The sequence below is a fragment of the Haliotis rufescens genome, unplaced genomic scaffold (genome assembly GCF_023055435.1).
Source record: "Haliotis rufescens isolate VD_foot unplaced genomic scaffold, xgHalRufe1.0.p SCAF_1, whole genome shotgun sequence".
Lineage (NCBI taxonomy): Eukaryota > Metazoa > Mollusca > Gastropoda > Lepetellida > Haliotidae > Haliotis > Haliotis rufescens.
In genome coordinates, this window is record NW_025963779.1 from 84,996,173 (window position 1) to 85,252,123 (window position 255,951).

General features: G+C 41.8%; 13 protein-coding genes across 19 annotated transcripts; 7 read left to right on the top strand and 6 right to left on the bottom strand.

Annotated features, from left to right (window-relative positions):
* Positions 1–11,437: 11,437 nt before the first annotated feature.
* LOC124122058 (NBAS subunit of NRZ tethering complex-like) lies at positions 11,438–76,870 on the bottom strand. 3 transcript variants are annotated; one of them, XM_048402601.1, is made up of 58 exons: positions 76,746–76,870; positions 74,490–74,553; positions 71,741–71,783; positions 70,277–70,357; positions 69,611–69,658; positions 68,076–68,253; positions 67,333–67,418; positions 66,418–66,715; positions 65,347–65,418; positions 64,962–65,090; positions 64,744–64,807; positions 64,313–64,362; positions 63,634–63,777; positions 63,140–63,309; positions 62,154–62,223; positions 61,555–61,680; positions 60,842–60,993; positions 60,399–60,536; positions 59,769–59,847; positions 58,297–58,401; positions 57,789–57,853; positions 57,611–57,682; positions 57,036–57,113; positions 56,493–56,567; positions 56,095–56,224; positions 55,360–55,494; positions 54,814–54,987; positions 52,707–52,780; positions 52,376–52,435; positions 51,817–51,879; positions 50,288–50,351; positions 49,797–49,855; positions 49,525–49,627; positions 47,165–47,379; positions 46,736–46,848; positions 46,014–46,093; positions 45,497–45,592; positions 44,772–44,893; positions 43,533–43,620; positions 42,585–42,896; positions 35,488–35,617; positions 34,122–34,198; positions 33,386–33,686; positions 32,127–32,193; positions 31,188–31,298; positions 29,833–30,077; positions 28,396–28,514; positions 24,439–24,534; positions 22,833–22,946; positions 22,399–22,659; positions 22,124–22,266; positions 20,609–20,704; positions 18,917–19,025; positions 18,525–18,611; positions 18,154–18,296; positions 17,472–17,601; positions 16,853–16,981; positions 11,438–15,935 (listed from the first exon to the last, which is right to left on the bottom strand). In XM_048402601.1, exons 1-58 carry the CDS (start codon positions 76,839–76,841, stop codon positions 15,648–15,650), a joined length of 7,017 nt encoding a protein of 2,338 aa, XP_048258558.1. In that variant the 5' UTR covers positions 76,842–76,870; the 3' UTR covers positions 11,438–15,647. The 3 variants fall into 3 exon arrangements, with proteins under 3 accessions (XP_048258558.1, XP_048258562.1, XP_048258566.1); XM_048402605.1 differs by lacking the exon at positions 76,746–76,870 and adding an exon at positions 75,944–76,140; XM_048402609.1 differs by lacking the exons at positions 66,418–66,715; positions 67,333–67,418; positions 68,076–68,253; ... (3 more) ...; positions 74,490–74,553; positions 76,746–76,870 and adding an exon at positions 65,761–65,787.
* LOC124128863 (phosphopantothenoylcysteine decarboxylase-like) lies at positions 76,223–83,498 on the top strand. Its single transcript, XM_046492367.2, has 6 exons — positions 76,223–76,356; positions 77,186–77,413; positions 77,830–77,925; positions 78,652–78,780; positions 81,177–81,345; positions 82,978–83,498. The coding sequence occupies exons 2-6, from the start codon at positions 77,318–77,320 to the stop codon at positions 83,070–83,072; spliced, it is 585 nt and encodes a 194-aa protein (XP_046348323.2). The 5' UTR covers positions 76,223–76,356; positions 77,186–77,317; the 3' UTR covers positions 83,073–83,498.
* Positions 83,499–88,865: 5,367 nt separating this feature from the next.
* LOC124128866 lies at positions 88,866–91,487 on the top strand. Its single transcript, XM_046492369.2, has 2 exons — positions 88,866–89,766; positions 90,463–91,487. The coding sequence occupies exons 1-2, from the start codon at positions 88,967–88,969 to the stop codon at positions 90,716–90,718; spliced, it is 1,056 nt and encodes a 351-aa protein (XP_046348325.1). The 5' UTR covers positions 88,866–88,966; the 3' UTR covers positions 90,719–91,487.
* A 1,140-nt stretch (positions 91,488–92,627) lies between these two features.
* Positions 92,628–110,489, bottom strand: LOC124122062 (DNA-directed RNA polymerase II subunit GRINL1A-like). 3 transcript variants are annotated; one of them, XM_048402618.1, is made up of 7 exons: positions 110,103–110,251; positions 109,231–109,346; positions 95,007–95,474; positions 94,125–94,383; positions 93,277–93,365; positions 92,917–93,015; positions 92,628–92,884 (listed from the first exon to the last, which is right to left on the bottom strand). In XM_048402618.1, the coding sequence occupies exons 1-6, from the start codon at positions 110,226–110,228 to the stop codon at positions 92,946–92,948; spliced, it is 1,128 nt and encodes a 375-aa protein (XP_048258575.1). In that variant the 5' UTR covers positions 110,229–110,251; the 3' UTR covers positions 92,628–92,884; positions 92,917–92,945. The 3 variants fall into 3 exon arrangements, with proteins under 3 accessions (XP_048258575.1, XP_046341194.2, XP_046341193.2); XM_046485238.2 differs by lacking the exon at positions 110,103–110,251 and adding an exon at positions 110,347–110,489 and having other exon boundaries at positions 92,628–93,015; XM_046485237.2 differs by having other exon boundaries at positions 92,628–93,015.
* On the bottom strand, positions 98,317–101,037 carry LOC125384139. The gene is made up of 2 exons (XM_048402615.1): positions 98,764–101,037; positions 98,317–98,370 (listed from the first exon to the last, which is right to left on the bottom strand). Exon 1 carries the CDS (start codon positions 100,982–100,984, stop codon positions 99,572–99,574), a length of 1,413 nt encoding a protein of 470 aa, XP_048258572.1. The 5' UTR covers positions 100,985–101,037; the 3' UTR covers positions 98,317–98,370; positions 98,764–99,571.
* A 54-nt stretch (positions 110,490–110,543) lies between the features above and the next one.
* Positions 110,544–124,637, top strand: LOC124122063 (sugar transporter SWEET1-like). The gene is made up of 6 exons (XM_046485239.2): positions 110,544–110,726; positions 116,051–116,128; positions 118,923–119,046; positions 119,978–120,139; positions 120,490–120,609; positions 122,219–124,637. The coding sequence occupies exons 1-6, from the start codon at positions 110,659–110,661 to the stop codon at positions 122,306–122,308; spliced, it is 642 nt and encodes a 213-aa protein (XP_046341195.1). The 5' UTR covers positions 110,544–110,658; the 3' UTR covers positions 122,309–124,637.
* Positions 124,638–134,526: 9,889 nt separating this feature from the next.
* Positions 134,527–160,837, top strand: LOC124122048 (mitochondrial import inner membrane translocase subunit TIM44-like). Its single transcript, XM_048402630.1, has 15 exons — positions 134,527–134,604; positions 136,916–137,014; positions 139,303–139,392; positions 139,481–139,558; positions 139,928–140,008; positions 140,796–140,945; positions 141,819–141,888; positions 142,343–142,412; positions 142,583–142,668; positions 143,086–143,178; positions 145,350–145,474; positions 146,135–146,185; positions 152,666–152,755; positions 154,896–155,006; positions 158,814–160,837. Exons 1-15 carry the CDS (start codon positions 134,548–134,550, stop codon positions 158,931–158,933), a joined length of 1,371 nt encoding a protein of 456 aa, XP_048258587.1. The 5' UTR covers positions 134,527–134,547; the 3' UTR covers positions 158,934–160,837.
* A 1,213-nt stretch (positions 160,838–162,050) lies between these two features.
* LOC124122053 (uncharacterized protein C9orf85 homolog) lies at positions 162,051–166,716 on the bottom strand. The gene is made up of 5 exons (XM_046485217.2): positions 166,525–166,716; positions 164,932–165,160; positions 164,211–164,324; positions 163,012–163,094; positions 162,051–162,365 (listed from the first exon to the last, which is right to left on the bottom strand). The coding sequence occupies exons 2-5, from the start codon at positions 165,138–165,140 to the stop codon at positions 162,103–162,105; spliced, it is 669 nt and encodes a 222-aa protein (XP_046341173.1). The 5' UTR covers positions 165,141–165,160; positions 166,525–166,716; the 3' UTR covers positions 162,051–162,102.
* Positions 166,717–166,887: 171 nt separating this feature from the next.
* Positions 166,888–180,418, top strand: LOC124122050 (alpha/beta hydrolase domain-containing protein 17B-like). Its single transcript, XM_046485213.2, has 2 exons — positions 166,888–167,725; positions 171,579–180,418. The coding sequence occupies exons 1-2, from the start codon at positions 167,079–167,081 to the stop codon at positions 171,796–171,798; spliced, it is 867 nt and encodes a 288-aa protein (XP_046341169.1). The 5' UTR covers positions 166,888–167,078; the 3' UTR covers positions 171,799–180,418.
* A 20,407-nt stretch (positions 180,419–200,825) lies between these two features.
* On the bottom strand, positions 200,826–201,722 carry LOC124122047 (extensin-like). The gene is made up of 2 exons (XM_048381326.1): positions 201,541–201,722; positions 200,826–201,219 (listed from the first exon to the last, which is right to left on the bottom strand). Exons 1-2 carry the CDS (start codon positions 201,720–201,722, stop codon positions 200,826–200,828), a joined length of 576 nt encoding a protein of 191 aa, XP_048237283.1.
* A 10,468-nt stretch (positions 201,723–212,190) lies between these two features.
* Positions 212,191–216,094, bottom strand: LOC124122055 (U11/U12 small nuclear ribonucleoprotein 35 kDa protein-like). 2 transcript variants are annotated; one of them, XR_007222963.1, is made up of 3 exons: positions 215,964–216,094; positions 212,324–214,920; positions 212,191–212,250 (listed from the first exon to the last, which is right to left on the bottom strand). XR_007222963.1 is itself a non-coding variant. In XM_046485219.2 (2 exons), exon 2 carries the CDS (start codon positions 214,910–214,912, stop codon positions 214,058–214,060), a length of 855 nt encoding a protein of 284 aa, XP_046341175.1. In that variant the 5' UTR covers positions 214,913–214,920; positions 215,964–216,094; the 3' UTR covers positions 212,192–214,057. The 2 variants fall into 2 exon arrangements, 1 of the variants encoding a protein (XP_046341175.1); XM_046485219.2 differs by having other exon boundaries at positions 212,192–214,920.
* Positions 216,095–216,141: 47 nt separating this feature from the next.
* LOC124122054 (peptidyl-prolyl cis-trans isomerase FKBP8-like) lies at positions 216,142–229,561 on the top strand. The gene is made up of 11 exons (XM_046485218.2): positions 216,142–216,340; positions 217,546–218,054; positions 218,222–218,369; positions 219,828–219,915; positions 220,871–220,981; positions 222,105–222,179; positions 222,600–222,717; positions 223,213–223,302; positions 223,560–223,637; positions 225,234–225,359; positions 225,669–229,561. Exons 2-11 carry the CDS (start codon positions 217,548–217,550, stop codon positions 225,756–225,758), a joined length of 1,431 nt encoding a protein of 476 aa, XP_046341174.1. The 5' UTR covers positions 216,142–216,340; positions 217,546–217,547; the 3' UTR covers positions 225,759–229,561.
* Positions 229,562–234,496: 4,935 nt separating this feature from the next.
* On the top strand, positions 234,497–254,049 carry LOC124122059 (ubiquitin carboxyl-terminal hydrolase 3-like). Of its 2 annotated transcripts, XM_046485222.2 has the most exons (16): positions 234,497–234,779; positions 236,515–236,575; positions 236,885–236,983; positions 237,334–237,438; positions 237,784–237,862; positions 238,079–238,164; positions 238,423–238,533; positions 242,021–242,134; positions 244,470–244,690; positions 245,069–245,149; positions 245,733–245,851; positions 246,687–246,806; positions 247,390–247,527; positions 248,486–248,559; positions 249,505–249,545; positions 249,775–254,049. In XM_046485222.2, the coding sequence occupies exons 1-16, from the start codon at positions 234,689–234,691 to the stop codon at positions 249,915–249,917; spliced, it is 1,683 nt and encodes a 560-aa protein (XP_046341178.1). In that variant the 5' UTR covers positions 234,497–234,688; the 3' UTR covers positions 249,918–254,049. The 2 variants fall into 2 exon arrangements, with proteins under 2 accessions (XP_046341178.1, XP_046341180.1); XM_046485224.2 differs by lacking the exon at positions 247,390–247,527.
* Positions 254,050–255,951: the final 1,902 nt, after the last annotated feature.

The window sequence follows — 255,951 nt, forward strand, 5'->3', positions numbered from 1 at the left end:
ATTGATAAAGAGTTTAATTTTAAAAAGTTTAATTTCGTGCATTACTTCATTTTCATAGGTTAGGGAAACACCAGTTTCCCGCTGTTGTAATTTTGAAATCACTTACTTACACGGTCTGACTCTTTCTGGTCCATAAAATATCTGTCACTTCGTTCCCCTTGTTCAGCCCAACTCGCCTTGACCTGATAAAGGCATCCTCAGCCTTTTTATGTTATATAAGTTCTAACTCCTTATTACATTGGTCGTATTCTATAGAAACATCGTCTTTATTATCCTTACATATCTGTTACATCACATTGTTCAATAATATCATGTAAAACCACACTGCTGCGATTCGACTTTCCTGACCTATCTGTGAGTGGGGACAGAACAGTGTTTAAGTCTCCTCCTATCTAAAAGATTTCGAGTGTGATTTTGGTTTCAATTAAGTCTTAACTTTACGGGAAAAGTTCTCTCTTTCAGCAAACTGGTTTGGAGCTAGACTAACACTTAGTCAATGAAAACATTTCTTTAAAATAATAATACAGTCGTGCCTCGTTTATACGGACAGTTGCGTCATTTTATAAATCGTCCGTATAAACGAATTTTCGTATAACTGAAACCAGCTTCTTACTGGAAGAGTTACTTCCCTTCAATTATGCAACTCATGACAGATGACAGAGCAAACAGATACATCCACTCAATCTTTATTCATACACGTTTCAAAAAGTCTGTATACTTTTTTTTCGAGAGAACCTTGCCTCTTCTGCTGTTTTCATCAAGGAAACTAGACTTGGTTTAGTTTGATCTAGGCTTGCCAAGACTTTCCATATGCATGGCGCAGGACTAGTTTGGGGCGCACCGATTCATTATCTATTAAAACTTGTTATATATTTGGCACTTGATGTAGATTAAAACGTCCTTCAGTATATGTCTCCGTGTCTGTTATTTGTATTGAAGATTTGTTGATTTATATGGCGACTCCACAGCTGTCAATTTTGCCATGTGAAGATAAAATGTCATTTTCCACTGGGATCTTCAAAAAGGTTCGTTCTCAAGGATACTGTGTGTTTCTTTGAGTAGGATAACATCGGCACGTTGTTCTTTCAGGAACATGAGCATTTGTCTTCGTTTTTCGTTGCACCTAATACCTCTTACATTTAAGCAGAAAGGTTTAACATTAGACAGCAAACAATATAAGCAACAATAAAACAATAGAGTAAAACTGGAAGACATAAAACTCGAAACTTCAAATGTTTCAGTGATACTAACGAGAACAAAGTGAGTGAACCGCTCGTAAAATAAATATCTCGTGCTGCCTAACAAATCATCACGTGAAAGAAAAATGGTTGCTTAAAGGATCGCATTGGCTTTATCTAACTACAATATACTTATAACATTCCTTTGTGTACTTTTTGTACAGATCTAATAGAAAAAACAGCATCATTGAGCTATTTAACTAACCTCAGTTACATATAACGTTCGTGCCAGTACATTATCTGCCGTTTTGGGTTCAAATAGTAACCCTCAGTTTCGGACGTCGCTATATAAGTGCAATCATCTTGGACGCGACGATAAACCCAATTTCACCTCACCTCAGTTTCGGGATCACGGTAGATAGTACCGTTGATATACAGTTTCCCCTCGTTAAATTGATTTTCTTTTTGTCCTTTAAGCACTATTTATCACCGATTTCTGTGTTAGCTTCTTGGTCTTCTTGGATCAAATCCGGCGTTACGTTTATTTGCTTCTCTAGAATCCTTGTTTTAGCACGTCTCTTAACCTCGGATTTCTGAACTCGGGAGAGAAACCTGACAATGTTCGGTCGCTTTCTATCGTCATTTCGCCTTCCTAGCCGGTGGGTTATTCCTATCATGGTTCTTTGACGCCAAGTTCCTTGGTCATGAACTGTGTGATAAGCGACATGCTATCTCCCGCCTCTCCTTTCTCCACCATACCGTGAAATAGTAGGTTATATTGCCGTGAGTACCGTTCTGCGTGGCGTAGTTTCTTTTCAAAATGGCTAACACGTTGCAGCACATCTGTCTGGGTCACCATGACCTTTGTGATGACTTCGTCATGTTGTTTCTATTTAGACTTCAAATCATCAATATCCCGTTCTAGGAACCGACGTTTTCAAGTCCTTGATTTCGTCTTTTAGCTCTTTTTGGTGTTCGTGATGGCTACACACACCATTTTCAACGAGACCTTAGTCCCCGCCGGCCTGACACTTTCACTAGACAGGTCAAGGTCATTGTCGCCATCATGGTGAGTGAGTGAGTTTGGTTTTACGCCGCTTTTAGCAATATTCCAGCAATATCAAGACGGGGGACACCGGAAATGGGCTTCACACGATAAACCCATGTGTACCCATCATGGAGGTCGTCTTTTGAGAATTAATCGGAGATCTATCGCTTGATATTTTTTCTGGGTTCGTCCTGGGTCCTGGGACCATTATGTTTCTTCATGTTCAGTTTAGGAGTGCTTGTTTGCGTAAGAGGCCTCATTTTCGTTTGGTTTTCGCAGAGCCACTTACACCGTGTTTCCAAATTTGACCAAACGTGACCTGCCTCATCACGTGAGCTTAGACGTCATACCATCAAATTGGGTCTCGACATGTTGCGGGAACCTTTCCCTCCCAATCAGCTGATATCAATAAATTTAGAAGAAAAAAACCCATTTGGGTTATATCAATGTCTACTGTTTCCTGGCTAGTCCTGTGCAGTTCTGTCACAGTGAGTGAGTGAGTATGGTTTTACGCCGCTTTTAGCAATATTTCAGCAATATCACGGCTGGGGGACACCAGAAATGGGCTTCATACAATGTACCCAAGTCGGGAATCGAACCCGGGTCTTCGGCGTGACGAGCGAACGCTTTAACCACTAGGCTACCCGACCGCCCCTCTGTCACAGTGAAATACATAAGATTGCAAACTATTTCAAAATTGATTAATAGTTTAAATTCAGTCTCCAGTTTAACTGTTTCGCTGTATATAAACTTGTTAGTTCTCGTAATAATTGTCCTTTAAGCAGACAAAGACATGGTTAATACATGGTTGTGCAGGGGCGGATCCAGCATTTTTAAAAGGGAGGGGTCCAAATTATCAAAATCATCTCAATAAATTTTACTGCCGACAACATACTACTACATTTGCATGGCTTTCAAAAGGTGGGGGCGGTCCCCCTGTGTTATGTAGTGCAAGGGATAAACAGATCGTGTGAAACAATTCAATGAATATGTGTGTCCCTTGAGAGTGTACATGCGTTTCTGTGTACATGTGTGGCTCTTTAGATTGAGTTTTTGTATACACTGTGTATCTCCTACAGGGAGACTGTCGCGAAAAATACACGCTCTGATAAAGTAAAAAGTGACAATCTAGCGTCTGTAGACACTGAACAAACGCATGTCATTCCACCATAGCTTCTACGCGGCATGCTATCAAATAAACACAGTGAACAAATGGCATTAGCCCGCCAGCTTGATGTAAACCAACTGCAAGAAGGCAACTTTGAAATATGCATTAATGATAGGTACTGAACCTTGCTCTGTTTTGTATATATTATCCCACGTCAAACTTGCTTTATCGCCGATGTAAAGTAAACATGTACACATTTCTCTATGAATGAAATAATGTATTCTGTTTGTCTCTGAAAGACCCTTCCAAATACCCCCAACCCCGGGAACCCATCCCCCCAAATTCCTTCCCCTCTCGTCCACCCTCATGCTGGGCGTACAGGGCGCCGTTCCACAAAGCGATCTTAGCCATGAGGCGATCGTAACCCCCATACATAGACGTACAGCAGTCGTAGCACTAATATCGCTTTGTGGAGCGGCGAATGTGAACAGCTGAGTGTGGTAGTGAGTGATGTGATGGGTGGGGTGGGTGGGGTCAGTGATGTGATGGGTGGGTGGGGTGAGTGATGTGATGGGTGGGGTGGGTAGGGTGAGTGATGTGATGGGTGGGGTGGGTAGGGTGAGTGATGTGATGGGTGGGTAGGGTGAGTGATGTGATGGGTGGGGTGGGTAGGGTGAGTGATGTGATGGGTGGGTAGGGTGAGTGATGTGATGGGTGGGGTGGGTAGGGTGAGTGATGTGATGAGTGGGTAGGGTGAGTGATGTGATGGGTGGGGTGGGTAGGGTGAGTGATGTGATGGGTGGGTAGGGTGAGTGATGTGATGGGTGGGGTGGGTAGGGTGAGTGATGTGATGGGTGGGTAGGGTGAGTGATGTGATGGGTGGGGTGGGTGGGGTGAGTGATGTGATGGGTGGGGTGGGTAGGGTGAGTGATGTGATGGGTGGGGTGGGTAGGGTGAGTGATGTGATGGGTGGGTAGGGTGAGTGATGTGATGGGTGGGGTGGGTAGGGTGAGTGATGTGATGGGTGGGTAGGGTGAGTGATGTGATGGGTGGGGTGGGTAGGGTGTGATGTGATGAGTGGGTGGGGTGAGTGATGTGATGGGTGGGTAGGGTGAGTGATGTGATGAGTGGGATGGGTAGGGTGAGTGATGTGATGAGTGGGATGGGTAGGGTGAGTGATGTGATGAGTGGGGTGGGTAGGGTGAGTGATGTGATGAGTGGGATGGGTAGGGTGAGTGATGTGATGAGTGGGATGGGTAGGGTGAGTGATGTGATGAGTGGGATGGGTAGGGTGAGTGATGTGATGAGTGGGATGGGTAGGGTGAGTGATGTGATGAGTGGGGTGGGTAGGGTGAGTGATGTGATGGGTGGGTAGGGTGAGTGATGTGATGGGTGGGGTGGGTAGGGTGAGTGATGTGATGGGTGGGGTGGGTAGGGTGAGTGATGTGATGAGTGGGTGGGGATGAGGGGTCTGATGGGTGGGTGGGAGTGGGAAACAGGCCAGGTCAGGGACGCTTCTTGCAGTAACTGTTGCTGGCTGGAATCGATTTCGTAGGTGTGTTGTTCGAATCCAGTTTTCTTGTCGATTATTGGTTACACATGGCCTGCAACTCCGAGGATGGTCTCTGACTGCATTAGTGTGTTGCCAACGTTGCCATAAACACCAAATGGTGTTTCTGTGGACGTTAAATTGTCTTGCAACATCACGTTGACTCGATCCTGCTTCAAGCATACCAATGGCTCGCAGACGCTCATTTTCAGACAGGCGTGGCATTTCGTAATGTTGAATAATTGTTGTTTTTGAGTGGTTGTTGTCAGCACCATGCTAAACAATGCATATGGAATCCCGTTAACGCACATGTTTTTATACCAATTCTTGGGTAGTGAAATGCATGGGGCTTGCATTAAAGTCAACTTTTGCATGGAATGCATGCTTCTCTGTAGCAGTTGCGTTTATGTGACTTGATTCCATACATGTACTACAATATTGAAAACCAAACTTTACTTGCTTGCAAAATACACTAAAATATTGGTGTCACAGGAACTTTTGTTGTTGAGTATATATACGTTACTGTTTTGGGGGACTATGTGTTAGTCGGAGGATGGATGTTTTTTTGTAGATGATAAATTATTTTATGTGGGTGCACGGGTTTTCATGGAATATTTTAATTTAATCACAACAATCGCTGAGCGACAACGGGCTTTCGTCCCACATCAAGCTGAAACGCCGTGGTTATGCCTAAAATACTGCTCAAAGCGTCGTGAAACCCCACTCACGTGCAGATCACAGTTGTACTATACTACCTCGTGCTGTCGGGAAGGAGGAACCAACAAAAGTCGACGTCAGCATCAGAAGCAAGACGTTGGTGGTCGTGGTGGACCGCCGCAGACACCTCTACACAAGGAAAGTGTCTGGGAAATGGCATCGCTAGTGATAGTGTTTGGTTAATAAAATACGATATGTATCTGGAAACAGCGCCCCGCTGAGCTGACAGCTCACCTTGAGCTACAGAAGCATGGAGACGTAGCATGTAGCAACTTAACGAAATTCTAAACTGGGCCTGGCATGCGGCGCTTCTTGAAACATGCTAAAAAGTGCGCTCGAGTGACTCACGCCAAATTTAAGACGTCACCCCCAATGTGCACTGCTTCTATCTGCCGTGTCATCAGTTGCTCCCCATCACCCAGACTCATCATCGATCACTATATCGCTATCGCTAAACAAGAATTATTTGTCGAGGCAGCTTAAGCGAAGCTTTTACATTCATCAAACACTCGCCAAATATATGAGAAAAAGAACGCAGCCTGTTTCAGACGTAGAGCAACGAACGTCATGTTGAAACGTTGAGACGGCTCACACTAAATGCCATGGTCTAGGCTCCGGGTAACCGAAGCACGTGTAGCAGGTGTACTGCTTGGTACAAACACCACGTCAAACGTTCTTCTAGGGAACTTCAACAAGTCAGCATCTTCCTGCGAACGATCCTTGACGATATCCTTTCCTTCCTCGGCGTTGATCGTTGACCCTTCTCAAATTTGAATAAACGGGAATCGGGTGGTCACAATGGTGTCTAAACATTGTTCGTTCTTGAATGGTGGACAACCAGGGATGATCGGCTTGGTTGACACTGCAGACTTCGAGTATATAAACAACGTGTTTCTTTGCAACCATATTAAATTTATAAGTCACCGCGACACGTGTATTTATTTCTGACGACGCAGAGAAAAGCGGAAGTACTGGGAGGAAACACACTCAGTTTTGACGAATAGCCGTGATGGTCGTGAATAGCCCTGGTGGTTTAGCATTGGTGTTGTGGCAGCGATACATATATTGCGATGCATCGATAATACTCGGAAGAATCGCGACGTCGATGTATAAGGAAATGTTTGAAGTTCGTGTTTTGTCTCCTCAATATGACGTGGATGCGCGCCGTATTCCTCCTCCTCCGCAACTAATCTGGAAAAGGAGGGGTGCACTTAACATACACATGCCAGATAAATAAAAAGGTTCCCGAATCAATGTGAGTTTGGTGGTTGTATTATTTGTCTTAAAACAATTTAATTAAATAGAAAATTTCACCCGAGTGTCTTTTGTTATCAAAAGACAACAAGTGTCTTTTGTTATCAAAGGACATCAGTGTGCGATCCTACATCATTATTGCAACTTTTAATTTTGGAAACAGTAATTAGCATTGTCTTGAGTGTAAAAAGTACAACTCACCAGCTTCAGTGGCGAAGAGACTAGTTATGTCATTTTATCGTGAAGTTATGGTACCCGATGACGTCACAGTGGTCTGCAAAGCATTGTGATTCAATTTCATTGCAGCAATATCTCCTAGGAGAGAGACCCGTGAAGATCCGGGGTAGAATAGGTTTTCAGCAACCCATGCTTGCCGTAAAAGGTGACTATGCTTGTCGTAAGAGGCGACTAACGGGATCGGGTGGTCAGGCTCGCTGACTTGGTTGATTCATGTCATCGATCCCAATTACATGGATCGATGCTCATGATATTAATCACTGAATTGTCTGGTCCAGACTCGATTATTTACAGACCGCCGTCATATAGCTGGAATATTGCTGAGTGCGGCGTTAAACAACAAACCAACCAACCAACCAACCAATCCTAGGAGAGATCGTTTTATCTCACCCAAGCGATATCTCCTGTGGAGATCAGTTTTGGATGATTACAACGTATTTCCTGGGGCTTTTGCACTCCCCTTTGTAACACGCACTGATCACGACAGCCGTCTTAGAAAACCACAATTGTCTTCACCTATGACGTTGTTTTTAGTGTGACGTCATTCCGACTTTACGTCAACTATGCTGTCCGTAGTCGTAAATAATAAACTGGTGCAAATGACGTGATATTTGCACTGGTGCACATACGACTATTAACTCGGTTATTTCTACCCCCCTGATAAATAAATAGAGGTTATCACGCGAGTGTTTGTGGATAGTAAATACCCAGTGTTTGGAATAAACATTGTATTTAGCTAGCCTTGGCGAGCTTAATACATACAGAAAACTAAACGAGCTCCCGTGTAATACCAATTTTATGAAACGATGGAATAGTTCTGGTATTTTACGAGCGAAAGCGATACCAGATACCAGAACTATTCACGTGTTTCTTAAAATTGGTATAACACGGGGGCGAGTTTAGTAATTTATTTATTACTTACAATTTATATCTTTTTTTTAGAATTTCACTGTCGTGTATGAATAGGCAGACACCTACACGATCCACAACGTAATCAACTTGAGTTTAACAGAATAATACTTTAAACACGTCAAAATTTGACACATATTAATTTAATACCATACAACGGCCAACCTTTAGAATTCAGAAGTTATCGTAGCGCGAAGGTTATCGTAACTCACATACTTTAACAGAAACAACTGTCGTTGCGCTGCAATACGATCGCTTTGTCGAAAGGGACCTGCACCACAGAGTTTACAATCACGTCACAATACTCTATGGCGTAATTTTGTTGCAAGATCCACCGGCGAAACAATGCCATGTGACGTCAGCCTAGTGTGCATAAGTGAGTGAGTGAGTGTGGTTTTACGCCGCTTTTAGCAATATTCCAGCAATATCACGGCGGGGGACCCCAGAAATGGGCTTCACACATTGTACCCATGTCGGGAATCGAACCCGGGTTTTGGGCGTGACGAGCGAACGCTTTAACAACTAGGCTACCCGACCGACCCGAGTGTGCATAAGCTCCTCTTAGTGATCTATCATCTCCTCCCGCAATGTCGTTGAATAAGCCAAGGGATGCTGAGAGCTTTCAATGTTTGTTAGTGTAACTTGTTCCCGCCGTACATTAACACGCGCTTTGGTATTACACAGTGTGTAATACAGCTGTATGCTTATTAAACAGGTGATCTCCTCACGGGCAAGTAATAATATCTTTATCATATATATCTTATATTCAGTCGTCGAAAAAAACTCTTCTCATCTCTCACAAACGGTACCTAAACATTGCAAGTTTTCCTTGAATGTGCGCATTAGTATGTATATTACGTCAGAAGGTCAGTGATTTGGCAATCCGACTGGGACAACGGTCAATACAGTTCCAACTGAAACCTGTTTGAAGACAGTGACGTAACTACATATAAGCAAAATAACAATTGCCTACACATATTGTTTCTGCTTGCTTTTCGCGGCAATCCATCGATCCGCTAGCTAGAGTAGCTGTCCTTTAACAAAGGGAAGCTACTCTAATCTACGAAGCGTTACGTGTGTTCAGAATCTTGTTTAGTGAGCCAGCCTGTCCGACCATAACGTTTTATATTGGGGTAAGGACCCCAAGCCGCTGATTTTCAGTATCTTAGACTATATTTTAATGATAACAATTATCCAAGTACTTTCTCCAGATTCCGGATGTTTAAAATTCTGACTCGATCTCCGATTGACAAGGGTCATTTGTAATGTTAACACTGAAAGTAGTACTCGTGAAGGCTGGAACAGGTCTTCAGCAACCCATGCTTGCCGTAATATAAAGGGGCGACTATGCTTGGCGTAAGAGGCGACTACTAAACGGGATCGGGTGGTCAGGCTCGCTGACTTGATGCACGTCATTGTGTCCCAATAGCGTGGATCGATGTTCATGATGTCAATCACTGGATTGTCTGGCCCAGACTCCATTATTTGCACACCGCCGCCATATAGCTGGGATATTGTCGAGTGCGGCGTTTAACAACAAACAAACCTATATGACCTTTCATATTTGCATCTTCCTCCGTACACACATGACCCCGACGGATACCGATTCTATGACTTTATCCTGCCGAGTGACCTTTATTTTACATTGTGTCCACCAAGTTTAGTATGCTTCAATGAGGTCACACCACCTGCCTACACCCCATCCGGATCGGGGTGTGGTGGTAAAAACGAAATACTGTTCAAACGTTATTGCGTGCTACACGGTGCACGTATCGAACCGGCTCAAGTCCACACGACGGCGATTATCAAGTAACTCGACGACAGGCATTGAAAACAATTACTTGACACGATTTTGTTTTTCTTATAACGGGGAACAGAAGGCTGAATGGCATGACTGCAGCTATTATTAGAGGTGATCTCGAAAAGAAACATTCGTGAAACCAATACAGTTCTGATGGATAGGAAGAAAAGGTTTATGACAGATTGAGCACCAGACTAGTTACTGTTGCATTGCAGATAGACAGACAGATAAATAGATGGATGGATGGGTGGATAGATGGATGGGTCGGTAACCCAGTGATTAAAGCGCTCGCAGGTCACGCCAAAGGCCCGTGATTCAAAAGGGTACAATGTGTGAATCCCACTACTGGTGTCCCTCGCCGTGATATTGCTGGAATATAGCTAAAACAGACTGAAACAATACTGTCATATTACAGTGATACTAACTTTCTCAGCTACAGGTGTAAACTGATATGAAAGCAACACGTTTATATTTCCTATTTAAGAGACACAGTTTGTAATTATGTGATTGTGTGTACACACTTACACACTCAGAAGGTACATTCTATCAAAGCAGGACATGATATGCCAACATGCTGGCTAAGTCTTATCCAAGCAGGAGGTAAGTAATCTGTGCCATGCCTGCGATACGTCACTCCAACCGGAGTCTCCCTCTCTCAGATCAACATACATATATATATTCCTACAGTAACATAAATATTGAGCCTCACCACGGCATATAAAACAGCTGAGACGCTGACGTCTGTTTGAAGCTTCCACGCGCCGCCTCATTCGGCAATCATCGGGGCATCTCGTTACGACATTACATCTCTCATGGCCATTAGACTTGCGCCTCGCCTGCTGAGAAGTGATAGGACTTGAGGATGGGGCGAGTCCTGAAGCTCTTCAAGACGATGTTTTTTTTATCAAAACCGACAAAACTTCATCCTTAACAGCGACATTAGATGTGAGTAGATACAGGAACCCTGGGGGTATTAAGATTTTGAGACCACAAAAAAGGAAAGTGCCGATACAACCACAGAGAACGCGTTCACCAAAAAACCCATTTAGGAAATTGGAATTTTCTGTGTGCACATGATATAGACTTAATGCGTAGGTTTGTCGGGAAATAGAAATCATCCCGATAAGGTTTTTCTTACTTATAAATTATTGTGATACTGTTATTACCAAACACTCACTGCGGCGATGAAAATAGCTGAACGCTGTGGTGATTGCTGGAGTGAAGAAAACGTAACGCCTGATGGCTGCATACACTCGTGAATGGGTGGACAAAATGGAGGTGATTTCCGATGGCCGATTTCACGGGTATGGTGCTGACCTAGAAACATAATCGGGGCGAACCGGGATTCGAACCCACAATCATAGGTTTCTGGCGTGCCCAAGGGACGCAACTCTGCACAGCGAATCTCGGCGCCTCAGACGACTGGGCCACCCGTGCCCCTTCTTAGGCTATAAATCACCTTTTCCATCACATATTCCATACAAATCCTAAAATTAGCATTCCGCTTGACTGGGACTACGGGTAGCCCATATACTTGAGAGGTTTCTTGCTGATATATAACCACATATCTGCCAAGATCTGTCAGCGTGTCTTACTCCTTATACATTAATACAAATATCAAAAACATACGCCAGTCAAATATTAAAGCATTTTATTTCTAGAACTCTGGTTTCCATACAGAGACCTGCCACTTAGGTATAGTGCACCCCGACTTGAGTCAACTGTCATTATGAATAAAGTCACATTCTCTTAATGTGATCCACTAGTTGCTAAATTCATTCCAACACCCAAAACAGATCAACAGTTACATTTCTTGTTTTATCTCTCAAATTATTCACTGATATCAGACAATCCACAAATTTAATTGCCACACGAAATAGTTAATCATTTTCGTTATAAAGATGTCTGTGCAATGTCCATATCAACTGTGAACCCAGAATCTGCTACTACTTAAACAGTTTGCATAGAGGCGTATACATGAATTGCACCAAACAAGATCTAATATTCACACAGGTTATTTCACTAACTTAATAACTCAATCAAAATTATTATTTTGAAACAGTTTGTTAGTTTTTTAACTTTCCTTTTCTTTAACATAAAAATGCCAATGTAGTTTTAACCAATGAAAATGATGATTGTAGAAGTGTTTGTTACGCTTTATAGTTTCAAACAAAATCAAAAGCCGTCACTTTCTCGAAAATCAATTTATCTAGCCTAAAAAGCAATCTAGCTTTAGCGTTTCCCAGCAGAATAGGCCCCTTTACCCATGCTTGTAATACGAGGCAACAAATATCAAGATACTGTATGTGACCTTGTGGATTGCTGTCATTGCACCCCAACAGTCTGACGTGTCAGGTCCTGAGAGCTGATGTGAGAGAGCTATTGCGAATTGTGGCATAAAACAACATTCACCTACACCCTGCTTATTTCCCAAATAACCATGTATCATGAGCTATTGAGGTATATGTGCCTGCGACAAACTGCCTTTCCACCTACCATGCTAATGCTCCACCAACAACCAACAAAGGGGGTGGTATAGTACATGATTCAGTCATTTCCGCACAATATATTAAACCACACTATTCATAATATCAAACTGATACTGTCAACTAACCGTTCAAAAGATTGATGACTTCCTGAATCCACCCCACCTGCTAACTGAGGTTCTCTTTACAAGGAAATGGGTTAAAAGGCTGTGCATGGTTGCAAGAGTTATGTCCCCTTGAGAGCACTACTGGCAGAGGTGCAAGAAGAACTGTGGCGAGAGTTCTCCAGGTCAATGTTCTCCTCAATCACATGGGGGCGCTCAGAGAGGGCTTCGGAACACCAGGTGTTCTGCCAAAACAACAGCAACGTGACAGCTCTCACATAATTTCAACTGCAGTCCTTAGAACAGTGTCTTTCCTAGATATGATTGACTTTGGTGGTAAACATTGATGAGAGTAGAAGTGAAGGGAATGTTGGCATCATGCACGTCGGATGAAGCTTTTAGTGTCCCTTCACATACACACACTTGATGCCCCATGCATACACACACACTTGATGCTCCATTAATGACAGCGGAAACTAATGCCACAGCCGCCAGCAAAACACTTCAAGTTTAACACATGTAACAAATATCACCTGAGCAACAGAGATTGAGAAGATAATAAATAAATACAGACACAGCTTCAACACACCTAACAAGATGAGGTATAGATTTATGATCATAATGGCTGATAACACTTCTTCAAATCTTGACAATTCTCAGTCCATACCATTCGAAGCAACCACATATACATATACATATACATATATCCTTGAACTGACTGGACAAAACATATAACTTTGGCACCGCATATGATACACCTTCTCTCTAGTATACTCAAAAGAAGTTACATAACACCCAATTTTTTCAAATAACTATAATTTGTAGCAGGTGGATATTGGACCACACAGCCTTCTAATTGTGGAGTTTTTTACTGTTCGTAGCTTGACAGATTAACTATAGTCATGAAAATATCAGGTGTCCTCTAACTACTTTTGAGAAGGATATATAAACATGTCTTGGTGGATTAAACTGATCAATCTATCCACAAAGCAACCACAGCACTAAGGTCATACGTCATGACACATAGGGTTGTCTTAGCACTAAGATAAGTATTGATGTTGCATTATCGTAACCGACTCTCACTATAAATACATTAAACAAATACCATTTCCCTTTGACCATTCTGCATCTATGAACCCACGTACACCTGCAATCTTGCCTCCTACATCTATTTGACACATCAATTCAGCAGCAGAGCTTCAGCGTGGTTAGCTCTCTCCCGACAATTTACCATAATCCAAATAATTTGCTTACACAACAGTTCATCTACAGCCATGATAGAATATGTTTCTCCAACATACAGACCAAGACAACTGTAAACAAACCATCTCATTGTGAGTCACTTTCAACATGTTGCAGGACAAGGGTCGTCTCAATAGTATCGCTACTGAAACATATCATCATATTGCCGTTTATTGTTCATACAGAGTCTGGATTACGATTAATAAATTAAACCTATGGCCATGAGTAAGACCTTGAAAATTCCAAAATAACATCACAAGCAACTGTTCATAAACATTCCTGCCAAATGCAATCACAGATTCTCATAGTCGAACTTGTTTGTTAAAAAAAATGTCAAATGGTTTTGTTTGATCGCTCATATTATAACTCTCAAAAGAAGTTAAACAACACCCGATTTTATCATGTTGCTATAGGGAATAAGCCATGCCATGTTAGATTAACTTTAGTAATATGATAGAATCAGGTGTTCTTTGATTTCTTTTGAGTTGTATATTTTTTAGTGAGGGCATCATAACGATGCTTGTATCCATGTGTTGAGATAGGACTTTTCAAAAGCAGCCAAATATAACTCATTGTAGGTGTTCAAGTGCCAGCATCTATGTTTAAACTTGCTAGTGACGGACGAGCAAATAAGTAATGTGGAGAATACATACTGGTTGTAACTTGTTCTCTCTAACAATACCTGAACCTGATTCCACTTGAACCACAATATAGAATATGTACTACAAACAATTGATCTTAATTAGGACACAACAAATGATTAAATTTTCATCAAAAAGAAAGGGGTGCATTTTGTTTGTTATATGTGACCAACCATGAGATAAGGGACCTTGTGGGCGAAAAATCACATTTTGACACCTTAATATATTTTAAAACTACGTTATCTTAGGACCCTAAAAATACATGGCATCAAACATTTGGACTCATTTTCTGCAAAGTCAAATTTTCAGACATCACGCTTATGACTGTTTATTAACTAATCACAGTCTGATTAATTGAACGTAGGCATGTAAGCTGAAATGTTTTGAAATAATGTCTTCTTTACATTACAAAATAATGAGAGTAAAATAATATATTTTTGTACAGTTCCACACACAAGGCCATTTTTCAGGGAAGTAAGTTGACGTCAAACGTCTTGATGACGTCACAGCACAATTGTGTCCTACACCCACAAGGTCCCTTTTCTCCTGGTAGGTCACATTGTGCTATTCTTTCAAAACAAACTGATCAAGGCATGTGTTTACATGAGCTGTTGATGGGTGTGATTCCCATGAAGTAGGACTGTTTGGTAGTATATAGTGTGTTTCCTCAAGTAAAGAATGGAACACACACCGTCGGGTAACGTGGGACAATTACATGATGTAAGGTGGGATGCTTGGTACTGAGGCGGCTGGAGATAAACATCTATAACAAATGTTAATTTTGGGATAACACTTTCTTAGTAAAGTACAGATTCTAGCACTTTTTTGGGTCGAGTCCCATCTGGGATTCGAACCCACACTGCCAGAGAGAGGCACCTAATAACCAGCAAACAAAGTCAACGATCTAACCCACTCACTGAAGCTTCCACACCTGAGTGGGTTAGATCGCTGACTTTGTGTGCTGGGGATTAGGTGCCTCGCTGGCAGTGTGGGTTCGAATACCAGACTCAGTCCCCAAAAAAGTACTAGAATCGGTACTTTACTAAGAAAGTGTTATCCCAAATGTAACATTTGTTACTTTTGACTACTTTCTAAGTGGCACTGTGTATTGATGAACATATAATAATGATCTATTATGTATTGTGTACTTATTACTGAGGAACCAAATACAGGATAAACATAACAAACAAACAAGGTCTCATTCAATTCCAGGTGTGTTTTAAAATTTTGCACTTCCAAAGCAGATATCAAATTAAAGTCAGGTGAAATATTTAACACCCATAAACAGAGCAATAACACTTGGTAGGAGCCATCACGGAAGTCAAAATACTAAAACCACACCACAATATCCACCACCCTAAAGAAGGACATCATCAAGATTTCTTCAACCATTTCCCGATCACGCTGAGAGCTGTGCCGAAGGTGTGTAGCCCGGGGTGGCTGGATCGTGCTTGAAGTAGCACGGAGCCTGCCTCGGCTTGAAACCCGGCCTCTGACAGCTGATTGGCTACAGCCACTGGATCCAACCAATCAGGCCGACTATCTGAGCCCTGTTTCTCCAGCAGGTATTCAATGAGAGCTGTGTAGTGTGTTGTCTTGACGATGGATGTGACTAGCCGATGCTGCAAGATGATGTTGAGCAAATCCTCATCCCGCACAGCCTGCAACAGGAAGAAGGAAGTATTGGTGTCAGAGGCCACTCTCGCTACCTGGCAGACCGCCTCCGTAGACAGTCGATAGGATGTCTGCCCGCAGAGCGGAAGGTTGGGGGTTCAATCCCCTGACCGTCTCATACCAAAAGACATTTGTTGTTCCCCTGTCTGGTTCTTGGTAATAAGGAGGCAAAACAAGGGCTGGTTGACTCGGAGTCAATACACTGTGTCTGAGTGGGGTATTCCTGATAAACTGTGGCATGGTATCTCCGTTGACGAGCCCTACAGCATTAGTCTGGCACTAGTCTGGACTAATGCAGATACACACACATAAAATGCACACGCACATACACACACACACAAAATGCACCAATGCATGTCGCTAAGTAAGTGAAATAATCTTGAAAGTAACTTTAAACCCTATTTCTCCTCACCACCTCTCATTAACTGGCAAAGCAACCAATTCTTGCCATGAAAGGCGACTAAGCTTGTTGTTAGAGGCAACTAATGGGATCGGGTGGTCAGGCTCGCTGACTTGGTTGATGCATGTCATCGATCCCAATTGCATGGATCGATGCTCATGTTGTCAATCGCTGCATTGCCTGGTCCAGACTCGATTATTTACACAGATCGCCATCATATAGCTGGAATACTGCTGTGTGCGGCGTTAAACAATAAACAAACAAACAAACAATAACCGGCAAAGGGCTCGAACCAAATGTAAAATCCAGAATTCTCCTTACCTAATACAGGGATGCCGACCTTTTCATCACCTACCACATGTCAAATAATCCTATAGCTACACAGCCATAACAGGCCTGTGAACTGATAGACAAACTGCCAATAAACAGTATGAACAAATTCCTCCTTGACATTCTCCCATTATGGCCCTCAGTGTCAGTAGAGGCTGTAGGCGCCAGGCTTACCTCCAATTGACCAGCAAGTGTTTCCACAGCAGTCGGAAAGAGAGTGATGTGACCGGAGCGGAGAACGAACTTGACTGCCTCTGTCGCCTCTTTGTGTTCCACCATCACATCAAACACTGCACGGGTACACTGCGAGGGAAACCATACTACCTCACAACTTGTACAAGCAGAATATTAGTTTTCAAATTTTTGTTCTATCTATGTAATTAATTAATTTATATACAAAGCGATAGAAACAAGCACTAGTCCGATAGTCCTTGCCAAACTGCCAAATAGTTAAGGTATCATAAGGAATAGTAGAAATTTGCCATTTTTAAGGGTTTTGCAACACGCCATCATTATAAGGACTAGTGGACCAAAACAGTTAGCTTCTAACGCTGAATGTATATACAAGAAAATTATACATGTTCTCTATGATTCATATGATGCTTAAGCTGGTTATGAAAAAGATAAGCCAAGCAGTGTTTAACATTTCAGTTAGTTAATGCATGATCAGAGACAAAGAAGCCATGGTTTAAATGACAGAAGTTACCTATTTTGTAGTTTGAAAAAAAGACATATTGTTTGAAATCCTTCCAGGAACACAAAGTCTAAATGAACCGGGCGTCAGTCTGCTCACCTCCAGATTAATGGGGTTTCCTTCACACACGTCTGCAATGATGGCATTGAGGAGTGTCGCTCCTCCCGGGCCCAGGGACCTCACCATAGCAGTAAACACCTGCACCCACGTGTTGTCCCGCGGAGGGACACTGGGGAGGACACAGAGTGACAGGTAATCCATATGTCCAGCCATAGTTTCTACGAACTTCTCATTCACATTGTATAAAGAAACACTGAATTTTAACATATCTGTTTTAGGTCTTTGAAAGGCATTTAGAAGTGATTCACATAAGGAAAAGAATATATTTACTATTTTATTCACCTGATGAAGGAGTAAGTATACGAGTATACAGTGCTCCCTCGTTATTGCGCCCTTCAATATAGTGCTAACTCAGTTATAGTGGGCGGTAAAGCATGGCTCCCAAAATTTACTGACATCACCTGATGAAGGAGTAAGCATATACTCCGAAACATTGTGTTCCTCATAATAAAGAAGTTGACATCCATATATTCTCTTCCTTATATCTGTTTTGCACCCAATTTTATCTTTGAAGATGGAGGGTGTCTATTTCTTCTCTAGTTTAGTTCATAGCCTAATGTGAGTAGCCAGCTCCTGACAAATTGACTTGGATAATCAAATTTGAAATATTTTTGACTAAAGTATTGATTCTAACAGTCCAAGTAGGGTTATTGCCCCTTACCTATCCCCTCCTTGTGGTAATGGTGGCCACAGCTTGAGCAGACGACACAGAGACGTAAACTGTTCCTTGTTTGAGCTTGTGTCCAGGAGACGACAGAACAACTTCTGTCTGCTGTCGTCAGTCTGGATGTCGGCTTCAGACACCTGAAACACAGGAATACCATCATCAACATAACCATCACCTTCGTTGAAACCCAAGGCTCTCCCTCATTTCATTATCTCTCCCACCCCACTCCCCATCCCCATCCCCTCCCTATCTTCTGCTCCATCCCTAGTCCCTTTCCTGACCCACCCTCTACCACCTTCTACCCCCCTCCCTACCTTCTGCCCCACCCTCTACCACCTTCCAACTTCCAAAACTCCCCTCCCTACCTTCTGCTCCTTCCATGCTGCAGACATGAGAGCTTCTGTCCTGTAGAAGGTCAGCAGAGCTGTGTCCTCCTGGGACAGGTGGAAACTCTGAAACATACAATAACGTTAACATCAGAAACTCAAGCAAACCAACTGCCCAAACACATGTCTTCATTCAGAGTGAGTGAGTGAGCAAATGTGTCATGCTATAGCTAATTTCCGGGGCAGCCTCAAACAATGGAGTCAAAGCCTGTCAAACCAATCAGCAGTTAATGGAGCATGACTACCAGATCCAGTTATATTGCCTCTCACGACCAGCAATGGTGTGCTGGGGACCCAATCTAACCCTAAGACAGCTGTAACACTTTCTGTCTGAGCTTATTGACATTCAGGAATGTCAACTAATCACAAACCTTCTCGAGGATGTGCAGGACATCAAGGCGGGGTTTGACAGCCACACTACTGTCTGAGCAAAATGGACGGAGAAGAGACATGACATCCTCAGACACAACCAGGTCACCCCTGAAACAACACAGTCAGTCATAAGTTAGAGAGACTTCGCCAGGTCAGTCACAGTAACAGACTTCTCCACAGTAGCTGGACCAAGTACCCCCTGTCTCCCCCCCCCCCCCCAGACCTAGTACTCCAACACACGCCCTACACACCCCATTCAGACCTAGTACTTCAACACTGGTGTCCATGTACCCCCCCCACCCCATCCCGACCAAGTACCCCAACACAGGTGTCAATGTACCCACCCACCCAACCCGGACCAAGTACCCCAACACTGGTGTCAATGTACCCCCCACCCAACCCCGACCAAGTACCCCAACACTGGTGTCAATGTACCCCCACCCACACCAAGTACCCCAACACATGTGTCAATGTACCCCCCCACCCCACCCCGACCAAGTACCCTAACACAGGTGTCCATGTACCCACCCACCCCACCCAGACCAAGTACCCCAACACTGGTGTCAATGTACCCCCCCACCCCACCCCACCCAGACCAAGTACCCCAACACTGGTGTCCATGTTACCCCACCCCACCCAGACCTAGTACTCCAACACACGCCCTACACACCCCATTCAGACCTAGTACCCCAACACTGGTGTCCATGTACCACCCACCCCATTCAGACCAAGTACCCCAACACTGGTGTCAATGTACCCCCCCACCCCACCCAGACCAAGTACACCAACACTGGTGTCAATGTACCCCCTACCCCACCAAGACCAAGTACCCAAACACTGGTGTCCATGTACCCCCCACCCCACCCAGACCAAGTACCCCAACACTGGTGTCAATGTACCCCCACCCAGACCAAGTACCCCAACACATGTGTCAATGTACCCCCCAACCCCACCCAGACCAAGAACCCCAACACTGGTGTCAATGTACCCCCACCCAGACCAAGTACCCCAACACATGTGTCAATGTACCCCCCACCCCACCCAGACCAAGTACCCCAACACATGTGTCAATGTACCCCCCACCCCACCCAGACCAAGTACCCCAACACTGGTGTCAATGTACCCCCCCATCCAACCCAGACCAAGTACCCCAACACATGTGTCAATGTACCCCCCCACCCAACCCCGACCAAGTACCCCAACACTGGTGTCAATGTACCCCCACCCACACCAAGTACCCCAACACATGTGTCCATGTACCCCCCCACCCCACCCCGACCAAGTACCCCAACACAGGTGTCAATGTACCCCCACCCACACCAAGTACCCCAACACATGTGTCCATGTACCCCCCCACCCCACCCCGACCAAGTACCCAAACACTGGTGTCCATGTACCCCCCACCCCACCCAGACCAAGTACCCCAACACTGGTGTCAATGTACCCCCACCCAGACCAAGTACCCCAACACATGTGTCAATGTACCCCCCAACCCCACCCAGACCAAGTACCCCAACACTGGTGTCCATGTACCCCCACCCAGACCAAGTACCCCAACACTGGTGTCCATGTTACCCCACCCAGACCAAGTACCCCAACACAAGTGTCAATGTACCCCCCTACCCCACCCAGGCCAAGTACCCTCACACAGGTGTCAATGTACCCCCACCCCACCCAGACCAAGTACCCACCCTGCCTCTTCGTGCTCCTGTACATTCACAACCAACTTCTCCAACACCGTCAACACCTCCTGGTCTCCCAACACCTCACAAGGACTGTCAGGACATCTGCAATACAAGAACAACAAACTGTAACTCTGTAACTGCCTGTCTCAAAATGGACAATGCTCCATGGTGTGGTGGCCATTGTAGGTCTAGACATTGTGCAATGACTGAACCTGAGACATTGTCTTTGTGTAATTAGGTTAATCATCAATTGCTAGACTGAATTACATCACATTTGCATAGAAAAACATAGTGACCAGACCATGGATAGTGAATGCCTGGAATCAAACTTGCTCATCTTCCCGAGGCAAGAGAGTTAACTGACTATAAAAGTTCAGTTTCCACCCTTGCCGAACTAGGCTGGTATTATAGAGTTAGATTTTGGCTGGACTAACGAGTCTATGCATAGTCCAATCAAAAGCGAAATCCGGTTCGTAAACTGTCGTGCAGATTTTGGTTGATTGCAAGATTTGCACAGCATGTGCAACGCCAACTCGTCACCAGATATTTTCCAAATCTTTTCAAGTTTTTAATCCATGTGCTTATGTGATTTGATGCACTTCGTGATGTAAGACCCGTTTTATCACAATATAGATCTTGATTATCGATCAGATCAGATCGTCTTGACTGGGCGCCGCCATTTTGTTTGAAGCAAATGCAAGTGATACGAGAGGTGGAATCTGATTGGTCCATAGGAGAGGCTTAGAAGGGACTTAATTTGTAACAGCGACTGGTGGCGCTACGATCGAGCCCAGGAATTCCAGCCTAGTTCGGCAAGGGTGGAAACTGGACTTTTAAAGTCAGTTAACTCCCTTGCCTCAGGAAGATGAACAGGAATTCCAGCCTAGTTCGGCAAGGGTGGAAACTGGACTTTTAAAGTCAGTTAACTCCCTTGCCTCAGTAAGATGAACTTGCTAGGAAGCCCATCAGACCCAAAGAAGTCACCCTGACGTAACATAATCACCATTACAACAATTCCATACCGTCATACATATCCAGCAAATATGACATACTGTATTCGACATAATAAGCACCCCGCTCTAATAAGCGTCCACGGCAATATTTGCTAATATATTGGCTAGTGAACAATCCCAATTAGCTCCCCTTCAGACTGATCAATGTACACAAAACGTATTTATTCGTCAATAATACGCAGTTGTGTGTTATATGCACACTTAATTATGGGCAATTAAATTCTGGAAAAATATATCTGTCGTATATAAACATTTCAGGCTGTCAGCATAAACCACGAAATTTACGATCTTTCAACTCTGTTTCATTTCACCAAAATAACATTCTAATAAAAGCCCCCTATTTCAAATTTTGAGAGCGCCCTGGGCACTTATTACATCAAATACAGTACTCATCTGTAACATGTCTCCCTTTTGCCATATGTCTGTCAGTGTACATTCATAGAATATTATATCTAAGGACATTCCTCTCATTTTATTTGCAATAAGTAATTGCTATAGTGACATTTACCTGAGTTTGTGTGCCACAAGTCTGACCGATTCCTGAACCGCTGTCCGGACTGTCCAAGCTCCTCGCGGCGCCACTTGTATCACATCATCTACAAGGTCTGGTATCTCCCCATCAGTAACTATGGTAACCAGAAGCTGATGTATCTGAAGTTTCAGAAAGAACGATCTATATCTCATGTTTTTCATTTTATAATCACAATACTAAAATGGGTTTCTGGATGATGGTGAGATTTATTTCTCCGAAAATGCAGTCATCAATAATTCCTGCAGCCTCACCATCTTGTCGTTGCCGCAACTCTTGTCGTACATCTCGGCGTACTTCTGATACTTTGGCTTGTCAGCCTGGCTGAATGACCGAATAGTGTCACTGTTGACATTTTCAAGATGGGCGACCCTCTGCTGCAGTTGATTGGCTGCCTCGTCCCAGCTCATCTTCCCGGAATCCTCTTGCTTCTTCTTCTTCCCACCCCCACCTCCTTGCTGGCGACAGAGCCGCAGTGCCCGCTTCACTATCTCCTGCCGACAGCTGATTTCCAACTGAATAAAGAAAGCTTCATCAATACCCTTCACAGGAAATGTGGACACAAACAGAAGTTTTCTGACATGAACAAGCAACTCAGCTAGAGAAAACAACAGAAACATGATCATTTACAAAATAAAATTAAAAAGTGCAAAAAGGTCAACAAATTTATAGACTTATTTCTACGTACCAGCCTGCGACTGTTACTGCTGAAAGCGATACTGTCGATGAAGTTGACAATGTCTTGGGGGAGGAGTTTCTGAAGAAAGTCTCCACAGCTCTCATACCTGTGGATCCAACCGGACTGGAAGCAACACGAGACATGCATGTTAGTATCACTGTACCGATTCATCATCAACTTACAACTCAAGGAAGGGAATATATGGGTATCAACTTTTTTGTTATGATGAGCACAACATTTCAGAGTATACTTGTATAATTACTCCTTCATCAGGTAAATAAAATGGTAAATTTTATTCATCTGATGAAGGAGTAAGTATATACTCCTAAACATCCTCCTGATAATAAAGAAGTTGACATTCATAAATTCTCTTCCTTATGTGTATCACTTCCAAATGCCTTACAAAAACTTACAACTTATTCTCTCTTTCTTCTGTAATTATTATCATCTGATGAAATGCAAATGCTCGAGGTTCATCTTGTATCGGGTATAAGCATCTGTTGCCTGTCCCACAGAGCCAAATCAGCAGTTACTAATCCCATGCTACACGATGCTGCTCAGCTTCATAGTACATGTGGTTTAAGACTTTTTCGAAAAGTTTACAGTGATTGGACGAACAATTGACAAATACAGTACCATAAGCTCTTATGACCTTTTTGTTTGTTTTTTAAATATTTTTATTTCAATTCAGTAGACACAAATGTAACATTGGTACATGAGGTATATATACGTGCAGCAATTCATAGAATCTTACAACATAGTCAGATATGGGTGTGTATATATATTGATTGACTGAGAAATTATAATAATTAGGCTGATAATTCCTTCCATTTTCTGTCGAATCTATTAATACTACTATTTTTCATTGCGATAATTTTATCTATTTACATACATCTTTCAATACTTTTATGAAAAAAGGAAAGCATAATGGAGTTTTCTTAATGCTTGACTGGTGAATGTATTTTTTTGCAAGAAGAATTATATGGTTGAAAAGATAGTTGTTTTTGGTGTAGCAAAATAACTTATCCAGAATGGTAATATGAATATCATATGCAAGTTTCAAGTTTAGGTACATTTCAATTTCTAACCAAATCCCTTTACAAAAACGCATTCTACATACACATGGTATAAGTTTTCAGATTCAGAGACACAAAAATGAGCATATATCATCATCCATTAACTTCATTTTCAGTAATTCCTTTTTGATATATAGAGCTCTATTTATGAATCTGTACTAGAAATCTATTAGTTTAACATCATTGGTACACATTCTACAATTATTAAAATATTATTCCATAAAATGCCTTGATTAAGTTTATTTTCCCATTTATCACACATCAGAGGAAAGTTTGTTGTGGCTATAAGTTTATCATTAAATATTCTGGATCCCTTTGTTTTAATCAACAAGTCTCTCAAAATGTTTTTTATGTATAAATTAGCTCATATGACCTTTCACTTCAGGTGAAGTATCGGTACAAAGCTTATTTTCAAACCAAAACAGGGTTATTAATCATTTCCCTTTTGCTTGTGATAAATCTATGTCAGGCTCAAATGAAAAGGAGCATTATAGAAAGTGTCACTGGAACAATGTATGACTGTGTTTGTGTCTACTTACAGGTCTATCAGTTTGTTTCCCGGCCTGGTCCGGTTTCCAGAAGTGAGTGACAGCCCAGGCAGAATACACCACACTGGAGTGCAGGAACCCACCGCTCTACAACCACAAGGCAACATTGTCATTATCAGAAAGCCACCACTCTACAACCAACTAGGCAACAAGGTCATTATCAGGAACCCACCACTCTACAACCAACAAGGCAACATTGTCATTATCAGGAACCAACCACTCTACAACCAACAAGGCAACATTGTCATTATCAGGAACCAACCGCTCTACAACCAACAAGGCAACAAGGTCATTATCAGAAACCCACAGCTCTACAACCAACAAAGCAACAAGGTCATTATCAGGAACCCACCGCTCTACAACCAACAAGCATGACAAGGCAACATTGTCATTATCAGAAACCCACAGCTCTACAACCAACAAGGCAACATTGTCATTATCAGGAACCCACAGCTCTACAACCAACAAGGCAACATTGTCATTATCAGGAACCCACCGCTCTACAACCAACAAGGCAACATTGTCATTATCAGAAACCCACAGCTCTACAACCAACAAAGAAACAAGGTCATTATCAGGAACCCACCGCTCTACAGCCAACAAGGCAACATTGTCATTATCAGGAACCCACCACTCTACAACCAACAAGGCAACATTGTCATTATCAGAAACTCACAGCTCTACAACCAACAAGGCAACATTGTCATTATCAGGAACCCACAGCTCTACAACCAACAAGGCAACAAGGTCATTATCAGGAACCCACCGCTCTACAACCAACAAGGCAACAAGGTCATTATCAGGAACCAACAGCTCTACAACCAACAAGGCAACAAGGTCATTATCAGGAACCCACCGCTCTACAACCAACAAGGCAACAAGGTCATTATCAGGAACCCACAGCTCTACAACCAACAAGGCAACAAGGTCATTATCAGGAACCCACCGCTCTACAACCAACAAGGCAACATTGTCATTATCAGAAACCCACAGCTCTACAACCAACAAGGCAACAAGGTCATTATCAGGAACCCACCGCTCTACAACCAACAAGGCAACAAGGTCATTATCAGAAACCAACAGCTCTACAACCAACAAGGCAACAAGGTCATTATCAGAAACCCACAGCTCTACAACCAACAAGGCAACAAGGTCATTACCAGGAACCCACCGCTCTACAACCACAAGGCAACAAGGTCATTATCAGGAACCCACCGCTCTACAACCAACAAGGCAACAAGGTCATTATCAGGAACCAACAGCTCTACAACCAACAAGGCAACATTGTCATTATCAGAAACCCACCCCTCTACAACCAACAAGGCAACAAGGTCATTATCAGAACCCACCACTCTACAACCAACAAGGCAACAAGGTCATTATCAGAAACCAACAGCTCTACAACCAACAAGGCAACAAGGTCATTATCAGAAACCCACAGCTCTACAACCAACAAAGCAACAAGGTCATTATCAGGAACCCACCGCTCTACAACCAACAAGGCAACATTGTCATTATCAGAAACCCACAGCGCTACAACCAACAAGGCAACATTGTCATTATCAGGAACCCACAGCTCTACAACCAACAAGGCAACATTGTCATTATCAGGAACCCACCGCTCTACAACCAACAAGGCAACATTGTCATTATCAGAAACCCACAGCTCTACAACCAACAAAGAAACAAGGTCATTATCAGGAACCCACCGCTCTACAGCCAACAAGGCAACATTGTCATTAGCAGGAACCCACCACTCTACAACCAACAAGGCAACATTGTCATTATCAGAAACTCACAGCTCTACAACCAACAAGGCAACATTGTCATTATCAGGAACCCACCACTCTACAACCAACAAAGCAACAAGGTCATTATCAGGAACCCACAGCTCTACAACCAACAAAGCAACAAGGTCATTACCAGGAACCCACCGCTCTAGGCAACAAGGTCATTATCAGGAACCAACAGCTCTACAACCAACAAGGCAACAAGGTCATTATCAGAAACCAACAGCTCTACAACCAACAAAGCAACAAGGTCATTATCAGGAACCCACCACTCTACAACCAACAAGGCAACATTGTCATTATCAGGAACCCACCGCTCTACAACCAACAAGGCAACATTGTTATTATCAGGAACCCACCGCTCTACAACCAACAAGGCAACATTGTCATTATCAGAAACCCACAGCTCTACAACCAACAAGGCAACATTGTCATTATCAGGAACCCACAGCTCTACAACCAACAAGGCAACATTGTCATTATCAGGAACCCACCCCTCTACAACCAACAAGGCAACATTGTCATTATCAGAAACCCACAGCTCTACAACCAACAAAGAAACAAGGTCATTATCAGGAACCCACCGCACTACAGCCAACAAGGGAACATTGTCATTATCAGGAACCCACCACTCTACAACCAACAAGGCAACATTGTCATTATCAGAAACTCACAGCTCTACAACCAACAAGGCAACATTGTCATTATCAGGAACCCACCACTCTACAACCAACAAAGCAACAAGGTCATTATCAGGAACCCACCGCTCTACAACCAACAAAGCAACAAGGTCATTACCAGGAACCCACCGCTCTACAACCACAAGGCAACAAGGTCATTATCAGGAACCCACCGCTCTACAACCAACAAGGCAACAAGGTCATTATCAGAAACCAACAGCTCTACAACCAACAAAGCAACAAGGTCATTATCAGGAACCCACCGCTCTACAACCAACAAAGCAACAAGGTCATTATCAGGAACCCACCGCTCTACAACCACAAGGCAACAAGGTCATTATCAGGAACCCACCGCTCTACAACCAACAAGGCAACAAGGTCATTATCAGGAACCAACAGCTCTACAACCAACAAGGCAACATTGTCATTATCAGAAACCCACCCCTCTACAACCAACAAGGCAACAAGGTCATTATCAGAACCCACCACTCTACAACCAACAAGGCAACAAGGTCATTATCAGGAACCAACAGCTCTACAACCAACAAGGCAACATTGTCATTATCAGAAACCCACCCCTCTACAACCAACAAGGCAACAAGGTCATTATCAGAACCCACCGCTCTACAACCAACAAGGCAACAAGGTCATTATCAGAAACCAACAGCTCTACAACCAACAAAGCAACAAGGTCATTATCAGGAACCCACCGCTCTACAACCAACAAAGCAACAAGGTCATTATCAGGAACCCACCGCTCTACAACCACAAGGCAACAAGGTCATTATCAGGAACCCACCGCTCTACAACCAACAAGGCAACAAGGTCATTATCAGGAACCAACAGCTCTACAACCAACAAGGCAACATTGTCATTATCAGAAACCCACCCCTCTACAACCAACAAGGCAACAAGGTCATTATCAGAACCCACCACTCTACAACCAACAAGGCAACAAGGTCATTATCAGAAACCAACAGCTCTACAATCAACAAGGCAACATTGTCATTTTTAGGAACCCACCGCTCTACAACCAACAAGGCAACATTGTCATTATCAGGAACCCAATGCTCTACAACCAACAAGGCAACAAGGTCCTTATCAGGAACCCAAGGCTCTACAACCAACAAGGCAACAAGGTCATTATCAGAAACCAACAGCTCTACAATCAACAAGGCAACATTGTCATTTTTAGGAACCCACCGCTCTACAACCAACAAGGCAACATTGTCATTATCAGGAACCCAATGCTCTACAACCAACAAGGCAACAAGGTCCTTATCAGGAACCCAAGGCTCTACAACCAACAAGGCAACAAGGTCATTATCAGAAACCAACAGCTCTACAATCAACAAGGCAACATTGTCATTATCAGGAACCCGCAGCTTCCTGTTTCTTCAAACTAACGTTTAGTGCTATCAACATAGAATCAATACTTTCATACCCTTGAAATGTTCTTTAAGGCAACAAAGTCTCACCCCGTCAGGTATTTTAGCCGCAAGTTTGGCCAGTGTATTTACGTTCCCGCTGTCAAGGACCGGCTGCAGCACACCCAGAGGAGCAGTCTTGCCATCCATCAGCTTGTGGTAGTCTAAGCCTGCAAACAGACATTAACATGTTGCGATATACAGATATAAGGTTTCATTTCACGGACACTAACCACAAAACACACTTCCCTGAACACACACCTTGTCCAACACACTCCCCTGAACACACACCTTGTCCAACACACTCCCCTGAACACATACCTTGTCCAACACACTGCCCTGAACACACACCTTGTCCAACACACTTCCCTGAACACACACCTTGTCCAACACACTCCCCTGAACACACACCTTGTCCAACACACTTCCCTGAACACACACCTTGACCAACACACTCCCCTGAACACACACCTTGTCCAACACACTGCCCTGAACACACACCTTGTCCAACACACTTCCCTGAACACACACCTTGTCCAACACACTCCCCTGAACACACACCTTGTCCAACACACTCCCCTGAACACACACCTTGTCCAACACACTTCCCTGAACACACACCTTGTCCAACACACTCCCCTGAACACACACCTTGTCCAACACACTCCCCTGAACACACACCTTGTCCAACACACTTCCCTGAACACACACCTTGTCCAACACACTTCCCTGTACACACACCTTGTCCAACACACTTCCCCTGAACACACACCTTGTCCAACACACTCCCCTGAGCACACACCTTGTCCAACACACTCCCCTGAACACACACCTCGTCCAACACACTTCCCTGAACACACATCTTGTCCAACACACTCCCCTGAACACATACCTTGTCCAACACACTCCCCTGAACACACACCTTGTCCAACACACTTCCCTGAACACACACCTTGTCCAACACACTCCCCTGAACACACACCTTGTCCAACACACTCCCCTGAACACACACCTTGTCCAACACACTCCCCTGAACACACACCTTGTCCAACACACTCCCCTGAACACACACCTTGTCCAACACACTTCCCTGTACACACACCTTGTCCAACACACTTCCCTGAACACACACCTTGTCCAACACACTCCCCTGAGCACACACCTTGTCCAACACACTCCCCTGAACACACACCTTGTCCAACACACTCCCCTGAACACACACCTTGTCCAACACCCTTCCCTGAACACACACCTTGTCCAACACACTTCCCTGAACACACATCTTGTCCAACACACTCCCCTGAACACATACCTTGTCCAACACACTCCCCTGAACACACACCTTGTCCAACACACTTCCCCTGAGCACAGTGTCCAACACACTTCTAAGCCATTTCTGAAGACAAACCTTGCTTCTCCCAAACACACATCTACACACATACCAGGTCCAACAGACTACCCCCAACACACATCTACACACACACATACCAGGTGCAACAGGCTTGAGTTTCTTCAGCAGCTTGACATGAGCATCTGGGGTCTGTCCCTGGATCTGGCCGGGGTCGTGTTTGTCCAGCAGCTGGAAGAAGTACATCAGACGCTCGTGGTCCGTCCCATCGATGGTGGGGAAGACATACTTGTACATCCGCTCACAGAACTTGTCGGGCTGTTCGGTGAGCTCTGGTAGAATCTTCAGCCTGGTCACCCGCTCCTCCACCTGCTCCGTGGTGAGTCTGGGGATGCAGTACCCATGGTAACAATCATTCCTTCTTAATTCCTCCGCATAGTAACAATAACGACATAAATACCACAAAGGTGTGTAGATGGGCATACAATCAGAGTACACGGAGGGTAACTGCTAAACATATCAGCCTTTAGTGGAGATTTGAAGCTCTCAAGATGGAGAGGAAGAGGAAGCAGAGACAAAGTCAGGAATAAGAACCAACAGACTCAAGGTCTGATGCAGGAACTTTAATCTGCCGTTGATTCTTGCATCTGAGGTTTCACCTGCACATATCCTGCTGGATTATGTATAATTTTGCGATTTTAAGTGTCTGCTATTCACCCTGTAAATATTCAACTCTTGGATGTCTGATGTCCATGATATCGGAATACCCCATGTTAACCATTTTCAGGTTGCATGATTATAAATTACATTCCGACTGTCACTTTCTCGATCTGGTAAGTGGTGCTCTGGTTGGTCAGATGAAAGGCTGTGATGTGATCCATAATGTGATGTCCTCAGATCTCTGTTTAGTGGTGTCGAGAAGTAAGATCTGATTTTAATGAGACTGCATGAAGGTGTAACTTAATACTTTTTAACCATTAATACTTCACATGTACATGTACATGGGCTGTATGACTTCTTCGGTCGAAGTCATCGTCTCCCTCTCGCTTCAGTGGGAAAACTATTTCAAACAGAAGAGACTTTTCATGGTCCATCACAAGTACTGCTATGTATCTCAGCCGTTCCAGTATTTTCTTTTGTTGAGTTTTCAAATTTTAAATTGATATTTATCAAAGCGTAGTTTGGAATGGAAGTCCCCAGTTTGAAATGAGTGCCCTAAAGCCTGAGAAAGCTATTTCCTGATTGGCCAATGTTTATTTCATGTGTCATTTCATTGGTCAGTCAAAGTTCGCAAAAGGTCATTCAGATGTGACCCATAATGGGAATCTTTGTTTAGCTGTTTAGCTGTAGTGTGAACGAAAGACCTGATCATAACAAGACCCTGCATGTGCACATTACAAATGACAAAGAAAAACCATCAATGTTGTTGAAGTTATTTTCATGTCCTGAAAACTGCCTGAAGTTTCCAGTATCAGCATATCTAGGTTGTACTGACCCGCTGTCCGTGAAGACGAACTCCAGATGCGACATGTACACCTCCCACACAGACAGCTCATACCGCTCCGCCAGCGACACCGCGATCTTGTAGACATCGTCATCCACACTCCTGCATGGACCAAGGACATCACACGTAAGCACCATGTGTCAACAATACAGCATCACACAGAGAATACCTTACCAACTGTGGCTACACATTTAGCTGTCAACTCAGAAATAATGTTCCCCAAATAGGTATCATGATCGGTTTCTCTATTCCCTATATTGGCTGTAGACATCATCTTTGAGGATTACTCCGATTAGAGTGTTTGTATACCTGGTTTGGACACAAAGTAGACCAATTTATCGACAACAACTTCTTTAGTTACTGTAAATAGTAAATAAGAAGTTGTTGTCCATAAATTGTGTCTACTTTGTCATCCGTCAACTTCTAAGTAATGCCTATCAAACAACTCAGCTGGTTTGAGCTGTAGGGGCAGAAATTACCAAATGCTAAGTAGCAAGATCTTATTACCAATTGTTTTAGATAGCATTTCCCAAACAGCAAAATTCAACCATGCCCAAAATATATTTATAACAAAGACAACAGTGTCATTTACAATTTAATGCTGTCTAATTATAAACCGGATTAAACACTGAACAAGTCTGAATAGCCTTTCGTACATTAACAGTGATTACAAACTAGTGGAAACAACAAATCTTCTTCTTGACCTCATGTTGAGATATTTTTCAGGTATGAAACTAAAATTTAAGACAAGCTACTTGCTACCATTATTTGCAAGCCCTGTTGTCATGGCTACAGTGTCTGTGACAGCAGTCAGCTGAAGGACACTGAGTAGCAGCTACTAGAATCAGGACACTATCCTTGCCTACCTCCAAGTTCAAATAGCTCGTTGAAGACAAACTAAACTCATTAATATCAACAATGACAACTCACATGGCAAGTCCCAGAATTGTCTCTTGTTTGTATTCCGAGTCGTCTGCAAACCTGACAATGTCCACACCTAAAACATATTTCCATCATCATTTCTAAACAACACAGCAATCATCAACCAAAGTGTGCTAAAGAAAGCAAGCCAGTATTGTCAGAACTCCTCATCCATAACACCACAACATTGCAACGTCAATTATTAACACAATATTTTGGAGTTAGTCCTCTATTTATTGAAGTCCTCTATACATTCCTTCCATGATGAGATGCAGCTCCGCCACAAGTGTAAACGTTTATGTATGCTATTGTGTATTGTGTTAGATAAGATAGATACACAATAAATCGCAAAGAACAAGGAATAACGAAGCATGGTTTATTTTATAAAACATTGCTCTATCATAGCGTCATGTCTGGAGATTTGAATATGCCCTTGCAATTTAATGACGTCATATATTGGACGACGTTATTTTTTAGAGGAAAGTGTCCAGTACCTGGGCTATGTAGATAAACATAGAGGTCAAACGATCGCATCCCAAAGGTCAAGATTCTATTCAGGGAGTCATCATTATTAAAATTTGGGTAAATATTTTTAAAGTTTGTATTGACATCCTTAAAGAGGCTGTACATAATGATGATATTTCTGCGCCCCACATGGTTTATTCTCCCTGCAGTGTTTTATTATACGATAAACAACCCCCACTCGTCACATATTTCTTTAGTATATGGTATTCAGAGACCCAGATAAGCTGCATTGTTGCAAGCCATATCACCATACCCCAATGACTTTTGAATTCCTTGGGTACAAACACACATGAAGAAATTCAATAACCCAATAGTATAACAACACAATGCGTAATTACCCACAGCAGCTTCTTCAGCTTGCGTACACGAATGTCTGGACGGATGTATTCCTCATGACTAAACGTAGGCATCATATATACATGAACTCAACAGCAGAGAATAATGCACAGATGAGCAACATCTCGCTTACTGATACTTAGACATCACAGGGGTTGAATTCAGCGTTAGAAACTGGCACTAGTCCTGTAGTCCTTGCCAAACTGCTCAATAGTTAAGGTATCCTAAGACTAGTAGAAATTTGCCCTTTTTTAGTATTTTGCTATATGTTATCATAATTAGGACTAGTGGGCTAAAACTGTTAGTTTCTGTCACTGAGAATTATTTTCAAAAGTATCCCAACATTATCTGGAGCCCTGGTATTGTAACATACCAGGATGGCATCACATTATGACATGACCGCTCACCTCTCCCCAGCTTCTTCAGGGTAATGGCCTGGTTGTAATCTTCTAGCATCTCTCGGTACTTCTCCAGCTTCGGGATAAGGTCAACCACCTCCTCTGGCCAATCACTGTTGGGTCTGCTGGTCACATGATTGATTACCTTACGGATGACCTTGGTGGGGTCTTGTCGGTACAAGGCAAATGGTAAGGGTTTAGTGCTGGGCTTGAGAGTGGTGTAGATTTGGAGGGCGTAGTAATACAGGGCCAGTTGGATTGATACATCCGTGCTGGGGAACTCCTCGAAACACTTCTCTGCATCTGATGCCTAGGGTTAAGGCAGAGAATCGGGTGCATGAGTACATTATATTATTGGTTTTTTGTTTTGTTTGTTTGTTTGCTTGTTCTTTAATGCTGCACTAGTGATATTCTAGCCATTTGACAACAGTCTGTAAATGATCAAGTCTGGACCAGGCAATCCAGTGATTCACATCATCTGTGCAATTGGGACGAAATGACATGCATCAACTAAGTCAGCGAACCTGACCATCAATCCCGTTAGTCACCTGTTACGACAAGCATGGGAATACCAATACGAACCCAGATCTATATGGAGACTATGTGCATAATACAGGGAGGCTACAAATACAAAGCTGCTTCATCATCAGGAGACATTGATGGAGCAGTAAATAAGGAGGCAAACATCATCTGGCTTAAGATTAGTGTGAGAAGCAACCATCTTGGTTGGTACTGATCACCATACCTTATTCAGTGCTAGGAGATATGCCAGGCCCATTGAGCTGTCCCTGGCAAGGAAAGACTTGGCGAGCTCCAGCAACACTGAAACAAAATACTCACTTGAAACTTACAAATGAAAATGATTTGATGCTCAGACAAACAATTTCATGAAATGAGTTTTATCATCATTTCATTTATGATAACTGCAAATCTGCTAGTGATAATGTGGAGAGAGTTGGGTTTAACGCCACTTTTAATAGTATTCCAGTTATATCGCAGCGTGTCAGCCATTTGTGGGAGGAAAGCCCGAAGTGATGCAGGTCTCAGACGTTTACCACTTTGGTGAAACCCACGAGCACAGGTATGGTGCTGACAAACCTAGAAACATAATTGGGGCGAACCGGGATTCGAACACACAATCATAGGTTTCTGGCGTGCCCAAGGGATGCAACTCTGCACAGCGAATCGCGGCGCCTTAGACGACTGGGCCACCCGTGCCCCCGATAATGTGGAAAGAAAGTCCAAAGTAATATAGATCAGGGCCATTTACTTCCTTGGTGAAACCAATGAGCTTTGTTTGTTTGTTGTTTAACGCCGCACTCAGTGATATTCCAGCTATTTGACGGCGGCCTGTAAATAATCGAGTCTGGACCAGACAATCCAGTGATTAACATCATGAGCATCAATCCACGCAATTGGGATATGATGACATGCATCAACCAAGTCAGCGAGCCTGACCACCCGATCACGTTAGTCGCCTCTTACGACAAACATAGTTGCCTTTTACAGCAAGCATGGGTTGCTGAAGACCTATTCTACCCCAGGTCTTCACAAGGTGAAACCAATGAGCACATGTATGGTGATGACAAACTATGGATAATACAACGACAAACCTAGGGTTTGAACTCATGATCAGTGGCTCCTAGCTGCCACAACTAAGGGATGCAGGCAGCTTTGATAACTGGACAACCAACGCCCCTAGCCCACAACAAACAGAGGCAGATCCAGGATTCTGAGAAAGGGCAGGTGGGGTGCACATAATACCCAAGTCACATAGCGATTGGGCGAGGGCGCAGTTTACTTGTAAGGTCTATGAAACAAGGCGGGTTGCGCATCCCTAAACACCACCCACTGGAGCTGCCTGTGACTGACATTGACAGACAGCAAATTAATATTTTAAGGTGTATCCAAGGTGTAGCAAGTCCAGACAGTCACTACCCATGAACACTGAACACGAAGCCTGGGAATAATAAAACCATCTCGAGTAAAGGGATTTAACTGCACCGTCCCACCTTAGCCTACTTTCTATCAACTGACTCCTTTCTACACCAACAAGTCACCAGGAACTAGGGTTCAACCCTGGACAGACATGATGCTGCTGTACAACCTACCTTCTGATGCTGGCTGTGACTTCTCTCCCTCCGTCAACATCTCCTCCAACTTGGCCGCTCGCAACACCTTCTCACTCATCTCGACTTCAGGGGACGTGATTATCTCCCCTGACTGGTAGTTGATGGCACTCTGCATAACAACATAACGCAGTCTGCATCAGGGTTAGAAACTAACAGTTTTTGTCCACTAGTCCTCATAATGATAACATATAGCAAAACCCTTAAAATGGGCCAATTTCTACTAGTCCTTAGGATACTTTTACTATTGGGCAGTTTCGTAAGGACTATAGGACTAGTGCCAATTTCTAACGCTGCTGCATTATACTACAAGTAGCCTTCAAAGACCTATTGTCCACTGCAGCAGCAGGAAAGAGTATACCATCTACAATGTAGCCATGGCCAGGATCTATAAACCTGAGAGATCTGTTTATTGGTTTAAATATGTAAGGGTTTTGTTTTTTACAAGTTCAATGACTTGTCAGTTCTAAGAGAAGGTTGAAACTGTCAGTCACAGATATTGTGTGTTCAGCTGGAGCGGCAATGGCGGAGATGTCCTTCTTGATGTTATGTTCCTAGCATCATGTACACAACACATCAAGCATGTTGAAGACTTTTCCTGATCATGAAATACTTCATTGAGTTACCACAAATCTACCACTTACATATCAACTGTTTTGTAGAATTTTCCTATTCGGAATATTCTATAAGTAATACGTTACCACTGTTATACCGAGGCTGTTGTCTCCCACAACTGCTGCTATAGCGAAATCTACCACAGAGATCTCAATTACCTCATGCAGCACGTGCGTAGCCACCCAGCTGCCATGTGACACCCTTCACTCTTGTCTCCTGCGAGAGCAAGTGCTCGGGGGACGGACGGGCGGGCAGCAGCCCAGTGGTAACGTATTACTTATAGAATATTCCGAATAGGAAAATTCTACAAATTACATTAAGTAATACGTTACCACTGTTATACCGAGGCTGACTACCACAGTAGGCGGTGGGGAGGACCTACAACCCGAATCCTGACTGCTAGCGTTCCTTCCGACCAGCGGAAGTAAACACCAAGGTGGAAGCACTCGATGCGCATGCACCTAGCTAGGCGTTACCCTATAGGAATACCAAAGCACTGTCAAGCGCATACCGTAAGGCTCAATCCTCATTGCCAAAACGATTGGTGACTCCAAACGGCCCCACTGGATAGGTATTTCATCGCCGCAGCGGATGAGAACACTGTATCCGCGTGAGCTTAATCTTAGATCAGGTTAAACAGTCGAAAAGAGGGAAATTAATTTCATTCAGACCGTATATCCCAGAGCAAGCCTACTTAAAGTATGCATTAGGCGCGTGACCTAATTCCAGTATTTGTAAGCATGCATCACAAGGTTGGGATACACGACAGACAATTAAAGACATAATTGTCAAAATACAAATAAGGACAAAGCACACAAAAAGCCGCCCTCACCTGTGGTGTGAGTGCGCTGGTTTGCGGGACCCCAACTCCTGTACCCACGGCAGTGGGAACATTGGAGTCGACCCAGATTGACCACCGTGCAAGGTCAGACGCCTGAGGAGTTCGGAATTGCGCTGGGCACACCCCTTAGGTGCCCGCTTGCGCCGCGATCCGCGGGCCAAGACGGTGCACACTCTCCACGACGGCATCAGCGACCTGTTTGAGGTAATGATTGGCAAAAACCGAGTCAGAACGCCAGTAACAACCTCGTAATATTCTGCGAACAGAGATATTCGAGTGTAGGGCAAATGTTGCCGCTAGCGCCCTGATCTCGTGCGGGTTTGACCCCGCTACCGGTAACCCCCGAGACCGGTACGCCAGATTGATGACAGAACGAAGCCACAACGCAATCGAGTTGCGAGTTATGTCAACCGTGCGATTAGGGTTACACGATATGAACAGACGGTCACGCCCTTGTCTACGTTCATTCGAAGCCTTAAGATAATACTTAAGGGCCCTAACCGGACACAGCGCTCTGTCCTCAGTATCAGCAGGATGTAAGATTTCTTTGAGTGATCTTACAGTGAATTCTCTCTCCGTTTGCCCGACTCTCTGATTCTTGGCGACGAAGCCCATGAGCAGGCCCAGGCGGACCGCTCCTTCGTCACCCCTATCGAATCGTACCTTGGCGACATCGAGTGCATGAATTTCGGATACACGTGCCGCCGTGGCAAAGGAGAGGAGAAATGCTGTTTTCCAAGTCACATGCCGGAACGAAGCACTATGCAAGGGTTCATACGGAGCTTCCGTAAGTGATTGCAACACTAGGGAAAGATCCAAGGCCGGTGCCCGAAGGCGGCCCTTCTTAAGATCGTGCTGTTTGAAACCCTTGATAATACCCCGTATCACCGGCTCTTTGGAGAGACTGGTACCCATAGCAACGTCCCGTACCGTAGCAACGGACGAGACATAGTTGGCAATGGAACCCCCGGAGAGTTTCCGGGTCTCTCGCAAGTGAGACATGAAACGAGCAATATCCTGCACAGATACCTTATCTGGCGAATGAATGTGATGTTTACAACACCACTTCGTGAAAATAACCCAACGTGCATTATACACCTTCTGGGTAGAATCACGATGCATACTAACGTATGCCCGAGACGCCCGGCGAGAAAAAACTTTACTCCTCAGACGCTCGGTGACAACATCCACGCGTGCAGATTGAACTGCCCTGCGTTTGGATGAAGCTGACGGGTGTGAGGGTGGATCAAGAGATCCGGTCTCACAGGCAGTGGAAGTGGCGACTGCGTGACCTGGGTCAGCAAGTCGGGGTACCACGATCTGTTCGGCCACATGGGCGCGATCAGTAACATTCGACAGCGAACTCCTCGGAGCCGGCTTAGAATGTGTGGTATCAACGCTGTCGGCGGGTAAGCATAAGCGACCAAGCCCGTCCAGTCTAACGCGAGAGCATCGTGATCGATGGCCCTCGGGTCCGGGACTGGTGATACAAACAACGGGAGTTGATTGTTGAACCGCGTTGCGAACAGGTCGACCATCGGACGACCCAAACGTTCGCACAGCCACTGAAACACTACTGGGTTCAGCATCCACTCTGTGGGGCTCGGATCCTGAGGCCTCGATAGAGCTTTGGCCAGTACGTTCCGCACACCTGGGATGTGACGGGCGCGTATCTGGCACGGGACACTGTCCACCAGAGCGTAAAACTCGAACGTGAGATCGAGTAGCGAGTGACTGTGGGTTCCCCCCAGTTTGTTCACATAGGACACTACCGTCGTGTTGTCGGTCGCCAGCATGAGCCGGGCGTCGACGAGACGATGCTTCCAGTGATTGACTGCGTTGATCACTGCCTTGAACTCGAGACAAGTGATGTGAAGACCTAGTTCGTCTACGCACCACAGCCCCGAGCTCACCTCCCCCTTTAGATGGGCGCCCCAGCCCACTAGAGAGGCGTCTGTATACAGGGTCAACGTGGCCCGGTAGGGCCGCATAGAGACTCCTGATAAGACAATGTAAGGGACTGTCCACCACTCCAGATGCGGTCGGAGCCGATCCGGGAGGGCGACGGTCGCACTGTTCACCTCCGTTGCTAACAACTGGATTAAAAACCGTTGCAGCGGGCGGAGTTGGAGACGACCCCGTGCGGTGCAGTCCTGGGCTGATACAAGTAGCCCTAACAGCTGTTCCCAAAAGTGAACAGTCTGTTGCACCGCTAAGACTTTGGCAATCAACGCCTGAATTTTGTGCCACCGGTCTGGGGGGACAAAGAGGCGATGGGACACCGTGTTGAACCGACCTCCGATGAACAGCAAGTTCTGAGAAGGGGTTAACTCGCTCTTGGGGAGATTGATAATCCACCCAAATTGCTCCAAGAGCCGACGTGCGAAAACGAGATGGCGTGACAGGGTGTCCGTCATTCGATTTGCTACTAGCGAGTCGTCCAGGTACGCGAAGTACCGGACACCCCTCCTGTGGAGGAACCCCACTATGGGGGTGGTTAACCGGGTGAACAGCCAGGGAGCGGACGTGTGAATCATTCTGAGTTCGGCACTGTCCTACTTGGGAACGAGAAATATCCTGGAGTAAAACCCCGGTGTTATTTCTGGTAGAGCTAACTCCCGTACTGCCCCTTCTCCACCAACCTGCCGATGGCATCGGCGAGGATGGGAAGATCGGTTTCCGAATCGAAACCTGCCAACGGGGCAACGGTGAGCGGCGGATTCGCTTTGAGATCAAGCCGATAGCCGTACCGAATCGTGTTGACCACCCACGGGTCGTCGAACACTTGTTCCCAATTCTCCCAGTAAGTCTGGAGTCTGGCTCCCACTGGGGAAGGAGAGGGGGCCCTGACAGGTTGCGGCAGGCGCAACTGTCCAGGGCCAAGTGACTCGGGTTCGCCTAAGGGCCAACCGAAGTTGGCGCTGTCGGCATACGAACCCCTCCAATGAGAGTCACCTGGAGGGGCCCTTGCCGTCCGTCGACGACTTGGGCTTCCCCCAGTTCCCCGTCTTCCCGCGAAAGGGCAGCTGATTGCCCATACCGGAGCCCTCAGGGCGGGGCTACTTCCCAGAGGAAGAAGAACCCGACCCCTTAGACCTACCGGCCGCAGCAGCCTGGGGCGCGCTCCGGTTAGGAGCGGCACCCAGGCGCCTATGCAGGGACCCAACAAGAGCAAGTGTGTGCCGAGAGTCCTCGGCAACGTACTCCAGGGAAGCATTTAAACTGAGCAGGCAGTTGTAAATGCGCTGGTCACGGTCCGTGGGAGAACCTTCGACCAGACGGGCCGCTGCAGCCAAGTAAGTGTCTCCGTGAGACATGGAGTGCCGAGCGAGGGCGTCCAGCTGGTGCAAGGTAGCTTGCGTTACCGTAGCAGCCGGTGGGGCACGGACACCCAACCGCTCAACATGGGCCTCTGCGGTAGGACCAGCCTCGGGAAAGGCAAGGTCATGTACCGGGAAGAAACCCTTTCTCCACGACATCGGAGGCAACGGGAGACCCCGACCGGAGGCCGCCGCGAAGGCGTTCTCCAAGGAAGGCTTGAAACCGCGCAGCAAGGTTGATGCGGGGAAAGCCGTGTCGGAAGACTCATCGTATACCTCGGAGGAACCCACAGTCGTGGATTCCCCGCGGTACCGGCCGGGGCATGTCCTCAAAGAGGTCATAAACCATGGCCACGCGGTCCTAAACCGATAGCGGGAGCAACGGTTCGGGGGAAGGACCGGTGACCACGGGAGCCGCCGCCGTACCGGTGGACCCCGCGTCCGACCCCGCGGCCACCGAAGTGGCCGGGGACGGAACAGCCAGCGGCCTATCCTGAGATAAGGCCGCCAGCTTGGAGTCCACAAGTTATGCAAGTAATGCAGCGACGGAATCCCCGGACAGCACACGGGCCGCCAAGAGATCCGCCGCTTTACCGGTGGACCCCGCGTCCGACCCCGCGGCCACCGAAGAGGCCGGGGACGGAACAGCCAGCGGCCTATCTTGCGATAAGGCCGCAAGCTTGGAGACCACAAGTTTCGACAACAATGCGGCGACGGAATCCCCAGACAGCCCGAGGGCCGCAAGGGGATCCGCCGCAGCCGAGGAGGTGGTACCCGCACGGGGACCCCGACCGGACGAACCGGCCACCACAGGGGTGGAGACGGACTGTACGTACAGCCGGTACCGCTCAAACTCCGCAGGCCCCAGACCTTCGCACAGGATGCACCGGGTGTCCCCGCAAGGAACCCTGCACCGCGGGCAACGATCGTGGGGATCCCGGGACGACAAAAACTTTCTGCACACCCCACAACTCCGAGGAGCAGGGGTAGAGGGGGTGGATACTGGGGACATATCCATGTCAGACATTGATTGTTTGCTATAAACAAAGAACAAAACATGGTTACAACGCACGCACCACAATGATTCACAAACGAACATTTTCACAAGAAAATAAACGAGCAATGTGAACATATAACATACACATATAACTTTTATTAAAGAAATAAGTGATGTTAACCCCCAAAACATACAAGAACAGGGGAAACGTAAAACACAACGTGCATACGCGAACCCCGCAAGTATATAGAAAAAAGGGCGGGAAAATTATAACCAAGCGTAGCTACCGCAACGACCCATAAAAGCACAGTTTATTAGAGAATAAACTATAATAAATATCACCAAATCTTCAAGGAACGCTTCAGCAGGAGAAAACACGTCTTGCTAAGCAGACGAAGGAGACAAGAGTGAAGGGTGTCACATGGCAGCTGGGTGGCTACGCACGTGCTGCATGAGGTAATTGAGATCTCTGTGGTAGATTTCGCTATAGCAGCAGTTGTGGGAGACAACAGCCTCGGTATAACAGTGGTAACGTATTACTTAATGTAATTAGACTTAGAGGCTGTCGTGACTCCATCTTCCAGAGGCAAGGCAGTTAACTGACACAGAAAAGACCTGTTTCCACTCTTGTCAAACTTGTTCGGGTAGGGTGAATGTAGACGTTTATTGTCAGTTAACTCCCTTGCCTCAGGACGATGTCATGAGTCATGCTGCACACAATAAGTCCATTTACTGACAAAGATAGTTATACTCAAGGGATAGTTAAAGGGTGGGGAAACTCCAGGATTAGATATTGTCGTTCATGGATTCTATTTAGTTCAGTGGATCAGCGTTTAGCCGTGCTCTGATCTGACTCAGGGTCCGATTTCAGCTGTTGTATGATTTGGTCTCTAGTGGAGCTGAAATAGTTAGCGACAGGTTTGTCCCTTTCGTGGTTGATGTCGGCAAAGTTTTCTTTGAGTCTAATGCAGAAGAGACGTTTTGTTTCTCCTACAGATTGTTTTTTCACAATCAGAGCACTTTAGAAAGTGGTCTCTGATTAGAGCGATCCAGCCCCAAACTAGTCACTGCTGAGAGACCCAAGGGATGTTTAAAGTTACTTGACATGACAGGGATTTATTATGCACACGGTGCATTGCTAGAGTGCTACAACAGATGTCATCATAGCCATGTGCTTCATGTTATAGATCTGACTCTGTCTTACCAAGAGGCAACACAAGTTGAATGAGGCTCTGAATGCATTATGATACAATTTCATTGAGATTGAGAGTAAATATCACCGTCTCGAAAAAGATGCTGAACTCACCACATTGGAGTAGCAGTCTTCGATGATGCTCTCGTAGAATGGGTGACATCCCTGTCTGGTGAAGCTGATGTTGCCGTCATCATAGTCTGTGAACGTCTGCCTCTGTGTGGGCTGCTTCAAGGTATGTATCGCCCCCTTCCACCAGCTACCGTCTGTCACAGTCGACAACATGGCCTTCGTCGTCCTCGATGTGGATGACAGGATATGCTGAGTCTGCTTGATGGCGGCCTTGGCGGAGAATGGACTGCCAGTCACAGAGACTGCCACCTCTGTCTCTTCAGACATATCTGTGCTCACTTTCTCGATCAGAAGCTGAAAGAGTTAAGTCTTTACATTTGTCCAACAAACTTCTCATACTTGTCACTGGGGCTGGGATAAAAGATCAATAATCCAAAATTATCGTTGATGGGAAAAAATATTAACGATTATCGATATGAAAATTGTGTCATCTATAATATCTTACATAAACCATTAGGATGAAATAAAGATAAGATTTACCAAAACAGACTTGTTATTGTCAATAATGTCCATTGCTGAAGATGGAAAGTAACCGTCTTTGTAATATCTCAAATGTTCACAAAGTAATCCCTGCATTAATGTGCCACCACTCACCAGTGGAGTGGAATGTGTTGATTTCATTCCGATTTTTTTCTGGGTATTTGCTCAAATTACTTCTCGGATATTTATCCATAATTGATAGATATTTAGTTAAGGATTATCGATCTCTATGATCTGTATCGATAGCCAGCCCAACTTTTCACAAATAAACTTGACTGAAGTAAGCATACACAACACAGTGGATGATATTAAGAACCACATAAAAGCTTGCTGCCTGTGACAAGGGACCTGAAAACTTATACATATTGCACTGATCTATGCCAGCAGATGGCATTTAGTCTGTGATTTCATCTTCAGAAGAAATACATGTGTCACATCCATGTTACATACCTGAGTTTCAAGGAGACACTTTGCTTGAAGAATTGGTTCGATCATATCCGCAGTACAAAACGTCATAGCAAAGGACAGCAGGTTTACTCTGAAATGGCATATCCAAAGTATGAAATATCTTGCACCACTTAATTAGCCACGCCCACTACTGTTACAGGAAGTTGAGTGAACGCTTCAGTCAGCAGTATTACAGCTACATCACAATAGCCTGTAAATACAGGAATCTGGACCACATAAACCCATAACAGAGGAGCAATGATCCATGCCATCCATGGGGCTGAGTGGGCAAGTGGTTTAAATCACCAGGTGCTGAGATCGTATCCCGCTCGTGACCAGGTTCTCATTCATCCTCTGGACCAACAATGTGTAAAAGTCTTTATAATGTCGTCACTACCCCCAGTACAGCCTGTGCACTCAAGAGAACCCACTCATCCAATGGTAGATGACCAGATTGTGGAAACACGAATACATTGATACACCCGAAACATAACTGACTTTGTTCAAATGTGCCTCTGTTCACCCAGCAGGGAATCAGTACACGATATGTAAGGTGGATGTCAAAACCCTCTAGCGCCGATAGGCAGCTTGGGTTGTATACTCCCCAGGGAGTTGAGAATGATAACTGGAATGCATACAGATCGACTGGTCGTGGAACAAATAAACCACATTTGGACAGATTCTTGTACCTGGATAAGTGCAGAATATGAATGCAGAATATGATAATAATCAAGACAAGGCGAGCAGCAATAAGCCATGTCTCTCAGCCTGACCACTTGTTCCATTTTGGCCAACACTTTCCGCAAGCAAAGTTTACTGGGGACCAATTGTTACCCAGATTATTCTTACAAAATGATTCTCTTCCATGACACCTGAAAAAGCCATGCCAGACATCCATATACACCCAAGGAAGTGAGCATCCTTTTTAAATCAAATATTTGCACAACTAAATCACATTAACAGTTAACCTTTTATTTACCAAACACTATGACTGTCTCTGACACCCTAGGACAGAATAATTTCATTCCAATTTTCACCTCCAAATAATCCCCCGAAAAGTGAGGGAATCATTTCATTCCAGATTCTATATTATTGGCCCAGTTCCACAAAACAAATGTTCTATTCTCAAACTGTACAAGAGGACAGTGCTCGCCCTAGCACCAAACGTAGCCCATTTCTATTCTCTAAAGTGTCACAGTGCTAGCCCCAGCTCCCCCTGTAGACTGTATGCTGCATCCCTACTTGGCCTTGATGTTACTGAAGTCCTCCTGCTCCGCCAGGTCGACACACAGCGTCCACGCTTCCGCACTCCCCACGGAGATCAGCTGGTTACAACAGTCCTCGCCAAACTCATAGTCTCGAGCCTGTAACATAAACTTGTACTCTCAAGTCTGTAACACAAAACTCATAGTCTCGAGCCTGTAACATAAACTTGTACTTTCTAGTCTGTAACACAAAACTCATAGTCTCGAGCCTGTAACATAAACTTGTACTTTCTAGTCTGTAACACAAACCTATAGTTTCGAGTCTGTAACACAAACCTATAGTTTCGAGTCTGTAACACAAACCTATAGTTTCGAGTCTGTAACACAAAACCTATAGTTTCAAGTCTGTAACACAAAACCTATAGTTTCGAGTCTGTAACACAAACCTATAGTTTCGAGTCTGTAACACAAACCTATAGTTTCGAGTCTGTTACACAAACCTATAGTTTCGAGTCTGTAACACAAAACCTATAGTTTCAAGTCTGTAACACAAAACCTATAGCTTCGAGTCTGTAACACAAAACCTATAGTTTCAAGTCTGTAACACAAAACTCATAGTCTAGAACCTGTCATACAGCACACGTCATACAAGTCTGTAAAACAAAACTCACACTATCAAGCCTCCTTCCTTAAGTCATGAACAAGTCCTAACCATGAACAGGGGTAATATCGCAACAATAGGGAATACATTCAATGTCTGACCTTGACAGCAGCTTCACCAATCAGCTTCCACACTTTCCCATCCCTCTTGGCCCGAGTGTCTCCAGGAATCCGTAGCAAGTGGCCCAGTCTCAGCAACTGAAACAATAGATATGTCCAGATGAACCCTCTCGCTTTTCTTTTACATCCCAATTAAACCCATCAATACTAAAAAATCTAACACAATGTTAATCGCATCTTTCAATAAAAGAGGGTGGCTGCATGGACTCACTTGCATGAAGCAATCATGGTGTAAGAATTATACTAACTCCTGTACTCCCACACAGAGTAGGCATGGCACTAACATGACCTTATAAAAGACGGCCCAGGTTTTATCTATTAAACAGGTTTTTCTGTTACTTTTGTCCTGCTCCTGGCGTCAGCACTATTTGCAAATTGTATTTAATCTCTATAGAAACCTCGAACAGATAAACTTCTGAATGATAACATGGTAACACGAGCAATGACTATTTCCCATGTAGTCGATATATTTGAAGCCACCAACACGCGCGACCCTGACCTTCTGTGACTGCTTGTATGCTGCCGGCCTCTTGCTGACCGCCTCCTGGACTAGCCCGAGTCGGTCCGTGCTCAGCCGCACTGCAATACAACACTCATATTCATGGATTCATCATCATCATCATCATCATCATCATCATCCTTTTATGTAATACGAATTTCCGCCAATTCCGGCAATGCAAATATCACATCACATGATGACATCACATCTATCGCGCAAGAGGCATGAAATTACCCTGTCCCTTGAATAAATAAACATTGTATAAATGTAGCCTATCTTCTGTGTTTATTGGGAGGGCTCTCATGCATAACAATCATCATTTTATTAAATGCAATGATTGAAAATAAAATAAAACTTCTTTCAATTATTACATAAAATACACAGAATTGCAGCTTATAAAAAAACATTTTAGAATGTGTTATAAAAATTATCTTATGATTACTATCATAGGATAGCATTTAGTGTAACACCATGAGCAAACTACATAATGCTATTTCAACGACGACATTGCATGGGGGACAGACATACAGACAGACAGACAGACAGACAGACAGACAATATGACCACCTACCCTGTAGTAGTGACACACCAACAGACAATTTGGCGCCTACCCAGTGGGGACACACAGACAATATGGCGCCTACCCAGTGGGGACACACAGACAATACAGCCACCAACCCTGCAGTAGAGACACACAGGCAGACAAACTAAATGGCGCCTACCCTGCAGTGGAAGAACCGACACACCGAAGTCGTCGAGCAGAGCAAGGGAGGCAATCAGGTCCAGCTCCTGCTGCACGGCGGCTGGGGTGTCCAGGATGAGATTCAGACAAGACCTGAAGCAAGGAGGAACATGACATATCTATGTGAATTACTTACTTCCTAGGTGGCCTTCATGTGATACTTTGAGTAATTCAATATTACCTATTTTTCAATTTTGAAACGATATCTGATAACATTCTTGTAACATCATAAACCTTATACACAGGCATTAAAGAGATTTCAATACTGATTAAAATCCTATCTCAAAGTATTCATATTCCAAGGCAAATTGGCACAAAGTGATTCTAGCACTACAACTATTATAAGTCTATGTTAAAGTATGTTAGTTGGGAGGGTCATACCACAGGTGTTCTGTGTGTGTTAGCTCACCTGGCCAGGTCCATGCAGGAGTCCATGAGGTGGGCGGAGGAGTTGAAGTATTCCTGGGCCGAGGACAGAACCAGCTCCACAGCCCTGGGGTACTCCACCTTTTTCTGACGCTGTTGTCGGGTGGGCTTTGTGTCCTCCAGGCTGCGCTCGATCATCTCCCCAGCCAACTTGATTGTGTCCATGCTACTGGAGCACAGCAGGCTCTCCACATACACCTGTACATGGGTACAAAGCAATAGGAATACCTTAGGAACTGCAGATAGACATGTATTAGTCCACGTACACCTGTACACGGGTACAAAGCAATAGGAATACCTTAGGAACTGCAGATAGACATGTATTAGTCCACGTACACCTGTACACGGGTACAAAGCAATAGGAATACCTTAGGAACTGCAGATAGACATGTATTAGTCCACGTACACCTGTACACGGGTACAAAGCAATAGGAATACCTTAGGAACTGCAGATAGACATGTATTAGTCCACGTACACCTGTACACGGGTACAAAGCAATAGGAATACCTTAGGAACTGCAGATAGACATGTATTAGTCCACGTACACCTGTACACGGGTACAAAGCAATAGGAATACCTTAGGAACTGCAGATAGACATGTATTAGTCCACGTACACCTGTACACGGGTACAAAGCAATAGGAATACCTTAGGAACTGCAGATAGACATGTATTAGTCCACGTACACCTGTACACGGGTACAAAGCAATAGGAATACCTTAGGAACTGCAGATAGACATGTATTAGTCCACGTACACCTGTACACGGGTACAAAGCAATAGGAATACCTTAGGAACTGCAGATAGACATGTATTAGTCCACGTACACCTGTACACGGGTACAAAGCAATAGGAATACCTTAGGAACTGCAGATAGACATGTATTAGTCCACATACACCTGTACACGGGTACAAAGCAATAGGAATACCTTAGGAACTGCAGATAGACATGTATTAGTCCACGTACACCTGTACACGGGTACAAAGCAATAGGAATACCTTAGGAACTGCAGATAGACATGTATTAGTCCACATAAACCTGTACACGGGTACAAAGCAATAGGAATACCTTAGGAACTGCAGATAGACATGTATTAGTCCACGTACACCTGTACATGAGTACAAAGCAATATGAATATCTTAGGAACTGCAGATAGACATGTATTAGTCCACGTACACCTGTACAAGAGAAGGAAGCAATATGAATACCTTAGGAACTGCAGATAGACATGTATTAGTCCACGTACACCTGTACACGGGTACAAAGCAATATGAATACCTTAGGAACTGCAGATAGACATGAATTAGTCCACGTACACCTGTACACGGGTACAAAGCAATAGGAATACCTTAGGAACTGCAGATAGACATGTATTAGTCCACGTACACCTGTACAAGAGAAGGAAGCAATATGAATACCTTAGGAACTGCAGATAGACATGTATTAGTCCACGTACACCTGTACATGAGTACAAGGCAATATGAATACCTTAGGAACTGCAGATAGACATGTATTAGTCCACGTACACCTGTACAAGAGAAGGAAGCAATATGAATACCTTAGGAACTGCAGATAGACATGTATTAGTCCACGTACACCTGTACACGAGTACAAGGCAATATGAATACCTTAGGAACTGCAGATAGACATGTATTAGTCCACGTACACCTGTACAAGAGAAGGAAGCAATATGAATACCTTAGGAACTGCAGATAGACATGTATTAGTCCACGTACACCTGTACAAGAGAAGGAAGCAATATGAATACCTTAGGAACTGCAGATAGACATGTATTAGTCCCCGTACACCTGTACACGAGTACAAGGCAATATGAATACCTTAGGAACTGCAGATAGACATGTATTAGTCCACGTACACCTGTACACGAGGACAAGGCAATATGAATACCTTAGGAACTGCAGATAGACATGTATTAGTCCATGTACACCTGTACACGGGTACAAAGCAATCTACCGATGAATATCTCAGAAACTACAGATTGACATTTTGTACCCTACATTTGTTTTTTACTTGAAACCGGCTACTAGCCATGAATGAGTACTTTTCAATAAATATTTTCTCCTGCAGTGACAGCTTCAAATCAGAGGTTATTATTGTGATTTGAAATCCATGATCAGCCTGTCTGTAATGAGCATTTTAAGTCATAGAAGAATTAGAAGTACATGCAACCCCTGCAAAGCAATCTTATCTTATACCACTACATGTCTTTAACATATGAGGAAATTGATGCAGAATATTACCTTATCTGACAATTACACGGAGATTGACAACCGTGAAATATTGTCATATCTGGATGCCCTACCTACAAGAAGCTGTACTAACCTCATGGCAAACATCGGCCGTGATGCAGCGGTAGACATTGCTCTGGAGCGACAAGACATCGTCATGGAGGTCTCGCCACTGCATTTCCGTCAGGCCTGGAGTCCTGCAGCATAATAACATACAGAGTTACAGTCGCCTCCTATCCACTCTCACACAATGAATACTTCCCGTAATGGATGGAATGTTTGATGTTTTCTATAGTCAGAAAGTAGGAGAGTTATTGCTCATGTATTTAAGATCTGTGGCGGGACTTGCTGCCTCCAAGGACTGACCTCCTGCCAGCCAGACGAGTGACTTTCACCATCAGGCTGCGAGCCTCCTCAGGATCCCCCTAAGAAAAGAAGGAAGAAAACAGACCAATCAGTAAGAAATAACTGCATCAAAATCTAATACATGCTACTTGTTAATAGAACTTGTTTACTCTAGGGTTCAAACTATATGCTATAGAAACAAAATGTACACAAGCATGAAATACTGATATCCCCCGCCAATACCACTATTTTCAGTCTAAGTCAAAGTCGTTGCTATGGACACTCGAAAAATACTTTTAAAAAAAATCTCAAACTATCAAAAGGCACTTGTTCACCACTAGACCTATCTATGTGCCAAGTTTGGTTAAGACATCTATCATGGTTTTTAAGTAATGCTCTGGAAACAAAACATGACAGGTAGATGGACAGACGCCAGGGATAACAAGATTTAAACCGTAAGCTATTGAAGCAAAGAGTAATTTATTTTTACTATTTGACCCTATGTGACCTACCTCTGTATCTCGGATGTAGTAGATGGGCTTCTTGATTGTGTGCTTGTTGAAAATCTTCATAGCTCTAACAAAAAAAAGACAAGCATCAAAATCCATAAGTGACAAGAGCCTTCATCCTACTTGGGCTGGCTATCGATATAGATAATAGACATCAATAATTGCTACATACAAGACATAAATATCAATCAATTATCAATAAATATCGGAGAAGTAACTTTAAGCAAATGTGAAAGAAAGTTCCGAAAAAGGTCAACATATTTCATGCTACCGGTGAGCAGTAAGACATATGTGCATGGACATCTTTGTAGACAGAGGAGACACAACAAAAACATTCTTTTTCCATGAGTATTCCATGACAGGTTTCTATTTTCCAATCAAGAATAAATATTTTAAATCAAGTCACTCACACTAAGAGAACATATGTAGCAAAAAGTAACCGTTGCTGCAATTGATTATACCATATGCTCCCCTTTCATACAACAGGTGCTCCCTTTGGGCTAAAACAAATAATAGTCTTGGTTCTCAGGCACCACCCGCATCATCATAAAGTCTGCTGCTTTAATTCTATTTTTTTTTTAAATTAAAAATCCCAATTCTTAAAAACAATGTGATCCAATATAGCACGTAGTTACTTCCCTCTACATGCGCATGGCTTTACTGCACATCTCGTACATGGCGGCAATAGGAGTTTGTATGCTTGTGTATGTAGGGAGGCCCTTTCCCAGGTTGATGGTACACAACTGTTTATCTGGTTACATACTAGTTTGAACAAGCAACAACAAAAAACACCGCCCGTCCGCACTATATTTTCAAAAGTCATTGCCTGAGAACCAATACTTTTATTTTTGTAAGCCTTATACACAACAGGCGCTTCCTTTATATACAACAGGCGCTTCCTTTATATACAACAGGCACTTCCTTTATATACAACAGGCTCTTCCTTTATATACAACAGGCACTTCCTTTATATACAACAGGCACTTCCTTTATATACAACAGGCTCTTCCTTTATATACAACAGGCACTTCCTTTATATACAATAGGCACTTCCTTTATATACAACAGGTGCTCCCTATATATACAACAGGCACTTCCTTTATATACAACAGGTGCTCCCTATATATACAACAGGCACTTCCTTTATATATAACAGGCACTTCCTTCATAGACAACAGGCACTTCCTTTATATACAACAGGCACTTCCTTTATATACAACAGGCTCTTCCTTTATATACAACAGGCTCTTCCTTTATATACAACAGTCACTTCCTTTATATACAACAGGCACTTCCTTTATATACAACAGGCACTTCCTTTATATACTACAGGCTCTTCCTTTATATACAACAGGCTCTTCCTTCATATACAATAGGCACTTCCTTTATATACAACAGGCTCTTCCTTTATATACAACAGGCACTTCCTTTATATACAACAGGCACTTCCTTTATATACAACAGGTGCTCCCTTAATATACAATAAATCCTTTCCTAGATACAACACAGACTACCCATGGAGGACGACCTACTGAAGATGGTTCTCTAGTTTGTCCACTTCTTTGTGCAGCTTGATCATGTCAGGGGGATCTCTCCTGAAACACAGATACATGAGTGAATGGAGGGTGATATCAATCTGCAAACAGTTGTCTGCATTAGACTAGAAGATGAAAACCCAGAGCTAGCACACAAGATACTGTTACCCAGCTATACTGTAACCTACACCAGCGACACAGCCTCTCACTCACTCACACACACACAGACACACACACAGACACACACACGCAGACACACACACACATGCAGACACACACACACACACACACACACACACACACACACACACACACACACACACACACACACACACACACACACACACACACATATGCAGACACACACACACACAGAGACACACACACACAGACAGACACACACACACACAGAGACACACACACACAGACAGACACACACACACACACACACACACACACACACATGCAGACACACACACACACACACACTGATTGACAGACAGACACCTAATCTCTCTGAAATTGATCCTAGTGATACAGCAATGTTTATGCTTACTGTGAATCTTTCTGAGGAAGACACTGGGTGATGTCAAAGGCGAGCTTCAGTTGGTCGTCTCTACAATAAACATAGTGGAACACAATTCACAAAAATGAAATTGAACTATTTCTCAAACATAATATTCCAGATTGTCCACAAGAAGATGTCATGTTGACAGTCGTCGTCCTTGTTACATGTATTGTGTCACGACTGATGACATTCCGATGTCTGAAATCTTCATGAAACTTTCCAACATTTAGCTGCACAGGGCAGCACAATTTATAACATTATTTGTTCAATACTTAGCTGCAAAATGTGGTTGTTCAAAGCCTCCAATAGTTTGTCTCACCTCTCACAAACATAGACAGCTTCCAGGGCCAGAGACATGAGGACCTTGGGCTTCTGAATAACAGGCTGGCTCACCTGGAATACAAGCACCCAATTAGTGGCCTGCTTTCAGTCAGTAAGGGGGCATAGGGCCTATTTGTACTGGGTCCAAGAGTCAGCCAGACTGTTATCCGTGAGGCCATACACACCCAATTAGTGGCCTGGTTTCAGTCAGTAAGGGGGCATAGGGCCTTGGGCTTCTGAATAACAGGCTGGCTCACCTGGAATACAAGCACCCAATTAGTGGCCTGCTTTCAGTCAGTAAGGGGGCATAGGGCCTATTTGTACTGGGTCCAAGAGTCAGCCAGACTGTTATCCGTGAGGCCATACACACCCAATTAGTGGCCTGGTTTCAGTCAGTAAGGGGGCATAGGGCCTTGGGCTTCTGAATAACAGGCTGGCTCACCTGGAATACAAGCACCCAATTAGTGGCCTGCTTTCAGTCAGTAAGGGGGCATAGGGCCTTGGGCTTCTGAATAACAGGCTGGCTCACCTGGAATACAAGCACCCAATTAGTGGCCTGCTTTCAGTCAGTAAGGGGGCATAGGGCCTATTTGTACTGGGTCCAAGAGTCAGCCAGACTGTTATCCGTGAGGCCATACACACCCAATTAGTGGCCTGCTTTCAGTCAGTAAGGGGGCATAGAGCCTTGGGCTTCTGAATAACAGGCTGGCTCACCTGGAATACAAGCACCCAATTAGTGGCCTGCTTTCAGTCAGTAAGGGGGCATAGGGCCTATTTGTACTGGGTCCAAGAGTCAGCCAGACTGTTATCCGTGAGGCCATACACATGCTAGCTGATTTCACCAAAGTGGTAAGGATCTGCAGGGCACTTTGGGTAGTCAAAGTAATATAGACTGACATACTTAATCTCCTTAATATCAGATCTTAGTTCTTGCTACAGCTAAACAAGGATCTGAGGACATCCCATTACAGGTTACGTCAGAACGATCTTTCTTCCGACCCATCAGAGCGTCTCTTACCAGATCAGGAAAGTGACAGTCGGAATGTGATTTCAAACAAGCAACCTTAAAAAGGCTAACCAGGGTATCTAAAGACACTGTACAGCTGATTCCGTCAAAATCATCGTCTATCTCTTGCTTCAATTAGATAAACATTTGAAATGAAAGATACTTTCAATAGTCCGTGGGAAGTACTGCCAAACAATTTCGGCCATCTATTAGACATTCCGGAAAGTTCTTACGTTCAAAATATTTTCAGTTTGTAACAGAAGTCATGAGTTTGAAACTAGTGTTGTAAAGCTTGAGAAAGCTGCTTTCTGATTAGTCAATTTTGACTTCTTGTTAGACATTTCATTGGTCAGTCAAAGTGCATGATAAGTCATTCTGACATGACCTGTGATTGGATGTCCTCAGATCTTTGTGTAGCAGTAGCGAGCACTAAGATCTGATTTTAATGAGATTGTGATATAACTATTGTTCAAATCAGCATGAAACCCAACTCACTCACTTGAACATTAAACAGTAATATTTTCATTTCTCTGATTGCATGTCCGACACTAAGATCAGTGTCTGAACAAGAGAGGCTGGCTGGTGACTCCTAAATGTACGTGTCCTGTGTTGAAGGTGGCAGACCAGTAGGTGTAACTACAAGCTGATACACTATACTCTGTGCCTTGAGCATTTATAGATGTATAATCTCAGAGGTAGCTCTTGCTCCCTGAGAAGAGGGTTACATATAAATGTTGGATTCAAAATTGTCAGTGTCTGTGTAACAAAGAAATTTTGTACTAGACATTCAGGCAGGTAGGACTATATTTTATCTATTGCAACAGAAATGTTGCCAGCTGCAAGATAGCTAGTCGCAGATATTTCTGGCAAAGATGCATCAATAAGTAATGTATTTGTATTCATAAGAATAATTTTGAACCGGTTCCATAAAATTTCCAATGAAATCTGACCACCATTTAAACAACAGATTGATAACAAAAAACATGAATGCATAAATAGGTAATATTCAGATCTTATTGGTGAGTTTGTTTAATGTGGAAAGAATGGAAGTTCCTTGTAGACAATAGTTGACATGTCTGGGACTATCACTGCCTCTTACCCCTGCCTTGGATGTTTCAAAGATCTTGACAACCAGGGAGAGGTCTGTCTTGGCCTTGGTGATGATGTAGTCATGCAGGAGAGAGGTGTACGCGCCCGCCTCACGGCGCTCACACTGCTTCAGGAACGGCACCATCCATCGCCGCAGGTTCTTAACATACATCTCTCCTGAAGACTGCAAAACATTAAAAACAAGCGTAAGTTAGCCCTAAAAAAAGATTTATAAAATATAAAAACTGCCCTCAAAATCAAGATCCAATATATAGACACAAACTATTACGAGGTGTCCCTCCTATGGCAATCTGGGATCTCCTAGGGAGCCTGTAAACAATGGCGTTTCAATAAGAATCTCTGCCACGTTGATGCAGCCTGAAAACTGGTGTCAGGTGAGGTGCAGGCAAACCAGTGGTTGATAGGATGAGCATCTATCATCGTAGGTTCATACCAAATCAGCCCAGTCACTCTCAGGTACATAGTCTACAACCCCTACCCAAATTCAGCCGTATGGTCACTTTAGTCTCACTTTCATCTCTGCATATCCTCTTACCTTAGACATGATCAGCTCCAGTTTGTCGTAGTCGGCCATCTGCTGCAGATCCCTGAAAGTGAGGCTGTCGTCCACACCACACTCGTACACCAACATCTCCATGGTAAGGAGATCGTCCAGCAAGTCGTACAGCCCCTGTGAGTAGCATGCCATGTCACTGAGTATTGTGGTTGTTCAGAAAGATCAGAACACTGAGAGCAGGTTGTGATGAAGACCAGCACAAAGCTGTACTCCTACCAAGACCAAGCATAATTTATTTTTTTATTTTTTGTTTGTTGTTTAACACCGCACTCAGCAATATTCCAGCTATATGACAGCAGTCTGTAAATAATGGAGTCTTGACGAGACAATCCAGTGATTGACATCATGAGCATCGATCAATGCAATTGGGATACGATGACATGCATCAACCAATTCAGGGAACCTGACCACCCGATCCCATTAGTCGCCTTTCAAGACCTATTCTAATCTGGATCTTCACAGGTGCAAAAGACCAAGTAATGACAATAACAACATGAAGATGAAGATGATGATGATGATGATGATGGTGGTGATGGTGGTGGTGGTGGTGGTGGTGGTGATGATGATGATGATGATGATGATGATGATGATGATGATGGTGGTGATGGTGATGATGATGATGATGATGATGATGGTGGTGATGGTGATGATGATGATGATGATGATGATGATGGTGGAGGTGGTGGTGATGATGATGATGATGATAACACTTACCTCGACCCTGTTTTGTATGGCCAGTTTGACGAGGTCGAGAGCATTGTCCACCAGACGAGAGAGGCGCTCTATCTCGCAGGCACGGTCGGTGTACCAGTCACACAGCAGAGACTTACTTATCTCATCACTCCTGCAAGTTATATATTCCTGGGTCACCACAAAATACTTATTTTTCATAATGCATTCTATTAACAAATTAAATAACAGTAACAATAATGTTACAGGTTTGATGCAAAGTTACTGTGATATATCTAGTTTGTTTGGCAATCAATCAAATTATAAGAAAATCTCCATAATTAATAATTGAATTTATCTACAGGTGAAACATGTTTGACGATATATAGGTGTATTTCTCCATCTCGAGTGTTCTACAGTAGCCTGACATATTGTCATGTTACCTGTATTTCTCCAGCTCAGGTTTGTCTTCATACAGGAATGCTCCCAGGTCAACAGGCGACGGGTCAATGGCAGCTCTGAAAAAACAGTGAAATGATAACAGTTTTGTTTGGAATTATTCTGCAACTAGTATTATTCTAACCTATGAATGATAAACACAAACACCAATGTGGCTGAAACCACTGGAAATATGTAGACCACAGCGATGACAGCTGTAAAAATCTTACAGTCCTATCACACATTATATCAGTCCTTCCAAAAAGAGTCAGGTTTAAGTGTATGATCTGTGTATGATGTTCTAGCATGAACACACAATGCCATTTAGATCTCGACCACCAGTTGTCGAACTTTCATTTTGTGAAAGCCTTGGTGGCTGAGTGGGTTAGATCTCTGACTTTGTGTGCTGCCTGTTAGGTGCCTGACCCTAGCAGTGTGGGTTCGAATCATGTATGGAACTCCATCCAAAAAAGTACTAGAATCTGTCCTTTAGTAAGAAAGTGTTATCCCAGGTATAACATTAGTCAGATGTTCTAGTAGGTCGTTACCTGCACTGTTCCCCCTCGCTCCAGTCCGGCTCTCCCCGCCAACTGATCTCCTCCCACTTCTGTGCATCCTCCGAGTTCCTGTACAGAGCATACGTCAATTACATGAGTCATGTATCACATTTCTTATCACACCAGTACACTAGAGAAGTGTTTCAGCTATAAAATGTATTAAAATGTATTCATTTGGTGTTAAATATTCATGTCTTCAGACCATATGATGTTCAGATAGATAGATTCTTTAACAAGCAACGATAATGTTTTAACTATCGGCCAGAAACCATCTTGTGAAAACCCACACCATAATTGATCCTGTTCACACTTGTGTGTTACAGTGGCTACACTGGGGACTGATCCTAACCCTGACACTGCACTCTGACTCTCAACATATTCCGCGTTGTGTCCTCAAGTATACGTGACTGGGGACCGATCCTAACCCTGACACTGCACTCTGACTCTCAACATATTCCATGTTGGGTCCTCAAGCATATGTGACTGGGGACCGATCCTAACCCTGACATTGCACTCTGACTCTCAACATATTCATTCAGCTGCAGTGAAATAAGGAAAGGACTTACGCCATCTCAGGCAGCAGGGGCTTGTACTCCACTGGCGGGGTGGTCTCAGGGAAGTTGGACAAGATTGCCAGTCTGTAATCACAAACATGTTGGAAATATAACCAAAGTCCTACTACAACAATAACATCATTTGACCGTCATCTCACGGTAATTGTCAAGTAGACCAGATGCGACGTACCTGTGTTTGAGGGTGGACGCTCCATGGTAGGTGAACATAGCTTCCAGGGCCTCACTGTTGGACATCTGCAACACAGGCATAAAACACAACTAATTGTATTGTTTGATAGGCATTACATAGCAGTTGCTGGATGACAAAGTAGAGATCATTTATGATGCATCAGATGAAACAGATGCATCAACCAGGTCAGCGAGCCTGACCACCCGATCCCGTTAGCCGCCTCTTATGACCAGCATGGGTTGCTGACAGAGTAACATGCATCTTCACGAGTACAACAAAGTGTATCATCCATACGTATGACAACACACAATTAGCAGTCTCTATACAAGTCTCTCCTTATAACAAGTACTAGGAACTAGTCTGCCAGGGATTATCCCATAAGCTAGAAACTAGTACTTGTGATTCCATCTTGTTTAAGTAGTTTTCTTCTATCCAAAATTACGATGCTGATCAATATAACAAAACACAAGCATTGGTCACGAACACTCTGTTGAACCACCTGACCTACCTGTGCATAATTAACAGCAGTTTCCACAATATTTTGAGATCTGAATTCTTTGAAAAACTTTGAGTTGAATTGTTCAGCTGCTGCACTCCGACCTCCCATGATGTGCTGCAACACGAGGAATGTTGGGGAAATGTCATCATATTAAAACACTTTTCAAATTCCCTAATTTATTTTGTGATGTTTCTTGGAATATATATCTATATATATATACTACACAAAAGAAGTAAAGAAACTAGGGCTGGGACGAGTCCAAATTTACTACCCGGGTACCCATCCCCCTATTACCCAACCCTACCTGGGTACCCACGGTAGGCCTCAACAGAAAGGTACAAAATGTCCGATTGGGATTTTTTTACCATAGCTATGGCCAAACACATTTAGATACATGTATTAAACAATCTGGTCATGCATACACTGAAAGTTATATCTTTATTCAGCTCTATGAAAATTCAGAAGGAATGGGTGCATCATTTTTGTCATTAAACAATATATTACTTGACTAACCACGGGTCCGGGTAGTCCTGTGGGTACCCGGGTCCTACTCAGTACCCAACCGACCTGGGTACCCGAGTTACCCGTCCCAGTCTTAAAAGGAACCCCCGATTCTTTCATGTTACTATAGTTAATCTCTCATGTCAAGACAGATGATATTTAAACATACTGTTTTCCTTGCAACTTTATATCTGATCCTAAGTATAACATTATCCTGATCTGCCACATTACTGGGGCGTTCAGCAAACCCTAACTAATACTGTGGCAAAGTGAGGTATTCAGTGAATCTGTGGCTTACATCAAGACTTCGTGTCTTCATGCAGTTCCTCACACACCTGCTGGTATAGGTGCCATAAGAAACTAGGGAAAGGACAGCTTAATGGAGTTTACAACTACTGAAGAAATAGTATCATGTTCCAATATGCGTCATCTCTTATCGGGTATCATTTCACAAGTCAAGTATGCCAATGCATCACTGAATTGTCTAACCAATGGAATGGTTGCATGTCTACAGTAAGTAGGTGCCATGTGGCCATGTTGCTGCAGTCCCATGCTGTGTGTGTGTGTGTGTGTGTGTGTGTGTTTGTAGTTTAACACCACACTCAGCAATATTCCGGCTATATGATGGACACCTGTACATATTCATGTCTGACCAGACAATACAGTGATTTTCGGGGTATGATAACACGCCATCAACCAAGATACCAAGCCTAACCACCAAAAATCATGTTTTCAATTTCTCTAAGGTTTCATTAATAATAACCAAAAGAAGTTAGGGACATCTACATCTTTCATATTACTATGGTTAATCTACAATGCCCTGACAGATTAATTATACAAACATGAAAGAATCGGGTGGTCCTTAACTTCTTTTGAGTAGTATAGATGATATCTTAGAGAACTTTAAACATGATTTTTGTTGGTCAGGTTCGGTAACTTCGTTGACAATGTTAACTACTTTGACAATGAAGCCATCTCACCTCATACGTCCTGAGTCTGTCGATGTACTGGAGGAGCTTCAGTCTGGCCCTGCACAGTTCCTTCTGTTCGAGGTTCATGCTGTGTGCAACACAACATATCATTACTGACACTGTCATACACAAACATCTTCAAAAGGATATGTTGTTTATGTTTACCAAACAAGAAAATTGAGGCTATGAAAATAAAATAATGGCTGGCCTGGAAAAGCAGACACTGCAAAGATTTCAAACTTATTGCCTTAACAGCGAAACAAAAGTGTTTTCTCAAAAGTGATAGAGATGCCTGAGCATGATTTTAGATTCCCCTCAATATTGTTTTCTTAGTCCAGATCAATTGATAATTATTATTCATACACAAGAAAATATTAAACTTTTCAAAAAATAAAAACAAATGTTATGTTGATATAACTATTATAACCATAACATCCATATTTTTGTCAATTTCATGAGGTAAAAGACCCTCAGACAACAATTGCATCATTTTTAATTAAACCTCCTTCCCTTGATATATTGACCAAGAAAATCTGAAATACAAGAAACTAAAACTGGTGTGGCCTTATCATACATTAGTTTTCTACTCAAGGACGTTAGAATCCTCCTATGACTGACAAGGTGTTCCCGAACATTCACCTCGCGAAGTCCACTTGGTCCTGCAGTTCCTTCATCCGCTGCAGCTTCATCTCCTCCTTCTGTCTCTGATCTTCTGGGTTGAACTCATCAAAACTCATGTCCTCATACAAGCCCTCCTCAGGGTCACACAGGATAAACCTAGCAACAGAGTTATCTCCCATGCATTAACAGAACATCATATGCATTGAAACATTGTTCCTAGCAATAATCACTTTGAAGATAAATCATTTAAAGTTCATTGAAACATTGGTCAGTTGAAACATTATAAGAGAAATTACTAATTATTATAACATGACGTCATCCATAGTCAATAACATCACAAATTGAATACAGAATTAACTCAGACTTGATTCAACAACTCGGGACAATTAATCTTCAATTTCATGAAGCTTTATATTATCCATATTTAAACTAAACAGTATTACACTGAGCAAAGACGCTACCTGCCGCCATCCTCCCCCTTGCCGATGGTGATAAGAGCGGGGAGGTCGGTGCCCCGTAGGCCGTACTGCAGGAGTTCCCACATGGCGTCGATGTTGTCGGGGACTCGCTCCAGACACTCGTGCAACACCCATGATCTCTTGCTGATCTTACTCTGAAATAATTCATACCGTCCATTGCTTGAATAGAATAGAACTAAAGTCATCTTAAGTCTTCTGGACTCGTCTGGACTGTCTTTGATCATAAAGCAACAAGGAACAAGAGAGAAGTCCTCAACCTCGCATCTCAGTCAAGTAAAAGATTCATGACATTAATAGTAATAGCCTCTGGTACCTTGATGAGAATCATCTGAAGTTTTCCTGACTCATTTCCATAATTAATCAGACAAATCATGACAGTCATGCATCACGGTTATTCTTAACTCATCGACCTGTTCTGTAATGCTTGTATGTGTTGTTTGTTGTTTAACGGCACACTCATCAATATTCCAGCTACATGACGCAGCCTGTAAATAACTGAGTCTGGGCCAGAGAATCAAGCGATTGATATAATGAGCAATGATCCAATCCATGGGATACAGTGATATGCCATCAACAAAATCCCTCAGCCTGAGCTCCCATCTCTTTGGTCTTCTACGACCAACATAGGTTGCTGGGAACCAATCCTACTCCGTGATGTACGTCCTCCTGTGACCACTCCCTGCTGCTCCACTCACCAGATAATCCTGTATGGAGGCGACGGACACGGGGGACTTCCTCCACTGCCTCTGATACACCAGGTCACAGTCCAGGCCGTATGTCCTCGCTAGCGCCAGCGCCTCACCATACTCCTCCCCGTCTATCTGGACACACATCCCCACATCCCATGACCAGGAGGACACATCCAGTCATAATCATAAATGTGATGACATACATGTACTACCGTATCTCATATCAAACTACATGATAATCCTTGCTGATAAATCTTGCATAAATCAGCAAGATTGTCAGTTAGGGCTACAAAGACATTTGTTTCTCATTTTATTGCCCACAAATTAAGAGCCACTACTTCCATGAGTACACGTTGTCACGTCTCCGCACCCTACTTCCAGTACCCAGCCTTACACGGAGGGAAAGATGCTGATGTGGTGGGAAACTAAATTAATTTGCAGGGAACCAAACATTTATTGTTTGCCGAATTTAAACATCTAGTGTTTATCAAAATAGTCACCACGACTGTACTGACAATTTACTACAAAACCTTAGAAGTCACTGTGACTGGAGAGTATTTTACAACAATCATCGGCGAAATGCCGTACTGTCTTCATTGTCATACCTTGTGAGCATACAGTTCCTCAGGGGTCGTAGACTTTAAACAGATCAATTTGTAAATGCGTGTAACCAACCTGAAACATACAATCATGCCACTTTACCTATGTACACACACACACACATAACAACATGTTAAGTTCTCCCTAAAGCAAAATGTAGCTAGTGTCGCTTTATCTACATACACACACACAACAACAACAGGATATTAAGTCCTCTTTGAAACAAGCCCAGTAATACTGACTTTGAAACCTGAGAAAAGACAAATGAAATAAGAACATTATCAATACATTATGGACCCTTGTATAATGTAGGTGTCACGATACATCGACCTCATTATCAATACATCATGGACCGTAGCATGTAGGTATCACGGTACATCTACCTCATTATCAATACATCATGGACCGTAGCATGTAGGTATCACGGTACATCTACCTCATTATCAATACATCATGGACCGTAGCATGTAGGTGTCACGGTACATCTACCTCATTATCAATACATCTTGGACCCCAGTGTAATGTGCGTGTCAGGATACATGTACTTCATTATCATTACATACAGCAATACTCACATCATGTTACTTAATTCAAGCAGTTTGGGCGTTGGATTGTCCATGTTTCATGAGGCCTGACACGAGGTTGTAGTTTAAATTAGTTTGTGTGTTCATGTATATATTTCAGCTGCCCTAACAAAGGACCCGTCTCTTGTTACACTGTGGAGCATGGTCATAGCAGTGAATGTGCCCTAGCAGCAGTGTCAGACCGAGTGCTCCTATAAAAACTCAAAACATGAAGCGATACACAGGTAGGTGTATCATGTATTGTATTATCAGGCATAAGCTTTCAAGGCATCAAAACATCGTCCATCCCAAGTTTAATAAAACATTGATTTTCAGGCAGATACTCTACACCAAGAAAACTACCACGTTAGAAATACCCACAGACAAGTACTGCAAGTATCAATACTACAAACGAGATGTTAACTGACTTGGGCTTCTTCCTGGGAGGCTGAAACCGCTCGCTGTCGGTGAGGTAGTAGAGCACCTGCTTTGTGACGCGGGTTGACCGGCTATACCAGGTGGCGTCTTCATCGTCACTGTCGTCACCTTCATCACCTTCATCAGCTATCAACTTCTTCCTCGGGAACCGATGCTCACACTGGGGACAACAGAACAAGGTACACACATCTTTACATTCTTCACTCACTGATTCACAGGGATGGAATTTAGCTCTAGCCCGCTAGCCTGGACCAGTTAAGTTAACGGTCAAGCATCCTAAGAGAAATTTAGGGGGAATTACTATGTTATCCCTATTCAGGATTGTAGTTAATTCCATCCCTGCAAGTTTTATGCTACATCATTTAAGAATATAAGATGGTAACCATGGTAACAACAGAACCTTTATCAATGCAATGGTCTCGAATTGTCTTGGCTACTATCCTGACTTGGAGAGTCTGGGGTTGTGTCCTATCCGGCTCCTCACCTCAATGCCAAGGAATCCTCCCTGGTAACTCTCGCTGACCCGGGGGGACGGCTCAAACCACTCGGGGGACTGGCCCAGGAAGTTATGCAGGGTGTTCACCGCACACACCATCACGGCACCAGTACATCTCGCCAGGATCAGCGCCTTCACAAGCACACAATATCATCATCATCATCATCATCATCATCATCATCATCATCATCATAATATATGCATTTGTATAGCGCAGCATTCACTGTGCATAAGTGCTCTGTGCGCTGACATACCTATCCAGCTTCACCCTTTATTACACAGAACGTCCCTACCCTATAGAGATGGTTCAATTTGCCATTCTAAGCTCTGGTTTTATTCAGAGTTTATTTCAAATACAAGTATTTTCCATCCCCTCTTGGTACAGTATTTTGTAAAAAGCATTTAAAGTACTATGAAAACAATTTTGGGCAGGTATGAACCTAACAATCATCCAACTACATATCTTGAAAAACAAAGAGTAGAACAAAATGATACACTACAAAAAGGAATACTAAATGTTGATGCTGCAAAGTTTCAACACTTCTGTTCAGAAGCAAGATGTGATGAACACAGGGGCGATAGTAGGGTGGATCGAAAGTACTCCCCAGTGTATTATGATACTAATTCTTTCTTTAATGGGGAGACAATGGTACAGGCGGAATCTTACATCATTCGACCAGAAGTTGACGTCAAGTAGCTTCTTGTGAGGTATCAGATCTGTAACAGAGAGTACACTTGTGAGCTAGTGGATCTAACATCGCTTAGAACAGACATTCAGTCACATCATTTCAGATCATTGTGTATGGAAACCCCTCAGGGCTCCAACAATGTAGTAAAACATTGTAAAATGCTACAGGACACGCTACAATCTTCAGTAATCCAAATATAGTTGAATCGTCACAGGAATAAAGTAATTCTTACAATCATAATACTGGGTTACAGATAGTTGTCTTCCATGTGCAGTGAATGTAACTACACAAATCAGGTGTCGGAGACAGCTCATGCAGTCAGACATCCATCAATGCATGCAGCATCTCAGCACTGTGTCTAAAGTAATGTTAGTTGTGTGCAGAGTTGTGTGATTAGAATACATGTTACCTTTAATTCTTTTTCTCTTTTGAGGATTTTCAGCAAGTTTGGGGCAGATCTCTTCATATCCAGGCTGCAATGAAGGGTCAATATTCACAAAAGATTCACAACATACAACCATTTCCAACATTCACAAAGAGGTTCAATTTCCAGAAGTCAGATCAAAGGCATTTAAGATTATTATTCCTTTCACAAGTTCCAACTTTACAACACCCCCAGTGTCTGACCTGGTCCTCGAGTGCCCAGGCGACCTTGTACCGGAGCGACGGCAGGTTCCACACAGACAGCTTCCCCGACAAGTGCAGCACGACCAGTGTGTCCCCCGCCGGCGAGACGCACATCTTGTACACACCATCCTGGAAACCAGAAACTGACACATCTAAATACATGGTTCTGTTAATTGGTGTTAAAATAAAGGGCATCTGAGGATTTCTGCTGTGATATTTCAGTCTAGGGACTGCTTCATTTTTAACATTAGTGTTACAGGACAAGCACCACTGACAGTCATGCTACTCTTAGTGCTCTACAATTAGTCAGTTCTTTAATTATGCAATTACTTGCTGTATTGGAATAGAGTTTGTATACAGGAAATGGATACACTTAATTTCTTACCACAAAGCCTCCTTTCCAGGCCGAAAGTTGAGGCAGACGCAGCCTGCTCAGTATTGACATTCCCTTGTTGGCCTGAAATAAGTTGTAAAATTGATGCCAATGATGCGTAAAAAACACACGCAAAAGTAAGAAATTCTATTACAGCTATGTCAGTTTCTAAATAACTGTCTCGGAAACAAGCAAACAAGTGGTTGATAGCACGAGCAATGATCACTTGCAATCAGCCACATTTAACCTCATATCCTTAGCTCACAAAAAGGACAATGGCGTAATTTAAGGTGGCATTTCAGACTACAAATTTTATTATTATTCAGAACCTTGTAAAATCCTAAGCTAATCTCCATCTAGATTGTTTAGCCATGTGCTGTTACCAGACTAAGCCATCTCTACATTGTTCACACCCACTGTTCCTACCTGGGTCATCCCGGTATCGTAGTCAGTGACCAGACTAAGCCATCTCTACATTGTTCACACCCACTGTTCCTACCTGGGTCATCCCGGTATCGTAGTCAGTGACCAGACTAAGCCATCTCTACATCACTCACACCCACTGTTCCTACCTGGGTCATCCCGGTATCGTAGTCAGTGACCAGACCAAGCCATCTCTACATTGTTCACACCCACTGTTCCTACCTGGGTCATCCCGGTATCGTAGTCAGTGACCAGACTAAGCCATCTCTACATTGTTCACACCCACTGTTCCTACCTGGGTCATCCCGGTATTGTTGTCAGTGACCAGACTAAGCCATCTCTACATTGTTCACACCCACTGTTCCTACCTGGGTCATCCCGGTATTGTTGTCAGTGACCAGACTAAGCCATCTCTACATTGTTCACACCCACTGTTCCTACCTGGGTCGTCCCGGTATCGTAGTCAGTGACCAGACTAAGCCATCTCTACATCACTCACACCCACTGTTCCTACCTGGGTCGTCCCGGTATCGTAGTCAGTGACCAGACTAAGCCATCTCTACATCGCTCACACCCACTGTTCCTACCTGGGTCGTCCCGGTATCGTAGTCTGTGACAAGACCAAGCCATCTCTACATCGCTCACACCCACTGTTCCTACCTGGGTCATCCCGGTATCGTAGTCTGTGACCAGTTTGTAATGTGGCATGTCAGACAGCAACCGCCACGCCGTGATCCCCTCGCTGATTGCTTCAGTTGCCGCTGACGACGGCTCTCCACCCTGGCCACACCCGCCAACCAACAACATCTTGTGCTTTGAAAGATAGACGACGGAGCTGATGCCAAGAGGATAATGTCCGCTGAAGACGAAGCTGTGGCGAGACTTATATCCCTTGTCCCGACTGACGTAGTAGCTCTTCAGACGACCATGGTAGTTGATGACCAGTAGCTCTGCTGACCTGGAGCAGAGAACAGTTAGTCTACATGTGGGACAGATTTATCTCCCATGATTGCTGGACACAGGTCATTAGTGCAAAGTTATATTCTGACCATATTTTTTAGTGGCCTTATGCAATTCCTTGACAGAGTTATCTCCCTTCGTATTCCACACAATATTACTTCCTGTTTCGTTTGATGCTCGAGGTTTGCATTCGTTACATTCTATGAGATTGTGATGTGATGGTGTGATGTAGGGAGCGGATAGTTTTAGGTACAGTTGAGAGAGGTGTGGCATGTTACGGAGGGCTGAACCGATTGTGTCTCTGTATGTGCTATTGTCAGTTGTGTCCGTTGATTTCACCGCAGGCTTATGTATACGTCGAATAAATGTACAGAATGTTTCATCCCGTGTTCCCAGTGTAATTCCAACCTTTACTGATGATTACTTTACATAATACCTTTGGGGACATAGGTCTCCAGCATAGTCTGCCTGTCATAAGAAGCGACAAAATGGATCAGGTAGTCAGGCTCTGTTACGTCTTTGACTGCATGTCATCTATCCCATCTCACAACCTCAACACCATCAAGAGTGTTTGATAACGATATTTTATACTTTGTCTCTAAAGTTGAATGTTACCATTTGTTGTCTGTGGGTTGATGATCCGTGAAAATGAGGGCAGCCACAGCACAGCTCAGGTCATGGGGGGTGTTCTCCATCGTCTCCTGGAAGTACACATCACTTATCATCATGCTACATCCTGTAGGCAGCCACAGCCAGTGGTACTTTGTCAAGCCTATAAGTTGTTCACTATAACATGTCCTTCATGAGGCTTAATTGGAATACTTAGCGTGAACCTGATACAAACAGATTCCTTCCACTAAATCATATCATCAGGGGGCATGGTAGGCCCACTCATCTAAGGCGCCGCAATTCGCTGTGCAGAGCATGCCAGAAACCTATGATTGTGGGTTCGAATCACAGTTCACCCCGATTATGTTCCTAGGTTTGTCAGCACCATACCTGTGCTCATGGGTTTCACCAAAGTGGTAAACGTCTGAGACCTGCATCACTTTGGGCTTTCCTCCCACATTAAGCTGACACGCCGTGGTATAACTGGAATACTGTTAAAAGTGGCGTTAAACCCAATTCACTCACTCACTCACTCACTCACTCACTCATATCATCACAGATGTTTTAGTGAAACTAAGGAGCTGACAAACCAAGAAACATAATTAGGACAAATCCGGGAATTGACCTAATCACAACTCCGCACAGTGAATTTGCACAACCTCAGACATTAGGATGGCACGTGGCAGCACTTCCTCCTCTACCCAAGATTATGATAATAATCTAATGTGCCTGTAGCTGAAGATACTCACGCCAGGGATGGTGAAGAGCTGTGACCCCATGATATCAAACACATCGACGGCTCCACAGCTCCGCGAGCAGGCCAGCATGGTGTTGTCCGGGCTCCATACCACACAACGCCACTGAGGGCACGGGTCACGAGGGAAGGAGCCCCGCCCCACTGTGGACTCATAACCATCTCGGTGCGATCTGACAACAGAAGACGGTTGTCATGACGACCGATCATGTAAAAAATCCTCCTCCAAAGCATGTTTGGTCAAATCAACAGAAACATAACCATGATGACAGTTCTCCTATGCAGTACCGTAGAGGCAAAGTACAAATGTTACAATATCATAGAGTAAAATCAGCTAACAATCTTTAGACAAAAAGCTCTTCTGATGGAGTACAGATACCAGCTAGATTAAAATAATTTCTGAACAAATTTTGAAAATAGATACTAGTACCAAAATCCAGCAAGTTTTGACAAACCACACACAAGATTAATGTTAATATCATCAGCGTTAATGATTCATTGAATAAACATCCCATGTTGTCAATGTTTGTCAGTGTTCATCACAGTGTCATGTCAATGTTTGTCAGTGTTAACCACAGTGTCACGTCAATGTTTGTCAGTGTTAACCACAGTGTCATGTCAATGTTTGTCAGTGTTAACCACAGTGTCATGTCAATGTTTGTCAGTGTTAACCACAGTGTCATGTTAATGTTTGTCAGTGTTAACCAGTGTCACGTCAATGTTTGTCAGTGTTAACCACAGTGTCATGTCAATGTTTGTCAGTGTTAACCACAGTGTCATGTCAATGTTTGTCAGTGTTAACCACAGTGTCATGTCAATGTTTGTCAGTGTTAACCACAGTGTCATGTTAATGTTTGTCAGTGTTAACCACAGTGTCACGTCAATGTTTGTCAGTGTTAACCACAGTGTCATGTCAATGTTTGTCAGTGTTAACCACAGTGTCATGTCAATGTTTGTCAGTGTTAACCACAGTGTCATGTTAATGTTTGTCAGTGTTAACCTCAGTGTCATGTCAATGTTTGTCAGTGTTAACAAGAGTGTCATTTCAATGTTTGTCAGGGTTAACCACAGTGTCATGTCAATGTTTGCCAGTGTCAACCAGAGTGTCATTTCAATGTTTGACAGTGTTAACCACAGTGTCATGTCAATGTTTGTCAGTGTCAACCAGAGTGTCATTTCAATGTTTGTCAGTGTTAACCACAATATCATGTCAATGTTTGTCAGTGTTAACCACAGTGTCATGTCAATGTTTGTCAGTGTCAACCACAGTGTCATTTCAATGTTTGTCAGTGTTAACCACAGTGTCATGTCAATGTTTGTCAGGGTTAACCACAGTGTCATGTCAATGTTTGTCAGTGTCAACCAGAGTGTCATTTCAATGTTTGTCAGTGTTAACCACAATATCATGTTCGTGTTTCTATGTAGTTTGCCAATTGGAGTGTAAGAGCTGGTTTCAATGAGGCTGCACAGTTACCAATAGGACCTCTATGTCACTGTGCTCATAATGTGTGTTGCGACTGTCCAACCCACCTGATATCTACACACTGCTCCTGGAGGATGGCAACCACCTTCCCTTCTCTGGAACACATAAGGTACACACATAACAACAAGGGACAATCTTTGAGAAACAAGATAAAAAGGTTTGTGAGTGAGTTTGGTTTAAATTAGCTTTGAACAGTATTTCAGTTACAACACGGTGTGTCAGCCTGATATTGGAGGAAAGCCCGAAGTGATGCTGACAAATACAATAAGAGTGAATCATGGATTTGAACCCACGATCACAGGTTTCTGGCAGGTCTAAGGGACACAACTCTGCACAGCGAATTGCGTTGCCTTACACAACTGGGCCACCCATGGCCGCAGATAAAACACAGACACGGTGACTGTGACATGGAAACCACAACAAACTTCAAGAAGGATGAGATATTTTAGCCTATTAATGAAATATCAAGCAATCACCTAAACAGTTATACATTATTAAAGACAGTTTGTCAGTGTTTATGTCACTGTTTGCTGATAAAAACATCAGTATTTCCCCTGCTTCCTCACTGAGGGCTCACTCCTATCGTTTAAAATTACCCTTATGATGCATTAAAATAATTAAAGTTAATGATAGTTTGATTCTATATAATATTAAAGATCCCAAAATAACTTGAACAAGGTCACGATGACCTGTATGTTTCCATGGCGACCTACCCTCCGACAGCAATGTGCCAGTTTATCTGACTGTTGACCAGCTTCACCAGGGCTTCGGGCAACAAACATGGAGTCGCTGTCCTGGAGGGGGCAGACAGAAAATGATGAACATGTTTATTATCAAATTTTAACATTTTTTTCCATTCTGATCGTCAGGACACAGTCACATGCAACTATTACTACAGAAACACATACTGATTCCAGCCCAGGGCCTACAAAATTATGATATATAATTTATATTGCTTAAAATAGCATGGGAATCCCCAGTGGTATTCCCCACTGCTCAGCCAATCAGATTGCTGTGTATCATCATGATCTTGGAGACGCCTACTAACATTCCAGGCAACTCAGAAATATGATGGGTGTTAATTCGTAATATGAAAGGGAAATATTGAACACGTCGGTGTTTGTTAACTATGTTAGTAAACAAATAATGACAATTCTAGGTCAATACCTGTTCTTGTTGTATTCACAAAAATAGTCATTGACCTCTATCATGTGTATACACTATTTTTGTATCTATCAAGGCAGCTTTAAATAACCTCCACCCAAATATCTAAAAAAATTAAAAATCAAACTGCCGACTTGGCGCTTTAACTGTTCTGACACAAGGGTCCAACAGTCACAGTGTCCAAAACAAATGTGTATCATGTTTCAATATAAGTCCAAGTCCACTGCCCAGTATATGGAGGTGCCACATTAACTATGTCCTTAATCCACAGTTTACTGTTTGACATGATACAGAAAAAAGCTTCAGCTGCAGATTGCCAGATAAACCTGGGCACGGTGCCAAATGGCTTTTGTTCATTCCTCATCAACAGACCAGGAATGTGAAAATAGAACCACCTCCCTGCTGCATGCAACACAGTATCTGGTTACCATGGTTACACTTGTTGTAGATGCAGAGAGCTAGTAACTCCCTGTACACAGTGGTAGGGAATCACAACATTCGGATCACATCAGCCATTTACCAGGATTTGATTTTTTGAATTTGTAGATTCAAATAATACCAATCCATACTAGTCCACTTTTGATACAGATATTTTATCTTTCCCTGATACACAAAACAGATTCTCACAATATGCCAAGTGTATATTCAAATAGAATGACATATCTCATAATCCCTATCAAAAGCTGAGTAGGATATACCCGATAATTAATATCTCACAGAATCAGTGTTCCATTATCATGATAATATACACGAGCTTCCCTTCAGTTTATAAATTGTGTCATTAATTATATCCTGTTGATGTCTAAACATACAAATAACCATGAAACTATCGAGATGTACATGAATCATACTCAGATATACTTTCATAGCTATTACCAGTGATTTTCTCTACGTGTTACAGTATCAGACAAAGACATAACCATGGTAACAGTAAAAATGTGTCATAAGCATGATCAGTGTAGATTTGTAGTACGCAGGATATGGAAAGCATAATCAATATTATCACAACTTACTGTAGAGGAACCCCGACTGTCCTTAGAAACGTCCACACAGATCCTAAAAAACACACAAAATATAGCCATTGACTAACTTAAAATATACATTTAAATATTATATAACTATAAATTCACAATGCATAAACATTAAATAGAGAATCTCACCCGAGTGTCTTTTGATATCAAATATATCAACACGAGTTGATAAAAGTGGAAAAATTCCAAGGCTTGCCGAGGATTTTTGCCACTTTTATCAACGAGTGTTGATATATTTGATATCAAAAGACACGAGGGTGAGATTTTATTTATCACCCAACATCATTCTTTCAACTTTTTCAATTTGTAGACAGTAATTAGCAGTGTCTTCAGTGTAAAAAGTACTGCAAACAGCTTCAGTAGCAGAGCCATTAGTGATGTCATTTGATTGTGACGTCATGGTAACCAGTGACGTCACAATGGTCTGCAAAGCATTGTGATGTAATTTCATTGCAGCGATATCGCTTGATATCATCCAAGCGATATCTCCTGTGGGAGCCAGTTTTGGATGATAAATAACTATAAATGCACAATACATAACCATTACATCACTACAAACACCCAATACATAACCATTCAACAACTATCATGACTATAGATAGACAGTATTAACCATTACAAGCGTACACATGATACATGTATGGTTCTCTAGTCATGTCTGTAGCTTCCTGCATGTACATTATATAATCCTGATAGTGATACAGAATGCACTTCCATAATTACATTGACAGTTCAACACTTCAAAGTCCTGCGAACCAATAAGAGAAATTAATCAAAATAAATTATATCCATACTTATCAGCAGAGCATCACTATTCATTGTCTAGACCATGTTGTTATCGCATGAAGAAACATTACGCCCAGACTTTGGTATATTCAGTGGGTACTTAGGTTTACTGTATTGCACAAAAACATTACAGATCAATACTACAGACTGACTAACATGATTAATAATGCAAAATACCCTAGCCTCGGTAATGTTTTTAAGGAATTTTTCCAGAGAATACTAGTGTTTCTGTTTACCGGTAATTACCAGTTTTTTACTGGTAAAATGAGGCTTGGACCAGTAATTCATGTGACTGCCAGACCCTGTGGACCGTCACATCAAGTACCTTACAAATCTTTGTTCTTAAACAAACAATTGGCGACAATCAATAAAGTAAATTTTTTAAAGAAGTCAGTTTGTCTTTAATTATCAGGGTTTCCCGTTGTCAATTTTTAGTGCAAGGAAATTACATTATGCCTTGCTTTGAGGTTAAATATCTATTTGTAGCAACTCAGTCTTGAACCAAAGTGAAATTTTTAAAAATAAGAGAAAATTGTGATTGAACATTAAGGGAATGACATGTAGCTCTAACTTAGTTACTTTAGAGATGATGTCATTGAATTTGTCATCCATGGATGCAGGCTACATTGAACATGGTGTTGAAAGAATCAAAACCAAGTACTTTTCAAGCGATTTCTTATTTGTCCAAAGCTGAAACAAACAAAAACTGGGGAGGACTTTAGTTTTTAGAGCTGCCTGTCCACTGGGACTGGTCATTTCCAAAGCCAGCAGGAACCATTTAGAAAGTGGTCAAATGTCCGAATGTTGTCAGACTTTCATTTTTAGGGAAGCCTTGGCGGCTGAGTGAGTTAGATCGCTAGCTTTGTGTGCTGGTGATTAGGTGCCTCACTCTGGCAGTGTGGGTTTGAATCCCGGATGGGACTCAACCCAAAACAGTACTAGTATAAAGAAAATGTTATCCCAAATATAACTTTTGTTACACTGAATACAATGACACAAAATTGTAAGAAAGACCAAGAAGACATGTCAATCTGTGAATTCACTTGCTTGCCAATAATCGAAAACAAACACTTGATCTCAAAGGTCAAATATAATGAACCCATTGAGTACCATAAACTAAGTCTGACCAGAATAAATTGGTTGTTCTAGCAAGTCATGGGATACCATAAATACTTTTAAAACTATTTTTCCACAGAGTCCTATGTTACAGAACTGCATTGTCCGGAATGAGCAACGTTCAATCTGTGGATTCAGCCTCTAAGAGTCAACAACCAATATGACAATGCCAGTACGATTCTCACTGACGAGACATACCAGAAGTCTGTGGCAGTCAGATCTGACCAATCCATCAAGTACCCCTAACATAGGACTCTGTCAGTCCTAGTAATATGTTTATTCAAGTCATTTCAACACCAATTTGTTTGACTCCCGACTCAAATGTTATGATGGAGATAAGTCAAGCAGATAATGGTTACCCTAATAACAAAGGTTAATGTCCACATTGTATATGTGGTACTAAATACAAAGTGTAGACCGAGATTTGTAAAGGGCACCAGACCATGAAGCATCATGCCTCTCTAAGACCAGCCCGATCACAGTTGAGAGTACTGTGAGTGTTGTGAGTTGTGATTACGCCTGGTGGTCAAGTATTACACACACGTAGCAACACTGTGGTCACATGACCCATCATAGCTACCCCAGACAACAAGCAATTGGTAAAAGACTTCCCCTGCCTCAAACTGCTAACATAATGCATCCAAGTCTATTACCATGCTTACTGTGGACTTAATCTTACAGTTTTCAGCATGTTCGGTTGTCATTGTTGACTTAATGATATTTTCCATGAGCATCCAACATATCTAACAACAAAGGGGAAATGAGAAAGCTTCTTGATGACAATTTCCTCAATGCATTAAAGTTGATGCTTGTAAACAATCCAACTTACTTAGAGAGGCTGATGCTAATCGTCCAACAATAGAAACCTTGTCTTTGTCCCTTGGACTTCTGGTCTGGAAATGTAACAATGCAACAATAGGTCAGCATGGTTAGTAACACTGTCACTGACATCATCAGCTGATGACTCTTATTGGCATGGTTAGCAATGGTTAGCAATGGTTAGTACATGTAGTATGGTTCAAAAAGAGCATCAACTAAATACCTGGTATAAAAAAAACCAGGTTGAAACAACACATCCAAAGTTCACAACCATTGCAATTGTGCACATAGAACTATATACCGTATTCGACGTAATACGCGCCCAGGGCGCTCTCAAAATTAGAAATAAGGGGCTCTTATTAGAATGGTATTTTGGTGGAAAAAAAGAAAACAGAGTTGAAAGATAAATTTCGTGGTTTATGCTTACAGCCTGAAAATGTTTGTATACGACAGATATATTTTTTCAGAATTTAATTGCCCATAATTAAGGGTGCATATAACACACGAGTGCGTATTATACACGAATAAATAAGTCTTGTGTACATCAATCAGAAGGGGTGCTAATTGGGATTGTTCATGAGCCAATATATTAACAAATATCGCCGTGGGCGCTTATTAGAGCGGGGCGCTTATTACGTCGAATACGGTATGTATGTTTCATGTGTGATAACACAAACCTGAGATAAGAAAAAAAAAACCACCACTGAACATGCTGAAATCAAACAATATATTTGAGAGCCTGACAGTTGAAAAGTTAATGATAAGCATCAGTGGTGCATAATCATGCCTATATACTTAATTAGAAATATTTACCATTGTTCACAAGTCAAGTTACATGCAGACCTAACATCCAGAGTATTTAGATTTGTACATCATAACTATTGTTAACATTAACATGATAAAACATACCAATATTAGATACTGATCATTTTACTTCTTCTGCTTGTTGATGAAATGAATATACATTCAGAAACTCATCTAAACAGATATTCTAGCAAGAAAATATGAAATTGAAAAAGTATGTGCCATTTCTTAAAGGACACATTTGGGGGATTCTGAAAATATCCATTTAAACTTAAAGATGAATTCCTCTCTCTCTCTCTGATATGATGAATATGAAAGAGAGAGAGCAATACTTCCTGACCTAGCAATACTCTGTAACTGTAAACATGGTAAAATATTGTGGAATAATGTTTACTTCAAGCCTGTGTCTATTTGCTTGTTGTTAACACTGCAGTCAGCAATATTACAGCTATTTCCGCTGCACAAGTCTGGACCAGACAAACCATGCCATAACTGAAATTTTGCACAACATTCCACACCTTTGGGGAATGAAAAATTGAATCAACAGCAATAACAATCTGTATTGAATTGATTTGAATTACGTGAGATGTAAACATACATATGATAAGCATAAATAAGATAGATCAACAATAAAATGAAAATTGAAATCTTGTGTTTTACCTTAGAAAATCGAATTCCTGGCAATCCAGTTATAACAGATGACAGTGAATGAATTGATTTCACATACTTTGAGCTCATTGTTTTCACTAAAATCTATACTAGACATGAAAAAATCACTCTCATAATAGCTCATTTTAAAATTCCACAGTACGCCCATGCTTGGTAATGGCAACACGTGTGGCTGTATGCCAGAGTCGTAGTAAGCTATTATCACTGTTAAGAGGTCGGTTCAAGCTCTTACAATATGTAATTATTGACCTTTGGCTTGGATGAGGAAGGAAGGAAGGTTGATACATGTGACTGCTGAAGCGGGGCACTTGATACAATTATACTGATAGGCAAAATGCCAACAATGTGACATGTACTGATATCAACTCGACTCAAGATAAACTATGTGAACATTATCACTGCAGGTTAGTACACTCTCGCATAATCATAACACCTGTTATCAGTTCGCAAATTGTAATCCGTGAAGTAGTGTGAAGCTTAACAAACGTAAAAAACTTCTGTGACCCGTTAACAGGTGTCAATGACGAAGCAATAAAGTGCAATCAATAATAATTTGGTGTCATAAGACATTCTTTTCCTGTAATATGAAATTTAAACTTGCCAAATTATGTTAGACATGAGACATGAGTAGATAGAAGATGCAAAATGCAAGAAGATGTGTTCGGGAGAGGTGAACTGTGTTTTTTGAGAACACGAGATGATGGTCCGACACTTTGTGATGATATTATTGCGAAGAGCGGTTTCGTTGGATTTAAAATCATATTGCATGAATGTAATGGAATGTTGAACGTACAAATAGTTCGTTGTCAAGGCGCCATTCAGTCTGAACAGACAAATCATATAAAATATTCTCTTCTGCTGCATCCACGTCGTCTAATTCTGCCGCCATGTTTAAAATCCTCACAAAGTGTTTACTGTATAAATTACACAATACATCGTTAATACCATCCCTAATCCAAACTTATATATGAAATATATTTTTTTAATCTTAACGAAATTAATTTTGAGCATTACAGCATTAGATAGAGTCCTGATCATGACATACAGTAAAAGTGATATCTGTTAGAGGCTAAAGCTATGGCGTCTGCTATTATATATGTGGAGGAAACAGGCTGTAAGTTACGAGAGATATATACATGTTTGATTAGTTGAAACTCCAAATAAGAGATAAAATATACAAACACTGTGATATAAATATAAATTATAACTTTTTTATTTATTTTTTATTTATAGTACATATATCGTGTCGATATCTCAAACCAAATCCCCCTTTCAACAAATGAACCAATCCGGGGAAATCCCAAACAAGGTGCACATTTCAATCAATCTGTAGCGGGATTTCCTTGTCATTGTGGGTTAATCTAGATGGGTGAAAGCAACGTACTGGTTGCCTGTACAGGTAGCGTAGCATCTATCAAGATACCAAAACTGATAGAACACTTAACAAATTCACATACGAAGGTACGTGTTTTCTTTTTTTAATCATTTAAGGTCACATCTATTCATAACCTGCAACTTTTACAATGTGGACTATTTGCTATTTTATTGATATTATCATTAAATATATTTCATGAATGTAAATCAAATCATACTCTAAGGTTTTATTAATAATATAAAAAAATATACTTGTATCCTTACTAGATTATGTGCATGATTATGTGTATGAATCCATTTTGATAGCTATTTTTTTTCTGCAAAGCTATTGGATTTTGGTCTTTTTGATCTGGTTATATATGGATATTATTATTTTTTTAATATGAGCAAATTCAGATAATAATTGTATTCTTTTTTTTAATACATCATATTTTGCAAACTTTGTGGTAATAGATCCACTTTTTGGAACTAAATAAGCCTACTAATGTTTTGTTCTACCCTAGATAGAAGTCAAGTTAGTGACGACACAGAATGCCACACATTTCTTCAACCCAGAGGAGTTGCCAGTTAAAGTTCACAAAGATGCTGAGGAATGGGAGGTATACAAACCTAAAAATTACATAACATTTTGTAGCTGAATGGTGTTTGCAAGACTGTTTGTTATTTTTTTGCATAGGTGTATATCATGTTATATTTGTCACCAGGGTCATGAGCCATTTTTAAATTATATTATTCTTTCTTCAGAATCTTATGCTCCCATTTCTTTATAAGGAACTGTGTACCATATATAAGGGATTAATTACCTAAAAATAACTCTCTTCTCTCAATCATAACTAGTAAATGATATTCAAAAGTTGACGAAATATTAACATCTGCAACGAGAAAATAGAAAATATTCTCTTTGAAAGTAAAACAATTCAAATGGTCGACTTTATTTTGGTCAAAGTACAATCTCATTGTAATCAGATCTTTGTTCTCACTACCACCAAACAAACTCATGCAGTATAGCTTGAGAAAGCTGGTGTCTGATTGGCTCCCGACTTCTTGTTAGTCATTTCATTGGTAGGTCAAAGTTCTCAAAAGGTCGTTATGTCATGACCTGTAACAGAATGTCCTCAGATTTTTGTTTAGCGGTAACAAGAACTAAATAAGAAATTTCTCGAATCATGAGGACATACATATATGATTCAAATCCAAATAAGATTGACTGTTTCTTACATAACTATTCTTAAAACAAGTATCTAATAATAATACTCGGTTTGATATTAGCAGAGTTTCAAATTTCTTTTACTATATCAACTGTCTTCTATTGTTTCATGTTCCAGAGTTGGAAAAAAATAGGGGACCCAGTGCTTCACATTGAGCTGAGGAGATGGGCAGATTTAATGGTCATAGCACCTCTGGATGCCAACACCATGGCGAAGATTACAAATGGCATCTGTGACAACTTGTTGGTAAGTTGATTTTTTGCTTATTATCAGTGATTAAAGTAGTGCCTGCCAGACAGTTCGAGACGGTCTGTTTTGCTGATGGACGGTCAGTTTTGAAAAGTTGCACACTTGATTGTCAGGTTATTATTGTATTTCGTAAATTACCTAAATTATAATTTAATGGAAGAGGTAAATTAACTGTAAATGTTAAACATATTATTTATGAATAAAATTTCAAAAAGTTAAATTTACTAAGTTGATAATCCACCAGGTTGTTGTTGTTTTTCTAAAGACTAACATTAAACAGTACTATTCTTATGTGTACCCTATTCTTTCCTTTTACACTTGTCTTGAAAATTCTGGGCTGGCAACATTTTATCTGGTCTGGTGACTTTGCAAAGTTGCCAGCCCAGTTGTCTGACTGAAATTTTAGGGTATTTTGAACACTTATTATATAAGAACAATTGCAATACAAAGAAATAGAAAATGTACTCCATGAAAGTGTACCATTCCCAAATGTTAACCCCCAGGAATATAATGACATAGTTCAAACTTTACAAAAATTTTAACGCCCTATGTCACATACCGGTACTCACTCAATAAGAGTTGTCTTGCATTTCAGAATAATGTCATCTGTTACAGTCAGTAGGTAGCAAAGTAAAGATTTCTTATATGTACAATTAATCACTGAGGAAATAATAATGTAGGGACTTCGGGTTAGAGTAGGGCCACAGAAACCTTTATCCTTGTCTTGAGAAGCGACTTAATGGATCTGGAGGTCGGATTCTCAGACTTGGTTGATTGCAAGTCATCGGACTTAAAGACAAATACATTGCTTATAATACCAGTCACTGGTTTGTCTGGTCCAGACTCAGTTATCCACAAGCCACCGTATTGTATCTGGTATACTGCTGAGTCCATTAATATACAAGCAAACAATATAAAAAAAATAATTAAAAAATGATGAAAACACATCAGTATTATATATAGTGTTTAATTAACCTTTCTCATGTGGTATGATGTTGGTAATGAATGAATGTGTGTGTAACAAACAAGGTCAGGTTATATATGTTCATGATTAAATTGTTAACAAATATATAGAGGTTATCACGCGAGTGTGTTTGGGGATGGTAAATATCCTGCATTAGGAATAAACATTGTATTTAGCGAGCCTTGGCGAGCTAAATACATAGTGTTTATTCCTAATACAGGATATTTACCATCCCCAAACACACAAGCGTGATAACCTCTTTATCCTATAATGTCATGCTTTAATTCTGTGCTTTAAAATCCCTATCCCTCTCTCACAAACATTACCGAAACATTGCGAGTTTTCCTGGAATGCGCGCATTAATATTTATTACGTCACAGGGTAAGTGATGTGTCAGTCGGACAGTGACAGTAGCCAATATAGTTCCAACTGAAATCTGTTTCTTATACAGTGGCGAAGCAACATATACGCAAAACAACAGTTGTTTTTAATTGCCTTTCGCGGCAATCCATCAGTCTGTCCGCTAGAGTAACTGCCCTTTGTCAAAGGGAAGCTACTCTAACCCTAGTCTATGCAACGTCACGGGCACGGTCAGACGTTGACAGTCGGTCTGTCCTGACATAATGTTAAGAAGTGTAGTCAGATGTACACACAGCGACAAAACCAAACAAGGTAACAATTCAAACATATTTCGGCCAAATCCAACTATTTTAATTTGTGGAGAAGGTTTCAAGTTGCAGAGGTCAACAAGCACAGATATTGCTACTGATCCCGCTTGGCTAGGCCTCGCGCCCTCGCAAAATTGTTTCGAAATTTATACCTCCAAAGTAGCCAAAACTTATAAAATGCCTTAGCTACGTCACAGTTAGACACTGATTTTCAGTATATTAGACTGTTCTTTTGATAATGATAGCAATTATCCCTGTTGTTGATCCAGATTCCCGATGGTTAATTTTAACTCGATCGCCGAATGACGAGGACGGCGCCATGTTTGTTTATAAACAGTGAAAGTAGTCCTACTTGACCTTTGATATTTGCATCTCTATCCGCATATGACCCCAACAGATATCGTTTTTATCCGTTGGCTTTATCCTGCCGATAAAACACATTATTATAGTATCTGCTACATTTGTAGTATTGGTGGATTCAAGATCAGTGTTGTTTCTATTTGTGGTGACATGACAAAGATGTCTTTGTTTAATAACTATGTTTAATCACTGTAATTGTTGCTGGACACAAGAGCTGGGCTGGTACCTTGTGCTTGTTCTCAGCTGCATGCTAGTGAGAGTTATCTCCCCTATATTATCTTTGGCTGACCCAAATTAAGGATGGGGCCCATTTAGGGTTTAGCTAAACCACACTATTTACACTTTGAGTCACACAAAAATAAACACTTGTATTATAATGATGGTGGTATTTCTATGTTTAGACATGCATTGTCCGAGCGTGGGACATGAAGCGCCCTCTGCTGTTTGCTCCTGCAATGAATACACACATGTGGGAGCACCCGCTCACGGCTCAACACCTGACGACACTGAAGGGCCTGGGCTACCAGGAGATCCCCTGCATCAGGAAGACACTGGCATGTGGAGACACAGGTTCTCTTCAGTTTATTATATGCTTTGAAACCAAACAATTAAATTTTTGGGGAGGTGGAATGCGGGACACAATATATGCTCGGTTACTGCTTGGACGAATGTTCAAGACATTATTTATTTTCTCAGAAAAAAAGCAGCCACACCATTGGACCACAACAAATGCTTTTTCAGGTCATCCAATAAAAAAAATTAAAAAAATTAACCAATCCAATATTTTCTGGAACAAGTATATGTATTTGGTCCCAAACCATGATAATTAGTATTTAAAGGGCAGGAAGAGTGAAAAGAATTATTGCAATTTTGCTTATATCAATTTTCCTACATTCATTAAGTCAATTTCCTAGAGAGAATAATTTGTAATATTTCTATTAAGTATTTAAATGCCTGTGTGAAAGTGCTGAAATCTCATGCTCTGTAATCAACTTCCAAACAAACCCATCTGAGGCCATGGCCTCAAGATACCAGCGCAATAGTGACAACTTTTTTCATTGGCAATGGTTTTCACGTTTATCTATCTTGTGATTCCTAGCCGTGATACATATACTGTTTCCACTATTTCTGTTAATCTAACATAATAACAACATTGCATACATTGTTGAATGTGTGACATGACCTTTGATCTTCACATTGTAAATAATTAACTAACAGTTAACAATCAGTAACTAACGTTTTATTACAAACATTCTGTTTTGGTAAGAAAACACTATCTGCCCTTGGCCCTATTCCACACAATCAATGCATGTCAGGCATGAATCCCCTGAGTAAACAACTGAAGGCATAGTCAGTCTTGTTACTAAGGTGAATTAAGTTGTCAACAGTAATCAAATGTATGAGCAAACAGAAAAATGACATTATGTATTCATAAAATCTGAGGCAGAAGCAGGCAGACTTGGGGTGGGCCCAATCGTCATGATTGTTGAAATTGGGAAGTGTCTAACAGTTGGAACCCGTTTTAACCCCAGTAAGGGGAATCCCCTCAGTGGCAGAATTGTTTGTTTGGGTAACAATTTCACCTGTCGTGTTTTATCATCTGTTTTACGCTATTTCCCTTTTTCATATATTATTTTGATGAAGCATTTGTGATTAGGTATGCCGCAATGTATTTAGATCTGCAAAGTTGCTGTGCTGACTTTACTTGCCCTCTGAAGTTGATCACTCATTTACAACATGAGATAGAGTGTTAACATGGACAGGTGGTTGTAAAGCACTTTTAATCCAGATCAGTTGGTTGGTTTGTTGTATAACGTCACACTCAGGGATATTCTTGCTATATGACATCCGTCTGTAAATAATCAAGTCTGGACCAGGCAATCCAGTGATTGACATCATGAGCATCGATCCGCGCAATTGGGATCGATGACATGCATCAACCAAGTCAGCGAGCCTGACCACCCGATCCCGTTAGTCCCCTTTTACGACAAGCATGGGTTGATGAAGACCTATTCTACCCTGGATCTTCACGGGTCTAATCCAGATTAGTATACCATGTGGATAGATTAGCTGTAAAGTAGGTAAATACTGGCCAATAAGTGGAAAGTGTCAACCAAAATGTGTGCAGCACACTCCTTAGTGAAAATGTAAGGTAGTCTTCAGACTGGATTTAAGCTGGTGTACAGTACGCGTGTGTTTCAGGGTATGGGGCAATGGCCGAGGTGGAAACGATTGCAGCCCAGGTGATGGCTGCTCTACCCTCTCAGCAGCATCCCACATCAAGTCAACAATCGTAATATATCAAGATGAAGATTTACCCAAATACAGATGACTTGGATATAACTAACACCACCTTTTAAATCAGTTCCTGGTAGCAGTGCTATCAAAATTAAGAATACAGTTGTCTAACACTATGGTGTGGACTATAACAGGGTGTGCCCTCTATACTGAGTTATTTGGTTTTTTTCACCACTTTTGACTATATTCCAGAAATATCAGGACTCGACATTGTACGCATGTGGTACACTATGCTAGTTCATCTCATATCCTGGGTGAATGTATATTGGTTTTGCACTATGAGGCATGTAATCAGTGTTTATTTTACACAACCTGTGTATAAGGGTCAAGGAGGATCTCGTAGATGTGCATCTGTGGTGAAAGTTAAAGTTTTTGAGTTTTACATTTTGTTACTTTTGAAATAAATTATGTTTCTTTTTGTTTAATTGTGAGTTTTGAGTATGAGTAGATATTACGTATAAGTCAGTTCACTGGAAGGGTGGTTGTTGAAAGCAGCCATGGACCCTTAGCCACCTGCTTTGAGAGGACCAACCCTGAAAAATGCTGATATTCTACTGCAGAAGTATAAGCCGTATTCAATGTGCCCCTTGTACAGTGAAAGTCATTAATCTGGACACTGCACCAACCAGATGATTACTATTAGGAAGGCTTACACTCGTACAAAGTGACATTGCTCTTCCATGATTCACTAATATGAAAAAAAATGTTAATCTGGAAAATTCCATAGCCCGGATTAAAGGGTTTCACTGTACAAAAATAATATGTATGTTTCATATTTGAGTGGCATTATGTATGTTGTTTGTTTGTTTGTTGTTGTTGTTGTTGTTGTTGTTTAACGCCGCACTCAGCAATATTCCAGCTATATGATGGCGGTCTGTAAGTAAACAAGTCTAGCCCACATAGTCCAGTGATTGACATCATGAGCATCCATCCAAGCAATTGGGATACGATAATATGCATCAACCAAGTCAGCGAGCCTGACCACCCAATCCCGTTTGTTGCCTCTTACGACAAGCATAGTGATGAGATACATATACCTGGTATACATTGACCTATTAATCAGGGCTATGACATCTCCCGATTAACAATGGTTTCCGTTTACTAAATAAAGGGCATAGAGCACTAGAAAAGGATTGAACAGTTTTATACATCTGTATATCATAAACAACAATGGCAAAATGCAAGGCTTGCTAGACACAGGCAATACATTCCTTTAGGAGGATCAAACATGTCAGCCTCCATGTTGTCCCCTTTCAAATAAACAGATCTAATATTGTTTATATTACATTTTATTTCAGTTTCCCATGCAAATTTACATATATATTACTTTAATTTGCTGAAATAACTGTATGTTTGTGGGTTTTATGAAAGATTCCTGGAGCATGAAGTTCTCTCATGTGTAAATGAAGCAGGCAGCTACCCTGTAGCAGATGTTCACAGGAAATGAAAAACAGAACTGAGTAATACAGGTATTGATCAGGTTCAGAGTGAGTGAGTGAATATTGCTCAACACATCAGCAGTCTTGCAGAAATTGGGGGCCGAGCTGGCGAAATTAATTAGACCCGAGGACAGTCATATGGAATAACTACACTCACAAGCGTGATAATGCAATTACTTGTTGAAAAAAAAAATTCATTTTCGAATATAAATGTAAATTTATGTGTTGATGATCATGACCTGTTTGGACGTTTTAATTTTTGATAAATATCTGCCCGAATATTTAATAGACCAGTGGTGAGGGGAATAGTTTTTGCATTATGGTCTGTTTATTACACTGTTTTAGAAATTTGATTTATAATTTGATTTATAATTTGATAATCACATGACAAAGTGCCATTAAAGTGTGCAAGAGTTATTTGAACATACCACTCTATTACACGAATCCGATGATCTGATGAAAATTCAGAAATTGTCTGCCTTTTTACCACAAACGTCTCTCTTTCTCTCTGGAAAAAGGCCCACAATCACCATTCAGTCAGAACAACTTCAGTGCAAGATGTAAGCAGAGAAGAATTCGCTTTCATCCAGGGTCAATTAAGTTATCAATAACTGATCCTTTACATAAGTAGAATAATATATAGGTCAATCTTAGGGTCACCACATTCAGAAATCCTGGACCAAGTTAATTAACTCCACACTCGTGACTTGTCTACAACATCAAACAAATCCATTCAGAGAGTTCAGTCTTCAAAATTCAAATAAAAATTTCAGTGAGGACAATATCAGGTTTTCACATAGTTCAGTCCATATGTTGTTGATATTATTTTATATTAAATCTGTGTGAAATCTTTTGCTCTGTTGTACCCGATTTGATAGATTTCTGTTCAGAACAAATGTTGATATTACGTTGTGGGGTTAAGTAGACTCGGTGGCATGGTACCATGAGGGAATAATTACCAGCAGGCGAAAGCTCAAGTTGGAAATAAAGGCGACAAAACCCTTTCAATATCCATTAAGAACTACCTTCCGAAAGCAGAGTTGATTGTACGACTCCGACTATGTCATGAGTATGTGTTTATCAATCATTATAGCTAAAATGGATAGAATTATCATTAAACCGCCCGCACGTTATCAGAAATGAGCGGGCCACTGTAACTTGATAATGCCCTCATATTACTTGACGACGGGCCATTATCACGCCCGTTGTTAGGTGACGTCATAGGGTTGAGAAAATGACGTCACGCATTATAGTGACGTCATCTGGTTTGTTTTATGACGTTTCCATATTTGTAAAATGTGGTCAGTGACATTCGTGTTGATTGCAGTAAATGTTTCAAAACCGATATTGTTGTTTCTTTTTATTTGATAACAAATTCCATCCATTTTAGCTATAATAACGGTAACGCTCTTTTTCAGGGCATTATCATTTGCAGAAGCCCTCGGTCTTTTCAACTGCCCTCCTTCGTCGGGCAGTTAATGAAAAACCTCGGGCTTCTGCAAATGATAATGCCCTGAAAAAGAGCGTTACCCTTATATTATCACATAGTAATGATGCCAGGTGTTTGATGCGAAAAGGTGATCGTATCCTGACCCACAGGTGGCATCCGTCACACATGCAAATATCAACTGTCACCAGAATAGAAAACAACAGGAACATATGGTACAGGTCAAAAAAGGGAATTGCATCAGACATCATTTTTGTAACAGATTTGATCAAATTTGGAAATTTGGAGAGAAAAAAATGGTTTTCTGAGGCTTTGAATGTTGTAACCCTTGGTCGAACAACTTCTGAGCAAGAGTCGGTATGAGGCTCTTTGAAATCTTGGTAGAAATATTATACTTGATTGTACCTCGATAGAGCATGCTCGATTGTACCTCGATTGTACCTCAAAAGAGCATGTTCGATTGTAGTCTTGTGGAGAGTGTTTTGTCACTCATAATCTTTATTCGTAGGTCTAATTTTTACCATAACAGGGCTAGAAATAACCGACTTAATAAAAATTATTTATCATCCCAAACTGGCTCCCATAGGAGATATCACTCGGGTGAGATCTACATTGTAGATATCGCTGTAATGAAATTGCATCACAATGCTTTGCAGACCATTGTGACGTCATTGGTTACCATGCCGTCACAATCAAGTGACATCACTAATGGCTCTGCTACTGAAGCTTTTAGCAGTTCTTTTTACACTTGGCACTGCCTATAACTGTTTACAAACTGAACAATCTCATGAAAATCAGACCTCAATTCTCGCTACCGCTAAACAAAGATCTGATGACATCCCATCAGGGGTCACGTCAGAACGACCTTTCATCCAGCCAATCAGAGCATCGCTTACCAGATTATGAAAGTGACTATCATTATGTGATTTCTAATCATGCAACTCGAAACCTTTAACTCCGAACGATAGTTACATCTGAATCCATACAATCTAGACCATCTATTAGCCATTCCAGGATGTTCTTTTGTTCAGGTTTCAAATTTGTAATCGAGAACTTGTCAAAATATGTTTCGAAGCGTAGTCGTAGTTCGCGCAAGGTGGGTCTGACGTGACTCGTAATGGGATGTCCTCAGATCTTTGTTTAGCTGTAGCGAGAACTAGGATCTGATTTTCACGAGATTGCAAACTGAAAAAAGTTGGAAGAATGATGTTGGATGATAAATCAAATCACACCCTCACGTCTTTTAATATAAAAAAATATCAACACGAGTTGATAAAAGTGGAAAAACTCTGAGGCTTGGCTTGATATAAAAAGACACTCGGGTGAGATTCTCTGTATGTGCTCTAGTGCAAATATCACTTCTCATGCACCAGCGTATTGATTCCGTAATCCGGACGACATTGTTAAGGTCATTCGAATTTTACTGTGCATAAGGTTGGAATTACGCCACGCATGAATTGACGTCATAGCTGAGGATTGTTGAAGTCATTGTGATTTTCGGTGGTGATCAGTGCATTTTTCCAAAGGGGAGCTCAAAGGAATTAAGAAACAATGGGTAATAAAGAAATTATTACACTTACATGTGTGTCATACTGATTTTGCGAAACGAGTGTCAGAATTCCTGTATTACCTTCTCTCTGGCTCGGGGAAAACAAGAATTCTGATACTCGTTTCGTAAAATCTGTATGACACACATGCTGATATCTAAATATGTATGAGGCGGTCTCACTGGTCTCCTTTATTTCTACTTTTGGGTGGGTAAATCAGTGAAAAGGAATTGGCATTTTGATGATTAATGAACGATATCCGATCATCGATATTACCTGAAGCTTAAGTTCAACTTCATGGCCAAATTATATTGTTTTGAATTTGCAAATCTGAGCAGAAATCCCGATTCATATGCATAAAGAAACAGATCAGCAAGAAGGGGATCACAAGTTGTGCCTATGCGGGTGCCTACTTCCTGTCTAAATGTCTTACCCCCGAAGTCTAGATATCTACATAGATGTTATCAATGATGAACTCCAACATTTCGCATATTGTTTTCTCAGTAAACTTCAGATGGTGTTTGCTTCCATTTTTGAAAAATTGACAAAGAAGAGTCTATCTAAGTATGAGTGTGCTCATTTAGTTGATGTTCTCGGATATTCTAAATCTGTTCTAATTTCAGTAAACACTGATCTTAGTTCTCGCTACGGCTAAACATTGTGCACCGGTGACCAGCGCTAAAATCTGATTTAATTAGATTGACTCTTCAGCAGATGTCAATCACTGGACTGTCTGGTCCAGATTCGATTATTAACAGACTGCCGTCTTATAGCTGCAATATTGCTGAGAGCGGCGTTAAACAAACTACCAAAATAATTAGATTGAATCTGTTCGGGAAGCAAGGGGGCCCAGTTGTCAAAGGCACCGCATTCATTTTCTGTGCAGAGTTGTGTCCCTTTGTCGTGCCGGAATACCATGATCAAGGGTTCGAGTCCCAGATTAGCCTAGGCTGGTTATGATTTGTTGCTTTGTAACTACTTGTCAAGAAAATATTCCCACATGTATGAGCGCGAGACTTCCTCTGATCTTCGTCTTCATATAGTCTGGTTGATTGGTGGGGATTCAAAACTGCAGGCTATGACCCCAGTGCCCACACGCGACAACAAAAAAACGTGGTGTACCGGGTGCTTACAATGTGAAATCTGGCTGGCTGTGTCTCCCCCGTTTGCGTTTATCGTTGCTTCTATAACACCACTGGCTTGCCTGGACCAGGCCTGGTTGTGTTCAGGCCGCTGGAGTAAAACTGACCACGGTGAGACGGTCATTCACTTGCCTGTTGCCGTAAAAAAGTGTTTGACGTCACAATACTCATAATGATGTGACGTCATTGTGTCGTGTATTGTCATGCTTCACTTCTGTGACGTCACCCCATTGTGGTATAGTGTTCAACCCAGTGAATGTGTTGTGATGGGGTAGGTTTATCTACTCTGTCTACTCCACACCCCAGAGCTGTGACCTGATGGACGGCACCATCCCAGACACCGATATTGAGGAGGACTGTGAAGAGGTCATGTCTGAGGCATTCGAGGAATTCTGCCAGAGATGTGATCAGCTTTATAAACGAGCTGCTCATTGTCCTGCGCCACCACAGAAAGAGTTCAAAAAGGACTCCCGGTTCTGGCTCCACAAGAACAGGAACAGACGATCACAGAAGAAATACGGTGACGATGGCGAGCTCACGTATGACCAAGTCTTCTCAGTCATTGGCAAGAATGGAAGGCGCTTCAAGAAAGATTCCCGTGTGTGGCTTCACAAGTCAACCGTCAGGGCGTACACGATAAGACAGTTACAGAAGAACTGCAACTGCAACGGCGTTCTCAGTACCCACGATGAAAACAGGGTGACCGTCACAACCAAGATCACCACCACTAGCGGGAACCCTCGATGGCGAAAGTGTCATACAATAGCCCCTGATCAGCTCTATGAAAAGTTGAGAGCTGCTGGTTGCGGCCGGAAAAGGAAGAGAGGAGAACTTGTGTCGTCTGCCCCGTCCTCCCCTGCAAAGAAAAACGAATCAAGTCTCGGTTTGCTGTCACGCAGCCTCGACGGGGCTGTGGGGCTTACAAGATGCGTTGACAGGATTGATGACGATCCACTTGGCCTCCCCCGCATCGCCTCTACTGAGAGCGTTTATGGCAGCTCACCAGAGGAGAACCAGGTGGAGAAGTCACCCTGGTCAGACTTTGAAGTCATGTCTGACAACAGGTCCTCCAACAACAAGCTTAACGATGACCACTCGCCAGCCTCATCAGATGGAAGGTGACATTTCTGTAATTTGTAAACGCTTTCTTTTCAAATACAAAACAACTATATCCAACACGAGTCTCTGTTAATGAGAGTTTATGCCTGGTGCGTTTTCAGTCCACCATCTGTGAAACATCAAGAAATGTACGACCACCAGAGCACACAATAGATAATTTGAGGTTTGGATAAAATAATTTTCTAAATCACAGCACATTACCCAGTGCTTGACAGTTTGTTACGGCCTATGTTATTTACTGTTTGTAATTAATTTGTACGGCTATTGATATCTAAAGCATATAACAGTCCATAGACCAGTAGCTGTCTTCTGGTTTTCTTTGCTAGGCCTAATATAGCGAAGTAGTTCCTTGGGCTGGCGGATTTGCCACGCGCCAGGACCTGTACGGAGATTGTGTCTTTGTTTGTAATTTGTGTTGCTATTTCTATTTTAAAGTGTGATCTTTGGTTTGTCAGCACTATACGTATCTGTGATCTCTTTCATTTTTGGCAGTACTCTCACGTTACGTTGACGTGCTGTGATATAACTAAAAAACATTTCTAAGCCGTCCAAAACCATGTAAATATTTTATTTCTATAGCAGGGGCCCATGATGTATGTGTTAAGGACTTCAATAAAGAATTAGATTCTACATGACGCAAAAAAATACAACCAAACGAAAACACTGTAAAGATTTCATATTTCTTTATTTTTCAGCATCAACTTGATCAATGAGAAAATTCATGACTCCTCACCGAGATCTGACACGTCACGTGCGGATCTGATGAACGACCAGGTGTCATCATTATGTTTCATAGTAGAAGAGTCCACCAGGTACGACCCCCCGATCACACCACCCGGGAGTCCCTGGCATGAGGACTGTGGGGAGATCGATGCTGAAGTTGAAGCTGCCTTCTCGGAAGACAGCAGCAGCTCAGACTTATACTGGCGAAACTTTAACACCAACAACTAGGCGATGTGTTATCTAATCGATGTATTAGAAAGTGAATAACAGCGTTTGTCTTAAAACACACATATACCAGTAGCATATCTATTAAGGTAAAATCGATAATAATTACAGCGATTTTTTTAAACAAACACGTCAAGTATATTGTAACATGTTTTTATTTCAAAATATATTATGAAAGTAATAATTATTTTGCGACAGTTTTCTGGTTTTTATCATAATGAATTGTTTTGTTTGATTTCATTGTTGTCATTTGAAATCAATAGTTTAGTTTATTTATTTTTGTTCCATGTGGCTAAATGTTCAAAAAGGTGAAACGTTTCTAAACTATACCAGAACTGTGCAGTAATGTAACAGGTTTGTCCAATGCCATATATAATATAGACTCACAATCATATCTCGTTTTGTGCATGTTTGTATTTCAACATTTTATGATTTACGAAATGGGTATTACTTATAAATACGTGGGTCTTACTCGCCCACAATAGGCAGTTCGGCACCTGGAGCTAGCATATGGGAAAAGCATATTTCACGGAGCATCGCTGTTATAGTTAATATCCCCTTGCTATTGTGACACAATGTTTCTAAAGAAAACGTTTCCTGCACACAAAGACAAGAGGAATGAGCAAGCGGGAGCATACCAGTGTGGCTTTCTATTCCTATCTGCGATATTGTATATTGTATTAATTCAAATAGCGCTTTATTGATGTAATATCTCAATCAGTGTATCTCGCATACATTAACAACACTGTATTTACATAAAATATGTCATCATGTTGAATATGTTCTCCTTTTGTCTTGTTTCGCTGGCGTGCGGTGATGCGCATACAGAATCTAGCATGTGGGGGGTCATATGTCCGTGCAAAACTCCTGAATGTTAGGAGCTGGTGTCAGAATTTGAATGGATGAATATTTTATGTCTGTTTCAAATAACTTGTCCAGGTTGCAAACATGAATGTATGGGTAGGAGATTATTCGCCTGCGCAGGGGTTCACCATACCCATACCACACCTTCATTGGTCAGTTCACTAACAGTTTCTGCAGCCTCTCCCAGTGATTCAACATTTGTACAAGAAGCGGAAATATATCCTCATTCACTCACTCAGTTGGGAAGCCCCATCAGCAAACACCTCAGTGGGAATTGTATCACTATATGCCAACTGTGTACACAAGACGCCTTGGCTTGTCAACAAATGTCCCATAGTAGAAGGAAATCAAACATCCCACATTATTGTGCAGTGTCAAATCAACCCATGCCACAGGATTGTAGAGTCGAATCAATCCATACCACAGAATTGTAGTGTCAAATCAATCCATACCATGGGATTCTAGTGTCATATTTATCTATACCACATGATTGTAGTGTCAAATCAATCCATACCCAGGATTATAGTGTCATATTAATCCATACCACAGGATTGTAGTGTCAAATCAATCCATACCACAGAATTGTAGTGTCAAATCAATCCATACCACATGATTGTAGTGTCAAATCAATCCATACCACAGGATTGTAGTGTCAAATTTATCTATACCACAGTATTGTAGTGTCAAATCAATCCATACCATGGGATTGTAGTGTCATATTAATCCATACCACAGGATTGTAGTGTCAAATCAATCCATACCATGGGATTGTAGTGTCAAATCAATCCATACCACAGGATTGTAGTGTCATATTAATACATACCACAGGATTGTAATGTCATATTAATCCATACCACAGGATTGTAGTGTCAAATCAATCCATATCACAGGATTGTAGTGTCATATTAATCCATACCACAGGATTGTAGTGTCAAATTTATCCATACGACAGTATTGTAGTGTCAAATCAATCCATACCATGGGATTCTAGTGTCATATTAATCCATACCACAGGATTCTAGTGTCAAATCAACAACAAAACAACATCAACAACACAACAACACTCTGCTGTATTTATTTTCAAGAAATAGTACAGTAGCATATTTAGAGTAGCACTTGTAACAATCAAGCTGTGATGTCCTGGGTCAGGATACGCTCACCTTTATTTGTCTCGTGTCGTCCAAACCCAAGTCAAACATGTCGTTTCAGAGCAAGATACATAAATCAGACACCACATTGTCAATCACATGCCTCGTCACAGTAGAGTGAAGAGGACCTTGTCCAGGTATCTTTCAGTCCAGGTATCTTTCAGTCCAGGTATCTTTCAGTCCAGGTATCTTTCAGACCATGTTTAGGTCCATGTCGATCAATCGTCATTGTAACCACCCATTTCCGGTTCATCATCACTGTCTGTGTCAGAGGCTGGCACACGGTAACTGGTAGGGTTAAGGAAGCATTAATTGCTCAAAGATAGTTTCAAGCTGAAATAAACTACTTTCATCTAAAATATAGAACCTTATCCCTTATTGTGTGTGTGGTGCATGTGATCCAGGTCCAGATATTGTGAACAATGATCCACGCCATCTGGGTACGAAGACACACAATAAACCGCTCACCCCTTTAAGCCACATCCTACGACCAGCATACATTGCTGGGGACCTATTGTGACCTGGAATTTGAGCACATAGAAAGGATACTCCATGTTGGTTCCCTCTGGGTTGTAGTCGTCCAGCCGGATGTGGAGGCGGCCCGCCAGCCTCTCCGTCGCCTGTCTCATCATCAGCTCCTTGGAGACAGAAGGACCATCATTGTACACAAACATCAGTAGTGAGGTCAAGTGAGTGAGCTAAAATTTAAGTTTGCATCGGCATTATTTCAGCCATATATGAAACATCAGTTGTATGCCCCCTACATAAACATCAGTAGTATGCCCCCCTACATAAACATCAGTAGTATGCCCCCCTACATAAACATCAGTAGTATGCCCCCCTACATAGACATCAGTAGTATGCCCCCCTACATAGACATCAGTAGTATGCCCCCCACATAAAAATCAGTAGTATGCCCCTCTACATAGACATCAGTAGTATGCCCCCCTACATAGACATCAGTAGTATGCCCCCACATAAACATCAGTAGTATGCCCCCCTACATAAACATCAGTAGTATGCCCTCCTACATAAACATCAGTAGAATGCCCCCCTACATAGACATCAGTGGTATGCCCCCCTACACAGACATCAGTAGTATGCCCTCCTACATAAACATCAGTAGTATGCCCCCCACATAAACATCAGTAGTATGCCCCCCTACATAAACATCAGTAGTATGCCCCGACGTTTACATTCAATAACAGAAGCAGCTGTCCCCTGATGTAAACTGTTTTTGAGACAGTAAGTGACCCCTATAATTATAATGAAATAAACATTAATCAACATTTATGGGCCCCTTGTCCCTACTGAGAGAAAATATCCTGCGTCAATCTATAAAATACTGTGAGAATCCTGCAAGGCGGCTGCCTCGTCAGAACATTGTGTAGCCCTACCCCATGCTGCTTCCTCTGCTGTGAGACGAGCTGCAGTGACTCCTCCACAGATATCAGCACACTCTTGTCATGCTTGTAGTCCGGCAGTACCACCGCGGACTCGTCCTTGGGCCTGGACTTTAAAGAGTCCACTGAACTCTCTGCCTTCCTCTCAGATCCAACTGACACTCCTGAGCTTTGACTGACCTTCAACCTGTCCTGTTTTGATCTGAACTTATATACTTCTGGTAGGTCTTCCACCTTTGATATTTTTAAAGTGCTGAAAGTAAGGGTGGTTGAATTAACTCAACAAAGACTGATACAAATTTCCTGATGAAGTAATTTGTCTGTACTATTTGTACAGAACTGTATGAAACAATAACTAAAGGGTGTCTGCGTGTACATCAATAATCCATGATATGCTTAAACACAGAATCTGTAACTTGTAATTCCTATATGCCTGAACCATATCTTTGAAAAATATAAAACTTGAAGATAATAAAACAAATATATCTCTAACAAAGAAAACAACAAACTAGTGGACTAAAAATGTTAGTTTCTGCCGCTAATAAAAGACACAATACAAAAATGATATACATCCTTACATAACTTTACATCTGAGGTATAGTTCAGTATCTGAACCAGCCTAATTTAAATAACTTTACATGAGGTATAATTCAGTATCTGAACCAGCAGAGTTTACATAACTTTACATCTGAGGTATAATTCAGTATCTGAACCGACATAGTTTACATAACATTACATCTAAGGTATAGTTCAGTATCTGTACCAGCATAGTTTACATAACGTTACATCTAAGGCATAATTCAGTATCTGAACCAGCATAGTTTACATAACATTACATCTAAGGCATAATTCAGTATCTGAATGAGTATAATTTACCTGTTTGGTTTGAATGCTTTCTTTAGTGGTGTTTGTTCATTCGCCTTTTTGATAACACGTTCGTAACTGTTGATGTACGCATCCTCTCCCACAGATACACGATGATCAGTAGATATAGTCACCCGCTCCAAAACCTCACTCAGTCTGTCACTCACATCCATAGCAGTGGACTTATCTCCCCTTAGTTCAGTGTCATTTCTTGTGACAGAAGCTTCACACACGTCAGCTTCATTTTTGGAGTTGTCTCCCTCTTGCTGCACTTTCCTCTCTTGATTTGTCTCAATAGCTGCGACTTTCTTGTCTCTATGCCTGTTGGAAGTCTGTTTGTCTCCATGACCTGATATTGTCACACCCTCTAGAGTTGCAGCTGCCCGTTCTATTTCCTCTCTCTGGGCAATCAGTGTCCTCAAGGTTTGGGCAAAGGTTTTCACTTTGACCCCCTTATCTGGTAATGTTTGAAGAAATTTCCTGTAGATCAAACATAACATTTGTGAGATTGACAGAAGTGGAATTGTATGGAATCAAAAAATATATGGATATCAATGTGACCACCAAAACAAGTGTTATCTTCTTTTTTTTAAACGAACAGATCTATTAACAGCAAAACAAATATCAAATATTCACTTTGTCGACACTGTCTGTTTATCAAATACTCACCATGCTAACAATGTTTGTTTATCAAATATTCACAAGATTGACAGTATTTATCAAATATGTCTGATTATAAAATATCTACCATGTCGACAGAGATTTTGTTTATCAAACATTTAACATGTCGAGAGTGTTTATGAAATATCCACCATGTTGACAGTGTTTATCAAAGATTCACCTTGTTGTCAGTGTTTATCAAATATTTATTCCAACATGTCTCTTTATCAAATATTCACCATGTCCACAGTGTTTGTTTATGAAATATCCACCATGTCCACAGTGTTTGTTTATGAAATATCCACCATGTACACAGTGTTTGTTTATGAAATATCCACCATGTTGACAGTGTTTGTTTCTGGAATATCCACCATATTGACAGTGTTTATCAAAGATTCACCTTGTTGATAGTGTTTATTTATCAAATTTTGTTTTGCCTAATCTCCTAACTGACTTGACTAAAGGACCATGTAGGATAAGGGCCCTTAATGGCCCACAGTAGCTGCAGAACTTAATAATTAAGCAAGACCTTTACAAATTGTTAGGAATATTTCAACAATTGAATGTTTGGTTCTTACAAGACAAAACGCATAGGTAAAATGTAGTGACAAAATTATCTACCAGACAATCTAAGTATCCAACAGAATTTTGACAAGTCTATATGAATTTTAAATAGCCTTGGAATAATGTAATAGCATATTTATTTTGTTTGTTGTTAAACCCTGCACTCAGCAATTTTCCAGCTATATGGCAGTGGTCTGTAAATAATCGAGTCTGGACTAGACAATCCAGTGATTGACATAATGAGCATCAATCCACACAATTGGGATATGATGACATGCATCAACCAAGTCAGCAAGCCTTATCACCCGATCCCGTTGGTCGCCTCTCATGACATGCACAGTCACCTTTTACAGCAAGCATGGGTTGCTGAAGACCTATTCTACCCCTGATCTTCAAGGGTGGTGATAGCATAGACATCGCACATTAAGAACACTAGTGATAGCATAGACATCTCACACTAAGAACACTAGTGACAGTACAGACATCACACACTAAGAACACTAGTGATAGTATAGACATCGCACACTAAGAACACTAGTGATAGCATAGACTTCGCACACTAAGAACACTAGTGATAGCATAGACATCTCACACTAAGAACACTAGTGATAGCATAGACATCGCACACTAAGAACACTAGTGACAGCATACACATCGCACACTAAGAACACTAGTGATAGCATAGACATCGCACACTGAGAACACTAGCGATAGTATAGACATCGCACACTAAGACCACTAGTGACAGCTTAGACATCGCACACTAAGAACACTAGTGATAGCATAGACATCGCACACTAAGAACACTAGTGACAGCATAGACATCGCACACTAAGAACACTAGTGACAGCATAGACATCGCACACTAAGAACACTAGTGATAGCATAGACATCGCACACTAAGAACACTAGTGCTAGCAAAGACATCGCACACTAAGACCACTAGTGATAGCATAGACATCACACACTAAGAACACTAGTGATATAATGAACCATTTCCAACAAGTACAATCCATGTCAATTTTTTAAGACAATGACAATCTAAAAGTACAGCCGGTAACAGCTTGGCCTCATTAAAATGGTAATAATGTCCCCACCTGTTGAATATGATAAGTTTACTCTGTGGGAAACTAATTCATTATGAAACACAGTATTTTGCATATTGCCCAGTCATCTTTATTCATGCATAGCTCAGTGCAGCTGTCGAATACTAATCCCATACAATTCAACAACAATACACATAAATTGATAATCTTTGTTCTTTTGTGTGGCATTAGGTGAAGTGAAATGGGGTTTTATGTTGCCTTCATGATTATTGCACTTAAATGACATATACATGATAGATGTATGTGGGAGTGTGTGCCTTCTTGTGATAGTCTGGACTAATGCTGGTATATAGCGTTAGCCCACTGACACACCATGAACACCCCTCTCAGACACAGTATACCGACTCCGAAACAACTATTGCTTGTTTTAGCCCCTAATGCTAAAATCACCTTTAACACGACCATCCACTCACCAGGCAGACACCCTATGTGAAGGATAAAGCACTCCTCCTAGGTTATGGTCAAGGAGTGAGTGAGTGAGTGAGTTGGGTTTAACGCCGCTTTTAACAGTGTTCCAGTTATATGACGGCGTGTCAGCTTAATGTGGGAGGAAAGCCCGAAGTGATGCAGGTCTCAGACGTTTACCACTTCGGGTATGGTGCTGACAAACCTAGAAACATAATCGGGGTGAACCGGGATTCTGGCGTGCCCAAGGGACGCAACTCTGCACAGCAAATCGTGGCGCCTTAGACGACTGGGCCACCCATGCCCCCTATGGTCAAGGAAGTAAGACCGAGGTAAGAGGGTATTTGCTCCTCGGTTTTACATTGCCGATAAAATGACTGGCGAGGTCTTACTTCCTCGACCATAACTGAGGTGGAGTGCTTTATCTCACTTATAAACCGTCCAAATGTTAGAAATAACAGAAAAATACGAGAAAACATCAAGATATCTAATAGTGAAACAATACAGTGTGTCGCGGTATAAAAGGAATGCAATCAAAGCGTGTGAGATAGTGTAACCGGGTTTGTGTTGGCGAATACAAGGTCCAACACAGGCTACGGGTGTGAGTCTTTATTGCCTTATTAGTAGATAACAATGACACCCTGTAATGTACAAACAATAAGATTATAAAAACAGTAGTACACAGGTTTCATACACACATATATTAATACAATACAAAGCAACCTTTCATTTAATATAAACATAGTCTATATTCATTACATCAACATGAACTTAATAATCAATGATATATAAAATCATTACCTTACCCTGAAGTAAACAAACGATTGATCAAGGGCGATAACTCGATCCCGACATTACTGATAAGATTACAATATATATATGGTCCACGGTTCCAACATACAATGAACATTACAAATTCAATTACCACTTTGTTGAAACTACTATATTAATTCATTACCTGATCATACATTTGGTATGATACACTATTTACAAAATATACTTCATGACACAACAAACATGTAAATTATGCGTACCCTGTGGGTGACACTGGGGTGTTTGTCCTCTCTAGGCAGCCGCCTGGCGTGGTAGCTTTGTAGCTGTCAGCACGCTCCTAATTACAGAATCAACTATGAATAAATGTAACATACAGAATACAATTTAGGAAATATAACTAACTACTAACTACCATACAATGATTGACATTGCATACAAATTCAGTATTTACACAATGATAAAAATCAACGCATTCACTCAAACATTCACACACAGGAAGAAGAAGGATGACAAGCATTTATAGTGTTTACTTAGCCTTATTTAATTATTAACTTAGTAATATGGTGACACAATCACCATACCAAAGATAAGCATGTTAATAATACTGAAATTACATTCCACATAACTTAGATAACATAAGTTATATTATTATACAAATACATAGATATTAGCTAGCAATTTTATAGATTACTAACCTTAATAATCGAATTATTTATCCCAGATCTGTCCGAGTCCAAATTGTTGACTGACTTCTGAATTGGTGTATTGTCAAGTGCAAGATGGATGAAAAGTGCACAGTTTGAACAAGCCAATGAAAACAAGGCTTGGGTTAGAACAAAGAGGAGAAACAATGACACAAACATAGACCAACCCAACCACCCTCTACATTATAAGTAAACTAATCCAGAAGCCCATAATATATATTGAATTAAGAACCTACTTTCCTAACAACTTAAAATAACATACAAACCTAAAGGACCTCAAATAGATAAAACATATATACAACAAAACTGTATGTTAATACTTGTGTCTGCCACATACTTCCCCCCACAGGAAAATGATGTCTCATCATTTGACCTTGCCGCTGACAAGATCGAGAAGAGTATCAGCCACTCGGTGTCGCTGATCCCGGAATCTATCATCAGCTAGCAGAGAATTGAGATAGTTGGCTCTGGCAAGCCATTCTGGATTTCCAGGATCACTTATGGCAGAAAGAACATATTCTCCACTTCTCATCCAGTTGGGCTGTGACCTGGTTCTGGTTGACCGCCGTGGCTGAGAAGCATCTTCTGGCTGCAAATTGGGTTGTTCTTCTCTGTCATCCTCACTACCTGTGGCCCCAGTCTCAGATCTGTCTTCATCTTGCTCGTTCTGGTGAACAGTATTATCAGTTGGCTCTTCTTCTTCCCTCCCTTCTTCAGTAGGAGTCTCATCTCCTTCTAAAGCTTCTTCTGACTCTCCTTCAGTTGGCCTTTCCACTGTGATCTCAGTAGGAACTGAAGGTTCTGAAGAACGGGTATAGCCAATTGCTGATTCCTCATCAGACAGATCTTCACTTGTTTCGACAGCCGTGTTCTTCCTCGGCTTAGGCACAGGTATTGGTACTTGTCGTCGTCTGGGTTTAATGGCTGGTGGCATTTTGACTGGCAAAGAACTAACTGGCAGCAAGAGGTTACGATGTAGCACTCTATTTCTTCCCTCTCCATTCTCCTTTCCAACCTCAAAGACAGGTATCGATGGATTTGGATGGCGCAGCACAACATATACATCTTCCTCCCATCTGTTAGCTAATTTATGTCTTCCATCAAAGGCCACAATCTTTACAAGGACTCGATCTCCTGGTTCCAACATTGCAGCTCTGGCCCTCTGGTCATAGTAAGTCTTCTGCTTGGCCTGAGATTTCTGAGATGCTGTTGAAGCTATGTCATAGGCTTGCCTCAAACGGTCCTTCAAGGATTTGGTGTACTCTGTTATGGACTTGCTTTCCTGAATTTCCATGTCCAATCCAAAAATAAGATCAACTGGAAGTCTTGGATGTCTTCCAAACATCAAGAAGAAGGGAGCTACAGATGTTGTCTCATGGCGGGTACAGTTGTAGGCGTGGACGAGTGGACCTACATGCGCCTTCCAGTTCTTCTTTTCATTTGGTTCCAAAGTACCAAGCATGTTACAAAGAGTACGGTTGAACCGTTCTGTCATCCCATTGCCCATTGGATGGTATGGCGTTGTCCGGGACTTTTCTATTTTCAGAAGCTGGCACAATTCCTGCATCACCTTCCCTGTAAAATTGGCTCCTTGATCAGAATGGATTCTTTTTGGAAGACCATAATGGATGACAAAATTGCTGAAAAAGGCTTCTGCTGTTGTTTTTGCTGACATGTTCTTGGTTGGGTAGGCTTGGGCGTAGCGAGTGAAGTGATCTGTCACAACCAAGACATGTTCTATTCCTCCTTTAGAGGGTTCTAGGGAAAGGAAGTCCATGCATACAAGCTCTAGTGGCTCGGAAGTCTTGATGCTGATTAAGGGAGCTTTGATGTTGGTTGGAGTTTTCCTCCTTAGACAACACTCACAATGTTTTAGGTGGGTCTCCACGTCACGTGTTATCCCTGGCCAGTAGAATCTGTCCTGTAGAAGTGATACAGTCCTGTCTCTTCCAGGGTGTCCAACATTGTCATGGAGGCTCCTCATTGCCGCAGTTCTTAATCTAGAGGGTAGAACTAGCTGTTCCCGGTCTACGCCATTAACACTGGCGACTCTGTATAGAACTCCTCGCTTGAGTTTGAACTGACTGTAGTTCTTCATCAATGATGTCATTTCAGGATCCTTCAGGTAGTTCATCCGGTCTGGTCTTGCTCCATTCCTCAAGTGTGTGATAATTTCTACTAGGGCTTGATCTTTAGCCTGTGATCGTCTCCAGTCTCTGGCATTCTGTTCACATCTGTCCTCAGTTAAGTCAAGGTCTTCATCTTCAACCACATCTGCAGAGAGGCACAAACTTTCCACAAGATTCGTCACATGGGTTGAATGACAAATAGCTGTGACATAATCTTTGGCAATCTCATCCATGTCATCATGGTCTTCCTTGACTGGTAACCTAGACAGAGCATCGGCATCACTGTTGGATTTCCCAGGGCGGTACTTAATGCTGAAATTATAGCTGGAGAGAGCAGCAAGCCATCTATGACCTGTGGCGTCTAATCGAGCACTAGTCAGCACATAGGTCAATGGATTGTTGTCGGTAATAACCACAAATTCATGACCCCACAAGTAGTCATGAAACTTCTCTGAGATAGACCATTTCAGACACAAAAACTCCAGCTTGTGTGCTGAATAATTTCTCTCAGAACGACTGAGTCCTCTACTTGCATAAGCTATTACTCGTGGCTGTCCGTCCTGCACCTGGTAGAGTACTGCACCTAATCCATGACCACTGGCATCTGTATGTAGTTCAAAGGGCTTGGTACAGTCAGCATATCCCAGAATTGGTGGCATGGAGAGTCGCTGCTTTAGTTCGTTGAAAGCACTCTGTTGGGCTTCCCCCCACATCCAGTTAACGTCCTTGGGTTGCTTTGACTTCTTTGAAGCTGACTTTGGCATTAACTCTGAAAGTGGTTTGGCAATTTTGGCAAAATCTTTGATGAATTTTCTGTAATAGCCAGCGAATCCTAGAAATTTCCTGACTTGTTCCGGGCTGGAAGGAGTTGGCCAATGTTGCACTTTGTCAATTTTCTCAGGGTCAGCTTCAATTCCATGTTCGGAAACAATGTACCCCACATACCGAACTTTTCTTTTGAAGAACTTGCACTTCTTGGTGGCGAGTTTGAGCCCACATTCTTGTATCCGCTGGAAAACTTGTTTGAGTCGTTCAATATGTTCTTCATACGTGTTAGAGAATATGATCAAATCATCGAGATAGATCAAACAGATGTTTAGGTGTAGACCTTCAAGGCATCGTTCCATGAGACGCTGGTAAGTGGCTGGGGCGTTGGTAAGTCCAAATGGCATACGATTGTACTCGTAGAATCCTAGAGGTCCTACAGTGAAGGCAGTTCTTTCTTTATGAGCTTCCTCGATCTCCACCTGGTGATAACCACTTTTCATGTCAAGGACTGAGAAGAACTTGTTTCCACCCAAACAATCCAGTAAGTCTTCAATCCTCGGCAGAGCGTAGGAATCTTTAATGGTTCGGTCATTAAGCTGGCGAAAATCTGCACACATCCTGAGACGCCCATCTTTCCTTCTGGCAAGTACAATATTGGATGCCCAAGGACTGTGTGACTTCCTGATTACTTCAGCTGAGAGTAGTGTTTGAAGATGGTTCCGAACTTCATCATACATTGCAGGTGGTATTCGGCGATGTCTCTGTTTGAAGGGAACTTCATCAACAATATCTATCCGATGATGCACCATGTTGCTACATCCAATGTCATCATCATGTTTGGAGAAGATGTCTGTGAACTTCATGATGATGTCAAGTCCCATCTGTATCTCTTCCCTTGTCAGGTCAGTGTCATCAACATCGACTTGGTTGATGATGTCATCTGGGTCACCTTGTTCTCCAGGGGTAGCTCCGGAATAGATACAGGCTGAATCTCACACAACAGAGCTCTAGGAGGGACAACTACTGTTCTAGTTGTAATGTTAGAGATGTGCACGTCCACTGGGTTCCGACTGTCATAGTTGTAAGATATAAGCGTAGGTGCTATGTCCAAATCCCGTGGTAATGAAGCAAAGCTGGTAGGTTGGAGTAAAGCACATATGACTGGTGAATTGAACCCCTTGGTTACTTGTCCTTTGATAACCATGTTGGTGTTGGGTGGAATGATGAGGTTCTTGTTCTCTGTGCTGCGAACAAATCCAAGGCAGTGTCCTCGTCGCTCCAGTTCTTTATCCCGTAATGCTAAAGTCCTGTAGGCTAAGTACCAAGGAGTGTGGAGATTGGCCTTCTGAAGAAAACGTGCTCCGTGTTGTAACTTACACTCATTCAAGAAATGCTGCAACACATTAGTTCCAAGTAAAGCGGGTACCTTGGCATTGTATCTTGTTTCAGGAACAATTAACATGAGGCATGAATCCGAAGTTTTGCTTATTCCTCCACCAATGATATTGAGTCTTACACTCACATATCCAAGATATGGAAGCTGTTCCCCTCCGGCACACTCAATATCCAAGATATCACTGATTGGTTCCAAGGGCAAAGACTGTAAATTATTCTTGTAAAATGTCTCAGATATGATAGAGACTGTAGCACCAGTGTCCAACAGAGCACGAACAGGAAATCCTTCAATGCTGATCTCAACTTCTGTGGCATCTCCTACTAGTCCGTCTGGAATCTCTTTATACTTGGGGCGCCCAATAAAGCCTAATGGTTGCCCCCTCCCATAGGCCTGGCCAAGTTTAAAGGGCATCGAAGATGGTCCAGTCTCACTCTACACCCAACTGCAATATGTCCAGGGTATCCACAGCGGTAACAATAGATGGGTTCCTGTGGTTCTGGCGGCAATCCATACCCATCAACTTGAGGGGGTTGTGGTGGTGGAATATGCTGGGGCATATATGGCGCTTGTGGCCTTGGAGGCGCAGGCTGACTGTAAGAATGCTGTTGCTGAGGCATAACAGATGGCATCTGGGACTGGAACGAGCTTGTCGGATGTGATGGTCCATTCCGTTTCCCATAATGTTTGCTGTTCCTCCTCCAGGAAGTCTGAGGAGTACCTTGAGAGGCTGGTGATGGTTGATGAGGCTGTTGAAAAAATACTTGAGCTGAATGTTGACGTTGCTCCTTTAGGTCAGCTAGCTCTGTCTGGATATCCCTCATCATGGCTTTAAGATCCATCACTTCTTCCTTAGTAGCAACAGCAGAAGAAGAGTCAGAGGTAGAGGCCATCTTTATGGTTGCTGTCTTCTTTCCTGTGCTGTGACTTTGATCCCGCTTCATGTCAAACTCAACTTCCCTTAAACATAGTCGAAGCTCATCAAAGTTGAAGATGTTATCATACTTGTGGGCAGCAAGGCTCTTCAGTTCAGGCTTAAGGCCATCCCACATCTTGCTTCGGAGCATTTCATCCTGTTCCTCAAAGTTCATCTGACGTTGGGAGGCTATCTGGTACATGAGGTTCTCCAGCCGGCAACCCCATGCTGTAACATCTTCCTTGTCTCCTTGGAAAGTACCATAAAACTGTGACATCAGGGTCTCCTTCCTTCTCAAAGTTCCAAAAGCAGAATGGATCTTGAACAAGAGGTCCTCTACTGTGGCAGTGTGTCCAAGCTTCATGGCAACCAGTGCGGCTTCTCCCTTCAAAGATTTTCTGATAACCTGGAGTATAACATCTAGAGAATGAGTCTTTGACTGTAGAAGACAGTCAACTTCATATTTCCACAAGTCATATGGAGTGTCCTTTCCAGTCTCTCCGCTAAAGAATGGTATCTTGGGAAAGTGGTGATATGTTACGCCAGAGGTTGAAGGTGGAGCAGCAAGTTCAGGATTAGTGGCTGAGAAGGCGCCTTTGACATCAGGCTCTGTCTTTACAATAGGTCCTTCCTGTTGTGCCATTCCTTGAATCCAGGCTTTAAAGTCATCCGGATTCTCAACCTTTGGAGACAGTCCCATCTTTGTAAATATTGTTAACAAACTTTTCATCTCCTCTTCTTCAAGATTCATGATGTAAGAGTATGATGCAGTCGAGTGGAAGGATTACAAAATCTAAATAAAGATCACAAAAGCCTGTGAAGAAGATGTGCAACGACTATAAAAAGTCACAGAAGTTTTGAAAGATGTTGATAACTGAAATCTAAAAATTAATAGTGATGATCACAGAGTCACAACTGCAATCAGAAAGAAAAACAGCTGCAATGGAATATAAAAAAATGGATTGCAACACTATTGCCTAGAAACAAAAAATAACCTCAGTGAAAAATAAAAGTAGATACTAAAATGCTACATAATGAAATAAAGTACCTAAGATAACTAATACCCGGTGTGAATATAAGACCCACAAAACAACACGAAGGAATAGATCAAGGCATGCTGTTATGTAAATGTGAAAAAAAAAAAAGAAGTGCAGATGGGGAAAATGATTTCAAACTAAGTCAGTCTGTGGTAGGGCAGTCAAAAAAAAACAACCCAAACTAATTCTAATCTGATTATTATTATTATTTAATACCTATCCAAGTTTATTTGCATACGTGTAGAAAGGTGAAAGAAGCAAATAGAACTGATTCAAACACACACACTCACCTGGTTATAATTAAAGATTATACTTTATTGAAACTAACTCAACAACTAATCTAAAAGTCTAACTAAATACTAACTAAACCAATCTAAGGAAACCAAGTCTACCTAAGGCAGGCAAATATTTCAAACTTTATTGAAACTAACAAAACAGTTTAGCCAATAGTCAAACTAAACTAAACTAAACTAAACTAAACTAAACTAAACTAAACTAAACTAAACTAAACTAAACTAAACTAAACTAAACTATCGATACATGCTGTAAACAAATGTACACAATACCAAAGTATACAAACTTGGTGATCACCGAAAAAATGTTTTCACAAGTTGTGAAATGCTACATAACAAGGTTTACTGGCCAGATAAATATCTATAATTACAAATGTAGAGAAAGGTTGAATGTAATTACAATTACGAAAACCTTACATAAATGCAGATAATTGAAATATATGTACAATAATGAAAAACTTAAGCCGGCAAAGACAAATAGATACTATGAAGTAAAATATATTACATGATTGATTGCAAAGGGAAGTAATTTACAAATTACCAGATATCAGAAATATGCTTTGTGTACGGGAATAAGGTACAAGTTACAAAATACACAAAGTTATATCCACGTAGTATCCACAAATGTCAATACACAGAAGTCAGTCACAGATGCCGTGAAAGTGAAGGGAATCACATGGCTTGGCAGATCACATGGCTTGGCAGATCTCAGTACATGTGCCTGTACACAGAATGGAAGGGGAGCTGTCTATCCCACGAAGAGGCTGGCTGACATTTCTTAGGCAAATGTCCTCACTGGGGGCTCCATTTTGTAACCGGGTTTGTGTTGGCGAATACAAGGTCCAACACAGGCTACGGGTGTGAGTCTTTATTGCCTTATTAGTAGATAACAATGACACCCTGTAATGTACAAACAATAAGATTATAAAAACAGTAGTACACAGGTTTCATACACACATATATTAATACAATACAAAGCAACCTTTCATTTAATATAAACATAGTCTATATTCATTACATCAACATGAACTTAATAATCAATGATATATAAAATCATTACCTTACCCTGAAGTAAACAAACGATTGATCAAGGGCGATAACTCGATCCCGACATTACTGATAAGATTACAATATATATATGGTCCACGGTTCCAACATACAATGAACATTACAAATTCAATTACCACTTTGTTGAAACTACTATATTAATTCATTACCTGATCATACATTTGGTATGATACACTATTTACAAAATATACTTCATGACACAACAAACATGTAAATTATGCGTACCCTGTGGGTGACACTGGGGTGTTTGTCCTCTCTAGGCAGCCGCCTGGCGTGGTAGCTTTGTAGCTGTCAGCACGCTCCTAATTACAGAATCAACTATGAATAAATGTAACATACAGAATACAATTTAGGAAATATAACTAACTACTAACTACCATACAATGATTGACATTGCATACAAATTCAGTATTTACACAATGATAAAAATCAACGCATTCACTCAAACATTCACACACAGGAAGAAGAAGGATGACAAGCATTTAAAGTGTTTACTTAGCCTTATTTAATTATTAACTTAGTAATATGGTGACACAATCACCATACCAAAGATAAGCATGTTAATAATACTGAAATTACATTCCACATAACTTAGATAACATAAGTTATATTATTATACAAATACATAGATATTAGCTAGCAATTTTATAGATTACTAACCTTAATAATCGAATTATTTATCCCAGATCTGTCCGAGTCCAAATTGTTGACTGACTTCTGAATTGGTGTATTGTCAAGTGCAAGATGGATGAAAAGTGCACAGTTTGAACAAGCCAATGAAAACAAGGCTTGGGTTAGAACAAAGAGGAGAAACAATGACACAAACATAGACCAACCCAACCACCCTCTACATTATAAGTAAACTAATCCAGAAGCCCATAATATATATTGAATTAAGAACCTACTTTCCTAACAACTTAAAATAACATACAAACCTAAAGGACCTCAAATAGATAAAACATATATACAACAAAACTGTATGTTAATACTTGTGTCTGCCACAATAGAAGAAACACTTGCAGCATAGACAAAACTAAGTCATGACATCTAAAATTGAACGTTCTTTCACCACCTGCCCACGTGGCTCACTGGGAAAACAGTTGATTACAAAACTTAACACGATATGTGAGGTTACAGGTTCAATTCCCATCATCCATAATGAAAAGGTTTCACTTCCTGTCTTCGATTTTAGAACATTGGACGCTTGAAACAATTCCATCTGCTACTCACATCATCAGGTCTTACTAGCACAAGTAAAACCTCAAACCAGGTCTTACTAGGAAAAAGTAAAACCTCAAACCAGGTCTTACTTTGAAAAAGTAAAACCTCAAACCAGGTCTTACTAGGAAAAAGTAAAACCTCAAACCAGGTCTTACTTAGAAAAAGTTAAACCTCACACCCGGGATGAGCTCTTACTTCGAAAAACTAAAACTTCCCAAGAGGTTATTACAGGATAGAAAGATATGTACAATACAAAATGCAAAAGTGGCAGTAGGTTTATAACCACTTGACCAAGCACTGACAGTAGGACACAACTACAAGTTCATTTCATATTAAGTATGTGCATCACAGTAGTGTTTGTTACCGAGTGTACTATTTTTTTAATGTTACTGTCGCATGGCGTGGAGTCAACCTTAAGGAGACAAGGAGACATTGTTACTATCCACTATGATGGGGTTAACTACTTTGGTCATGTGACCTCGGACATGACTATCCACGGTTTAAATCCCATCAGACAATTTAAGGCTGGTATATGAAAATGTAAATCGATCGAGGGTCTGTGTGGCAAGCAACTATGTGACCATCTACCTCATTAGGACAAGTCTGTAGTAGGGCTGGGATTGGTTACTCAGGTACTTGGGTCGGGTGGGTACTGAGTATGACCCTGGTACCCACAGGACTACCCAGACTTGTGGTTAGTCATGATATATTGTTTAATGACAAAAATTATCTGGAACTCCATGGTTACACAAGTCAAGTTACTTCTGACTGACTATGAACGCATTCCTTCTGACGTTTGTATGTTTGAATAAACTGCAGTCAACTTCAGTGTATGCATGACCAGACTGCTTTATACGGTATCTAAACACATTCTGCCAGGGCTACAGCCAAACTATTCCCAATTGGACATTTTGTACCTATCTCTTGAGACCTACAACAGGTGCCCAGGTAGGGTCAGGTAATACGGCAGTGTGTACCTGGGTAGTAACTTTGGACTCGTCCCGGGCCTAGTTTGTAGTGAGTGAGTGAGTATGGTTTTACGCCTCTTTTAGCAACATTCCAGCAATATCACGATGGGGGACACCAGAAATGGGCTTCACACATTGTACCCATGTCAGGAATCGAACCCAGGTCACTTTGGCGTGACAAGCGAACACTTTAGGTTACCTGACCACCACCTAGTCTGTAGTGAACCTACTCTTTCTTCAGCAGCTTGTCCTGTCTGTCCAGCAGCTCACGGAGTTCCTGCAGAGTCTTCTTGGTCAAGTCTCCTAGTTGCCCCTGCTTCTCGGAGGAAATCGACATGGACCCCATCTGTAGACCACATTCACATTACTATGAAGCAGAGACTCACTGAATGTTCTACATATCTGCAAAACTCTTACACAATTTATTCTAAGGATATGCTTTTGATGTTTGATAAGCCTAAATATATAGAGGATATTTGTGTATAGTCTTGTTTAGGTCATTGAGTGGCCTAAAAAAGGTTGATATTTTTATGAGTTGCGCAGTCATGGGTAAAAATGTCAACTTTGTTGACAGAATAATAGTTGTGTTTCATGTGATTGCACGGATCAACAACCAAGATATATTTCACTTCCAGAAATATCAAAAACTGAGGCCAAACTTGATTTGTTGCAATATATAAACATCTATCCCCAGACCCCTGCATCAATATATATTTAAGACAAAGTAACTTTAGTAATCATAAATAATACTGTACACACATGAACTCGTTATTGGTCAAATGTATATCAGTGTATATATATATAGGGATGTATATTTTCATTTACTGAGCAATAACAAGTTCCTGTGACTGAAGTACTGGGAGTATTGATGCTGCGGATCATTGTTTTATTTACACCTGTAGTGTACATATATCTCTCAATGTCTCAATCATTTTATGACATAACGATATCCATGTGCGTTGACAGTTTGTCACACTCACGAAAACGGGGTACGTTTTGCAACCATGACTGTTTCAGCAGTTATGGATCTCGACTGAGTAGTGTGCTGAAATGACAAGCATAACTGCCTTACACAGCTAGGTTCAAGAAAACGTGTATGTACCTTTCCCATTTTACTAGTTATCACCTTGTCATCTGACAATTTACAGGCCATATCGTACTGAGAATACCGCAACTGCGTACGGACAGGGTATAACGCATTTATATAGCCTTCTCGACACTGCGCCATCTATCGGTTGACTTATTCCATTCCACTTAGGGGGGTGGGGTGGTTGAATTTCCATAGAGATGTTTTTTATGTGGTAGGCCTCAAATATTCAAATTGAATATAAAACAATAATACTAACTTGTATGTTATAGGAACGTGTACCGGCTGGCAACATGTACACTCGGATACTGTGTGTGCCTTCTATGTAAACATATTATTTCCTGTGCATCCCTGTATTCAATACTGAAATGGTGTATCTCTGATCAGCCGCTGAAAACTGGTTCTCTGTTGATACGCACACCGACCCGTGCGTTGAGGCGTGTAGACAGTATCCCAGTACACTATAAATAGGCGTTGTCCGTCCCGGATCTGTCAACCACGAACTTGTAGAGTTGGCACAGTAAAGTGCTGTTGTAATCTAAGTCGCGCCTTGCTTTTCACAACTCACAAAATGGATTTCCTTAACATAGTGGAGTGGTCGACAATCATTTTCACCATTCTCATGATGATGTCAGGAATGTAAGTTTGTAAACTTTTTATGAACTTATTAAAGGCAACTTTAGTATTTTTCAGAGACCATATAATAGATATTATATGGTCTCTGGTATTTTTGTATCAGACATTAAACAGATCAACATGCATTGGCGATAATGTTTACAAAAGGGGTATATGTTGTATATATTAACCGAGAAACCTTATTCCTGGTTCAACATACTTGGCCGACATGTTTTTAGAAGAGTTGAGAGTTGTCATTATATCCCTTTTAACCATAATTTCTGTTTCAAGAAAGAGTGAAACTGTTTGAATAGTGTGGACATCTCTCAAGTGTGTCATTCTGTGTTTACCTATGTACAGTAACAGTTTTGACAGCTTTAGAAATTGGCACTAGTCCTGTGCCCTTGCCAAACTAGCCAATACTTAAGGTATCATAAGGACCAGAAGAATTTGCCCTTTTTAAGGGTTTGTGTATCAGTATAAGCAGAGACCATATAATCTATTATATGGTCTCTGGTATAAGGACTAGTGGACTAAAACTGTTAGTTTTTAACGCTGAGTTATATACGGTTTAATTTCATGTTCATTGGGAAAGGAATAAATTAATACTATTGTTTGTATATTTGTTCAGACATTATACTTTGGGGAATGAGGGTTTGCAGTTGAAAATGATCTCTCATCTGTCTGTACCGGTGCAGTCGGGTAACCTAGTGGTTAAAGTGTTCGCTCGTCACGCCAAAGACCTGGGTTCGAATCCCGACATGGGTACAATGTGTGAAGCCCATTTCTGGTATCCCACACCGTGACATTGATGGAATATTGCTAAAAGCGGAGTAAAACCAAATTCACTCACTCTCTCGGTACCATCAACTTACTGCTATCAATCCACTGCAGTTCTCCAACTATCCGTGTCAAGCCTGTCCCCTCAATAAGCCATATGGTTACTCTAACTGATGAGAAACTGCCGAAAACACTGCATTTTTAGCCACTATCAAATATTGGTGTATGCCCTCTTTCGACAGGCAGTTTGTGTCATCTCATTTTCCGTAAGAATTGGTCCAGGTTAATATTTAATTATTTAATAAATAATTTTGATAACCGATCTGGTTTTCACAACACAAATTGAATTGGACTGCTGTATTGTAATCCAAACCAGGGCTCCACACAATATATTTAACCAAAGTTTGAGTATTTACTCACGGTATAATTCACATTGGGTATTGATAGTTTTCTTTGGGTATTAAATTTGTAATCTCTTGGGTCTAGTTTATTGGGTATTGTAAACTGATCACTGGACAATTTTCAAAATGATTCTTCTTCTATGCTGTTCAGGTAACTTGGAATTAGGATATGTTTATGTGCTGTTGTGATATGTGTTACAATAAGCAGGATGTCGCACATCCATTATTCACTACAGTAGGTTCATATAGGCATCAGTTAGAACAGATCCTTTAAAACATGCATGTATTCAAGCTCTAATAAATACATTGGGCAATTATGCAGTGTTGTATACTATTTGATGATCAAATTTCTTCATGCCTATTTGTAAACAAGCAGCTCAACATTAATTGGGTTATGGTGAGTTAGTGTGTGTATTTTACAGAAATATGCAGCTTTTCTGGAGCTCTGACAAACAAAGGAATGGAATATTTTAGGTTGAAAATAATATTAGGATGATGCAGCAACTAAAGCCAGAATTAAGTTGTCATATTTGTCCATATTTTAGGCCAAAGACTTTAAAATTTTAAAGATTTGTCACTGATAAAGAGCTAAATCTGGCCCTTGTCTTTTGTGACACCCCCAAAGAGTTTATTGGATGTGTGGCTGGTTGAATGTGACGATGGAATGTACACACCTGATGCATGTGCTTGTTTATAGATATATTACTACAAGTACATTGTACAAGTCATAATAAAAGATGAAAGTACTGCTTGTGTTTCTGGGGTGTTTCCGTTGATATTTTCACTGTAGCCGTCAGCTCATCAGAACTTATGATGAAAAAGTTTGGCTGTTTATTTGTTTAAATTACTCTTATGCAAACTGAAATAACATGGGAAAAAAGTAAATTTAATCAAACAAAATATCACATTGAATGTGAAATGTGAAGTATAACAATATAACAATAACAAAAAGAAACATATTAACGTGATGCATTTCCCCTTCTGTAACCGTATGACACATTTCACCTCTGAGCGCCTTACATGATTAACTGAAAATGTAACTAGCCATATCAATTAATGCCAATTATGTAATAACAATCCCCCTTCACAGGAATAACCTCTGTTTATATGATACAACATATACTGTTGTTATCCTCTGGCCAGTAGTTCACAGTATTTAGCACATGGCATACTTACCGACTTATCGCGAAGATAAAAGTGACAGCTGGGTATTGAGAAACAAGCACAGTTGGAGATGGGGATGTGTTTGGCTTGTAATACACTATAAAACCTGAATGTCAATCCTTTTGTATGAATCAAACACCAATGTAATATTTACACACACACACACACACACACACACCTTAAATTACTGTGTAACACTGACCCATTTTGAAGGCGGTCTGTGTTTCCCGGTCATTTAAAGGTAGGGTGTGTTCCACAGTCTATTAAAGGGATCTGTGCTCCTAACTAATTTAAAGGCGCATCTCCCACATTCATGTTCTACACTTTAATGGAGGGGCTATGTTCTACCCTTTGGGGAGGGGAGGCTATGTTCTACACTTCAAAGGGGTGCTAAGTTCTACACTTTAAAGGGGGAATATGTTCTACACTTCAAAGGGGGGCTAAGTTCTACACTTTAAAGGAGGGCTTAAATAAGACAGACAGGTGACCCATGAATGTTGCCTGCCCTTCTTTAAAGTTACCTGCCCGCATTCAGACATTCTAAATTTTTTTAAAACGCAAAAAATAAGAGAGAAATTATGTCTTGATTCAGTCGAAATAATGGTTACAATTACTTGAGAATCTACAAGAAGTCATATCGTCCGCAAGGACCCTTCAAATTCATTATTAGAGGTCCCCTGGACCCCCACCTATGTAAGTTAGGGTAAAACCATGTAGACATATGACAATTTTAGTGCTGTTAATGGACAAGCCAGTGCTATGTGTAATTAAGGTGCTCCTCGTTCAATATGCAATGTGAAACTTGCGTGACGTGAATCGACTTGCCAGGACTGCCAGTTGGCAAGAGCCTAGTCGCAATGTAAAGCAAGTCATTGAAATTTCCAGCATTCATTCGACTATGGCAATAAACACTCGGAGCCTGGGACATGTACAGAATTGTGTTAATAAAACATGCTCCCAACCTCCAGTCCAACAATATCGATAATGCCATCTCACCACTGACATGCCTGATTCATCTCCGGGCCACAGTAAAATGCCACTTTGATACTTTTAGTGATGGATTACTGATTAATTGATCACCTTTTTCTGTATAAACCTTCATATCAACCTTTTTGAAATATAAGATCAATATCGTCAGTAACCAGGTACACAAATACTAGTGGGACTTGCATACTCAACATGATCTACATGTAAACTTACCATTGTAAACATGACAGTATTTAGGCCAAACTATTTTAATTGTTAGTTTCATGGATATTTTCCAGCTTTTCCACACAAGGTTGGTCAAAATAAAAATAAAATAAAATAGCTATGTTAATCATTTATTTATTATATTTATTTATCTGGAAGTCTTTCTGCTGTTGAGACATATTAAAAATACATATTTTTGTGTTTAATTTATTTCTTGGAAAGGCAGCTTTTCAGTAGGGGTGGCAAGCCCGTGAAACGAAAATTTAAAATGTGTGGTCTTACATATAAATTGGACAAAACCATCACACCTAGGTTCAGTGTGAAACTATTTCATGGCTGTCATATTGTCTTCCATTGACATATTGACTACTGGTGCCATTATAGATGGAACCAATCGTTACTCCTGTGTTTATTTTCGTTATCACAAAAAATCAATAATGTCTGATTGTCCCTTGTCCAGGATTAATTAGCAGCATGACACTCTCTGTTCAAGGCTACCTTTATCTGGCTGGCCGTGTTGTGAGAGGGACAGTGTTAATAGGCTATCAAGTGAGGTGTCCTTTATGTCTGATCAATAAGGTTGTATTGCTGTGATGTATATGCAAATATGTGATGGGAGTGAGAATTACATGATGCCCCAGGAGAGAACATTGAACCTCACCTAAGCTCGTAGAAAGGCTTCCATTTCTGCATCAGAGCAGCTGATCAGCGATTTTGTTGACACCGCATTGATGGTATTGATTGCTTGAGATGGAGAACCAAGTTACATCAATTTACCTGATTCAATTCTTTAAGGATTTTTACTTTTTGAAAGGTTAAATGTAAATGTTGTGAAATATTAGTGTTTACAGACAAATCGTGAAACCGTAAAACTTGCAAAGAAACATTATGAAATGTGTTTGAAAATAGAAGTTGCTCCTAATAAATGATTTGAATATTTTTAATAATAGGTTCAGCCTCTTTCTTTTAAAGGATTTGGCTTATTTGCTTTTGTAGGACCTGAAAAATTATGATTTCATTTGGAAGTGAGCTCATCAGTGTTAATCAAACAAAGCATGACAAAGCAAAATATCACTTTTTCAATATTTAATCATGCAATATTAATGCTGAGGTTTGCACACACAAAGATCTTTGTATTACATTGTATTACATTGTATTACATATACAGTCACTTATGCTTATATAAATAAATAAATAAATAAGTACATAAATCTGTACAAGATGCTTTAACCGTCAGTATCAGAGAAATGTGCAGAGCTACGAGAAAGCTACTGGTGTCATTCAACCATGTATTTCCTTAAGCCAATATTCCATGGCAACAATGTTTTCACAACATGTGTTATTTGTGCTGATGCTTTTGTCCCTGTAGCCTCAGGATGTGCCCATGAGAAGGAGTCAGAAACTCTCCTGGTACTGATGGAACCGCAGACGTTGTTTTGTATAGAACAAGACGATGTCCACCAGCTGTTGAGCATGATAGTCATATATTGATTATCATATTTACTTTAACGTCTATTGAGCATTTTATTATTGATAAACCTTTGGACCCGACCTCTTAAAAATGTTCATTATAATGTTAACAAGCATGCATGACAAGCCATAAGCACACTGGCAATGTGTTTTGAAATCAATAGTAATCATTACTATTGATTTCAATGAAATATTTAATGCACAATTATGCCCCTGAAAGACATATGAAATATTTAATATACAATTATGCCCCTGAAAGACATAAGCAAGCTCTCTGTGTTGGGTAGGTAATCATTAACACATTCATAAGCATGTCCTGACTGACCTTTCCTTTGGTTCCAGACCACCATGTATAGCCATGTACAAGACGAAGGACACAAAGCATATTCCATTCTTCTTCTTCCTTATCTGCCTCATGAAGTAAGTATCACAAATCCATCCTCGGCACACAGGACTATTTTAAGTCCATTAGATTTACACCCTTGGTTTATCCATTAACCAGGGTAACAGTAATGTTGTGCCATGTGCATTCTTATGTTAATGGAATTTGGTGCATTATAGATGCACATTTTATTATCATCATCATCATCATAATCTGAACAATGAGGTAGCCTAATGGTTGAGTTGTTCACATGTCATGCTGAGGACCCAGGTTTGATTCTGACCCGTGAAGATCCAGGGTAGAATAGGTCTTCAGCAACCCAGTCTTGCCATAAGAGGCGACTATCCTTGTCGTAAGAGGCGTCTAATGGGATTGGGTGGTCAGGCTCGCCGAATTGGTTGATGCATGCCATTGTATTCCAATTGCATGGATCGATGCTCATGATGTCAATCACTGGATTGTCTGTTCCAGACTTAATTATTTACAGACCGCCATCATATAGCTGGAATATAAACAACAAACAAACAAACAAGGTTTGTTTCCCAACATGGGAATCCTTTCATTAGATCATCTGCCATAATATTGCTTGAATATTGCTAAAACCAGCATGAAACCCTACATCTCCCTCTTATCCATGCACAGTTTGTGATATTCCTATGTGTCTACATAATATATATATATAAATATATACTTATCTGACATAGAAATCATATTGCACATATTAATATTTCACTTTGGCCACTTGCCAATAATCCAGGCCTTTGTTAAATAATCCATAGCCCTGTGATATGATGTTGTTAGGCAGGTCAGGATTACGGTATAATCCTGAAACATTGAATGATAAGGGACTTTTTTCAGTGCTCAGGGACTGAAAGACGAACATATTTTTTAGAGGGGTGCCAAGTTTATTCAGCCAGTGTTATTTACCCGGGTCGGGTGGGTTCCAGGAGCAAAGGCTGCCCCAGCAGTCTGAGATATGTAAACACTCGAGTCCTGCCAGTCTAGTAATATTATTCCAACTTATACGATAAGATAAGATAAGATTACACTTTATTATCCCGAAGGAAATTTGGGTAACAGAAGCACATGGCCTCAGCTTATTATCCCCCGCCGCGCGAAAGCGCGAAGCGGGGGATATAGTATTCACGACCGTCCGTACATCCGTCCGTACGTCCCACCTGTTTGTTGCCGCGATATCTCAAGAACTAAACACTGGATTGTCTTCATATTTGGAACTATGGTGTATATACAGACTCCGCAGACACCAGTCGGTTTTGGTGACCTTGACCCCATTTTCAAGGTCACAGCAGGCATATCTGCTTTTGGAGTTGGAAAACGGTGTTGCCGCGATATCTCAAGAACTAAACACTGGATTGTCTTCATATTTGGAACTATGGTGTATATACAGACTCCGCAGACACCAGTCGGTTTTGGTGACCTTGATCCCATTTTCAAGGTCACAGCAGACAAATCTGCTTTTAGAGTTGGAAAACGGTGTTGCCGCGATATCTCAAGAACTAAACACTGGATTGTCTTCATATTTGGAACTATGGTGTATATACAGACTCCGCAGACACCAGTCGGTTTTGGTGACCTTGATCCCATTTTCAAGGTCACAGCAGGCAAATCTGCTTTTGGAGTTGGAAAACGGTGTTGCCGCGATATCTCAAGAAGTAAACACTGGATTGTCTTCATATTTGGAACTATGGTGTATATACAGACACCGCAGACACCAGTCGGTTTTGGTGACCTTGACCCCATTGTCAAGGTCACAGCAGGCAAATCTGCTTTTGGAGTTAGAAAACGGTGTTGCCGCGATATCTCAAGAACTAATCGCTGGATTGTCTTCATATTTGGAACTATAGTGTATATACAGACACCGCATACACCTGTCAGATTTGGTGACCTTGACCCCATTTTCAAGGTCACAGCAGGCAAATCTGTTTTTGGAGTTGGAAAACGGTGTTGCCACAATATCTCAAGAACTAATCGCTGGATTGTCTTCATATTTGGTAGTATGGTGTACAGGCGGGGGATATTTCGTCACTCTGTGACAAATACTTGTTGATTAACACATTCGGTGTACATGTAAATAAAAGCATCACAAACGTAATTAACGTTAAATGTGGCATTAGCGAATAGATGCGTTTGTTCTCAACATCGGCAATTGCAGAAGGAGGAAGTTGATACTCCGAATGTAAAATATACATGATATTGTTAAATATTTCACTTGCTTTATTTATTAACTATTTGCTGTTCATAAATAGTCAGATTTATGACTGACACCACTCGAATGTTGTGGGACCTGTCTATTGGCAGCCATTCTGTAAAACAATACAAAGTTGAAATAATTTAAAGGACAAACATACACAATAACAGTCAAATGTTACGACATAAAGAACATGTACAGATAGAATATATGCACATATATACATGTATGTGTATACATGACGTCACACGATGAGTGCATGTGGAATGATGTAATGATGTAACTTCAGCATGCATTTATCATTCACATGGCAGAACAAGCAGCGCCATCTGGCGTTCTTTATTTTCAACATTGTCCTTTAGCAGTTTAGTGTCCTTTTTGTACACTGAAGTTTGATAGTACACATTGTTCTATTTTTAAATATGACATCTTTTGTTTGCGAGTTGTTAATTGGTATCGTTTCGTATTTTGACTTCATTATTCATATGTTAATAGTGAAATATATTTGTAACATTTTTTGTTCATAACTTTTGTCCTTTATTTCAACTTTGTAGTTTTTTTACCGAATGGCCGCCCATAACCTGTCTTGTGTCATCCGTGATGTGTTGTGTCTTGTATTGCAGTAGCATGATTGGACTCTACTATGGTTCGCTCATCGACAACGGCATGCTGAAGATGCTCAACTTCGTGGGCACCTCATTGTGGGCCACCTACATTTTCGTGTATATCTTGGTGTCTAAAGTCAAGGTACCATCTCCCCAGTGACACGCTTGTGTTTTATTCTTTTACTCGTCCGACTTAGGGCAAGTTGTTGTTTCTTTGTTGTAGTGTGACAATGGGATCTTCCTGGACTCAGGAAACTGTGTCATGAAGCACTAAGAGTGTCCCTAGTCTGTAAATAATCAAGACTGGACAAGATAATCCAGTGATTGACATCATGAGCATCAATCTATGCAATTGGGGTGACATGCATCCACCAAGCCAGCGAGTCTGACCACCTGATCCTGTTAGTCGCCTCTTACGACAAACATACGTTGTTGAACCTGGTTCTGCATTAGGACTATACATTTATTATTTCTTAGTAACACAAATAACATATATGGAAAAAGTAGGAATTTTCCACAGATGAATCTAATTAATATTGATTATACTAGGGCTGGGACGGGTAACTTGGGAACTCGGGTCGGGTGGGTACTGAGTAGGAGCCGGATACCAACAGGACTACCCGGACCCATGGTTAGTCACGTGATATGTTGTTTAATGACAAAAAGTTATCTTGAAATCTACAGTTACACTTCAAGTGACTAAAGTTTGCATTTCCTTTTGACTATGCATGCATTCCTCCTGACTTTATATGTATGAGTAAAGATAAAACTTCAGTCAACTTCAGTTTATGCATGATGTGTATCTAAATACATTTTGCCAGGGCTATGGTCAAACTATTCCCATCTCTTGAGACGTACAGTGGGTATCCGGGTAGGGTCGGGTAATAGGGGGGTGGGTACCCGGGTAGTAATTTTGGACTCGTCCCAGCCCTAGATTATACATATTTGTAGATCCATATTCTATGATAAATGAGATGCTTAAACGACCAGTAGAATCCACCATTGTTGATGAAGGATGTCATCTGCTGTCATAAATAGGTTGCTAGTCACTGCCAAGGTGTTCCTTGTTTCAGAGTGAGCCTGTTTCCAAGGTAACGGGTATGTTTGCCCTGTTCCTGTCCCACGTGGTGTACCTGGTCTACATCGTGCAGCAACATGACGAGATTGTGGCCCGGCTAGGCAGCATGCTGTTCCTGTGGACTATCGTCTTAGTGTGTCTACCAGCAATGGAAATAGTGAGTATATGAGTCATTGATTACACGAAGGTCAGGTGAAATGGGGCTGTTGCATTCAAGATTATTGCACTTATGTAGCGTGGAAAACTGTTCAAAGCAGCGTTGAAACCAACTCACTCACTAACTCATTCCCTTGATACTGAGCGCCAAGCAGGGCAACAAGCACCATCATTTAACATCTTTTTGTATGACATGGCCTGGGATCGAAACCATCAACCTTCTGGTTTCCAGGCAGATGCTCTATCACGAGACAGGGAACAAACATGCAATGAAGAGTGAGATGGTTCCTGTAGTTCAAACAACCTTGAAGTGTCGGTGATGTCTGCCTGATGTATGGTGTCTTGTTTCAGGTGGAGGTTGTGAGACGGAAGAGCTCAGAGGGCGTGTCTCTCTCGCTACTGATGGGGGGTCTCATGTGCTCCTTCGTCTGGCTCCTCTATGGGTATATGCTGAATGACTTCAACATATACGTGAGTACTGTCAGTAGAGTTGTAGCCCAAAGAATGTTTGAAATGAAGTGTATTAGAGAGAAGGAGTAAGTTACGCATCTTTGACAAATATGTCTCATTACACAGCTGGGTGTCTCATCAGGATGTAGCTGGATGTCTCATCACACAGACAGATGTCTCATCACAGTGTAGCTAGATGTCTCATCACAGTGTAGCTAGATGTCTCATCATGGTGTAGCTAGATGTCTCATCACAGTGTAGCTAGATGTCTATCACAGTGTAGCTAGATGTCTCATTGGGGTGTAGCTAGATGTCTCATCACAGTGTAGCTAGATGTCTCATCACGGTGTATCTAGATGTCTCATCATGGTGTAGCTAGATGTCTCATAACAGTGTATCTAGATGTCTCATCACGGTGTAGCTAGATGTCTCATCACAGTGTAGCTAGATGTCTCATCACGGTGTAGCTAGATGTCTCATCACAGTGTAGCTAGATGTCTCATCACGGTGTAGCTAGATGTCTCATCACGGTGTAGCTAGATGTCTCATCACGGTGTAGCTAGATGTCTCATCACGGTGTAGCTGGATGTCTCATCACAGTGTAGCTAGATGTCTCATCACAGTGTAGCTAGATGTCTCATCACAGTGTAGCTAGATGTCTCATTACAGTGTAGCAAGATGTCTCATCACAGTGTAGCTAGATGTCTCATCACAGTGTAGCTAGATGTCTCATCACAGTGTAGCTAGATGTCTCATCACGGTGTAGCTAGATGTCTCATCACAGTGTAGCTAGATGTCTCGTCACAGTGTAGCTAGATGTCTCATCACGGTGTAGCTAGATGTCTCATCACGGTGTAGCTAGATGTCTCATTACAGTGTAGCAAGATGTCTCATCACAGTGTAGCTAGATGTCTCATCACGGTGTAGCTAGATGTCTCATCACAGTGTAGCTAGATGTCTCATCACAGTGTAACTAGATGTCTCATCACGGTGTAGCTAGATGTCTCATCACAGTGTAGCTAGATGTCTCATCACGGTGTAGCTAGATGTCTCATCACGGTGTAGCTAGATGTCTCATCACGGTGTAGCTAGATGTCTCATCACAGTGTAGCTAGATGTCTCATCATGGTGTAGCTAGATGTCTCATCACGGTGTAGCTAGATGTCTCATCACGGTGTAGCTAGATGTCTCATCACAGTGTAGCTAGATGTCTCATCGGGGTGTAGCTAGATGTCTCATCGGGGTGTAGCTAGATGTCTCATCACAGTGTAGCTAGATGTCTCATCACGGTGTAGCTGGATGTCTCATCACGGTGTACTGGATGTCTCATCACGGTGTAGCTAGATGTCTCATCACGGTGTAGCTAGATGTCTCATCACGGTGTAGCTAGATGTCTCATCACGGTGTAGCTAGATGTCTCATCACGGTGTAGCTAGATGTCTCATCACAGTGTAGCTAGATGTCTCATCACGGTGTAGCTAGATGTCTCATCACGGTGTAGCTAGATGTCTCATCACGGTGTAGCTAGATGTCTCATCATGGTGTAGCTAGATGTCTCATCACGGTGTAGCTAGATGTCTCATCACGGTGTAGCTGGTGTATAATGTCTGACATGTTTCATGTGTTTCAGGCCCCCAACATTCCCGGGGTCATCATCAACGTCACCCGCCTCGTCTTGTTGATAACATATGGAGATGGTGCCAAGAGCAAGGTTGAGTAACATCCTCAGCATCACTCTCCCACCCGTGCATAATATAGATGGCTGCTGTGTTTCCTGCCATATGCCTGGAGGTTAACAGGAGCAGTTTGATTTCCAAGCAACAAAGTGTGAAATGTTCTTATTATGGGTGTATCGTTATGAGGTATAATGCATTTTAACCATGTGAAGGCATTTTCCCGAGACAAGGGCATTTACTGACTATGAAAGTCCAGTTTCCACCCTTGCTGAACTAGGCTGCAATTTCCAGGCTTGATTGTAGCGCCACCAGTGGCTATTATGAATTATGTCCCTTCAAGGTTCTTCATTGCTTCAAACATATGGCGGCGTCCAGTCAAGATGATATGCTCAATAATCAAGGTCTATATTGTAATAAAACAGGTTTTACCCTGCAAAGTGCATCAAATAACGTGAGCACCATGATTAAAAATATGAAAGAATTTGCAAAATATCTGTTGACGCCCAGTTGGCAGTACACATGCTTTGCAAATTCTGCATGTTGAAATCAATGTTCCTTACAAACTGGATGCCTATTTCGGTAAGCAATTTTGATTGGACTATGCATAGACTCGTCAGTCAGACTCGTCAGTCCAGCCTAAACTCCAGAATTGCAGCCTAGTTCGGCAAGGGTGGAAACTGGACTTTTATAGATGTGTGAAGCAAGTGTTTATGAAATGTATGGCCTTGAATGTTTGCACTGATTATTACTCACACCTTCCAGTTACAGTTCTTATTTACCGGTCAATTATATGAGACTCTTCAAGTGAGAGGAAGATTTGTAGATGGATTACAAGAAAACAAGGTGCAGGAACTCTTTTCAAAACTCATTCGATGTGTTAAATAACAAAGGATGGTGTATGAAAATTGATGTTAGTTTTTACATTCCTGTTTTTGTATTTTGAAACTTTTGGATGAACCCATTATCATTATTATTTACCAGCATATTAGCATTATTATATTCACACATTTTATCTGGACACCTGTGTTTGTTTGATATTTTTACTCATTATTTGTTTTAGTTGACTCTGGAGGAGAAAATAAAACACAAATAAGTAATAATATACACCAGCAGACATTTCAATTAACATCTTTAAAAGTGTGAGTGTTGTGACTGTTTTTCATATGTTGACCGGGGCGGTGGGGGAGCCTTGTGGAAGCCCATTTCTGGAGCTCCTGCCCTGATATTGCTGGAATATTGCTAAAAGCAGCATAAAACCATACTCACTCACTCACACACTGACCACATTACATCTCAATAGATATGTTATATAATACCCTGACTGATCTCATTTTGTCTGTTAAATGAAAAGGGTGACCAAACAAACCGTGTGGTAGTTTACTGAGGGACAACAGAATTTAAGTTCCATGTTAAGGCAGTGGAGAGTGCACCTGTTCTTGCTAATTGGGAAATCTGTCATAGGTTCGAGAAATGTTTTTTTGTCAGTCTTTCATATTTCAAGAGTAGGGCCACCCTTGATGATAAACCTGTAATGTGATAGCCTTTGTTATGGTTGTGTCCTTTATAATGATCAAAAGATGTGTTTATTAAGTGCAAGAACAAATACTATTTCTCCAAAACTTATTGCTGTTAGCTGCATTCGTATTTGTGCCAAACTGTTATATGAACTTATTATATATGATGATGCAGATTAGTTTATTTGAAATGTTTGTTGTTTGACAGTATGTGCAATGTTACTGTTACTGTTCCATTCAAGAAGTGTCTGGAGTAATATATTGAAACAGAAGTTATCATATAAATATATTCATCACAAGATTCTACTTTTATAACAGGCTGTTGATGATTCTTTCTTATATTGTCAGTACATTTCATTCTTGAAATATACAAAAGTTATAGAATGAATAATTTCATTCTAAAATTTAATGAAGCCCACATTGACAAAACTTGTAAACTGTCAAAGGTTTGACCACCCTTTATGTGTTCAAGGAGCTTGGCAGTAAGTGGTTCAAGGATGAAGACAGTTGTTTGTAAACAGTGTTCTATTTTGTATGACAATGTTCTACTTTGTATGATTTGGTCTGTGTATAACTGGTCTGTATATTTTTTTTCCTGCTGTTTTAAGGTCTTTTTGTACACAGTTATTGATGGATTATTATCATGGCGTATTCTTCATGTAATCTTTTGTATTGGTGGAGAAATATACATCAGAGTTTCTTATACTCTTTATTTTATGCACACCTCACTTAGAATACCTCAGATGCTGCTGGCCTGTGTATGTGTTGGAATGATGTTTGCTCAAACAGAATTGTGCCGGTATATATGACATTTGTTACTCACAAGATCCATATATTTTGCATTAAACAATTGAACCAATTTCTGTTATTTCTTTGATGCATTTATGTTCATGTGGCAACACACAATTTATTTATTTTGTTTAAAATATTATATTCATCTAACTGCAGTCGTCCTTATGACCCAAACAATCAATGGTCTAGTGAGCCCCTATCTAGCATCTAGACCTACTCCTTACGACCCAGTCAACCAATGATCAAGTGAGCCCCTATCTAGCATCTGCCTGTGATAGTCCTTACGACTCAGTCAACCAATGGTCAAGTGAGCCCCTATCTAGCATCTGCCTGTGATAGTCCTTGCAACCCAGTCAACCAATGGTCTAATGAGCCCCTATCTAGCATCTAGACCTACTCCTTACGACTCAGTCAACCAATGATCAAGTGAGCCCCTATCTAGCATCTGCCTGTGATAGTCCTTGAAACCCAGTCAATCAATGGTCTAATGAGCCCCTATCTAGCATCTAGACCTACTCCTTACGACTCAGTCAACCAATGGTCAAGTGAGCCCCTATCTAGCATCTGCCTGTGATAGTCCTTACGACTCAGTCAACCAATGATCAAGTGAGCCCCTATCTAGCATCTGCCTGTGATAGTCCTTACGACTCAGTCAACCAATGGTCAAGTGAGCCCCTATCTAGCATCTGCCTGTGATAGTCCTTACGACTCAGTCAACCAATGATCAAGTGAGCCCCTATCTAGCATCTGCCTGTGATAGTCCTTACGACTCAGTCAACCAATGGTCAAGTGAGCCCCTATCTAGCATCTGCCTGTGATAGTCCTTGCAACCCAGTCAACCAATGGTCTAATGAGCCCCTATCTAGCATCTAGACCTACTCCTTACGACTCAGTCAACCAATGATCAAGTGAGCCCCTATCTAGCATCTGCCTGTGATAGTCCTTGAAACCCAGTCAATCAATGGTTTAATGAGCCCCTATCTAGCATCTAGACCTACTCCTTACGACTCAGTCAACCAATGGTCAAGTGAGCCCCTATCTAGCATCTGCCTGTGATAGTCCTTGCAACCCAGTCAACCAATGGTCTAATGAGCCCCTATCTAGCATCTAGACCTACTCCTTACGACCTCAGTAAACCAATGATCAAGTGAGCCCCTATCTAGCATCTGCCTGTGATAGTCCTTGCAACCCAGTCAACCAATGGTCTAATGAGCCCCTATCTAGCATCTAGACCTACTCCTTACGACCTCAGTCAACCAATGATCAAGTGAGCCCCTATCTAGCATCTGCCTGTGATAGTCCTTACGACTCAGTCAACCAATGGTCAAGTGAGCCCCTATCTAGCATCTGCCTGTGATAGTCCTTACGACCCAGTCGTGGACCAATGAAGCTGAAATCTAGAATGGTGTCCCAGCAGTGACCACAACTGATGTCGTGAAAAGGCCTTGAGCCTATATCCTCATAGCCACTATTGCATCCATATTAAAAGAAAATCCACTGGAAAGATTCTGGGATGAAACAAACTCTTGCACTAACAACAACGCAAACTCTTGAGTGAGTGAGGGAATGTTCTTTTGTTCCTTACACAGAAATATCACAGCTATATTTAGTTGCCCTGTAAGTGCGGGAGGTTGGTCAAACCCAGATATTACAGCCAGGTTCACCTAATGGTGAACTGAACAAACTATAGGAATCCAATTGTTCGCAACTGTTATCACCTCTCTGGTTGGGGGGAATATGACAGACAACTCTTCCACTGAAACAAAACAACTGATTGGCCCTGATGCTGTGTCAGGTGACTTCTTCCCTGTGGCAAACCATGTGACAGAATCACTGCCAGGGGCGTCACGGTAGCCCAGTGGTTAATGCGTTAGCTCGTCATGCAGAAGACCCAGGTTCAATTCCTGACATGGGTACAATGTGTGAATCCTATTTCTAGTGTCCCCCACTGTGTTATTGCTAAAAGCAGGGTAAAACCAAACTCATTCACTCCTACTCCCAAATCGACCTGTGACATGATTTGGGTTGCTCTCCTACAATTAACACACTGAGGCAAAGGATTGTGTGAGGTTATCTTATATGACAGAAATATCCGGGGTCACCCCTACCTGTATACTGATCATTATCTTGTGGGTCATGAATAAAACAGGTTATTAACCTACTGTGCAAATCTCTACCAATCTATAAAAGAAGGAAGCTCTGGAGTTCCACAAGCTCTGGAGGCCTGGCCTGGAATCTACTTGATTTGTGTACGTGCAACAATTGCATGATGTCCTGTCGTCGTTATTCAATACGCGTGTGTGGTTTATATATACGAGACACCGCACAGCCTGGCCTGCATGTGTAATATATGGGAGAATCTATTTAATGGCATCTGACACTATATTGCAATTCAAACTAGACGTAATTGACTATGCCCCACAATTTGAGGCCGAGCCATTGCGACTAATGCGTGTGTAGCCATGGTAACCATACATAAAAGGTCATTCGGTTCATCGATAGCATAAACTTTTGAGTGAGTGAGTGTGGTTTTACGCCGCCTAAATGAATGCTCCAACACTATCTATCACGACGTCACCACCAGAACTGGACTTCACATATTGTACACGTGAATCGAACCCAGGCATTGGGCGTCACGAGAAAACGCTTCGATAGGTTACCAACATAAGATTGAGCAGACGAACAGGTGCTTTAGATTGACGAGTTCCCCTTTAAACCTTAAGTTCGTTTCTCGGGAAAACTGCCATCAGTGGACAAATGTTCAATAAAACAGACATTTCAGATTTGGTTTTTCGAAATACTTTCTTAATATGTTTACATGCAGTGTTCATGGGGTGTCTTCCGTCTTGTAGTTTAACATTCTGTACACAGTTTTGTGTGGCAAACAAATCATGTCTGTCTGCAATCGCTGGAATACTAAAATACCAAGAAAAGTGATTGAACATATCCCCTCCCCGCCTTTCCGGGTGTCTGTTTAGGGTCAGCGGAACCGTATATTAACCCAAACCATAAATCAGCATATTGGACCATATCAACAGTATATCAACTGCCGAAATATTCCTGAAATTATGGACGCTAATATAATTTATTAGTAGTACTAGTAACAAGTGCTGAATGCTCCACGGTGTCTCATGAACCTTCTCAATACATACCGGAGATAAATTCGTTTAATAATGTGTGTCTTATAGATGTAAATGCATACACAACAACCTTATTGATAGTGATGTCCGTATTTGTAAGTTTGTTTGTTGATCAGGTGGTCAGATTCGCTGACTTGGTTGATGCACGTCATCGTGTTCCAATTGCGTAGATCGATGCACATGATGTCAATCACTGGATTGTCTGGTCCAGACTCGATATTATATACAATGTTGTATTGATAAGTAATCGAGAAGATACGTTATATCGTCTTACACGATATATCGAGAAAATGGACTTCGAGTTAAATGATGCATAACTGTATAAAATAAGCGATCTACCAGGTAAGAAAATACATAGGTCCCCAACAACCTATACCTGTCGAAAGAGGCGATTAAATGTATCGGGTGTAAGGTTCGCTGACTTGTTTGAGTTCATGTTTTTTTTGCTCATAATGTAAATCTTTGGATTGTCTGACCCAGACAAGATTATTTGCAGACCGCCGTCAATTATAGCGAGAATACTGCTGGGTGCGGCGTTAAACAACACTGTATCAGCTATAATGCCACATTAGTATGGAAGACTAGACTCAGTCTACACATAACAAGTGTCGAACCTGTTAAGGATGGCCCATTAAGGAAATGGCGTTCTGACCCAGACAATCTGGATTTCTGGATGACAGGATATGAGCGAGAACACATGGTCTGGTCATGTGAAAAACGTCAATGACAATACAAAAACATTTGTTTTTGGATTATATTTTTGCAATCCAACTTTGACATGTACAGTTCGAACCAGTTTGAGATCACCTAGTAATAATATCAACGTCATTTGAGAAGACCAAATTACCATTTTCTACAACTTCCGCAACAAATACAAAGTTGATCACAATGTTTTAAATTAAATAGGTATATACAAGAAATCCCGAAACCCATCCAGTAGTTGCGCGCGATTGTTTTGTACGCTTAAACCTGAATTAGTGAGTGACTATGGTTTTACGCCGCTTTTAGCAATATTGCAGCAATATCACGGCGGGGGACACCACAAATGGGCTTCACACATTGTACCCATGTCGGGAATCGAACCCGGGTCTTCGGCGTGACACGCGAACGCTTTAACCACTAGGCTACCCGGCCGCCCCTAAACCACGACCGAGTGAAGTATGATCATACCGTATTTCCTCCATTAGACGTTGTGTATAATATGCGACTGGGCTGGTTGTGTGCCATCGTGTCCCGCCTGCATGGGTCGCTGTCATGCTATCAACCACTGGTTTACCTGAACCAAACACGGCCATATGCTGGTTACAATGATAGTGAGTGAGTTAGTAAGTGAGTATGGTTTTACGCCGCTTTTAGCAATATTCCAGCAATATCACGGCGGGGGACACCGGAAATGGGCTTCACACATTGTACCCATGTCGGGAATCGAACCCGGGTCTTCGGCGTGACGATCGAACGCTTTAACCACTAGGCTACCCGACCGCCCCCTACCATGATAGAGGTGATTGTTGACGTCTGCGAGTAAAACAACATTCATTCTGTGACAAACGTTATATTTGGGATAACACTTTTTTTGTAAAGTACAGATTCTAGTACCTTTTGGGGTTGAGTCCAATCCGGGATTCGAACCCACACTACCATATAGTGAGGCACCTAATCGTCAGCACACAAAGTCAGCGATCTAACGCACTCAGCCACCGATGCTTCACAAATATGAAAGTCCGAAAAATTGGTAGTCTGTATCACGTACTGACAGAGGGGTACGCAAAGTACGTGATCTAGGTTCCGTGAAGATCTGGGGTAGAATAGGTCTTCAGCAACCAATGCTTGCTGTAAAAGGTGACTATGCTTGTCGTAAGAGGCGACTAACGGGATCGGGCGGTCAGGCTCGCTGACTTGGTTGATGTATGTCATTGTATCTCAATTGCGTGGATCGATGCTCATGATATCAATCACTGGATTGTCTGGTCCGCACTCGATTATTTACAGACCGCCGTCATATTGCTGGAATATTGCTGAGTGCGGCGTTAAACAACAAACCAACCAACCAACAACATTAAACTGTCTTTAGTCAGATTTTTTGTCAATCCTGCCCTATTAGTATTTCTTGTCTTTACAGTTGAAAATGAATAACATGTATACTGCATACTCGACTTGCGTTTCTTTTGCGCGTGAGTATAGTTTCTTTGTACATTCACATCAATGCAGTAATGTGCCTATTATACTGTGAGGACAATTTTACCAATTTACTTCGCCTCCAATCAAGATAGCCACCTATACGAAGGTCGGGTGTTATTAACCTACCGAAGAGTACAACGTGAGTACACTGAAGAGGCTATTTCGATTTAATATTTATTAAAACGTATTTAAACCCTGCTTTTGGTAGTATTCCTGGAAATAAGGGGTGAAGCCCAGAAATGCGCGGGGAGAATCGAACATGGACTTTTCCTTGACGAGCTAACGCTTTAACCACTAGGCTAAACCCCATTGCCCCTGAAACCAAATGCCTTGCAGTGCGGCGTTAAACAACAAACAAACGTGATCTGGACTATGATGAGGGATGTTGAACAAAATACGAGGTATATAATTTCTGCTCTTGGCACATCTGACTCATACTACTCCTTTGTTACATATTTCAAAATAATGTGCATTGTTTCGATGTAGCGCATTGGTAGTCAGGAGGGATATGTTTTCCAAACTTGTTATTCAGGCGAGTGCTGTTTCAAACTGCTTTCTTTGTTTTATTCATTTATTATTATTAAAATCACGCCAGTATTATGTTTTAGCATAAACAAGTGCATGTAAGTTATTTAACGCCACTATTTAATTGTCCAAACTGGGACTTGTCATCCGCTTGATTTCAGTTGTCTGATTAGCTATGCAGGTAGGTTTATTTTATGCAGGTTGTCGTCTCATCTTTGGTTTTGTAACACAAACCCCAATCTCATTAAAATCAGATCTTAGTCCTCGCTGCCGCTAAAAGCTTTGTTTAGCGGTAGCGAGAACTAAGGTCTGATTTTAATGAGATTGCACAAACCCAAACAATCCTAACAAATATCAGTCAGTCTACATGTATTGTGTTGTACTCGTATTGACACATTACTTGCACCAAGTTGACATACAAATCATGACGTGCAAGTATATCTACTCTCTGATATGCAACAAAAAATATTATTCTGTAATATTTGTTCAATTTCGTCAAACATGTATGTATTGTGTTACTTAATACTACAATGTATGTCTCTAGGATAATAAGGTCGTTTTGGATAAAATAACGTTATCACTTAATTTTTTTTGTCATTACAAAAGTCCACCATATACGGGAATTCGTTAAAGTAACTGAAACGGTATTCCAATTGTACAGAATCTTATTAGTGATAAACCAACCTTTGTTGATTAATTGGATCAAAGATTTGCCTGTTCCGTGTTGCAGGTGATACTGAATGTTGGTCCCCAAGGAAAATTAACAACCTCATACCTCATCTGTTGCAAACGAATTTCTGTCAGTGAACACAGAATCATTTCCAATATTTTCAAACTGGTTATTTATAATTAATCACATCCCCCTAATCCAAAATCAATAACTGCTTATTACAAATCGATCGAATTCAATATTAATGCAGCTACGTCGGGTACTACTGACCCCATGATGTAGACTTGAGACCGGATGGCAGTATTGATTGTCAGTCAACACACGTGCGCTGACACACTTTCACATGTACCGTGTGACATTAGCGAATCAGTGCAGTCTGTGTTATGTTGTTGTGGTATAGCTGTGTCCGAAACACGCATACAGAGAGAGAGAGAGAGAGAGAGAGAGAGAGAGAGAGAGAGAGGGGGGGGGGGGGGGAGAGAGGGGGAGAGAGAGAGGGAGAGGGGAGAGAGAGAGGGAGAGAGAGAGAGAGAGAGGGGAGAGAGAGAGAGAGAGAGAGAGAGAGAGAGAGAGAGAGAGAGAGAGCGAGGTGTCACACCTAGATGCACATTCCTCCTTGTATAGGCACCAACGAGTCTCTTCAGGCTATACATAACTGAACAAAAAGCGCCCGCGCCTATATAAGGTTTAATTTACTGCAAGGTTTAACCTTTAGCTGCATAATACCTGAGAGTTCAATTTATAAGCTTTGTCATTAATATCTGTTCGTATCTATATATTAATGAACATATATTAATGATTACGACTCTATTAGTTGGTTGGTTTGTTGTTTAACGCCGCACTCAGCAATATTCCAGCTATATGACGGCGGTCTGTAAATAATAGAGTCTGGACCAGACAATCCTGTGATTGACATCATGAGCATACATCCACGCAATTGGGATCGATGACATGCATCAACCAAGTCAACGAGCCTGACCACCCGATCCCGTTAGTCGCCTTTTACGACAAGCATAGTCGCCTTTTACGGCAAGCATGGGTTGCTGAAGACCTATTCTACCCCGGAATCACGACTCTATTAACAAATGCAGTATACAAAATTCAAATGAATGTGAGCAAATATAATTAAGAACATGTTTTTGTTTTCTCATGTTATGCTCGCGCATGGCATATGAATAGATTTCAACATTTACGATAGATATATTGATATTAATTTATACCAACAGCAACGCTTCAGTCATCACTGTTAAAGTCACGGCTTTTCCTACCTCATACACGTTTTTTTAATAATTATATTGTTTAATATAATTGTCCATGCTTACATGCTTCTTTTGAACTAAATACACAACCAGCCAGCATATCTCTGCATTAGGTATTCTATGTTACTGTAAAATGGACGAAATAGGCTGCCGACTTGTCATCAGGTGTCTCCAAACGAAAGGGCTACCTCCATCAGCCAGTCGTGCGGACATGGCGTCAACGTAAGGGGATGCTGCTGCTTCACTTGCTGTTGTTAGGAGGTGGGCAGTGCAGTTCAAGAAGGGGAGACGGAGCCTCGGAGATGATCCAAGATCAGGATGACCTTCAACCGATACCACTAAGGAAAATATGGGTAAAATGCATGATGGGATAACGTATAATCGACGACACCGCATGTGACATAGACAGTACGCATATCTCATGAGAGAGTTGAGAAGATTATGGGGAATGAACTGAGCACAACAAAGGTTTCAGCACGCCGGGTTCCAAGGCTTCTGGCCCCTGATCAGAAAATCTCCAAGTTCGTCATCTTTCGTGAATATTTAGATAATTTGGTGGAGCCAGATGATTTCTTTAGCGACATGTAACCATGGATGAGTCTTGGGTTTACTGTCACTATCAGCCAGAGACCAAGCAGTCAAATCAGTGGAAACATCCACCCAGATACTATGGTTTCTGATCTAACGCCTCTTTCTCCCTAAAAGGCAAAGTCAGTTCCATCGGCTGGTAAGGTGATGGCTTCAGTTTTCAGGACTCAGAAGGAATTTCACTGCTGGATTTCCTCCCGAAATGTCAGACCATTAATGACCAATAGTATGCTAATGTGCTAAGGTAACTGCATGAGAAGATCAAGGTTAAACGTCGTAAAAAAACTTATTAAATGTGTGTTGTTCCACCAGGACAGTGCATCGTGAACAAGTATGGCTGCAATGCATGACTGTGGCTTTAAATTCATTGAACGTCCTCCGTATTCCCCAGAACTGGCACCGTCATGATTTTCATCTCTTCCCCAACTTGAACAAAGAACCGTCCGGCAAGCATTGTGTAATTGACGATGAGGGGGGCACGGGTGGCCCAGTCGTTTAAGGCGCCGCGATTCGCTGTGCAGAGTTGCGTCCCTTGGGCACGCCAGAAACCTATGATTGTGGGTTCGAATCCCGGTTCGCCCCAATTATGTTTCTAGGTTTGTCAGCACTATACCCGTGCTCGTGGGTTTCACCGAAGTGGTAAACGTCTGAGACCTGCATCACATCGGACTTTCCTCCCACATCAAGCTGACACGCCGTGATATAACTGGAATACTGTTGAAAGCGGCGTTAAACCCAACTCACTCATTCACTCACTAATTGACGATGACGTCATTTCTGTTGTGGAGGTTTTTTTTACACCATCATTAGGAAACCTTTTACACGACCAGGAGAAGACCTTCTACACCAGTGGGGTCGAGGAACTGCAGCAACGTTGGCAGAAGTGTGAGGACCTCGGTGGGATTATGTTGAAATATAATCAGCATCCAACTCCAACAATGCAGTTCATCATTGTAAGATTCGTCTTTCAATGAAATCCTATATGCTACGAGTTTATAACAACTTTCCGTAACTTTCGTTGGCATCTTGAAATAAATGAAAGTTCGCAAAAAATGTTTCCCATACATGGATTGTTTTTTATCTGCAGCCTCCGGACGTCAAAGCCAATCGCTACTGAGCTGAGATATCGCGGATGAGACGTAAATCTAACACACCCACTCACTCTACACTTTGCCTTGCATATTCCTGATGCAAATAGGCTTGCGTATTTCGCCATGCATTGCAAAACGTTTCTGTTATCTTCGTGAAATAATATATTATGTCTAGTATTAAAACAAATAAAATGGAGGAGGGTAAAACGGCGGATAACATTTCAGTCTCTGAAATATAAGAAATATATAAAACAAATATGTATTTAATATATAATAACAGAGACCATAAAATGTGGTCTCTGATAAAGTGATAATAATAAATACATTTATTGGAATATAGCACCATTTACAGGGCTACATGATATATAAATTGAAAGCCTCAGTCGGATGTCTTTTTCTGCAGATAAATAATCAGTTCGGTAGGGTACAGAAGAAGTAAACAATGTCATGCCGGTGTGTATTAAATGATAACAGACGAGAGTTATCCCCCTTGTGAGAACTGCGTAGAAGGTACAGAAGTTTCATCATGGCTTCCATGTGCAGATCTGTCGGTAACCTCTGCCGACAAAGATATAGTTTGCAGGTAATTTAAACAATTGCGAGATATTTCAATATGTTTAATATCGTCACACTATGGGTACATGTACATGTTCAACTCATACAATCGCTATACTTACATGCTTGGGTGTCACAGCCTCTTCGGCCCTTTACCATGTGTACTCACGTGCTTGTAAAGTCGTTATACAAATAACCTCAATAGTTGTGTGGTGGGCTACTTGTTTGTACTCATTTGATACATTTTCATATTTTACAAATTGTGACAATTTTATTATAGATTTGTTAAAGGCACTGTCAGACATAGTTGTCATACTTTGATTATGAGGCAACTGAAGGTCACACAGCTTTCGGCCGTACCCCACCTCCTACACACCACCCCAACCCCCCTTAGAATATATGTAACTAAAAAGAGGGGAGTAGTGCACTTTTTCAGATCCAATTAGCGCTGTGGGGGCTCGAACGCGCTTTGCCGGCTCACCAGCTCTGCTAATTAATGCGTTAATTAGCCAACGCTCTACCACTGGACCACAGGCGCTATCACATGTAATCAGTGCTTGTTTAACGGGTCATTAGAATCCCCATTAACATACATGCGTAATACAGTAAACAAGGAATTGCGCATGCGTGTGACGTCACGGTCCACTCTCCAATTCATCTTTTCTTGAAACCACTCCCGCGCGGCCATTGTTTATGTCAACATGACCGACCAATCGGATTAACCGGATTAATGCTTGAAAAGGTAAGAATTTATGGCTAACCCTTGCCCAAAGCAAGCTAACCCTAAGGACCGAAAAGGGGTGTTTGATCGTAAAGACGTGTAAGTTTCCCTAAGACCGAAAACGGTAGTTGGATCGTAAAGACATGTAAGTTTCCCTATGACCGAGAACGGGTGTTGGATTGTCAAGATGTGTAAGTTTCCCTAAGACCGAAAACGGGTTGGATCATGAAGCGAGAGTCAGCCGAGCATGAGGCACAGTAACGGTATAACGAGACAGCAGTGGCACTATCATGACTATAGCGAGTGAGTGAGTGAGTATGGTTTTACGCCGCTTTTAGCAATATTCCAGCAATATCACGGCGGGGGACCCCAGAAATGGGCTTCACACATTGTACCCACGTCGGGAATCGAACCCGGGTCTTCGGCGTGACGAGCGAACACTTTTAACCACTAGGCTACCCGACCGCCCCCATGACTATAGCGCGGTAATTGAGCGGATGGTAGAGCTCGGGCTGTGCCCGGTAAACTGCATTGCTGCCGGATTGAGCGGAAGTTGAGCGGAAGTTGTTATCCATAAAGTTGTACGTTTTTCTTACTTATTTTGCCAGCTTCTAGAATGCCAATCACACAGTTGATGTGTAGGGGGTCTAATGGGGTTGAACCCCTTCTCATGATTTTTCAAGGATGGGTGCTGAAGTGTGAAATTAAAATCACTTATCAGGGTATTCTTGTACATTTTATTGTTTTAAATTTTATAATTACTTTTATTCTTCACGTGAAAAAGTCAACATATTCCTACGATGAAGTGGTATAGTATAAAACATTTTGTCTAGTGGAATTTGTTGTCTTCCATTTTCACTCGCTACATTTTCTCAGATTTATTTCTAAAGCCGTCTTCCCTTGTGGCATCAGTAACAATGGCTAAGCCCTCGTTGTTCTTTGGGGTCATGGATGGCCCAGTCACCTGACATGTGCAATTTGCTGTGCAGAGTGGCATTCTTTGAACATGCCATAAACCTATGATCATAGGTTTCGAATCCCAGTTCACGCTGATTATGTTTCTAGGTTTGTTGGCACCATACCCATGCTTTTGGTTTTCACCAAAGTGACATCATTTCGGGCTTTCCTCCCACAGCAAGCTACACAGCCAGCCACACCGTGATAAAACTGAAATACTGTTCAAAATGGTGTTAAAACAAGCCAACTCGCATTTCATTCTTTACTATGATCAACTGTAGAATTGCGGCATTTTTAGCCTATCATTGTACATGTTGTGTCTTCAGCAACCTATGCTTGTTGTAAAAGGCGACTAACAGGATCGGCCGGTTAGGCTCGCTAACTTGGTTGATGCATCATATTCCAATTGTGTGGATCGATGCTCGTTATGTCAATTACTGGATTGTCTGGTCCAGACTTGATTATTTACAGACAACCGTCATATAGCTGGGATATTGCTGAGTGCGGCGTTAAACAACAAACAAAACAAAAACAAAATTGTACATGTTGTCCATGTACCAGAGCAAAAAAGAAAATGAACTACAGGTACAGACATGACCAGGATTCGCAGACTATGGTCAAAGTTATCCTGTTTATTATTTAATTCAAATTCTGTTTACAGGTGTTGCTGTATCATAGTGGTCGTCCAACAGCGGCAAGATGCCCTCCCTATTTGGCCTGTTTCCAGCAGAACAGCCCGTTGGATGTCAGGTTATCTCAGGTAGTCACTGTCGCCAACACAAGCTAGGGCCATACACGCTGGAGTCCAATACAAGCTAGGGCCATACACGCTGGAGTCCAATACAAGCTAGAGTCATACACGCTGGAGTCCAATACAAGCTAGGGCCATACACGCTGGAGTCAAATACAAGCTAGGGCCATACATGCTGAAGTCCAATACAAGCTAGAGTCATACACGCTGGAGTCCAATACAAGCTAGGGCCATACATGCTGGAGTCCAATACAAATTAGAGCCATACACGCTGGAGTCCAATACAAGCTAGAGTCATACACGCTGGAGTCCAATACAAGCTAGGGCCATACACCCTGGAGTCCAATACAAGCTAGGGCCATACACGCTGGAGTCCAATACAAGCTAGGGCCATACACGCTGGAGTCCAATACAAGCTAGAGTCATACACGCTGGAGTCCAATACAAGCTAGAGTCATACACGCTGGAGTCCAATACAAGCTAGGGCCATACATACTGGAGTCCAATACAAGCTAGGGCCATACACGCTGGAGTCCAATACAAGCTAGGGCCTTACATGCTGGAGTCCAATACAAGCTAGGGCCTTACACGCTGGAGTCCAATACAAGCTAGGGCCATACACGCTGGAGTCCAATACAAGCTAGGGCCTTACACGCTGGAGTCCAATACAAGCTAGAGCCTTACAAATACTAGACATCACACACCAGAGTCCAATACAAGCTAGGGCCATACACGCTGTAGTCCAATACAAGATGGGGTCATACACGCTGGAGTTCAATACAAGCTGGGGCCATACACGCTGGAGTCCAATACAAGCTAGGGCCATACATGCTGGAGTCCAATACAAGCTAGGGCCATACCCGCTGGAGTCCATTACGAGCTAGGGCCATACATGCTGGAGTCCAATACAAGCTAGGGCCATACACGCTGGAGTCCAATACAAGCTTGGGCCATACACACTGGAGTCCAATACAAGATGGGGCCATACATACTGGAGTTCAATACAAGATGGGGCCATACACGCTGGAGTCCAACACAAGCTAGGGCCATACACGCTGGAGTCCAATACAAGCTAGGGCCATACATACTGGAGTCCAATACAAGCTAGAGTCATACACGCTGGAGTCCAATACAAGCTAGGGCCATACACGCTGGAGTCCAATACAAGCTAGGGCCATACATGCTGGAGTCCAATACAAGCTAGGGCCATACATACTGGAGTCCAATACAAGCTAGAGTCATACACGCTGGAGTCCAATACAAGCTAGGACCATACACGCTGGAGTCAAATACAAGCTAGGGCCATACATGCTGGAGTCCAATACAAGCTAGGGCCATACCCGCTGGAGTCCATTACGAGCTAGAGCCATACATACTGGAGTCCAATACAAGCTTGGGCCATACACGCTGGAGTCCAATACAAGCTTGGGCCATACATACTGGAGTCCAATACAAGCTTGGGCCATACACGCTGGAGTCCAATACAAGCTTGGGCCATACATACTGGAGTCCAATACAAGCTTGGGCCATACACGCTGGAGTCCAATACAAGCTTGGGCCATACATGCTGGAGTCCAATACAAGCTTGGGCCATACACACTGGAGTCCAATACAAGCTGGGGCCATACACGCTGGAGTCCAATACAAGCTAGAGTCATACACGCTGGAGTCCAATACAAGCTTGGGCCATACATACTGGAGTCCAATACAAGCTTGGGCCATACACGCTGGAGTCCAATACAAGCTTGGGCCATACATGCTGGAGTCCAATACAAGCTTGGGCCATACACACTGGAGTCCAATACAAGCTGGGGCCATACACGCTGGAGTCCAATACAAGCTGGGGCCATACACCCTGGTGTCCAATACAAGCTGGAGTCCAATACAAGCTAGAGTCATACACGCTGGAGTCCAACACAAGCTAGGGCCATACATGCTGGAGTCCAATACAAGCTAGGGCCATACACGCTGGAGTCCAATACAAGCTAGGGCCATACACGCTGGAGTCCAACACAAGCTAGGGCCATACATGCTGGAGTCCGATACAAGCTGGGGCCATACACGCTGGATTCCAACACAAGCTAGAGTCATACAAATACTAGACATCACACACCAGAGGCCAACACAATCCCGAGCCATACCAAAAAAAGACATCACACACAAATTCAACACACACTTGAGCCCTACAAATGAGAGCACAAGACAATAATTTTAACTAGGTGTCTTCTGTACACACCGTTTCTAGAAAGTTTTCAGCGTTCTGGATACAAATATGTCATTTTAGTTCCCTGTTTCAGAGTCGAGCTATGTCAGGTGGAAGGAGGAGCTTCATTGCTCAGTTCGTAGACAACATCAAACAGGAGATTGCTAAAAATAAAGAAATGAAGGTAAGAGGATGAATCTGATCTCGAAACTTTGATGGAACATTTATCATCCCGGTTTGCTGCTAATCTGCTGCACTGTTTCATTCTCTAGGAAAACCTCAAGAAGTTCAAGGAAGAGACGGAAAAGTTAGAACAGTCTGATGCCATTCGGAAAGCTAGACAGAAGTTTGTGAGTTAACAGCTTTCATCTGCTATGTTCATGTCACCATGTCCTTGTCAGTATGAGCACATGTTGTATGTTCTCATCTGTTCTTACCACCAGTGGTCTTCTGGAACTGCTGTATGTCAACTAGTAGTTTCATGGTATCCTTATCGTACAAAAAACATTCTTTTGCCTTTCACATAGTAAGCGTTTCTTATCTCAGTCTTCATAGCACTATGTCAGCAAATATTTGCATGATGATTGTTACGAACCTATACTAACTTGCTGGGCCACAGTAAGTCATGGATTTGTGCTGATTATGACATGTAACCCATTCAGGAACCCACTCACTGTTTGTGAGAGGACATGTTACAGAGCTGCTCTTGATGTTTGCAGGAAAATATTGAGGCAGAGACAACAAAGAGCAGTCAGGTTTTGAAGAAGACGTTTGGGGACATCAAGGGGAAGATGTCTGATGTAAGTAAACTGGTAGAAGGTTAGAGGGGTCCACATAGTCTCCAAGCTCACAACAGGTAGTAGGTTAGAGGGGTCCACATAGTCTCCAGGCTAACAACAGGTAGTAGGTTAGAGGGGTCCACATAGTCTCCACGCTAACAACAGGTAGTAGGTTAGAGGGGACCACATAGTCTCCAGGCTAACAACAGGTAGTAGATTAGAGGGGTCCACATAGTCTCCACGCTAACAACAGGTAGTAGGTTAGAGGGGTCCACATAGTCTCCAGGCTAACAACAGGTAGTAGATTAGAGGGGTCCACATAGTCTCCAGGCTAACAACAGGTAGTAGGTTAGAGGGGTCCACATAGTCTCCACGCTAACAACAGGCAGTAGGTTAGAGGGGTCCACATGGTCTCCAAGCTAACAACAGGTAGTAGGTTAGAGGGGTCCACATAGTCTCCACGCTAACAACAGGTAGTAGGTTAGAGGGGTCTGTATAGTCTCCAAGCTAACAACAGGCAGTAGGTTAGAGGGGTCCGCTTAGTCTCCATGCTAACAACAGGCAGTAGGTTAGAGGGGTTCACATAGTCTCCAAGTTAATGAAGCACGTGACACAGCGACACATTAGGTGTGTGGAAAGGGAACTGTGTTCAATCCCGGGTCTCTGCCCGCTGGATGGTACACTGGGTGGACCTGCTTGAAGTGGGTGTCATGCTGTCTTCAGGTGAATCGTCTTCGGACAAATAAACTGCATAATGCTGTTATGATGTTATTTGCATCCTGTGTACCGTTATGTTGTTCTGTCTCAGACTCTGGATGAGGTGCAGAAGACGGAGTTTGTGAAGAAGGTGAAGGAGTCGTCGGGAGAGCTGGGAAAGTCAGCCACAAAAGCAGCAGAGTCTATATCAAAGTCTGGGCAGCAGATCGGGAAGAGTGCAACTTTCAAATCTATCTCAGAGGTCAGTAATGTCCTGGTTGTCTTCCATTTGAACATATTTACTCAGATGCTACTTCTCTTTTGGGTACATTTCCAGCCCACCTGATGCTCTCGTTCAAGTGAACTCACGGCATGATGTGTTGTCCATGTCTCTAGTGCTCACAGCCTTCCAAACTGATTTAAACATGGCCAACATGTGAATGTGATTTTCCTATGTCAGTTGCTTTTCTCAATAGATTCCCTCCAAATTAGTAGGCTATTGGACAAGGATTTCGTGACGTGTACAGAAGGGTTCACAGTAATGGTAGCCTTGACTGTCTCCAGTTTGATGTGTCAGGAAGGATTTCGCTGGGTCTCGACTCGATCCTCTGTGACCTGTACAGAAGGGTTCACAGTGATGGTAGCCTTGACTGTCACCAGTTTGATGTGACAGGAAGGATTTCGCTGGGTCTTGACTCGATCCTCTGTGACCTGTACAGAAGGGTTCACAGTGATGGTAGCCTTGACTGTCACCAGTTTGATGTGTCAGGAAGGATTTCGCTGGGTCTTGACTCGATCCTCTGTGACCTGTACAGAAGGGTTCACAGTGATGGTAGCCTTGACTGTCACCAGTTTGATGTGTCAGGAAGGATTTCGCTGGGTCTTGACTTGGCCCTCTGTGACCTGTACAGAAGGGTTCACAGTGATGGTAGCCTGACTGTCACCTGTTTGATGTGTCAGGAAGGATTTCGCTGGGTCTTGACTTGGCCCTCTGTGACCTGTACAGAAGGGTTCACAGTGATGGTAGCCTTGACTGTCACCAGTTTGATGTATAAGTTTATCAGGAAGGATTTTGGTGGGATGGGACATATGTTAACACAGCCTTTTACATGAGTAATATTTTCATCCTTTTTAGGGGGTTAAAGCTGTAAAAGAAGAGTTTGATGAGGCGACCCTGTCTCGGGCCAAACATTACAAGGCTCCAGGTTTGTGTTACATCTCAGATAGAGTACTAACCGTGGTTGGTTTCTGATTGGAAAAGCTAGTGAAATACTTTGGTCTCGTGTGTAAACTTGCATGTAATTTGTCTTTTGTCATTAGACTTGAAGACACTGTTACCTTGTCGCCTTAGTGTCCAGGGGCTTGACAGTAGATATTTGTCACATTGGCATGTTATATATAATGCGTAACTATTTATTTGTAATGTGACATCAGAAACTCTTAACTGAACATTATTTTCTACATTATGGTAAAAGACTTCAGATATATCAAATGGTTTTGTAACTGTTATTTCTGTGAGTATATAATGAATTCAGTATGACTATTAGCATGACTCAGAAATATAAATGTTCATTTATGTCTGTTTATTTGATGAATGTTTGTTGAAACTATATGTCACTGTATTTAAAAAGAAGTACATTTCATAATATTTTACCACAGACAAACTTCGGAAGCGGACAGAAGGAATGCCAGGAGTTCCAAAGGAAGAAAAGACAGTAGAAGCTAATGAGTATGTCATGTAGTACGAGTATGTCATGTAGTACAGGGAGTTAACTGTCATATAGCATGTGTTGCAGGGAATTAACTTGAGTTTGTCACGTACCATGTGCCCATGTGTTCAAGAGAATTAAGTGTTATGTACCTACATATTTTTGTTTATGCAGCTGTTTTTGTTCGCAGAGAAGCCACCGGAATGGTCTTACATAAAGATTCCAAGTGGTTTCAGAGTTGGCAGAACTTTAAAGATAACAATCCTTATGTACATAGTGAGTATATTGCTGAATTAAAAAGCCCAAGCATTTAAAAAGAGTTGTTACCAATATCTGGTAAGGATTGATTTCAAAGTAAGCCTTATGTCCTTATGACCAAACATTGGGAAAAATATGATAAATTCTGTTTGAAAAAGTGATGGTTTCTGATGACACCCTGTACTTTGGCTGTAATGAAATGTCAGTTACAATTTCTCTACTGAGATTTGTGTGCAGCCTATTTCTGGTGTTCCCCATCGTGATATTGCTGGAATATTGCTACAAGCGGCATAAAACCATACTCACTCACTCTACTGAGATTTAGACAGTACCAAATGCATGGTCTCAATAATCAGTGCAGGTCAGTTTGACCCTGCCGAATGTTGACAGTTAATAAATTGTACTCACTCACTCACTCATAATTTCTATTTTCAGAAATGTTTGATCTTAAAGTTAAGTATGATGAAAGTGACAATGCTATGGTGCGTGCAACTCGAGCTCTCACAGATAAAGTAGGATACTTGTTTGGTGAGTATCATTTTTATGTTTGGAAATGTTTCTCAGCTTTCCATCTGGTGCATGTTTGTTTTTCTGTTTATCAATTACATGAAAGAAATAGCCACTTCAGCCAGTTACTTCTATATTTCAGTTTATGAACATGGACAAAGGCTGTTAAATGTGCATTTTACCATGAATTTTGTCAGTCAAAGGTACTATTTGACAATAAACACCTCTGATTGAAACAGTCGATTTGACAGCCGCATCACTGCGGAAGCAAATATTTTTAGAATAGTACTTCTTTACAGTCATTGTCGGTAGGCATATTAAAATAATTATATGTACAATCATAGGCTTCAAAATGTATATCTCACTCTATGCCACTCTCCTTTCTTCCTTGATCCTATGTGGAAACATACTTAACAAAGTTTCCAGCTTCTAGAGAGCAATTCACCCGAACACATCCCAGTATCGCGATGGTTACCAAGAACTGGGCCTTGTATGTGATCCCGTGCACAGTGACCTTACACAACCTGATCACATGTCTATCTCTGCCACATCATTCTCTTTCACATCGCCTCAGGGCCTGAGAAGATCCGGGGTAGAATAATTCTTCAACGACCCATGTAAAAGGCAACTATGCTTGTCGTAAGAGGCGACTAACAGGATTGGGTGGTCAGGCTTGCTGACTTGGTTGATGCATGTCATCGATCCCAACTGCTTGGAACGATGCTCATGTTGTCAATCACTGGACTGTCTGGTCCAGACTCGATTACTTACAGACCGCCACCATATAGCTGGAATATTGCTGAGTGCGGCGTTAAACAACAAACAAACACATCGCCTCAGTGTGAAGTCGTGTTTGTCTACAGAGGGAATTTAGTTGTTTTTCTTGTGTGGTGTTTATCAACTAGCTTTGCGGGTTCGATTCCCCACATAGGTACACTGTGGTTGGGTGACCAGACAGATGGATGAGTGACAGATGGATGAGTGACCAGACAGATGGATGAGTGACCAGACAGATGGATGAGTGACCAGACAGAGGGATGAGTGACAGATGGATGAGTGACCAGACAGCTGGATGAGTGACCAGACAGCTGGATGAGTGACCAGACAGCTGGATGAGTGACCAGACAGATGGATGAGTGACCAGACAGATGGATGAGTGACCAGACAAATGGATGAGTGACCAGACAAATGGATGAGTGACCAGACAAATGGATGAGTGACAGATGGATGAGTGACCAGACAAATGGATGAGTGACCAGAAAGATGGATGAGTGACCAGACAAATGGATGAGTGACGGAACAGATGGATGAGTGACAGAGGGATGAGTGACCAGACAAATGGATGAGTGACCAGACAAATGGATGAGTGACAGATGGATGAGTGACCAGACAAATGGATGAGTGACAGATGGATGAGTGACCAGACAGATGGATGAGTGACCAGACAGATGGATGAGTGACCAGACAGATGGATGAGTGACCAGACAAATGGATGAGTGACCAGACAGATGGATGAGTGACAGATGGATGAGTGACCAGAAAGATGGATGAGTGACCAGAAAGATGGATGAGTGACAGATGGATGGGTGACCAGACAAATGGATGAGTGACCAGACAGAGGGATGAGTGACCAGACAGATGGATGAGTGACAGATGGATGGGTGAGTGACCAGACAGATGGATGAGTGACCAGACAGATGGATGAGTGACAGATGGATGAGTGACCAGACAAATGGATGAGTGACAGATGGATGAGTGACCAGACAGATGGGTAAGTGACCAGACAGATGGATGAGTGACAGATGGATGAGTGACCAGACAGATGGATGAGTGACCAGACAGAGGGATGAGTGACCAGACAGAGGGATGAGTGACGGAACAGATGGATGAGTGACCAGACAAAGTGACCAGTCGAATGGATGAACAGCCAAGTTCTACCGAAGTAGATCAAACTGCTTATGACATTTACACAAACTGGTCTTCTGTTCATTAGATAAATACTTTCAATACTAAAAATGCCATGTAGACACAGGCTGATTTCAATAGCCACGTTGGACTAACACGGGACAACCCGTAGTGACTTCTAGCTTGCATTATTATTGTGTGGGAGTTTTTCATTACAGTTGTGTTTTGGACATAAACCAAGTGAGGTATGTCGTTAAACTGACGAGGTCTGTGTGTTGATGTTGCAGGTGGGGTGTTTTCTAAGACGGAGATGTCCGAAGTCCTCACAGAAGTTTGTAAGATTGATCCCTCCTTTGATAAAGAGATGTTTGTGCGACTATGTGAAAAAGAAATTATTCCAAATGTATTAGAGGTGAGTTGGATAGTGATGGTAGTTGATTATAATATTTGATACCGAAATAATGAGACTTGCTAGAATAGGAATTTATCTGTAGATTCTATCATTTGGTATTATCTGTGCAATTTGAGAATATAGTTTGATGATGATGTCAGAGATTGTTAATTACAGAAGAGTCGTCATGGAAACATACTGAATTTAGATAAGACGTTGAATTGTGGTACTTTGATATGTGAGGATAAACAAATTCTACCCAAACTGTCAACCATCTGCTTCTAAACTGAGGATAACCCAGTGGGGATTCTGGGTTAGAATAGATCCCCAGCATCCTGTGCTGGACGTGAATGGGGAAGAAATGGATCGGGTCGTCCGGCTTGGTGACTGGGTTGATAGCATGTCATCGTACCCTGACAGCATTATTTGTTTCTCACTTTCTCAATCACTGTATTGTCTGGTCCAGGCTTGAGTACTTACAGACTGAGGATCTAGTGGATACAACATGTATGACCTTGGCAGATTGTGTGTCATTGCTTCATGCAGTTGACCATTGATGTGCCTGGAACAGATTGTGTCCTATACAGGCCACTAGGATACAGCTGGAATATTGCTGACTGTGGTGTTTTCACTTCACTTCCTACTGAGTATATTAAGGACATTCTATTGATGCAATTGCAGGCCATGATACGAGGTGACCTTGAAGTCCTGAAAGACTGGTGCCATGAAGGGGTAGGTTGTCTGTCATTGTTGCAATCTTGTGGACATTCATGCTTGTCTCCCAGCGTGGATTCCCAGTACGGCACGTTTGTCATACAAGTTAAGGACTTTTTGATGGTTACAGTGTCATCTGGTTGATTGTGTGTCATCAGACCCATGCCTTGTGGATTGGCCATGCTGTGTAGACACCAGTTTGATTACGGCAAAAAACAACATTCAGAAACATTTACAGAAAGATAAAGTGTGTTTGTGTGATATCATAGAAGGATGGAGTGTGTTTGTATGATGTTAGAGAAAGATGAAGTAAATTACATTAAGTAATACGTTACCACTGTTATACCGAGGCTGTTGTCTCCCACAACTGCTGCTATAGCGAAATCTACCACAGAGATCTCAATTACCTCATGCAGCACGTGCGTAGCCACCTAGCTGCCATGTGACACCCTTCACTCTTGTCTCCTTCGTCTGCTTAGCAAGACGTGTTTTCTCCTGCTGAAGCGTTCCTTGAAGATTTGGTGATATTTATTATAGTTTATTCTCTAATAAACTGTGCTTTTATGGGGCGTTGCGGTAGCTACGCTTGGTTATAATTTTCCCGGTCCTTTTTTCTATATACTTGCGGGGTTCGCGTATGCACGTTGTGTTTTACGTTTCCCCTGTTCTTGTATGTTTTGGGGGTTAACATAACTTATTTCTTTAATAAAAGTTATATGTGTATGTTATATGTTCACATTGCTCGTTTATTTTCTTGTGAAAATGTTCGTTTGTGAATCATTGTGGTGCGTGCGTTGTAACCATGTTTTGTTCTTTGTTTATAGCAAACAATCAATGTCTGACATGGATCTGTCCCCAGTATCCACCCCCTCTACCCCTGCTCCTCGGAGTTATGGGGTGTGCAGAAAGTTTTTGTCGTCCCGGGATCCCCACGATCGTTGCCCGCGGTGCAGGGTTCCTTGCGGGGACGCCCGGTGCATCCTGTGTGAGGGTCTGGGGCCTGCGGATTTTGAGCGGTACCGGCTGTACGTACAGTCCGTCTCCACCCCTGTGGTGGCCGGTTCGTCCGGTCGGGGTCCCCGTGCGGGTACCACCTCCTCGGCTGCGGCGGATCCCCTTGCGGCCCTCGGGCTGTCTGGGGATTCCGTCGCCGCATTGTTGTCGAAACTTGTGGATTCCAAGCTGGCGGCCTTATCGCAAGATAGGCCGCTGGCTGTTCCGTCCCCGGCCTCTTCGGTGGCCGCGGGGTCGGACGCGGGGTCCACCGGTAAAGCGGCGGATCTCTTGGCGGCCCGTGTGCTGTCCGGGGATTCCGTCGCTGCATTACTTGCATAACTTGTGGACTCCAAGCTGGCGGCCTTATCTCAGGATAGGCCGCTGGCTGTTCCGTCCCCGGCCACTTCGGTGGCCGCGGGGTCGGACGCGGGGTCCACCGGTACGGCGGCGGCTCCCGTGGTCACCGGTCCTTCCCCCGAACCGTTGCTCCCGCTATCGGTTTAGGACCGCGTGGCCATGGTTTATGACCTCTTTGAGGACATGCCCCGGCCGGTACCGCGGGGAATCCACGACTGTGGGTTCCTCCGAGGTATGCGATGAGTCTTCCGACACGGCTTTCCCCGCATCAACCTTGCTGCGCGGTTTCAAGCCTTCCTTGGAGAACGCCTTCGCGGCGGCCTCCGGTCGGGGTCTCCCGTTGCCTCCGACGTCGTGGAGAAAGGGTTTATTCCCGGTACATGACCTTGCCTTTCCCGAGGCTGGTCCTACCGCGGAGGCCCATGTTGAGCGGTTGGGTGTCCGTGCCCCACCGGCTGCTACGGTAACGCAAGCTACCTTGCACCAGCTGGACGCCCTCGCTCGGCACTCCATGTCTCACGGAGACACTTACTTGGCTGCAGCGGCCCGTCTGGTCGAAGGTTCTCCCACGGACCGTGACCAGCGCATTTACAACTGCCTGCTCAGTTTAAATGCTTCCCTGGAGTACGTTGCCGAGGACTCTCGGCACACACTTGCTCTTGTTGGGTCCCTGCATAGGCGCCTGGGTGCCGCTCCTAACCGGAGCGCGCCCCAGGCTGCTGCGGCCGGTAGGTCTAAGGGGTCGGGTTCTTCTTCCTCTGGGAAGTAGCCCCGCCCTGAGGGCTCCGGTATGGGCAATCAGCTGCCCTTTCGCGGGAAGACGGGGAACTGGGGGAAGCCCAAGTCGTCGACGGACGGCAAGGGCCCCTCCAGGTGACTCTCATTGGAGGGGTTCGTATGCCGACAGCGCCAACTTCGGTTGGCCCTTAGGCGAACCCGAGTCACTTGGCCCTGGACAGTTGCGCCTGTCGCAACCTGTCAGGGCCCCCTCTCCTTACCCAGTGGGAGCCAGACTCCAGACTTACTGGGAGAATTGGGAACAAGTGTTCGACGACCCGTGGGTGGTCAACACGATTCGGTACGGCTATCGGCTTGATCTCAAAGCGAATCCGCCGCTCACCGTTGCCCCGTTGGCAGGTTTCGATTCGGAAACCGATCTTCCCATCCTCGCCGATGCCATCGGCAGGTTGGTGGAGAAGGGGCAGTACGGGAGTTAGCTCTACCAGAAATAACACCGGGGTTTTACTCCAGGATATTTCTCGTTCCCAAGTAGGACAGTGCCGAACTCAGAATGATTCACACGTCCGCTCCCTGGCTGTTCACCCGGTTAACCACCCCCATAGTGGGGTTCCTCCACAGGAGGGGTGTCCGGTACTTCGCGTACCTGGACGACTCGCTAGTAGCAAATCGAATGACGGACACCCTGTCACGCCATCTCGATTTCGCACGTCGGCTCTTGGAGCAATTTGGGTGGATTATCAATCTCCCCAAGAGCGAGTTAACCCCTTCTCAGAACTTGCTGTTCATCGGAGGTCGGTTCAACACGGTGTCCCATCGCCTCTTTGTCCCCCCAGACCGGTGGCACAAAATTCAGGCGATGATTGCCAAAGTCTTAGCGGTGCAACAGACTGTTCACTTTTGGGAACAGCTGTTAGGGCTACTTGTATCAGCCCAGGACTGCACCGCACGGGGTCGTCTCCAACTCCGCCCGCTGCAACGGTTTTTAATCCAGTTGTTAGCAACGGAGGTGAACAGTGCGACCGTCGCCCTCCCGGATCGGCTCCGACCGCATCTGGAGTGGTGGACGGTCCCTTACATTGTCTTATCAGGAGTCTCTATGCGGCCCTACCGGGCCACGTTGACCCTGTATACAGACGCCTCTCTAGTGGGCTGGGGCGCCCATCTAAAGGGGGAGGTGAGCTCGGGGCTGTGGTGCTTAGACGAACTAGGTCTTCACATCACTTGTCTCGAGTTCAAGGCAGTGATCAACGCAGTCAATCACTGGAAGCATCGTCTCGTCGACGCCCGGCTCATGCTGGCGACCGACAACACGACGGTAGTGTCCTATGTGAACAAACTGGGGGGAACCCACAGTCACTCGCTACTCGATCTCACGTTCGAGTTTTACGCTCTGGTGGACAGTGTCCCGTGCCAGATACGCGCCCGTCACATCCCAGGTGTGCGGAACGTACTGGCCGATGCTCTATCGAGGCCTCAGGATCCGAGCCCCACAGAGTGGATGCTGAACCCAGTAGTGTTTCAGTGGCTGTGCGAACGTTTGGGTCGTCCGATGGTCGACCTGTTCGCAACGCGGTTCAACAATCAACTCCCGTTGTTTGTATCACCAGTCCCGGTCCCGAGGGCCATCGATCACGATGCTCTCGCGTTAGACTGGACGGGCTTGGTCGCTTATGCTTACCCGCCGACAGCGTTGATACCACACATTCTAAGCCGGCTCCGAGGAGTTCGCTGTCGAATGTTACTGATCGCGCCCATGTGGCCGAACAGATCGTGGTACCCCGACTTGCTGACCCAGGTCACGCAGTCGCCACTTCCACTGCCTGTGAGACTGGATCTCTTGATCCACCCTCACACCCGTCAGCTTCATCCAAACGCAGGGCAGTTCAATCTGCACGCGTGGATGTTGTCACCGAGCGTCTGAGGAGTAAAGTTTTTTCTCGCCGGGCGTCTCGGGCATACGTTAGTATGCATCGTGATTCTACCCAGAAGGTGTATAAAGCACGTTGGGTTATTTTCACGAAGTGGTGTTGTAAACATCACATTCATTCGCCAGATAAGGTATCTGTGCAGGATATTGCTCGTTTCATGTCTCACTTGCGAGAGACCCGGAAACTCTCCGGGGGTTCCATTGCCAACTATGTCTCGTCCGTTGCTACGGTACGGGACGTTGCTATGGGTACCAGTCTCTCCAAAGAGCCGGTGATACGGGGTATTATCAAGGGTTTCAAACAGCACGATCTTAAGAAGGGCCGCCTTCGGGCACCGGCCTGGGATCTTTCCCTAGTGTTGCAATCACTTACGGAAGCTCCGTATGAACCCTTGCATAGTGCTTCGTTCCGGCATGTGACTTGGAAAACAGCATTTCTCCTCTCCTTTGCCACGGCGGCACGTGTATCCGAAATTCATGCACTCGATGTCGCCAAGGTACGATTCGATAGGGGTGACGAAGGAGCGGTCCGCCTGGGCCTGCTCATGGGCTTCGTCGCCAAGAATCAGAGAGTCGGGCAAACGGAGAGAGAATTCACTGTAAGATCACTCAAAGAAATCTTACATCCTGCTGATACTGAGGACAGAGCGCTGTGTCCGGTTAGGGCCCTTAAGTATTATCTTAAGGCTTCGAATGAACGTAGACAAGGGCGTGACCGTCTGTTCATATCGTGTAACCCTAATCGCACGGTTGACATAACTCGCAACTCGATTGCGTTGTGGCTTCGTTCTGTCATCAATCTGGCGTACCGGTCTCGGGGGTTACCGGTAGCGGGGTCAAACCCGCACGAGATCAGGGCGCTAGCGGCAACATTTGCCCTACACTCGAATATCTCTGTTCGCAGAATATTACGAGGTTGTTACTGGCGTTCTGACTCGGTTTTTGCCAATCATTACCTCAAACAGGTCGCTGATGCCGTCGTGGAGAGTGTGCACCGTCTTGGCCCGCGGTTCGCGGCGCAAGCGGGCACCTAAGGGGTGTGCCCAGCGCAATTCCGAACTCCTCAGGCGTCTGACCTTGCACGGTGGTCAATCTGGGTCGACTCCAATGTTCCCACTGCCGTGGGTACAGGAGTTGGGGTCCCGCAAACCAGCGCACTCACACCACAGGTGAGGGCGGCTTTTTGTGTGCTTTGTCCTTATTTGTATTTTGACAATTATGTATTTAATTGTCTGTCGTGTATCCCAACCTTGTGATGCATGCTTACAAATACTGGAATTAGGTCACGCGCCTAATGCATACTTTAAGTAGGCTTGCTCTGGGATATACGGTCTGAATGAAATTAATTTCCCTCTTTTCGACTGTTTAACCTGATCTAAGATTAAGCTCACGCGGATACAGTGTTCTCATCCGCTGCGGCGATGAAATACCTATCCAGTGGGGCCGTTTGGAGTCACCAATCGTTTTGGCAATGACGATTGAGCCTTACGGTATGCGCTTGACAGTGCTTTGGTATTCCTATAGGGTAACGCCTAGCTAGGTGCATGCGCATCGAGTGCTTCCGCCTTGGTGTTTACTTCCGCTGGTCGGAAGGAACGCTAGCAGTCAGGATTCGGGTTGTAGGTGCTCCCCACCGCCTACTGTGGTAGTCAGCCTCGGTATAACAGTGGTAACGTATTACTTAATGTAATTTGTAGAATTTTCCTATTCGGAATATTCTATAAGTAATACGTTACCACTGGGCTGCTGCCCGCCCGTCCGTCCCCCGAGCACTTGCTCTCGCAGGAGACAAGAGTGAAGGGTGTCACATGGCAGCTAGGTGGCTACGCACGTGCTGCATGAGGTAATTGAGATCTCTGTGGTAGATTTCGCTATAGCAGCAGTTGTGGGAGACAACAGCCTCGGTATAACAGTGGTAACGTATTACTTATAGAATATTCCGAATAGGAAAATTCTACAAATTTGTTTGACATTACAGAAAGAATAGTGTTTGTATGATGTTACAGAAAGATTAATAACAGTACAATATATTTCAATCTAATTGTAAAGAAGTACAATATATTTCAATCTTATTGAAAAGAAACAGACCAATCCTACCAACCAAGTCATCATCTGAGAAGTTTTCTCTTTCATTCGCTGCTGTGATTTGATAGTCCAAACTAGTACTATTCTACCATTAAGCAGAAGTGTTAATCTGGATTAAAGATATAGTTTTATTTATAGATATATACTTTTATGTTTAGAAATTCCGTAATACATCTCTCTCTCTCTCTCTTTCTCTCTCTCTCTCTCTCCCTCCCTCTCTCTCCCCCTCTCTCTCTCCCTCTCCCTCTCCCCCCTCTCCCCCCTCTCTCTCTTTCTCTCTCTCTCATACTAAATTAATCGGAAAAGATAAAGTCAATTGTTGAGTTATGTCCTCTGCATTCATCAGGATTGTTACTGGGGATCGAACTGCATGTTTGCTGTATATGTTTCAGCCATTCAACACACTATCTCATCCCATCAAGCAAGCACAGCAGGCAGGGTACAAGTTTGCGTCAAGAGTCCTTGATGTCAACAATGTAGACGTAAGTGCCACTTTCATAATCAGCAGATTAGAGGATAACGCATCATTCATTCTTCATTAATATTGTTATCAGCACCTGGCGTCCTTGAGAGGATATAGTGATCAGTTTGTCATATCTTTTCACAAGTTCTTGCATCCTGGTCAACCTAGTTGTAAAGTGGGATGCTTGCACTTTGTCAATTTTCTATTTGGGGCAATATTATCCTGAAGATGCACAAAGACACAACAGGCTCTGCACAGATTCATGAGGTTCACAATTTTATGCCTAAGTATTATGCAGATTGGTGACTATCGAACAAGGAAGCTTTAAGTCTGGCCTTTTAGTGTTGGTGGGACTCTGAGGGGAATCTGTTTTAAGCCAGGATGTAGTCAGTCTATGGACATATTGCAGTGTTAGCCTTCACTCGGGGAGGTTGGGTAGCCTAGTGGTTAAAGCATTCGATCGTCAAGCCAAAGACCCGGGTTCGATTCCCGACATGGGTACAATGTGTGAAGCCCATTTCTGGTGTCCCCTGTCGTGACATTGCTGGAATATTGCTAAAAGCTGTGTAAAACCATACTCACTCACACCCTTCACTCACCTGTCTCTGGGAGTTGGTGTAGGGGTTCATGAAATATAAATTGTTATGATCGGTAGTCAGAAGAATATCAGCTTTGAAAAATGACTGCCAGATAAAGGATGGTTTGGGAACCAAGACGTGACACTCCAACACACTCGAAACATTGCACGTGGACCATGCAGTTCCTATTTGAACATGCAGTGAAAGGTTGTCAAATTGCTCTTGAGCCATTAGTATTGTTGATTTTCATTATCCACAGTTACATGTAAGTTCTCTACTGCTGCTTTAACGCAGTATTTGTGATCAGATTGGGAATGCATCGCCTACAATGTGGCTAAGGGCTATTGGCATACTTCACACTGGTAGAGCTCATCGAGAGGTAGACAATATGTTCAATGTGTCGCAGTCTGTGATTTGCAGACTTTGGAACAGATTTCTGCAGACACTAAATGTTGAAGATTGGCCATGCACAGATTGCGCTAGGTCAACAACGCTAGTCCAGGATTGATTAATCAGAAAACAGGCTTTAAGAATTGTGTCAAAATAACCAATCACATTGCTGTTCACTTGCGCCAGGCCACCAGACTTCAACTTTCTGACCAGAGGATTAGAAATCAATTGCATGCAGCTAATCATGTACCATCATTAACAAAACCAGACGCCAATGGTGTTTTGAGCCATTTTTGATAGGTGTGGACGTGTCTGGAGCCACCCTAACGAATTCTTGCGAACGTCAACATAAGGCAACATGACAGATTTAGGGTTGGTTCTGTACTGATATGGAGCAGGATCACTATGACCACCATCCGTTACGTTGACTGGACTGATCCAGGTGCTGCAAGAGATGACAAGACTTCCTCAAATCGTCATTGGGAGATTGATTAGGACCATGCCATGTATTAACATTGTTTAGCTAATCATAGGGGCATGACCCATTATTAATCAAGACAACGGTCATTTCATGATTTCACTCTCCTGTTGTCTTTCCTGGTTGTTTGCACCCTTACACTACACCGCCAACATGTACTGTTGATTCTCATGTTACACCATGTCCTCCCCTTGTCTTATCCGTCCATTACCATCACTCTGTTTCTCTTTCTATTTCTATCATCATGTTATTTTCGAATATGACCTACATTTTGGAGATATTATATAAAATGTTATGGTGTTCTCTCCTGAAATCATGTTCTCATGTGATTTGTACATTACTGCCTGCCTGACAACAGGTTATTTCTTGCGAAGGTAAAAAAAGTGATTTGTTTTGTTCCAGCGTAATTAATATTAGAAGTTCAAATCATAAAACAATTATAGCCTTTGATTTTATTTAAAGAAAATAAGGTACAGAATTTTGTCAGACGTCTCAAATACAGAATACAGAATTTTGTCAGTCATCTCAAATGGAAATAATTGCTATTAGTTTGCTGATGCACAACATGATGTCAAGCCATGTGAACTCTGTTGAGGGGAGATAACTCTGTAGTTACTCTAAGACATTTCATTTACCTTGAGTGTTTGATGCTCTGTGTTGACTCTCATAGGGTCACTTTGTATTTCATCTCCAAGTGAATGTTCGTTTTACAGGTTGTAGCTGGTAAGATCATGGACCAGGGTCCAGTCTTGGTGATCAGCTTCAACGCCCAGCAGATCATGGTGGTCAAAGACAAGATGGACAAAGTAGTGGAGGGAAACCCAGTAAGTACTGGTTGCCTGGTTAGTGTACTGGTTGCCTGGTTAGTGTACCGGTTGCCTGGTTAGTGTATTGGTTGCCTGGTTAGTGTACTGGTTGCCTGGTTAGTGTACTGGTTGCCTGGTTAGTGTATTGGTTGCCTGGTTAGTGTATTGGTTGCCTGGTTAGTGTGCTGGTTGCCTGGTTAGTGTATTGGTTGCCTGGTTAGTGTACTGGTTGCCTGGTTAGTGTACCGGTTGCTTGGTTAGTGTACTGGTTGCCTGGTTAGTGCACTGGTTGCCTGGTTAGTGTACTGAATACCGGCCTAGTGTATTAGTTGCCTGGTTAGTGTACTGGTTGCCTGGTTACTGTGCTGGTTGCCTGGTTAGTGGATTGGTTGCCTGGTTAGTGTACTGGTTGCCTGGTTAGTGTGCTGGTTGCCTGGTTAGTGTACTGGTTGCCTTGTTACTGTGCTGGTTGCCTGGTTAGTGGATTGGTTGCCTTGTTGGTGTGTTCTGGTTGCCTGGTTAGTGGGCTGGTTGCCTGGTTATGTACTGGTTGCCTGGTTAGTGTACTGGTTGCCTGGCTAGTGTGCTGGTTGCCTGGTTAGTGTATTGGTTGCCTGGTCAGTGTACTGGCTGCCTGGTTAGTGTACCTGTTGCCTGGTTAGTGTACTTGTTGCCTGGTTAGTTACCTGTTGCCTGGTTATTGTGCTGGTTGCCTGGTTAGTGTACTTGTTGCCTGGTTAGTGTACCTGTTGCCTGGTTTGTGTACTGGTTGCCTGGTTAGTGTGCTGGTTGCCTGGTTAGTGTGTACTGGCTGCCTGGTTAGTGTGCTGGTTGCCTGGTTAGTGTGCTGGTTGCCTGGTTAGTGTACTGGTTGCCTGGTTAGTGTACCTGTTGCCTGGTTTGTGTACTGGTTGCCTGGTTAGTGTGTATGGTTGCCTGGTTAGTGTATTGGTTGTCTGGTTAGTGTACTGGTTGCCTGGTTAGTGTACTGGTTGCCTGGTTAGTGGATTGGTTGCCTGGTTAGTGTACTGGTTGCCTGGTTAGTGTGCTGGTTGCCTGGTTAGTGTACTGGTTGCCTGGTTACTGTGCTGGTTGCCTGGTTAGTGGATTGGTTGCCTGGTTAGTGTACTGGTTGCCTGGTTAGTGGGCTGGTTGCCTGGTTAGTGTACTTGTTGCCTGGTTAGTGAACTGGTTGCCTGGTTAGTGTACTGGTTGCCTGGTTAGTGTGCTGGTTGCCTGGTTAGTGTACTGGTTGCCTGGTTACTGTGCTGGTTGCCTGGTTAGTGGATTGGTTGCCTGGTTAGTGTACTGGTTGCCTGGTAAGTGGGCTGGTTGCCTGGTTAGTGTACTTGTTGCCTGGTTAGTGAACTGGTTGCCTGGTTGGTGTGTTCTGGTTGCCTGGTTAGTGGGCTGGTTGCCTGGTTAGTGTACTGGTTGCCTGGTTAGTGTGCTGGTTGCCTGGTTAGTGTACTGGTTGCCTGGTTAGTGGGCTGGTTGCCTGGTTAGTGTGCTGGTTGCCTGGTTAGTGTACTTGTTGCCTGGTTAGTGTACCTGTTGCCTGGTTAGTGTACCTGTTGCCTGGTTAGTGTACTGGTTGCCTGGTTATCCCCCGCCGCGCGAAAGCGCGAAGCGGGGGATATAGTATTCACGACCGTCCGTCCGTACGTCTGTACGTCCCACCTGTTTGTTGCCGCGATATCTCAAGAACTAAACACTGGATTGTCTTCATATTTGGAACTATGGTGTATATACAGACTCCGCAGACACCAGTCGGTTTTGGTGACCTTGACCCCGTTTTCAAGGTCACAGCAGGCATATCTGCTTTTGGAGTTGGAAAACGGTGTTGCCGCGATATCTCAAGAACTAAACACTGGATTGTCTTCATATTTGGAACTATGGTGTATATACAGACTCCGCAGACACCAGTCGGTTTTGGTTACCTTGATCCCATTTTCAAGGTCACAGCAGGCAAATCTGCTTTTAGAGTTGGAAAACGGTGTTGCCGCGATATCTCAAGAACTAAACACTGGATTGTCTTCATATTTGGAACTATGGTGTATATACAGACTCCGCAGACACCAGTCGGTTTTGGTGACCTTGATCCCATTTTCAAGGTCACAGCAGACAAATCTGTTTTTAGAGTTGGAAAACGGTGTTGCCGCGATATCTCAAGAACTAAACACTGGATTGTCTTCATATTTGGAACTATGGTGTATATACAGACTCCGCAGACACCAGTCGGTTTTGGTGACCTTGATCCCATTTTCAAGGTCACAGCAGGCAAATCTGCTTTTGGAGTTGGAAAACGGTGTTGCCGCGATATCTCAAGAACTAAACACTGGATTGTCTTCATATTTGGAACTATGGTGTATATACAGACACCGCAGACACCAGTCGGTTTTGGTGACCTTGACCCCATTGTCAAGGTCACAGCAGGCAAATCTGCTTTTGGAGTTAGAAAACGGTGTTGCCGCGATATCTCAAGAACTAATCGCTGGATTGTCTTCATATTTGGAACTATAGTGTATATACAGACACCGCATACACCTGTCAGATTTGGTGACCTTGACCCCATTTTCAAGGTCACAGCAGGCAAATCTGTTTTTGGAGTTGGAAAACGGTGTTGCCACAATATCTCAAGAACTTATCGCTGGATTGTCTTCATATTTGGTACTATGGTGTACAGGCGGGGGATATTTCGTCACTCTGTGACAAATACTTGTTTGTGTACTGGTTGCCTGGTTACTGTGCTGGTTGCCTGGTTAGTGGATTGGTTGCCTGCTTAGTGTACTGGTTGCCTGGTTACTGTGCTGGTTGCCTGGTTAGTGGATTGGTTGCCTGCTTAGTGTACTGGTTGCCTGCTTAGTGTACTGGTTGCCTGGTTAGTGTGCTGGTTGCCTGGTTAGTGTGCTGGTTGCCTGGTTAGTGTACTTGTTGCCTGGTTAGTGTACTTGTTGCCTGGTTAGTGTACTGGCTGCCTGGTTAGTGTACTGGTTGCCTGGTCACTGTACTGGTTGCCTGGTTAGTGTACTGGTTGCCTGGTTAATGTACTGGTTGCCTTGTTAGTGAATTGGTTGCCTGGTCACTATACTGGTTGCCTGGTTAGTGTACTGGTTGCCTTGTTAGTGAACTGGTTGCCTGGTCACTGTACTGGTTGCCTGGTTAGTGTACTGGTTGCCTGGTTAGTGTACTGGTTGCCTTGTTAGTGAACTGGTTGCCTGGTCACTGTACTGGTTGCCTGGTCACTGTACTGGTTGCCTTGTTAGTGAACTGGTTGCCTGGTCACTGTACTGGTTGCCTGGTTAGTGAACTGGTTGCCTGGTCACTGTACTGGTTGCCTGGTTAGTGTACTGGTTGCCTGGTTAGTGTACTGGTTGCCTTGTTAGTGAACTGGTTGCCTGGTCACTGTACTGGTTGCCTGGTTAGTGAACTGGTTGCCTGGTCACTGTACTGGTTGCCTAGTTAGTGTACTGGTTGCCTGGTTAATGTATTGCTTGCATGGAGTTTGTAGTTAGTCCTGCTTGAACAAGACAAATATGCTTACTATGTTTGCATTTTCTATCATATTTATTCAGATCCATTTATAGCAAAATTGAAGCTTTTAGAACAGGTTCAGAGTCAAATCCCTCAAATGCTACTAGTCAATGGGGACTGCCATCATTGAATTTTTACTTGTCCTTGGCACTATTTTATAGTTTCGGGCAAGCGAATTAGCGTGAATTTCGAAGGCTGATCACTAGTTATTAATAGTAGGGACACAAAGTGTAGCTGTGATAAGTGTTGTGTCATATAATGTTGTGTCATATAATGTTGTGTTTCTCCCAGGACAAGATCATGCGGATACTGTACGTCTGGGCGTTGTGTCGCGACCAGGAAGAGATCAATCCCCGCGCTGCCTGGAAACTCATGGACCTCTCCGCCAGCACGTCTGAACAGTGGTTGTGAGGAAAACAGCATCACCGATCCGCAGATGGATGCCATTTGAAACAGATGTTGACAATGTGTCTCAGTAGTGTGCCATGAAGACAAGTGTCAGCACCATGCAAGGAAATAGTAGGCCTGATGCAGATTAAATTATGTGAATTATGCTTGTGAGAAGTGTGTGACTTCATTGTGTCATGGACACCCGTAGAGAGATGGACATTCAAAGTGCTACAACATTGAAGACGTTAAGTCAGCAGTCCTGCTAAAAGCTACACAAGTATTTCTGTTTTCAGATTGTGTGATTCAAGCATGGTACACCTGTGCTTATGGTGGCAGTGCAAAAAAGGAAGTTACCCTTAACATGGTTTATGATGGCGTGTGTTGTTTACAGAGGCATTACTGACACAACTGGAGCTAATCTTGGGGGACATACAGACACTCGAATAACGCTCCATGGACACGTACTTTACCAGAACGGCAGGATGACTGCTCTGAGTGATGGTTCGGGATATATAGGACAGAGGCAGAAGTTGCACTATAATGGATAACATGGCAGACAGAAATGATTATACACCAAACACATGCATGTGTGTTTATCATGGTCCTCGACAGTTGGGTTAATACATGTATGCAGAAAAATAAGAGGAATAGTCCTCCACCCCTCTCCCAATGCAGCATTCGATTGGCGTATCTCCCATACTTTAACATAGACTTGTGACAGTCCTTGTTCTAAAACTTCTTTATGAAACGGGGCGTGAAGTGTCATTAGAATGTTTCACAAGGATGTGAAGTAACATGAGGGATTATCATGCAGACTCCCGGAAGCAATGCACCCAGTACCCAACAAAGGGGGAACCAGACGTAGACTAAAGTATAGAAGGAAGTGATGTACCCAGGTGCCATGTGACTCGATAACTAACATTAATTCATGAATTGTCTTCCAGGAAAGAAGACTGAAAAACTGCCTCAAAAATCAAACAAAGAATAAATAAGAGTGACTGGAAAGTGGACAGTACAAAAATTTAAATATGACAGATGAAGGTGTGTTCAGAAACAAATTGTAGGTACCGATAGTTGTCTCTCTCTTGTCGGAGAGTAGAAATTATATGTTTCTACCCCAATGGTTTCAAGGTTTAAATGTAATTGTGAGATAGTGTGAAATGTTGATGACAATGAGTTGATGGTAAAATACAAAACAATATTGTGTCACCTTTCATCAGTGTTGAACTTTTTTCTCTTCTTACCTTGAGGCAGGGAGATATTGCCATGGGGGAAACGTGTTGTTCCAGATCTTGTGTATTGGGACAAGTAAATTTTAGTTTTGTTCTTCTCAAATTCTGATAAGGACATTATATTTATTTAGTGGGTTTATGAACTGAAATTAGAAAAAAAGTTTTTTTACCATTTTATTGTTTTGCTGACAAGTCTTTGATGGGCATTTCGAAGTTGGAAGAACATTTCATGGATAGCATTTCTTTTATTCTGTTTTACAATTAGGTGAAATGAAGAAACCTAGAGATTTTATCACGGCTGTTCATAACAAATGGTAATTAATACATATAAAAATCTTTTTCTAATGAAAAAAAGCATCAAATATCTTTCTGTATTTTGCTAAGTTAAAACATGTTTTTTTTCATTCATTTGTAACAGTACCAATCTGAACAACAATTCGACCAACTACCTTCAATTTTAGGCCCAAAACTTTGTAAACCAACTAACAGAAAATAAAAAGGATTTTTTTTTGGGGGGGGGGGACAAATGATTTGGTGCAATCATTTTCATAAATATTATTCAAAGACTTATGAGTGTTAGCATGGTTACGAAGTTAATCAGCCTTGTCAACAAAGAGTGCTGAAACATATAATACAGGTGTATGTTGTGCAACTGATTGTACATAGACAATGTAATAAAATATTTTACATACAGTTGTTTGATTTGTGTTCTGGAAACCTGAGAAGGAGACGGCATATTGACCTGGATAATCATGTCATTGTGTCCCAGCAATACACTCTCTGTACACCGACCAACTGGCAGGAAACACATCTACTGGGTGGATGTATGTTCGGATTTGGAGCAGGTTTAGTTTAAATCTGCTTGAAAAGTATTTGACTTCTATCATGGTGTGTTGTCAATATATGGGATGAAAGCCCAAGATGACATCAGTGTTTCCGCTGGCTCTTTACATTGCTAGTCCCAGTGGACTGGCATCTCCAAAAAATACCAGACCCCTACAATTTGTGTCAGTCCCAACTTTGAATACACACCAAAAAAATTATGGTTTTTTTTGGCCAACATCATGTTCAATTCTCAATCTCATTAAAATCAGATCTTAGTTCTCGCTGCCGCTAAACAAATTTTGTCTCAAACACAAGTGAAATATTCCAGGGGAAAAAGAGAAAGTTGTGATTGAAATTTGTGCGAATGAGGTGTAGATCTCTTTGATTTTAATGAGATTGGTTCAATTCTCTGTATGTTGATGGGCACCATATTCAATGATGTTATCCCTGAAATAACTTAGATCTACACCTCATTCGCACAAATTTCAATCACATTTTTCTCTTTTTCCCCTGGAATATTTCACTTGTGTTTGAGACAAAGTTGCTACAAATTGATATTTAACCTCGAAGAAAAGCAAAATGTTATTTCCTTGCTCAAAACATAGACAATGGGACCTTATCCACAGGGTCTGGCAGTCCCATGAATTACCGCACCAAGCCTAATTTTATCGGTAATAATCTGGTCATCACCGGTAAACCAGAACACTGTGACAATGGTCGTAAAAGAGGAGGGGTTACTAAGCCGACAGACCCACATCCAAGGGACATAACTCTGCACAGTGAATTCTGGCAGTAAGGTGTAGAAGTATTGCAAAGACTTACTATATTTGTTTGTCAATGAAATGGTAATGTGGTAGTGGGGAGTTTCAGTGAGTGTTGGATAATGAGAGGATACTCTCACCTGAACTCACAAATGAACCAATTCACCAACGATGTTTATTTAGCTCAAAATATGTTAGGTCATACAGGATGTCAACATTTCTGATTTTTTCATTTGACAATAAATATTACCAGCTTGGATCATAGAGGCTTCACTAGGTAAGTAACATCTAGGTCATCGCAGTATAACACAAAAACAGACAATATATAGACAGTTTATTTACAAGTCCTCCGCCATTTTCACAAGTCATTGTTCACTTTTCAAACCATGTTTCCAATTTTGAACCTGACTCGATATCCCTGCCCGGTGGAGTTGTGTTTTCTAGGGCAGTTGTTCCACCTTCTTGCTGTATGTCATCACTATCATTACTGGCACAACTGTCCGAGTCAGATGGATCATCGCGATTGTCCTTGTCGATGTCTTCATCATTGTCTTCATCATTGTCATCACCATCCCTGCATTTCTCCAGGAAGTCCCCTTTCAGCTTTCCTTGTGCTTGCAGACGGAAGAAGGAACCTGAAACATATGGAACATCATGACATTGCTTCAATGGAAACTGTCAAATTTAAGAAATAACCAGCAATAAATTAAATAATAAGACACTTTGCACAATCTTATGAATGACCTTGACATTTGACATAAATCCCATTGACATCTGCAGTAAGGAATAACATGCATGCATTCAAACACCATGCTTAGTTTTTAATTAAAATACTAAAATATACCCAAATGGCTAACATTCACAAAAAATTGAAACTTGACCTTGAACTTTGTTCGATCTTGACCAGAACTTTTCCAAAGCAGGACGCTACCCTCGAGAACAAATGTAAGTTTGGAAAAAGTGCAATCACAAACTTTTAAGTGACTATTTTACATATTGTGACCTTGATCTTCTCATGTCCAATGTGATTAAAGAATTCCCCAGTGTCATGGTATGATGTCCTCCAATGTCAATAATCTAACTAGAAGCCAAAAAAAGATACCTGGCAATAAACAATATACACACTGAAATGTTGGCATCTGTGGGTCAACACACATGTACATGCTGACCATGCTCCCCACATGTGGAAATTGACATCCATGTGTTTACACCCGTGGAATTCTGTCCTGTGTGTCTACTGAATGTCTAACTACTGGTATGTGATCCTGCAGCAACACTTACGTCTCTGCCTCTCTGTCAGGTACTTGATCTCTTGTTCCAGTCGACTGTCTTCCACTGCCTGCTGCTCTGCAGTCAACCCTGGTCTGGAACACAACGCAGTATCATCAAGGACTTCAAGAGGTCACACACCCATGAAGATCCGGGGTAGAAAAGGTCTTCAGCAACCCATGCTTGCTGTAAAAGGCAACTGTGCTTGTCGTAAGAGGCGACTAACGGGATCGGTTGGTCAGGCTCACTGACTTGGTTGATGCATGTCATCGTATCCCAATTACGTAACAGCACCGGACAACCGTCTCGTATTGTAAATACTCAGAGTCAGATGATGGCTTGTTTTTAAGATAAAGTTGTCTTTTAGCCTATAAGTGAATGAGATGTTTTACAGTTGTTCATGTGATTGGCGAGAAAACTATGAATATTTCTTCAGCGTCTGAAAACCCATAACATGGGGATATATGTTGTATTAATGTCTTTGCAATGGAGTTTTGTTTTTTTCATCAAAAGGTAAGTACAAAGTAAGTTTTTTTCAATATGCTTCAACATGGGGAAAGGGTCAGACACTGCACGCTTGTGACAGTTGTCCTTGTGTCTGGGGGATGGGGGTTGAAATTTATGGCAATACTGCTCCCAGACCTGGTGGGTAGCCGGGTGCGTGGAAGCCCGAAGTGATGCAGGTCTCAGACGTTTACCACTTCGGTGAAACCCACAAGCAAGGGTATGGCGCTGACAAACCTAGAAACATAATCAGAATGAACCGGGATTCGAACCCACAATCAATTTTTCTGGTGTGCCCAAGAGACGCAACTCTGCACAGCGAATCACGGCACCTAAACAACTGGGCAACCCGTGCCCCCAAGAAACAAATGAACTCATGATTCTGAAAACAAGAGTTTCAAATGACATCTGGCGAAGATGACAGGTTCCACAAAGTGATCTCAGCACTATGACTAGCATAGGTCATAGCTACTGTCAAACGATGGCTTTGTGAACCCTGCATAAGGTTTGTGAATGTCATGACACATTAAATAATAACGCCATGAAAGCTTAACTTTGGGTCTTATTTGGTGATGAACACTAATTATTACAGTAATTAGTTAAACTTTATTCTGTGATACTGTCACATGTCCCGTAATAACCTTTTGTCAATATATCAGAATTCTCTGTGGAGAATCACTGACTTGTTACAACCCCTGTGAACTTACTGCTCAACAATGTCCTTCTTCTCTCCACATTTACAGCAGATTTCGCTGGCTTGTCCACAGGGCAAACAGATATTATAGTACGCTTTCTTCACTGTCTTCTCACTGCATTTAATGCTGAATGAAAACAGAAAATACATAAACACACAGTATCTAGTAACAAACAGCAACAAGACAATTGTATATATGACCTCACCCAAACCTGATACTGTGAATTCCTCATAGTCTTGTTATTTGCAGACTTAAGGCGTTTCCATTAGTTGGTATACACACACTAGGACCCATAACCCAAACTGACCACATGACCTGAACATTTCTCACTGACAGACCCTCCTGATTCACATGCAGGAGACACTGTCTCTATGATGTCACACATCGAGACCATTGGCTGAAGAGTCAAATTCCCTGCCAATCTTCCCTCGAACAACATATGTTACAGATTGTTCTGGTCAATATGCCAAGAGGCATAATAAAAGCTTGATTTGGGGTTAATTTCTCCCAAATAACTCAAAATATAAACATTTCCTTTTTACTTTTGCAAAATTTGCCAAAACAAAATAAATTGGTAAATTAGGTACACTGTACTCTACAGGTCACCATGAACATGATGAAATGATAAACGTTTAAAAAAACTCAGTTAAAAACAATATGTTTAGTGAGTGAGTATTATGCCACTTTAGAACAATGTTTCAGTTAAATCACTACATGTCAGCGTACTCCATACCATTTCTTGGGAACGGTGAGTGGCTTGTATTTTCCGTATTTTATTTTCCACTCAATCTTTTCTTTGCAACGTTGACACAAGCTTGGGAGTTCTGTTTGATTGATGGTAGCAATCTTCTTGGATTTGTTATACATGTCATTTCTGAAGACAGATGTATTTGCATGTTTCTGCTTGCGAGATTTGTTCACATTTCCTTTTTGGCTGCTCATATTTATGTTCTACACAGAGTCTGAAATGAGAACAAACATATAAACACAAAACAGATATATCCTAATGTCTTTGAGACGGATAACAATTCATAGCCTGATCCTAGATGAGTTTCAAAAGCTTTAAGATATTTACTGATTTGTATATCAGCAACTATGAAGTATAATATTCTCTGACATAGACCACAAATAGTTTAAAGAAGAGTTTCACACAATATACTGTCTTGCATGTGTAGGAAGCCTCACTACAGACATAAATGGGCTTCCGGCACATGTATTGAAATTTCTTAAATCTTCACTGACATTGTCTGTGGTTAGAAAGCACTAATGTTAGTTTTCTTCAGAAGCATTTGTTACCCCCCTTTTCATTAAGAGTGAACGAGTTGGGTTTACAAAGGGTTTGAGCAGCTGACAAAGAGTTGAAATTAACCAGGGTGTATCAGGGTTTCCCACCCACACTCAAAAGATCCTAGAATGCCAAAGGGACACATCTCTGTGGCCTCTCATTAATGACATTTGGAATTTATGACTGCTGGCTTAAAACCACATGATCATGATGACAACAAAAACAATTTGATTGTTATTCTGTAGGGCAAATATTGAACTTGTAGGACAGATATTAAATTTGCCAATCAAAACAAAATTGGATCTTTTACTCTGATTCCATGCATTTCTCTGCCAAGATCGGACAAACCTGGCGGGAGGTCATGTCGGATGAGCCCTGAGCAACCGCACGATCAAAAGAACAATGCATGGATTCTTGAGCCAAACAGATGACACCTTTAATAACTACTTTGCTTAATTTCTTTATTACCTCCATTCAGTAATCTGACTGGGGAATTTCTTTGGTTGCGACAGAGACCATTTACCGATCCGATCAGATTACCATAGACCATATCGGTATATATGGTCGTTGGCTGCGATCAGATTACCAAAGACCATATCAGTATATGGTCTCTGTCGCAACCAAAGACCATATATACCGATATGGTCTATGGTAATCTGATCGCAGCAAACGACCATATAAACCAATATGGTCTCTGGTAGTCTGATCGCAACCAAAGACCATATATACTGATATGGTCTATGGTAATCTGATCGGATCGGTAAATGGTCTCTGTCGCAACCAAAGAAATTCCCCAAACAAAAGTTTCCTTCAACATGTTCACCCTTGTACCTGAGTTTGACATGGCTATTAGGATATTCTGTGACCAGTGCAAAAATCTAGAATGACCAGTTGTGATCGCAGGTGATACATGTATGATCCTAATATATACATATTTATTAAACATCCTTATTTACTTAAATTGAATGACTAGCCCGCTATTTTATTTTATTTTGAATTGTACGTTGGTAGAAAATAACAAAAAAAATATTCGGAACTTACCTAATAGATCCCACCACCGAAATATTGAATGTTAGATATTATGTTATATGTTATGTAGACGTTGAATAGCCAAAATTAGTAAAATGTATTGCGCGACAACGTGTACACTTATCAAAATAAACATCAACACAAACGAGCACTTGCAACATGTGGTGAAACGTAAAAGAGACAACCGGAAGTAGGATTGGAAACGGATGTGGTGTACAGTAGAGGTACGGAGACAAGTGTAAATACTAACATGTCGTCGGTAGCGATTCCATCATTTTTATAACCCAATACATATTTTTAGTTTTGTCATACAGTGATAATAAACAAAAAATATTTGATGTAATTTGACCGATCCTACAATCTTTCCGGAAGACGATTTTGTGCATGACGTCACCAGAAGGAGTCGTAAATGTTTTCCGACAGAACAAACAATATTGTCTAATGTTTTCGATAGAGAAGTCAGGACAAGCACATATCTACATGGTTGAAACTATCAGGGTTGTGTAGAACATTTCATTTGAGCCTACCTCCCTTCTTCACTCTCAGTTTCCCGCGATTCTTCCATCATGAACGGCTTGTCTCTCAGTGAGCTTTGTTGTCTTTTCTGTTGTCCGCCATGTCCATCCCGAATTGCAGCTAAACTGGCATTCCTTCCTCCGGAGCCGACTTATTCCTTGGTTTCCGACGAAGCAGGGTCCAGGTACAGCCTACACCTCAAAGATCGGGCGGAATGGCAGTATACCCAGAGAGAACTAGACTGCATTGAAGTCTTTATGACACGAACCGCAAGAGGAAACCAAATCTCCTGTATGTTTGCTAGATGTTCCCCAAACGCACGCTTCACCATTCTGTTCAGCCATGGAAATGCTGTTGATCTTGGACAGATGAGTAGCTTTTATATTGGACTTGGCTCAAGAATCAATTGCAATATATTCAGCTTTGACTATTCTGGCTATGGTGTGAGCTCAGGAAAACCTTCAGAAAAAAATCTCTATGCAGACATAGATGCAGCCTGGCAGGCACTGCGGACAAGATATGGAATAAATCCCCAGAATGTCATCCTATATGGCCAGAGTATAGGAACTGTACCAACAGTCGACCTAGCTTCCAGATATGAAGTCGGTGCTGTCGTCCTTCACTCACCCCTGATGTCTGGAATGAGGGTTGCTTTCCCCGAAACCAAGAGAACCTGGTTCTTTGATGCCTTCCCCAGGTGTGCTTTATGTTCATATTATGTGAAGTCCATAAATTTTATCTAATCATTTAACGTCTGAAGACCCGGGTTAGAATGGGTCTTCAGCAACCCATGCTTGTTGTAAGAGACGACTATGCTTGTTGTAAGAGGACTAACAGGATTGTCATCCTATCCCAACTGTGTAGATGGATGTTCATGATGTCAATCATTGGATTATCAGGTCCGGACTTGATTATTTACAGACCGCCTTCACATAGCTGCAATATTGCTGTGTGCGGTGTTAAACAACAAACAAATGTAATTAGTTGTTTCATTGATGATCTGTTACAAAATGAATCATAACATGTTATCATGGTCATGTCATTTTTGAAAATAAGTCTTATCAAGTCAACACAATTATTAATGTTTATTATTGACAATTTTTAAGTGTAAAAACCTCACCTGTCACTCTGTTTGAGCTGGCTGTTTGAGTTGACATAAGACAGCATTTAACAGTTGAGTTAAGTCCTTATTTTCACAAGAGAAATACAGTTAGTATATCCTTTTGTAGGTTTTTCATATTTTGATTACAACATGTTTGAGTTGTTTTATCATTGTTCAAAACATTTGACAAATCGTTCCTTACCTATCCTGCCTATGGCAGTTTTGATTCCATGCCAAATGCATGTCTTCTACATATTGCAAAGAAAGCAAAAAATTATATGAAAAGGTTAAGTTAAAGCTTCCCTTTATTCAAAATAAACCAAAATTTTAAAGGTTGCTCATAGATAATTTCATCCTATTTCCGAAATGGAAACAAAAAGGGTAACTCATCTTTATGAATGTGACCTTTTAGGCTCAGGCATTCTCCCCCCATTTCTCCTGCCCCTTTTCTTAAGCCCTTGTTTTTTCTGTTTATGGTTGTTGTGTACTCTGACATGATCCAGGGAGAATTTTTAGAAGTCTTTAGATAAATATTCCATGAATATCATAGAAATCATTTATGAAAATTTTGAACATTACTTTTACGGTATTTGCAAATATTCTATTGAATAAATTTGTTTGGGAAAAAATCATTGGTTAATACCATCATGACCACAGAATGTATAACATGATCTGGTAAAACTTTTGCCCTGCCTCAAATTTAAAAAGAATCAATACCTCAGGGCTAGAAGTATTAAAAATGATTTATGTAATAGTACTAATACTTAGATATGATGTGGAACAACCAAGAGTTGCAAATATGTATGTTTAGGGTTAGGATCAACAGCATTAGAAATTGGCACTACTCCTAATACTCCTATAGTCCTTGCCAAACTGTCCAAAAGTATCATAAGAACTTGTAGAAATTTGCACTGAAGAAGGTTTTTGCTATATATTATCATTATAAACATGATAAAGACTAGTGGACTTAAACAGTTAGTTTCTATTGCTGATCTACATTTGAAGCAGGAGTTGCAGGCATTTTCCTCCATGATCTTTCTTGATGCAATTGATGTTAACTCAGTTAACTGCTGGAATAAAGGTCAAGGAGCAAATACCTCTGTGTGCATACCATGGTAAAATGGGTGGTTCAAACTGTCTACACCTATGTCACTGTGAGCTGAATCAAATTCAGTAATCATGAAAATAGCAGCTGGTTATTCTCATAACTTGGTGCTACTCTGTCATGTCCATATCAAATGTGCAATATTGATTTCATCTCTTGCATATTGGCTATACAATACAAGTCTTGAGACTAATCCCAATATGTTACTTTTTGGTGTCTATTCATTCCATTTTCTATTTTTGCACATGAAAATATTTCAAACTCACTCCCTATTTGAGAACATGCTGAAGGATATAATTACAAGTAATTCGTCACCAGCCTTGGCCATTAATCACGTTAATCATGCTAATTACCTTGACATAGCTCAGAGCCAATGCAAGGAGAACCATGAGCTTTAGTTGTTTTCAATGTTTATCAATGAGATCAGGTACTTTAATGTATGATTGTGTGGCAGGTACCGATATCAATTACAATACCTTTACCTCACAGATGTTTCTTGCATGCATAACATGTGGTAACTTGTTAATGCATAAATTATCACATGAAAGGTAGATTTGTGAATTATGCTTGGAATTTGACCAACTTTGTTTACTTTTACATACAATATATCTGACTTTAGTTTCCTCAAAGTGAACATCAGTTATGAATTTTAAATGCCTTCAAACAGTAGAAAGTGATATTACTTGAAACTCATGAATCAGATCAGTAGTAGATGAATACCCACAGTGATATGCTAATATTGCTAAAATGGTGTAAAATTATACTCGCTCACTCCCTAAATCTCAAACTGACTTGATGTGGATCCTTGGTTTGTCAGCACCATATCCGTGGTCATGTTTTTCACCATGTGGTAAAGTGTCTACCTGCTGTATTTATTGTGTGATCTAACTGAAATATGCTTCATCATGTTCAAAGAGGTTTTCAGCACAACTCACTAACTCGCTTTGGACAGTGTCACTATAAGTGGTTTGGTTTTGGGTAAGGGTTGGGGTTGTTTGTTGTTTAATGCCTCACTCAGCAAAATAAGTGGTTAGTAACCAGTTTATCTGCATTATTTCAGGGGAAACCAAACTGTTAACATCAGCCAAGTCCCAACACATTCCTTTCTGATGATGATGTAGGCTTGGTTGTCATGGTTATGTGTCACATGGTATGAGAAATATGTGTATGGAGTACTTTAATATTTCATTTATGAAGGAACAAGACCCAGTCCTCTTTCAGATTTATTTGATGATGCTAGGTGGAAACAAATTCTTAAATGTTGCATAAGACGAGAGGGAAATCCCCTTGACTATGTTCAGAATGGTGACGCACATGTTCAGAACAAACTCAATAGTTTTATTAACAAATGGGTAATCTGTGCTTTATGGAAATATTCAAAAAGCTAGAATCAGCAATTAACAGAATTAATATGATTATATCCAGTCACGGTCATAACTCTGTTGATGCATCTGTCTTTTGCATAGTTCAATATGTTCAAGGTCATGGCAGTTATTGGATCCTACATTGGGTTTTTATTAGAATTGAGTATCGCTTGGTATCTTGCAATACGATTTGTATCACGATACAGATTGGCGATACTACAGGTATCACAATACACCACTTCAAATAGTAAGAAATGATGAAATCATTGAAATACAGGTCTAAAACCTCTTTCTTCATACATTTATTTATTTATTTTATGGTTATCTCAAAATCTTTAAGTTTAACAATGAAAACCACAAGAGAAAAAAAAAAGTTTTTAATTATGGGATGGTTATTAAATGTACACTAATAGTTGGTGTGTCCTCAGTCACCATGTCCTTGTGTTCTGCCGTTCTTACAGGTGAAGCTATGCTACTTCTGTCATTAACGAATAGGTAACTCTATTAGATCCTGTTCTATTTATAGCTTATTGCAATTTCACAAAATGACGATTCAAGTATTGTTTTCATAAGTATCAATGATATCGTATGTATCAGTGAATCGTTACAGCCTTAGTTTTTTATCATGTGTTCATGATCTAAGCCATCTGTATCATCAGCCTGGTAGTCTAGTGGTTAAATGTGTGAAGCCTATCCTCTGTGTGCCCTGTCATATTGCTGACATTGCTGCAAGTGGTGATGAAGTCTCCACACTACTTTCCTGATGCATACATAAATCAGGAAATCTCTCTCTGGTCCACAGATAATTTCAGTGTGCAGCATTACTGGAGTTTGAAGTCTTGGGACTTTCATACAAATAACCGTGTCTAGCCCAACGGTGTCATAATGGATATTGTCATGTCAGTGTAGCATTTTCATCCTTATCAGACAAAAAAAGCAGTAATGGAATTTTGGCTCATCACCATTTTTTCTGTTTCAGCATTGACAAAGTTCCTAAAATCACATCCCCTGTGCTGGTGATTCATGGGACGGAAGATGAAGTGATAGACTTTTCTCATGGACTTGCAATTTATGAGCGATGTCCTCGTACAGTAGAACCACTGTGGGTAGAGGGCGCTGGACACAATGATGTGGAACTTTATGGACAGTATTTAGAGCGCTTAAAACAGTTCATCAACGTAGAGCTGGCTATCAATTGACTAGAGGAGGGCATTGAGGGAGCAACGGAAACTGAGAATGATGTGGAGACACCCAACGAAGAACCTGAGGCAGTCTCAACCTCTCAGACTCAACACACACCCGAAGAGGTGGAGTTGAAGAACAACTCTGCTGTTGAACGGGTTGTCTGACAATACAGGGACTTAGGGACACAGTCCTGTCCATGACAGGTTCTCTCATCTACATGGGTTGCACTCCAAGCATCCACGTATCATGGCTACAGTGAGTGATCTGACTCAGGAGGCTGCCGTTTTTCACTTCATTGGAACTGTCGACTACAGTGGTGTTTTGTCTAATACACAAGGATAACTTTCCTAGTAAATGTTTGAATCCTTTCAACTTCAGGCTGTTTGTAAATTCTTGAGATTACTATCAACTGCAGCAGTTCTTGATGTCATTTGAGAAATTACCTATGTTAAATGTCAGTTTTTGTGTTTAAATGTTCAAAATTTCTGGATACTACTGGAGTGCTCTGGGACTTTGGAATCTGTAAAGTTTCGAAATTCTGTTTGATGTTGAGAGTTTTTGGGGGATCCGAGTTATGTGAACGTTTCTACCACCACAATCCACATACACAACTGGATTTACCACCCTCCCCTTGTGTACCATGGACTTCCCTATCAGTTTCCCCCTCTTTGCCCACAGGAAGAATACAGTCGAGATGATTGTATAGTAATAGCAAATGGTTCATTTGCTTGTGTACAGTCTGTAATATATATATAATGTTGTGATCACTGTTATGTATGTGAGCAGATATGCCAAAACTTAAAATGGTGAAATATAATTTTTCATCTCTCTTTTGTTGAAACATTTAACTATTAATGGTCTTTGCGGGATCACACTAGCCTGAGGAGGGCTAGCATGTCATCAATATGTTTGTTAGGATATATACTTTTTAGAGGATGATTTGTATGTGGTTATTGTAAGAAGTTATTGATAATGTCATATGTTTGGTTTTCAGTTCAGGTTAATTTTTAAGTGGCATAGTATATATATATATAAGGTTTTTGTATGTACCTAAAGTTAGCCTAAAACTCTTTGTTCATTATTGATGCCTTCATCACACATGCTGAGTCCCCAATGTCAGGCTAGGAACTTCTTTAATTATATGAAACTATTCCACTAGCACACACTGCTGAATGATGAATAATCACTCATATCTGTATAAGGACCAACAATTATATACATGATGTATGACCAGTGTTATCAAAAGGGCTGCTAGAACTTTTTGTGTGTATTATTCAAATGGCTGAACCACAAGCTCACCTTACAATATACTTCTGTCATAGCTCATGTAGACTGTATTTCATGCCCTTCAATCTACCGAAATACTGTGGTTTACAGACTATTTAGCATTGAACTTTCTTACAAAATAGGTTTCGTTTATTTCAATTTTAATTTCCGATTTTATGTAGGAGTTGAGGACATTGTCTCAGCTGATAAAATCATATGAGCATGAGTCGCTAGCTTCCTTTTATGTAATCACTGCTTTAGCATGTTCAATATCACACCTATGTATCGCAGTGCTTCAAATGTGTAGAAAATGTTTCATGATAATGAGTCATGATAAGGGAATAGAATCAGTATTTCCGTATTTATCACTGTCAACATGGTTAAGGACAAAAATATTTTAGGTGCCAATTTCTCATAAGCTAGGGTTCATGAATATGTTGTATGGCCATATAGACAATGTACAAATAATACAACTTGTAGGATAGTGCATATGACAGATGGAAAGAGTATTCAAACCTCCATTACCTTGAGGTGAAGGATGTAAGAATGATGATGATGAAAGGTCAAGATGATCATGATGGTTCAACAGCAGGCTGTTCAATGTCGGCCAACATGGACTAGCTTGTAAAGTTGCCCCCCTTCCCTATGTCATCAGTTGATCTGTTGAACAAGTGGTGGAGTGGTTTTAATCATGCTAATACTGTTCATTGTGCATTTGTTTTCCTTCACCATCTTCACAAAAGTATCATGGTTATGAAATCATTTTGGGATTATTGATAAGCAAGGCAATATTAGGTGAATTTTAGGAAGTAGAATTTGTTTCATGGAATTATCAGATAGAGCGTCAGTTGTTTATGAAGATATCTGTCAGCAAATATGTTGTATTTTATGGGTTGGTAATTAGTTGTCACATTAAATATGAATATTCAAGGGCAAGTCAGAGAAGAACTTGCAATTTGAGGTCTCTTCCCTATGAAAGTTTGACCAGCAGTGCACTGTACCATGACGCCTAACCCTAACAGTAGCTGACTCTACTGGGACATGACAGGTACACCCAGTGAACAACCGGAGGAAACTTATGTTATATATCTGAACAAAATACCGCCAACTCTGTACTTACCTATGTTTATGAAATACTGTTTTGTTTTATATAACATTTATATGTCTTCGCAATCTGTGTTATTATTGTCATCTATCTAGCATGTCTGTAGTATTTTAATTCCAACTTTGCCTGTCTTTATTTCACTTGACCAAGGAGTGATGGTATTACGATACTGCCTTTATGGTGATGGTCAGCACAGGGACTAATATCATCAGCAGCACACCAGGGAAACTTGATTGGGGAAACTCAGTAACTCAGCATTTGTGACCCACCAGGAGAAAAGGGACCTTATGGGTGCTAGGATACAATTGTGCTGTGACTTCATTAAGAAAGACATTTGATGTCAACTTCCTTCTGTAAAAATAGCCTTGTTTGTGGACAGTAAAAAATATCATTTTTTTCTCTTATTAGTTCGTAGTTTTTTTCAAAACATTTCTGCATATATATCTACTTTTAACTAATCAGACATTACATCTAAGATTCAGTTATTACATTAACGGTCATGAGTCTGAAAATGGGACTTGTGCCAATGTTTAGTGACATGTATCTCTGTGATAAATATTGAAGAATTGAAGCTTATCAATTGTATTCTCTTGGTCCTAAAATACAGTAGTTATAATAAGTAAAAATAATAAGTCAAATGCGATTTTTCACCCATAAGGTCCCTTATCTCATGGTTGGTCACATATGTGAATAGGTAGGACTGTGTGGACAAGATGCATGTTCTGAAATCATGTTACCAGTCATCTGCAGCACCACAGTTTCAATTCCCAGATTTGGCCAGAATATGATCCCTGTTATTAAGATAATTGCATAACTTGATCCGTTTGATCCCGTCAGACCCATTTATGCTTAAATGGGCTGATATGTCAAAACATGAACATGATGTTTCCGAACCTGCACTGTTCAGTAGTCTGTTCGGCTCTAAATAAGTTAAGGAACACCCATTTTTTTCCATTTTTACTATAGTTAACCTGTCATATGAAAAAAGGGTGTACTTTAAATTCTTTTGACACCGTTAGAAATCGTCACTAGCCCTTTTGTCTTTGCCAAACTCCCTGATAGTTTAGGTATCATAAGGACTAGTAGAGATTTGCCCTTTTTAAAGGTTTTACTATATGTTATCATTACAGCTGTAGAAATTAACATTGTAGTCCGCTGGTCCTTATAATGATACCATATAGCTAAACCCTTATAAATGACAAATTCCTTCTAGTCTTTATGATACCTTAACAATTGGGCAGCTTGGCAAGGGCTACAGGACTAATGCCAATTTTTAATGCTACATTATAAGGACTAGTGGACTAAAAGTTGGTTTCTATCACTGTTTGTGTTATATATATTGGGCTGGGTTGTGGGCACAGAGTAGCCTTAAGATTGGGATTGCTGTTGGTTTGTGGAGATGACGGCACACTGGGTCCACCGGCGCAGTAGGAGTAACTGTGCTGACCTCCCCTGAGTCTCTGTAATGATGACTGTCCTGGTTGATACTACCATGTCCACAGTGCTTTTGACTGATGTGATACATCTCTGAAATAAAACTCTTTGAAACGTGTATATACAATGAAACCACATGACTTTGAGAGCTGTTCATATAGATGTGCATGTGTGATGATGATAGAGAGTTTAGTTTCAGGAACTGTTTTCTAGAGAGTGCTATTCACTAGTGCTGTTCACCATTCACCTTATCCAGGGATAGTCGTCACAATGATATTTACTTTTCAGACTTCAGATTTCAATAGCTTTACCATCATATAGTAAATTAATATTTCCCTAAGAAAATAGTATTTTTCGATATATGTGCTTGAAGTATGTATGTGTAAGTATTACTTGAAACGATTTGCCTGTTATGACAAAGTTTGGCTTTAATTGGTTTAAATTTGACATTTATGAATTTGAAATTGATGCAAAACTGTCAAGGCCCAAAGAATGGCAGTGTTGTTATCTTATAAGTAAACATGTGGAGGCTATAGACATGTAATATTATACATGCTTAGGCACAGATAATGTACTCCACAAGTATTCCATTGAATTTGTGTAAATACCTCCACCCGCTAGTTGACTAAGTGAATACATCAAGCAGTGAAATCCACTGAAAAATGTACGGCTTCGTTCAATGCCGGGACGTATGATGATATGGTGCATCAAACCTTGCTACCCATTGTGAACGTTTTGGTCTGAGTGTTGAAAGCAACAATCTTTTACCATGAAATGAATCTCTGCAGACACTTATGTTGGTCTGCCAGTTACTAGGTGTTCTAGTCCTTTATCAGTGTTTTGCATTTGGGCCACTAGAAAAGTCTCAAAGTTCAACCCATGTGCTGAAGTACTCTTCAGCAATGTTTAAATTATGAAAACACTCTCTGAAAAACTGAAATATTTCTATCTTTTCATTGGTTACATAGTTGCTCATTTATAATAACTGGCAGATTGTGTTTAATTTCTATTTACACAAGCTGGATTTTCTTTTAGAAAATACATGAATTTTAGTTATTTTTTTATGTCTCTTGGGAAGTACTGGTTTATTTTGAAATATGTGGTTTCATATTTACCACTTGTGTTCACTACAACATGCTTAGCAATCAATTGTTTGCCTTCATTCAGAAAACATATCCATGGCATAACTTCACTTGTCTTGAGGTCGATGAAATGGGAATAGTAGACACTCAATCACATCACCACATTGACATGAATATCAGGCACACTTTGAATCATCGCAACTTAATGTTTATGATCAGTAGAATAACATTTGTAGATATAGGATGTCCGTGACAATTCATGTACATATCAATGCTCCTTACGTCTCAGATTTATAAATGTACTTAATAATTGATTGAACTATAATAGAATATTCTGGTATTATTCTTGTGTGAAAGATATTGAGATTTTAAAACACCTTTTTTTTAAAAAATATGATTATGTTTACCAAAACTTACTATTTCAGTACTTAGGATTTACATTCTTTCCTTCCAAGTCAGCAATAATAGTAATTTATTAGCCATCTCTCAGACATGCGGTATGTATAAATTATGCTGTACAAATGTTTGCAACTCTGTAACGATGGTAACATGTATATTGTGTCCCTGCCTTATGTATTGTGAAGATCGTGTAAGATAATCTGTATTCAACACTGAGGTGTGGGGTATTATTTTTGTCCTTAACCCTATACACATTGTGGTATCGAATCACAGAAAACAATGTCACTACATATTATTAAACAGCCTTTATTCTTCACTAGTGGTCAACATGTCTTATCTTACTCCTTTGATGGTTGTCTGCCCTTTTCTTTTCTTGAAATTGTGCTTCTGATTCCGTTGAACCTGTACCTGCATTGTCATCCTGGATCCTCAATGGCGTTGTGCCAGTGAATGCAGATATGGGATAATAACTTAACCAAAAAAATGGCCTCAAGCTGGCAATATTAAAGGTGCAAGATCAAGGCTCTGTTATACATATTGTCTTCTATTGCCCTTTGGCATTTTCTGATTTGTCTAAACATGCAGGCTGTGTGCTGAAGCTTCATTTGATGGGTAATTTAGCGTTTGTAAAGATTGTCGGCAGTCTTTTTGCAGATTGTTTTTATAATAATCAAATGGATCTATCAACGCTGATACTCATTGCCAGTTCCTTTATTCCTGGATACCTTTACACAGCGTGAAGTAATAAACATCATATTCTACTCAATAGAAGGTAAGGAACACCCAATAGTTAATCTGTCATTGCACCACACAGCCTTCCAAATGTGGGTGTTCCTTTATTTGTCTTGAGTAGTATATTTTGTTCAAAACAACTCCCAATTTTGCATCTTTAATATGACAAGTTGACGTCACAGTCCACTACAGTGAAGGGTTATATAGGACAGTTTAATTTGATAGATCCATTACTTAGCAACACTTAATTAAATATGAGACAATTATGTTTCAGGCAATAGGCAAATTCTTAGACTGGTCACTAGTGTGGGCCTGACTTTTGTCAGCAGTTGCCTGTGCAGTAGACTTAATGCAATACTTAACTGGTACCAGCTGACTGGAACATACAGGTAATTGCACTATCAATGGAGAATAATTCCATGCAAAGTTTCGAAGGATAAATAGCCCACACCACTACACTCAACACCAAGGTGAATGTTAATTATGCTAATGAGATGGTAATTTAGGATGACATATGCTGTGATTGGATGACTCCTACAGTGACACTACATGCATTAACAGGCGAAGACCATTTAATATACATGAGTAATACTGACATCTGGATATGACCAACATTTCAAACACTGATGCTAGGCTAAAGCAGCCAAGGGACTTAATGCAAGGCCCATGTCAGGAGCTGTGTAGTGCGGCCATTGTTGCCAGTTGTCAACACAAGCTATGCTAGTGGTTGTATATCTTCAGGGAAGTCTGTTCCATTATTGATTGTGTCTAAAGTTAATGGAATTACATTAATTATATGTAGTTAGGCCAGGATTACTTAAGTCAACCCTATCAGTGTTTTGTGTGCTGGAGGTGAAAATGTTACTCTACAGATTAATGGCCACCATACACCACAGGAACCAACTAATAGACCAGATTTGTTCTAATTAGATTTGTGTTTGTGAAGTCTAAATCATGATGTACATAGAATCTCATTCTGGAATGGGTAATGTGATTTCAATACAATGAATTGAATACTTATTCAATGAATAGGAAATCTATGATTTTTAATATTTCACGCTGACCTTATTTCAAATTATTTGAAAGTGTTCTAATAGTGTTATTCAATCTCAGTTACCACTGTGATAAGTGGAATAAGATCAGTTATATACAAGTCCAGGGGATCTAGATTGTGTGTTTCTGTGGCTTACATTTAAAAAAAAACTAAAGTGGGTGTTTGATCACTGAGTATTGATTTGAATGTTATGACAACTGGGGGGCACGGGTGGCCCACCTGTGATTGTAGGTTCGAATCCTGGTTCGCCCCGATTATGTTTCAAGGTTTGTCAGCACCATACCCCTGCTTGTGGGTTTCACCGAAGTGGTAAACGTCTAAGACATGCATCATTTCGGGCTTTCCTCCCACATTATGCTGACACCTGGTGATATAACTGGAATACTGTTAATAGCTGCGTTAAACCCAACTCACTCACTTTGAAAAATGTGAAGGAAACATGACAACTGTGAAGGAAAACAATAGAGGTGTGGTGCAAGAGTTTGTCACCCCCTTTGTGTGGCTACTTGTCGCTGTGCTGCTATGTTTTCAATTCTCTGCCCAGTTAGACACTGTGGAAAGCCATGATATAGCTGAAATACTGCTGACTCAAAACATCTCTTTCAAGCTTCTCTGAGATTCTAGAAATACCGGCAAAGCTCAATGAATTTGAAATTCACTCATTTGTACTTGTAGCGTATGTGTCATCAATTCAATATGATATGGGCTAAAATCAGGCTGATGATGTCTGAAAGTGTCCTTTGAACATGTTGTAAATACGGAGATGATTTTCGACTGCATCTTTCCGAGTAGCAGTAATTAGGTTTGATAGGGCAGTGACCTGACATTATAATGTAGGGTTAATTAATGACTCACTAATTGAGGCACTTTAGGACTAACGACTTGAGGAGACCAACTGGGTAACTGAATGCCTGCACTAATTGCTGCATTAAAGCACAAACGCCAGTCAAGTCAAGCTTCCCATATACAGGAATAGTAATATGCTGCTTCTAGCTGTCTTATTTCCCAAACAAGCTTTTTATTTTGGCTTTGGTGTCCCTAGGATATTTGTTGAATATTTTTTGTTATGAATGATGGCAAAATACAATTATTTATTCCCTTAATGTCCTACTTCAGAAGTTGGTCTTATTGCAGTGATGCTTCTTGGTCTATCACTGAACTTGTAGATTGCTATTGTACTGATGTAATGGAAGGGATGATCAGATATTGATTCTCAGTCACTCTGGTGAATCTTACCAGGATATGATATGGCTAGGATAAAGTTTGAAGGGCAGAAACCTAACTCACTCAATCACACTTGAATACTGAAACAGGCTATGGCTATATCGTAGTTAGGCAATATCTAGAGAGATGGCCATTCTATAGGGTGTTCTGTAACACCTCCACAAGGCTCCTCTCCCCCCACACACTAAATGTCACAACTATTCCTGTCTCAGGCATGGGGGTTGTCTGGGTTCCATATACTACCTACTTCTTCTAATGTCCAGTTGTAGCACTTATGTCATCTTCACTCACCAAATTTTGGAACATATTTTTGCTAAATAAAAACGTAGTGAACTACACAGTCTGGTTTGTGTTTTCTTTTATGGTCCCTGGAACATTGTCTCTAATGGGGTGGTCAGGTAGCCTGGTGGTTAAAAAGCCTTCGCTCCTAAGCCTGGAAGACCTGGTTCGATTCCCAACAGGGGGCCAATGTGTGATGCCCATTTCTGGTGTGATATTGCTGGAATATTGGTAAAAGCGGCATAAAACCATACTCACTCACTCACTTATGTCTAAAGTAGTAATTTCTGGTGTCCCCCACTGTGATATTGCTGGAATATTGGTAAAATCGGCATAAAACCAAACTCTCTCACTCTCTAAAGTAGTATTTCATTTGAAAAGTATGTTTTGATACAACATTTGGGTCTATCTGGCAATTCCATGTCAACCGTTTGATGCTATTTTTATCATGCACTTAGGTAACAATGTTCGAAAACAATCTGTAGGGATATGGCTGGGTAAAACGCACTCATTGTCCCCGGAGGTTCACTTGTTAGATAGTGCAAGTAAACCGGGCCAGCCCACCAGGGAAGGTGCAGCGTTCATAATGTGTTCTGTCAAATTGATGACATGTTGAAGGATATTGAGCAAAGCTTCGTTTGTTTGGTTGGATGTTGTTTAACGCCACACTATATACCAGCAATATGACAGACGGTCTGTAAATAATCGAGTCTGGACCAGACAATCCAATCCATCTGACCACCCGATTCATTTTCTCGCCTTCTTACGACAAGCATTGGATGCTGGGGACCCAAATCCCCACGGGTCTTGGTCACAGCTCAAGTGGGATGTTCCTTACAGAAATGTTTGACTGGTTGATTATGAAAGCACCAGGATAAAGTTGGAGTTGAGATTTCTTCTGTTCCACTGTTGCTAAAAAGCGGCGTAAAACCATACTCACTCACTGTCACGTTATAACATGTTTTACGGGTGTCTCAGTCATTTTGCCGTGCAGAGTTGCATCCCTTAGGCGTAACAGAAACTAATGATGGCGGGTTCGAATCCCAGATTCGCCCTGTTTATGTCTCTAGGTTTATCAATACCATACCCGTGCTCGTGGGTTCCACGAAATTTGTAGAAGACCTTTCCTCCCAAATCAAGCTGACACGCTGTGATGTAACATCCACATGCTCACTCATCCATTTGTTCACACGTACACACACTACAATGTAAATAGCTTCAGTTGCCGCAGGTCTCCGTATAGTGTATGTCTCCCGCCATTGCACAGACAAAGCCGTACTCTTGGGAACATGTCCCGTCGTCACTGCCGCTGCTAACATCGCCGTCGGCGGATCCACTAAAGTCGACGTTATGACATGCAGACGTCTCCTACGAGAGCCCAACGACTCGACGATAATTAACATCGATTGGTTAAACCCTTCCTCCAACGAGAGTCGGGGTCAGTTTTCATTGTGTAATATTTAGCCAAATTACCACCGCCTCCCTGCGTAATTCGACACACGGAATTAGGTGCCCTGTAACCGCTGGTTGAAGTGGAGAGGTCAAATTCAAATGGTTATACATGTGCTGCTTTTTATTTGAAGCCACGAAGGGGTAAAACTGATTTAAAGTCAGAGATTTGTAAGAGAAGTATTATGTAGTTTGGAAAATGACGTTTTCGTCCAAGAACGCCTTGAAATTAACCAATGTTTCTTCATAAGGCACATTTTACGAAGACAGGACGACAAAGGACCTTGAGAAGTTACGAGTGGGTTATTCCCACCCCCATTTTAAGCAGAGAACCGTATCGATTTTATAGTTTAACACCGTATATTTTACCAATTATCTCCAATCTCTAAACCCAAGTCCGCGGACTCGTTAATCAACCGGTTTCCAGATACAGGCAAATATATAATGGCACACATTATATTGACGGCAGTTCCCAAACCGCGTACGGCAAAGTGCACTTGTAACAAAAGACTGACTCAAACATTACGTGGGGGGACTAACATGAACGACGGGCACCTGCTACATGGAGGAACGTGCTCCATACATTACCGGCCATCGCGGCGCCCTGATTCGTTAACCAAGGCGGCAATATATAATGCACTTTGAACATAACTTTGTATGTGGCCCACCATGTGTTTTATTGTGTTTAGTACATAGTGTCTTGATCGTAGATTGATGGTTATACTGTCTTGTGCCGTCTCCCTGATCTCATTTCGCGCATCAAACATGTCACACATTCAAATGTCACATCATGCATGTCACACATTCAAATGTCACATCATAAAGTCACACATTTAACTGTCACATATATGTCACACATTCAAATGTCACATCATACATGTCACACATCCAAATGTCACATCATTCATGCCACACATTCAAATGTCACATCATACATGTCGACCATTCAACTGTCACATCATACATGTCACACATTCAAATGTCACATCATGCATGTCACATCATACAAGTCACATTCAACTGTCCTATCATACATGTCACACATTCAAATGTCACATCATACATGTCACACATTCAACTGACACATCATACATGCCCCACATACAAATGTCACATCATACATGTCACATTCAACTGTCACATCATACATGCCACACGGGTCCGACCGCCTCCGTGGTCTAGTGGTAGACCGTCCGCCCGGAGAGCGGAAGGTCTGGGGTTCGATCCCCGGCCGCGTCATACCAAAAGACGTTAAAAGATGGTACTTGTTACCCTGTCTGGCGCTCGGCATTAAGGGGCTAAAACAAAGACTGGTCGGCTCGGAGTCAGTATACTGTGTCTGAGTGGGGTATTCATGTTAAACTGCAGCATGGTATCTCAGTGAGCTAGCACTATAATTCGGCATCAGTCCGGACTAGTACAAGCAGCCACACAAACACACACACGTACATGCACGTTCGCTATATAAGTGCAATAATTTGGACGCGACGTTAAACCCCATTTCACCTCACCTCATATATGGGTCACATTCAAATATCACCTTAATATAGGTCACAAATACAAATGTCACATCATAGGTCGCATTCCTCAAAAGTCACATCATATCGTTGACACATTCAAATAGTTCGTCAAGGGTCACATGCGAACGTCACATAATGATCATAGGTCATAATCGTATCACACGTCATCATATGAATGTCACGTGAGTCACATTCTCCCTCAGCCCGATCTTGCCACATCCTGCCTTGACACAAGCTATAACCACGTCCTGCTTTGGCGATGTTTAACCCATATACTGCCTTGACACAAGCTATAACCACGTCCTGCTTTGGTGATGTTTAACCAATATACTGCCTTGACACAAGCTATAACCATGTCCTGCTTTGGTGATGTTTAACCCATATACTGCCTTGACACAAGCTATAACCACGTCCTGCTTAGGTGATGTTTAACCATATACTGCCTTGACACAAGCTATAACCACGTCCTGCTTTGGCGATGTTTAACCAATATACTGCCTTGACACAAGCTATAACCATGTCCTGCTTTGGCGATGTTTAACCCATATACTACCTTGACACAAGCTATAACCACGTCCTGCTTTGGTGATGTTTAATCCATATACTGCCTTGACACAAGCTATAACCACGTCCTGCTTTGGTGATGTTTAACCATATACTGCCTTGACACAAGCTATAACCACGTCCGGCTTTGGTGATGTTTAACCAATATACTGCCTTGACACAAGCTATAACCATGTCCTGCTTTGGTGATGTTAAATCCATATACTGCCTTGACACAAGCTATAACCACGTCCTGCTTTGGTGATGTTTAACCATATACTGCCTTGACACAAGCTATAATCACGTCCTGCTTTGGTGATGTTTAACCATATACTGCCTTGACACAAGCTATAACCACGTCCTGCTTTGGTGATGTTTAACCATATACTGCCTTGACACAAGCTATAACCACGTCCTGCTTTGGCGATGTTTAACCAATATACTGCCTTGACACAAGCTATAACCATGTCCTGCTTTGGCGATGTTTAACCCATATACTGCCTTGACACAAGCTATAACCACGTCCTGCTTTGGTGATGTTTAATCCATATACTGCCTTGACACAAGCTATAACCACGTCCTGCTTTGGTGATGTTTAACCATATACTGCCTTGACACAAGCTATAACCACGTCCTGCTTTGGTGATGTTTAATCCATATACTGCCTTGACACAAGCTATAACCACGTCCTGCTTTGGTGATGTTTAACCATATACTGCCTTGACACAAGCTATAACCACGTCCTGCTTTGGTGATGTTTAACCAATATACTGCCTTGACACAAGCTATAACCACGTCCTGCTTTGGTGATGTTTAACCCATATACTGCCTTGACACAAGCTATAACCATGTCCTGCTTTGGTGATGTTTAACCCATATACTGCCTTGACACAAGCTATAACCACGTCCTGCTTTGGCGATGTTTAACCCATATACTGCCTTGACACAAGCTATAACCAGGTCCTGCTTTGGCGATGTTTAACCCATATACTGACTTGACACAAGCTATAACCACGTCCTGCTTTGGTGATGTTTAACCCATATACTCCCTTGACACAAGCTATAACCACGTCCTGCTTTGGTGATGTTTAACCCATATACTACCTTGACACAAGCTATAACCACGTCCTGCTTTGGCGATGTTTAACCCATATACTACCTTGACACAAGCTATAACCACGTCCTGCTTTGGTGATGTTTAACCATATACCGCCTTGACACAAGCTATAACCACGTCCTGCTTTGGTGATGTTTAACCCATATACTGCCTTGACACAAGCTATAACAACGTCCTGCTTTGGTGATGTTTAACCCATATACTACCTTGACACAAGCTATAACCATGTCCTGCTTTGGTGATGTTTAACCCATATACTGCCTTGACACAAGCTATAAGCACGTCCTGCTTTGGTGATGTTTAACCCATATACTGCCTTGACACAAGCTATAAGCACGTCCTGCTTTGGAGATGTTTAACCCGTACACGTCAATATTGTGGTACTATTCTGTACAGTATATAAGTCTCACACGTCAATATTGTGGTAATATTCTGTACAGTATATAAGTCTCACACGTCAATATTGAGGTAATATTCTGTACAGTATATAAGTTTCACGTCAATATTGTGGTAATATTCTGTACAGTATATAAGTCTCACACGTCAATGTTGTGGTAATATTCTGTACGGTATATAAGTCTCACACGTCAATATTGTGGTAATATTCTGTACAGTATATAAGTCTCACACGTCAATATTGTGGTAATATTCTGTACAGTATTTAAGTCTCACACGTCAATATTGTGGTAATATTCTGTACGGTATATAAGTCTCACACGTCAATATTGTGGTAATATTCTGTACAGTATATAAGTCTCACACGTCAATATTGTGGTAATATTCTGTACAGTATATAAGTCTCACACGTCAATATTGTGGTAATATTCTGTAGAGTCATCCGCGTTTCACATGCCATCATTGTGTTGATATTCTGTAACAACGCACTGGAAAACTTTCGTTGTAATAATTATATAGTCAATGCCGAGTGCTACGTCCTTGTTTATATTCGCACTGTCTGCAAAAGGAGATCAATGTTTGCTTCAAGTGTTGGAGATACGTACACTTTCGGTTAATGAACTTGACAAGTAGAAAATTTCTACATATCTGTTGTCATAGTTTCCTGTTGATTTCATCGCACAATGTCACGGAAGGTTCAACCGGCGGTCGCCATATGTTTATGAAGATGACATGAATATGCACACAATGTTATTTCTAGTGATTCATAATCGCATTACGACCCCGCGTTGTCCTGACAGATCATGTTTCATCGCTAAAACAAAATCGTTTCCTCAGATGGTGGCTTCAATTTAAACACGGTTGGACAAGAAATGCAAGGTAATAATGTATCTGATATAGGGTAAATGGTAACATGGTCATGATGGAGTGCATGAAGTTATAATTAACAAATTAGTTTCAGTTTATGTGTAACCTACCTTGTGGTCGGCTACTATTCTAGCTCAAGTGTAAACTGCGTTGTGTGTGACTACTGGCTCACGTGTAAACTACGTTGTGTGTGACTACTGGCTCACGTGTAAAGTACGTTGTGTGTGACTACTGGCTCACGTGTAAAGTACGTTGTGTGTGACTACTGGCTCACGTGTAAATGCGTTGTGTGTGACTATACTGGCTCCCGTGTAAACAACGTTGTGTTTGACTATACTGGCTCCCGTGTAAACTACGTTGTGTGTGAATGCTGGCTCACGTGTAAACAACTTTGTGTGTGAATGCTGTCTCACGGGTAAACTACGTTGTGTGTGACTACTGGCTCACGTGTAAAGTACGTTGTGCATGACTACTGGCTCACGTGTAAAGTACGTTGTGTGTGACTACTGGCTCACGTGTAAATGCGTTGTGTGTGACTATACTGGCTCACGTGTAAACAACGTTGTGTTTGACTATACTGGCTCCCGTGTAAACTACGTTGTGTGTGAATGCTGGCTCACGTGTAAACAACTTTGTGTGTGAATGCTGTCTCACGGGTAAACTACGTTGTGTGTGACTACTGGCTCACGTGTAAACTACGTTGTGTGTGACTACTGGCTCACGTGTAAAGTACGTTGTGTGTGACTACTGGCTCACGTGTAAACTACGTTGTGTGTGAATGCTGGCTCACGTGTAAACTACGTTGTGTGTGAATGCTGGCTCACGTGTAAAGTGCGTTGTGTGTGACTACTGGCTCACGTGTAAACAACTTTGTGCGTGACTACTGGCTCACGTGTAAACTACGTTGTGTGTGAATGCTGGCTCACGTGTAAACTACGTTGTGTGTGACTACTGGCTCACGTGTAAACTACGTTGTGTGTGAATGCTGGCTCACGTGTAAACTACGTTGTGTGTGAATGCTGGCTCACGTGTAAAGTGCGTTGTGTGTGACTACTGGCTCACGTGTAAACAACTTTGTGCGTGACTACTGGCTCACGTGTAAACTACGTTGTGTGTGAATGCTGGCTCACGTGTAAACTACGTTGTGTGTGACTACTGGCTCACGTGTAAACTACGTTGTGTGTGACTACTGGCTCACGCGTAAACTACGTTGTGTGTGAATGCTGGCTCACGTGTAAACTACGTTGTGTGTGAATGCTGGCTCACGTGTAAAGTGCGTTGTGTGTGACTACTGGCTCACGTGTAAACAACTTTGTGCGTGACTACTGGCTCACGTGTAAACTACGTTGTGTGTGAATGCTGGCTCACGTGTAAACTACGTTGTGTGTGACTACTGGCTCACGTGTAAACTACGTTGTGTGTGAATGCTGGCTCACGTGTAAACTACGTTGTGTGTGAATGCTGGCTCACGTGTAAAGTGCGTTGTGTGTGACTACTGGCTCACGTGTAAACAACTTTGTGCGTGACTACTGGCTCACGTGTAAACTACGTTGTGTGTGAATGCTGGTTCACGTGTAAACTACGTTGTGTGTGACTACTGGCTCACGTGTAAACTACGTTGTGTGTGACTACTGGCTCACGCGTAAACTACGTTGTGTGTGAATGCTGGCTCACGTGTAAAGTAGGTTGTATGTGACTACTGGCTCACGCGTAAACTACGTTGTGTGTGAATGCTGGCTCACGTGTAAACTACGTTGTGTGTGACTACTGGCTCACGTGTAAACTACGTTGTGTGTGACTACTGGCTCACGTATAAACTACGTTGTGTGTGACTACTGGCTCACGCGTAAACTACGTTGTGTGTGACTACTGGCTCACGTGTAAACTACGTTGTGTGTGAATGCTGGCTCACGGGTAAACTACGTTGTGTGTGACTACTGGCTCACGTGTTAAGTACGTTGTGTGTGACTACTGGCTCACGTGTAAACAACTTTGTGTGTGACTACTGGCTCACGTGTAAACTACGTTGTGTGTGACTACTGGCTCACGTGTAAACTACGTTGCGTGTGACTACTGGCTCACGTGTAAACTACGTTGTGTGTGACTACTGGCTCACGTGTACACTTCCTTGGATCTGACTACAACCACATGTGTAAACTGCGCATTTTGGGACTACTAAACTTCCTTCCAGCCAGGATTCGAACCCATGATCACAGGTTTCTGGCGTGCCCATGGGACACAACTCTGCACAGCGAATTGCGGCGCCTTAGACGACGGGGCCACCCGTGCCCTCAGATGTTAAGACAGTAATAACACTGGTAATTAATGATTGGCACATTACCAAACTTCATTACACTATTTGCGTTGGCCAAAGATCACATGACATTTTATTCAGGGTGTTATTAAAAGGTTTAGCAAACATAGCCATGAAGAGATCCCACGGCTAAAGGTTAGGTCAACATAAGGATTGACAAGGTACTCTGCTTATAAGCATGGTGGCAAAATCAGCTTCATCAGCTGTTTTGTTTACTGTATGGATGCCAAGAAAGCAGGTCCAACGCCAGTACATATCCGCCTATCATATTTTATACTGCATTGCATAAATACTGGTAAAAGTTCTGCTCTTGAAGGCTTCGCTAAAAGATTAGCGGACTACTCCAGATGATTGATTGCGTTGTACTCATGAAGCTGAAGTGATGAACAGCTCTTAACAAATCAGTACCCTCCAGAACAGCATGGTCGATAAGAAATCCGACACTGCAATGCCCTACCACTGTGGACACGAAGCAGGTGCGTGTGTATTCCATGTTGTCCGAGCGTGTCCCGCGATACGACCCACGCTGACCACACCGCTGGCCCAAGCCAGCTGTGCCAGGTGGATGGACCGTTAGATCGTGGCCACTGGTGCCATTACATGCCGGAAGTGGTGGAATGCGCGGTCGCTGTAGAACATTACATTGATTTCTAAAAGCATGTATGCCAAGTTTAGCCGAAAGAACTGAGAACTGAATACCTGGTAAAAAGACCTTTCTTGCTGTAGTGCTTTTTCATAATGTGCGAACTAATGTGCATGCACTCTCTGGTCCCCAAGGAACACCATGCATTCCTACATGCTGGCATCCTCATTTCGCCTTCATCCATCGACTGCCAAACAAGGCAGAGGCTAGACTATGGCGCAGTGTATCCAAGCCTACGGTGGCCCATAAGGGACATGGGGTCTGTTTTTCAATATTTTGATATTTCACTTACGGTTATCGTAACCTTTTGCAAATTAACACGATTTGTCATACAAATATATGATAAATCATGTATAAAGAAGCTATTGAATCGCTGAAAAGTGAAGCGAAAATGTCAAAAACTAAAATGAAAATGTCAAAAACAAAAACGAAAAAGTCAAAAACTAAAATGAAAATGTCAAAAACAAAAACGAAAATGTCAAAAACAAAAGCGATTTTTATTTACACATTTCCGCTTTTGTTTTTGACATTTTCGTTTTTGTTTTTGACATTTTCAATTTAGTTTATGACATTTTCGCTTCACATTTCAGTGATTCAATAGCTACTTGAAAGTACATTTTGCATGTTTTCGGTTGTTTTTAATACATGATTTATCACATATTTGTATGACAAATTGTGTTAATTTGCAAAAGGTTACGATGAAAGTAAGTGAAATATCAAAATATTGAAAAACAGACTCCATGTCCCTTATTGGCCACCGTACAAGCCAGCTGGCGCCAGTCTCATATCAGTTCTAAACTGTAAAGGACAAACTATGACGTGAACCCTATATCAACTTTATCAAGCAACACTTTTAGAAATTGTTATGTGAGTTTTCAGATACGGTTCTTTTAATGAGAACTAGACTTTGTTCATTTTAGCACAGGCACCCTTTGGATTAATGACAATAATAAATATATAGGTACAGCTAAATTGTGACACAAAAGATGATGTTCGAAGTTTTCGTAACCTTTTTTAAAAAATATTTAAACATGAGCAAGTCTTTGACCCAAATTGATTTTCTTAGCAGATGTCGATAAAGGCAGTACAAACGTGGTTAAAATCAATTTGGGTCACGCACATGCTCGTCAATAGATTTTCTGTTGGGAACTGGGCTATGTTAGCCATTCTTGTGTATTAGAAGATATAAAAGGGTAAGTTGCAAGAAAGACACAAACTAGATGCCAACCAATTGAACATGTCTGATTAATACCCTTACTTTCTTCCAACGTTTTCCGTAGCTTACAAATTGCACATTACTTCACCTCGAGCTTTGATACAAACCACTCGAAAAAACTTCAAATGATTATATGATCAGCATCACATCACGATAATCTCCGCCAAGTACAGAATGTGTTTATCGTCATTGGTCGCGCATAGTGAAGCCAAGTACAAAGGTCGTCATTCATTGTGGTCAAAACCAGTATATTTTAAAAAACCTAAAATCTAATCAACTGTTATTTAAAACGTAAGATGTATATCTTGTAGATAGTTGTGTTATTTATCTATTTGTACTGTATAGATGTACTTGTAAATGTGGTGTCAGATACCATCTAGGTTGGTTGGTTTGTTGTTTAACGCCGCACTCAGCAATATTCCAGCTATATGACGGCGGTCTTTAAATAATCGAGTCTGGACCAGACAATCCAGTGAATAATATCATGAGCATCGATCCACGCAATTGGGATCGATGACATGCATCAACCAAGTCAGTGAGCCTGACCACCCGATCCCGTTAGTCGCCTTTTACGACAAGCATGGTCACCTTTTACGGCAAGCATGGGTTGCTGAAGACCTATTCCCCCGGAATCTTCAACGTATCTTCAGATACCATCTAGGGCAGTGCTGGGAAGCAGAACTCGTATACCGGTATCAATCTCATTAAATCAGATCTTAGTTCTCGGTTTAGCGACAGCGAGAACTAAGATCGGATTTTAATAAGATTGATACCGGTTTTGGATTATCATGGGAACAGAGAACCAACTATATAAACTATTGTTTTGTTTTCTTACAGTTCCTGCAGTCAGTGAGAAATCGGGTTCGGGTTCAGCTTGATGGGGTGTGACAGGCTCGCAGTCACTCACTTACTTCAGATAGTTGTTCCCCGTAGATTTAGCTGGGATACGCAGACAATCGCAGTGTCCGAACGATCGCATCCGAAAGTTGTAGAGATATGACAATCAGTATTAGGAGAAAAGATACAGATAATCGACGTGAGGGTTGTAAGAAAATGCGGGAAATACCAATTCCAAACCCACCTGTTCATAAAATTGACTTGTCCGACATTGCCTTGGTCGGATGCTATTCAGGGAGTCATCATTCTTAAAATGCGGGTAAATATTTTTAAAGCTAGTACATTATGTTCATATTTCATATAATAAATAAACGACTCATGGTCGTTGTTTATCGTACAATAATAAAATTTTCGTTGTGTTCATTGAAATTCCTGCATTCTTATTAGCTGAATTCGTCACGTGTTATTGCATTCATTTCCCAATGAAGGTAAAAATTAAGCCACGCCCACCGAGGCGCACAGCTTTTGTTACTACGGAATGTCGAGGAATCCCAATATTACGGTCAGGGGATATCCCTTTCGTCATGTATCGTCAGGCACAAGACATTTAGCTACATTCATGCATATTCATTGTCCAAACTACCCTTTGAAACCGAAGGCCGAGAATGAATGAAACAGCAAACGTCCAGACTCGCTACGCAGTCTCATATAGTTTGCACATCGGTTTTTCGATTCATGCCTCAATGAACTGAAAACAATACACAGTCAATCCTTAAGTAAACTATGCGGTGTTCTAATGTACGATAAACAACGACCACGAGTCGTTTATTTCTTAATTAAAAACATGAATTTGCATTTCATGAGGACTGTTATTTTGAATGAGGGTTACATGCCGCCCACTCTGTTCACAGTTAATCCAGACCTGGTCCAATGGCTAAGGTGTTCCATTACTAAGTCTGCCGACCGATCACTCTCAGACAATCTGCTGCTAGTATTGTACAGTTTTGCCAGACAGGTTGACTTTCTGACTCAACCCTTGCTAGAAGATTCAGTTAGTCAGGGGAAGCAGGCAGAGATTGTGCAATTATCTTTGAATGGCGCCATTGCAGGTCTATGGCAACCAAGGAGGCACGGGTGGCCCAGTGGTCTAAGGCGCCGCGATTCGCTGCGCAGAGTTGCGTCCCTTGGGCACGCCAGAAACCTATGATTGTGGGTTCGAATCCCGGTTTCGCCCCGATTATGTGTCTAGGTTTGTCAGCACCATACCCGTGCATCACTTCGGGCTTTCCTCCCACATTAAGCTGACACGCCGCGATATAACTGAAATACTGTTAAAAGTGGCGTTAAACCAAACTCACACACTCACTATGGCAACCAGAGTGATACATTAATTTAACACTGATCATATTGCAATGACAAGATCTAACGTAACCGTCACTGTCGATGTCATAGTGTAGCGTTATTTACCGTATTTAGCTTATGGTCTCTTGTGTATTCTAGTATATCATATTGACTCCATGTAATACATCATCTTTATTACGTCAATTAATATATACATATAAAGTGGTGTAATATTATGTTATTAAAATAACAACATAACATTTCATCATTTGTCTGATCAATATTTTATCATAACACATTAATTGACAAAACCCATTCCTGGTAACAGGGACACAGAGACACACCCTGGGATGAGGGCACTCTCCTACCCAGAGTTCCATGCGGCCGGCAGCCAGCTAGCATAGTACCTCTGCCACAGGCCAGCGCCATGTGACGATTCGTCACATCTTTCACAGTCCATTCAAGATATTGCATATGCTTTTCATCCGTTTCATGTTTGACAAGTCTACACATTTTCATAAACAAATGTCAAAGAAGGGTTAACTTTCATTGAGAAAGTATGCAAATACGTAAAAATCTACTTGTTTTTGCGTAGTTATCCTATGTTTACATTGGTTGTACGGCTCCACGTGCTGTCATCGAAGCCCAACGGAGAGCTAGCGACACGGTCACTTTGATGCATAAATATATATTGTCATGCAACTCACTGTCGCAGTTGTAGTAGCATATCTATATAGTTATGCAAAACAATATGTAAAGCGCCCCCAAATACTTGCATTAGTCCGTTCTATACTGATTTCTGAAAAAGCGCGTTTGTTTACAAACAAGAGAAAAGTCCGGTCACGTGATATGCAAATTAGCCTGTGGCAGTGGTGTTATGCTGAGTCACCACTGCGACTGAGTGTGGGGTTTGAGGGGTAAGAACTGAATTAACAATGTCATTATCGGGTGTGACCATCATTTACATTGATACAGACGGGGCACTGTAGATGATTGAAAGCAGCATGGGGGATGTTGTTCCAAATGGCAAGGAAAGGTTGGACCAGCTGAGCTAGCATTACCAACTGGTTCTGGTCCTGTCGTAGGCGTCAAACCATCTCATCCCAGACATGTTCTGTGGGAGAGAGGTCTGGAGAAACAGGTGGCCATGGCAGTCTGATACAACACGTGCAACATGTGGACAGGCATTATCCTGCTGCAACGTGTCGTTATGTCCCTGCAATTACACAAAGGGTAGATAGAACATGATCTCGAACGATGTCGTCCCGGTAGCGTACGCCATTATAATTGCCATTTACATAGATGAGTTCTGTTCTTTCATAAGTTGCGATGCCACCCCATACCTCACGTTGCGATGCCAACCCATACCTCACTGTAGGTCTTCAGCAACCCATACTTGCCGTAAAAGGTGACTAACGGGATCGGGTGGTCAGGCTCGCTGACTTGGTTGATGCATGTCATCGATCCCAATTGCGTGGATCGATGCTCATGATATCAATCACTGGATTGTCTGGTCCAGACTCGATTATTTACAGACCGCCGTCATATAGCTGGAATATTGCTGAGTGCGGCGTTAAACAACAAACAAACCAACCAAACCAACCATACCTCCCTGCAGCCCCCAAACGGAAGCGTCGCTAGAAGGTTCTCCTAGACGCCAGTAAACCCTTGCACGACCACCAGCGCTGCCCCGATGAAACCTGGGCTCATCTGTCAAAAGAATACTATCCAAGTCTTGTTTTCTGAACTTCATATGCCGTCTTTACCAAGCTTGGCGTGCCTGACGGTGACAAGGAAGCAAAATTGGGAATATCGCTTACATGTAGTAAGATACTAAATCCGTACGTCACACGTGTGTCGTACAAGGTTGACCTTGTTTTATTCGTTTTGATTGGATAACCGTGACCTCTGTCACACCGGGACTACTTTTTTCATTCATAAAAAATCGCGAGACGTCATCCATTTTGCGATTACAAGGCAGAACTGAAGAAATTCATGAGGACGAGAGATATTTACAAACACTTTATTAAACCAAACAAGATAGTCACACGCATCAAATTCGGTTTGCATTCTATATAAGTTATGCATAGAGCTCCTACAGACATATAATCGAGCTAGATCTATAAATCGATTAACAATGTACGACTGCCGATCGAGCGCGTCCCTTGAGCGTGACGCACCCGACCATTTTCGCAACTTTCAATTTGATTTAACGTAAAAGGATAAGCGTGGTGAAATGAAGTCTGTTTAAACTATCTGGACAGATGTGGCGCTGTTTCGGGAGGTGTTTTTCATGAATGAACGAACACAACAGCACGACCAGATCACTTAAAGTTCACAGTTCCGATACAAATCATTCGAAAACTCCGTGGAAGTGTGCTTGACTTCTGATTTTGTGGCCCCAAACATCCCAAATGTGAACAGTAACATTCCCTATCTCTAGCGTAAAACGCTGTGAGTGGATCGCGGTTGTCTTTTCTTATTCCGGTGGCGACCTTGCCCTTCGATCGTTCGAAGCTGTCACTGACATACATTCAGTATATAGGGTGGTACAGTTATATGAATGCCTTTGGCGAACAGTCTGATTTCCCTCTTCCAAAATGGTACGGACATGATATAAATTCAGCTGATAGATCAAGGAAACCGAACCATTTTGATTGCACAGACGGGACCCCGGCAGTGTGATGCGTGTGACTGTTAGTCCGATATTCAAAGCGCGGCACTAATGTGACATTTCAAACTTTCTTATCGGTGTCCTGCGTACTAACAACATGGCGCTTGAATTACCATAAGTTGAAGACTTTCTTCCAAAAGGATCTTGAGCGTCGGTGCTGGTTTGTTTGCAAACAGAACAGCAGGCGCATGTTGTTAATGCGTATGCATAAACATGTCAACAATGCCCATATTTGGTCAGATGTCAATATTCATGCGCAACCAGATTTTGCAACCGGTTTCAGTTTGGTCTGTCAACGAACGAAAGTTGTTATGTATTTACACTTAAATATATATTTAACGTGGGTAATAAATAAAATACCACACTCATTTCGCTCGGTCAGATACCATAGAAAGTCCACTCGTTTCGTAAAAATGGTATGTGTAGTATTCTCTATTTATGCCACTTCTAAACCGGCACTCTCCTACCCAGAGTTCCATGCGGTCGGCAGCCAGCTAGCATAGTACCTCTGCCTCAGGCCAGCGCCATGTGACGATTCGTCACATCTTTCACAGTCCATTCAAGATATTGCATATGCTTTTCATCCGTTTCATGTTTGACAAGTCTACACATTTCATAAACAAATGTCAAAGAAGGGTTAACTTTCATTGAGAAAGTATGCAAATACGTAAAAATCTACTTGTTTTTGCGTAGTTATCCTATGTTTACATTGGTTGTACGGCTCCACGTGCTGTCATCGAAGCCCAACGGAGAGCTAGCGACACGGTCACTTTGATGCATAAATATATATTGTCATGCAACTCACTGTCGCAGTTGTAGTAGCATATCTATATAGTTATGCAAAACAATATGTAAAGCGCCCCCAAATACTTGCATTAGTCCGTTCTATACTGATTTCTGAAAAAGCGCGTTTGTTTACAAACAAGAGAAAAGTCCGGTCACGTGATATGCAAATTAGCCTGTGGCAGTGGTGTTATGCTGAGTCACCACTGCGACGGAGTGTGCTAAAACGGGTCACGAAATGCATGAAATCACGTGAGCACCTTAACTAAAAACATGAAAAGATTTGCAAAATATATGCTGACAACGAGTTGGCGCTGCACATGTTTTGCAAATCCTGCAATCGACCAAAATCTGCAAGACATTTTACGAACCGGATTTCGATTTCGGTGCGCGATTTTGATTGGACTATGCATAGACTCGTTTGTCCAGCCAAAATGTAACTCCATATAATCCCAGCCTAGTTTGGCAAGGGTTGAAACTGGACTTTCATAGTCCGTTAATGCCCTTGCCTCGAGAAGATGGTCTAGGTGTTGTGTTCCCTCAACCGGTTACGTATGGTTCTGCACTAATTGGTGTCAACTCAGGAATTCTCTGAGCTGTTTATTTAGCAGTTTGGTATCGATTCCGGAGATACAGCAACCGAATATGGTTGTCTTATTGGCATTACGTCACACGTTGACGACCAGCCCATGATAAGTCACGAGTGTTGACCTGCTGTGGATAACGTCTTCAAAGAGATGATATCGTGTTCCGATGAACATTAAAATGTCTGGCGACTTCGTTTTGCGCATTTCCTGTTTGCAGCATGCCCACGGCGCGTAGACGTTGCTTTTCAGCAAGCCGTGACATTGCGTAAGCGTTATTTGCGGTTAAAGAAAAGTGGTTTTATAAGCACCGGATAGAGATAAACAATCATTGTGTGCTGGTCACATTCAAAACCTACATGTATGAGTATCATGCTCTCAACAAACACGCAAACATCCAAATTGTGAGCCGTGCATTAACATGCACGTGCAAATTGTGAATCACGACCTTAAAGTCAAGGCGATGTCTTAATGAAAATGTATTGAAAAATGCATTATTTAATTTCAAAATAGTTCGAGTTTCATTTAAGTTTCTGTTTTTTTTCCGTTAGTATACATACTAGTTTATATAGCACCATGGCTCTAGTGTATATAGCATCCCGACTCTGGTGTATATAGCGCCCTGACTGTGGTGTATATAGCACCACGGCTCTGGTGTATATAACACCCTGACTCTGGTGTATGTAAGACCCTGACTCTGGTGTCTATAGCACCCTGACTCTGGTGTATGTAAGACCCTGACTCTGGTGTCTATAGCACCCTGACTCTGGTGTCTATAGCACCCTGACTCTTGTATATATAGCACCCTGACTCTGGTGTATGTAAGACCCTGACTCTGGTGTCAAAACACCCTGACTCTGGTGTATGTAAGACCCTGACTCTGGTGTCTATAGCACCCTGACTCTGGTGTCTATAGCACCTTGACTCTGGTATATATAGCACCCTGAGTCCAGTGTATGTAGCACCCTGACTCAACTGTATATAGCGCCCTGACTCCAGTGTATATAACACCCTGACTCAACTGTATATAGCGCCCTGACTTCAGTGTATATAACACCCTGACTCAACTGTATATAGCGCCCTGACTCTAGCGTATAAAGCACAGCGACTGTAGTGTATCTAGCACCATGGCTCCTCTGCTTATAGCGCCCTGACTCTAGGACATATAGCGCTCTTACGCTTTTGTATATAGCGTACTTGTATAGCTATTGTATATATTACGTATTGTATAAAGCATATTGGAGCCATTGAGTAAAGCACACCGACTCTTGTGTAAAAAGCGCGTTATCTCTATTGTATGTAACATACTTGCTCCTGTGTCTGTAACATATTGGCTATATTGTACACAGCGTATTGGCTCTAGTGTATATAGCATATTGGCTCTAGAATAAATAGCTTATTTCTATTTAACTTGCGTGCGCAGGGTATTACCGTAGGTGTATCAGGGACGGAAGGAATACTGTAATAATCACAATCGATGCATTTTCATAACTTGTAGATAGAAGGCAACATACCACACATGTGCAGACACGAGACAAAATGCCTTTCCTTTTAATTTGTTGCAGTACTCCCTCTGCATCGGGCATGTTGTATAATGATGCTATCAAACTACTTGCGTTGCACCAACATGAGGCTCATTCATTGATTGCAATATAAAACAAACCCCACCAAGGTCACGATGGAACCAGAAACAAATCACCAGCGAGTTTTATCTCGGGACTTTATTTTTCTGATCAGTAATCTAGACGATTTTAACCCCCTATCAACGAGAGCCCACATCACCGACGGGTGTCCCTAACTACGCTGTGAGTTGTAGTCTAATATCAGGGGAATCATGAATCAATGAGTCTCGCCGTGATCAATTCTCTCCCTGACGTGATTAAATGTACATGAAGTCAACCAACACTGTGTTGGCGCAACCATGTGGTTCATCCTATGTACAGAAGATGTGTCGATACAACCATGTTGTTCGTCCTCTGTACAGATGGTGTGTCGATACAACCATGTGGTTCATCCTATGTACAGAAGGCGTGTCGATACAACCATGTGGTTCATCCTCTGTACAGAAGATGTGTCGATACAACCATGTGGTTCATCCTCTGTACAGAAGATGTGTCGATACAGTCATGTGGTTCATCATCTGTACAGAAGGTGTGTCGATACAACCATGTGGTTCATCCTTGTACAGAAGGCGTGTCGATACAACCATGTGGTTCGTCCTCTGTACAGAATGTGTGTCGATACAACCATGTGGTTCAACCTCTGCACAGAAGGTGTGTCGATACAACCATGTGGTTCATCCTCTGTACAGATGGTGTGTCGATACAACCATGTGGTTCAACCTCTGTACAGAAGGTGTGTCGATACAACGATGTGGTTCATCCTCTGTACAGAAGGTGTGTCGATACAATCATGTGGTTCGTCCTCTGTACAGAAGGTGTGTCGATACAACCATGTGGTTCGTCCTCTGTACAGAAGGTGTGTCGATACAACCATGTGGTTCATCCTCTGTACAGAAGGTGTGTCGATACAACCATGTGGTTCGTCCTCTGTACAGAAGGTGTGTCGATACAACCATGTGGTTCATCCTATGTACGGAAGGTGTGTCGATACAACCATGTGGTTCGTCCTCTGTACAGAAGGTGTGTCGATACAACCATGTGGTTCAACCTCTGTACAGAAGGTGTGTCGATACAACCATGTGGTTCATCCTCTGTACAGATGGTGTGTCGATACAACCATGTGTTTCAACCTCTGTACAGAAGGTGTGTCGATACAACCATGTGGTTCAACCTCTGTACAGAAGATGTGTCGATACAGTCATGTGGTTCATCATCTGTACAGAAGGTGTGTCGATACAACCATGTGGTTCATCCTTGTACAGAAGGCGTGTCGATACAACCATGTGGTTCGTCCTCTGTACAGAATGTGTGTCGATACAACCATGTGGTTCAACCTCTGTACAGAAGGTGTGTCGATACAACCATGTGGTTCATCCTCTGTACAGATGGTGTGTCGATACAACCATGTGGTTCATCCTATGTACAGAAGGTGTGTCGATACAACCATGTGGTTCATCCTCTGTACAGAAGGTGTGTCGATACAACCATGTGGTTCATCCTCTGTACAGAAGGTGTGTCGGTACAACCATGTGGTTCATCCTCTGTACAGAAGGTGTGTCGATACAACCATGTGGTTCATCTTCTGTACAGATGGTGTGTCGATACAACCATGTGGTTCATCCTCTGTACAGATGGTGTGTCGATACAACCATGTGGTTCATCCGCTGTACAGAAGGTGTGTCGGTACAACCATGTGGTTCATCCTCTGTACAGAAGGTGTGTCGATACAACCATGTGGTTCATCCTCTGTACAGATGGTGTGTCGATACAACCATGTGGTTCATCCTCTGTACAGAAGGTGTGTCGATACAACCATGTGGTTCATCCTCTGTACAGATGGTGTGTCGATACAGTCACGTGACTGTCTTCATCTTCTGTGGCCATCTTGGCTTTCGTTTTAGCTGACAATATTCTCTACGGGGTGTTTCCGTTTTCTACCAACATTATTTGTCGTAAATGCAGCCTTTTCTTTAAAAGAATTATCGTCCTTTCCTTGTTTGCTCATTCAACATTTGGACATCCTTCTTCGTGGGGTCATTATCACAGAGACCGGGATGCAGTGTGTCATTAACGCTGTTCACGACACATGCTGCGTGCAAGATTCTGTCTGGCCGGAAGCGAGGACATGATAAAATATGAGGAGGATGTCCACGTAACACTCAGTGCTCCACACTGCCCGACACTGCTATAATTCATATGAGATATCTTATAGTGGCAGCATGCAGGTACGGACAGAATTAAACAAAATACGTCATTTGAAGTAGTGTCGTTCAGGACTGAGATGAACTTCAGATCATTTGAAACTCAAAGCCTTGGAACATGTCATGCTGTTGTGGACCTGGTTCGGGTGTCGTCTGGGCTTGGTGGAAGGGGTTTAGTACATTGTGGACTTGGTTTGGGCGTCGGCTGGGCTTGGTGGAAGGGGTTTAGTACATTGTGGACTTGGTTTGGGCGTCGGCTGGGCTTGGTGGAAGGGGCTTCAGTGGACTGGGGACCTGGTTCGGGCGTCGGCTGGGCTTGGTGGAAGGGGCTTCAGTGGACTGTGGACTGGGTTTTGGTGTCAGCTTAGCTTGGTGGAAGGGGCTACAGTGGACTGTGGACTTGGTTTGGACGTCGGCTGGGCTTGGTGGAAGGGGCTGCAGTGGACTGTGGACTGGGTTTGGGCGTCGGCTGGGCTTGGTGGAAGGGGCTTCAGTGGACTGGGGACCTGGTTCGGGCGTCGGCTGGGCTTGGTGGAAGGGGCTTCAGTGGACTGTGGACTGGGTTTTGGTGTCAGCTTAGCTTGGTGGAAGGGGCTACAGTGGACTGTGGACTTGGTTTGGGCGTCGGCTGGGCTTGGTGGAAGGGGCTTCAGTGGACTGTGGACTTGGTTTGGTTGTCGGCTGGGCTTGGTGGAAGGGGCTACAGTGGACTGTGGACTGGGTTTGGGCGTCGGCTGGGCTTGGTGGAAGGGGCTTCAGTGGACTGTGGACTTGGTTTGGGTGTCAGCTTAGCTTGGTGGAAGGGGCTTCAGTGGACTGTGGACTTGGTTTGGGTGTCAGCTTAGCTTGGTGGAAGGGGTTTAGTACATTGTGGACTTGGTTTGGTTGTCGGCTGGGCTTGGTGGAAGTGGCTACAGTGGACTGTGGACTTGGTTTGGGTGTCAGCTTAGCTTGGTGGAAGGGGCTACAGTGGACTGTGGACTGGGTTTGGGTGTCAGCTTAGCTTGGTGGAAGGGGCTGCAGTGGACTGTGGACTGTGTTTGGGCGTCGGCTGAGCTTGGTGGAAGGGGCTACAGTGGACTGTGGACTTGGTTTGGGTGTCGGCTGAGCTTGGTGGAAGTTGGTATATTAGACTGTGGACTTGGTTTGGGTGTCGCCTGAGCTTGGTGGAAGTTGGTATAGTAGATTGTGGACGTGAAGCTAGGGGTGATAATGCGGTGGGCGTGGTAGGGAGTTGTGGGATTGTAGGCAGGCATCTAATCTGTCAACATCCTATCCTATCCCCATGTCAGTAGTGTTCACACCCACCCACCTCAAACCCACATGCCTACACAACTCTAAATAAGTCGTCACTTTTCATTTTAACGGATCGACCGACCGGAGCTTAAATCATAACAAATCCTAATAACAATAAAGAAAATAAATGTCTAAAGTTTAATCTGAGAGGACTGTTAAGGTTAACTTTGCAGATAAAACGTATTGCATAGTATCGGGCCGCAGTAGAGAAGTCACCGTACACAAGTTCGTGTATAGTTGGTGCTGTAAAATAATCTAGATTCTAGTCTTTGAAAGACATGTAGAAGTGATACACATAAGGAAGAGAATGTATGGATATCAACAACTTTATTACGAGGAACACGACGTTTCGGAGTATATGCTTACTCCTCCATTCACCTGATGAAGGAGTAAGTATATACTCCGAAACGTTGAGTTCCTCATAATAAAGTTGTTGATATCCATCAATTCTCTTCCTTAATGCAGATTCTGTTCTTTAAACAGATTAGGCATGTGTGGTTTCGTGACTAGACAGACTGACCCACACAACAGCTTGACAAATGGAATAACAAATATTCTTTATTGTTGTTTCGATATATCCAGTCTACTCTGCACGTTAAACACTCGTAAACCACAAACGTCACTTAAGAAGGAGCAGATTTAACGATTGCTGTAGACCAGAAAGCGAAGTCTCCGTCTTGTGGCGCTAATGTAATCTTGACTCATATTGCGTCTTTCTTCTCCCAGCTGTGTGTGTAGCGACCCCTATCATAGCAACAACCACCACAACGAGCGGTGACTAACGTCAGATCAACGAGACCGTGCTTGAAACAATCGCCAACATTGACTGACAGGTGACTGGTGAGCTGTGACCAATCATGGCCATTCAAAATGACGTCATCATTGATACAAACACCTGCTGCAAAGAGCCAGGCAACACGATCAGCTTAAGAAAAGAAACTCCTACCCATGGCAATTGACGTTGAACTAATTTATCATGTGGGTATAATTATTTTCAGGCGTGATACATACAATATGGTTCATCGTGATCATAAAAAAGCAACATTTTAATATAGCAGGAGCAAACGAAAATAAACTGGGCATACCGCCCGCATATCAATCAGCAACCGTGGAGTTCGTGACTGTAATGTTTGCTGTAAAAGAATCGATTGCACTGAAAGTTGTCCTAATGTCCTGCCTTGGAATCAGTATTAGTTTGTAGAAACTGTGGACTAGCAGTGAAAAACTCAGGAAATCAAATTACATTATATTTGTGTGTGTGTGTGTGTGTGTGTGTGTGTGTGGAGGGGGGGAGTTGGGGGAAGGGGGCGGGTCGCGCACGGGTCTAAGGCGCCGCAATTCGCTGTACAGAGTTGCGTCCCTTTGGCACACCAGAAACCAGTGATAGTGGTTTCGAATACCGATTCGCCTAGGTTTCTAGGTTTGTGAACATCATACCTATGCTCGTGGGTTTCACCAAAGTGGTAAACGTCTTTGATAGATCTACATCACTCGCAAATCAAATCAAGGTGATGCGCCGTCATCCGCTAGCATAGCTTCGTCTCGAGCCCGATTTAAAAGGCCCGACGCTAAGAAAATCAAATTACTCTTATCAGAAATTCTGTGCTAACTTAGAGACAGGTGGAAATGGTGACGTGACTTCCAAAACGAGGCCATGGTGGCGAATGGCGCCAGGGCTTTAATCATAATAGAATGGAGATAATATACCCTGTATTGTCGAGGATGTAACCCGGTGAGTGATCGTGTGACCACCGAGCCATGCCTGAAATAGGTCTGGCGAAAGAGTAACGGTCATCAATCCATGCACACAGTAACGACTGGCAGCCATCATGGCAATGCCACCTCTTTATATTAACTCACTCATTAAAGGAGCACAAATTGGCTCTGGCTTCTATACCACGCTGTCTGACAGTGCCCAGCGGCATTACTTCACGACAACTGTTTCCAGACTGGCGCAGTTATCAAGGAGGTCAAGCACACAACAGGAATGTTCTTGGATCAACTTCCTTTAAAAGCAAATCCCCTTAGTCATGTTTGCCGGGCATCTGGTCGCGGCGATCAATGCCCACCTGGCTGCGAACTGTTGAAGACTCCGCCGTATCTACGTTATCCCGCATCCGTAAATGTCATCTGCGTTTTTCCCGCCACCTGCCACTTGCTATGGCGCATTTGGCAGAATATGCATATTGGATGGGATAATTATTGCACTATAGTCGTCTTGTAATTCATAATTGAGTTTTAGCTACAATAGCTATTGATTAGGTTTATAGATTCTGTCAAGTTAATTAGTCTCCATAGTGTCTGTGATCAAGTCCTGAAACTAGTCCAACGTAAAGACGTAATGAACGGCCACCATTACACACCATTTCGGAGTAACTGTTACGGGTTATCGCCAAGGTTTGATCTTCAGTCTATATACATAAATGACACGCATGATTATTCATAAAGTTTAAGGGTCCTGGTGATATTTTGATTTTGACATACAATGAAATCATTTTTGTACATTTGAACAAACCCGTTGGCACATGATTGATTTAACGCTGATTGGAACAGTATCATGGCGAACGTGAGTCAATGCGAGAGAAAAAGATCAAAGTGACGCACGGGCGGCCCGGTCGTCTGAGACGCCGTAATTTGTTGTGCGGAGTTTCCTCCTACACGCTCATCAGAAATATATTATTGTGTTCGAATTCCAGATTCTGTTTCTAGGTTTGTCAGCACCTTGCCCATGCTCGTATGATTTCACCAAAGTTGTGAACGCCTAAAACCTTGATCACTTACATTAAGGTGACACTATGATATCATAACTTACATACTGTTCAACATGTTCAAAGCGAAGGAAACTTACTGACTGACAGATGACAATTATACCCAATCTACACTCTGCATGTTGCCGTAAAACCATGCGAGCAGAACTGTTTATTTGCACACTTGAGACATCAAGTTAATGACGTGTTACGTACATGTTATAGGTTACCCAGACAACTCCCATCCACTTAATTTAATTAAGCCACAACACATTAATTATTCGTTTGAACTGAATAAAACTGCATAGGTGGTCTAAGGATAGAGCGTCTGCGCGGTGGTTCAATCCCCAGCCGTGTCATACCAACAGACGTTAGAAGTGTGAGTGGGTGACTGAGTTGTGTTTAACGCCGCTTTCAACAGTATTCCAGTCATATCACGGCGTGTCAGCCTAATGTGGGAGGAAAGCCCCAAGTGATGCAGGTCTTAGACGTTTGCGGGTATGGGGCTGACAAACATAGAAACATAATCGGGGCGAAACCGGGATTCGAACCCACAACCATAGGTTTCTGGCAAGCCCAAGGGACGCAACTCTGCACAGCGAATCACCAGTGCCCCCAGACGTTAGAAGATGATACTTGCTGTTTCCCTACCTAGCGCAAAGGATAAAGTTGGGCGGTAGGGTAGCCTCGTGGTTAAGCGTTCGCTCGTCACGCCGAAGACCCGGATGCGTTTCCTAACATTGGTACAATGTGTGAAGGCCATTTCTGGTGCTGAAATATTGATAAAAGCGGCGTAAAACCATACTAACTCACTCAATCAATCAGAATAAAGGGGATAAAACAAGGACTGGTCGGCTCATGAACGTAAAAACGCAATAATGCTGAAAGCCAAGCTAAATCCCATTTCACCTCACCTCGGACAGAATAAGCACCTACACTCAGTGGGTGATAGTCTGTCTTACAGACCCTGATACAAATATATATCAAATACAGCCCATGCAAGTCTATAATGTTTGGCAAGTCTAGATCACTGCAGTATCATGAAGAGAGTCACTGGGCTCCTTTTTATTATATTTTTATTAAGATAACTAAACAACTGTTTTTTTTATGTACGATATGTTCATTTCAGAGACTAGATTTTAGTCTAAGTGGGTGACATAACAATGTGTATCGCCATTAGAAACTTCTTTCTGTGGCTCAGCAGGACACGCTAAACTAATTATTGGTTTTCCGTCAGTTTATTAAACTTTAACTATATAAAATGGTGTCATTCAATTGAAGGGGCGGTGGGGTAGCCTGATGGTTAAAGCGGCGCTTGTCGCGCCTAAGGCCCGGGTACAATGTGTGAAGCCTGTTTCTGGTGTCCACCGCCGTGATAATACTCTCACTCAGATGTCAAATATGATCTGTGCATTTTCGGCATCAGCGGGTTCAACAAGTGTAGAAGACGAAGAGCAGCGCCGTTTACATGAGCTGCGTGAGGCTGACCGCCATTACATCGATGTTGCTGGTTTCTGGCCATGGTTGGCCCAGCCACCGACATTCGCTGTACGGAGTTGCGTCCCTTTGGCGTGACATAATCATAGGATTGCGGGTTCGAATTCCAGATTCACCCTAACATGATTTCTGGTTTGTATGCACCATACCCATAGATTTAACGTCATACGCAACAAGTAACAATTACAGTTCTAGGTCATTTCCCATGCATAAAACACGCCACCATGAGAACACAGCACGATCACCCGACATTCAGCGTACACATGCCCAATAATGATGTGATCAGCATCTTTCTCCGTGCGCTCCACGAGATCAGAGGCTGAAACAGGCTGTGTCGTATTTGTATTGAAATTTCCTTCCTTAAGACTGAAGCTCCGATTATTTACAGTGGACGTTAAATATGTACAAGAATCCTATAACGAGCTCTCCGACAACAAAGAGACTATCGTGAACCAAAATCAGATTTTCTTCAGCCCAAAATCAATACACAGCAATTTAAGATTGAGATAACGATCTCCGATAGATGTGTATTTTAATTACAGGATTTCCTTTGCCTTTTTGTAGCCAAAATTGAATAAATAGTTCACATGTTATAGGTTACCCAGACAACTCCCATCCACTTAATTTAATTAAGCCACAACACATTAATTATTCGTTTGAACTGAATAAAACTGCATAGGTGGTCTAAGGATAGAGCGTCTGCGCGGTGGTTCAATCCCCAGCCGTGTCATACCAACAGACGTTAGAAGTGTGAGTGGGTGACTGAGTTGTGTTTAACGCCGCTTTCAACAGTATTCCAGTCATATCACGGCGTGTCAGCCTAATGTGGGAGGAAAGCCCCAAGTGATGCAGGTCTTAGACGTTTGCGGGTATGGGGCTGACAAACATAGAAACATAATCGGGGCGAAACCGGGATTCGAACCCACAACCATAGGTTTCTGGCAAGCCCAAGGGACGCAACTCTGCACAGCGAATCACCAGTGCCCCCAGACGTTAGAAGATGATACTTGCTGTTTCCCTACCTAGCGCAAAGGATAAAGTTGGGCGGTAGGGTAGCCTCGTGGTTAAGCGTTCGCTCGTCACGCCGAAGACCCGGATGCGTTTCCTAACATTGGTACAATGTGTGAAGGCCATTTCTGGTGCTGAAATATTGATAAAAGCGGCGTAAAACCATACTAACTCACTCAATCAATCAGAATAAAGGGGATAAAACAAGGACTGGTCGGCTCATGAACGTAAAAACGCAATAATGCTGAAAGCCAAGCTAAATCCCATTTCACCTCACCTCGGACAGAATAAGCACCTACACTCAGTGGGTGATAGTCTGTCTTACAGACCCTGATACAAATATATATCAAATACAGCCCAAGCAAGTCTATAATGTTTGGCAAGTCTAGATCACTGCAGTATCATGAAGAGAGTCACTGGGCTCCTTTTTATTATATTTTTATTAAGATAACTAAACAACTGTTTTTTTTATGTACGATATGTTCATTTCAGAGACTAGATTTTAGTCTAAGTGGGTGACATAACAATGTGTATCGCCATTAGAAACTTCTTTCTGTGGCTCAGCAGGACACGCTAAACTAATTATTGGTTTTCCGTCAGTTTATTAAACTTTAACTATATAAAATGGTGTCATTCAATTGAAGGGGCGGTGGGGTAGCCTGATGGTTAAAGCGGCGCTTGTCGCGCCTAAGGCCCGGGTACAATGTGTGAAGCCTGTTTCTGGTGTCCACCGCCGTGATAATACTCTCACTCAGATGTCAAATATGATCTGTGCATTTTCGGCATCAGCGGGTTCAACAAGTGTAGAAGACGAAGAGCAGCGCCGTTTACATGAGCTGCGTGAGGCTGACCGCCATTACATCGATGTTGCTGGTTTCTGGCCATGGTTGGCCCAGCCACCGACATTCGCTGTACGGAGTTGCGTCCCTTTGGCGTGACATAATCATAGGATTGCGGGTTCGAATTCCAGATTCACCCTAACATGATTTCTGGTTTGTATGCACCATACCCATAGATTTAACGTCATACGCAACAAGTAACAATTACAGTTCTAGGTCATTTCCCATGCATAAAACACGCCACCATGAGAACACAGCACGATCACCCGACATTCAGCGTACACATGCCCAATAATGATGTGATCAGCATCTTTCTCCGTGCGCTCCACGAGATCAGAGGCTGAAACAGGCTGTGTCGTATTTGTATTGAAATTTCCTTCCTTAAGACTGAAGCTCCGATTATTTACAGTGGACGTTAAATATGTACAAGAATCCTATAACGAGCTCTCCGACAACAAAGAGACTATCGTGAACCAAAATCAGATTTTCTTCAGCCCAAAATCAATACACAGCAATTTAAGATTGAGATAACGATCTCCGATAGATGTGTATTTTAATTACAGGATTTCCTTTGCCTTTTTGTAGCCAAAATTGAATAAATAGTTCACATTCACTAATAATTCTTTGATCGATTTAACAAAAGGGCGATGACGTTAGTGCTATCACGTTTAAACACACGTATCTCTACAACTGGCTGCTTTAATTCCCTTTGCTCAGTTGGTTTTACAGCATCTCATAATGTCCTGCTGGCCTGCCACACAACCCACAAACAACGTGTTGTTCATATACTAGACATACATCGCATCTGGGACATGACGCACATGTTTGTTGTCTTTCATTTTCCTTAAAAAAAGTAGTCCCACATCTCTAACAGCAGCGGGTTTCTGGGACACCTTGGAGTTGTTTAACAAACATGTCGTATTGCTAGGAAACATGAACGACGTGCGAATGTGGTCTCCTAAATACTAGCAAATATTTAATTGTCGATGCTAGGTAGGGCCAAGTTAATAATAAAAAAGATTGATGTGCCATAAACAATTGCGGTTTTTTCATACGAAACTAACACAACTTAACTTCCAGCTATATTGTATACAGGGAAGTATCTAGCAACTGTACTTAATCCAAGTGTCAGAGCGTTAACCATGGTGTGTATAAAAGCATGTTAAGGTTGGAATCTATGGCGTGTACACAAGCACGTTAAGGTTGGAATCCATGGCGTGTACACAAGCATGTGGAGGTGGGAATCTATGGCGTGTATACAAGCATGTGGAGGAGGGTATCTATGGCGTGTACACAAGAATGTGAAGGTGGGAATCCATGGCGTGTACACAAGCATGTGGAGGTAGGAATCTAATGCGTGTACACAAGCATGTGAAGATGGGACTCCATGGCGATTCCAAGGCATGTACACAAGCATGTGAAGGTGGGAATCTATGGCGTGTACACAAGCATGTGGAGGTGGGAATCTATGGTGTGTACACAAGCATGTGAAGGTGGGAATCAATGGTGTGTACACAAGCATGTGGAGGTGGGAATCTATGGCGTGTATACAAGCGTGTGGAGGTGGGAATCTATGGCGTGTACACAAGCATGTGAAGGTGGGAATCCATGGTGTGTATACAAGCATGTGGAGGTGGGAATCAATGGTGTGTACACAAGCATGTGGAGGTGGGAATCCATGGTGTGTACACAAGCATGTGAAGGAGGGAATCTATGGCGTGTACACAAGCATGTGAAGGTGGGAATCCATGGTGTGTATACAAGCATGTGGAGGTGGGAATCTATGGTGTGTACACAAGCATGTGGAGGTGGGAATCCATGGTGTGTACACAAGCATGTGAAGGAGGGAATCTATGGCGTGTACACAAGCATGTGAAGGAGGGAATCTGTGGCGTGTACACAAGCATGTGGAGGTGGGAATCTATGGCGTGTACACAAGCATGTGGAGGTGGGAATCTATGGCGTGTACACAAGCATGTGGAGGTGGGTATCTGTGGTGTGTACACAAGCATGTGGGGGTGGGAATCCATGGTGTGTTCACAAGCATGTGGAGGTGGGAATCTATGGTGTGTACACAAGCATGTGGAGGTGGGAATCTATGGTGTGTATACAAGCATGTGGAGGTGGGAATCCATGACGTGTACACAAGCATGTGGAGGTGGGAATCTATGGCGTGTATACAAGCATGTGGAGGTGGGAATCTATGGTGTGTACACAAGCATGTGGAGGAGGGAATCTATGGTGTGTACACAAGCATGTGGAGGTGGGAATCTATGGCGTGTACACAAGCATGTGAAGGAGGGAATCTATGGCGTGTACACAAGCATGTGAAGGAGGGAATCTATGGCGTGTACACAAGCATGTGAAGGAGGGAATCTATGGCGTGTATACAAGCGTGTGGAGGTGGGAATCCATGGTGTGTACACAAGCATGTGAAGGAGGGAATCTATGGCGTGTACACAAGCATGTGAAGGAGGGAATCTATGGCGTGTACACAAGCATGTGGAGGTGGGAATCCATGGTGTGTACACAAGCATGTGAAGGAGGGAATCTATGGCGTGTACACAAGCATGTGAAGGAGGGAATCTATGGCGTGTACACAAGCATGTGTAGGTGGGAATCCATGGTGTGTACACAAGCATGTGGAGGTGGGAATCCATGGTGTGTACACAAGCATGTGGAGGTGGGAATCTATGGCGTGTACACAAGCATGTGGAGGTGGGAATCTATGGCGTGTACACAAGCATGTGGAGGTGGGAATCCATGGTGTGTACACAAGCATGTGGAGGTGGGAATCTATGGCGTGTACACAAGCATGTGGAGGTGGGTATCTGTGGTGTGTACACAAGCATGTGGGGGTGGGAATCCATGGTGTGTTCACAAGCATGTGGAGGTGGGAATCTATGGTGTGTACACAAGCATGTGGAGGTGGGAATCTATGGTGTGTATACAAGCATGTGGAGGTGGGAATCCATGACGTGTACACAAGCATGTGGAGGTGGGAATCTATGGCGTGTATACAAGCATGTGGAGGTGGGAATCTATGGTGTGTACACAAGCATGTGGAGGTGGGAATCTATGGTGTGTATACAAGCATGTGGAGGTGGGAATCTATGGTGTGCACACAAGCATGTGGAGGTGGGAATCCATGGTGTGTATACAAGCATGTGGAGGTGGGAATCTATGGTGTGTACACAAGCATGTGGAGGTGGGAATCCATGGTGTGTACACAAGCATGTGAAGGAGGGAATCTATGGCGTGTACACAAGCATGTAAAGGAGGGAATCTATGGCGTGTACACAAGCATGTGAAGGTGGGAATCCATGGTGTGTACACAAGCATGTGGAGGTGGGAATCCATGGTGTGTACACAAGCATGTGGAGGTGGGAATCTATGGCGTGTACACAAGCATGTGGAGGTGGGAATCCATGGTGTGTACACAAGCATGTGGAGGTGGGAATCTATGGTGTGTACACAAGCATGTGGAGGTGGGAATCTATGGCGTGTACACAAGCATGTGGAGGTGGGAATCTATGTTGTGTACACAAGCATGTGGAGGTGGGAATCTATGGCGTGTACACAAGCATGTGAAGGTGGGAATCCATGGTGTGTACACAAGCATGTGGGGGTGGGAATCCATGGCGTGTACACAAACACGTGGAGGTGGGAATCCATGGTGTGTACACAAGCATGTGGAGGTGGGAATCTATGGCGTGTACACAAGCATGTGGAGGTGGGAATCTATGGCGTGTACACAAGCATGTGGAGGTGGGAATCTATGGCGTGTACACAAGCATGATGAGGTGGGTATCTGTGGTGTGTACACAAGCATGTGGAGGTGGGAATCCATTGTGTGTACACAAGCATGTGAAGGTGGGAATCCATGGTGTGTACACAAGCATGTGGAGGAGGGTATCTGTGGTGTGTACACAAGCATGTGTAGGTGGGAATCTATGGCGTGTACACAAGCATGTGAAGGTGGGAATCCATGGCATGTACACAAGCATGTGGAGGTGGGAATCCATGACGTGTACACAAGCATGTGAAGATGGGAATCTATGTTGTGTACACAAGCATGTGGAGGTGGGAATAGTCAAAATGGTCAAAGATATCAAACATGACAGAACATTGCAAACAAAAGCCTCAGGTTTATTCAATATCAGCAGCCCCGTGAAGATTCCGGGGTAGAATGGCCTTCAGCAACCAATGCTTGTCGTAAAAGGCAACTGTGCTTGTAGTAGGAGAAGACTAATGGGATCGGGTGGTCAGGCTTGCTGACTTGGTTGATGCATGTCATCGATCCCAATTGCAAGGATCGATGCTCATGATGTCAATCACTGGATTGTCTGGTCCAGACTTGATTATTTACAGACTGCCGTCATATAACTGGAATATTGCTAAGTGCGGCGTCAAACAAACCAATCAACCAATATCAGCAGTTAATCTGAAATGAAAATATTACATTAGTACCCAAACAGATACAGCCACTTCCATCTTCCAAGTTAAATGTGGCTGGTCCACATTTCAATACAGAATAGTTGTCCGAAGAGTCTGATTCCCACTATTTAGGAGAAACTAGAATATTTGTAACACTATTTGATGGAAACAAGGACTTGCAACATTTCACTTTAGTTGTAACGCTATTTGGGAGAAGCTTGTACTGCAACATTTCAATGCAGAATAGTTGTAACACTATTTGGGAGAAGCTTGTACTGCAACATTTCAATGCAGAATAGTTGTAACGCTATTTGGGAGAAACTAGTAATTGCAACATTCCAATACAGAATAGTTGTAACACTATTTGGGAGAAACTAGTAATTGCAACATTTCAATACAGAATAGTTGTAACGCTATTTGGGAGAAACTCGTAGTTGCAACATTTCAATACAGAATAGTTGTAACACTATTTGGGAGAAACTAGTAATTGCAACATTCCAATACAGAATAGTTTAACACTATTTGGGAGAAACTAGTAATTGCAACATTCCAATACAGAATAGTTGTAACGCTATTTGGGAGAAACTAGTAATTGCAACATTCCAATACAGAATAGTTGTAACACTATTTGGGAGAAACTAGTAATTGCAACATTTCAATACAGAATAGTTGTAACACTATTTGGGAGAAACTAGTAATTGCAACATTCCAATACAGAATAGTTGTAACGCTATTTGAGAGAAACTAGTAATTGCAACATTCCAATACAGAATAGTTGTAACGCTTTTTGGGAGAAACTAGTAATTGCAACATTTCACTTGTCTCGTATACTAGACTGCTGACTGTTTAACTCTTTAAAAAATTCATTGGAACAAGAAGAATGAACAAAAGTGGTTACATTTTAATAAACCACTTGTTAAACCATCCTTTCTCACAGAGACATGATTTGAATCACATATTGAATATTGTATTTGCACAATTCATAATATATCCACATGTTGATAAAACAAGTCTTCTTCAGAAGTGACACCTTTGGTCATAACTAGCCAGTCAACAGCACACTTCGGACTCATGGTCAATGGAAGAAACAAGATGTTGGGAAAATACATCCAGTACTTCTAGATTTCCACTAAGTCTCGGACTAATTATTGCTTTTTGTTAGCGTTTTTTTGTTGTTGTTTAACTCTGCAGTCAGCAATGTCCCAGCAATATGACTGGGGTCTGAAAATTACTGACTCTGAAAAGACAACCCAGTAATTGACATCACAAGCATTGATCCATACAATATAGGATACAATGATATGCAATAAACCAAGTAACCTAACATGAACCCCTGATCCATTAAGTCACCTCTTACGACAAGCACAAGTTGCTGGGGACCTATATTCTTACCCAGAATCTCCATGGGCATTGAAGTAACTTGTGGCCATGTTTAACCACGTTAAGGGTCCTATCTCCGCAGCCTGGGTCCTGTTCCACAAAGCAATCGTAGCGCTAAGACAATCGTAACTCCCATACTTTAGCATAGACTTACGGCAGTCTTAGGGCTAAGATTGCTTTGTGGAAGGGGCCCAGGAAAGGAGCTTCGAGTCCAAGGATACCTTGCAACTGCTGGGATCCACCTTCACATATAAGTTCCTTGTCTTCTTGCACAAAAGTCCTAATAAATCAAACAGTGAATGGAAATACGGGTTATGGAAAGCACAAACATGTGCACAGGTACGCCATATGTTAATGGCATGTGCTTCCCAATGTGACATGTATCTGTCATGTGTCTTGTTCAATCTTTACAACAACCCTGTCTGTACGTGCACCTCTCTGTTCCTCGCCTCCCTGGCCTGGACTTGATCTTCCTGGTCTCTCTCGGTCTCTGCTTCGACTTCTCTCTCTCGGCCTCCTCCTCTCTCGACGGTAGTCCCCATCCCTGGCCCTGTAGTCCCTGCCTTTGTCATCTCTATACCTCCTCTCATCACAGTTCAGTCTATCCCTATCTACTTCCCTACTCCAATCACAATTTTTATCAAATCTATCTCTATTTCCCCTATAATGATCTCTCTCCAATTTCTGCTCCTTCCATGAGCCTTCCATATCTTCTGATCTCTGTACACCTTTATAAACAACAGGAATGATAGGCTGGATGAATGGTCTATCCTTACCACCAAACCTCAGCTGTCCGGATTTTCTATTTCCCCCAATTCCACCTCCAAGTCTACGTGGAACCCATCCGGTCATGTTCCGTTCACATTCAAAATCCACAAACACCTCTCTATTATCTACGGTCATCTTGTTTCCATGGTTACATGCTGCACGGGCATCCTTTTCATTTTCAAACTCTACGAAGCCATACCCTTTGGAATACCCCGTTACAATATCTCGTACTAATCTACATTTTTTTATTTTTCCAAAATCTCGAAATGCAGTCCATAATGTATCTTCCTCAGTCTGTCTGTCCAGACCAGACACGAATATTGTCCTGTGTGGGTCCCCATCAACTGACTTGTTGGGTTTGTACTTAGCATTCATAGCCCTGACAATACCATTGTCATGTGGCTCTGTGTCAGTGCCATCGATACTCCCAGCCTTGAGTGGGTCATATCGATCAGCTATACCTCTCCAGGACATCCTATAGTCTGCAAAGAAATACAGAAATAGTAACATGTACAAATGTTTCAGCTGAAGGAGCATAGTTGCAAGTTTAAACAATTTAAATTAGATTGCTATTAAATCCAAAGTAATGGCAAATTCAACATATTTTATCCAGTCAAAGAAAAAGGCTTGAGAGTCTATACAAGCCTGGATTTGTCTTTTCAGTAGATTTCAGTGTTGATAAATGGACTTTTTTTCAGAGATTTCTTGACTGATAGAGATGTTGCAAGATTTAGAAGTCAGACTAGTGGATTAAGATGAAGACTGATAACATACCCCTGTGTAAAGGAACAGGGAAAAAAGATCCCCTAAACATAGATTCATGAAATAAACTGTGACATGATTCTGTCCCTCCAAATCGTAACCATGACCACGTACAGAGAGGTCTACTATCAGGATAACAGGTTTGGGTTATCATGGGCGTTCTGTATCTGCTTGTGAACTTAGTCACCATCCACTTACAACAAGCATAGGTGAAGAGAAGTATTGCTGAGTTTCAGAGACAGTTTTAGCACACAAATTGCTTCCATTTATTATTCATCACTATGGATATGCAACGTCACGGTCCGCTCTCCCATTCATCTTTTCTTGAAACCACACCCGCTATTGTTTATGTCAACATGACCAACCAATCGGATTAACCGGATTAACGCTTGAAAAGGTAAGAATTTATGGCTAACCCTTGCCCAAAGCAAGCTTACCCTAAGGACCGAAAAGGGGTGTTGGATCGTAAAGATGTGTAAGGTTTCCCTAAGACCGAGAACGGGCGTTTGATCGCCCGGTCAACTGCATTGTTGCCCACTTATCTAATGTCAAAATCAAAAGAAATAGAAAAGCGATAGATATCACCTTCCTGAGTGTCAATATCGATATATATATAAACATAAAATACACATAAAGATCACTGTACTGGATTGGCTAACAAGAGTGGCGTTACCAATAAAATAATCAGACTGACAGTCAGTGGCAACTTCTAAAAGAACAAAAAATATAAGATACATGAGTGGTATGGCAAGATATAACTAACACTAGAATTGGGACCACCAAAGCATCAATCCATGTCAATGCATCACGACTGAAGCCTTGTCATGTCAGCGAGCTCTCATGTAAGGTCCCTTGCAGAAAGTTGTAGGAGCTTTCCACCGGAAGTCCGGACAGAACAAATTGAGATTGTCGTGAAAGAGGATTTTTCTTTTATCTGAGCTTCTGTTATAGGCGTATGCTCTGATAGTCCTATAAGGGATATAATAAGATATCCGGCAACATATATCCGACCATAGGTTTGCAAATGGCCAACTGTATATGTCGTTATTTTCTCATTATAGGAAACGGTATCACTATCGACATTTCTGGAAGCGTGACCGAGATATTGACATCTTTGACAACGATTTCAGTGTAAACTACGTACGTGCTTTACCCTTACACATTGAAACGCTTCCACTGTTCACCCCGTTACTGTAATTTAGACATGCCCATGTTTTACTTTAAACAAATGCAAATTATGGATATGACCGGTCTGTTGCGTTTGAAGCCAATAAATATTCTAGGCTACTTTCTCTCTCGACTGACGGATGTCGTCAGATGTCTCTTCATTGTGCTTGAGCACATCGTCGATATCTATATTTCGCTTTACTCTTTCGGTTTTGTTTCTAATTTGACGTAAAGAATTAGGAAAATGCTGGTGATGATAAATAGGGCAGATTTCAAGTTACAGAGAGACGGAAATAAAAACAACTTTAGGCTCAAAGTCCACAATGACAGGGTAATGCTCTTAACAATTTGGGCAAACTGTACTTCAAATATATGTAACAAGCATTTCTAGCAGCAGTACCCAGCACATGTGCTGTCCTTTTGGTCCTTTTTATTGAGCACATGTGCTGTCGAATATTTCCTAGTACATGTGCCGTCCAATCCAATTGGTCCTTATTACCCAGTTCATGTGCCGTCCAATCCAATTGGTCCTTATTTCCCAGTACATGTGCCGCCCAATTGGTCCCTATCGTGATTAAATCTCACATTTCCCATGCCAGTGTATATATTTGTTCAGTCAAAACATTATGAGGTCCCCTGCTATGAACTCTCTATAAATCAATTCAACATCTGTTCAAAGGAGAAGAGCTTATAGCACCACACCAGACGTTTTCTTTGGAGTCATGAAATCCTCTGAATGGCCTTCTATTTGTCTAAGCTTGATCAGCTCAATCAATAGTTATAGTACATGATCAACTTGTCCCAAATGTGGATTAGTGAAATGTAACTACTGGGTTCTATCCCTGCATATCATCATGATCATGCAGAAGAACTGTGACCTTAGTCAAAGTATTTTTGCAGTTGTAGGCCATTTAGAAGAAAATATTGTTTTCTGATTTACTAATGCCAGTGAGTATTTGATGCCTAGAAATTTCAATTGATACCTTCTGTATCCAATGTTATAATTTCTGTATATTCAGAGTAGTAGTTTTCATTGGCAGTGGCAAGTCCAGAATATTTCTGGTATTCAAATTCCATTTCACAGCATTTTTCAAACACTCGTATTGCATAACATGTCCAGTCATTGAAATAAATATAGGTGGTGATTTCCATGAATTTAGTTGTGACTTATGTTACAGTTATGGAGGCCAAGGGAGACAGTGCTGCCACAGTTGTTTCTCCTAATCCAGCATCAGATTTTATGGATGAGCGAGGTGATGCCTCATCTCATGGAGGCAACACTGAGGTGGTAGAGACACAGGAAAGTGAAGCCTCAAATCTTGATGCAGAACCTCAAGCAGCAGAGCAGTCTGTGACTGAAAGTAAACCAGATGAAGCACCTGGGCCTACTAGTGCTGCCACAAATAATGGTGAAAAAGACAGTATTGCATCTGATGAAAATGTGGACTTGACACAAGATGATAAGGAAGGTAGTTCTGATTCTCAGAGTGAACCGTTTGAGATGCTGAAAATACCTGATCAAGGGGAGGCAACTCCAACACATTCCAATATTGGTGATGAGGCTGAAATAGTGGATGTCACAAAGGACGTAGACCCAGACAGTGTGAAAGAAAAGGATGTGCCTGAGAAGAAGGAAGAGGAAGATGGTTGTATGGACATACTGGGAAATGGTTTGCTGAGGAAGAAGGTACTTGTGTTTAAGTCATGGGCTGCCTCTATTATTTAGAAATAATGGGAAAGGGATTTTTAACTGCTTAAATGAGATAATCAAGTTTGGACACAAATATTTCCATATTGGTTTTCAATATTATCATCTGATGTTGATGTGAATGTTATTTCACTCTGTTCCACTAGGTGACAAAGAAGGGAGAAGGCCACGATTCACGTCCTCAACACGGCGACATGGTGACACTGAAAGCCGAGGGTCGTCTTGAGAATGGCACGGTTGTAGACAAGCAGGAGGCTGTCACATTTGCACTTGGAGATGGCGATGTTATACAAGGTCAGAGTTCATTCTAGATTTGTTAAGTGTATGATGAGGCATGAAGGTGATAAGGCGAAGTACACCCTTTAATATGATTAATACACTGTTGATTTCATTTGTCAAACCCAGTCTAACCAGTGAATAACAGCTTCATCTTACTCCTCCTCCCAGGCTTCGAGTTTTCACATTATTCTTCATCACAAGCAGGGTTTGACATTTCATCATTATATGTTATTATATTTTCATCACCACAGTATGTCTGGTGTCCCCTGCCGTGATATTGCTGGAATATTGCTAAAAGCGGCGTAAAACCATACTCACTCACTCACCACAGTATGCTCTATTTCTTTTAAAAACATGTTTCTATAACTTACTTTATCGTCATTAGAATTGAATGGCGACTATATGAATTTATGAATGTAATGTTTTTAACTAATCCTGTCTCACACCATGCATTTCTCATTCTTCTTTCGATCCTAAGTTGAAATGTGCCTGAACCAAGGTTTCCAGCTTCTGAAAAGCAGTTCACTCGAACACACCTAGCATCACCTTTGTTCACCCTCACACACCTAGCATCACCATTGTTCACCTCCCATCAATCTGGGTCATGCACGCTTTTCATGTCGGTTGACCAACACGCGCTGAACACATGATTTCCCCAGCCAACTCATTCTCTTTCTAATCGCCACATGCTTACTTCAAGGGAATCCATTTGGTTTTCAGGGGGCACGGGTGGCCCAGTCGTCTAAGGTGCCGCAATTTGCTGTGCAGAGTTGCGTTCCTTGGGCACGCCAGAAACATATGATGATTGTGGGTTCGAATCCCGGTTCCCCCACGATTATGTTTCTAGGTTTGTCAGCACCATACCTGTGCTCGTGGGTTTCACCGAAGTGGTAAACGTCTGAGACCTGCATCACTTCGGGCTTTCCTCCCACATTAAGCTGACACGCCGTGATATAACTGGAATACTGTTAAAAGCAGCGTTAAACCAAACTCACTCACTCACTCACTCACTCATTTGGTTTTCTCGTTTTCCAATTTTGCCTCTGCAATTTTTCCAGTCTTTGTCTTCCTCTTGGTGTCTTTGTCATCACTAATATACACATATCTATAAATTATGTTATGGTCATTAGCACTGAATGGCGACTGTATAAATTTATGAATGTAATTATTGTTGGGTGTGTAATTGCCAACTGTTTATTCATTACCTTTACATAGGTACAATGAGTGCACACAATACTGACTCAACACCTTACAGTGTTTATAATGGGTTCAATTCCCAGTGGTAGAAACTAACAGTTTCAGTACACTAGTCCTTATGCTGATAACATATAGCAAAACAATGAATGTGAATGGCACAGTGGCTTTGCCAAGCATGAAGTAATCAATGTCTTCAATAAAGCTTTTTGTCTAAACAACATATTTGTTATTTCCAGTCTAATATTTTGTCTTGAAACAAGCTTATTCTTCCTCCAGCCTGGGACCTGGCAGTGTCTTTGATGGAGACAGGAGAGCACTGTGAACTCAGAACAGCAGCTAAATATGCATTTGGAGCCACCGGCAGGTATGGGAGTTGTCCTGGCTTCTGATCGCTTAGTGTAGCAGTGTCTGCCAGAGTTACCTAACCTTGACGTAGTGGTATGGAGGTTGTCCTGGCTTCCGGTCGCTTAGTGTAGCCATGTCTGCCAGAGTTACCTAACCTGGATGTAGTGGTATGGAGGTTGTCCTGGCTTCCGATCGCTTAGTGTAGCCATGTCTGCCAGAGTTACCTAACCTGGATGTAGTGGTATGGAGGTTGTCCTGGCTTCCGGTCGCTTAGTGTAGCAGTGTCTGCCAGAGTTACCTAACCTGGATGTAGTGGTATGGGGGTTGTCCTGGCTTCCGATCGCTTAGTGTAGCAGTGTCTGCCAGAGTTACCTAACCTGGATGTAGTGGTATGGAGGTTGTCCTGGCTTCTGATCGCCTAGTGTAGCAGTGTCTACCAGAGTTACCTAACCTGGACGTAGTGGTATGGAGGTTGTCCTGGCTTCCGATCGCTTAGTTTAGCAGTGTCTGCCAGAGTTACCTAACTTTGACATCGAGGTATGATAATTAATTTAGCATCAATTGACAACGATATGTCATATGACTAATTGTATGTGATGAAAGCTCCCTAACAGTGTGGATAATTGCTCCTGTCCATGTTTTGTCAGGCTCTGTCTTTAGTATTTACTGACTATGACTACTGACTTTGCTGTTATACTGCTGTTATTATGTTTACACTATCAACCACTAGTTTGCCTTTGTCATGCAAATTACTTGTACACCACTGTAATGACTCTCAGCTGGTACCACAGTGTGAATACTTTTCTTTCGCTGACCATTTCAGTCATAGATGTCCCTTTCAAGTAGGTATTTGTGATGTGTCACTTACTTTAATCAAATGGAATATATTTGGAATCTGGTTGATTGACTCTCTCTATTCCTGCTGATACTTCAAAATGAGATGCTAATGTAGCTTCTTCTTGTGGACATTGCAGAGAGCCAGACATCCCTGCTGATGCCACCATCACGTACACCCTGGAGCTTGTCAGCAAAGCGCAAAGCCCCATGCTCAGCAGCCTGTCGTTGATAGAGCGCTTGAAGAAAGGGTAGGTTCATGCTGAGAATTTCACATGGCGTATATGCTCTTGCTCGATGCTAGAAAATCAGCTTATGAGGCTGACAGAGATACAAATGTTTTCTGGGCATCAGGTTTTCATTTTGACACCTGTGACTTGGGCCTCTATTTCTATTTCATACTTTTTATTTCTAAATAATATATTCAGGGTTCTGTTATCGATTCCTAGAAAATATATCTCTGGTTTAACAAGTTACAGGAAGTGACGACAGATTGTAAGGGCTTCTAAGCCGGTTTAACAGAGAAGAAGGATGAGCTGTTGCAGACAATTGGTGTCTTGGTCACTAAGGCTGAAGAAGCTGATCTGTTACCTTGTTTGATTTAGGCCAGAATGAATGTAAAGTTGACTTCCCTTGGTACTCAGAGAACTCGCCCAAGTATTAATAAACGTTTTAACTTTCATCGACTTGTGTTGATATATTTGATATAAAAATATCCTCATGTGTGATTCTCTATTTATCATCTAAAATCATTCTTTGAACTTTTTGAGTAAACAATAATAACCTGTGTCCTGAATGAAGTTACAATTACCTGCAAAACATTATACAATTTCATTGCAATCTAATTAAAAACATATCTTATAGGACAACCTATTACGGGGCACGCCGTATGTTGAACTTATCAGAGTTTTATTGAACTCACCAAAGCGATATCTCCCATGGGAGCCAGTTTTGGATAAAAGGTTTGTTTTAGGCTAAAATCAAAAATAGTCTTGGTTCTCAGGCACTGCCCGCATCATCATAAAGTTCGCCGCACGTTTCGTTTTTATTTAAAAAGTCCAACGGTAGTCAAATACTGTATTCCAGTATATTACTCATGAAGGAATACATTTCTGTAGGGAGGCCCTTTCCCAGGTTGATTGTTCACAATTGTTTATTGATTAAACAACTGTTTATTGGTTACATACTAGTTTGAACAACTAAAAAAAAAAAGACACCGCCCGACCGCACTATATTTTCGAAAAACATTGCTTGAGGACCATTTCTTTTATTTTTTTAAGCCTTAAATACAAAATATTGGTCCTCCCTCCATCATCACTATAAAAGAAGCTGTTAACAGAGTCTCTGTTATGTTTGTTTTTCTCTTGTTCCCAGGGAAACCAAGCGAGAGAGGGGCAATTTCCTGTTTGGAAGGAAGGATTACACTGGAGCCATTAACTCCTACTCAAAGTATGTTCCAGGCACGGACATGGATGATCCCTTTCTGTGTTGTCGTACACTTGTGTCATTAATCATATAAATATTCAGTATGTTATTCTTGGAGATTTCTTGAATTAATGTCCACATATCTTTCTTTATGGAGTATAGTTTTGTGATCACTTGTGAATTTGTCAGTTTCAAGTTTCGTACACCACTTGAGGAAACAAATGTTGCATCTTCTAGACAGTGACAGGAATGATCGTACACTGGATATATAAAGAACTGAAATACAATGGTTAATATTCAATCTGTTAATATTTCGTTGACTCACTAACCCCTCAATTACAATTAATTTCAAGACTGATTAATCACTCAGCTTGTAGTTTGTCAGTGTTATGTCACTAGCGTGTGATGGCAACAGTCATACATGTATATGTGTGTATTCTCCAGGGCCATTACGGTACTGGAATATCCTGGCAGCACTGATGGCGCCGAGACCAACACATTGCAGGAAGTCTTGGACTCCAAACTCAAATGCTACAACAATTTGGCTGCTTCTCAACTAAAGGTAGGTTCATTTCACACTGCAGTCTCGCATGGACATATGAACACCATGACATAACTCTATTCTGTTCCACACAGCCTTGGAGGAAGAGTAACCCATCATAGGATGGCGCTCAGTACTAAGATCCTGACTGTTCTGTTCCACACAGCCTTGGAGGAAGAGTAACCTATTATAGGATGGCGCTCGGTACTAAGATCCTGACCGTTCTGTTCCACACAGCCTTGGAGGAAGAGTAACCCATTATAGGATGGCACTCGGCACTAAGATACTAAGATTCTGTTCCACACAGCCTTGGAGGAAGAGTAACCCATTATAGGATGGGGCTCAGTACTAAGATCCTGACCGTTCTGTTCCACACAGCCTTGGAGGAAGAGTAACCCATTATAGGATGGCGCTCGGTACTAAGATCCTGACCGTTCTGTTCCACACAGCCTTGGAGGAAGAGTAACCTATTATAGGATGGCGCTCGGTACTAAGATCCTGACCGTTCTGTTTCAGATTGATGCTTATGATGCAGCAATCAGGTCCTGTGAGGGCGTACTGAAGAGTCAGCCAGACAATGTCAAAGCCTTGTACAGAATAGGAAAGGTAGACACAGAAATAGTTTCTGAAGATGCCAATTGTTTTATGATATATGAAGAGATTTATGGGCACAAGCTTATCTAGATTGTTGGCATTTTGCTCTTTACACAATTACTTCCTTTGACATAACACCTCATACTTGTAACATCTGGTTTAAATGGAACTTGGGTAGTGATATTTCTCATGAAGGTGTATTTTATTTTTAGTTCCAATTGTGAGCTGTTACTCTGTTGTTACTGATGGCCGATATCGTCTTATTGCAGGCATACAGTTCCAAAGGAGAGAATGAGAAAGCTTTATCTTATCTGAAGAAGGCCTTGAGTATAGATCCAGCATCAAAGGTGAGGTTATATCTGTGTGTGTGTTTTGAGATGTTTATTCAATAAGATGTGCTGTTGTCCTCGTGTCTGTGAAATAAGTGGATAAATGTTAATCAATAATTTGATTTCACCATTCCTCATTCACATGATGGGGAAATAGCATTCCGGAGGTCTACAAATACATGTGTACAAAGGAATGTCATTCCACAACTTCAATTTTCTTGGGAGACGTACTGTGCTGTCTGGTTTAAGAGGGTTCCACTGTCCAACATGTATTGTTTGGATTAAGAGGGTTCCACTGTACAATACATGTTGTCTGGATTAACAGGGTTCCACTGTACAACATATGCTGTCTGGATTAAGAGGGTTCCACTGTCCAACATATATTGTCTGGAGTAACAGGGTTCCACTGTACAACATATGTTGTCTGGATTAACAGGGTTTCACTGTACAACATATGTTATCTGGATTAACAGGGTTTCACTGTACAGCATATGTTGTCTGGATTAACAGGGTTCCACTGTACAACATATGTTGTCTGGATTAACAGGGTTCCACTATACAACATATGTTGTCTGGATTAACAGGGTTCCAAAGTACAAACATGTTGTCTGGATTAACAAGGTTCCACTGTACAGCATATGTTGCCTGGATTAACAGGGTTTCACTGTACAACATATGTTGTCTGGATTAACAGGGTTCCACTGTACAACATATATTGTCTGGATTAACAGGGTTCCACTGTACAGCATATGTTGTCTGGATTAACAGGGTTCCACTGTGCAACATTTGTTGTGGTGATGCCTATTGTCTGTCGGAGATAGTGGTGCGATCTGTCTTGTAGACCCGATTGCCTGTACACCCCTTAACACATGTTAGGCCTGATTTCATGATGCCATGTCCGACTAGCGTCAAGGGGTCGCATCTCCTGTTATGGTATTTTTGCCCACTCATGACTTCTTGTCTTTACGACACAAGGCAGTGTTAAAGATTCTTTTATTTGTATCACTGTTCAACACCAGCTTCCTAGTGTATGTCTCATGGTTGTCATCTCTACAGGCAAGTATACCTGTGCCCAGAATAAGTTTTTAAAAATTTTACTTATATATAGAGGATATTTCATGTGTCGAGTGCAGTATCATCATGTTTCGCCCATCAAGGGACTTTGGGGGAGACCCGTGAATATCCGGGGTAGAATAGGTCTTCAGCAACCCATGCTTGCCGTAGACTGCGACTAACGGGATCGGGTGGTCAGTCTCACTGACTTGGTTGATGCACGGTCATCGATCCCAATAGCATGGATCGATGCTCATGATATCAATCACTGGATTGTCTGGTCAAGACTCGATTATATAGCTGGAATATTGCTGAGTGCGGCGTTAAACAACAAACCAACCAACCAACTTTGGGGGAAGGAGGAGGAGATATTTTCATGAGTGGTGTATCATCCCACTTACCTACTGGAGATGTTTAGGATGATTACTAAAAACTGTACTCTTCATTTCTACGAGTGATTTTCAGAACTCTTGAATGTAGTGAACCATCAGTAAGAATACATCACTATTGAATCTAGTGTCTTGATATGTAGTAGTTGGAAGTGTTCTTCCATTTTTACAGATTATCCATGCAGAGTTGTCAAAGCTTAGTCAGAAGTTAAAGGCAGACACGGACTCTGAGCGGGCAATGTACCGGAGAATGATGGGAGCAAATAAGCCGTCAAAGAAGCCAAGTAGTGGTCCATCTGTAAGTAGATGTCAGTCTTGACCTAGTGGTCCATCAGTGAGTCAACGTCAGTTTTGAATCTAGTGGTCCATCAATATCAATAAATCGACGTCAGTCTTGAATCTAGTTGTCCATCAGTAAGTGGACGTCAGTCTTGAATCTAGTTGTCCATCAGTAAGTGGACGTCAGTCTTAAATCTTGTGAGTCATTCTTTTTACTTTTCGACCTGTGATTAATATATGTATTTAAATACTTGCTGTATATGTCTGCATAGGCATACCCCAGAAAGAAGTGTCATTGCTTTAATGGTTCTCCTCTGTTGTATTTCAGTGGTGGAAGATGCCCCTGATATTTGGTGGTGTGATGGCAGGAGTAGTATCTGTGGGTCTCGCAGTAGCGTACAGATATGGCCAGCACTGACACTGACTGCTCCCATGTCAAGAAGCGGGACAGAACATTGTGACACAAGGGGCGAGACAGTATAAAACCTGTGACAGCTGGGGGCATGATAACGTGACACCTGTGACAGCTAGGGGTGTGGCAGTGTGACATTGTGACAGCGAGGGGCGTGGCAGTGTGACATTGTGCCAGCTTGGGGCGTGATAGCGTGACACCTGTGACAGCTAGGGGTGTGGCAGTGTGACATTGTGACAGCTAGGGGCGTGGCATTGTGACAGCTAGGCGCGTGATATTGTGACACCTTAGGACATCACAGTGTGACAGCTAGGCGCATGACAGTGTGACATTGTGACAGCTTGGGACATCACAGTGTGACATTGTGACAGCTAGGGGTGTGGCAGTGTGACATTGTGACACCTCAGGCGTGACATTGTGACAGCTTGGGACATCACAGTGTGACAGCTAGGGCCTGACACTGTGACAGCTAGGGGGTGTGAGATTGTGACAGCTAGGGGCGTGGCAGTGTGACATTGTGACAATGTGACAGGTGTGACATTGTGACAGCTTGGGGTGTGACATTGTTATAGCTTGGGGCGTGGCAGTGTTACATTGTGACAACTAGGGGCGTGAGAGTGACATTGTGACAACTAGGGGCGTGAGAGTGACATTGTGACAGCTAGGGGCGTGACAGTGTGACATTGTGACAGCTAGGGGCATGACAGCGTGACATTGTGACAGCTTGAGGGGTGACATTGTTACAGCTAGGGGTGTAGCACTGTGACATTGTGACAGCTAGGGGCGTGACAGTGTGACATTGTAACAGCTAGGGGCGTGACAGTGTGACATTGTGACAGCTAGGGGCGTGACAGTATGACGCCTGTGGATTGAATCCTTTTGAGACATTAATTATGATTTTCATCCACCCCTTCAATGAGTATGAAAACAAGATGAAATATTCTGGATGTTTATATATATAACTAACCATACCATAAAGTTAACATTTGTCCAGAATGATCTACTACAGGATATGTGAACTTGTTACTTGTGCATATGGATTGACCAAAGAACATTTGGAATAATCTCAAACCTGAACATTTGTGAAGAATGAGAGTACCAATCATCCAGCAACTACTCGACAGTGGAAGGGAGGTAACTCAGGACTATGACATATGATGTTAGTCGCAGGAGTTGTTTGGTTAATTATTTACTGCAGAGGAGGTTGTAATTGTGCAATAAATTTGTAACAATTGTGTAAGTATAACAACATGTTATACAGAAGACATGTCTACACATATTCCCAACCATTCGTGACCAACTCGTGTTATTCCGGGACAAACCAAATGGCGACTCATGCCGCTTGTGGCCATTTTTGTGACCAGGTTCCGTTTTAGTGCAAAGGGGGCATAGCTAAACAAATTGTCAACTTGTTGCGTAATGATCCATGTATATTTCCCCATATATTATAGAATTTCGGATGCAATTTAAAGCACGTCGGGACATACGGTATTATACAGTATGAGTAAACACATGTGACTGTATGTCGGGTATATTTGTAGATGTAAGACATATGTAAACACAAAAATTATTCCTGAGGGATTCTTTGATCGAAGGACTTGAAGTCATACACGCATTTTGATTGGTTTGTCATATTTTCGCACAAAACATTTATGAATAGGGGGACGAGTCTTTTGGAGGTTACGGAAAGGGGCGAGTGGTGACGAATAATTCCCAGCTGCTTAATATACTACTGGTATATTTGCTCTCAGTGTGTTACCAGTTGTCTGCTTTGGTAGATATTGTATACAATGTATCTGTGAAATGGTTGTCAAGTAAATGAGACTCTTTATGAGTTATGGTTATGACAATCAAAAGGAGCCTGGTGATTATGGTTGTTAATCGCTGTTATCTTTCTAATATTCAAATGTATTTACGACTTTTTGTCGCATGTTCTGACATCTTGTCTTACATCTGTCATGAATGTAGGCAAACATTAAGTCATGAATATGAGAATTATAGTGCCAGCATGTTGGTTAAAATTTGTGCGACAACTTTATCAAGATACCGCACATGAGTTTACATACACTGAGAACATTATTTCAACTAGTTTCTACTTATGACTATATCATACTGCTAATCCGATATCAGAAGATGAATTAAACAGAAAGAGAATACAGATTCAGTCAAACATAACTAAGTGTATAATGATATTCTTTTTTTTTTAACACTTTTTTCTTGCAAAATCACTAGTGGAACTTAGGTGGTTGTATTACTGAAATTTGCAAGATTTGCATGGTTTAATATACCAGAACCTTATGTCAGCTTTCGATGTGTTATAAAAAAACATAGTCAATAATCTTAGAAATGTTCATGCACTATGCGAAGATGCCTGGAATTAACTAAAAGGGAAACCCAGCTGGGTTATCGGCTATAAATAGAGTCATCTGAATAGATAATGTGTGTACAGATCATAGAGATTTTGTTGCCAGGAACCTGGAGTGCTGTGTAACACATTGTTACACTTATGGTTGAGAGCGAGGTATGGCATTGTGGAACTTTGGGGTATACCAGTAACTGACATGAACAAGCAGAACTGAGTTTGGGGATGATAAATAATAAAAATATACTTACTGGATGTGGAACAATATATATCATCAGATGATATGTTTTCGGACAACCATATTTATTGCGAGTACTTCCACTTTAACAAGGGTTGTGTCACACAGATATTGTAAATACTCAGATGATGGCTTGATTTTAAGATAAAGTTGTCTTTTATAAGTGAGAGAGATGTTTTACGGTTGTTCTTTTGATAAGCGAGAAAACAAGGGGATACTAACAATTCAGGAATCTGTTATTGTTTATAAGCAGAGGTCAAGGGAAAAGAACCATTTTGGAGTTTTTGAATGTGGTCTTGCTTCCTGAAGTATTTTGATGTTTAGGATCTCAAGTATTGTAAATCTGTGTACGGTCTTCATGAATGTTGACATGTGAAGACCCATCCCCAGTTATCTCCCCTAACCAACAATGTTCATGAATCTTCACGGCTTTTACATGGACTTCGTTTCCCTGCTGTTGTGACGGGAAAATATATTATGCAAATCTTCCCAGTATGTACCCTCCCCAAATGCATGTCATATTTTTAGGTCACCCTCCCCAGTCCTTGTACTATATTTTATTATGAAAATGTCAATTTTTTTATGACCCTCCCCAAATATGAGTATTATTTTAATGACCCTCCCTAGAGACTGTCGTATGTTTTGTGACCCTCCCCGGATTCCTTCTGACCCATGCTGGATTCCTTCTGACCCACCCCACTTTTTTTTAAATGACCGGTACCGAAGGAGTAATGTGCAGGCCAATACAAGAAAGTATGTAACATGTGTCTGTCCAAGCACACGTCTCATTTATACTTGCAATGTGCATATGTTCATCTGTTACAGTTGATTTGTTACTGAATAGTGCAAATGATTGTAGACTTTTAGATACCTTGGCCCTGTTCCACAAAGCAATCTTAGTGCTACGACTGTCCTAAGTCTTTGTTAAAGTATGGGAGTTACGATTGTCTTAGCGCTAAGAACACTTTGTGGAACTGCACCCAGTACTATATGCATCACCCTCCAACATGGGACCAGGCGTACAATGTGAATAGCTTGTAATGATGAATTGCTGTATATTATAATGTGAATTGTATTGTTGAGTGAAGTCTGTACTCCAGAAATGTGCATTTGGAAGTTCTGGTGTTGAAAGCAAGGATCAGTGTTTGTTATAACTGTATTTTAGCAAGATTGTGATGGATGATTTGATAATTAAATTGCATACATCAACATGTTTGTTTGTTTTGAAAAGTCGCCTGTCCTTTGATTCTGATCGGATAGTTGGCCATATTGGAGAACCTGTTTCTGGTCATTACTCACCTATTGTTTTCAAAATGAAACAAAATTTGGTACATTTTTGTTTGTTTGTTGGTTGTTTAACGCCACACTGTATGCAATATTCCAGCCCTATGAAGGCGGTCTGTAAATAATCGAGTCTGGACCAGACAATCCAGTGATTGATATCATGAGCATCGATCAGCACAACTGGGATACGATGACATGCATCAGCCAAGTCAGTGAGCCTGAACACCTGATCCCGTTAGTGGCCTCTTACATATTTGGTACATATGTAGTTATTAGTGGTATATTTGTGTTATCTGAAAGTTTGATCTTGACTTGACCTTTGCACTTCAACCATGCTCCTAAATTCTCTGAATATGCATTTCCTTGCACCTGGAACATCTCAGCTGGATCAATGAAGCTGAAACCTCAAGTGCTTCACCAATGACAATGCCCCAATTAGTTCCAGAGGGTTGAAGGGGGCACGGGTGGTCCAATCGTCTAAGGCGCAGCGATTCGCTATGCAGAGCTGCGTCCCTTGGGCATGCCCGAAACTTATGATTGTGGGTTTGAATCCTAGTTTGCCCCGATTATGTTTCTGGGTTTGTCAGCACTATACCCGTGCTCGTGGGTTTCACCGAAGTGGTAAACATCTGAGACCTGCATCACTTCAGGCTTTCCTCCTACATTAAACAGACATTCCGCGATATCACTGGAATACTATTGAGTGGCGTGAATCCCAACTCACTCACTCACCAAGAGGGTTGAATCCTATTTTCAGCATATTGACTGTTTTTCCCTCCTGCTCACTCAAACACTTCAATGAAAAAAAATTTTTTCCTCCTAAAAAGTTAGTTAAGGTTGGCCCTATTTTATGAGGCTGATGTATACCACCATCAGACAGTAACAGAATTCAAGTATTATCCTATTATTTTGTGTGGGCTCATCTACTCTCAGAGAAACATTTGAATCAGTCTTGAAGGGTCTGTCTGAGGAGAGGAAGGTCGTGGTTCGATCCCCGGCCATGTCATATTGAAAGATGTTAAGAAATGGTACTTACTGTTTCCCTGCATGGCACTCAGCATTAAGGGAGTAAAATAAGGACGGGTCGGCTCAAAGTCAGTATTCTGTGTCTGAGTTGGGTATCCATGTTAAACTGCAACATGGTATCTCTGTGGGCTTACAAACACATGCACATAGCTATGAAAGTGCATTCTTGATGAAAACGACATCAAACCCTGTTTACCCTCACCTGTCTTGAAGGTGTTGCTGGACATACGTCTGACAGAATGATACCCAATTGCAATGGATTAAATGTTGCCACCACATTCTAACCCTTCAGATGCCTCTGTATTGCAGCGACACACAAATGCATTGGCTGGACAATATGTAGCTTAATCCCAGGTGCATTGTCCAAACATGTCTTAGAGTGAAGATCAGGGGTAGAATAGGTCTTAAGCAACCCATGCTTGCCGTAAAAAGCGACTATGCTTGTTGTAAGAGGAGACTAACAACATCGAGAGGTCAGGCTCGCTGATTCCGGTTCATGCATGTCATTGTATCCCAATTGCATGGATCGATGTTCATGATGTCAATCACTGGATTGTCTGGTTCAGACTTGATTATTTACAGACTACCGTCATATAGCTGGAATATTGCTGAGTGCGGCGTTAAACAAACAATCATGTGTACATGTGTACACAGTGTTACCACAGCAGTGAGAGCGTGTACTTCAGTCTATCATGTCTATAAATAGTTAGGTCTCCACAAAGCAAACCATTATGGTACATTGCCACGCCATCAGTCAAGTCAGAGCCTGACTCAGATCCCCATTTCCATGATCTTAGTTGGCTTTAACTAGCATGAGGCCATATCATTAGCCTGTAAATGATCACATCTGGGCCACACAAACCAGTGCTTGATGGCATGAGCAACAATCAAAACCACTGCAGCCACCTCATCCCCATCCTGGTCAGCTGTAGCATTGATGTATTCTGACCTGGAATACTCACAGGGGGGGGGGGGGGGGGGGGGGATATCCAGGCATACTGAATGCTCTTTAACATGCATATGCATGAACACATACTACCAGAAATAATCATATGGACAGTTAACATTACTGTAATTTAAGACACTGTAATAATGAGAACATGGCTGGTAATTGAAGAATATGAGCAGATTATCTCCCTTTCCCTGGTGTCAGATGAGATGTGGCAAGTCGTCAGATCTCAATTTCCCATGATGGGATGAGGCCACAGGTCGACCTTGGTCAAGAAGCTGGATCTCATGTTTAGAGTTGCATCCCTTAGCCTTGCCAGGATCTGCTGTTTGAATCCCAGATTTTCCCTGAACATGATTCTTTTGGGTTGCTGTCATACATTGATTAGTCTTTATCTTGGATTCTGTAAATTGGACTAACAAAACAACTGTGCCTGTTAGGGCCATTTACACATACATATCTTGATCATTTTAGAATGTTAATATATTAAATATATACTGTATTTCCTCAAGTTGATTTTTTGGGCCTGTATTTATTCAGATATCTATTGCCTAAGGATTAAACAGAAACCTGTCCTGGGGTCTGTTTGAAGACCCAGCCTCTATTTCTTCACATCTACATCAACACATGAGTGTTTGTTTGTTTGTTGTTTAACACTGCACTCTGCAATATTCCAGCTATATGACGGTGGTCTGTAAAATAAGCAAGTCTGGACCAGACAATCCAGTGATTGACATCATGAGCATCGATCCACGCAATTGGGATACGATGACATGCATCAACCAAGTCATCGAGCCTGAGCACCTGATCCCGTTAGTCGCCTCTTACGACAAGCATAGCCACCTTTTACGGCAAGCATGGTTGCTAAAGACCTATTCTACCCCGGATCTTCACTGGCTCAACACATGAGTGTGCATGTTACAAACTACCAACACATATTGACAAAACATTCACTCTTCTCATACAAATCCCATGAAAATCAGGGTTAGAATTGGTCTTCAGCAACACATGCTTGTAGTGAGGCAACTAACAGGGTCAGGTGTCAGGCCTACTGACAAGGTTGATGCATGCGAGTTGGGTAGATTGATGCTCATGATGTCAATCACTGGATTGTTAGGTCAAGACTCGATTATATACAAACCTTCATATAGCTGAAATATTGTTGAGTGTGAGGTTAAACAACAAACAAACAAATCTCATACAACCAACAACCATAAGGTACAGTACACATATATTTTTATCACTATTTTCACTTTGGCAACTGGAGACCCAACCACTATTCTTCCAGTTTGATTTTTATCTGTTGTCTATTAGAGAAAATATGGTATATATATTTTTACAAGCACTCATCGACTTCTGTAACTGTAACATTATGTAATAAACATGAAGTTCATCGAGTGTTATTTGTTTTCTATGGAAGCTGAACACTTAAATGAGTGTGAACAAACACTCATGAAAATGGATTGTCCAGTTTCTACTGTTGCCTAGAAATGTAAAACATTTGATATTTCAACTAAATATAATAACAGTATGTTCAGGTCTAGACTCAATTTGCACATAATAAATATATTTTTTTCAAATAATAAAATACAGGCTACCTTTTTCCTGTATTTCATTGTGTCAATTTCGCTGTGCAGAGTTGCATCCCTTGGACATGCCAGAAACCTATGATTGTGGGTTCGAATCCCGGTTCGCCCCAATTATGTTTCTAGGTTTGTCAGCACCATACCCGTGCTCGTGGGTTTCACCGAAGTGGTAAACGTGAGACCTGCATCACATGGGCTTTCCTCCCACATTAAGCTGACACGCCGTGATATAACTGGAATAATGTTAAAAGCGGCGTTAAACCCAACTCACTCACTGTGTCCATACTCATTGTGATCTTGGATATACTTACAAGCTGCTGGAGGTGTTGAAATTGGCCACACAATTGCAGTTGCATGACACTACCGAACCTGTCTGAAAGATTCATGCTGGTCATCCATTTTATGATTGGCTGAGTTTTCATTGCGATTCTTTGACGCAGTGAGATTGTGGTATATTGTTTAATTAGTGATGTTTCTGTGCCAACATTGGCATGTATTGACTTCAGATGAAAAATTAATTATATCAGGTGAGTAGCAGAGCCTTTGATAGTGTCTTTATTTGAAATGTACGACTTCCCCTGCATCTGAGTCAAGTATTCGTATTGCATCAATCGCGAAACTACACATGACATATTTGTTATTAATTGATTTAAACATGATTCTTCTTTAATTTGATCAAGATCTATTTTACTCGAATTTAAAGCCAAATGAGAGAAATTGTCCTATTTTGTGGAAATTCAACCTAATTCCAACAGTGTGACGTTGCAGTTGCTCATTTCGTTACGAATTTGAGAACAGAAAACAAATGGTAAACAATGCAAAATCCACATGGCCGTAGTGATCATGTGTCAATCTAAATTTAGTAACAACGTCAAACAGCTGTTTATCGGGTGTGCTTACAATTTCATACTTATTACTTGACAAGTAACCACTGACATGATATCGTAAGCAACTGATAAAGATGTGAAGGGAACTCTTTGTCTTCCATTTAATTTAAGGCGAAATTTTCCGCGCGATTAGCGCCGAACAATCACTGGGGAACGAGCAAATTTGCAATGGATTTGTGTCACATGATCGCTCCCTGAAACAGGATTTGTTAACTTACGGCTGAACTCTACCATTCCGCTTGGCGAAATAGTCCGGGGAGGAATCCTACACACTCTAATAATATATGCCGCCATGTTTATGAAACATGCCTATATCAGAAGGTAGTTCAATATCTTTATCGTCATAAAAACTTCCATTTGAATTATTATTTGATAGATGAAAAAATGCTGCGGATCCCCACAGTTGACCTTTGTAAAGCTTGAATTTTGTGTATTCATGGGCGACAGACTATGGAGGCAGAAGGGGAGTCAATGTAAAATTTATTATTGCGTTTCTCGTCAATACCCTGGCCTCAGAAACAAATTTTCACCCATAAAATTTACGAATGGTCAGACAAGGCCTTTCTTATCGGCCTTAGCCTGCGTAATTTCTCCTTGTTTGTAGATGGAGTGTCCACACTTGGAAGAAAGCGCAAGAATAACCACAGCGCCCTCTGTGAAATGTGAAAATAATCCATCAGAATTTTCTTGTTCGGGTACGTATTAATGATTTTTGTTGCACTTTTTGTTTTGAAATGTTGTATTGTAATGCGACAGAAGAAAAAGTGTTCACTGTCGATTACAAACATTGCTAGATTTCAGAATGTCAGCGAAGCAAGGTCGGTTTCAACCGAGTGCAAGGGCCATGTGCTTTGTGTACCGATTTCGTGATAGTTTTACATGCCCTGTCAATATGAATTTCAATTTTTAGTTATATTTTGCACTAATTATGAAATGAAGTCTTCAACAGTTCACGCATTCCGGTTATTGGTTGGAAACCGGGTCAAATAGTTGTGTACATATTTCCGATTTGACAACGACATCCGTCTGTCAAGTTTGCTCGCCTGTCATCTGGGTAGGCCTTGTGTATTCCTACACAGCACACAAAGTGAATTCTTTGTGACCGGCCACCTCTCGGTGACATCATGTAGGCCTACAAAATTAGTCCAGTGTCTCCATAACACCACACGTACAGAAATATAATAGGTTGTATTACAAGCAAATAATAATAACAACGTAATAGCTGTTTTTGTCGGAATACTTTTCTTGTGGTTTGATCGTCCATCTGATGCCGGCATCATCTTGTCAAAGATGTTAGCCTATTAGGTCCTATATAGGCCCTAATATATCGAGAAAGCTTAGTGTTTTGATAAAAAAATGTTTCACACGTTGTTTGTTAAACAGTTTGAAGTAGCTGAACATAGATAACTTAGGAAAAAAGTTTTTCATTTACACCATTGGTAAATAGATCTATATTAGATATATCCGTCAGTTATTGGGCCTATTCAATAAAATATTTTTGTTTTAAATTTACCTCCCCCCACATCATACTTATGATGTTGTAAGTAATCTTATACTGTCTCATATTTAATTGATCCATTAATGATCTGTATTTGACCATAATGAATATCAGTATATGTAACTGATGGTGTTAGACATGGTCACAGTGAGTGGTAGATGTAAACAGAGTTACTTCCCTTTCATTACGAAAGCATATTTGCTTCACTAGGCTATGCTGATGTTGTGATCAGAGGAACTGTTTTAGATATCAAATTTGTAGTTTGTATATCCCAGATAAATTTGTAGTTTGTATATCCTAGATAAATACCTGATATGGAATTCACATCATTGTTAATATAAATAGTACTAAATACAGATATTATAGTAATGACATTATGGTATATATGTTGACACCATGTGGACCTTGTTACCCTTAAGATGAAGTTATCAATATTGAGACATGATTTCTTCACTCCAGCTGATTATGAAGTGTGGATAATAAATAGGATGTTATGTTCAGTGATGCAAATGAACCAGTGACATTTGCTAGCCCAATCCTATGTGGATTCAGGATTAGAATTAGTCCCAAGCAACCTCTACTGGTCTTAAGAGGCCACTTAATCAGGCTTGGTAGCTTTGTTGATAGCATGTCCATGTAGCCCGATTCCATGGTTTGTTGCTCATAATATCGATCACTAGACTTTTTTTTACAGATAAAGCTGGAATATTGCTGTGTGGTATTTCTATAATGCTTTTGAATATTATCATCCAACTTTCCATCCATGTCCATATCAAGCAGACCATGTTGTAGTGTTCAAACCCCTCAAAATCATCAGACAGTTATCATGTTATTGTTAACATGGCTATCTAAATGTACCTGGTAAGCAACAATGCCTCAGTACCAGTTTTATTGTGGACCTTATTTGTGACCATTTAACTCATTTATTTCAGTTTGTCAGACAGGGAAGAGTCCCTGGATCTGTCTTGCTTGTGGTGAAGTCAACTGTGGCAGGTATGTGCTGAAGGAGACATGTAGAACACCTTTCTTTTAATCCATACAACATATGTCATATAATAATATTGGCAGTTCTGAAATCGGGAAGGTAGGAACGATATTTGCTGTTTGAGACATGCAGTCGAATATTCCAGGGTTATTTCTAGGTCTTAGGTTATTGGGCACTGACAATTGACCATTGGCCAAATGTCTATAGAACAGTATGCAAAATTACCTTTGGTACTAGACTAGTTTCCTGGCATAAGTTAAGATTTTGTTCTTGAGTGGATTTGAAGAATTATGCTTTTTCATACTTATGTTTGCCAGATATGTGAATGCTCATGCCAAGCAGCACTTTGAAGATGCCAACCCTGCTGTTCCCAATCATGCAGTCTGCATGGACTGTCACAATCATATGGCATTCTGGTGAGTAACATATTCCATGTGTGGCTGTGATAAGAATGTCAAGTAATTCTGAATGTGTTCAATAGTGTTTTTATGATCTATTATCTTTTAGTTTGTTACTTGATGACTGTTTTGAATGTTTTCTCAAGGGATGGCTTACCGTTTGTCTCAGATTGTAATAAGTGTATTTAATTCAGGGATTTTTTAGCCACAACCCAAAATGGATCATATAATAGGCAATGCAAGGGAAGACAACTCTCACCTGAGGCTTTGCATAATGTGTATCATCTGCATATCTTATTGCAAATGAATTTGCTTTTGATTTGGTTGTATGTGATGGGTTTTACTGCAGCTCTGTTTGTATATTTCAGTTATGTCTGTGATGAGTTCGTGATCAATGACACAGAATCTGGACATCTAGAGAAACTCAGGAAACACTTAGAATCTCTTTCTAGATTAGCCTCTCAGTCTCAAAGGTAAATGGCATGGAGAGGTTGTCATTGAGGTTGACTATTACAGTCATTTGTATTTTTCCACATGTAGAGTAATTTGTAAGCACACCACCTTGTATGATGTTCTGCAGTCATCCCACAAATGTTTTCTTTGGTGAAGCCTATGTTTATAATTATTGAAGCCGCATGCTGGGAATTTGTTAACTCTTTAGGAGATACACCTGGTTGTATATTTTGGAAGTTGAACTTTGATTAAGAGTCAAGAATGGGAGTTTGGGAAACGGCTTTGTAATGCTATTATATGCTATACAGTTACTTGTGAATGATGATTTAATGATTGTTATACCCATCAGGTCATTCTTGTTTCAGTGCTCAAAATTTCCGAAAAGAAATACGGAGGAGGGATTCAACAGGGTCAATAGAAAATGTCAGGAAAAAAGCGAAAAAGGTAATACTAGTTTCGACCACTGACATTGTATGTTTATTTGTCATGAGAAATATATGCATTTGGCTACTATGTTTTCATAAGCTGACACGCTGTGATAAAACAGGAAAACTGTTCAAAAGAGGTATTTTCTGTACCTGTGTTTGATGTATTGTCTAGATTTATGTGTTCATTTTGTTATGATCATCCCTGTATCAATATTTTGTTCATATATTTCAGGATGACAAGTCGTCCCGACCAAGATCCTCAGGTTTGCGGAACCTAGGAAACACATGCTTTATGAATGCTGTTTTACAGTCACTTAGGTGGGAGCACTGTTGTTTACAATCGCAATTCCTTGTCTGTAGTCATGGTAATCCTGGATGGAAACACTACTGATGGATGAGTTGAAAGTAGTGTCGTCTTGGGTCAGATTTGACATGTTTCATCAAAATGGGTTTATTGCTATATATCTATATAGAATCTGTAATCATGGTAAAGTTGGATAGCTTTTTTGTCAACAATTAACATTGAGGATACAGTGTAGAAGATTTGGTCCTGATTGTCTTGGTGTTGTGTTCCAGTAATATACAACAGTTCTGTGGGTATATAAAGCAGTTACCTTCTCTAGAAGACCAAGTGTGTAAGAGAAAATACAACCACGCGAAGAAAACCCGGGAGACAGGAGAAAACATGTAAGTGTGTGTGCACATAGGTGATTGCTGACCTGTTGCCAGGTAGATGAGAAATATTTGACAATCCTTGAATTTTCTGATAGCATTCTATTTTACCTATGGGTACTGCTGAGTGTTTATGAGACCAGAAAAGTAGTGTTTGACACTGTGCTGATGTCATAGATATATTGGATTTCAGACATAGGTTTTAGTAACCAGTCTTACGAAATTCCAGTTTATGTCAATCACTCGTAATCTCATGTGGGGTTTAAATATCAAGAACTTTATGAACATGATGTGAGTATGTTTTAGTCTGTTTTCAGTCGTACAAATGGGTATCTCATACCTCTAGTCGCACGTTAAAAGGAAGCCAGAAGCTGGAATGTAAACAATAAACTTGTTTCCGTCCGGTTGCGCACGCACCTCCCTATGACATCCCACAAATCTCTCAGCGCGCCTCTGAGCTGGTCGCTCGAGAAGGACTTTTGCGATAGACTGCTAGTTTGTATTCTACTAGTACTTATCGTGTGTCTAGAGTTGTTCTAATACAGTAATAATAATATGTCTTACCTGTAGACTCCTGGAATGTAATCCTTGGTAATCCATTGTTTGTGTTCAACACGTGTTTCACTGTTTGACTTGATTATACACGTGGCAACATGTCAGGCTTTTCTGCCTCGTGTCAAAGTATACTGTGTAAAGTAGATCCTCACAAGTATTGTCCTTCCTGCATAATTAAGGACGGATTTTTAACCTGTTCGTGGGATAAGCGTTGTAAAGAATGTGATCACTTTAATAAACTTTAATTGGTATCTTCGTGCGTTGGCGAAGCGGGCTACTGACCAGCGCTACAAGCAGAGTAGGTCATCGGGTGGAGTCCTGGACTCTGCAGCCTCTACATCTGGCTCTGGGGGTGGCGCGTCGGCCACACCCAAGGAATCAGTTGGTAACGACCCGCCCCAGTCAACTTATGTTTTCGACAAGACACGTGACCGTTCGCCTGCTTATGATACTACCCGCACGACTGATCTTTGTCAATAGGTTGATCGAGAGCGTCACTCAGCCACCCCCGTTACGACGGGACCGGCTCGTGACGAGGACCATGAGGGGACTATGGTCCCCAGTCGGTCCGTCTCTCGTCCTACCAACGACGATAGGTCGACAGTGAACACGGATCCCACTCTACAAGTCGTTCCCGCCCCGGGACGACAGGTCGAGGGTCTTGTCGAGAGACAGTAAACGACACCAGGACGTTCGTCGCCTTCGAGGTCGTCAGGAGTTTGATTCGGACGATAACTACGATGGGGATCGTACTTCTACAGTAAGAGATCGTAGCCCTCGCCCCCACGGGGACGTGCGACGGGTTTTTGGGAGATCAGCGTCGTAGAGATAATGATCGATCGTCACCCTTGTCTCACTTTCATATCGACCTGGCTTTGATAGCCCAGATCACGACGGCGGTACTCGCCTCGACAGCGTCGACCAAGAAGGATTCGACTACGTCAGAGGTCCATGGACCATCAACCAGTACACCAGTACCTTCATCTACATCTACACAATCGACGTCGACGATGGATTGTGACGACAGCCTGGCTATGGCTTGGCTATCTCACTTTTCTGCCTGAGTTATCAAAAGATGATGACAAACCGACGTGTGCTGGCTTTAAGGTTGGAGATACACCGCAGTCTCTTCAGTCTTTTCCTCCCAATGTCTTCAGAGACATGGCTCACGATATGGACCAGAACTTGCCTCTGCTCTCCCGGGGCAGAGTTTCAGCAAACCACCTGTTCGATCGCGTTACCCGATCTATGGCATGCATTTTCGTCACCCATGAGTAGGGACTTGGATTGGGGGCTACTCTTCAAGAAACCAGCGCCCTCCAAGATTCTTGTAGTAGACAGGCATTGGGGATCCATGGACACTGCTTTTCGTCACCAGCTACAACCGCTTGCTATGCTGTCGACAGCGAGCCAGCGGGGGAGGTAGTGAGGTCTACTACCTTTAGGTGAACTACCAGAAGGGGGAAGACTTCATCACACGGATCATGAAGACGGTCGAAGAATGGCTCCATCGGCAGGCGATCAGGGTCGCCTTCTACCTAGACGAGCCGTCTCCGAGGGGCGACATGCTCACTAAAATACCGGAATTGCAGAAAATTCTACGTGCCTTCATGGTTGAAGATGAGTCACATTAATTCCGACTGCCGGCCTGGGACCTCGATATCGTTCTGCGCTACATGTCTAGTTAGACTTACGAGCCTCTCGATCAGGTCGCCTTCGACATTGTCTCAGACAAGAAGTACTGCTCGTAATTTTTAGTTACCTTGTATACTGCGAGTTGCTCTGTAACTAAATTATGCGCCGACCACACTTCGATCGCAATTCAACTGACGTGTGCAATTTTCTTGTCGCATCGATAATTAGTTGTGTGTCGAAGAGCATTAACCATGCTATTTTTCGTTACCTTGGATACGACGAGTCGTTCTGTAACTACATTATAAGCCGACCACGCTTCGATCGCAATTCAACTGACGTGTGCAGTTGTCCTGTCGCATCGATACTTACTTGCGGGTCGAAGAGCATTAAACATGCTATTTTAGTTACCTTGTATACTGCGAGTTGCTCTGTAACTAAACTATACGTCGACCACTTCCATCGCAGTTCAACTGACGTGTGCAGTTGTCCTGTTGCATCGATCCCTACTTGTTGGTGGAAGAGCATTAAACATGCTGTTTTCGTTACCTTGGATACGACGAGTCGTTCTGAAACTAAATTATATGCCATCCACACTTCAATCGCAATTCAACTGTCTTGTGCAGTTGTCCTGTCGCATTGATAGTTACTTGTGGGTCGAAGAGCATTAAACATGCTGTTTTAGTTACCTTGTATACTGCGAGTTGCTCTGTAACTAAACTATACGTCGACCACTTCGATCGCAGTTCAACTGACGCGTGCAGTTGTCCTGTCGCATCGATAATTAGTTGTGTGTCGATGAGCATTAACCATGCTGTGCGTTCGTGATAAACAATTTGTCTCGTCCGTGCATCTGGTCGAATGTTCTATTGTCACTACAGGGGTGAGGAACTTTCGACATTCGACGTGAAAGAGGTCACTTCCTGATTGTTTTCCCGACCCTCCTTCCAGTGTTCCGTCGAATTCTACCCATTTGTACGACTGAAAACAGACTAAAACATGGGTTTTTCAGATTAAAAACGATGTTTTATTGGTCTGTTTTAAGTCGTACGTTCCCACCCAGCCGTCCCCACAGGGAAGTAATCCAGTCCAGTCCTGCTTGATGGCTTATTCTTCGAGATTTGTGGCATGTCATAGGGAGGTGCGTGCGCAACCGGACGGAAACAAGTTTATTGTTTACATTCCAGCTTCTGGCTTCCTTTTAACGTGCGACTAGAGGTATGAGATAAGTTTATGTCAATCACTCGTAATCTCATGTGGGGTTTAAATATCAAGAACTTTATGAACATGATGTGAGTATTTTGTTTGATTTCAGCCTTCTGATTGAGGAACTGCGAAAAACATTATGTGCTCTCTGGCAGGGCACCAAGGCTGCCATTTCTCCAGAATCACTCTTCACAGTCATCTGGAAGGTGGTGCCACGCTTCAGGTACACTACACCACTGCTGTCATTGTCGGTGCTGGGAGAATCTCGGCTTCTTCACCACACCACAAATATTGTCTTGGCAATTAAATGTGTTGAGTCTTGCATTTCAAACTTGACGAAGCCACATTAACATTTTAGGAGCCACATTGATTTAGGCTTGCCAAATATTTATGTTTAAAATTAGAATTTAAATAATAAGACAAGAAAACATTCCAATTGTTCTAATGTGTCTGCACAACAGACTTTGGAAACTTGCTGCAATAAAGGAGGGGTGAAATGATACATTGGTGCATCAGTGCCCCAGTGTATCGTGAGTTTTCGTATGACGGTACGAAACCACGTTACATATTTTTCTGTATTGATACAAAACAATACTCTTGCTGGCAGAAATAGCCATAGTTTTGTTATTCCTGTCATCTTTCTGTGATGGATAGTTTGGCTTAGCGAGCGCTCTTGAAAACAAGATGTTGATACAGACAAGTAATGTTCTACTCAAGGTTCTTTCAGTAAGGGAAATATGTTAGTTGCTAAGCTAATGTTATTACTGGGAGCCAACTGCCAACCAAACAATTAATATAGGTCGCAAAATAGTAATTTAGGTTGCAAATGCAGCCAAATTGGTCACTACTTGTCTTAACGAAGTACAATAGAACATGGATATAATGAACTACAAGGGACCAGAGAAATCAGTTCATTATTATCCCCCGCCGCGCGAAAGCGCGAAGCGGGGGATATAGTATTCACGACCGTCCGTCCGTCCGTCCGTCCGTCCGTACGTCCCACCTGTTTGTTGCCGCGATATCTCAAGAACTAAACACTGGATTGTCTTCATATTTGGAACTATGGTGTATATACAGACTCCGCAGACACCAGTCAGTTTTGGTGACCTTGACCCCATTTTAAAGGTCACAGCAGGCATATCTGCTTTTGGAGTTGGAAAACAGTGTTGCCGCGATATCTCAAGAACTAAACACTGGATTGTCTTCATATTTGGAACTATGGTGTATATACAGACTCCGCAGACACCAGTCGGTTTTGGTGACCTTGATCCCATTTTCAAGGTCACAGCAGACAAATCTGCTTTTAGAGTTGGAAAACGGTGTTGCCGCGATATCTCAAGAACTAAACACTGGATTGTCTTCATATTTGGAACTATGGTGTATATACAGATTCCGCAGACACCAGTCGGTTTTGGTGACCTTGATCCCATTTTCAAGGTCACAGCAGACAAATCTGCTTTTAGAGTTGGAAAACGGTGTTGCCACGATATCTCAAGAACTAAACACTGGATTGTCTTCATATTTGGAACTATGGTGTATATACAGACACCGCAGACACCAGTCGGTTTTGGTGACCTTGACCCCATTTTCAAGGTCACAGCAGGCAAATCTGCTTTTGGAGTTAGAAAACGGTGTTGCCGCGATATCTCAAGAACTAATCGCTGGATTGTCTTCATATTTGGAACTATAGTGTATATACAGACACCGCATACACCTGTCAGATTTGGTGACCTTGACCCCATTTTCAAGGTCACAGCAGGCAAATCTGTTTTTGGAGTTGGAAAACGGTGTTGCCACAATATCTCAAGAACTAATCGCTGGATTGTCTTCATATTTGGTACTATGGTGTATATGGCGGGGGATATTTCGTCACTCTGTGAAATACTTGTGTCCGTTGTTTTTTTTCCCACCATCTTGGATAAAACAAAACACAATACACGTAATTGCAGCATTGACTTGTATCAGCAGTGATCACTTCATATCATTCAATTGATAACATTTCATTACATTCATTTAAGTTTAACAAGGTTGATCCGTCACTGCTGATTGTGTTGATTCACCGCTGATTGCGTACAACCAATTGTCAGTGACACTTGACACTGAGTGAGATTTCTTAGTTCGCTAAACACGTCACTAATTAGTGGTAGATGGGCTTGTCGGTGATCAGATATCAGTTCGCTGTATCTGTTAGTTCTCTGTATAGAGTTTGTTATATACATAAATTTTATATGATATTATATAGGAGATAAATCAGGGATTTTTTAACAGTTTGTTGTATCCGTTTGTTCGCACTGTCCGTGTTTGTTATATCCATGTTCTACTTTAGTTACCCCTTTGTTTGTTGTCATTGTTAGGGGCTGTATTTGTGGAATGTTGTAGCTAAGACATGGCTGTCGTCTAGTTGAGAATATATTTGCAACTACCATACCATGTCTGAAGTCAAGTCAGGGTGTCCCATAAAAACAAATTGTGACAAAATTACTAAACACTGTATCAAGTCCATTCAGCCTTTTGTATTGACTATGACCAGTGTGTTACATGAGTGTGTATGTGTTTAGAGGCTACCAACAGCAGGATGCCCATGAGTTCATGCGGTACTTACTGGACCGACTTCACACGGAGCTGCTGCAACTCCTTCCCTACCCAAACAACAACAGCCCCTACATTGGACCCAAGGGCAAGAGCACCATTGTCACAGCCATCTTTGGAGGGTTGCTGCAGAATGAGGTCAACTGTCTTATATGTGGGATGGAATCCAAAAAACATGACCCTTTCCTAGGTAGGGAATAAATGATCTTATGTTGGGTTTTTTTGTGTGATCAATCATCTTGTACTGACATATACTCGACATTAGTCTGAAACAGTATGGCAGTAGAAACAGTATGATAGAGTATTATGTTTTGATGTACATAGTAGTTCAGAGCTACAGATAAGCAGCTTTAAATCTTAAAATGTTCACTCGTATTGGGAAAAAACCAATAGAGTGATGAATAGATGAGTGAAAAAAAATGTAATAACCCAAATAAAAAAAAAACATGGAGTAAAAACTCAATTGCTCAAAAAGTTGTCTGGAGCTCTGGTAGTTAATGCTGTAATGTAATTTGTATTTGCATAGAATTTGTCGGATATCACCTGCTGTGTGTTGACTCTGTTGCAGACCTTTCCTTAGATATCCCATCCCAGTTCTGTACAAAAACAACAAAACCTAAAGAAGGAGAACCCATGTGTACATTGTCAGGTAAGAACACAATTCTACGTCTGATTGCATTTTGTTTCTCCATAAATTTGTACAACATCTGGTGGCTGTTGGCTTGAATTCATGATTAGGCTCAACAAAGATCCTTGTAATATTGGCATCTTCCCTGCACTCACCTACTTCAGGTTATGGGTTAGAATAGGCAACCTATGTTTGTCATAAAATTCAACTAAATGGGGGTCACACTCGTGGCTTGGTTGATAGCCATCATACTCTGATAGTGTTGCTCATAATATCAATCACTTGTTTGTCAGGTCAGATTCAGCGCTAAGGAAACACACATCTGCTCATTGGTTTCACCAAAGTGTGTATGCCATGATATGACTGAAATTCTTACAAAACAGTGTTGAGCCTATGCCACTCACTATCTGTGCATCACTTGGATATTTTAGCGACCTTTCACAGAGTTGCTTAGTTTTATAAAGTGTCTCAAGCTTCAGATGGTGTAATATTCTAACCTGATTAAACCTCCATATTTTCCAATATATGTGCTGACATGAGGCTAGATGGCACACAAAAGCCAATGATTCTGTCTCCCGTATTGATGGAGATGCTGTATTTGTAGACTGTCTGTCCAGCTTCACCGATGTGGAGGAACTAGAGGAGTCGGAGCTGTACATGTGCAGCAACTGTAAAATGAAACAGAGGTCCACTAAGAAATTCTGGATCCGCAGGTTGCCAAATGTTAGTATCCATCTATGTATTTACAATCTGCTGTTCATGTTATTTCTTCAGGAGGATTAGGATGCAAACAACGGCTGCTCCTAACAGATGTTATCAGTCTGCATCTCACTGAATGATTCTGTCATGTGATTAGCTGACAGTGAAGGTTATGCCTTCTGAACACAAGTTAACATTACTGTAGGATATTCAGTTGACTTTTGCCTTTAGGTAGGATCTCCAATTAATTAATTGCAATTCCTGTCAAAGTTAAAGGTTACCAAAGATGACACTGTTGCCCTTGGTGTGCACCTAATGATTGTTCATTTCAGTTTACCTGATAGCAGTTACCTGAAGTATTTTGATAAATGTGTCTTCTTCATGTCAGAAGTGAAGATCACTGTCAAGTATTTTGCTGCATTTTGTAAAAATCCTTTCCATATTGAACAGTTAATGCTTATTTACCATCAGATTACTGATCTTTTTTTTTTGTAGAATGTAAGGGATATGAGGTGATACCAACATAATATTGTTTGGTGAAAAGAAAGATGTATTTCTAAGCTGCTAGAAAATCTCAGCAACCTTTTACAAAGGCAAAAACTGAATCAGTGTAAGAGTGACAGGACATGCCCCAATGCATGAATAATGTTTTTACATGGTGATAAGCTTTGTCCATCATATAGTTAGACCATGCACTTTGAGTGAGCTCATGTACCTTTGGCAGTCTTTGGATGAATAGGTTTTTGAAAAGTTGGAAACACAGTACAAGAAATGAAGATAGAAAGCAGTATAATTTAAGATCATTGAAACTTGTAATTCACTGTCAGGTATCTTTATGGACTAATGTTTCTATTTTTAGGTATTATGTCTACATCTGAAGAGATTTCGATGGAGTACATACTGTCGAGTGAAGTTGGAGACCTATGTTGACTTCCCTCTCCGAGGACTTGACATGAACAGATATGTGTTGAACACACTGGTGAGTGCTGCTGTGCAACTGAGAAGTGACATCTGATAATTAATAAAAATATTTTTAGTCAACTGTAATTGAAACCCCAAGACTTGAAATAATTTGCTTTGATCTGTATGATAGTTGTTGCTGTGATAAATAATTTACTCCCTTGTGTTGAGAAACGAAAATTGAAAAGTGTTCTGCTGAGGAGGTGGCCTTTCGGGATTCCCACAATAATTCATTGAATGGTGCAGAATACTTACACCCAGTGGGTCATCGGGTGCATTCATGTAGCTAGTGTTATTTTATATAATTTTGAGGGATTTCTGACTGTCTCTAGTATATTTTACATCTCTCGTACAGCTGTTTCAATTATTTAATGTAAACTTCCTGTTTTGCATTGCCTTATACCTTATGCTTCTGAGCTCTCCAAATGGTCCAATCAGAATCAAGCCTACACATTTTTGCAAATAAAGTAGTCAAATGGACAATTTCATTTGGTCTTTATCGTAACTAATACATAATGACTGAACAGGAAAATCTGATAGCAGACATCCAGAAAAGATTCAGAGGTAGATCAATTTTAAATTTCTTTTCGTTGTTAACACAGCTTAAACCGTCTTCTGATAATGCCAAAGATGTTTCTGCTTGGAATGACCCTGGTATTGAAGAATCGCCAACCACAAGTAACGTTAGCGATACACAGATTGTTTCGCATGGCGCACCTGACAGTGAAAGACTGAGAAAGGTAGAGATTTATAATGAACCGGGCTTCGCGACTACATGTGGTTGGTGCATAACTCAGAAAGAAATACTATGATATGTCTGCTTTGTGTACATCATTCATTTCACTTACAGAGCTAAATTCTAATTTTAGAACTGGTAACTTGAAGAGAAATGCAGTTTCCCATCTTCCTGAGGCAAGGGAGTTCACTGACTTTAATTAATCCAGTTTCCACCCTTGCTGAACTAGTTTGGAATTATGGAGTTATGTTTGGCTGGACTAACGAGTCTGTGCATAGACCAACCAAAATCATGTAACAAAATTGACATGCGGTTCGTAAACTGCTGCAGATTTCGGTCGATTGCATGATTGCAAAGCAACCAACTCGGCGTCAACAGACATTTTCCAAATCTTTTCATGTTTTTAATCAAGGTGCGTGCATGATTTGATGCACTTTGTGAAGTACGATCTGTTTTATCACAATATAGATTTTAATTATCAATCAGATCATCTTGACTGCCTGCCTCCATTTTGTCTAAAGCAAATGCAAGTGATCTGATTAGTCAATAGGATGATGGACATAACTCGTAATAGCCACTGGTGGCGCTACAATCAAGCACAGAAATTCCAGCCTTGTTCGGCAAGGGTGGAAACTGGACTTTTACTGTCAGTTAAGTCCCTTGCCTCGGGAAGATGGCAGTTATCACAAGCAAGCTATTGAGACTATCTGGATGAAATCTGACGTTTCTGCAATATATAATGTTATGTCTGTGAAAGAAGCCATGCGAAACATTCTGTGTAACACTAACATTACTTACCTGCATATGAGGTTTCAAGTTTTATATGATTTCTCAGAGTGTAGCCCCATAAGTTTTAAAAATTACGTTCTTTTTTATGTTGAAGGGGACCCTGTCCCCTCTTGTTCTATTCTTGGCAGAACACTGCTGGACATCTTATATGACTGGAAATGTTTATTTTGCAGCATGAAACACGAGGTAGTTGTGCTGGAAGCAACATGTATGACTTAGCAGCAGTCATTGTACACCACGGGTCTGGGTGAGTTGACAAATAGGTTATTCTTGATCGTACATGATTTCCTGTAATAGTTATAGGTAACAACAGCCTTCTCAAAATCAAGGCCAAAACTGACTTGTGTGGGTGTTTCATTTCCAACCATATGGGAGACATGTTCCTGGACAAATAATGTAAAATTCAGTTTGTAAAATTCAGTTACAGGTGGGATGAGTTGGGTATTGCATTTCCTCACCCCTTTAAGCAGCTCTCACACTTTGCTGAGGTGGTTGCCGAGCTCTCCCGAGTCTAACTCGCTACGAGTGTGTTAAGAGCCCCATAGGAGTCCAATAGAAGTTGCATACGAGCATAACAATCTCGATACAAGCTTTACGACTTTGGTACGAGGTGGCTACGAGCTGTTAAATAATTTGGCGTGAATTACACTCGTATAGCTCGTATTAGACTCGGTCAACTCGGCAATAAATTTTGCAGACGATCCAAATACGATTTCTGTATGAGCACCACAAGGTGGCCACAAGGGTACTATGAGTAGGACAAGTGTTACGAGTGTGTTACAAGTTTCTTAGGAGTTGGCTGGCGGCCCAAATGTTTTGAGCAGTTCCAAAACACTCATAGATCAGTACGAGGTATCCCGAGTTATCCCAAGTTTAGTACGACCTCGCTACGTGCTCCATACGAGTACCCCCGACTCAGCTCGGGTCCATACTTGGGATGCAACTCGGCAAAGTGTGAGAGCCCCTTTAGGCCTTGTCCTCTCCCATCTCTCTACCTCTGTATACCAACAGGTTACAGAGTAACACAGAGAGTAGCTGCATGGATGCTGAGTTTGACAAATTGTTTTCCCATAAGATGAATACTTCTGTGGAAAAGATTTGCATGTACTTCTTTACAAACTATTGAATAGGATTGAGGATGTAGACATTGACTGTACCTACAAAAACGTCATCTTTCATCTTTCAATTCCAGGGCTGGGTCAGGCCACTACACAGCTTATGCTATCCATGATGGTGAGTTGTCTCCCTTGATTCTTAAAATTAATATTTATTTATGTTATTTTGCAGAAATAAGCCAATTTAAAAGCAGATAAATATTTAAATTAAAGCATTAACGTCAATCAGATTTGTGTCTACTCGTGAAAGGCCCCGATTTTAGGTTCTTCAGTACTTGTTTGATTTACACATGCTTGACAAAGAACAGAATTACCTCTTGTATTGAAATGTATGTTTGACTTTGCAGGACAGTGGTATCACTTCAATGACAGCACAGTGACAGCATGTGATGAGGAAACTGTAGCTCGCTGTAAAGCCTACATCCTGTTCTATGTCCGACGAGAAATCAAGCTGCCAGACTATCTGCTGAATGGCAGTGCCAATAACTAGTTCCCATGACAACGGGTGTGTGGCCTATGTTGGAAGGATGTGTTTCTGCACAGTGGAATGCTGGAATTACCTGATCAAGGAAATATGACACCAAAACTCTTATCTGACTTTTCACTCTCTGCTAATGTTCACATGAGTATCATGTTTTCTTGAGTATAGTGCACATATTTTGCCCCGAAAATACAGCCTTGTAGGGGGGATGCGCATAATTTCAACAAAAATTATGTTTTATAATAATATTGGGTCTTTTTAACTGAATCCCTGTACATCTGGGAGAAAATCTTTATAGAGCTGATCACTATTTCTGGCTTATTTTACCAAGAAAATTACACACAGTTATTTTGATCTCTTGTTATAAAACAATGCTTAGCAATGCAGAAAAAATACAATTAAAATTGTAAATCGTCATGTCAAGTGAACAAGTTTGTTGTCCCCTCTTCATTCACCTGAAGCGATACAATGTACTTTGACTGTGCACAGATTATGAAAGGGCAATTTTTTCTGAAACTGGTACCCCAAAATGGGGGTTGCGCTTTATGCCCAAGTGTGCACTATACACAAAAAAATATCGTATTGTTTAATTCAGACCTCAATTGTCACCAAACTGGTGAAAATATTGGGGGGAGGTGTTATGTCATCTCAAAATGATAGTTACTGTGAAGTTCCGTTCTATTTGGATATAAGCATGTAAGTCTTTCTGTGCCCTCAAGCCTATATATATTCCACTACAATACTGTGATACAAAACACCTCCCCAACCCCCTCAACACTGACCACCTTATATGGTCCAACAGGTCAGATTTACACTAGATATCCAATTGCCATTGAAATGTGCTATCTTTGAGAATTATGTGTTCTGTGTAAAGTGGTGTTTGTGTCATCTTGTCTTCAACCCTGGCACAGTAGGGAAAGAACGGTGACTTCATGTGTGATCTATGCTGTGGTATTGCTGTGATGATCACACTGGCTTATTGATGCCATGCTGGTTTCCATGACAACACATGTAATCTCTTCATTCCTTGCTTTGCTGGCCATCGCATTCAGTTACTGAAACATCTCTGCAAGAGACTGGCAGGTACTATCAAAGACCATCTTCGTGCAAATGCCTGTTCCATATATTCTCTATGTGGTCACAAGGAATTGATAATGTATATTGGATATGCTTATCTGTCATGGTGAAGCAATGCCTATATCTAAAGTTCAGATCACCACCCTGTTACGCAGGTCAGACATCAGATCTGTACCGGACCAAGTCTATTGCATTTGTATTGGAATAGTGAGTGGTTATCTTGCAGCTTCAGCTAGAGACCTCCCTACAGTTAAATGGCCAGCACTCCATTCCACAAAGCGATGTTAGCAATATAACTATTGTAAATCTATGTTAAAGGGTGGTAGTTATGATTACCAAAGGGCGAAGATCGCTATGTGGAATGGGGCTGTGCATGGTCTTCATTCCATGAAGCTATCTTTATTTCACTACTATCATAAACATGGTAAGGTAAAGCGATTTTGAAAGTTGTTGCTGGATTGATACAGGCAGTTTTGGAAAGAAGATAAGGTCTTTGTGATGGTGATCCGATCAATGAATTTACCATAAGTAATTACTTTGTGTTGTGTCCTTCAAGGCTGTTTACTTAAGAGATGTCTGTTATGTAATTCAGTTGCGGTTGGTAGTGCAGTCTGTTAGTGCTATGTTGTTTCATGGGCATGTTCTGGTAAAGTTGTAAATTTGTTTCAAGTCCAATCTCTAAGTTAATTTGATAAGCACAAGCTTTTGCACAGAGTTGAACTCTTGTTAAAGCATTGTTGTTGAAAGGTTGAAGTTCGAATGATATCATTAAGCCTGTGAAGCTAGGCTTTATTTCAGTAACTATGGCACTGTAGCCATTCAGCAGCTATAGTTGTAAGCACATCATCAAATGGCATTTATTTCCTCTTTCATTTAGTTATCAGTTTATCTTTAACGTTTGCTATTTGTTCTTTTCAGACAATAGTGTTGGTTTTTACTGGTAGTTCATATATGCTATTTATGATGTTAGTTTTTAACATTGCAACAAACTGTGTCCAACTATATTGACTACCTCTTTTTAGTGCTTAGAAACAAAGATCTTTATTTTGTTTAAGATATATTGACTGATGGGGGGCTGAAATTGATACAGAAGCAAGATTGTCGGGTGTGATAGTTCAATATTAGACTGACCGACAGTTGCTGTACACAACTTAACTCTTAATGATAGTTCAAACATTGCATTGTCAGTTTCTTATTAATAATTAAAAACTAATATATTATGTTACGTATAATTCTCGAGTTAATGTTCTACTGTTACATATTTTTGTCTTCTTCTTTTGTTTATTTTTAGTGGAACTTGTTTTTGGCTACAATGCAAGTGATTTAAACCAAAAGACAAAACCCAATCATTTACTGTTGCCTTTCTGATAATAAAATTGCATTAATAATTCCTGGCAGAGAAATGTGAAAACTGTTGAGGTATTCTGTCAGTTGGTAGTAATGTGACATATCAGGTGTCCCCAGACCCCCCCGAGTTTCAGGGTTACATGAGCAGGCACTGCCCATAGTGCAGACATGGGCTTGATGGATGTTGTATATACGAAGTAGCTCCCAGTGAGAGAACGAGTCAAGGCTGTATTGGAGAAGTGTGATTGCTTTATGTGTATATGTCTGTGTCTGAATGGAAGGCGGCAACACCTCAATCATCAACATACTTGAAGCTATACAATAGCTCACAGATACTCTTCATGACTATCAAACATTCTGGTTGCTTTTAAAACGTTTGGGGTGGCCAGTCATGTGCAGCTAGTTGCATAACTGTCTCATTTGGACAGGCGGTTTTAACTGTGGAGATAGTATACATCTATACATCTGTTGGAAGCACATCTCTGTCCACTCTGTAGCTATGAGTAGCAACCAGGGGTTTTCAGTAATGGGGAGCTTTTCAGGCTATTGTATCCACTGGTACATTAACACTGTGTCCCTATTCCCCATATAGATCTATGTATGTGACCTGTATTGTGTTATAACACCTGCCTGAGGGAATGGGTTATATACTGTATTTTATGCAGTAAGCGCTCGGAAGCTTTAATGTGAGGAACAATCATTCCTTGTTGCAGGTTTCCATTCAGTATTTTTAAGTATTTGGTGAATGTAGAACCTGCAACATCACGGTCTAGTTCTGAAAAAATGTTGCCTTACAGTACTCACTTGTATGAAGTTCTATGTGGACAAGCCTAAATTGTTTGACTGCTTTCAGTGAAAGACTGCTTTTGAGCGCTTATTATTGAAAATACATCATCAGGGACATTTGTAAACAACAACTTTAAAGTATTATTGTCTACTATGAAATAAGTAATATTTTGTCTTATGTTTTTCAAAGGAGTAGCGACAGAGCTAATATTTGCTGCATACATGTTCGAATATATGGCGTGTGATAGGATGTGTCATATTCACCAGTGTATCATATAATCCCACCATCATCAACTGAGACCGTGGTCATCAGACAATGTTTACATTTGTCAGGATAGCTAGTCACGCAGCTGACAAGTGTACATTTCATTGACACCATAGCGATTCCACAACTCGTCATGTACCTTAAGATCAACAGTATGAAGAGTTTATCTAGCCAATCCTGAAATCCTCATACTAGAAAACAGGGAAATGTTTTGAAATCAACATTTAGCAGTTTGGTTATGCTATGCAAAATTCCTGCTTTTTATGGGAATCATTGATAAAAGAATAGTTCTAGTTTGAGTGCAATGGTTTATTTTTGTGAATTTATTTGGAATCAATTCAACTACCAGATTATTTTGAAGCAAGGATTGTTATGTTGATGAGGCGTGGCAGTGGCTATACGAGGGATGTTGATGTGGGTGCTTGTATCATCAGTAGCTTGACTGAGTGTATGTTGTGGGGGAGGGAGGGGTGGCTAGCTGCCACCTCTTCCTACACGTGTCTGTCTGTATATAGCCTTCTCCCTGCTGTATTTGACCAGGTTTTGTGTGGATTGGTTGGCAACCTCATCGATTGGGGTAGCTTCACCATCTGTCTGTATGCCCGGGCTGGGCTCGGTACTGGAGTGCATGTTGATCATATGAATAAAGGTGATGAATCAACTTGTCATTTGTGTTTTTGTTAACATTGTTGTTTTCAGTTTAGTCACTTGTCAAACAGTTGAGAACAATTTGTTTTTGGTATCGAATGAAGGAAAACTTTCCGATCTTTTGCTATTCCCAACTCTAAAAAGGTAAGAATTAGGGCCGGGTATTGGCCAAAAATATGTATTGCGATACGTGTTCGGATCAGCACATCAGATTTACTTTCCATGAAGTAAATATTATGATGTCAAAGTCAGTGTGGCCATTTTGTAGTCATAGATACAGGGGAGATAACATAAGAAAAATCACTTCCGCCATTTAGTGAATGACTTCTGTGTCGATATTAAGTTAAGCGATACAAATAATAGCAGAACTTGTATTATTGTTAGAAAAGCGTATTGCAGTCCCGAATGTGGCCGCTCGGCATCAACAAAAGAAAAGTAGAACATTTCAAAATTTGTTTAATCATATTTGAAACCTTGATATAAAATGCATACATGTCTTAAGACACTGCTCAATCAGACTGAACATACAAACATATGCCATTTAGTACAATGCCTGTTCATTGGGGTTGTCCCAATTGACATGTCAATTAGTGTATACAGCTGAAATTTGCTTGAGACACGATCAGATTCAGAGACTCCTGTTCCACAAGACAGTGGAACAACATCGGTAAAATATTGCAGATTGTTTATCGTTAATGTGGCCAGTGGTCAGTGGCCCTTGGTTGTTTTTGCTGGCCTTGTGGTCTGATTGGAACAACTGGACAGTGGTATCAGCCTTTCCCAGTGCATTCCGATACCCTTATACATCCTACAGTTGGACCATCAGCAGTCAGTACATACCAAGAACCAGCAAGACCTCATGGAAAACAAGCATCTTCTTACTAACAATAGTGGGTTGAAATAAAAACAACTCGGCTAGTAGCAGTCAGGAAGGACTCGGGACATTTCCTTGTTGGCTTACACTTTTATCATTAGACAAATGGCAACTCTATATCAGATCATTTATGTGGACGAGTGAAAATAATAATAAATAAATTTCTAGCTCTGCAATAAGATTTACATATAAGGTGGACTGATGAAGGCTTGTGTTCGAGAAAACATAATACTCTGTGAATTAGTTTTCACTTGATTCAGCATGCATCCCAGGTGATGGCTGTGCCCCCAACATAGTATTCAAGTGGAATCACATATACATGTTAATGACCCTTTTTGAATTTTGTGTGTGGACATCGAGTACTAACATGTTTATAAACAATACATACATCTGATGTATTGTCAATATGTGTTTTTCATACACCTCTATAATGCTGACTGGTGCGTGTGTAAAAGAGTAAATGTTTGTTTAGAAAAAATATATTTTGTTCTATAGCGAGAGTTCCTCTCCTGCCGATGCAGCGTGAGTACCACAGTTAGTGATGTTTATGTGCGAGGGAAATGGTGGTGACATTCAAGTTGATTCAGTCTCTGAATACAGATTATTTTTTAAAAACAAAATTTCCCATCTAAAAACCAGACAAATATTATAGACGTGAACTTCATAATGATTTCAAAATAGTTAAAAATGCACAAATAAAAGATTTTCATTTTGGAAGTATTTAATTCCTAGCAATTGAGTTATATTCCATTATACTAGGGAACACCATAAGTCTGTGAAATCTAAAACTAAACTTTATTTTTATTAATGAAAGTTATTCTGTTCCTTTTGTTGTAAAAATGATATCCTACTTTCCAGAGAAACCATAAATCACTGATTACAAAATGGTACTTCTTTTTCCATTTAGAGGCCTTCTCATCAGGGTTAGAACTTAAGGCTAGCCCGGGGCTAGTACACCATACTGTGCAAATGTCCCCATTTTAACATTACAAGGATAGTTCACCTTTACCCAGGCTTGTAAAGCTTTTGAGTTAAGTTCTAACCTT

What these genes read in the sequence shown, in the direction of transcription:
- LOC124122058 (XM_048402601.1), bottom strand. Translation starts at nt 76,841, where the DNA reads ATGGCGGCAGAATTAGACGACGTGGATGCAGCAGAAGAGAATATTTTA. An exon ending in GTTGCGGCAACGACAAGATG is followed by an intron (nt 22,267 to 22,398) that starts GTGAGGCTGCAG and finishes CTGAAACTTCAG; the next exon opens with ATACATCAGCTTCTGGTTAC. An exon ending in CAGCATGGAAGGAGCAGAAG is followed by an intron (nt 18,297 to 18,524) that starts GTAGGGAGGGGA and finishes CCTGTGTTTCAG; the next exon opens with GTGTCTGAAGCCGACATCCA.
- LOC124128863 (XM_046492367.2), top strand. Translation starts at nt 77,318, where the DNA reads ATGGGTGAAAGCAACGTACTGGTTGCCTGTACAGGTAGCGTAGCATCT. An exon ending in GCATCTGTGACAACTTGTTG is followed by an intron (nt 78,781 to 81,176) that starts GTAAGTTGATTT and finishes TTCTATGTTTAG; the next exon opens with ACATGCATTGTCCGAGCGTG. An exon ending in ACTGGCATGTGGAGACACAG is followed by an intron (nt 81,346 to 82,977) that starts GTTCTCTTCAGT and finishes CGTGTGTTTCAG; the next exon opens with GGTATGGGGCAATGGCCGAG.
- LOC124128866 (XM_046492369.2), top strand. Translation starts at nt 88,967, where the DNA reads ATGGACGGCACCATCCCAGACACCGATATTGAGGAGGACTGTGAAGAG. An exon ending in CCAGCCTCATCAGATGGAAG is followed by an intron (nt 89,767 to 90,462) that starts GTGACATTTCTG and finishes TTTATTTTTCAG; the next exon opens with CATCAACTTGATCAATGAGA.
- LOC125384139 (XM_048402615.1), bottom strand. Translation starts at nt 100,984, where the DNA reads ATGGACTTCCTTTCCCTAGAACCCTCTAAAGGAGGAATAGAACATGTC.
- LOC124122062 (XM_048402618.1), bottom strand. Translation starts at nt 110,228, where the DNA reads ATGGCGCAGTGTCGAGAAGGCTATATAAATGCGTTATACCCTGTCCGT. An exon ending in GACAAGCTGCTGAAGAAAGA is followed by an intron (nt 95,475 to 109,230) that starts GTAGGTTCACTA and finishes TTTGATCTACAG; the next exon opens with GAAATTTCTTCAAACATTAC. An exon ending in AAAGCATTCAAACCAAACAG is followed by an intron (nt 94,384 to 95,006) that starts GTAAATTATACT and finishes CCTTACTTTCAG; the next exon opens with CACTTTAAAAATATCAAAGG.
- LOC124122063 (XM_046485239.2), top strand. Translation starts at nt 110,659, where the DNA reads ATGGATTTCCTTAACATAGTGGAGTGGTCGACAATCATTTTCACCATT. An exon ending in TTCCTTATCTGCCTCATGAA is followed by an intron (nt 116,129 to 118,922) that starts GTAAGTATCACA and finishes CTTGTATTGCAG; the next exon opens with TAGCATGATTGGACTCTACT. An exon ending in TCTTGGTGTCTAAAGTCAAG is followed by an intron (nt 119,047 to 119,977) that starts GTACCATCTCCC and finishes TCCTTGTTTCAG; the next exon opens with AGTGAGCCTGTTTCCAAGGT.
- LOC124122048 (XM_048402630.1), top strand. Translation starts at nt 134,548, where the DNA reads ATGGCTTCCATGTGCAGATCTGTCGGTAACCTCTGCCGACAAAGATAT. An exon ending in CTTTCAAATCTATCTCAGAG is followed by an intron (nt 140,946 to 141,818) that starts GTCAGTAATGTC and finishes CATCCTTTTTAG; the next exon opens with GGGGTTAAAGCTGTAAAAGA. An exon ending in TTATTCCAAATGTATTAGAG is followed by an intron (nt 145,475 to 146,134) that starts GTGAGTTGGATA and finishes ATGCAATTGCAG; the next exon opens with GCCATGATACGAGGTGACCT.
- LOC124122053 (XM_046485217.2), bottom strand. Translation starts at nt 165,140, where the DNA reads ATGAGCAGCCAAAAAGGAAATGTGAACAAATCTCGCAAGCAGAAACAT. An exon ending in CTCACCGTTCCCAAGAAATG is followed by an intron (nt 164,325 to 164,931) that starts GTATGGAGTACG and finishes GTTTTCATTCAG; the next exon opens with CATTAAATGCAGTGAGAAGA. An exon ending in AAGAAGGACATTGTTGAGCA is followed by an intron (nt 163,095 to 164,210) that starts GTAAGTTCACAG and finishes GTTGTGTTCCAG; the next exon opens with ACCAGGGTTGACTGCAGAGC.
- LOC124122050 (XM_046485213.2), top strand. Translation starts at nt 167,079, where the DNA reads ATGAACGGCTTGTCTCTCAGTGAGCTTTGTTGTCTTTTCTGTTGTCCG. An exon ending in TTCTTTGATGCCTTCCCCAG is followed by an intron (nt 167,726 to 171,578) that starts GTGTGCTTTATG and finishes TTTCTGTTTCAG; the next exon opens with CATTGACAAAGTTCCTAAAA.
- LOC124122047 (XM_048381326.1), bottom strand. Translation starts at nt 201,722, where the DNA reads ATGCCTGCCTACAATCCCACAACTCCCTACCACGCCCACCGCATTATC. An exon ending in AACCAAGTCCACAGTCCACT is followed by an intron (nt 201,220 to 201,540) that starts GTAGCCCCTTCC and finishes AGTCCACTGAAG; the next exon opens with CCCCTTCCACCAAGCCCAGC.
- LOC124122055 (XM_046485219.2), bottom strand. Translation starts at nt 214,912, where the DNA reads ATGTCCTGGAGAGGTATAGCTGATCGATATGACCCACTCAAGGCTGGG.
- LOC124122054 (XM_046485218.2), top strand. Translation starts at nt 217,548, where the DNA reads ATGGAGGCCAAGGGAGACAGTGCTGCCACAGTTGTTTCTCCTAATCCA. An exon ending in GCATTTGGAGCCACCGGCAG is followed by an intron (nt 219,916 to 220,870) that starts GTATGGGAGTTG and finishes TGGACATTGCAG; the next exon opens with AGAGCCAGACATCCCTGCTG. An exon ending in AGCCAAGTAGTGGTCCATCT is followed by an intron (nt 225,360 to 225,668) that starts GTAAGTAGATGT and finishes GTTGTATTTCAG; the next exon opens with TGGTGGAAGATGCCCCTGAT.
- LOC124122059 (XM_046485222.2), top strand. Translation starts at nt 234,689, where the DNA reads ATGGAGTGTCCACACTTGGAAGAAAGCGCAAGAATAACCACAGCGCCC. An exon ending in GGTGAAGTCAACTGTGGCAG is followed by an intron (nt 236,576 to 236,884) that starts GTATGTGCTGAA and finishes TATGTTTGCCAG; the next exon opens with ATATGTGAATGCTCATGCCA. An exon ending in ACAGTGAAAGACTGAGAAAG is followed by an intron (nt 247,528 to 248,485) that starts GTAGAGATTTAT and finishes TTTATTTTGCAG; the next exon opens with CATGAAACACGAGGTAGTTG.